The 241,916-nt window shown below is 40.7% G+C and overlaps 4 protein-coding genes across 5 annotated transcripts; 3 read left to right on the plus strand and 1 right to left on the minus strand.

Moving 5' to 3' along the window:
* The first annotated feature begins 501 nt into the window (after positions 1 to 501).
* Positions 502 to 41,572, plus strand: Dhx40 (DEAH-box helicase 40). Its single transcript, XM_021177595.3, has 18 exons — positions 502 to 702; positions 1,506 to 1,673; positions 3,745 to 3,890; positions 7,218 to 7,337; positions 8,192 to 8,419; positions 8,851 to 8,917; positions 10,278 to 10,409; positions 14,703 to 14,802; positions 20,849 to 20,935; positions 21,072 to 21,254; positions 24,510 to 24,590; positions 25,709 to 25,866; positions 34,104 to 34,218; positions 35,043 to 35,151; positions 37,393 to 37,487; positions 39,338 to 39,407; positions 40,041 to 40,269; positions 41,056 to 41,572. Exons 1-18 carry the CDS (start codon positions 591 to 593, stop codon positions 41,193 to 41,195), a joined length of 2,340 nt encoding a protein of 779 aa, XP_021033254.1. The 5' UTR covers positions 502 to 590; the 3' UTR covers positions 41,196 to 41,572.
* A 12,387-nt stretch (positions 41,573 to 53,959) lies between these two features.
* On the plus strand, positions 53,960 to 116,490 carry Cltc (clathrin heavy chain). Of its 2 annotated transcripts, XM_029484013.2 has the most exons (33): positions 53,960 to 54,274; positions 73,806 to 74,013; positions 77,098 to 77,366; positions 78,267 to 78,428; positions 80,331 to 80,444; positions 80,758 to 80,931; positions 84,869 to 85,066; positions 86,056 to 86,256; positions 89,196 to 89,348; positions 89,771 to 89,893; positions 91,102 to 91,239; positions 91,843 to 92,007; positions 92,107 to 92,287; positions 93,410 to 93,573; positions 98,605 to 98,730; positions 99,316 to 99,458; positions 99,729 to 99,963; positions 102,208 to 102,330; positions 103,642 to 103,787; positions 104,018 to 104,201; positions 104,394 to 104,586; positions 105,125 to 105,282; positions 105,937 to 106,101; positions 106,252 to 106,359; positions 106,440 to 106,607; positions 106,908 to 107,057; positions 107,147 to 107,278; positions 107,375 to 107,485; positions 108,383 to 108,553; positions 108,724 to 108,945; positions 110,082 to 110,102; positions 113,840 to 113,915; positions 115,478 to 116,490. In XM_029484013.2, exons 1-33 carry the CDS (start codon positions 54,233 to 54,235, stop codon positions 115,600 to 115,602), a joined length of 5,049 nt encoding a protein of 1,682 aa, XP_029339873.1. In that variant the 5' UTR covers positions 53,960 to 54,232; the 3' UTR covers positions 115,603 to 116,490. The 2 variants fall into 2 exon arrangements, with proteins under 2 accessions (XP_029339873.1, XP_029339875.1); XM_029484015.2 differs by lacking the exon at positions 110,082 to 110,102 and having other exon boundaries at positions 53,961 to 54,274.
* Positions 116,491 to 118,823: 2,333 nt separating this feature from the next.
* Positions 118,824 to 127,675, minus strand: Ptrh2 (peptidyl-tRNA hydrolase 2). The gene is made up of 2 exons (XM_021177114.3): positions 127,448 to 127,675; positions 118,824 to 121,610 (listed from the first exon to the last, which is right to left on the minus strand). The coding sequence occupies exon 2, from the start codon at positions 121,608 to 121,610 to the stop codon at positions 121,065 to 121,067; it is 546 nt and encodes a 181-aa protein (XP_021032773.1). The 5' UTR covers positions 127,448 to 127,675; the 3' UTR covers positions 118,824 to 121,064.
* A 45-nt stretch (positions 127,676 to 127,720) lies between these two features.
* Vmp1 (vacuole membrane protein 1) lies at positions 127,721 to 226,868 on the plus strand. The gene is made up of 12 exons (XM_021177042.2): positions 127,721 to 127,834; positions 145,275 to 145,376; positions 146,537 to 146,672; positions 147,756 to 147,846; positions 149,631 to 149,741; positions 167,985 to 168,152; positions 175,088 to 175,219; positions 198,726 to 198,806; positions 202,840 to 202,956; positions 208,161 to 208,222; positions 224,192 to 224,294; positions 225,241 to 226,868. Exons 2-12 carry the CDS (start codon positions 145,301 to 145,303, stop codon positions 225,382 to 225,384), a joined length of 1,221 nt encoding a protein of 406 aa, XP_021032701.1. The 5' UTR covers positions 127,721 to 127,834; positions 145,275 to 145,300; the 3' UTR covers positions 225,385 to 226,868.
* The last annotated feature ends 15,048 nt before the right edge of the window (positions 226,869 to 241,916 follow it).

A 241,916-nucleotide genomic window follows, 5' to 3' on the forward strand; every position in this document is an offset into this window, starting at 1 on the left:
GCTGGGTGTACAATTCCAGAAATCTGGATCATGTGGGCCTTCCCAACTTCTTGGAGAGTATGGAAAATATGCAAATAAATGTAAATGAAAGGTTCCATGAAGGGAGTGAAACAGCATGGGAATCTAAGTTTTGAAAACTACAAAACTACAAGTTGGACCCCAACTCTGTAACTATGTGTCTTGATAGGACGATAGGGAAGTGAGTTGCCCAAGGTCACACTGTAGGATGGCTTCGGCTTCTGGTAAAGGGTCATTCAACTGGTATCTGGAGATAGGCAAGACTTGTGGGATGCTGTGGCGACTAAGGGACACACTCGACAAACCGTGACCTGGCCCTCAGGTGTTCAGGTGTGACTTCGCACGTGGCGGTGGGCGGGACTCCTTGGGGGTGGGGCCTCGGGGCCCCCAGGAGCGCGGGTCCGTGCGCGTCCAAGCAGAGGCCGCCACGTCATCGAGCCGCTCCCCCACCCCTCGCAGCCAGTCGCACGCGCGGAAGTAAACACCCCTACGTCATCAGGGCGCGTCCTCGCCTTTCCCCTCCCATCTCTTCGGCTCCGTGGACGTGTTCGTTTCTTCTCCGGACCGGGTCTATGTCCCGGTTTCCCGCCGTCGCGGGCAGGGCGCCAAGGCGGCAGGAGGAGGGCGAGCGGCCAATAGAGCTCCAGGAAGAGCGGCCGTCAGCTGTTCGCATCGCTGACAGAGGTACGGTCCGCGGGACGCTGTGGCACCCTGCGGGAGTTATTTGCGGGGCGAAAAGTACATCTGTGGGCGGCAGAGGAGGTGGGGAGGGAGCTTAGACGTTCTTTTGGTCTTTTAAGCCAGACGGCGAACTTTGCGTCCAGTGAGCACTTTGGCTTAGAAGGGGGCGGTCCCAAACCCAAGTTGGGTGAGAACCTCGCTGGGGGGCAAGAAAGTGGACCCGAACGCCCAAATGCCTTCTGCTGTTCTACAGCCTCATAAAGCCTTTGTTCTCTACCCGTTCATCCCCCTCCCCTTCGTCGGGCCGCCAGCCTGCCTTTGGGTACGGTATGAAGGGAGCCCGTTTCCAGGAGCCAGTTTCCATGGTTACCCACCACTTGGCCTTCTGGGATATCAGTCACTCTGAACAGGGACCTAACTTGAACTGTGAATCAGAAGCAAATACAGGTGGCTTCTTCTTCTTCTCAGAGTTGTTCTGCTGTGCTCAGGTTGTTGATCTATTGTTTAATAAAATTGAGTTTAGTTCTTCCAAGGTAGGTATGCATACATACACGTTGTCATGTGCTTGACTGACTTTGTCAAGCACGGCAAGTTACACATCAACAATGTTGAAGTTGTTTGATTTTACCAAAGAAAGTTATTCTGAGTTTATAAACTTTCACGTGTGATTTGTACATGGTTGACATAACTGAAAAGTGATCTTTCCCGTTGTGCGATTCCTGTGCATTCTTCTTTCAGGTCTGAGCCATTGTCAGAGAGCTCTTCTCAGGTGTTTTCATTGCACAATTGTTTTTGTGTTGTTACAGAAGAGAAAGGATGCACATCACAGGAGGGAGGAACAACTCCAACATTTCCTATTCAGAAACAAAGAAAAAAGCTCATTCAAGCTGTGAGGGACAACTCGTTCCTCATCGTTACTGGAAATACAGGAAGTGGTAAAACAACTCAACTCCCTAAATACCTTTATGAAGCAGGTAATTTTATTCTTGGATAAAGCTGGAAGCACTAAAGAGAGAAATTCTTTAAAGTTTAATGAAAGTACTGTAGTGTGCAGATGCCCATTGCTGCGTTGCTTTTTTAGATCCTTAGCCTCCCTATATCTCCTTGTCTTTCTGGATTTATTTCAGGCTCCAGAATTGTTGGGGTGATGTATTAAATTACAATAATAATAATAATAGAAGAAGAAGAAGAAGGCTGATTGTGGTGGTGCACACTTTTAATCCCAGCACTTGGTAGGCAGAGTCAGGAGCATCTCTGAGTCGTAAGGCTAGCATGGTTTACATATTAAGTTCCAGGCCAGCTATGGTTATATGATAAGAAGAAAAAATAAAAGGATGTTAATTTTCTTTTTTAGGATAAGGTTATCTCATTAGCCAGTGAGAACTGAAACAATTGTGAATTAGAAAGGATAGTTGACCTCTGTTGCGGACATATTTTTGTCGGTGGTGTTGGTTTTTTTTTTTTGAGACAGGGTTTCTCAGTGTAGCCCTGGCTGCCCTAGAACTCACTCTGTAGACCAGGCTGGCCTGGAACTCGGAGATGCACCTGCCTCTGCCTCTTGAGTGCTGGAATTAAAGGTGTATGCCACCTCTACTTTGCTGTTGCTGACAATTTATTCTTCCTCTAGACCGTTATCAGACAAATATTCTCAGATTCTACCCGAACTGAGCAAACAAATTACCAATAAAGTGTCTCATCAGTGTGGCAACATTCTCTTTCATCAGTTTGGAAAAGAGGAAATTATTTTATATATTACTCATATTAAAATAAAAGTTAATTTGGCGGGGTACTAGAGAGATGGCTCAGCAGATGTAAATTCTTGCTGCTTCTTCAGAGGACCAGATTTTTGTTCCCAGCACCTATATTGGCAGCTCACAACCACCTAGAACTCTAGTTTGGGGGATTCTGATGCCCTCTTCTGGACTCCTAGGGACCTGAATGTGCACATTCAAATACAGAGATACACTATACATAAATAAAAACATATCCTTTGAATTTTTAAGTTTTTTTCTTTCTTTCCAAGACAAGGTTTCTCTGTGTAGCCCTAGCTGTCTTGGAACTAAGAGAGCCACTTGCCCGTGACTCCTGAGTTCTGTGATTAAAGGTGTATGTTACCATTGCCTGGGAAATATTTTGAAAAAAAAATTTTTTTTTCTTTTTTTCTTTTTTTTTTTTTTGAGAATGGCCTACGTATGCTGTTTGAGCTAGCCTCCATCACGCCTGCCCTCACAGTAACCTAATCTGATGCATCTGTCTTAATTCAACATCGTCTGTTAAGGCATGCCATCATTTTACATGCCAGTAAGAAAGCAAGTGCTACCAACTGTACAATATATCTCCATTTTCGGGGATGTTAAAATGGTTAAAATGTTGGTAAAAGTGGTATTTTTAAATCCAGTTTTACTTCTGTGGCAAAGAAAAGTTTAGGAAGTATGTGGAGTTTTTTGCATTTCAGTTTTACCGTACTTAAGCCATAGTACTAGCTACTTGTGAGGCAGAAGATGTATAGGGTCCAGGAGTCTGAAGCCAGTATGGTAGACTAATGAGATCTTGTTAAAAAGTAAAACAGACCAACCAAACTTATAGAATCCTTGGCTTATTCTTTAAATGCTTTAAAAAAATAAAAAACTCAAACCTAATTAACATGTATATTTAAATTGGCTATGGTTTATGTTTTAAAACTTCCTTTCATATGCTATCTATATATGTGTTTAGACACGGATGGGACACAGCGTGCATGTAGAGGTCAGAGGATAACTTTAGGGAGTCAGTTCTCTCCTGCCAGTCTAGGGTCTGGAGTCGAACTCAGGTATCAGGTAAGCATCTTTACCTCTGAGCTATTTGGTCTATGAATGTGCATTCCTGTTTTAAATTAGTAGTAAGAATGTTTATGCAAATGTACTGCAGTATGTTGCTGATATTGTAGGGTTTTCTTTTGAAAACATACCATTTGCATCGATTGACCAGGAACAGTTTTTAATTTTAGTTCAGTCGGAAGAAAGAATTGCTAACTAAGCTTTGTGTTTATATTTCTGGTTTTAATAGGGTTTTCACAACATGGCATGATTGGTGTGACTCAGCCACGAAAAGTAGCTGCCATATCAGTTGCTCAGAGGGTTGCTGAGGAAATGAAATGCACTTTGGGATCTAAAGTAGGATACCAAGTTCGTTTTGATGATTGCAGCTCCAAGGTATAAAAATTTACTAGTATACATTTAAAATACTAAAAACACACACCCCAGCCCTTCTGTGTGTCTTTCTGTGATGGTGTATATACACGTATGTGTTGAGGCCAGAGGATGACTTCGAGTGTTACCTTCCGAGTGCCATGTGTATGATTTGTCGTTTGCTTTTGTTTTTGAGATAAGGTTTATCACTGGCCTAGAACTCCTCAAGTAGGCTAGCTCCTTCATTAAAAGAAAAAAAGATATTAAGGCGTTGGGGGAACAGGACATGGCCTGGGGAGGTAGCTCAGTTGGTAAAGTACCTGCCTTGCAAGCATGAGATCCTGAGTGCAATCCCCAGAATCCACATAGGACAGTTTAGTTTGTTTGTGTGCTTTGTTTTGTTTTGTTGTTACTTTTTATGAACATAAGTGTTTTGCCTGCCAGTGTCTTTGTATACCATCCCTGGTACCCAAGTAGTTTAGAAAAGGATCCCAGATACCTTAGAAGTACAGATGGTTGTAAGCTACCAACCATATAGGTGCTGGGAACTGAATCCTTGTCCTCTGGAAAAAAAGCAGCAAATGTTCTTTTCCAAGCACTAAGGCATCTCTCTAGCCCCTAGGATTAATTTTTTCTTTCATATTGTTAAGGCTTTGTCTTAGGTATCTGATTTTATTTATTTATTTATTTATTTATTTATTTTCCAGATAGCGTTTCTCTGTATAGCTCTGGCTGTTCTGGAACTCACTCTGTAGACCAGGCTGGTCTCAAACTCAGAAATCCACCTGCCTCTGCCTCCCAAGTGCTGGGATTAAAGGGATGTGCACTACTGCCTGTCTAGGTATCTGATTCTTTATTTTCCATCCTCAACTAGTATTTTTGTTATCAGATGTTTGTCTTAGTTAGGGTTTTACCGCAGTGGACAAACACCATGACTGAGGCAACTCTTTTAAAGGACAGTATTTAATTGGGGCTGGCTTATAGGTTCAAAGGTTCAGTCCATTATCATCAAGGTGAGAGCATGGCAGCATCCAGGCACACATGGTGCAGGAGGAGCTAAGAGTTCCTCCTCTTGTTCAGAAGGCAGCTAGGAGAAGACTGACTTCCAGGGAGCTAGAGTGAGGGTCTTAAAGTCCAGACCCAGCTGGGCAGTGGTTGTGCACACCTTTAATCCCAGCACTTGGGAGGCAGAGGCAGGTGGATTTCTGAGTTCAAGGCCAGCTTGGTCTACAGAGTGAGTTCTAGGACAGCCAGGGCTATACAAGAGAAAAAAAAAAAAGCCCATGCCCACAGTCACTTTTTATAGTCACTCCAAAAAGTTCACACCTCCAAATAGTCCCACTCCTTGGACCAGGCATATTCAAACCATGACAATGTTAATGTTTATTTTTCTTAAAGTATGTTTTGTTTGTTTGTTTGTTTGTTTGTTTTTAAATCATAGGTTCCTTGACATGTTGGTTAGATTTAAAAAAAAAATGATTTATTACTAGGGGCTGGAGAGATGGCTGCATAGTTAAGAGTCCTTGTTACTCTTTGGGGGTGAGGGGCTTCTGAGACAGGGCTTCTCTGTGTAGCCCTGGCTGTCCTGGAACTCACTTTGTAGACCAGGCTGGCCTCGAACTCAGAGATCCGCCTGCCTCTGCCTCCCCAGTGCTGGGATTAAAGGCTTGTGCACCACCACGCCTGGCACTTGTTACTCTTGCAAAAGACCTGGGTTCAATTCCCAACATTCATTTAATGGCTCATAACCTCCATGACCTCAGTTTTAGGGCATCCACCAGACACACATGGTGCACATACACTTATATGAACAAAATATTCATACACAGCAAGTAAATAAATAGATTTTAAAAATCCATTTTATGTATGGCTATTTTTGTCTCCATGTATGTCTGTGTAGCACATGCCACATGCATTCCTGGTGCCTGAGAAAGCCAGAAAAGGGCATTGGATTTCCTAGGAGTGGAGTAATAGTTGGTTATAAATTTCCATGTGGGTGCAGGGAACCAAAATAGGGCCCTCTGCAAGAGCAGCAAGTGCTCTTAAACAGTGGTTCATCTCTGCAACCTCAGTGCTGGTTGCATTCATGCTTAAACTTTGTTTTGTTGTAATAAAATGTACATAATGTAAACTTTACCATTTTAACCATTTTAAGTGTGCAATTCAATACCATCAGATATAGTCACAGTTTACAGTGTTGTGTAACTATCACAGTTTCAGAACTTTTAATTTAAAAATCTCAAACAGAAACTGTGTATTCAGTCCTTGTAGGTGTCTGATCTCTCTCTATGAAGATGCCTAGTCAAAGCATCCAAGTGGAATGACACGGTATTTTTCTCTTGTGTCCTTTGCATCACACTTAGCTTGTTTCGGAGTCTATCCAGTGTATTGGTTTGGTTTTCTTTACTGTGATAAAACACCAACCAAAATTAACTTGGGGAGGAAAGAGTTTATTTTTCTTACTAGGTTACAGAACATCTTTAAGGGAAACCAAGTCAGGAACCTAAATGTAGGAAAAGAAGCAGAGGCCAGAGTGGTGTTGACTAGATTGCTTTCCAAGGCTTCCTCAGTTTGCTTTCTCATAGAACTACCTAGGACTAAATGTCCCAGGAGGGCACTCTTCACATCAATCACTAATCAAGAAAATGCCCACAGACTTGCCAGACAATTGCCCAGTTGAGCATCCTACTTCCCAGGTGGCTGTAGTTCATATCAAGTTGACAAAAACTAGCCAGCACAGTCAGTGTTGTATCATAGTGTTCTTAAAGTCAGTGGATAGCTTGACAAATTAATAACAAAGTCAGTGAAGTTTTTAATTTTTTTTTTTTTTTTTTTTTTTTTTTTTTTGTTTTTCGAGACAGGGTTTCTCTGTGCAGCCCTGGCTGTCCTGGAACTCACTCTGTAGACCAGGCCGGCCTTGAACTCAGAAATCCGCCTGCCTCTGTCTCCCGAGTGCTGGGATTAAAGGCGTGCGCCACCACGCCCGGCAAAGTTTTTAATTTTATTTTGTTTGCCATGCCCCAGATAGAACCTAGGGTGAATGCTAGCACTCTGCCACTGAAGTGTCCCTGTTGTCTTGTGTGTGTGTATTTATCCTGCTACATTCCAGGAACTTCTTTGTATCTTCTTATTGGCAATTTGTTCTATCTCAGGACACTCTCTTAGTTCCTTTCTACATAAGTGACATGTTTTATAGTTAACCATCCATCCTTATTATATATATATACAGTTTTATGTTCTCCCTTATGTAGCTCTTGGTGATTTGACCTTTGCACTGGGGTTAGAGAATTAGTTGAATCATGGTGAAGTTTGTGACGCTACAAGTTGATGTCCTCTGCTTTTACACATTAGGAAACAGCAATCAAATACATGACTGATGGATGTTTACTCAAACATATTTTGGGAGATCCAAATCTTAACAAATTCAGTGTCATTATTTTGGATGAAGCCCATGAAAGAACTTTAACTACAGTGAGTATTTTATTTATTTTTAATCAGTGAGAAGATTCATTTGTTTGAGGTAGCTTTTTCCTGTATGGAGAATTGCCTTCTCTAATATTTTAATCTGTAGAAATCCTTTGGTTATAATAGCAGTCTATTTTAAATAGGTCAGAGCTGGCATGGTGGCACACACCTTTAACCTCAGCATTCAGGAGGCAGAGGTAGGCAGATCTCTAAGAGTTTGAGGCCAGTGACTATAGAGGATTTCCAGGCCAGCCCATGCTATATAGTGAGACCTTTTCTCAACAAACAAAATAGGTTACATGGACTGGGGATGTAGCTAAGTTGGTAGAGTGCCTGTATAGCATGTACAAAACCCTGGGTATGATCCTCAACATCACAGAGGTGGTGATGTGGCAATACACTCCTTTAATTCCAGTATTCTTGAAGTGGAAGCAGGAGGATTAGAAGTTCAAGGTTCTCCTTGACTGCATATTAGTTTCAGGCCAGCCCTAGGCTACTTGAAACTGTCTCAAAAATAAATATTCCTAGTACTCAGGAAACAGAGGTAGGCTGATCTCTGTAAGTTGAGGGCCAGCCTGGTTTACTTAGTGAGTTCTAAGCAAAACCGATCTAAATAGTGAGATCAGACTTCATAGATAGATAGATAGATAGACTGATCGATCGATCGATCTAAATAGTGAGATCAGGCTTCAAAGATAGATAGATAGATAGATAGATAGATAGATAGATAGATAGGCTTCAAAGATAGATAGATAGATAGATAGATAGATAGATAGATAGATAGAATGATAGATAGATCGATCAAATAAAATGAAATAATACAATGCTAGCATTTGTAACTTACTAGCTTTTCTTTTCAGGATATCTTATTTGGCTTACTGAAGAAGCTGTTTCAGGATAAGTCTCCTAACAGGAAAGAGCATTTAAAGGTGGTAGTGATGTCAGCAACTATGGAGCTAGCCAAGCTCTCTGCATTCTTTGGAAATTGCCCCATATTTGATATACCTGGAAGACTCTATCCAGTCAGAGAGAAATTCTGCAATTTGATTGGACCACGAGACAGAGAAAATACTGCATATATTCAAGCGGTATTACTTTGCAATCTTCTTTTATCTTTTGTGTGTGATTTCATTTACTTGGATAATTTGGTAATTTATCTTGTTTTTATAAATTTAATTTATTATAGTGTATGTATAATGTGTTGGAGGACGTTCACAAATGCCATGGCATGATATGAAAGGTCAGATGACAACTCTGTAGCCTTTGTTGTCTCCATCTACCTTATATGGGTTCTAGAGATTAAACTCAGGTCATCCATCAAGCTTGTGTGGCAAGGTCCTTACCAGTGAGCCACCTGGCTGCCCTTACTGCATCTTATCAGTAGCCTTAATGAATGCTAGGACTTCTTGGGAGCCTGACTGAATTTTTTTTGTGTGGAGCAAGGGAATATGGTAGTTGAGGAGCAAGTATGTTATACCTGCATATCATTTTTGTGTGGTTTTTTGTTTGTTTGCTTTAGATTGTGAAAGTGACCATGGATATTCATTTGAATGAAATGGCTGGAGACATCTTAGTTTTTCTGACTGGTGAGCATTCCCTACTATGTTTAATAATGTCTCTATTTGTTAGCCAGATGTAGTCCTGGATGCTGCTAACATTAGAGCTCTGGAATGTGAGGCAGGAGGATTACTGCAAGTTCTAGGATTGATAGCGGAATGTAGTTCAAGATTAGCCTGGGCTATATGATAAGACCCTGTTCAAAAACAAGAAGGAACAACAACAAATAGCCTCAATAGATCAGTAAATAAATAAGTAAATAACACGATTTTGTGTTTTTTGAAACAAGGTCTTTCTTGATATGTTGCCCATACTGTTCTGAGAGAACAAGAACACACCGCTGCTTGGTTAATGTCTTCCTTTTGTATGCAGGAGATATGGCACCAGAGTAGGCTGCTCCTTCTCCTAGGATGTGTGGACTCTGTTCAGCTGTTGCCTTACCTTTTTATGATTCTCTGTTAGATAACAGGTACACAGAACGTCAGATCACCAACAAGCACATGGGAACCACATTGCCCTGTCCCAGAAAGAAATTAACACTGCAAAGTGGGGTGGTGTTTGTTTGTTTGTTTGTTTGTTTGTTTGTTTTGGTCTTGCCTATTGCACACAGAGTTCAAATTTGGCTAAATAAACCTGGTTTTAAATAATTCTGTTATTCAAATGGCATCCCAACTGTCATGTCTTGAAGTGGTAAGATGGTAGTATTGATAAGGTGTGGGATCCATGCATCAGACAAGCTTTTTTTTTTTTTTTTTTTTTTTTTTTTTTTTTGGTTTTTCGAGACAGTGTTTCTCTGTGTAGCCCTGGCTGTCCTGGAACTCACTTTGTAGACCAGGCTGGCCTCGAACTCAGAAATCCGCCTGCCTCTGCCTCCCAAGTGCTGGGATTAAAGGCGTGCGCCACCACGCCCGGCCTACAGACAAGCTTGAAGAAGCTTTGGGGGTCAAACATAGAAGAGTTACATTCAAGAGTAGTGAACCTTTGTAATTAGCTGCTTCCGAGCAGGGTGAATCACTTCATTGTTGAGTCTGGAGTGAGATACATTTAAACTATGTCTTTGCCTTTTGGAAGTTATATTCAAGTTTTTGAATTGTACCTGGATTCAGTATTTCTTGTACTAGTTTACTTTGTGTGTGAGTAATTCTGTCCTCCTGAAACTTGGTATTAACAGCATGAAAGGCTTGAAGATGATAAACACCTTTGTTTGTTTAGAAATCAGGAACATCTGCTTAAATTTTGTTGTTGAGGTTGGGCATATCCTACATGCTTTTCTTCTTTTAGATCAAAAGAATGATTTAGAATAACCTTAAGCTAATTATAAACTGGACTTTAAAATAATCTTTAAGATTTGCAGTTCATTTCCCCAAGTTTTCTAACGTCTCCTTGCAGGCCAGTTTGAGATAGAGAAGAGTTGTGAGCTGCTCTTTCAGATGGCGGAGTCTGTTGACTATGATTATGATGTACAAGATACCACGCTAGATGGCTTGTTGATTCTGCCATGTTACGGCTCTATGACAACAGGTAAATTCCTTACTAGGAAAGAAAACGTGACTGTCCAGTAAAGAGTTTTTTAAATGATTTCTTTCTTTTTAATTCATATATTCCTGTGTGTGTCAGTGTGAATATGTATACAAGCTTCGGGGGCAGCCAGGCCAGCAGGGAGGGGTGTCTTGCATACCTTAGCACAGTAGTTGTAGTGTGAATTGCTTAATACAGGTGCTGGGAACCAAACTCTGGTCCATTCAAGAGCAACAAGAGATTGACCACTGAGTTATCTCTCCAACCCCCTCTAAAAATGTTTTTATTGAATTACTGTGTATATTCAGAAAAAATAGAGAGTTTGGATCAAAAAATTTCACAAACTGATCTCAGTTTTATAACTTCCAGGCATTAACCCAAATCATGAAATAGAACCATCATCCCTTGAGAAAACTGATTGTGTTTAAGATCCTTTCATGGTAACTTTTGAGAACCTTGCATCTCCTTCTTAGTATTTTAAGAGTGGATTGGGCTGGAGAGATGGCTCAGTGGGTAAGAGCACCGACTGTTCTACCAAAGGTACTGAGTTCAAATCCCAGCAACCACATGGTGGTTCACAACCACCCATAATGAGATCTGATGCCCTCTTCTAGTGTTTGAAGACAGCTACAGTGAACTTATAATAATAAATAAATCTGTGGGCCGGAGCAAGTGGGGTTGGCCAGAGTAAGCAGAGGTCCTAAATTCAATTCCCAACAATCACATGAAGGTTCACAACCATCTTTACAAGTACAGTGTGTACTCATATACATAAAATAAATAAATCTTAAAAAAAAAAAAAGAGTGGATTATGTGCTCTCTCAACAGAACAAAATTACTTGTGGGGAGATTCTCTGAAGTGAGGACTGTAATCTCTCTATTTATAGAAACCTGGATATGTCTCGTATTAAAGCAGTGTGAACTTTCTTTCCCTGTGATCATCTAGTTGGGATATGTGTGTATATTCAAAGAGGATGCACAAACTTAGCATTTGGCTATAATAAATACTATTGGATGATAGAATTTGTTCTGTAAAACTTCTTTTTTATTGGATTAGACTTATAAAATGAAAAGGATGTTGTGACTGGAGAGATGGCTTAGTGGTTAAGAGCACTGACTGCTTTTCCAAGCAAGACATGGTGGCTCTCGACTGTTATGTAGCTCCAATTCTAGAGAATCAAAGCCTGCTTCTGGCCTCCTTGGGCACTGAACACATGAGGTACATAAATACACATGCAAGCAAAGCTCCCACACACATAAAAATAGTGATAATAAACTTTTAATTAGATAACTAAGAAGATATTAACCAGAGGCTATTGTAGTTTGATTAAATTAGCAGTTAACCACAGACCAGATGTTATTTTTGAAATCTTTTGTGATAGTAGGTACTTGATAATAGATTAGTGTTCTCCATTTTATATCTTAAAGGCATCTCTCTCTCTCTCTCTCTCTCTCTCTCTCTCTCTCTCTCTCTCTTTCTTTCCTTCTCTTTTGTTTTTGTTGTTTTGTTTTTTGAGATAAGATGAATCTGTGTGGCCCTGGCTGTCCTGGACTTGCTTTATAGACTAGGCTGACCTAGAACTCCAGAGAGCCATCTGCCTCCTGAGTGCTGGGATTAAAGGTGTGTGCCACTACAGCCAGGCTTATAGGCAATCCTTAAGGTGCTTATTGTTATCTGGACTTAAATAACTTTTTTGTGACTGGTAAATTCAGATCCATGGTAAAGAGACAATGTGGTGTGCACCTGATCCCTGTGACTGCTCTTTTTCTGAGGCTGTTGCTAGCCCTTCTTCCCCAGCTGTGTTTTCCTCAGTGAAATGAGACTGTTTCTTATGGCTTGCACTTTAACTTGCTGTTTCCTTAACAGTCTTTGTTTTAGAGAGGTCTTAGGCTTACTTGCCATTTCCATGACTGACTCTTGAGAGTCTTCCAGTTCTTTCTTGTTCTTGAGCTTATATCTCTTGGGTCTTTTTTTTTCCCTCCAAGACAGGGTTTCACTGTGTAGCCCTGGCTGTCCTGGAACTCACTCTGTAGACCAGGCTGGCCTTGAACTCAGAAATCCGCCTGCTTCTGCCTCCTGAGTGATGAGATTAAAGGCGTGTGCCACCACTGCCCAGCAAATGACAGTTCAGATGACTGTGAGCCACCAAGCAGTAGCTGGATTTGAACCAGGGTCTTTTGGACCTGCAGTTGGTGTTCTTGCCCACTGAGCCAGGGCTCCAGCAGCTCTTGGGGGTCTTGTAAGTCAACTTTCTGACATGTGCATTTATTATCCCAGATCTTCCAACCCAAGGCGGCCACCACCACACTTGGCTCTTCACCATGGGTTCTGAATTTATTAGTAACAAAAAATTATTTAGGTCCAGAAAACTTACAGCAGAGGAGTTCTTTTACCATTTCTTTCTTTTTTAACCATTGCTAGAGTTGGGATCTCTCTTTCTCTCTCTCTCTCTCTCTCTCTCTCTCTCTCTCTCTCTCTCTGTGTGTGTGTGTGTGTGTGTGTGTGAGAGAGAGAGAGAGAGAGAGAGTTGAGTTGTTCTGTGCTCTGCTAATTCATTTTCCATGACTTACTTTGCCATCCAGCTGCAGTGGTAGCCATCCTTTCCAAAAGCATACTTGTGGTCCCACCATGACTGTGTGATATGATCGTCTTTATTTCTAAGCCTATGTTATTTTCTGTGTTCATGTATGTATCTGTGTGATGGAGTTGTATGACTGAGTGTGACTATAACTATCTTTAGAGGTTTTGGGTTAATTTTTCTTTTGAGTACTACCATAGGTAAGCTATTGCTGATCTATTATGAGAATAATAATTGTTATAGTAGTTTGAGCAGTGCAAAGAGGCCTTGAGGTGAAATTGATGAAGTATTGAGTAAAGTGCTGGGAGGTTAGGTGAGGGGAGAGACTCCAGATTCCTGGGATCTATCTGCCCCTCCTTTAAAGATTTTTCTTAAAGATTTATTTTTATTTTTAATTATGAATATGTCCCTGTGTGGGTGTGTGTACATTATTGATGGTGCTGCAAAGGCACTGTGTCCACCTAGACTACTAGTTACAAGCAGTTCATTGTGAGCTGTCAGACATGGGTCCTTGGGAGGAGAGTATGTGTTCTCATACCATGCTCCATCTCTGCAGCCCATGGGGTTTTTCAGCTCTTCTTAGTTGGGTTTCTGCACCACTGCACTTCTTTTCTGTATTTTTGTTTCTGTGGGTATTGGGGACACTTTTTTAACCTTACTTTTTTGCATTGTTGTCATGGTTTGGTGACATAAAAGTTTCACTTGAGTGTAAGGAAATGGAGAAGTGTTTCTTGGTTGTGGTTTATAGAAAAGATTTTTTACACTGACCTATAGCTGGGTTGATGAATAGGTAAAACAAATAAGAGGCTATTATGAGACAGGATTTTACTGTGTGGCCTAGGCTGGTCTTGAGCTTGGGATCCTTCTGACGATCTCCTGAGTACTGAAAATCACATGGGGCTCAAGGCAGATAGTTTCTATCTACTCTTTTTTCAGCATTAGCTATGATATTGTCTATTAAATGAACATCTTAAAATGTCTTCCCAGTTGAGACATCTAATATTCTTGTCTGTCAAATGTGGACAGGTGCTATGCAGTCCCTTCTAAGATTACATAAACTGGCTCTTTGTCCTGGACCGTGCCTAGCAACCATTTATTACCTTACTGTAGGGAGATGTTTTTATAATTATGTATAAATATATGTGTGTCTGTGTGGGTGTGTGCAAGTGTGAAGCAGGTGCATGAGAAGTCCAGAGCAGGGTGTCAGGTCCTTTGAGCTGGAGCCACAGGCTGTTGTGAGCCATCCCACATGGACTCTGGGAACTGACATGGCTGCTGGGATCCAAGATGGGGTCCTCCACAAGAGCAGTAAGTTCTCTTATTCTTAGCCTCTAAGACAGATCTCTTAAGCTGGATATGAAAATCTTAAAAGTGAAACAGTTTTAGTTTTTGTCATTACAGTTTATATTCCAGATTATTTAAGAGGTGATAAACTAGGTGTAATGGCACACATCTTTAAATCCAGCACTCAGCAGGCAGCCTGGTCTATAAGGAGAGTTCCAGGACAGCAGAACAGCCAGGGGTACTCAAGAAAGAGAAAAAGTGTGTGTGTGTGTGGGGGGGGGGTTGTTGAAGGGGTGGGGAGAGATGGAGACAGGGGAGGGGTGAGAGGGAGATGAAAATACAACTTGTAATGAAAAGAAATGGGTTCTTTTAAGCTTGATGTCCACAAGAGCATGTTTTAAAACCTTTTTCTCCCCTCCTTATATATTTTTAGATCAACAGAGGAGAATATTTTTGCCACCTCCTCCTGGAATTAGAAAATGTGTTATATCCACCAATATTTCTGCAACATCTTTGACAATAGATGGGATCAGGTACAACTTTTAAAAGTCTTTTATTTGTTTGTATGTGTGCTAACAGAGGTCAGATGACAGCTTGAGGATGTTGGAGTTTGCCTTCCACCATGTAGGCTTTAGAATTGAAGTCAGGTGGCCAGACTTTGATACAAGTGCCTTTACCCCCTGAGCTGTCTTGTTGGCTCAGGTTTAACAACTTTTGTAAGTTCTCTAAAAGTAAGGTCATCATTTGGTCAGTCGGACATCATTACAGGCTTTGCAAACCCATGGTCTTCACTAACTCCCTTGGGCCCTGTTGTTTAGTGTTTCTTAGGTGTATTTTCAGTGTGCATATACACAGAGGCTAGAGGACATTGTGTGTCCTCTTATGTCACTCACCCTATTCCTTTTGTCTTAGTCTGGGTTTCTTTTCCTGCACAAACATCATGACCAAGAAACAAGTTGGGGAGGAAAGGCTTTATTCAGCTTACACTTCCATACTGCTGTTCATCACACCAAAGGAAGTCAGGACTGGAACTCAAGCAGGGCAGGGAACAGGAGCTGATGCAGAGGCCATGAAGGGATGTTCTTTACTGGCTTGCCTCCCCTGGCTTGCTCAGCCTGCTCTCTTATAGAACCAAGACTACAGTCCAGAGATGGCACCACCCACAAGGGGCCTTTCCCCCTTGATCACTAATTGAGAAAATGCCTTACAGTTGGATCTCATGGAGGCATTTCCTCAACTGAAGCTCCTTTCTCTGTGATAACTCCAGCTGTGTCAAGTTGACACAAAACTAGCCAGTACAATTGACCCCTTGTCAACTTGACACACAAACACATCACTAGTAAGCCTCAACCCTTACATTCTTATTCATCCCCAAGATCTAAATAAAGTTAAAAGTCCTACAGTCTTTACATATTCTTAAAATTTCAATCTCTTTAAAATATCATCTCTTTTAAAACCCAAACTCTTTTTACAATTAACAGTCTCTTAACTATGGGCTCCACTAAAATAGTTTCTTCCTTCAAGAGGGAAAAATATCAGGGCACAGTCACAATCAAAAGCAAAAATTAAACTCCAACTGTCCAATGTCTGGGATCCAACTCACGATCTTCTGGGCTCCTCCAAGGACTTGGGTCATTTCTCCAGCCCTGTCCTTTCTAGCACACACATCGTCCTCTAGGCTCCAGATGCCTGTACTCCACTGCTGCTGCTGTTCTTGGTGTTCATCTCATGGTACTGGCATCTCCAAAACACTGCTTGACCCCTTCAGTCCTGGGTCATCAATTGCAACTGAGGCTGCACCTTCACCAATGGCCTTCCATGACCTCTCACAGTGCCGAGCCTCAGCTGCTCTTCGTGACCCCTTCATGCCTTCAAAACCAGTACCACCTGGGTGACCCTTACACATTACCAAGTCCTTCTGCAGCACGAAGTAGAACTTTGGTTATCTCTGGAACACAGCCTCTTTGTGCTCTCAGAAAACACTTCCTAGAAGATGTCACCTCAGTGATGCTGGTCTCTTCTTAATCACCGCAAATTTCTTAGCTCCAGCTAACCGGCATCAATAGTCCCAGTAATAAAAAGGTTTCACTTTACTAGTTCTAGTATCTTGTTAATCACAGCTGATTCTTCAGCCCCAGCTAACCAGAACCACAGAATCTTCTCAATCAAAGTAACAATGGCCCTGAAAAGAGTCTTTAATTTTCCCTCTGAAATTTCACAAGCCAGGCCTCCAATTTCTGCACTGTTCTCAACGTTATCTTCCAAGTTCCTACACAACATCTCACAGAGCTCTTAACACAGAATGGATCTTTTGGCCCAAAGTTCCAAAGTCCTTCCACAGTCCTCCCCAAAACATGGTCAGGTTGTCACAGGAGTACCCCACTATGCTGGTACCAATTTGTCTTAGTCAGGGTTTCTATTCCTGCACAAACATCATGACCAAGAAACAAGTTGGGGAGGAAAGGGTTTATGCAGCTTACACTTCCATGCTGCTGTTCATCACCAAAGGAAGTCAGGACTGGAACTCAAGCAGGTCAGAAAGCAGGAGCTGATGAAGAGGCAATGGAGGGATGTTACTTACTGGCTTGCCTCCCCTGGCTTGCTCAGCCTGCTCTCTTATAGAACCAAGACTACAGTCCAGAGATGGCACCACCCACAAGGAGCCTTTCCCCCTTGATCACTAATTGAGAAAATGCCTTACAGTTGAATTTCATGGAGGCACTTCCGGAGCTAAAGCTCCTTTCTCAGTGATAACTCCAGCTGTGTCAAGTTGACACAAACCCTGCCAGTACAGGCAGGGTTTTTCACTGAACCTAGAGATCCTTTTTTTTTTTTTTTAATATCTAGGCTGGCAGCCAACACCCATTAATCTCTGTCTCTGCCTGCTCTGCTAGAGTTAGAGGCATGCCAGGACCATACCTGGCTTGTTCCATGGGTCCTAGCATCAGAATACCAGTCTCCATGATTATACAGCAAGTGCCCTCAACTGCTGACTCATCCTTCCAGCCTCTGTTTAATGTTCTTAGCTTATGTTCGCTCACCTTTTCTTTAAAATTTTGGTCTCACTGTGTAGACCTGGCTGACCTGGAGCTCACTAGACCAGGCTGGCCTCAAAATCAAATCTGCCTGCCTTTGCGTCCCAGGTCGTTGTGGTTAAAGGTATGCACTACCACACCTAGCTCACCTTTCATTTTTTATAATTACTATTGCTTTAAATGGGAAATGAAGTAGGCGATACACTCTGAATTGTGTATTCCTTGTAATTATTTGGTAACTTGAGATCTTTTTCCTAAATACAAGAAAATACAATGCTTCATAAGTTTCAGCCAGCTGTTGTTCTAACTATGGTATTAATGTGGACCTTGCACAATCTGATACGTCTGTCTGTCTTCCAGCCCAATTTGGTAATTTGTTCCATGTAATGCTTATGTGGAAATAGCATTTGTTACTTCTTCCTTCCTTGTGAAGCTCAATTGTCTGGGGTGTAATCAGTAATGCAGACTGATCTTGAGTAAAAGAAGAATCACTTGCAAAGTTCATTTCTGGAGTCAGAGCTAATGTAAGCCATATCCCTTTCTGATGCTTACTTTTTATTCAGTGTATTTTATATCCTTAACTAAGTCTGTCTGCCTCCCACACAAAGGCCAGACCACAGTCTCTAAGACTCAATTGCTTTTGAGTGAATGAGTAAAGAGAAATTACATTTCTTTTGCTTAAAAAAAAAAAGTTTAAGGGCTGGAGAGATAGCTCAGTACTTGAGAATACATGCTATTCTTCCAGAGGACCTGGGTTCAATTCCTACCCACCACATGACAACTCAAAACTGCTTGTAACTCTAGTTTCATGGGATACAGTAAGTACTCTGTCTTGGACTCTGCAGGCTCAACACACACACACACACACACACACACAGACACACACACACACACACACACACTTGGACTCTGCAGGCTCAACACACACACACAGACACACACACACACACACAGACAGAGAGAGAGAGAGAGGCAGACAGAGACGGACAGACAGAGACGGAGATTTAAAAGAGTATTTGCTGTGACTTCAGGGTACCTGGTTTTGATTCCCAGCCTTCACATGATAATTCAAAACTGTATGATGTCCAGTTCCAGGGGCTCTGATGCCATTTTCTGGCTTCTGTGGACACTGCATTCATATGGTGCATACACACACACACACGTGCATTTGTGTATATGTGTATATAAATATATATATATATGGCAAAACATCTATATGCATAAAAAAATGTTACAAAATAAAAATAGGGCTGGAGAGATGGTTCAGCAGTTAAGAGCACTGACTTTTCTTCCAGAGGTCCTGAGTTCAGTTCCCAGCAACCACATGGTGGCTCACAACCATCTGTAATGGGATCTGATGTCCTCTTCTGGTGTGTCTGAAGACAGCTACAGTGTACTCATACACATTTAAAAATAAATAAATAAATAATGGTTTCTTATCCAGGTGATTTGGAATTGCATCTAATGCTAGCATTCAGTAGGCACAGGCAGGAAGATTTTAAGTTTGAGACCATACTGAGCTACATAGTGAGTCCCCCTGGGCCATATAGTAAAACCTTATACCAAAAATAAAATATAAATATTTCAAATTTAAAAGAAAACAGTAGTGATTTTTTTTTAATAAAGGTGTTCGAGGAGAAGTAGAGTACATTGACTTCTGTAATTTTATGTTTCCCAAACAGGCCCAAGCCTTTAGAATGTTGTTTAGTAAAATGATAGACTTGGTACTTTTCCTCAGTTAACTTTTGCCCGCTTAGTTCTACATTGGCTTAAAATGGAATGCTAAAGAATTAACTTTGAGCCGGGGCCTAGCAAACACAGGAGTGGATGCTCACAGTCAGCTATTGGATGTATCACAGGGCTCCCAATGGAGAAGCTAGAGAAAGTACCCAAGGAGCTAAAGGGATCTGCAACCCTATAGTTGGAACAACATGATGAACTAACCAGTACCCCGGAGCTCTTGTCTCTAGCTGCATATGTATCGAAATATGGCCTAGTCGGCCATCACTGGAAAGAGAGGCCCATTGGACTTGCAAACTTTATATGCCCCAATATAGGGGAATGCCAGGGCCAAAAGAATGGGAATGGGTGGGTAGGGAAGTGGGGGGCGGTATGGGGGACTTTTTCGATAGCATTGGAAATGTAATTGAGGAAAATATGTAATAAAAAATATTAAAAAAAGAAAAAAAAAGAAAAAAAAAAGGGGCTGGTGAGATGGCTCAGTGGGTAAGAGCACCCGACTGCTCTTCCGAAGGTCCAGAGTTCAAATCCCAGCAACCACATGGTGGCTCACAACCATCCGTAAGGAGATCTGGAGTGTCTGAAGACAGCTACAGTGTACTTACATATAATAAATAAATAAATAAATCTTTAAAAAAAAAAAAAAAGAAAAAAAAGAATTAACTTTGAATCTGTTAGAGCAGTTTATTGGTGAGTGGAACCTTGTTTAATAACTTTAAAAATGGGCATTTACTGTTGTGTGTAAGTACTACTTCTATCCGGCTTCAAAATATTTGATCTCCCAAAAGAAAGCTCTTTACCCACTAACTAGCCTTTTTGCTGGCTCTGAATCTGCTAGGTTTTGTTTTTATTTTATGTGTATTGGTGTTTTGCCTGTATCTATGTCTGTGGATCTTGTGCACGCCATGCCCATGGAGGCCAGAAGGCTGTTGGATCCCCTTTGACTGGAGTTACAGGTGGTTGTGAGCTTCTGCTGGGGTTCAAACCCTAATCTTCTATAACAGAGAACAGTTCTACTTTAGCTTTGTGAAGAGTGGCCAAACTGTTTCCCTCATTACCACCATTACCTTTTTTTTTTTTTTTTTTTTTTGGTTTTTCGAGACAGGGTTTCTCTGTGTAGCCCTGGCTGTCCTGGAACTCACTTTGTAGACCAGGCTGGCCTCGAACTCAGAAATCTGCCTGCCTCTGCCTCCCAAGTGCTGGGATTAAAGGCATGCGCCACCACGCCCGGCTACCACCATTACTTTGTAAGGATCTTATTTTACCATCAGCTGTGTATGAGGAATTTATGGAATCCATTTCTTGAATTTGAACTTTCTTTTTACATTTATTTGTGTGTCTGTGTCTGTACATGCGCACAAGCAGAGGTCAGAGAACCACTGTGTGAATTGATTCTTGTACCATCCTGGTTTCAAAGATTGAAATCATGTCATTTGGTTTGTTAGCATGTGCCTTTAAGCCACCTCACCAACCTGACTTTCAAATTTTCTATTTAATGTAAATAATGCAGTAACTGAGGTAGAAAAGGAGAGTCTAAAGTGGTTAAAATTAACAAGTTTAGGGGCTGGAGACATAGCTTAGTGGCTAAGAGCACTGCCTGCCCTTCATTTGGTAGCTTGCAATTGTCTGTAAACTTCATTTCCAGAAGATCCACTGAGAGCCACCTTCTTGCCTTTGTGGGCAATAGACCTGCATGTGGTACACAGTAAAAAGTGCACTGGAAAACACTTCTATACATAAAATAAAAGTAAAACTTAACACACCTGCTTACTTCCTAGCATTTAACTTGCTTTCATTCTTTTAGATATGTGGTGGATGGAGGCTTTGTGAAGCAATTAAATCACAACCCGAGATTAGGGCTGGACATCCTGGAGGTGGTTCCTATTTCAAAGTAAGTCTCTTTATCTAGCTTTTCAATTCAGTAGTAGTAAGCTGCTTAGAGGATTTCTACTTGGTTTGAATGTTGGAAGTAAATTATATGTCAAACCCACAAAACCGTTTTGGGACTGTTTTGCTGTCTTTTGTAGAAGTGAAGCATTACAACGCAGTGGCCGTGCGGGCAGGACTGCCTCAGGAAAGTGCTTTAGGATTTACAGTAAAGAGTTCTGGAGCCAGTGTATGCCTGATCATGTGATCCCAGAGATCAAGAGGACTAGTTTGACATCTGTAGTTCTGACATTAAAGTGCCTTGCCATCCATGATGTCATAAGGTACGTGGGTCCCCCAGAGCTATGGCTAGAATGAGAGAAGCCTGCTTACTTCTTGAAAATTGTTTTGTACCATTTGACTGATGTGTCCCTGAGAATTGAAACAAGCCTATTTCCAGGGTTGGTTTTCATGTTGGCTGCTTTTCAACTAAACCAAAAATGTAAATCCACCTAAAATAAAATTAAGTATTTTAGCCATTTTAAAGTATACAGTTCAAATTATTATTGTTAGTAGATTCACAATATTATGTGACCATTGCCACTTTCAAATTTAAGAACATTTCCAGCCTCAAACTGCTATAGTTGAAGATTGAAGAATCCAGAAGTAAATAGTATTTAACTACTATTTGCCTTTACAATTTTTGAAATTTTTATTTTAAAGCTTCCATCACTTTATTGAGATTTGGTCCTCTGCTCATATTTATTTTTGATTGTGAGCTAGCCCTTAACGGCCGAACCATCTCTCCAGCCCACTTTGCTTATGTTTAGACTTTGGCTTTATAAGGCTTTTTTATGCTGATGCTTATTTGACTAACTTTAGTGACCTCTGTTTGTTTTGTTTGTTTTGAGACAGGATTTCACGATAACTCTGGTTGTCCTAGAATTCACTATGTAGACTAGGTTGGCTTCAAACTTACAGAAATCTGCCTGTCTCTGCCTCTTGAGTGCTGGGATTAAAAAGTGTGTGCCACTATGCCTGGCTTGACCGCTGTTAATTTTTAATTGAAGGCATGGGACTGTAATTCTAATTAGAAAGTGTTTTCTAGAGCCATATGTAATGGTACATACCATTTTGTGTTAGTTTGAGTCAGGACCTTTCTATGTAGCCCTGGCTGTCCTGGAACTCACAATGTAGACTAGACTGGGTTCAGCTCCCCTCCTGCTCATACCTCTTGAGTGCTGTGTTTATAGGAAAGCCTGACTGTTAGGAAGCCTATTTAGATGTTTTCAAGTAAGACTAGAGATTTTTTTGTTGTTGTTGAGACAAAGTTCTATTATGTATTTCTGGCTGGCCTCGAACATGCTCTATAGACCAGGCTAGTCTCAAACACACAGTGATCCACTTGACTATGACTTCAGGGTACTGATATTATAGGTGTGCAGCACCCTATCTTTCTCAAGATTAGTGATTCTCTAATTGAGAATGTAGAGGAAAACATGTAAAATTTAGTTGTATTAATAAATTACACCAATGAGAAAGAAGTAACAATCCATTGAAAGAACCAAGTGCTCAAACAGGTTGGAAACTTTGAGGTTAATCCACATTTAAAGAAGTGTTGTTCTAGCTTCTAACTTAGAAAGAGGAGCCTCTGAAAGTAACTGCCCAAAACTTGGCATTAATTCCTAGGACATTCTCAAAGAACTACAGATTACAAATAACCAAGAGTGAATATACATACAAAATAAGAGTGAAACTCGGCTGGCGAGATGGCTCAGTGGTTAAGAGTGCCAACTGCTCTTCAGAAGGCCAAATCCCAGCAACCACATGGTGGCTCACAACCATCCGTAACGAGATCTGACGCCCTCTACTGGAGTGTCTGAGGACAGCTACAGTGTACTTACATATAATAAATAAATAACTCTTAAAAAAATAATAAGAGTGAATATTCTTATTAGTTACTTGTATGTACTGTTATTATTCTCTTGCTTTAAATTTTTTATTAATTTTTATCTTATATATATGGATTTTTTTGCCAGCATATAAATATGTGTACCACTTGCATGCCTGGAGATCAGGAAAGGGTATTAGATCCTGTGGAACTGGAGTTACAGATAGTTGTGAGCTATCATGTAGGTATTAGGAATCAAACCTGGGTCCCCTGAAAGAGCCCGAAGTTCTCTTAATGCCTGAGCCATCTCTCCAGATGCTGTTGCTATTTTCGAGAGAGTCTTGTGTTTCTAGGCTGGGTTTGAACTTGAAATGTAACTGAGGCTGGCTTTGAACTCATGATCCTTCTGCCTCTGCTTCCCAAGTGGTAGGATTACAGGTTTGTACATTACAGCACATACCTGTAATCTCAGCCCAAGGAGAGCTGAGGTGGAAAGACTGCTGGGAGGAGTGTGGGCTACACAGCCACCTTGTCTCGAATGAGACCAAAAAGGAAAGAAAAGAAAGGAAGACAAGAAACAAATCAGGAGTAAGCCTGATATGGTAGCACTTTATTCTCTGAGCCATTTCCCTTGTAATTAATTTAATTTTACTTCTTGGGAGTCAGAATCAGGTAGGTCTCTTGAGAAATCAAGGATAGCCCTTAGTTACTAGTAGATAATTTGAATTTTTCGAATAGTTGCTTTCAATTGGTTTTTCTCTTTATTTAGATTGTGTGTGCGTGCACACACATATGTGCACATGTGGAGGTCAGAACACAACTTTCATGAATTAATTCTCTTCTCCCACCATGTTGTCTTGGAGATAGAACTCATTGTCAGGCTTGATGACAAACACCCTTACTCACTGATGCATCTTGTTGGTCCTCTCCTCTATTTTGTAAAAATTCAGTAAAAACAGTTGTGCCTTCAGAAGAGAAGAGAGAGTAGTTTGCTGCAAAGTATGGGTCAGGATTGGTTAAGAGCACTGACTGCTCTTCAAGAGGACCTAAGTTCAATTCCCAGCAACCACCTTACTCATACACAAAAATAAATAAATAAATATTTTTAAAAGAGGGGGGAGGGGGCTGGAGAGATGGCTCAGCAGTTAAGAGAGTACTAACTGTTCTTCCAGAGGTCCTGAGTTTTATCCACAATGGAATCTGGTGCTCTCTTCTGGTGTGTCTGAAGACAGCTACAGTGTGTTCATATAAAGAAAAATAATTTATTCAAAAAAAGATAAGAGGAATGATGGGGCTGTTCCATTCAGCTGAGGAGAATAAAAATATGTGCACTTTGAATGAGATGAATGTGATTCAGAGAAAGCAAAATTTTCCTGTTGGTAGAATGTTTTCAAGGAGAGGAGGACTTGAAGAATGGAGCCGGGGCTAGGTGTGGTGGTGTACAACTTTAATCCCAGCACTTTAGAGGCAGAGGCAGGCGATTCTGATTGTTTGAGGCCAGCCTAGTTTACATCATGAGTTCTAGGACAACTAGGGCTATGTAGAAAGATACCTTGTCTCAAAAAGGAAACAGAATAAAACAAAATGAAGATAGAGATAAAGAAAATGAAGTAGAGAATTGAAAAATTTTAAGGAAGTTTCTATGAAGGGTGTTAAAAGTCCTGCTATGACTAATCCTGACTTTCTCCTATCTCATTTAAATATACAGGTTTCCATATTTGGATCCACCTAATGAGAGACTTATTTTGGAAGCACTTAAACAACTTTATCAGTGTGATGCTATTGACAGGTAAAAAATACAATCCAAACATGCTAGTCTTTTTCTTTGTTTGTAGCTATGTAGCTCAAGCTGTCTTTGAATCATAATCCTCCTGCCTCAGCTTTTTAAGTACCGGAATTACAGGTGTGAGGCTGTGCTCCTGGCTTGTCTATTTGTTTTTTTTTTTTAAAGACAGGTTTATGAGTGAATGAATTGTTTTACATAAAATGAAATTAGTCTGTCCTTGGTTTTCGTTCACCACAGTTCTTACTAAAACTTTGTACAGTAAAGACATTTTTTTGTAGTTAGACATGGCAGTACATGCCTGTGATGTGTAATCTCAGTACCTGGGAGCCTGAGGCTAACATTTGAGTTGCTGGGAGGAAAATATCCTTTAAAACAGTCAAAAAGTTCTGTAAACAAGGAGAAGAAATGAAACATTTTTTTAAAAGCCAAACTAAAGCAGCCTCCGCACTACTGTTTAATGGGTTTCAATTGACAAGTCATTATTAATACCATTTCAGTGCCTACATAAAAATGCTAAACACGGAGCCGGGCGTGGTGGCACATGCCTTTAATCCCAGCACTTGAGAGGCAGAGGCAGGCGGATTTCTGAGTTCGAGGCCAGCCTGGTCTACAAAGTGAGTTCCAGGACAGCCAGGGCTACACAGAAAAACCCTGTCTTGAAAAACAAAACAAACAACAACAAAAAATGCTAAACACACTTTATTGTCATGATTGTGTGTTGAGATGAAGTTTGATAATTGTTACTCCTTCATTTCTTCAAGGACATCTCTGTGCTCTGTTGAATGTTTGTAGCTTTATATTACTGTCTTTTTTTTTTTTTTTTTTGAGACAGGGTTTCTCTGTGTAGCCTTGGCTGTCCTGGAACTCACTCTGTAGACCAGGCTGGCCTCGAACTCAGAAATTCGTCTGCCTCTGCCTCCCAAGTGCTGGGATTAAAGGCGTGTACCATCACTGCCGGGCCTTTTTGTTGTTCTTGCCAGTGACCAAAATGGTTTTCTTTAAATGGAATTTCTAAACATGAGTTGAAGTAATTCAATTATATCTTACTTACTCTGAACAATGAACAGTGTATTATATTGTCCCAGATTTGAAAGGCCTAAGAACTTTCTCTTTCTGTTAAGGAGTGGCCATGTGACGAGATTGGGATTATCCATGGTGGAGTTCCCTCTCCCCCCACATCTGACGTGTGCAGTGATCAGGGCTGCTTCTCTTGACTGTGAAGATTTGCTGCTTCCAATAGCAGCAATGCTATCTGTGGAAAATGTGTTCATCAGACCTGGTGAGCACTTTATCTTAAGAGCTCTTCTTTGTATTACATTATTTTATCTATTCATTTATATGTGTGCACATGTGCACAAGTCCATGTGTACTCGAGGACACACACCTTGGTGCATGTGTAGAAGTCAAACCAACTTGGAAGAATTGGTTTTCTTGTTCCACCGTGTGGGTCCTGAAAATAAAACTGAAATTGTCATGCTTGGAAACCAGCTCCTTTTACCTGGAGTCTAGTGGACTCCTGTAAGCATTTTTTATTTTTTATAAAAATTTAATTGCTGGTATGGTGAAACATGCTTGTAATGTACGCTGTCTTGAGATAGAGGCAGAGGATCCTGAATTAAGGCTAGACTGGGCAGCTAATGTAACCCTGTCTCAATAAAACAAGACTCTGTCACTCTGTGCCTTACAGACTGTTTACAGACAAATGAGGAGTAAGTTTAGAAGGTTCCCATTCGCTCAGTCCCACATTTCCCCAGTTACTACTGTCTTTTATTTGTGAAGGATGTTTCTTGCTGTTGATGGTTTCTACATATATCCAGTAGCCTGTGTCTATCATTACAGTCATAGCGAATAGTTTTACTTGTTTAAACATTTCCTGTTCTGTCTTTATTCATCACTACATCATTTCTCTGAAGTTATCCCTTGGTTTTCAGGTGCACATGAGAATGTATGTGCCCACACACTATCTCACACACACACACACACACACACACACACACACCAACCCACTTAGCATTTGCTCTTATGACTGTCTTCAGAGTTTTGCCATTTCCAGAATGCCCTCTATTTGTGAACAATAAGTAACATTTCAGATGGATTTCTTTCACTTAGCAGTGTGTGTGTGTTTGTAGCATGATGGTTCATTTCTTTTTTTAATCACTAAACTGAATTCCATTCTGTTGAATGGAATTTGTTTATCCACTTACTAAAGGGAATGGTTACATTCTCATGTTTTGGCTATTAAAGAAAAAAGTTGTAGCCAGGTGGTGGAAGTGCACATCTTTAGTCCACTTTAGAAAAGTTTTAGTTCCAGAATTCAGGAGGCAGAGGCAGGCAGATCTCTAAGTTCAAGGACAGCCAGAACTATACAAAGAAACCCTCTCTCAAAAAACCAACGTAAGCTGGGCGTGGTGGCGCACGCCTTTAATCCCAGCACTCGGGAGGCAGAGGCAGGCGGATTTCTGAGTTCAAGGCCAGCCTGGTCTACAAAGTGAGTGCCAGGACAGCCAGGGCTACACAGAGAAACCCTGTCTCGAAAAACCAAAAAAAAAAAAAAAACCAACGTAAAAAAAATGTTGCAATCACACCACTATCCAGTTTGTTTTAGAATTTTGAAATAGGTACTGTCTGTGTAGTCCTGGCTGTTCTCACTATGTAGACTAGGCTGGCCTTGAACTCACAGAATTCTGAGTGCCCCTATCTCCCAAGCACTGAGACTAAAGGTGCTTGCTACCACCTCCTGGCTGTGTTTTCTTCAAATCTTTGGCTTATCCTTTCATTGTTTTGGCATTGCCTTTAGTAGAAGATTTTGATTTTAATGAAGCCCAATATAACTGTTTTCTTTTTCTTCTGGATTTTTCTCTTAGTGTTGTCATATAGTAGTTGGATGTACATTTGTTTCAACGTCCTTTGTTCAAAATATTGTTTCTCTTTTGAAATGCCTTCCTTCCCCTTTGTCATAGATCAGTTGACTATTCTTGTATGAAGCTTCCTAAGAAGTTAGATAAGGTAATCCCTGACTTTGTTCTTCCCCTTCAGTATTGTCCTGGCTGTTCTTGGTCTCTTCCTCTTCACATGAACTGCAGAGTCAGTTGAAACCCATAAAATGACTTGGTAGGATTGTGTGATCTAGTAAATCAAGTTAGGAAGAATTACCATCTGAGAGTGTGGCGATTCTAACCAGTACATGAAGTCTGGCTGTTTATTCTAGTTTCCAGTAATTCACAGAGCCTTTTAGGGAGCTCACCATACTCCCATGGGACAGGAAACAGGATAAAACAGGATAAGTAGTTTTATATTTCATTATCCTTTAACTTAGTTGTTTGGCATAGGAAATATATAACATTCCTAGCCGAAAGTTAATTTCCCTTCAGGATAAAGCTAGATAATAAGGTGAACCTTTGTTCTTTTGTGGTAAATTAGTAATACATTAACTTGTTTTCTTAGACTGAGAAGAACAGGTAGTTCAGCCCTTTATCCATAGAGGGTTTTTTGTTTTTGTTTTTAAGGTTTCTGTGTTCTTGTATATTTTCCTTTCATTGTTTGTTGGTGTGTCAGTATGAGATGTTTTAACACGTGTCGGCTCTTTTTTTTTTTCATCTAGAGAGATAACTTTCCCACAGGGAGCTTCAGAGTAGCGGCTATGCCTTGTCAACAGCTGATACTGTCACAATAGAGTATACACCTCACTGCCTTTCTTTTTATACATTATGACTACTGGGTCCAGACTAGTTTTTCACTGCCATAATTATAATGGTGGATCTACTTCTCTGTAAAAGTACTGTGTTACTGCATCAGTTTGCTGCCTACCCCAAATAGACCTCAATTTTAACTGTCAAAATTTTGATTCTTGGGCCTGCAAGATGGCTTAATGAGTTAAGGCATTTGCTGCCAAGTCTGATGTCCTGAGGTTTTCTTTTCCTTTTTTTAAATGTGGATGGTGTTTTGCCTACATGTATATCTGTGCACCATATGCTTGTCTGGTGCCTGGTGAGGCCAAAAGAGGATGTCAGATCCTCTGGAACTGCTGAGAAGAACAGCTAGTTGCCATAACTGCTAAGGTATCACTCCAGTCCTGATGTCCTGAGTTCCTCAGAATTCAGAACATGATGGAAGGAGAGAATTAACTCCTATAAGTTGTTCTCTAAATGAGCATACGCAAACACAAAATAAATAAATAAAATATACTTTTTTACAAAATTATAATTCTCATAACATGCCCAGTTGCAATTATTTTCCAGTAAAATAGTATGAACAATAAATAATGTTGCCCAGTTTTTATTAGGGAGTATCAAAGCTAAAGATATTTCCAAAATTCCTGGAGAGTAAGAAGCAGAAGTAAAAAGTTGAGTGCTCCAGCTGTCCTATTACTCAGGTTTCTGACCATGAGCCTAGCTTTCTCAGAATCCCATCTTTTAAGCCGGGCGTGGTGGCGCACGCCTTTAGTCCCAGCACTCGGGAGGCAGAGGCAGGGGGATTTCTGAGTTCGAGGCCAGCCTGGTCTACAAAGTGAGTGCCAGGACAGCCAGGGCTACACAGAGAAAACCTGTCTCGAAAAACCAAAAAAAAAAAAAGAATCCCATCTTTTTCATTTAAAAAACAAGAAAGCCATGTGTAGTGGCACATACCTACAATCCCAGTATTTTAGAAGTTAACACCTGAGAAACTCAAGAGAGTTTGAGGCCATCTTGGGTTATATAGTAACTGTATGACCAGCTGTATGTATATATGGGTGTGTGTGTGTGTGTGTGTGTGATGAAACCTTGTTACCTTGTGTCAGGTAACCAAAAGGGAAAAACTAAACAACACCAAAACCAACAAGAACAACAACAAAAAAAACAACAGGATATTGCGTCCAACTCTAACCTAACTCCAATTGGTAAGAATCAGGCAGAGTAGGAACATCAAGTGATTTTCAAGGCCTCATTTACATTTTAAAGGCATAATTTAAATATAGTGACAGGTTTACATATTAGTGTAAGCCAGCACATTTTGAGAAATGGATACATCCATATAGCGTGAACCCCTATCCAGACAGAGAATGCTTGTGGCTGGTGACATGACTGAGTCATATCATAAGAACTTGCCATCAAAGTTGACAATGTGAGTTCATTTTTGGGACCCACAGAATGGAAGAAAAAGATCAAGTCCTACACATTGTCCTCTGACCTCCATATTCAGGATGGCTTTTTTTTTTTTTTTTTTTTTTTTTTTTTTTTTTTTTTTTTTTGCCCTACTCTCCAATATCTAAAAACATCTTTGAGACAGGGTTTCTCTTTTGTAGTCCTGGTTGTCCTGGAACTCCCTCTATAGACCAAACCGGCTTGGAACTCAGAGATGTACTTGTTTCTGCCTTCTGAGTGCTGGGATTAAAGGTGTGAGCCACCATCACCCAGCTTTTTGCTTATGCTTGTGTGTATGATAAAACAATTTTAAAAGATACAAAATGGGTCTTGCCTTTCCTTCCCCTTCCCCCTTTCCCTTCTTCCCTCTTTCCCCTTCCCCCTCTTCCCTCTTCCCCTTCTTTCCCGTTCCCCCTCTTCCCTCTTCCCCTTCTTTCCCCTTCTCCCTCCCTCTTCCCCTTACTCCTTCCCCCTTCCACTTTCCCTTCCCCTTCCCCTTTCTTCCTCTCTTTCTGTCTGTCTGTTTGTCTGTCTGTCTTCCTTCCTTCCTTTTTTTTTGAGATGTGTCTCTCTGCATAGTCCTTGCTGTCCTGGAGTTCTCACTGTGTAGACCAGGCTGGCCTTGAACTCATAAAGATCCTCCTGCCTCTGCCTCTCAAGTGCTGGGATTCAAGGCATACACTTCTGTTGGGGTTTCCATTGCCGTGAAGAGACACCATGACCAAAGCAACCCTTATAAAGTACAACATTTAATTGGGGCTGGTTTACATGTTCTGAGGTTCAGTCCATTATCATCATGGCAGGAACATGGCTGGTATGAACTCTCAGCATGGAGGAGCTGAGAGTTCTTGTTCTGAAGGCAAACAGAAGACTGGCTTCCAGGAAGCAAGGAAAAAGGTCTCAAAGCTCACCCCGAAAGTGACACACTACCTCCATCAAGGTCATACTTACTCCAACAAGGCCACACCTCCTAATAGTGTTTCTCCCTGGGCCAGGCAAATGCCAATCACAACCACTATTCCTGGTGATAAGGAATGTTTTTAATCACTAATAGAACAGTGGTTCTCACTTTAGTGTAGTTAAAAAAACAAAAAACCCTGGGAAAGAAATTGTGTTTTTGAACACATTTATAATTAAGAAACAAGATGCATGTAGTACCTTTAATCCCAGAACTAGGGGGGCAGAGGCAGGAGTATTGCTAAGTTTGAGTCTAGCCTGCTCTATATAGTGATCTGAAAAACAGGCAAATGTTATCCTAAACACTGTTTGAGAGAACAGCTTGAACACACCTTCCTCCACATTTGGTATTGCAGAACCGTTTGCATTTTACACATTATGTTCACTTGTCAGCTATGTGATGGCTAATGATGAGGTTTTTGTTTTTCACACAGGGTCTTACTGAGTAGCTCCCACTGGCCTGACCTTGTTTGCCTTTCCAGTGCTAGGATTAAAGGCAAGAACTCTCAGGCCTGGAGAATAATGGATTTTTTTTCATGTTTTTATTTAGTAGATTAATCAAAAGATTAGACAGGGTGGCCTGAAACTTGCTGTGTAGACCAGGCTATCCTTGGACTCACCGAGATCCACCTGCCTTTTCCTCCCAAGCTGGAATCAGAGGTATGTGCTACCACACCTGGCCTTTGTTTTTGCTTTTCCTTTGACTCTGATTTTTTACATTTGTAAGTGTGCAGGTGTGTTTGGGTGTGGAAGCCCGAGGACTTCAGGGGCCATTCTTCAACATTCTTCAAGCATTATCTTTTTTTTTTTTTGAGATAAGATTTCTTCCTGGGTGGTGCATGCTTTTAATCCCAACACCAGGGAAGGCAGAGGCAGGTAGATCTCTGTAAGTTCTATGACAGAGAACTTTCTATGTAGAAAGACCTTGTCTCAAAAAAAAAAAAAATTCCCCCCACTGGCCTGCAACTTGCCGAGGCTGAGTAAACCAGGCTGGACTAGTTAGTTAACCTCAAAGGTTCACCAGTCACTGCCTCCCCAGTGCTGCCACTACAAGTAGAGACTACCAGATTGGGATTTTTAAAAATTTTTCTTTTATTTGTTACTTTCATTATATAAGTCCTAGAGCTCAAACTCAGGTGCTCGTTTGGCAAGCTCTTACCACTGAGCTATTTCCTGATAGTCTTTGTTTGTTTGTTTGTTCGAGACAGGGTCTGTGTATCCCTAGGGGACCCAGGCAGAATAAAAATTAATCTGATAAAGTGTTGGATGGGGAATTTGGCCAGAGAGCATGTCAGTCTTAAAATGGATTCAGGAGAAATTGAATCAAAGTAAATAAAAGGCAAATCTCAAAAACAGCATTGAGCAAAAGCAATTAAACTCATCAAGTACATACTGTGTGATCCGTCCATATAAAGAAAGGTTTAAACATGGCTGGTGAGATGGGCCAGTGGGTGATGGTACCTACCACTGAGATAGGCGACTTGGATTTCACTATTGGGATGGGAGGAGAACATTGATTCTTGCAGTTGTCTTCTAATCTTCATATTGCTTGCTGTGGCGTGCTCTCACACACAAAATAAACAGATGTTTTATCTGAGACAGGGTTTCACTGTGTAGCCCTGGCTGTCCTGGAACTCAACTCTATAGACCAGGTTGGCCTTGAATTCAGAGATCTGCCTGCCTCTGCCCATTGAGCTCTTAGAGTAAAGATGTGTGTCATCATGGCAAAAAACAAAACAAAACAAAACCAAAAACGTGGTTTTTGGGGCTGGAGAGATGGCTCAGTGGTTAAGAGCACCGATTGCTCTTCCAAAGGTCCTGAGTTCAAATCCCATCCATCACATGGTGGCTCACAACCATCCGTAAGGAGATCTGACTTCCTCTTCTGGAGTGTGTGAAGATAGCTACAGTGTACTTACATATAATAAATAAATAAATCTAAAAAACAAAACAAAACACCAAAACAAAACCTGTTTTTAAAGGTTAGAAACAGGAATGACAAATCTGTGGAGTTAGAGGTTAGGCTGTGGTTACCCTTCTGGGCAAAGTGGATAGTGGTAGAAGGTAATTGGGCTTCTCTGATGCTGGTATGTGTTCATCTGTTTGAGTGCATTGTTATGCTATGCTTATGACTACCTCTAGGGTGCACACTTATAGCTTAAGTAGTTTTCTGTATACTTGCTATGCATTATTACATTTGTAGTAGGAATGCTTAATGTATATGGAGGTCCTGTTTAATTACCCATTATTCTGAGTTCCATAGATATTGGCTGGTTAAATTGTGTCTCCTCTTTGTAAGTTTAGGCAGTGCTTGATCACTTTCTGTAAGTGTATGTTGTATTCATTTGCCATGGCATTATATGTGGAAGTGAGAAGACAAAACTGTAGAGTCAGTTCTCTCCTACTACCTTTACATGGATTCTGGGGATTGAACTCAGGTCATGAGGCTTGTGAGGCAAGCACTGTGACCTGTTGAGCCATCCCGCTGAGCCTTGGCCACTGTTTTAATCCTTAAGAACCATATGATGGAAGGGGAAAAGTGGAAAATACTTGGAAGAACACAAACTTAATACAGATGTTCTTGAGGTACCTGCTGATCCAATTCATCTGAAGTCAAACATGCATTAAAAACACTAGCCTAGTCCACAAAGCTGCATGGTGGACTGTGACTTGTTTATCTTATCCTCACAATTGCATGGCTGACTGGAAGCAGAGGCTCCTATGCTACACTAACTAGGATTGGGAGAGACTGTTGTGCTGAATGTTGGGAAAAGACGAAAATAGAAAGCTGGAGGTACCACTTTGACTGAATGTAAAGTATATTCCTTTACACTAGTATAAAGTTAGATTAGTCTAATTTGGGGACCGTCTATAATAGTGATTAGCTTTGAAGACTGTGTTCATGTGACAAACTGTGGACATGGAACTTTTACCTTGTATCTTTTAACTGTCAGCTACTCTTACGACTTTTTTTTTTTTTTTTTGAGAAGAGTAAATTCTAAAGAAAAAAGTAAATTCCAGATACTATTTTAAAGACAATTGAGTTGAGAGGAGGAATGTTGACTGTCATAAATCTCTAGCATGTGTTTAAAAGAATAGTTATAATAATAGTTATGTGTGGTGGTACACTTCTGTAATCCCAGTACTTGGGAAGAAAAGGCAAAAGAATTTTAAAGCCACACTGTGTTCCATACATGCCAAATTCTGGGTCAGCCTGAGCTATGTAGGAAGATAGTCTATCTTGTAAAACGACATCAAGGTGGTAGTCGTGGTGGGGAACAATGGTGATGAGATGTAAGGAGAAACAGAACTTGAGAAGGAAGAGCTAATTAACTCTACCCACAGGAGTGAGGCAGCTGTTGTTGAACTGGGTGGAAGAGGAAGCAAAGTGAGGCGGGGCCTTGATTTAACATGGAACTAAACTAAATTTGACTTTTAGTTGATCCAGAGTACCAGAAGGAAGCAGAACAGAGACATCGGGAGTTGGCAGCGAAAGCTGGAGGATTTAATGACTTTGCAACTTTAGCCGTCATTTTTGAACAGTGCAAATCAAGGTATGTGAGCTTGTCCTTTGTACTGGAAAATGTCACTTTGCTCTGCAGCTTCCTTACATACTTTTGGTCATGCAGGTTCAATGTTAGTTTTCCTTTTTCCCTCAAATTCTTTCTGAAAATGAATTTTACAGAGTTTCGTTTTCATATAGATACTCAGATTAAATGATGATTAGATATTTGTTAATTCATATATGTAAAAAGAAACCTCTTTATAAATTATTTATTTTAATTTAATCAGAGGACCTGACGTTAATTTTTTGTAATATTTTCTTTTCTTTCTTTAAAAAGGTTTACTTTAGGCATATGAATGCTTTGCTTGCTTGTATGCATGGGTACCACCAGTGTATGTGGTGCCCATGGAAGCAGAAAAAGGCATTGGATCCCCTAGAACTAGAGTTACTGATGGGTGTGAGCCACCATGTGGGTGCTGGGAATTGAACCCAGGTTCTGTGACGAACAAGAAATGCTCTTAAGAGATGAGCTACCTCTCCAGCCCTCAATGCTTTTCTGTTTGTTTGTTTGTTTTTGTCAAATTTTCTAAAATGCTGTTTTAGTGCTTGTCCAGATCTCTGCTTTTGTTGTTGCTTGGCCGATTAGTTGGTTAGTTGCTTGCTGTTTTGAGATGGTCTCCTGTAGCCTAGGCTAGTAGCAGCCTTGCTGAATAGTAGAAGATGCCTTGCACTCCTAATTCCTTCTGCCTTTATCTCCCAACTGCTGAGGTTACAAGCACCCTGGCCCTGCACCACCCATGACTGGCTTCCATTCTTTGTAAAGGCAATGAGGATGTTTGGTATTTTGAGGACAGCAGTGTTTTTGTGTTGTAGTGGAGCTCCAGCTTCCTGGTGCCAGAAGCACTGGATTCACTGGCGGTGCTTATTCTCTGCATTTCGTGTGGAAGCTCAACTTCGGGAACTGATCAGGAAACTAAAGCAGGTGACTGCTGTGGCTTCTGTTGTCTGTTTTCTCAACTAGCATTGTAGGTCTGTGTATGTCATACTGAGTTTTCAGTGCAGTAATTTATATTTGTACCACCCATTCTAGTTGGCTACTTTCCCTCTGCATGCTACGCTGTATAGGTCTCTCTGACCCAGTGAATCCTCATAGTGGTAAAGAAATGTATCTGAAATAATGAAAATATTTTTAGATAGTCGTGCTGAAGAATAATTGATACACACTGAACTTTACATAGGCTGGTGAGATGATTCAGCAGGTAAAATCGAATGACCTAAGTCTGACCTCGCTGACCTCGGGAACTCACAGGTTGGAAGGAAAGAACCAACTCCCAAAGTTTTCCTCTGACCTCCACACATTGGCTCTGGCATGAGCATGTCCACCTGCCCACTCACCACACCAGTGTAAAAAACTCCCAAAGTTTTCCTCTGACCTCCACACATTGGCTCTGGCATGAGCATGTCCACCTGCCCACTCACCACACCAGTGTAAAAAACTCCCAAAGTTTTCCTCTGACCTCCACACATTGGCTCTGGCATGAGCATGTCCACCTGCCCACTCACCACACCAGTGTAAAAAACTCCCAAAAGTTTTCCTCTGACCTCCACGCATTGGCTCTGGCATGAGCATGTCCACCTGCCCACTCACCAGACCAGTGTAAAAAACTCCCAAAAGTTTTCCTCTGACCTCCACACATTGGCTTTGGCATGAGCATGTCCACCTGCCCACTCACCACACCAGTGTAAAAAAGACTTTAAAACATGAAGGGGAAAAAAAGTGGGGGCTGGAGAGATGGCTCAGTGGTTAAGAGCACTGACTGCTCTTCCAAATCCTGAGTTCAATTCCCAGCAACCATGTGGTGGCTCACAACCATCTGTAAAGGGATCTGATGCTCTCTTTTGGTGTGTCTGGAAACAGCTACAGTGTACTCACATAAATAAAATAAATCTTTAAAAAAAAAAGTGGCTGGGCGTGGTGGCGCACGCCTTTAATCCCAGCACTCCGGAGGCAGAGGCAGGTGGATTTCTGAGTTTGAGGCCAGCCTGGTCTACAAAGTGAGTTCCAGGACAGCCAGGGCTATACAGAGAAACCCTGTCTCGAAAAAAAAAACAAAAAAACAAAAAAAATTGTACAGTTCTCTGAGTTTTGATATCTATACATACCTATTTAATTATTACTACAGTCAAGACAGTAGGCTGGGCTGTTGCATACCGTTAATCTCAGCATCCTTGAGGCAGAGGCAGGTGGATGGATCTCTCTTAGTTGAGGGGAGCCTAGTCTATATAAAAAGTTTCCAGGCTAGCTAGGGCTAAATAGGAGACCCTGCCTAAAAAGAAGAAGAAGAAGAAAGGAAGAAAGGATAGTAGTGCTGGAGAAACTGCACAGTGGTTGGATCACATCCTGCTCTCATCCTGATGAGAGTTTGGTTCCCAATACCCACACTGGGTGATTACAGCCCCAAGAACTGGATGCTTCTGGCCTCCCTTCCTATACTCACCTGCTTATACTCACATATACACATTTACATAATTTAAAATAAAATAAATATTTTAAAATGATAATACATACACCTCTCAAAATTACATGCTATTTTATGTGCATTTTCTGAGGTGGGTGATGTCATGGTCTGACTCTGTAGCACTGGCTGGCCTGGAACTCAGCGTATATCTCAGGGCCATCCCAAACTCAGCAATCTGCCTGCCTCTGCCTCCCAGGTGCTGGATAATCTAGGTCCTCTATCTCAAACCAGTTCGTAGGAGTATTCACAACACCGTTCTTAGCCCTGGGAGACACCAAGCAGTGTGATCTTTCTGGGAGGTTATTTACTTGGGCAGATACTTTCTGTAGATCTTTCATATTTTTTGTTTTTGAACATCTCTCCTGAACTTACTCTTTCCTGTAAATTCCAGACAGACTCTTGGCTCTGTTTCCTTAGTAGTAAGTTCTCTGGGTTCCATTTGGATTTTTTTTCTTAGAACTCTTAAGACTAGGGTGGAGCTTTTGTTGGTGTAAATTTTCTATTTCCTGAGTCATTGTCCTTTGTTATCTGATACATAGCCTTCCATAAATTATTATTTTATATATTGTTTGTCTTTTGACTATTTTGGGTGCAATGCTAAATGTAATCAGAAAGTCTTTAGAAATGTGAACTGTGAAAAAAAGATTAGATCAAATTGTACTGTGAGCTTTATCATTGAATACATAATAATACTCTTTCTACAGCAAAGTGATTTCCCAAGAGAGACTTTTGAAGGCCCTAAACATGAAGTACTACGAAGATGTCTTTGTGCAGGCTACTTCAAAAATGTTGCTCGAAGGTAAGAGTTACAGTGCTTGAGAGAGTTCATAGACACCACTGTATCTAACTGCAGTGCTAAACAACTTAAAGACTGAAGATGTGATACAGATTCTGTGATGATAACAATTATAAGAAATCTTTTCATAATTGCCATCTGTACACAGGGAACTGCAGTGGTTCAAACTGAGGCACTGGAGCCCAGAGAGGAAAGGAGGAGAGTACATATATCAGCACTTGAAGCAGATGGCAAGAGGGTTGTTGTAATTTGGTAGCCTCAGATTGAGTTTAGGAGCCAAACAAGATAGAAAAGCCGCCGGGCAGTGGTGGCGCACGCCTTTAATCCCAGCACTTGGGAGGCAGAGGCAGGTGTATTTCTGAGTTCGAGGCCAGCCAGGGCTATACAGAGAAACCCTGTCTCAAACAAACAAACAACAACAACAAAAAAGATAGAATAGCATCCCTGGGGAAGGTCAGTTTGGGTATGTAGTGTCAGAGCTCAATTACAAGATGGGGAGAAGCAAGGGATCTTTGTAAGGAAAGTAGTAACATTGGCAATGGGAAGTTCATTATAAAACTGAAGAATGAATCACGTAAGTAAATATGTTAAGGATAATGGTGAGGGAGTTGTTAGTAGGCATGTTGGTTTATGCCTGGTATCCTAACAGTATCATCTGAAAGAGACTGGGAACAGGAAACCACTATTTAGGTCAGAAGAGCCTGAACAAGTGCTCTACCATGAAGAACATGGAAAGTAAAGGTGGTTCTGATTCTAAATTGAGTCCTTCTTCTTTAAAAGATATTATTAGGACATTGCTGATAGTTCAGTGGGGTCTCAGGTTTTGATGTTAGTAATGCATGAATGTTAACTTTCTGTTTTGGTGGTTGTATCACAGTTATGAAGGAGAGTGGCAAGCATTTGGTGGTTATGGGTGAGACAACAGGTTGGAAACTTACTTCCAATTGTCAATGCTTCTGATAAAAATCATTTTTGTGGGCTGGTGAGATGGCTCAGCGGTTAAGAGCACTGACTGCTTTTCCAAAGGTCCTGAGTTCAAATCCCAGCAACCACGTGGTGGCTCACAGCCATCTGTAACAAAAATCCAATGCCCTCTTCTGGAGTGTCTGAAGACAGCTACAGTGTACATATAATTAATTTTTTAAAAAATTGTTTTTGTTTTGTTTTTGTCCTTTACAATTTTCTGTAAATTTAGTTTATTTTTGAATGAGATTCAGGTTCAGAGAGAGACTGTTGTCTTAAATAAAGTGTATAGCTATAGAGGAAGATACCCTGCATTGACCTCTGGCCTCCCTATTCACATGCATGGGCTCGTACACACACACACACACACACACACAAAATAATTGAAGAAATGTGAGATGGGCTAACATGCTTAAGTTACTTTAGCATAAAATATAATTATAGGGCTGGTAAAATGGCTTGGTAAAGGAGCTTGCCCTGAAAACCTTATGACCTCAGGTTGAGCCTTAGAACTGAAATAAAGGTTCATTTGACTCCAAAGTTGTCCTTGGCTTCCACATATGACAAGGCATGAATACACCACATTCCCACCCACCCATTAATATATATTTTTAAATGTATAAAGTATAAACCCACCCTCTTGTAATAGCAGCCTCCTTTATTTAGAATTGTGCTGAAAAGAAATGTTTTTACTGTATGGATAGATACTCTTAGGAGAAATAGAATTTGAGGAATACAAGTGTTTAAACCCAGTTCTTGAGACATTATTGTTACTTAAAGAGATTCCTCTTCCCTAGGTAAACTGCTGCTTCTTTTAGTAGTTAAGAAAACATCAGTTACCTTATTGCTTTACTATTTTGATCTTTATCATTTGATTTTTCTGTTTATAGATCTGTTGGCAGAACATTTTGCACAATGGATGGGCGTGGAAGTCCAGTTCATATTCATCCTTCCTCAGCAGTAAGTTCTTGTTTATTTGGTTGGTTGTTTAGTTGGTTTTGAGAGAAGGTCTCTGTGTTGCTGAGGGTGTACTCTTTCCTCTGCCTCCCAAGTGGTGAGTCAGACTTACAGACTTACACCGCCTTGCCTTGTAAAGCACTCCTTTGTGGGTTTCGTTTTTTGTTTTGTTTTCTCTTGCACTTTACATCCTCGGCCCTTAAAAGGTCCTCTTTTTCAATAAAAGGTTTTATGGGAGCGTGGAGAGGTCAGAGAGTAGCTTGCAGGAGTCAGTTTTTCCTTCCACCAGGTGGGTCCTGGGGACTGAACTCTGGTCAGTTGAGCCATCTTGACAGCCCTAATGTATCTTATTTTTAAGGACAGGGAGGCATTTGTAAGAGCAGAGTACTAACATATCAGTGTCTTCTAGTTTTCACTGAAATGTCTGTCTATATAGAGAGAGCTTAGGGGTGTTGGTTAGCATATGATTTCTGTTTTGTGGAAGAAAATAGGCATTCAGAGGGTTTCAGGTTATTTTTCTGTTATTTTGGAGACAGGTCTGTAGTATGTAGTCCTTGACTGTCTTTATTTTCTTGCTCTTATTTAAAATGGGGCTGATTATTAATATTAATAAATTATCCTTACATTTTTATATAGCTTCATGAACAGGAAACTAAACTTGAATGGATAATTTTTCATGAAGTACTAGTTACCACCAAAGTCTATGCAAGAATTGTGTGCCCAATCCGTTACGAATGGGTGAGAGACTTACTACCCAAGTTGCATGAACTTAATGCGCATGATTTGAGCAGTGTGGCTAGACGTGAAATGAGAGAAGATGCAAGAAGAAAATGGACAAATAAGGAAAATGTGAAACAGCTAAAGGGTGAGTGAATCATAGTTCTATTCTGTTTTTCTAAGAAGGGGTTTATGTTGTAGACCAGAGTGGCCTCAAAGGTCTGGTGACCCTTTGCCACACCGTCCTCAACACTGGGGTTATAGGTGTTCTCTTAACTATAAAGCTGTCTTTTTCCCAGTGGATTCCCCACCCCCCTTTGGACAGTGTTTTTCTGTGTACTCCTGGCTGTCCTAGATCTCACTCTCTAGACCAGGCTGGGCTTGAAGTCAGAGATCTGCCTGCCTTTGTCTTCTAAGTGCTGGGACTAAAGGTGTGCACCATCACTGCCTGGCTCACTCCTTTGTTTCCCTTTTTCCCAGTTTTATTTATGTTGACAGGATCAGCAGAAAGTGCCTTTATCTGCTGGCTCATGTACTTTTTGTTACTGTACTGGTTGTTCTAGGGTCTTGTTCATGTGAAGTGTACATTGTACCACTGAGCTCAGCACCTACATGCTTTTCAACTAGATTTTTGGTTAGACAACATTTAATTTCCTTTTGATCTTTTTTTGTAAGAAAAAAATATTTGTATGTATATGATGTGTATATTCCTGGTTGACCATGCACACGTGGAGGTCAGAGGACATCCTCAGTTATTGGTGCTTGCTCAAGACAGGGTCTCTGGTTGCTACTATGTACTCCAGTCTAGCTGGCCTGGAGCTCATAGTTATTTTCCTGTCTCCACCTCCAATGCTATACAAGTGCATGCTACTGAACCGTCTCCTCAGTCCTTTTTCTTAAGGTTGAAAATAAGGTATATTTATACTATTTCCAGATGGAATATCAAAAGAAGTTCTAAAGAAAATGCAAAGAAGAAATGATGACAAATCCATATCAGATGCACGGGCTCGTTTCCTTGAGAGAAAGCAACAGAGAATCCAGGACCACAGTGACACATTAAAGGAAACTGGCTAAGCAGTGGACTATCCAATTCAGGAAGCAGGAAAGCAGCCAGGAAATGTGCTTCTGTTTTGCCAGTTATTTCAGACAGTACTATCAGAAGGAAGTGGTCAGCAGCTGTTCCTAGCCTGTGAGCCGAAAGCAAATCAGAATTTATAAATCACATCTCATCAATACTAACAAATGACATTTTGAAAGGAAAGATTGGATTGCATAGTCATGGTACATGAATCCAATCAAAGATGATACAATATTTTCCTCACTTCTGTTTTGCTGGCCTTAACTGGTATCAAACAGTGTCACTGAGATATTTTCAAAGAACACTGAATTGTATTTAATCAGCGTGTATTCCATTTGCATTGAAGCATTAAAGATTATTTTCCTTAAATCTCTTCAAGGCCTTCTTATTGCTGTTAGAATAGTGTTGTATCAGGTATGTGACCATTTCAGAAGGCTGAACTTACATAGAGGTTTTTACTCAGCAATACTTAGATGTCTAACAGTTTAATTGCTCCAGAGCTTTATAGGTATTTAAAGACTGATTAGTAAATAAAATTGCCTATGGCAGGACTTTCTTAAATTAATCCTACTCCTTAAATTGATTTTTTTGGGATTATACAAATTCCTTTTTATATAAAAGTATATTGTTTAAAACAGTAGCTATAGCCATTAACCAAAGGACAGATGTGTATATGTGTGTGTGTATATGTGTGTGTGTATGATACATAATATCACACACACACACACAAAGTTCTTTTTAGCTGTTCCTACATACTTGTGTGTCAGCCCATGTATGTAGGTGTGACCGATTTCAAGCAGCCCCTCCACCTGGCCTTTTCTCTCTCTCTCTCTCTCTCTCTCTCTCTCTCTCTCTCTCTCTCTCTCTGTCTCTCTCTCTCTCCTGCAGCTGCTTGGGTAGGACCATTTAAACACCTATTATGCTAATCTTGAGATGGGATTTTCAAAGCAGCCAACACTTCACTAATGTTTCAAATCAAAACCTTGAGGCTAATATTACACTCAGGCCACACTCAGCAGCACTTGCCTCCTCTTGTTTACTGCCTTGTATTGTAGTTATGTGTGTATATGTCTGTCTTTCTCACTAGATTATACGCTCCTTGTGGGCAGGGTCTATGTCTTCTTCACCTTTGTACCTTTCATGGCACCTAGCATAGTGCTTTGCACATAATCGTCACTCAGTGTTTGTTAATAAAGCTACTAGTGTCATTAAAACTCTATAGACAGTATGTGGATGTTTGTTTTCAGGTTTTTTTAAAAATTCTTTTTATGTAACCCTAGTTGGCCTGGTATTACTGTATAGAACAGGCTGACCTCAAACTCAGTTATCCTCCTGCTCTCTGCCTCTCAGGTGGATTTTATATACTTGTGCCACTATACTAGGCAAGGTTTTATATCTTTAGTACAAAAATTACTCCTAATTTACTTTGATAGGTAATTCTATCCTTTGGTATCCAAAAAATTTTTTTTTTTTTTTTTTTTTTTGGTTTTTCGAGACAGGGTTTCTCTGTATAGTCCTGGCTGTCCTGGAACTCACTTTGTAAACCAGGCTGGCCTCGAACTCAGAAATCCACCTGCCTCTGCCTCCCGAGTGCTGGGATTAAAGGCGTGCGCCACCACGCCCGGCTTGGTATCCAAAAATTTTAAGTTCAGTAGTTACACTTGAAGCCTTTCTGAAAAAATGGTGTTAGTCTGAATCCTGCTTTTCTTTGAAGGTAAGTAGTGATAATTAGTTTAATGTTTCCAGTATCATGAATCTGCTTAAAAATCATTTAGGCTGGCCAGGCAGTGGTGGCGAACGCCTTTAATGCCAGCACTTGGGAGGCAGAGGCAGGCGGATTTCTAAGTTCAAGGCCAGCCTGGTCTACAGAATGAGTACCAGGACAGCCAGGGCTACACAGAAAAACCAAAAGAAAAATCATTTAGGCCTTCCAGTTTTCATTTTCAGGTGTATTTTATCCTTAGAAAAGATGTGGGTAGATTCTTTGAATGAAAACTTTTATAGTTTTTTTGTTTAGCTTTATTTTTTATCTTCTGTGTATGGGTGTGAATTTGTCTGCATATATGTCTGTGTACCACTTGTGTGCCTGGTGTCCCTGGAGACCAGAAGCAAGCACTAGATCCCCTGGAACTGGATTTACAGTTCCAGCCATACAGGTGCTATCCATCAAACCAGGGTTCTCTGAAAGAACAGCCAGTGCTTTTACCTGCTGAGCCATCTCTCCAGATTCTGAAAGCTCTTTTGAATCATAAAATATTAACCACCACATTCTACATCTATAGTCCAAATTCAAATTTCACCAGTTGTTCCAATAATCTCTTTTACTTTTTAAGCAGAATGAAAGTAAGCTATAGAGAAGAATTCCCAGGAGAGAGAAAGGGTTTCCAAGGGAGGAATAGGCCTAATATTTTGTTGGTTGTTTGTTTTGAGCCAGAGTTTCTCTCTGTAGCCCTGGCTGTCCTGGGTAGTTATTTTATATGGTATTAGTTTGGCTTTCTCTCCTTTTTCCTAAAACTATGTGTGTGCATGCTCACCAGCCCATGAGTAGGCCGGGGTGGGGGGGGGGGGGGCATCAGGTGTTAGCATCTGGCACTTTCACCCTCACTGTTTTGAAACAAGGTATCTCACTGAACGGAGAGGGCTTACCAACTGAGTAGAGTGGCCGGCCAGCAGTTATCTGGAATCCTCTCCACCTCCCAGCACAGGGATTCCAGGTCCAAGTGTGCTGCGGATCTGAACTCAGCTCCGCGTGCTTGCACATCAGTCTACCCAGCCCCACAATTAGACAATTGTTACTTGAATGTTACATAAGCTATCAGAATCGCTTCTAGGTTATCACAGCTGGAAGTATATGTACTTGCCCTCATTAGTGATACTAATCTTTATTAGATGGTTTTAAGGATAGTTTCTTCAACCTACTTCTTTTATAATTCCAAACTATTTTGGGGCTGGAAAGATGGCTCTTTGGGTAAAGGTATTGGCAATAGAAGCCAAATAGAGCCTGAGTTTGAGTCCCTGAGCCCATGTAACTTAAAGAGACAAACAGTGCCAAGAAGTTGTCCTCTGACTTTAGTCTCTGTGCTATGGCACATAAGGCCACACAAACACACCATGCCTACACCTGTATAGTAATAAGTATTTCCCATTTAAAAAGTCATTTGAAAGGAAGATACGGGCTGGTGAGATGGCTCAGTGGGTAAGAGCACCCGACTGCTCTTCCGAAGGTCCAGAGTTCAAATCCCAGCAACCACATGGTGGCTCACAACCATCCTTAACGAGATCTGGCGCCCTCTTCTGGAGTGTCTGAAGACAGCTACAGTGTACTTACATATAATAAATAAATAAATCTTAAAAAAAAAAAAAGAAAGAAAGAAAGGAAGATACTTAAAGGATTATTAAAATATCACATCACAAAACACAAGGATCTATGTAAATTGTTGATTCTTGCTTGAGTCAGCTTTATGGATGTAATTTTGTTTGTTTATTTTGAAACATTGTCTTGTTTATAGCCAGACTGGTCTAAAGTAAAATGCTGGGATTACAGACATAAAAACAAACCCAGTTTTATATGGTACTGGGGCCTCATAAATGCAATTATTTTACCAACTGAGTTATATTTCTAGTTTCAGGTACTTTTTAAATTTTATGCATTTATTTTTGGTATTATAAGGAAAAACATTCCTTGAAGAAGGAATTTCCAATAAACATGTGAGTTCTAAGAACAACATGTACTAACATAGAAAGCTCCAGGGACATATATTTAAAAAGGAAAAATCTTTGGGCTTGAGAGATGGATGTCTTAGAGGCTAAAAGGACTTGCTGTTCTTCTAGAGAAGCAGAACTCAGCTCTTAGCATCCATTGTCTTCTCCTGGCCTCCATGGTTCTGTATCACATGTACAAATCCAAGCAGACAGACACATCTCTACACAACACTGGACAGGCAGAGGCAGGCAGATCTGTGTTTGAAGGTGGCCTGGTTTATACATAGTTCCAGGCCACACAGATGTACATAGATCCTGTCTCCGCCCCCGACCCCCCAAAAAAAATAAAACAAAACCTTGGGTTATTTGAGAAGGTGGACTAGCAGATTTGCTTAGTGCATAGAGTATATATGTAGGAAAGTAATAATCTCAAAAGCCTAAAATCACAGATCATGGAAACCTGTGGATTGGGAACTATGGAACATACTGATTTGTTAGGAATGTCATTACAGCTTTGATATAATTGTGAGAATATTAGTAAAATCCTCTGAATTTCTATTAGGATTATTATGGGAATGTGTGATCTAATTAAGGCATGACATTGAAGAGTTAAGGTAGTATTGAGAGTTTTAGAGGGGTTTGCTCAGGAAAGAATGGAAACTTGCCTTCAAATTACTAAACAAAAGGAAACCATGTTATACATGATTAATCATTTCGTTAAAAAGAATGAACCTTAATAATTAAATGCGATTTCTTTTTGCAAGAAAAGATCTTAATGAGATTTCCCGTTTTTATCTTCATTTCCTGTGCTTGTGTTTGTGTGTAGGCATGTGTGTGCTACCGAGTGCATATGGAGAGCAGAAGGGCTACTAGTGGGACTTAGTTCTCTCCTTCCAGTATGTGGTTACCAGAAATGGGACTCAGATCATCAGGCTTGGGAGCAGGCACCAGTATCCACTAAGCCATCTCACTGGCCCTAACATTTAAATTGCAATCTTCAGTCTCTCAAAGATTTCCAAAATAATTCTTACTATTTGTTTACTTCTCTTACAAATTTAAAATACAATAGAAAATTTCCCTTGTGAATTCATTTAAAGATCAAATAATGTGTCCAGATAAAAATACACCTGAGTTACCTAACGTAAGACGACTTGATTTTTCACTTAAAATGTATGAAATGGGATTGGTTAATCCAAACTATACCCTAACATCAGGTTGATGTTTATGTTATATATAAACTGGGTTAGGTACTAAGGATTGAACTTTGAGCCTGTGCATACTATGCAAGCATTCTACAACTATAGCAGACATCACCAGCCCCTGGAAATGATTGTTCTGGTAGGTCCAGGTGTGGTATTGGCATGCTAGCATAGTCTTCAAGTTAAGGGTAAAATAGTCAATAAATATGATTCTGGCTTGAGAAGGTACATGAGTTTTAAGCTGGGTTATCAAGAAATAGGACTTAACTGAAACAAAAATTAGAGAAAAGGAACCGGAGTTAAACAATAGGAAAGTTCTGAATGTACTGAGAGGGGCTTTAAAAGAGGTGTTACAATTTCCAGCCTGCATCCTGGGTAAACACTCAGTATGTCAACTAATAGTGTGAGTGCCATTAATTTTCTTGAAGTCAGAGTCTCTCAGACTCAAGTTCATTATGTACTGAGGGTGACCTGGAATTCCTGGTTCTGCCTGTACTCCTCAAATCCTATGATTACAGGCATATACTACCACACTGACTTTATGTGGTGCTGGATAGAGCAGCCAAGGCTCCAAGTTTGCTAGGTAAGTACTCTACCAGCAGAACTATATATCCCCAGCCTGAGTGCCATTCTAACAGAGGAAATCTTTTAACTCTGCAGAGATTTTCCATTGTAGTATGTAGTCCTTACAGTCCATCATTGTGTGCCAGTGTGTTCCTCCAATTAATTCCCCTTAAAGAAATAAATACATTTTTTAACCCTCCCTTAGTAACGAGGTTTATCATACCATATCTGAGCTAGAGGCTGAACTAGATAGTAATTAGAATTATACAGAGACTGTTTATAAGAGCTGGTTTTTGTCAGGTTAGTTTTTATTTAAAGCATCTCTATATTTGTGTAGGTAGTGGACCTTAAAACCTTTTATGGCTCTTGGTGTTAACAGGGCTGGCTCAGAAAAAGAAAAAAAATTGTTATCATTAAGTATGAGGTAGGTTTCTATATTTGTTACTTTTCTGTAAAATCTCTTTGTGATAAAACAGCATGACTCAAGGCAATGTAAGGAAGGCAGAGTTTACTTTGACTTACAGTTTCAGAGGCATAGAAGTGGCAGGCATGGCAGCAGCAGGGAGCCATGAGGTCACATCTTGAATGGCAAGCCTGAAGTAGAATGAACTAGAATCAGGGTTAAGTCATACTCTCAATGTCTGCCCAAGTGATGATCTACTTCTTCTAGAAAGAATGTGCCTCCTAAGCGTTCCCAGACAGCACCACCAACAAGGGACCACACACCCAAATGCATAAGCCTAGAAGTCACATAGCTCTCTTGACTACTGAGCCATTTCTCCAGTCCCAGTTATGTATTTCTCATTCAAAGTATTACAGCTTAGATCTTGAATGCCATGAATTTTTAAAATCATTGTTATCACACAATGAATAGAAGCTTTATAGTTGTATTAATGGACAATGTAAAAGTTAGTTACTTAGAACATGAGCAACCAGGAAAAGCCAATCATTGTGTATATAACATTTTCACAGTTTTTCCCCCCTCCCCCAAGACTGTGTTGCCTTGGCTATACTGGAACTTGCTTGTAGATAAGGCTGGCTTCAAACTCAAAGAATTGCCAGCCTCTACCTCCAAAGTGTTGGGATCAAAGATGTGTGAGTTTTGACAGTATAACTTTTTTGTTTTATAAATTATTTATGTATATGAGTGCACTGTAGCTGTCTTCAGACACAACAGATGAGGGCTTCAGATCCCATTACAGATGGTTGTGAGCCACCATATAGTTGCTGGGAACTGAACTCAGGACCTCTGGAAGAGCAGTTAGTACCCATAACAGCTGAGCCATCTCTCTAGGCCTCAATATTAATTAATTAGGGTTTTTTTTGTTTTTTTTATTTGTTTGTTTTTGTTTTTGTTTTTGTTTTTGAGACAGGGTTTCTCTGTATAGCCCTGGTTGTCCTGAAACTCACTTTGTAGACCAGGCTGGCCTCGAACTCAGAAATCCACCTGCCTCTGCCTCCCAAGTGCTGGGATTAAAGGCGTGCAACACCACCGCCTGGCTTCAATTTTATTTTTAAAAAAACAGTCTTGCTGTGCATTTGTGGAATCTCGAAACTTGCTATTTAGAACAGGCTAGCTTCTTAATTCACATTAATTCTCCTGTCTCCATCTCCCAAGTGTGGGAATGTAGGTCAGTGGTAGAGCACTTGCCCAGTATGTGATGCCTAGCTCTGCCCCTCCCCAAGGTTTCTTTTCTTGTGCTCTAGGTTTGGTACATACTAAAGTCACAATGTTTGTTAGGAGTATTATATAAAACTTCACTGTGGTGAACATACGATCTTTTAAGATTCACAACTGCTTTCCTATACCAATTTTCTGAACTTTAAAAAAATATCTTGCCGGGCAGTGGTGGTACATGCCTTTGGGAGGCAGAGGCAGGTGGATTTCCGAGTTCAAGGCTAGCCTGGTCTACAGAGTGTGTTCCAGGACATCCAGGGCTACACAAAGAAACCCTGTTTGGAAAAAAAAAAAAAATCTCTGTGTACAGAGAGAGGGTGTTGGATCCCTGAAGTTCTAGATGATTGTGAGCTGCCCAATGTGGGTGCTGGGAACTGAACTCTGATCCTCTCAGAGAATTCTTAGCCAGCAGCCCCCACCATATCAGTTTTTTTTTTTTAAAGCCTTTAAAAAAATTTAACATCTGTGTATTTGACATTACAGAAGCTGAAAAATATTTAAAGGCATAAACTAGGCTATAATTCCTTAAAACTTTATTACTGATTTAAGTAAAACTTTACTAAGTTTCAGTCCTTAACTAGTCTGCCCTGAGGTAGTGAACGCTTACTACGACTTGTTACTTAACTAGTCTGCCCTGAGGTAGTGAACGCTTACTACGACTTGTTACTGAGAACTATTTGAGTGTGTCAAAACTGATTGTTAAAGGAACAGGTTTTTGGGTCATAGTTTGCTTTGACCTGAAGACAGTTCTGACGACTCAAGAAAAAGACAGTTCTGCGTACATAGAACTGGGGAGATTACTTAGAAGACAGAATGCTTGGGATGTAAGCATGGAGACTGCGTTTGAGTCCCACTCAATAGTTTTAAAAGTTTTTGTTCTTGCTTTTATATTTTTAAATTGGCACACAGTGGTATGTGCTTATAATCCTGTTCTTGGAGGCAGGAGTGACCAAAATGAGGTGAACAGTCCCTGAGAATCATCTGAGGTTGCCTTCTGGTCTCCGTGTTCACAGATTTAAGAAATGTGGGCGGGAAAGCCATGTAACAAATCATTCCCACAATGGACTCTCATTGCCCTTTCATTCAACAGAACCTCTCCAGCTTCTGTGACCTGTTCCTGGGTGAGGAAAAAGATGACTGACATTTATTGATCATCAGATTCCACAATGCATCTACTATATATTTAAACCAATGTTCTAAGATGACTTTTTGGGGTGAGGTAGGTTTTTGGTTTGTTGTTTTGATTTATGTGATCATACTGTAGCTGTCCTCAGACACACGAGAAGAGGGCATCAGATCCCATTACAGATGGCTGTGAGCCACCATGTAGTTACTAGGAGTTGAACTCAGGACCTCTGGAAGAGCATGCAGTTCTTTTAACTGCTGAGCCATCTCTCCAGCTTGGGGTGAAATATTTTAAGAGCAGGGGTCTTACTCTGTAATCCAGGCTGATCTGGAAACTACTATGTAGTCTAGGCTGGCTTCAAACTCAAGGCTGATCTTCCTCTTGACTTAGCCTTTCTAGTTCTGGGATTAAAGGTATGACCCTCCATACTGCCTGAAATGACCTCCTAGGAGAACACCAAGCTATTCCCTCTGCCAGAATCTGTTAGAAACTGGAGGGACCTGTTTAATGTGCCCAGAGTCAAGGTTAGTTCCCCCAAGATTAGTCTTAGCCTTTCTATTGGAATATACTTGGTGCTATTTTGGTGAATACTCACCGTACATCTTATTGCCATCCCTGATACATTATAGAACTTGTCTATAGGGTATTCAAGAACAGCTTGACAGTGAAAGATATAAACTCAGGTCCATTTCAGACTAAAATAGAAAGGCCATATTGCTTTGCAAATGTTTTTGTCTGCTCTTTATCCTCGTAGAGGAACTTTGCCTATAGTCTGACCATACTCAACTGAAAACACAGTGGGCACTATGTTCACCAATCCCTAAGACTCAAGGAATATTCTCTTAGTGGCAAGCCCTATGGTTCTCTTTTATCTTGCATGAAAAGCTACAACTCCTATCAGTAGCTCTAAGGGGCTGAGGTATTTTTTTTTTTTTAAAGATTTATTATATGTAAGTACACTGTAGCTGTCTTCAGACACTCCAGAAGAGGGCGCCAGATCTTGTTACGGATGGTTGTGAGCCACCATGTGGTTGCTGGGATTTGAACTCTGGACCTTCGGAAGAGCAATCGGGTGCTCTTACCCACTGAGCCATCTCTCCGGAGCTGAGGTATTTTAAAGGTGCTGTTTAAATGGCAAAACCAGAATCTTACCTGTATAGTTCCAAAGTGTCTCTTATGGTTTCTAAAACCTGAATTGTATTTGGTATGAAGCATTAGAGTTCTACTTTCCAATTAATCATCATCTGTCTGATGAATGTCTTTATGACTTTTACACTGCAATTAGCTCAAGCTGTTTTTAGAAGGCTTTGGGATTGCCTTAAGATGAACTACTATGGAGGAATCCTATAAAAAGGTTTGGCTTTGGGGTGGGGACAATGAGGGAGAGACAGTTTCTTTGTAGTTTAGGCTGCCCTTGAATTCCCCACCACCTCACCCACAGAAGATGAGGCAGAAGCCTCACTCAGGGAAGTTCAGAGACTACAGGTGTGAGTCATCATGCGTGGCTATCAAAGTTTTTGTTTTGAGGCAGGGTCTCATGTAGCTCAGTCTGTTCAATATAGGAAACCAGCCCTGAATTCCTGACTCTCTTCACTATTTATTATACTGGCTTCCCAAGTGCCAAGTGCTAGGATTACAGGCATGTACCAGCACACCCAGCGGAAAAGTGGTGGGTTTTGCTTTGTGTTCCAGGATGGTTACACATCTATAACCATTTCAGAGTTCCTGGCATAAAATATAGAACTGATGAACAATACAGTTTTCTTGTGTAGGTTTTGAGAAACTACAATTCCTCAAAATAACATACAAAGCAATGTTTTTGTTACGGTGCTTACTATATAAGGGCCTGCTGTTGATAACTCTGTAAAAATAGCTTCAAATTCATACCTTAACCATTTAGTAACATGGCCTCTTTTACTAAAACACGGTAAACTAAAAGCCAGGGTGATCCTTTGCAGCAGTCTGTTCGGGTAAAAAAGTTACTTACGTGGGATAGCAGGATTTGTTTTAGAGCTTATCAGGTTATCTATTTTAAGGTAGTGCTTAAAACCACACCTTTCAGGTATAGCTTAGAAAACGTAGTGCCTCAGTATTTGGGATTTCTTTTTTCTTTTTGGTTTTACAAGATAGGGTTTCTCTGTGTAGCCCTGACTGTCCCGGAACTCACTCTGTAGACCAGGCTGGCCTTGAACTCAGAGACCCGCCTGCCTCTGCCTCCCGAGTGCTGGGATTACTGTGTTTGGGATTTCTAAACCAGGGAACTGTCCTTTCCCCTGTCTCTGTCCTGCTGGAAATTTAGCTAGCATGACCTCATTATAACAATCCTTTATTACAACAAATTACTCATCTTGAAGAGGCATGCCAGTTTGGAGCTGTTTTAGTTTGGGGGAACAAGGTCCTGCTATGTGGAACTCTAGATCTTCCTGCCTCAGAATCCTCCAGTGTGAGGATCACAGGTGAGCACCACAATGTCCCCAGCATTGGGTAGCATTATCATTTAGACCTTTTTTCTGGAAAAAAAAAGGGAGGGGGGATTAACTGTTTAAGGTGCCTTTGCTGAGTGAAATTTGCTTAGTCATTTTAGTTGCTTTTAGTGTTTTTCTCCAATACTGCCTTTCATATTTAGGCTGAGAGGAGAATCTGGCAGGCAAGGCAGCAGTCCTATTAATAAGCAGAATGATTTGGGATATCACCATCTACTTTTCTTCTTTCTAAATGATTTCTGAAAACAACTCATTCTTGAAATTTCTACGTGTGATGACAAAGCAGTCTCAGCACAGTTTTTGGTTAGGTATTCCACACCAAGGAAGTAAAATCAACTGCTCTGGGGATTTGAAATGTCCTTTCATGCAGGGTCTGTATGAAAATACAAGGCACTTGTCAATAAATTGAACTGTGGCGATCTGTTCATGATGAAGCTCTTACACCCCAAATTCTGAGATTGAAAGTGCAATTCTATTAAGCTACTGACATTTCTGTAATAAAACAATAATTCCCTTAGGATTTTAATTTAAAATTTGCCCACTTCTAAAAAAGGGCAAAGTCTTATGAAAACAATCTTTTCAAACATTGCAGGACAGGGCACATTTCAAGTGAAATTATGCAAACACAAAACATCGTAAATATGGTGGCAAGGCTCTTCTTCACAACAGGGTCTGTCTGCCTTCTCGCTTGCCTGGTTCTCCTCTCAGCCCAGATATGAAAGGCAGTATTTGGGGGGAACACTAAAAGCAACTGAAATGACTAAGCAGATTTCTCTAAGCAAAACCGCTTACGCAAAAATTATTGTACACCCAGTGGTGTCTTATGTTCTTTAGGTTGAAAGGGGCAGTGAAAGTAATTTCCTCAAGAACTTTCAGGGGGATTAAGACGAACTATGTGGAACTGAACTCTCTAAATCTTCCTTATATTGGTGCTATTGTGAGACATTACATCTTACACTTTAGCAAGAGCTCTGGGGCGGCTATTAATCGCTAATGAATGCTGCAGATAGCTTACTGCTGTAGGAAGGCAAGGTGCTCCGGTTTTGAAGGGCTTACATCGCCCACTCTGTAACTACAGGCAATGGTCCTACTACCATGTATGACTAACAGTCAATCCCTCCGCTCCAAGACAGCCCCTGAGGTTTCTTTCCCCAGCCATCCTTTGATCTACATCTTTTAAGCTTTTTCCTGTGGCCGAACCCTCCAGTTCTCGAAGGCCAAACTGATCTCTACACTAGGTTGGTCTAAGTCCACCAAAATGTCCGCGGAAGCGCTCTCCAGGGGCCAGCAGGAGACTCTTCTCCCATGGCCTTCCCTGTCCTTTGAGATGGTTTTATCTGAGGAACTCGAGGTAGCCATCCGGCTCTCCTGGCGTCAGAAGGGCGTGCGTCAGGGCAGGGAGGCTTGCAGCTCAGCACGGTCCCCCTCCCTGAGGTGTCAGCAACCACCCACTGCGCGAAACCAGGCGGGGGAGGCGCGCCGCAGCCAGCCGCCCGAGCTCTGCGGCGGGGCCGTTTCCCTTAGTCACCGCGGCCCCCACGCCACGGCCTTCTCCTCAGGCACTCGGTGTCCTCACGCCCCGGCCGCCACGCCGGCAGGGGGCTCAATCGCCACCTCCTCCCCAGGAGCAGCGGCCAGTATCTTGCCTCTCGCCCTCCACTCTGGCAGCCTTCAACCGACCCTTCTCTACCCGCATCACGTGCACCGGGAAGTGCGTGGGTGGGTCTTACAGCGCCTACGGAAATGACGTAGTTCGCCCCGAGTCGCATGATGTGGCAAAATGTTAAAAAAAAAAAAAAAAAAGTGGGAGGGGGGAGGGGAGAAGGGAGAAACCGGAGCCTGGGGAAAGTGATGAGTCTAGAAAAAGTAGTCCCTCGGTTTCTCTGTTTCCCCGCAGCCGCATCAGCGAAGAGCGCTCCGCGCACTGCGTCCCTGAATCCCTACGCCCGACCGCGGCGCGGCGTCTGTGGAAGGCTACATAAGGCGGACGGCGTGAGGAGGCTGGGCGGAGTTCTGCCTCGGGATCCTTCCGCAGGGCTCAGCCGTTTCCGGAGTCTGCGCTGCTCCCGGTTCCGCCATTGCGGCTCTCCCGGCCCCTGGAGCCTCCGCCCCCGACCCAAGCTCTCTCGTCTGCCTGCCAGTTCCCTGAGTCCCCGGAGAGTATCCCTCTGAGCCCAGACTCCCCTCCCCTTCCCCGTCTCCTCCTCTCCCTTGGAGAGCCCGGGCAGGCACTGCCCTGCAGCCCCAGTGACAGGAGGAGACCATACTCCCCGACAGCGCCATGGCCCAGATTCTGCCCATTCGCTTTCAGGAGCATCTCCAGGTACGTGTTAGTGGGGGCTGCTGAGGGACTTTTCGAGGGTCGTGGGAAGGAAGAAGCTAGCGGCCCGGCCCGAAAGGGATCGAGAGAAGGGGAGTGGGGGGTGTCGGTATTTGGCATAGGTGGAGGAAGGACAGTGTCTTAAAAGCTTAAAGGGTTAAATGATATGAGACTAGGATGGAAATGACGAATCGGAGTGCAAAGGGCGGCGAGGCCAGGCCTTACGTCTGACGACCTCTTATTCTGCTTCCTGGATTGCAAGAACTGCGCATACCAGACCCCCCTTCCCATTTTACTCAGTTCATTCATTTGGGTAGGGGCTAGGTGGGGGAGCTTCTCGCGCGTTTCTCCCAGAGCAAGATTTCTCGTTAACCCCGGGCGACGCGGGGCTGTCACCTTCCCTTGGTCTATTCCCATTTCTACATCGAGTCTGCACCCAGGAATTGTGTGGCGGGTGGGTTGGGGAGGAGCTGCATCCTCCCTCTGCAGCTCACCACTGAGAAAGGCACCTTGGGGTTAGGGTAGCAGTGGCTCGTGGCTTGCCTTCCCTGAATCTATAAGGAACCGAAGGTCACACTCACTGAAGGAACAGAAAGAAGATAGAGGGGCGGCAAGGGGCGGTGTCAGTCACGGTGCCTTGGGGTCAAGGTCCCAAGGGGAACGCGCATATTTTTCCTTTCTTGGTTTCTTCAGAGGGTTAGTGTAGCTCTTAGGCTCACTTTGATTCTTGCAGGTAGGGAGAGTTATTTAGAGGTTATTTATGGCCTTTTGGAATTTAGCAGGTAGTTGTGGGATTACGGTAGGAGTATGTCTCACAGGACTGCGTGGAATTCATCAGGGCCGGGTTGTAAGCGCATACCTGCTCTGTGTCAGTACCTAACAAGTTGATCTGTAACTAGCTCCTTTTTAATAGTATGGGGCGCCCCCCCCGCCCCCCCCCCCCCCACTGCACCTTATCCTGGAGTCAATACACCATTGTCTAACCTGGCAACCTGCCAGCAGTTGGCCTAGGCAGGGGACTGTTGGAGGGCTTCGCTGAATTACGCTTCTTCTGAACTGCTGATTTTCCTGGTTCACTTGTCCTGACTCTTTGACATCATAATTTATTCATATCAATTTACTTTCCCTCAAGTATCCCCATAGAGAAATCTGCTTTCAGCTGCATCTTCTGAAGGGCTAATTTCATAAGGGGGAGGTGCAGTGATCCAGTTCAAATATTGGTAACTTATTGAGTGCTTTATCATTGAAGGCAATCTGATTTACTTTTCTCCATTGATATACATAAAAGATGTTTGATAATAAAGAGGGTTAACCAAAATTTAGCTACAAGTAAAATAATTAAATATTTCTTTATAGACTTTACCGTGTTGCTAACATTAACGAATTATTTTACTTTAGGACTTTAAATGTAAATAATAATAGATCTTTGCCCATAAAATGACTTGAATACATTTTCTTCAGTCATCACTAGTTTTCAAATAATTCATCTGATTTTGGCAATAAGATCTCTATTTTGTAAAGGTCTGTAAAATGTCAAGTGACAATGCTGACAGAGAAGTTAATTTTTGTTCTCAATTCAAGCTTGAGTTTCCTCTGTTAAGAATATAAAGTGTTAGGAAGGCGCTGTTCTGGATGTTAGTGGACAGTGGGCTCTTCAGGCTGAGTTAAGAGGGAGGCAGCCTGTGTACACTAACAACAGAAAAAAAATCTAGTTTTAATTAATTGCTTGCTTTAATTAATTTGACCATGATTTGGGTTGCTGGTTTTTCTTCTCCCATTTTTGGGGTTAACACTTGGCCACACTGAAGTTACCAGAAATAGCTTTCTGCAAATATGTGTATAAACCTTACACAAAAGAAGCAAAGACAACTGCCGATGACATGATCATCGTTGGTGATTTGAATAATAGTTTTTCATTTCTATTAAACTCTAGACCAGAATTGTTGAATGGTCTTACAGACTGGAATCCAAACTTGTCCCTAATTAAAAACAGATTTAATGCAGGTGTGGCATGTGAGTAGCAATTTCTGCAAATCTTTGAAGCTGTTTTCCTAAATTTAAAGATTTTGAATATTTATAAAATAGCTTTACAAATATCTTGAAGATCTCTGATGTTTATTTTTTGGAGGACCTTGTTACACTTTAGGCTTTGGCTGGTAGGATTCCACTCTAGTAGGTAGAGATCAGTTGTGCCAAAAGGGCAAATCACCGATCTTTTCAAGGATAATGTATCTTCTGATCTCAGATTTTTATTCCCTCTCTTTTAACATACAAACATACAGTGTAAGGATTCTTCCAGTTGTCATCTTAAGTCTTTGATTGCCAAGCCTGCTTAGAAAACAACTTTCTAAAACACTTAGGAGAACTGGGAAGTGAGGACCTAGAGAGTGTAGAATTCACTTGTGAAAGTTAACAGCAAACTCTAAATTAATTATTTTAAACTTTTTATGAGAATGTTGCAAATAAAAAATTGCTATTTATTTTCATATCCCTTTGTGCATTTGTTTAGATGAAGATCTGTCATCAAAGCTTGGAACTACATCACATAATTTTGATACTTTATGTGATGAAGGAATTTTTGTTGAGTTGCAGATTCTGAACAAATTCTAGGCTGCAGAACTCAGAAAGTTCAGTGCCAGCGTGCAAAACCCTGTCTCAAAGGACAAAACAACAAAACCCCACTGCCTGGAATTTTCAGTTCCTGGCATATTAAGCATTTTGCAGTTGACACATTTGGTTGAGCATTTGGATACTTTTAATTTTCATTTACATATCTTTCCACCCTATTCTTCTCTCTTTGATCCATAAACACAGGCATGCAGTGTGTTGCTGAATTGAATAGTAGGATTCTTGAGAAGGCTTTAGTTTCAAAGAGACAGCAGTAATAGATGCTTAGGAAGACTAGAAGAGCATGCCACCTGGAAGTAGACTCTAATCTACCTTGGAAATAGTTTAAATGAAGACCGATTTTTTTTTTTTCTCTTCCAGTATTTTCTTTTTTTTTTTTTTTTTTTTTCCGAGACAGGGTTTCTCTGTATAGCCCTGGCTGTCCTGGAACTCACTTTGTAGACCAAGCTGGCCTCGAACTCAGAAATCCGCCTGCCTCTGCCTCCCGAGTGCTGGGATTAAAGGCGTGAGCCACCACGCCCGGCCCCAGTATTTTCTTAAAGGTTAGTTTACTCAGCTTTAAGGAATTTGGCCAATTTTAATGAAAATACTTGTGCCCTGTTTAGGATTATACTTTAAGGTATGCAAAACTATAGTTTTCACTTTAAAGTCTTGGGGTAGTGTGCTGTTGGGACAGTTGTTTCTGTCTTTAGGAACAGTGATGATAAGTGAGGGCTAGAGAGTGAGGAGAAGAGCAGTCCAACTTCTGTTGTGCGCTGTGTCCTCGCTCAGCCCTTGGTCCTGTCTCACATTAACAGTGGAAGACTGAGGCTGGAGGCCGTACTCCAGGGCCAGAGTCAGAATGGGGTTTGGATCCCCTCTTCTGTTTTTGAGACAGGGTCTTAACTATGTAGCACTGTCTGGTCTGAAACTTACTATGTATAACAGGCTGGCTTTGAACTGAGATCTGCTTGCCTCTGGCTCCAGAGTGCTGGAATTACTGCATATTCCATCACACCTGGCTATAAATCATATTTTAAAGACAGTGTCTTGCTAATGTTGCCCAGAGTGGATTCAGATTCAAAATCCTCTTGCTTCTCAGCCTCTTGAGTGCTGGGGTTCTAGGCCTGCTATCATCATGCCCTGTTGCAGTGATTGCCTTTAAGAGATGCTACAAGGGCCCAGAGAGGCGCTCTGTGCTTAAGAGTGACTTGTTACTCTTCCTGAGCACTTGGGTTTGGTTCCCATCACATACAGACAACTCCTAATCTCCTGTAACTCCAGTTCCAGGCGCTCTTCAGTACGCCAAGGATACCAGGCACACATGTGGCACACATAGGTATAAATACCAGGCAAAATTCTCATGTATATAAAATAAATAAATCTAATTTAAAAAAAAAGAGAGAGAGAGAGAGAGCAAGAGGGTTGGAGAGATGGCTCACTGGTTAAGAATACTGACTGCTCTTCCAGAGGTCCTGAGTTCAATTCCCAGCAAACACATAGTGGCTTACAATCATCTGTAATGGGACCCAATGCCCTCTTCTGATGCATCTGAAGACAGCTACAGTGTACTCATAGACATAAAATAAATAATTCCTTTTTTTTTTTAATAGAAAGAACAAGAAACTACACAGATTTCCTACTATTTTGTTTCCTGTTGGACTTCGGCCTAGAGAAGAGATTTTCCTCTTGTTTAAAGTATGCTTAGTGGTGTGATACAGTGAGCAAAGGAAGTCTTGGGGCTGGCTCAGCGAGACAAGTGCTGACTCTCAGAAACATGTGATGGTCATAAGTAACAGGGAAAATATAGGTGCAGTTCATGTTTTATTTAACACATTATACCCAAGATACTATTTTAGATATATTCAGTATAAAATTAGCTAGTTGAAATTCTATTCAAAATGGCCATTTTATATTCAGACATCTTGATATAGACCTTTTCTTCATGGGAAGTACTTGGTATGTATTTAAAGATTATATGCTTTATTGTAAGAAGACCAAATTTGCATGGCCGAATTATTTACTTAAGCTTTTCTGTTTTATTTTATCTTGGTTTAGTTTCTATTTTTTGAGACAGGGTCTTAACTATGTAGCCCTAAATGCCCTGGAATTCATGTAGACCAAGCTGGCCTCAAACTCAGCAGTGGTCCACCTGTCTCTGCTTCTCTTGCATTGGGATCACATGTGTGCACCACCTTACCCAGCCCTTCTGGAGTTTTCTAATAGTTGACTTGGTTACTGACTGTTGGTTATTTGACTTGGAGTAATGGAAAATGAGCCACAGTAACCACGTTTCATGGGCTCAGTGTGCGGTGCTGCATATGGCCAAGTGTAGGAATAAGATAGTTGATTTTTTTTGTTTTTTTGGGAACAGTGTCTCATTGTGTAGACTGTACTAATCTGGAATTTGTTAGTTTCCCTGCATCTAGAATGATTGTAGCCTGTGCCCCACTACATCCTACTGTCTTGTCCTCCTTACCCCCAGGTTTATCTGTATAGCCCTGGCTGTCTTGGAAATTGTACTGTAGATCAGGCTGGCCTTGAACTCACAAAGATCCACCTGCTTCTGCCTCCCACGTACTGGGATCGAGGGTGTGCTCCACCACTGCTTAGCTTGTTATTTATTTTTTTTAAGATGGGATGTCTCTTAGCTGTGCAGTCAAGAAGGCTGGTCTCAAGCTTCTGATGCCCCTGTTTCCACACTCTTTAAGGTGGTAATGAAGTGAACATGCTCACTGAGTATGTGAGAAATAAGTTCATAGTTGATAGTTCTTTTATACTAGAATGAGTTCATTTATGTAAATGCCTTGCCAAACCTACATGAAATCAGCTTATCTTGTAAGCCAGTGGCAGTCATACTTCTAGGAGTCTTCCATCAACCCATGAACTCTAGTTAATGCTATTAACTTGATGGCCAAAAGCTTGGATTTTAATGTATAAATGCAAAGTACACCTGTCAAATGTGGGTTCTGAGTTTCTTTTGTGTTATGGGAAGTATTTTTTTTCCTACTCTGAAATATCTGTCAAACTTAATTTGACAAAATCAAACTTTATTGACTATTACAGCCACTTTGATATTTAAAAACTTGTTAAACGTTTTATTTTCATCCCTCTGGATAGTTAAATTAGCCTCTTTTTATAGATGAGAAAGCTAATCACACAGATAGTGATTAGATTTTAATGTTTCTATTTTTTTTTTGGCAAGGTACTTTCTTCAATGAATAGTCTATATAGTTTTAAGTGCAAAATTTACTACTATTAGGTCAGTGAGATGGTTTAGATGGTAAAGACACTTTGCTGTGCAAACCCAAACACACTTAAACCCCTTGCACTGAATAAATGCACAGTTGTCCTTTGACCTCCACATATGTAGAATGACATGCATGTATATGCACACACGCATTGTGTGCGCATACATTATAATAAATAACATTAAAAATATTTATCACTATTGCTTGTTTTATACTGAGGTGTTCTTTAATACATATATTTAGTTTTTTTTTTTTAATGCATTTGAGTGTTTTTGTTTGTATGTAGGTGTATGCACCAAATGTGTGCAGTGCCCACAGAGATAGAAGAGGGCATCGGATCCCCTGGACAGTTAGAAGTCACCATATGGATGCTGGGAATGGAGCCCAGGTCATCTAGAAGAGTAGCTAGTGTTCTTAACTGCTGAGCCATTTCTCTAGTCCCAGCAGTTTTACTTTGGGTGGTTTTGTTTTGGAGACAGGCTCTTGCTGTGTTTTAGACTAAGTGCCCTTGAGTTCTTCATCCTCCTGTCTTTGCTTCCCAGTCCACCATGTCTGGCATAATAGCTTTTATATGAACCAACATTTGTTTTTTTTCTCTTTGCCTTAATTATTTAGATGATACTCTTTTCTTTTCTTTTCTTTTCTTTTCTTTTCTTTTCTTTTCTTTTCTTTTCTTTTCTTTTCTTTTCTTTTCTTTTCTTTTTTTTTTTTTCGAGACAGGGTTTCTCTGTGTAGCCCTGGCTGTCCTGGAACTCACTTTGTAGACCAGGCTGGCTTTGAACTCAGAAATCCGCCTGCCTCTGCCTCTCAAGTGCTGGGATTTCAAGGCGTGCGCCAGCACTGCCCGGCTAGATGATACTTTTAAAGGGTGTTTTCTCCAAGTTCTCAGCAATGAAATACCCTAGAAAGATTAGGATTAAGTTAATTTTAGACCAGGATTATCTGTATTCCTCTCATAAAGTAGAAGCTTTGGGACTTTCCTGTTGTCTTTTCCTTAATGACAAGTGTGTGTTCCATTCTGAAGCCACTGTTGTGTTTTTTACTTTATATTCATGGTTTTGGATTTATACTAATGCAGTGTTAATACTTCCTGTTCCGACTTAAAAGGTAAATAGTTTTTGTTTTGTTTTGTTTTTTGTTTGCTTTTAAGTTAGATAAAGCAGCTTTTCTTTTTCAGTTATTTCTGAAAAGAATAGGAACCAAACTCATTAAAGCCACATTTCATCATACTATGAAATTTAAACTGCAGTGTACAATTCTGGAAAATGCTAGTCTGGGTTTTATTTGATTATGTCAGGATTTTAGCTTGTCTCAACTTCCTCATTTAGTATATACTTCCTGGCAACTGTGAAGTTAGTCTATAGTGTAGGTTGTGTTTATGGTATAGTACTTAGCCTTTCTATACATATAAATATTAATTCTCCCAACTGCCTTAGAGAGTTGTCTTTTCATCTACTTAAAGAATACATGCACAGCATGTTGAAGGACAAAACTACAATCTGCCCACTATTGAAGCCAAGCTCTTGGAGTTCTGCCAGACTGTTTCCCGTTTTTCATTTTCTATACCTATGCTATTTCTAGAGTAGGGAAGGGAAGCACCCTGTAGTGATGCACACCAAGGGGTCTTAGAGATGGTCTTAAACCATTGAAACTGAATCTTAGTAGCTGAGAAGTAGGATTTGGTTAACAGTTGAGTTCATTTATTTCCAATTAGCTTGCTCATCTGAAATGAAACCACCAATGACTACACATGTTTAGCTTGTAGAATTTATAAATGTATAGACTTGGTAACTCTGAGTGGACCTTAATTATTTGAGAATGATTAATCGGATGAAAAGAAACCTGTAAGAGGTACATGATTCATGAAACCCATATCTTTCCCCATTCTGCAGTAGTCTGTATGTGGGTATATTGAACTGTGGACAGATGGTTTTGTGTTTGTTTGCTTTTTAACAATAAAACATCCTCTAGGAAAGAGTCTTTGTTAACTCTGGGCCTCTGGAGGAGCAGGAAGTGCGCATCCTCTGCAGCATCTCCAACACAGGTTTACTTTCCCTGTGTCTAAAGAAAGGCAAATGACTGGGTTGTTTATTAAGGCTACTGAATCTTTTAAAGTTTATACTTTCAAAGGGGCTAAAAGCTTTTGCATGTGAATGTGAGTGTGTATATTTGCTTACTTGCTGGCAATAAAACCCAGAGGGCCTTGCCCCAGTTCAGTGTAAGCTCTTATTTCCCAGCTAACACCCTAGCCTTTACAAGCCTTTTTCTTTTTTTTAAATAAAATTCACAAAATCTAAATTAGCCATTTTAACACGAACATGAATGTGAACAGCACCCTGTGCCGCAGTTGTGGTAACTCTTGGAAACCCATTACTCACCTGTATTCTCAGCTCTAGGGAGGCTGAGGCAGGAGGATTTGAGTATGAGGTCAGACAAGACTTTACAGGAAGGCCTCATTTCCAAATAAATAATTGAATGACTTAGTGTTCAAATGTGACATCAGTTAGGTGTATTTTCAAACATTTTCAATGCATGAGATGGAAGTTAATACCTGTTGAGCAATCTTCCTCTCATTTCTTACCATCCATTGGCAACTGGTAACCTGATTTCTGTCTCTAAGGACTTAATTTTGTGGCTCTTTTACATAAATGGAATCACACATTATGTTTTGTCTTGTTTCTGCTGTGTTAATGGGCAGGCAGAGGGAGGGCAGGATTTTGCTGTGTAGTCCAGTCTAGAGCTAACTTAGCATCTTCCTGTATTAGCTTCTTGAGTCTTAGGATTACAGGCATGTACCACCATGCCTGGCCAAGAACAAGTTACATATTTAGGAATTAAAGAGACCAAAATAAATGGAATAAAAGTTATTTTTAGATACTGGAAACAAACTTTGCTTATATGAGGGGAACAAGATGAGTATGATAAACTAAAACTTATTATAAGCATTAAAGATATCCCTTCTCCTTGACCAAACAAAAGCAAGATATATATATATATATTTTTTTTTTTTTGAGACAGGGTCCCACTATATAATCCTGACTGGCCTGAAACTTGCTGTGTAGACTGTTTGTTAGCCTTAAACTCAAAAAGATCCACCTGCCTCTGCCTCCTAAGCACTGGGCGTGAGTGACTGTGCCACCACCCACCGTGGGCTTCAGCTTTGACCTATTCAGTGGTTGTATATTACTGAGGTAGATTTTTTTCCCTTTTTGGAAAAGGTGACCTACAATTTGAATACATGTCCCTATTCTTCCCCCTCAATTTCCTCAGTAATAATTTTGATAAAGTTAGAATTTAGTACAGTAAAAGTTTGATACAAAAATTGTACTTAAAATACTGGATTGAAGATGGCTATGGGGAAACATGCTTATAATTCCAGCACTTGGACTATACATTTGAGATCCTTTAAAAAAAAAAACAAAAAAACAAAAAAAAACCAATCGCCAGGCAGTGGTGGCACATGCCTTTAATCCCAGCTCTTGGGAGGCAGAGGCAGGGGGATTTCTGAGTTCGAGGCCAGCCTGGTTTACAGAGTGAGTTCCAGGACAGCCAGGGATACACAGAGAAACCCTGTCTCCAAAAACAAAAAACAAAACAAACAAAGAAAAAAAAAACCAACAACAAAAAACAATCAAGTTGCCAAATAGTAGGTGCTTAGTTGGTGTTAGTTGAAGACAAACTAATTAATAATTGCAATCTTGTTTGAACTTTCTGAAATGCTAATATTAAGTGATTTTGACACAGCCAGAAACTCTTTATGTTGAATGCAATTTCATTCATTCATGTGAACCTGAAATTTGTGGCACTTAAGCTCACAAGAAAATATTTCAGTAATCCATAAAATAAAATGATTCTGGTTTTGTAACTTATAGCACCTGGTAAACTGTAAATTGGTCATGCTATAAATAAGTAATTCAAGCAGAAAATGAGCAGTACAGCATTGTGTCTTAACTTTCTAACAGGTCTGCTAGCATAGAGTAGAAGTTCACAGGAGAGTGTGCAGCAGTAGCACGGCTGGGGTTAAACTGACCTGGGTAGCTGAACAGTCTGTGTCAAGGAGTTAGGACCTAGAAAAGTGGATTTAGAGAGTCATACCAGGAAACCCTGCTGTCTGCCCATACCATAGCTGTGTTCATACCTAACAGCCATGTAGGTGATGTTTTTGTAGTCATTTTTGTGCAGTCCCAGGGACTAAGCCCAGAGCCTTTTGCCTGCCTTTGCTGTTTCTGCTTTTGAGGGTCTGTACATTCTTGAGCTCTTGAAATAAGCTCCCTCTCCTCCTTTGGTATGTTCTTTGCCTGCACAGTGGCATTTGTATAAGGAAGGGCCTAATCTTGGAATGCCATTTCCATTTTCAAGATTTTAGGCATAAAACTTCTATATTCTCTGGAGCTTGGTGAAAATTGATCAAATATTTTATCTGATGATTGGATTCTTAAATGAATGAATAAATTTAGAATTATTTTTTGTTTTGTCTTTTTAATTGAGTAGTAGGTTATAAGTAGGAAAAATTCTTTATGTCTTTAGGAGACGCTAGTATGATCCAACTAATCGTCTCGTTTAAAGTCCATGTCTCTGGCTGTGGTTTTTGCTTGCATTGCATTCAGTTTCCATTTACTGCTGAGAGTCAAAAGTCCTCCCAAAAGTGATTCCTTCAGAGACTGCAGTAGAAACAAACCATTTAATTTAATTTAATTTTACTTTTTGAAACAGGGTTTCTCTGTGTAGTCTTAGCTGTCCTGGAACTCTCTCTGTAGGCTGGTCTCGAACATCAGACTCACAGAGCATCACCTGTTTCTGCCTCTTGAGTGCTAGGTCTAAGGGTGTGCACTACTACTGCCTGGCAAAACATGTATGTTTTAAGTGTGGAATCAGCAAAGGTTAAAAGTGTTTTTATTTGTTGTTTGAAATTTGTGGAGCCAACAGAAACAATGGCTGACATCCTGTTGATGGAATAAACCAAGGATTGCTGCAATCTCAGCATTTTTCTTTATTTCCTGACAACTACTGCAACTGCAGTTTTTGACATCCTTCTTTCTAGTTTTTAGGAAGGGCTCAGTGAAGTGACAGCTCAGCATTTTTCAATGTGTTTACTACCAGTGGAAGACAGAGGATGTTTGGAGTTTACAGAAGAAATTAGGCTGAATGAAATACTTAGGCTAGGTAGGAAGTTAACTAAGTCTTGAAGCACATGCCTATAGAATAACTAGGTATATAAAACTTGGCCTTTTAAGTTGGTGGCTCCCAATAGTAAGTCCTTTCATGCTGCAGGAATTACCAGAAGCGTCCATAGAGCATTGAGAAAATAGCTTTGTCTGAAATGCATACATACTTGCTGATGCTGTCACTGTTCAGATGAAACAAGAAGGATCTGAAAAGTGGTGTCCCAAGCACTAATTGTGAAATGTGTGGTGTGTAAGTCTTAAATACTGCTGTCAGAAACACAAGCTTTAATGTGTTTCAGGTTTTCAGCTGATGTAAGAGCTGTGCTAGGCATTGAGTGGGACACATCCTCCTCGGGTGTACTTTTGGAGAAGATGGTTTGTGATTCATTTCTTCCTGGCCCATCCGCTGTGAGAACTGGATAGATGAGGCAGAGCAAACCTATTATCTAGTAGGCACAAATACAGTTGCAAGTGATGGCAGAGACTGAGGTATTAGTGGGGGAACTGTCTTACTACTTCCAGTAGTGTGGTTTTACTTGGTTGTGTGCCTTCTGCTAGTATTTTGTTCTGCATGTGTATTCCCAGGCTGGGTGTATTTATGGTTCATGCAGTCCTTTAACAATGTTCTCATGCTTTGGTCACTACATATTCTGATGTTGACTTACCTCGGAGTTTCCTGGTTCTGTGACTTACCAAGGTTCACCTGTTCTTTTCAGGAAAGGAAGAGCAAAGCAGTTGTCTGGCAAAGATTACTTAGGAAATGATAGATTAGCATTCACACCAGTCTGTTTCAGAATAGTCTGTATGTAACAAGCTGTAGTCCTAGGGCTTGGTAACTGGAAGGACAGAACTCCCTAAAATACAGTGTCTCTGTGTGGTCTTAAATGCCTGATGTGTGTTAAATCAGTAATATGTATGTATATATATATATATATATATATATATATATATATATAATTAAGAAAGGACTTAACTCTTGCTGGTCTCAAAATCACCGAGATCTGCCTGCCTCTGCCTCCCAAGTACAGGGATCCAGGCTTGCATCACTATGCCAAGCACCAGCCCCCTTTTCAATAAAAACAACAACAACAAAAACCAAAAACTGAGAGCTGGAGAGATGGCTCAGCTGTTAAGAGTATGTACTACTCTTGCAGAAGGCTTGAGTTTGATTTATGAGGCACTGTGTTGGGTGCTTCATAACCTCTTGTACTCCGGCTCCACGGGGCCTGATTGTCTCAACGCTCCCATGGGCAGGTGCTCTACCAGCTGAACTGCATCTCTAGCCCTCTGTCTAGATGGATTTGTATAGCATTTTGCCCTGTTTACTTTTTAAATTTTGCTTAAACATTTTACGAGGATTCAAATTTCTATGGTATTTTTACCTCTAAATACTTGAGTGTATATCTTTAGGAAATAACATTTTATAATTATATTTTTATTAGCTGCTAATACTTAACAACTGAATGAATATCTGCTGCAAAAGAGTCCAAATGTCTGTCACCCCCTGGTATTTGGTTTGTTTAAATCTCCATCTCAGTCACAACTTTGTGTTGCTTTCAGTTTGTCTAAAGTTTTAAAAAACATTTTTTATGAATTTTGATTTAGAATAGAATTTCCAAGTCCAGGTTTTATCCATGCTCATAAAGTGTTAAATTTTGTGGGGAGGGAGGGTGTTGGAAACTTAAGCTGGCTGGAAACTTGTGATCCTCCTGCCTTAGCCTCCTGGGGCTGCAGTCACAAGCATGGACCTCTGCCTCACCAGCCTTTTAACTGTTTTATTTCATTTGACTTGTATTCTTTCTGATTAAGTGTACTTCTTAACTACTCAACAGCGATTGACAGATGTTATACGTATTTCTCAATATACCCTATAATATGTGTTTCTTAAAATTAATATACAGTTACATCTTTCAAAACTAAGCTATAGTTACTAGAAAGTCATGACTTAATGTGGTTATCAGGTCTTGCTCGTGGTTAGCCAGTTACTGCAATGATGTTGACTGTATCAGATAACTCAAACAACAGGTTGAGATTTTTAAATCTAGAATGTGCTGTATACAAGGCATTCTTGGAAAGGTACAGTTATGTATAATTTTGTACATTTGTCCCTCATTTGGGGGCTATCAATAGGTTGTAGTGGTTGTTTGGTTGTCTAATTTGGGCAGGGTATCTTTAAAGTGAAAGAAAGCAGCTGTTGTCAGTTAGACTCCTTTCTTGTCTTGAAAGTCATAGTTGAGTTTTCTGCATCACAAATTTCCTTTTCCTCTCTGTTTTAGGAAGAAAGCAGCTTTTGAAACCAACCAACCTCATGTTAGTTTTAACATTTCATATTAAATCCTTACAATTCTGAGAGTAAGTAGGTGGTGGTGTTCCAAATGGTTAAGATGAAACAATATACAGATATCAACTTGTCTATGGTTAATTTTAGTGGAAGAAACTAGGGCCACATTAGACATTTGGGCTCTTTAAGAAGAATTCGGCAATTTTTTGATGCCACTTGAACTTTATTATCAAATTATGAAATTTACTATTTACTTGAATGACATTAGCCTTACCAGATTCCTTTTTCATTGAACATGTTGGAGAGACCAGTTGTGATAGAAGACTTTTGGCAGTGCTGTTCTATATACTAGTAAAAAGTTAAATAGGGTTACTTTTTAGGAATATGTGGCGTGGCCTTGTAGATTCTTTTCTTTGAAACTTAATTAGCAAAATAAAGAGCAGCATTATAAGCCTTAATTATAGTGTCTTTCTCTAAAGAAAGAAAGCAAGCAAGCAAGCAAGAAAAGACTTGGTAGCACATCCTTGAAGTCTTAAGTATCCCTGTTCCTTATTGTCCATTCAAGGCTTATCTGGAGTACATAGTTTGTTGTAAGGCACTAGGCCTACATAGCAAGGTTGTCTTAAAAAACAAATGAGCCTGGGAGAGAAAGAATTTCAGTGTCTTGGGTAAGTTTCTGAGAGCCTACTGTTATCAGTGTAGTGAAATGTCACACCCACGACCTGAGGACAGCTGAATGAACCAGATAATGAAATGCAATGAAAGACAGTTGACTTGAGCTGAGCCCACTGTTCTGCCGTGTGTAGTTACTGATAGTGTCTATGAAGACCTGATGGTGGCAGACATGGTTTTTAGCATTTCACTTAAATCCTCACAGCTCTGAGAATAGGTGCTGCCATTCCAAATGTTTGAGAGGAAGGAACAATACACAGATCCACTCTAGTGGAACTTTATCTAGGGCTACATCCAGACATTTGGGCTCTTTATGAGGAATCCAGAAAAGCAACTTATTTTAGATGCTACTTGAAATTTATAATCAAAATTTTAGGGTGTGGAAAGTTGAAATATTATATTGTACTGCTACAGAATCTTAGACTAGAGTGCCTTCCATCTCCAGTTTGATCCAAATTGAAATCAAGAGATCATAAATCTAAGGTTTTTTCCTTTTGGTTTTTCAAGACAATTGCTTTCTGTATCCCTAGCTGTGCTGGAACTTGCACTGTAGATCAGGCTAGCCTTGAACTCACAGAGATCTGCCTGCCTCTGCCATCCTTTGGGATAAAAGGTGTGCACCACCACTCCTACATAAAAGGTTGTAGACTTACGCCTTCTGAATGCTTCACTTTTTCTGGCATATATCATATACCATCACACCTTTATGGTTGACTTAATATTTTCTGGCTGTTTTGAAAATAAAAACTGTAAAAGTATCACTACATTTTTAAAGATTTGGTCTGTACAAATATTAAACACTAGTATGGGGACCTTTTATGTGTTCTTACTCTACTGGTGCATCTAAGCCATAAGTAGAGTTAATGGTGGCTGACCCTGTTCAATACTGTTAGGGTATTTTTCTGTTTGCCTATATTACAGGAAAATAGGATCAGAACCTAATAGGTGAGTAACCTTGGCATTTGCCTCAGGTAATACCAGGAAGGGAGAAGAACTTGCCAACTTGTACAGAGGTGGAGGCAAGGCACTTCTCTGTTAACTAATAGGATCCTTGAGGTCTCTGTCCTTTGCTAACACTTTCTAGGAAAGAGCAGTTTCTCATTTAGTTGTACAAATGGTCATTGTTTAAATGTGGGTTTTTGTTTTTTTTGTTGTTGTTGTTGTTGTTGTTGTTTTGTTTTTTTCCAGACAGGGTTTTCTGTGTAGCCCTGGCTGTTCTGGAAGTCACTTTGTAGACCAGGCTGACCTCGAACTCAGAAATCGGCCTGCTGGGATTTAAGGCGTGCGTTACCACAGCCCGGCTGCTCTCTTGTTCTTGCTCTTTGTCTTTTTTCTTCCTGAGTTAAGAGTCTTGTGGTATAGCCTAGGTTGACCTTATACATAGGTTCCTTCTGCCTTAGCTACTAAGTAGGTAGGATTACAGATAGAAGCTACCAAACTTTTAGTATTTCCAAGTCTTTTCATCTTTACCCTTAAAATATTGAGTTATGTGATGTATTCTTCAGTTTATAATGGGTTTCCTATTACCAGTATTCTCCTTTTTCTTACAAAAACGCCATGACCTGTGCTCCATGGGACTAGACCAAATCCCTGGTTATCCTGACTAATCTCTGAATAGTCTGTGCCAAACCCCCTCCCTCTGCGAGGTCATTCTCAACCTGACTGACTCCACAGTTCTTTTTTCTGCCTGCTTCCCTTGCTTTCTACTGTTCCTCTTTCCCTTTTTCCTGTTTCCTCTTTTCTCTTTCATTCGGCTCTGTTCCTTTCCTGAGTTTGGTTTTTTTCTTGTTCAAGTTGGCCTGGGCCTTAGAGATCTGCTTGCCTCTACCTATACCAGGTGATGGGATTTAAGGCGTGTACCACCACATATAGCTCTAATTTTGTTTACACTTTTCTTTTCTTTTCTTTTTTTTTCTTTCTTTTTTTGGTTTTTCGAGACAGGGTTTCTCTGGGTAGCCCTGGCTGTCCTGGAACTCACTCTGTAAACCAGGCTGGCCTCGAACTCAGAAATCCGCCTGCCTCTGCCTCCCCAGTGCTGGGATCAAAGGTGTGTGCGCCACCACGCCCAGCTTTATTTTCACTTTTAAATAAAATATATGTTGTTTCACATGGAATAGCTTGAATAGTGCTAGTACATTCTTGATAGGAAAACAAAAGGTTCGGATGCCTAATTATCTTGGTAGAGTCTGTCTAGTAAGAAAGGATATTGTGTAGGATGATATAGATTACAAGCAACCTAATTCTTTTAAAACCAAATCTTCATTTTTTTTCCTTTAAGTAAAATACTCTGAAGGTATAGGCCATTTAACATTTCTTACTTCCTCCTCCCTCCCCACTTTTCTTCAGCTCTTGTTTTTCATGATAGAGTTTCTCTGTGTAGCCCTGGCTGCCCTGGAACTCACTCTGTAGGCCAGACTGGCCTCAAACTCAGAGATCCACCTGCCTCTGCCTTTTGAGTGCTGGGATTAAAGGTGTGTACCACCACCACCACCACCTGGCGCATGCATATGTGTGTGTGTGTATAAATTGGAAAAAAAGTGTCATGTGTATGGATGTTGGCCTGCATATATGTCTGGGTGCCACGCATATTTTTGATACCCACAGAGGGTATTGGATCCACTGGAACTGAAGTTGACAGGTGGTTGTGAGCTGCCATGTCGGGCTGGGCATCAAACCCCTGTCCTCTGGAAGAACAGCCAATTCTCTTAATGCAGAACATCTCTCCAGACCCTTCATTTGGTTTTTGTTTTGAGACAGAGTCTCTGTAGTTCAGAATTCTTTCTTCTGCCTCATCCTCTTGTATGTAGATGGTATCAGGCACTATCTTGCTCTTTATATTACCTTTTTTTTTTTTTTTTTTTTTAATTTTTCAAGACAGGGTTTTTCTGTGTAGCCCTGACTGTCCTGGAACTTACTTTGAACTCAGAAATCCGCCTGCCTCTGCCTCCCGAGCGCTGGGATTAAAGGCGTGCGCCACCACACCCGGCTCTTACATTACTTTTTTAATTTCACTTTTTGGCTGACACTTTTATATAAGTCTACGTTTTTCAGATACTAAAGAAACTGAAGCCGGGTGTGGTGGCACAAGCCTTTAATCCCAGCACTTGGGAGGCAGAGGCAGGCTGATTTCTGAGTTCGAGGCCAGCCTGGTCTACAAAGTGAGTTCCAGGACAGCCAAGGCTACCCAGAGAAACCCTGTCTCGGAAAAAAAAAAAAAGGAAACTGAACAGTGGTGTCTGAAAAATTCAAAAGTGTAGTAGGTAAAGGTCTGGGGTTGAAACTTAGAGTCATAGTTCTCAGGGAGTAATTCAGCTGCTAGTGTGCTGTGTGCCTGTAGATAGCCGTATGAACTCTGAGCCATTGAAATACTTTTTGCAACTATTGAAGGAAACGATCAGCATGAATCCTTCATGAGTCTAAAAACAGATGTGTTTTAGTTTCTCCCCAGAAACTAGATGGATAACTTGGTTTTATTTAGTTTATCTAAGGAAAAGACCTCTCTGAATACCACTCATGTTCCATTCATATATTTGGTGACAATTTCCATTCATCTTCTCCAGTCTTGAAGTTAAGAAGTAACCAACCACATTTGTTATAAGTTAGCTGTTTTATAGTTTGTCTATTTCCTTGGCATTAGAGTATATCTTGAGCTTGTAAAACTGGTTAATGTTCTACTTTAATGCCATGTGTATTAATGGTTATATAGCTACTTGGCTTTTTGTCCTCGGTGCTGTGTCTAAGTTATAACCACATTTTATTACTGGTTATACCTATAGTACTTGAGGAATTAAAGGGAAGTGAAAGTAAAAGAGTCTTATCCCATTCTGGACCTTACTCAGATCCTGGCCTGTTTGTAGCAGGAGAGTTTGATGTAAGATACAGCTGACATTGCTCAGCCAGCACAGTGAAGGGAATGCACAGCTGGGGACAAGGGCTTTTTCTCAGTTTACAACATGAAAATTCACTACCATGGAGGGAAGAGGGCAGGATGGGACTGCTCTGGCTTGCTAGTAAAGCCAGCCCCTTAGGCAGGCTCTTTTTTTTTTTTTTGAAGGATTTAATTACCCAGAGGATTAGTGATCCATCCTAGTAGAGTCTTTCTAGTAAAACGTGACTTCTGTTACTCACACTTTTTGGTTTTCAAAGATTTACCATCTGTAGAACCACTGTTTATTGAGCAAATACTATAGTATCTGCTTTTGTTTGTTTGTTTTTGTTTTTGTTTTGTTTTGTTTTTTGAGATAGGGTTTCTTTGTATAGCTCTGGCTGTCCTGGAACTCACTTTGTAGACCAGGCTGGGCTCGAACTCAGAAATCTGCCTGCCTCTGGCTCCCGAGTACTGGGATCAAAGGCGTGCGCCACCATGCCCAGTATCTGCTTTTATACACAGCAAAAATCCCTCCCTCCCTTCTTTTTTTCTTTTGTGTGTGTGGTTGTTAGAGACATTTTCTCTATGTAACTCTGGCTGTCCTGGAACTCTTCTCTGTAGATTAGGCTAGCCTCAGACTCAGATCTGCTTCTGCTTTGACTAAAGGCATGTGCTACCATACCCAGGTATTAAAATTCTTAAATAGCTCTTTCTACATATATTGTAAGTTCTGGATTCTTTAAAAGATCTAGCCCGCCGGGCTAGCTGAGCCATTTCTTGAGCCTCAATATCCCTGTTCTTAAGAGGTAAATTTAGGCCGGGCAGTGATGGTGCACGCCTTTAATCCCAGCACTCGGGAGGCAGAGGCAGGCGGATTTTTGAGTTCAAGGCCAGCCTGGTCTACAGAGTGAGTTCCAGGACAGCCAGGGCTACACAGAGAAACCCTGTCTTGAAAAATGAAAAGGAAGAAAAAAAAATAAAGAGGTAAATTTAGCTTGTCAAGCAAGCAGTTCTTTGTTGTGTTTCTGTATAATCTTTATCCTCTGACTGTTGAAGCCTTTCCTAGTCTGTACTCTAGTGGTATTTTTGAAGTACCTCTAGCTCCCTTAAGACATTTGTGCCCCTGTGCATTAGCACATGCTTCTGGAGGGAATTCTCTAGACTGGCTCTGCCCAGCTTCGTAGGCGACTGGTAGAGCCCCGCCCAGAGGGCTGGTTCTGACTCTGCACAGGTGTGGAACTTTGTCTATTCAGGGTAGTAGTCTGTTTCTCCAAGAATTCTGACCTATTACATCTTTTACTCCTTTTTAAAATATTACTTTAGCTTAAACTACAGATCCCTGAAGCCTAATGAAGTGGATAAATAATTGTGTTAAATGTTAGTGAGGTTGTAAGAGAGAGTAAGGTCAACCGTTCAAAGATCTAAAAACTCACCAAGAAACAATGATTATAAATCCCTTGACTCATAAATGCTCAGAAGTTGCTGTGTCCCTACCTTCACCTCTGACCTCTGTAGTTGTAAGTTATACTACAGCAGCTGAATGTCACGGTTTTTAAGAAGATCTATATACTTTTTCATTATTGTCACTATTGATTTGGCATAGATAGTTAAATTAGGATTTATAATGATAATATATGAATGTCAAATTTTACTTACAGGTTTGGTAACATGGTCTATATTTTTTTTCTAGCTCCAGAACCTGGGTATCAACCCAGCAAACATTGGCTTCAGTACCTTGACTATGGAGTCAGACAAATTCATCTGCATTAGAGAAAAAGTGGGAGAGCAGGCCCAGGTGGTAATCATTGATATGAATGATCCAAGTAATCCAATTCGAAGACCAATCTCAGCAGACAGTGCCATCATGAATCCTGCCAGCAAAGTGATTGCACTGAAAGGTATAAAGGACTGTGAATGTTTTTCTTGAAATTCTTATGTGTGTTGTATGCAAATAAAATTACTGACTTGTACTTTTTGTTATATGTTGAATAAATTTAATTAGATCTGCAAAGTTGAGATTAATTCTGAACTTGAGTTAGTGTTCGTAATTTTAACATTGAGTGTTTCTCTGAAATATTGTAGAATAGATATACTTGAAATAATTTTAAGTTTTACGATATATACATTTATGTTTTATATCTGACATGAGAAAAGGCTGAAAGCATTTCTGTATAGGGAATGAAATTAGTATTCTGGAATAAGTCGTAACAATATTAGGACCTAAACATCTCAGTGGTTATTGTAACAATCAGCTTCTCCATTCTATGCCTTTTTTATAGTTTAGGCTTCTTTTCACTTAGATCATCAAGTGCTAAAAATGGCTTGAATTTAAACTTGTTAGAGAGAGTTGGGGGAGAATAAGCACACGGTTTTTAAAATTCATCATCATCATCATCATCATTTTAGTTGAGTCTTACTTTGTTGCCCAGGCTGGCTTTGAACTGGAATTCTCTTACCTAAGAGAATTTGAGTAGCTGAGATCATAGGTGTGGGCAGCCATGCCCAGCCAAACTAATTTCCACAGGGAGCAATGCTGCTAGCGGTTCCTAAGACTAGGACGTCTAGGTGCAAACCGCTGGCCCTCTGAAGTCGCCTTTGAAACGGCCTCCTTTTCCTTCGTGCTTCCATTAGGGACTGGATCCAATGCTGCACTCATGCTAGGCAAGTGGGCAGAGGGTTGGTACTGGGCCATATCTCAGCCTTTGTGTTTCTTGATACTAAGAAAGAGAATTCAGTTTCTTGGTAATTTATAAAGTGTGGAAGAAGTAGAGGCCCTGAGCTTTTCAGCCTGTCTTTCTTTCACGTCATTCAAACTGGGGGCCTGATTTGGTGTATAGTTTTGTTTTGGTGACACAGGGTCACTCGTTTTGTTGCCCCTGCTGTCCTGATCTTGCTATTAGAGCAGGCTAGCTTCAAATTCACAAAGATCACCTGCCTCTGCCTCCCTAGTGCTGGGATCAGAGACACACACCACCATGCTCAGCCCATTTAATCTTTAAAAATACATCTTAAATAATTCTTAATTGAATAGTTCGGGTCTAGAAGTATTGAGAGCTTTTTTTGCTTTGAGGAGATTTTTAGAATTCTTTTTAGAACATTCTGTTTGTTATTTTGTCTATTTATGTGGGGGGGACATACATGTGAAGGAACGGACGGACATACAGGGAAGCCCGTTCACCTCCCACCACGTGGGGCTGGCTTGTCAGCAAATGCCTTTCCTTCCCTGCTGCACAGACTTAGATTTGGGATCTCTGCATAGATTTTATTCGTGAGCATCACTGACTAACTTGAAAGTCAAAGATTAGAAGCCTGAACTTTCTAGTTTTGTGGTACAGGTTTTGGAACATTTTGGAGTATCTTACTGGCAGGTTGGGAGCTAAGACTAACCTAGTCAGCATTTTTTACCTATGACCAGATATTTTGGGATAGTATACATTTTGCTTTTATCTAAAAGTATATTACGTTTTAAAGTATTAAAATGTCTGTTGACCTCCTTAAATAATTTGAATTCGAGTGCTTTGCATACATCACACTTCTCTTTTTAAAGGCCATCAGTTGAATTTTGCCAAGTTCTTTTCTATTTTTAATGTTACTGTTATCTTATCACATTTCTTAATGCTTTCTTATGTGTGCAGATGGTGAGTTACCTTAAATTAGATTGTGTTAGTCATTGTCCTGTTCTATAAAAAGAATGATTAAAAAAATTTATAGCTTTGCAAATAGTGTGTTACACTTTGTGTCTATCTGTCTACTTCATAGCTATTATCCCTTGTTCCTTCCCCAGACGCTTACACATAGTCCAGCCCCCTTCATGTAAAACAGAATAAGAGTCTAGTTATTTAGAGGTTGATGGATACAGTAAAGAAAAGCAAATTCTTTAAATATTCTGCTCCCCTCTGAAGCCAGTTTAAACTTCATGCCTTCTTTTTATAAACAGGACTATAACTTTCACAATTTCTCCAGTCTGGTTGTGGTTTATAAGCCGTGTGGGATGGGAGTCATACACTGTCTTATAGAAGAAGGCTTTGTTGTTTAGTAAGATGGGTTGCTGTACAAAGCTCTTAGGCTTTGTCTGTTTCCCACCTCCCCTGTCACCCTCCCACTCTGACAGCTTTTGTCCTTTAGGAGCCAGATTCTCTGTGGCTCAGGAGCAGAGTTACCCTCAGTTTCTGAGGATTAACTTCAGAGCCTAGTCATAGCTCTTGGCTTTGACTGCTGTTGATTTCAGTGAAATCACCTCTCCGACTGTGATAAATTTCAAACGACACGTATAAGCCCTTGCATCTGACTCTGGACTTTTAACATTAAATGCAAATTTCCCCTACTTTTACTAAACGCTTACTGTCTTAACTGGATGAAGCTTGGACTTTGTTCTCACTCCAGTATATTAACAGCATTGGAAACCACCCTCCCCCTGTCTTCCTCTTCTTTCTCCAGCACTTCTGTTTTCCCTTTGTATCTTAGACCAGTTAAATGTAGCATGCACTATGGGGACCAGCAAAGTTGAAGTACAACTTCTTTTCAAAACGCAGTTTCCACAAAATCGAGTTGGGTGAGAGATGACTGCATTTTAAAAAGTGGACATTTCCTCCTTGTGTTTCTATTAGATTGGCTTTGTCTTTTGTATATACAGCTACCTTAGTTTATGTGTGAGCTAAGTATGCAATGAAAGTTACAGCTTTCTTTTTTATCAGTAAGAAAGCTTTTCCTTAGTCTCATTTTCATTTTGGATGTAGAATCCTGTAGAAGTCACATGTTTATAGTATTGCCGATGTGTTCGTTAGAGGTAATAAAGAGTTTTGCCTAAGGGTGCAGGTGTACATTGGTTTGCTTGGTCTCAGTTGTAGTTCTAGCAATGTGACTCATATAGTTATTAGTTCCAGGATAAAACCACATTACTTGGAACATAGGGATAGTTAGCTAGGTATTAATTAATTTTAAACTTTGCTTTTTTTTTCATTATTCTTTAATTCTTTATTCAGCTGGCAAAACTCTTCAGATATTTAACATTGAAATGAAAAGTAAAATGAAGGCCCATACCATGACTGATGACGTCACCTTCTGGAAATGGATCTCTTTGAATACGGTTGCTCTTGTTACGGATAATGCAGTTTATCACTGGAGTATGGAAGGAGAGTCTCAGCCAGTGAAAATGTTTGATCGTCATTCTAGCCTCGCAGGATGCCAGATCATCAATTACCGTACAGATGCAAAGCAGAAGTGGTTGCTTCTGACTGGCATATCTGCACAGGTAAGTCCCGTTAGTTTTTGATGAAGAAGTGGTCTAAAGCCCTGTTTTGTTCAATATCACTTCAGTTAGGTCTTCAAACCCAATGTTACTGAATTTGATTTATTTTGAAAGGCTTTCGTTTTTAGTGATTGTTGGCTTATACCTTTAACCTGACATGAAACTTGAGTACTCTTATAATTTTTTCTTTTAAGATTTATTTATTATTATATGTAAGTACACTGTAGCTGTCTTCAGACACTCCAGAAGAGGGAGTCAGATCTCGTTACGGATGGTTGTGAGCCACCATGTGGTTGCTGGGATTTGAACTCTGGACCTTGAGAAGAGAAGTCAGGTGTTCTTACACACTGAGCCATCTCACCAGCCCCCCTCTTATCAGTTTTTAATTTTCACAGATTAAGGAAAGATTGAGTGATTAGAATGTTTTTGGAGTCAGTGTGCTGCAGAACGAATCTGTATTGTTGTAGTAAGATGGGTAAAGAGATGATAGGATGAGACATGTTTTATTCACATTAGACTTTAATAAGATAATTTTGGAGGTAAACTTTTGAAGTTAAGTGTCAATCTACAATAAGAGACTAACAAGTGCAGGAGAGATGGCTCAGTGGTTAAGAGCACTGACTGCTCTTCCAGAGGTTCTGAGTTCAATTCCCAGCAACCACATGGTGGCTCACAACCACCTACAATGGGATCCGATGCCCTCTTCTGAAGACAGTGACATTGTACTCACATACATTTAATAAATAAATCAGAGAGAGAGAGAGAGAGAGAGAGAGAGAGAGAGAGAGAGAGAGAGAGTGAGTGACTGCTGAAGCTGGCAAACTATTGTAACTGCTTCACTAACTGAATCTGAGATCTGCTGGATCTCTAAAGATTTTTGTTTCTTGTTTTTATTCTTTGCAGCAAAATCGTGTGGTTGGAGCTATGCAGCTGTATTCTGTAGATAGGAAAGTTTCTCAGCCTATTGAAGGGCATGCAGCTAGTTTTGCACAATTTAAGATGGAAGGAAATGCAGAAGAATCAACATTATTTTGTTTTGCTGTGCGGGGTCAGGCAGGAGGAAAGGTAAGTTGTGTCCGATAATTATTTTAGTGAGTCTGTTTTGCTCTTTGTCATCTAAGTTAAAAATACTCATTTTTCTTCCTAAGTTTCATAGTATTCAGATTTGTGGTGCCTGACAAATAGTATATATAATCCTATTCTGCCATTTGTGGACCTTAACTTTTAGTAGTGTCTTTTTATATAACCTAGGCTGGTTTTGAATTAAGTCTCTTGCCTCAGGATCTGAGTGCTGGGATTATAAACCTTTAGACCATTGAGCTCTTTGATTGTCTTTATCAAAGGCTTTTTCTGCATAGACTCATTAGGGTTGCTAAAATACCCATTTATGTGTGCAGTACATGTCAAGAGTCTGGGTTGCTAAAATACCCATTTATGTGTGCAGTACATGTCAAGAGTCTGATTCATTAAGTATTGCCCAAGGAGAAGTCGATTCATCCTTTTTAAATTCCCTAGGTGAGGGCTGGAGAGATGGCTCAGTGGTTAAGAGCACTGACTGCTCTTCCGAAGGTCCTGAGTTCAAATCCCAGCAACCACATGATGGCTCACAACCATCTGTAGCGAGATCTGATACCCTCTTCTGGAGTGTCTGAAGACAGCTACAGTGTACTTGCAAACATGAAATAAATAAATCTTTAAAAAAACAAAACAAAAACAACAGAAAAACAAAACCAAACAAAAAAAACCTTAAAAAAAATTCCCTAGGTGACTTGAGGTAGATAGAATGGATGATCGCTTAAATTAGAGAGTCTCATCTCTAGCTGTATATTGAAATTACCTAGACAGGTTACAGTATTTTACATTGAAATTCTTAGTTGAGGACAACAGAAACAAGGTCTGGTTGATTGGAGTATAAAAAACTTATTGACAGGTATTGGGTACCTGGCAGTAGCTAGGACAGCTGTATAACTAAACTTGGGAAAGGAGAAATAAGCAAAAATGCTAGGCTTCCAGGCAGAAGTCACGCTGCAGATCTGTGACCTGTGCTTCTGATAGGCCTGCACTGCTGGGTTCTGGTGACTCAGTTTGCTGCTATTTTCACTGCCAGAGTAGACTCTCCCTCAGTCTTAAAATAACCTGATGTCCTGAGTTCCCTCTTTGAAGTCTAGTATAGGCAGAGTCACATGGCTTGCATGCTAGCTTTGAGAGACATGGAAAACAACTGTTAGCTGCCTCTAAAATGGAATACTGGCTCTACTTGCTACTAGAACTTGACTACTCTCCTGTCTCTCCCCAAGTCAGAAAAAGACAAGCCTCATCTTTGTTTTCTATTTCTCCACCCCAGTTACCCTAGTAAGTAGTTTTTAAGAATGAAAAACGAGATCGCAGCTATCTGAATCCTAGCACTTAAGAGGCTCAAGTGATTCTCTGTCTGTGCCTTTCATTTAGTCCTAAGAGTGCTGGAATTCCAGCTGTGTCTGGCTTTTTTACATAACTTCCAGGAATTGAACTTAAATGGTCGGCCTATTCCATAGGTGCTTTTACCAGCTGAGCCACCTTGTCAGCCTCAGCATGACTTTAGAGTCAGACCCACCCCCTACCTCTATAATTTTGCCACTACAAGAATGGTACATAGCTTGGTATGCCTTAAATCCCAGTATTCATGGCACACAGATCTCTGAGCTCTAGACCAGCTTGGTCCTGAATTTTTTTTTTTTCTTCTAGGTCATCCCGGGCTACATTGTAAGAGCTTGTTTCATAAACAAAGTAATCGTACAGGACATGTATGACTTGGGGATCATCCCTCCCCATTCAGTTTTATTTATGGAGAAGCATCCCACAGTATAGATGATCACACAGTTCACTTACCATAGAACATTTGTTTATTTCCATTTAGCGTCAAAAAACTTGCAGTAACCAAACGATACATGATTTAGGTTGATGGTAGATTTTCTTTTCTTTTAACAGTTACATATCATTGAAGTTGGTACCCCACCCACAGGGAATCAACCTTTCCCAAAGAAGGCAGTGGATGTGTTCTTTCCTCCAGAAGCACAAAATGACTTTCCTGTTGCAATGCAGGTATTTTATCAAAATAAAAATCTCACCTTTAATTAATTTATATCCTGTTCACAGTTGGTATGAGTAGTGCTTAAAAGAATTACTCTAAAATACAAATTATTAACAAGACTTGTTAGAATGTGATAATTGGGCTATGTCAGAGTTATGTCTCTTTCGTCTCGCAGATTTCACTCATACTCTTGTTTTATGTTTTGTTTGAGCTATCCCGCATTTAGACAAGCTATCATGAAGGAAACCTTAATACTACTTTAGCATTTTCTCCTTTCAGCCTCATGTCAGAGTTTTATAGGAAGTGTTCATTTTCTCTGTTCAGATCAGTGAGAAGCATGATGTGGTGTTCCTGATTACCAAGTATGGCTACATTCACCTCTATGATCTTGAGACTGGCACGTGCATCTACATGAACAGAATCAGTGGAGAGACCATCTTCGTCACTGCACCTCATGAAGCCACAGCTGGAATAATAGGAGTCAACAGAAAGGGACAGGTAAGGAAGCCTTGAACCTGCGGCATTTACATAGCACATTATCATTAGCACTTTTTTTTTTTCCCTAAAAGTTAATTTTGGATATCAGAAAAGAGTTCTTAATGGTGGATGGCAAAGAGAAGAAATGAGATGAAGGTCAAAGGACATAAAATAGCATATGTAAGATTAACAGGTTTTGGCATCGGTTCAATATGAAGATTAAAGTTAATAAAATTGTGTTAGGATTTTTTTTTCCTTAGTATATTGTGTGTATGTGTGTGTCTTTCTGTCAGTCAGAGGTTGGTAGCAGGTGTCTGTTATTTTTCTACCTCATTTTGAAAGAAAAATTTTTTTTTTTTTGAATCATTAGTCATACATTGACACATAGACACAGACAGATGGGCACACACACACACACAGGTGCATGCACACATACCCCCAGTGACTTTATATGCCAGTTTTTTTTTAGTGTCCTCACAAAGAATGGTCCAGGTACCCGAAACAGCCAGGTACAATTTTATCTGGCTGGTAGCTTCTGTTTCCCGGCTGAAAATTTTTTTTTAAGATTTATTTTTTGTGTCTTTGGTGTTTTACCTCCACATATGTGCACTATGTTTATGCAGTAGCTATGGAGATTAGAGGAGGGCATCAGGTCCCCTGCATTATAGGGGGCTGTGAGCCACCATGTGGGTGTTGGGAACTAAACCCAGGTCCTCTGTAAGAGTTACAAGTTCTCTTATTCCTTTAGTTTTTGAGAAGAGATCTTTTTACTTTATTAATTAAGCCATTTCCTCAGTCTCCAGGATTTAGAAATAAAATACAACTTTAAAAAACTAAACAAAAATTGATGTGAGGGTCAGTTAGGATAGCTTAGCTGGTAAAAGTCACCTGAGTTCAGTATCCATAACTTGCATGTTATAGAGACTCTTGCATGTTGTCCTCTGAATCCACATGTGCACTGTGACAGGGGCATACATACACTCAAACACACATATGTACACATACAATAAATAATAAAATGCATACATATACCAGAGCACACATGCGTGCACACACATAATAAGTAAACAAATAAATGTAATTTTAAAAGGTACAGAGCAGTGTTAGTTTTCTTTACTATCACCATTTGCTATTTATTGTGTGACATTTCAAAAATCTCAAATACACGTAATAAAATCTACTTAAAAAGACTATTGGGGGGCTGGAGAGATGGCTTAGTGGTTAAGAGCGCTGACTGCTCTTCTGAAGGTCCTGAGTTCAAATCCCAGCAACCACATGGTGGCCCACAACCATTTGTAATGAGATCTGATGCCCTCTTCTGGAGTGTCTGAAGACAACTACAGTGTACTTAGATATGATAATAAATAAATCTTTTTTTAAAAAAAAAAAAGACTATTGGGGGTCAGCAGACTGGCTCAGATGGTAGATGTGCTTGTCAGCAAACATGGTGAACTGTTTGTGATCTCTTGGTTTCACATAGTAGAAGGAGAGAATTGACTTCCCCAAGTTGTCCTCTGTCCTCCATAAACATGTTATATTTGTATGTTTATGAATGTGCACAAACCACACGTGCTAAATAAATACAATTTAAATAAATTTTAAAAACATTATTATATAGAATTTGGCATGGGTATTGTACTGGCTAGTTTTGTGTCAACTTGACACAGCTGGAGTTATCACAGGGAAAGGAGCTTCAGTTGAGGAAATGCCTCCATGAGGTCCAACTGTAAGGCATTTTCTCAATTAGTGATCAAGGGGGAAAAAAGGCCCCTTGTGGGTGGGACCATCTGTGGGCTGGTAGTCTTGGTTCTATAAGAGAGCAGGCTGGGCAAGCCAGGGGAGCAAGCCAGTAAAGAACATCCCTGCTTTCTGACTTGCTTGACTTCCAGTCCTGACTTTTTTTGGTGATGAACAGCAATGTGGAAGTGTAAGCTGAATAAACCCTTTCCTCCCAAACTTGCTTCTTCGTCATGATGTTTGTGCAGAAATAGAAACCCTGACTAAGACAGGTATACACCTTTTATTCCCACACTTGAAAGGTTGAGGCAGGAGGATTTCTGTGTGTTGTAGGTCAGTCAAGGCAGTGAGAACCTATTTCAAAAATTATAAAACAAACAAAATAATAATAAAATAAGATAAAAGGTTGTTGTCTAACTTGTGTGCATTGACTTAGTTTTATTTACCTTAATCATTATTATGATTATGATGATTATTATTTATTTATTTATTTATTTATTTATTTTGGTTTTTCGAGACAGAGTTTCTCTGTGTAGCCTTGGCTGCCCTGGAACTCACTTTGTAGACCAGTCTGACCTCGAACTCAGAAATCCACCTGCCTCTGCCTCCCAAGTGCTGGGATTAAAGGTGTGTGCCACCACGCCCGGCTTGATCATTATTTTTAAGTCTAGTAAATGGCATCAATTAGTATTTAGTTTTATGGTATTTTATATGTCTGGGTATTTTGCCTGCCTGTTTGTCTGTGTATCACATGAGTCCCTGGTTCCTGTGGGGATAAGAGGACATTAGAACCCCAAGAACTGGAGTACCATATGGTTATACGCCACCGTGTGTATCCTGGGAATTAAGCTTTGGTATTCTGGAAAAGGATCCAGTGCTCTTAGCCTCAAGGCCATCTCTCCAGCACCTGTTTTTAGTTTTCATTTGCCATTTTATCTTTAAAGAAAAAGGTTTATCACAAAAAATAAATAAATAAAGCACTACAGTGTATAATGACAAAATCTTTTTAATACTGTCTCATAAGAACTTTTTGGTTTAGAGCCAGTTAGGTGCATTTATTCTTATTATCAAAAGAAGTAAATCTATGGGGAAAATCTGTTTCAGTTACAAATTTGACAAACTCCTTTTTATAGGGCTTTCTTTCCTGTTATCCCTAAGACAGGCTCCATCAGGTGTAAAGATAAGACTTCTATTTGCATCCTACTTTCTAGCTTCTTAAGTATTACTGAATATTTACTATCAGAAGGCTATATGTACCTATTGTAGTGTCTGGGAAGTTACCCAGTTGGGTAGGTTGATATCAGTTGTTCTGAATTTGGGATATTTGATAACTCTTTTTTTTTTTTAAGATTTATTTGTTTATTATATGTAAGTACACTATAGCTGTCTTCAGACACACCAGAAGAGAGTGTCAGATCTCATTACTGATGGTTGCTGGGATTTGAACCCAGGACCTTCAGAAAAGCAGTCAGTGCTCTGAGCCATCTCTCCAGCCCCTTGATAACTCTTCATATTTTGTAGCATATTAATTATCATATTATCTAAGTAGTTCTTATTCTGTGAGAGTATAGTAGTAAGATTAAGAAAAAATTCTACCAGAAAGTATTTTCTCAGATGGTTAAAATTCTTAAAAGCTAGTATTGTAGTGGTTTTGTCATGTACTGGCTTTCCTCCAGGTTAGTATGTATATATGTTCTTCCCCAGAGTAAACATCTTTCATTTAATCAGTCTTTGAAAAGTGATATGTTATGACGAGGCAATTCCGTCTCTTACCTCAGCTCCAGGCTCAGGTACTTTGAGTCCCTGTAATGGAAAACTCTGTCATTGTAATGTTTTCGTCATACTGAATTACAGTTGCTTGCTGTCTCAGTTTCTTTTCTTCTTTGTTTAATTGTATTTCTAACACCATCCAAAAGTGGTTTTGAAAAGTAAGTAGCTCTCATCTCTCTATTTAGTTGTGTCTCTGATAGAAAAAAGGCCAAGAATGAGTTAGTTAGGGATGATCTGATAATCAGGAGTTAAGGAGCCTGCAGGGCTTCTTCTCTCTGCTACTGTGCTGATGTTAAAGGTGAGCTTAACCTAGAGCTCCGTCTATAATTTTACCATACACTGTTACCATTGGTGGCAAAACAAGCAAGCGTCAGCATAATCAATTAATTACCTAGTGAATCCGTCTAAACAGATTTAGCACAATAACTATTCTCTTATGGGTAACCTGCAGGTCCTGTCAGTTTGTGTGGAAGAGGAGAACATAATTCCTTACATCACCAATGTCCTACAAAATCCTGACTTGGCTCTGAGAATGGCTGTGCGGAACAACTTAGCTGGTGCTGAAGAACTCTTTGCCCGGAAATTTAATGCTCTCTTCGCCCAGGGAAACTACTCAGAGGCTGCAAAGGTGGCTGCTAATGCTCCAAAGGTAACTAGTTATGAAGTTAAGGTTGTCATGCTTGGGGTGGCTTTACTAGGCTGTATTTTTGATACTGCTAGAAGAGGAACCAGCTCTGTAAGATTAACTAACTCCTTTCCAGTTAATTTTTCTTTTAATAAAATATGATAACTAATTCTCAGTGTCTCTAGTTTGGTGTGTTAAACTGCAGAATCTTAGAAGGATTTGTAGACCTATAGACCTATATAGTTGATGTAGGCAGAGTTATGTCCAGCTACTAAAATACAATATTATCTGGGCTCATAATTGATGGCTTTCTATTTTAATTTGAGCAGTTAGTATATGGTTGGTTTTGTAGTGTGTAGAGTGTAGAGTAGTCAGAAAATGAGCAGAATCTATTCCCATAGGCCTTTACATGAGTGTTAGTTATGCAGTATGTGCTTACTGAACTTGATTTAATGACTAGTGGGTACTATTGCAGGAATATGCATATCTTTTTTTCACCTTTAAATTATTTTTTTTTTCATTTTTGAGATTTTACTATAATTACATCATTTTTCTCTTCCCCTTTTGCCCTCCAAGCCCTCTCATGTACCCCTCCTTGCTTTCTTTCAAATTCATGATCTTTTCATCATGATCATATTCATATGTGTATATGAATATATTCCTAAATATATAAATATAACCTGCCAAGCCTGTAATCCTGCTTGTATGTATATGTTTACATGGCTGACCATTAGATAGTAGATAATCAATTGGTGTGGTCTTCCTTGTGGAAGACTATTTATGCTTATATCACATGTTGACATAATTACCTTGGCAAATTTCTGATTTTGAATAATTTTGTGTCATGGAACCAGAGATGTTAATCTTTGTACTATGTGGTGACTGTTTGTAATGTGGAGGCTACAGGTCAACCATGTGGTTCAGATTGGCTTAGGACATGGAGGGTTGTTAGTGTTACTGGGTCACTGAGGAGTCAGTCACTGAGAAGTCTTTAACCTTTCTTTTTCTTAAAGGGAATCCTCCGTACTCCAGATACCATCCGTCGATTCCAGAGTGTCCCAGCTCAGCCAGGTCAAACTTCACCTCTACTTCAGTATTTTGGAATCCTTTTGGACCAGGGCCAGCTGAACAAATACGAGTCCTTAGAGTTATGTAGACCTGTACTTCAGCAAGGGCGGAAACAGCTTTTGGAGAAATGGCTGAAAGAAGATAAGGTACATTAATTTGAATTAATATAATTTTCCTTTGTTTAAATACCATGTTAGCAATTTAAAATGGTTGGTTTCTACCAAAGTATCAATACCTATTAATTTGTTGCTTATGAAAATAAAACAAAACTGGACCTTGCCGGTTTAACACATGATCCAGGATTATTGCTTGATAGTTAAAACTGCTAGACTGGAAGCGAGTTACTATTGGTTTGGCCTTGGAAAACAGTTAACATGAGAGGCTTCCTTCATTGTACAGGCATATTTGTCAGTGTGTTTGACATTGCTTAGCACGTGATCTTCCATATCCCACACTTGATATGCATGCCCAGTAGTTCCTGCTTGCTCTCTCTCCCTCTGTAAGAATTTATAAACTGTCATTAGCATCGTAACTTTTGATGCTGGTAAACACACTTGGGTATGCAACAGCCAGGTTGGCTGTATTTAATACATTGAGGTTCTGTCTGACAGTGATTTTATAGAATGTTAAATGGTGTTAATGTGAAAAAGTATGGGGGCTGGTGAGATGGCTCAGTGGGTAAGGGCACCCGATTGCTCTTCCAAAGGTCCAGAGTTCAAATCCCAGCAACCACATGGTGGCTCACAACCATCTGTAACGAGATCTGGCGCCCTCTTCTGGAGTGTCTGAAGACAGCTACAGTGTACTTACATATAATAAATAAATAAATCTTTAAAAAAAAAAAAAAGAAAAAGTATTTAAAAGAGTTTAAATGGGAGTCTTTTGTAAAATATATCTTATTTTTTATATTGTATTATATTTTAATATAAAATGTATTGTTTTCTGTGCTGTCGAATATATCTTTTATATTTAGCACTCTATACTGTCTTGCAAAGCACATTTTTCTAATAGAGAAGAATGAAAAATCAAGCAATAAATATTTGTAGGTCAACAAACAAGTTTTAAGCAATTTATAATTATTCTTTTTATACAGTCACACAAGAAAGCTTTCCTGCCTACCTGCCTAAAGTAACAGTTTGAGTTGCCATGTTTTGTGCCGTTGTCAGGTCTGAGGCAGCATTCTTGGAGTGATTACTCACCAAGATATTAAACCTTTCAACAGCAGTGTGTGTTGGTGGCGTTGGTACATTCTGGAGTCTTAATTTCCTGTTTCTTAGTCTGTCTTCTGCTAGTCTTGTCTTACAGGGCACTAGAGGACAGTACTTCAGACTTGAGAGGCTTAGCACATAACATTTTCTCCTAAAGAATAGCCAAGCTAACATTTTTGAACACTGTTCTAATTTTATAAGATAACAGGATGGGAACAGCCAGGATAACTGAAATGACCTATAGGGTATTAATTTTTTGAATATTATTACCTTTTGTTGGTAGTCATGGGGGCTCATTTGCAGTAAGGTTCATTAACTGTCCATTAGTGAGCATGTTCAGGTAAAATGTGTAGAATGACAGAACTTTTTTTTTTTTTTTTTTTTTTTTGAGACAGGGTTTCTCTGTGTAGCCCTGGCTGTCCTGGAACTCACTCTGTAGACCAGGCTGGCCTCGAACTCAGAAATCCGCCTGCCTCTGCCTCCCAAGACAGAACTCTTTGCATGAGTTTATAAGGACTATTCTTTTTAAAAAGTGAACACTAGGACTCAAGAGATGGCTTAGTGGTTAATACTACATACTGTTCTTACAGAGGGTCCAAGTTAAATTCCCAGCACAAATGTCAGGCAGCTCACTGCTGCCTATAACTTCAAGGGGAATCTTGAGAGCCTGACTTTGGTAGTCTGGCATTCAAATGTACATAAACCCACACAAAGTGCATAATTAGCACTTTAGAGGCAGAGGCAGGCTGACTGAGTTTGAGGCCAACTTGGTCTACATAGTGAGATTTCGTCCTCATTCCCTCCCCAAAAGAAAGGAAAGGAAAAAAAAGAATAAAGTAGAAAATTGGACTGGGGGTGTGGGTTAGTGGTATAGGACTAATTTATTTAGGATAAAGCCATAAGTTCAATTCCCAACTGCAACAACAAAAAAAAAAAGAAATAAAAAGTAGAAAACTCATGTACAGCAGAGCTCTAGGAAGCGGATTTGAAGAGGCACCTGCTGAATACTACCTGGAAATTGTAAACTTTGTATCTATTTTACTTTGTAAATTTAGTGTCCTGCCTAACCGTTTCAAATCCTAAAGTTAATAAACAAAGATAAATGATGGATCTTAGGGCTCTTGAATTATAAAAGGTATATCCTAGTTTAAAAATTATCCCTATAGTTTTAAAATAATCCTAGTGTAAGTAGGGAGTCATTAGCTTACTTTGTACAATTGATTTACTGCTTTAGCGACAGTGAGACAGTGTCTTTTTGTGGCACAGGCAGGTCTTGTACTCCTTCCTTAGCTTCCCAAGTGTTAATAGTACAGGCCAACTGGCATCATTGATTTTTATTGACAAGGCTGAATCAAAAGTTGTATTATCAGTGGACTGAAGAGGTATCTTACTGGTTCAGAGCCTCTATCACTCTTCTAGAGGACTTGACTTCGGTTTCTAGCACCCATGTTATATGGCTCATAATCACCTCCAACTCTAGCTCCAGGGGATCTGATGTCCTCTCCTGCTCTCTGTGCAAACACACACAAATAAAAAACCAGTGACATTATTTTTGAAAAGTTGAAAAGAAAGCTGTAATAGTTGAGTATCTTAGTTAGATGTATAAGATTCTACTAGAAAGAAAGTGTACATTCCTGACAAGGTCGTAGGCAATACCTAAAAGCAGAATTATCTTGTTTAAGGAATCGTTCTGGATAATTCTACATAGTCACTACTGTGAATATCATATCCAGATTTTACCAGCCACAAATCTTGTATGTTTAATCTTTTTAAAATGAGTATCTTCTATATGAGTTATATTTATAGAGAAATGGTATCAACTACTCGTTTTTTAAAAAGCAAATGGGTCATTAACAAAATTCTTTTTCCTTTGGCAGCTGGAATGTTCTGAAGAACTGGGTGATCTCGTTAAATCTGTGGACCCAACATTAGCACTGAGTGTTTACCTCAGGGCCAATGTACCTAATAAAGTCATCCAGTGCTTTGCAGAGACAGGCCAAGTCCAGAAGATTGTTTTATATGCTAAAAAAGTAAGTTCAGTGGGGGAAATTCTCAATATAAGTTTATTAAAAATAAACAAAAAACCTCAGAAATTAGCCTTAACTTGATTGATACATTATTTAAATTTTAAATTACTTGGAAAAGCATAAAAAGTTCCTTCTTAACTGTCATATGCAGAGTTCATACCTTAGTGATATACATGAAAGCAACTACAATTTTAAGATTGTGGAGGCAATGTTAAGCATGTGTTAGGTCAGTTTTTGAAATTGTCATTCATTGACAAGTAATATAATTATCTTCTAGCAAGTATGTCATTGAAATGGTCTTATTGAATGTCTAAAAGTATAGTTTTATAGTCACCAGTAGTTAATAATATTTTATTATAGAAAAGGCTTTTAATGCTTTTAAAATGAAACTTTGTGGCCTGATTGAGGTCTTTGTCTATTTGTAGGTTGGCTATACTCCAGACTGGATCTTTCTCCTGCGAAATGTCATGCGGATCAGTCCAGATCAAGGACAGCAGTTTGCTCAAATGTTAGTTCAGGATGAAGAGCCTCTTGCTGATATCACCCAGGTAATGCATCTTAAGACTCTTCTTCATGGAGTTGCAAGTGTTGGGGAGTCTGAGTTTCACACACTTGTCAGGAGAATAATTTAAACTTTCAGCTGACAGAAATTGTATTCCTGTGTCCCTGCATGAATAAACTCTGAATATCTTACCACAACATATTGCAAAAGAATAGGCAGCAAGATACCAATTGTAAATATTACTTCAGGCAGAGGTGCACCCGTGGCATGTATGGAGGTCAGAGGACAATGTGTGAGAGCACTTTTGCAGCCTGGTTGCATTCAGGTAGTCAGCCTGCATACAAGTGTTTCTGCTGAGCTAGTCACTGAATTCTTGTCACAGAAAAACTGTTTTTTGTTTTTTTTAGTTAAATAGTAATAGTAAATAATATTTACTGTTTTAAAATAAAACAAATACCAGTTTGATTAGGGACAGATATGTGAAATGAAATACGTTATCTTGGTCAAAAAGCCAAGAAGTAATATATATGAACGGTGTGCTCCCCTGGTTGGGGAGAAGAACGAAGAGAACAACGTGTAAGCCAATTTTTCATATTGTATATCCTTCGGGTTTTTAATTTTTTTTTTTAAACTGTAACTTAGAGACCCGAGTTTTCAATAAGTTTTAGTTTGTTTTGACAGTCTCATTATATAGCTCTCTAATCTTGGAATTCATATGCAGAGCAGGCTGGTCTAGAACTTCCTCGTGCTGCTCTCTGAATACCAGCCTTAAGAGCTGTGAGCTGGCATACCCATATACCTGGTTTCTCTGGCAATTTAAATATGAAGGAAGGTTGTATAAATACTATTCTTTAAATCTGCTATTCAGGGTCTAGATCGATGGCTCAGCAATTTAGAGCCCTTGTTGCTATTACAGAGGACCCAGGCTTGATTCCCAGCACCCACGTGGTGGCTCACAGACATCCTTAATTCTAGTTCCACTGGATGTGTTGCCTTCTCTGACCTCCGTGAACACCAGGCATGCATGTGAAATACATGCATGCAAAAACTCAAAAGTACATGTGATATACTTATAAAATAAGTAAATATCAAAAAACAACTGGTAAAACTCATACATGTCCTTTGCATTTTAACATGACTTGCATACATGCACATTGTTACTTGTTCATATTTCCCCTACACTGAATCACCCTTTTGGTCTTACAGCTCTTCCCCTTCAGTACTGTCTTATATCTGATTTTTCTCTTTTAATAGATTGTGGATGTCTTTATGGAATACAATCTAATCCAACAATGTACTGCCTTCCTACTTGATGCTTTGAAGAATAATCGTCCCTCTGAAGGCCCTTTGCAGACTCGATTGCTTGAAATGAACCTTATGCACGCACCTCAGGTATGTGCTGTTGTATTCATTGGGATTTCTACTGCTGTGATAGACACCACGACCAAAGTGACTTGGGGAGGAAAGGGTTTATTTTACCTTAAAACTCTTCACTCCGGCACTGAGGGAAGTCAGGGCAGGAACCTGGAGTCAGGAACTGAAACAGAGGCCATGCAGGAGCACTGCTTATTATGTTGCTCAGTCTTTTCTTATAACCCAGGACTACCCGTCCAAGGACGGTGTTTTTCCTGGTGGGCTTTCCCCACTCCCCATCATTAGTCAAGAAAAGACCCTACAGACTTGCCTGTAAGTAGTCTGTTAGAGCCATTTTCAAATTTGAGATTCCCACTTCCAAGATGTTCCCACTTTCAAGTTGACAAACAAATGTGGCCAGCAGAGTTATGCTTTTTAATCTTGCTTGCGATCCTGTTCTGGTTCATTGTGCCGACGTTTACAAATCGTCACTCAGAGTTTTGAGATGCTTATTTCCTTCTTTGTACTTCATACTTTTATGTTATTTATTCACCATTCAGTCTCAGTGTATTTTCTGGGTGTTGGTGTATGCTGAAGTAAAGGAGAAGGAAACACGGCCTTGTACTGTTTGTGGTTTTCTAGGTTGCAGATGCCATTCTTGGGAATCAGATGTTCACCCACTATGACCGGGCTCATATCGCCCAGCTGTGTGAGAAGGCGGGCCTGCTGCAGCGTGCATTAGAACACTTCACAGATTTATATGATATAAAACGTGCAGTTGTTCATACCCATCTTCTTAACCCTGAGGTATTTTTTTCTTACCTGTTAGTTGTGATTAGTCAGTGTGTTTATTGTTTATACTGGGTGATAGGAAATTATTAATTTGTTTTTGTTTTTTCCCTCTAGTGGTTAGTGAATTACTTTGGGTCCTTATCAGTTGAAGATTCCCTAGAATGTCTCAGAGCCATGCTGTCTGCTAATATTCGTCAAAATCTACAGATCTGTGTTCAGGTGGCTTCTAAATATCACGAACAGCTGTCAACTCAGTCTCTGATTGAGCTCTTTGAATCATTCAAGAGTTTTGAAGGTAATTAGGAATGTCAGAATTGATACAAGAGAGACACTTAAAATTAATCAAGCAGTTCGAAATTACCTTTCTGAAAAACACTTTTATGGGACATGTCTTCTCTAGGATCCCTCATGTCATGGGATCCTAGAGATAGACAGTGTAGAAGAACACCTGCTTGGGTATTTTATGAACTAAAGGCAGAAATTTGGGATAAGAAATGTATTGTCTTGTGTTGGCTGCATAATATGAAAATACTGCTGACTAATTATAGTAATATTAAAAGCACCACTCTGACTCTTGCAATAGTGGACATTTCTCCTAAGGGGGTTTTGTGCTTCATTAGCCCAGCTATTTAAAATTCAGTTAAATAATTAAAATATAATTGAAAGTTTCTAGAGTTAGTCTAGCTACGCTTGAGGTGAGTCATGGGAGGTGTCTAAGGCAGATGATATAGGTCATCACTGCAGAAAGTTCTTATGGACAGCTCTACACTGAATTTTTGAAAGTTTTATGCAAAGCTATCTGGTATGTGATACTTGATTTAAAGTGTCTCATGAAATGTGGTATAAACATTTGCTTTGCTATTCAGGTGCTGTCCTTTACTATTTGAAAACTTCCGAGCCAGGCGTAGTGGCCACTCAGAAAAATGAGGCAGGTTTATGATAGATTCAAGGACAGCCTGACCTATACGACAAATCCTCTCAAAAACACTAAAACACAGAAAGATACTTTTAAACAAAATTTTCTGTTCTGTAGGGATTGAAATTTATACCTGTTTTATTCAAATGGTTTCTGGATTAATGTGTATTTCTTACTGAACTTTTAAAACAGCCAACTTACTAGGAACATTTTCTGTAATCATGACTTGTAATTGCTTAATTTTTAGTTCTTTCATTCTCAAAAGTATAGCCAGGCTTGATGGTACATGCATTTAATCTCAGCACTTTGGAGTCAGAGGCAGGAGGATCTCTGAGTTTGTGACCAGTCTGTCTGGCTTACACAGCAAAATCAGGACAGCCAGGACTCCATGAAGAGACCAGGATTTCACAGTGAGACCTTGTCTTAAAGTGAGCAAGCAAGCAAGCAAACAAACAAAGCACGCCTATGTTCCTTAACTTCCCTTACTTTTGTTTCTTTAAGGTCTCTTTTATTTTCTGGGGTCCATTGTTAACTTTAGTCAGGACCCAGATGTGCACTTTAAATATATTCAGGCGGCTTGCAAGACTGGACAAATCAAAGAAGTGGAAAGAATCTGCAGAGAAAGCAACTGCTATGATCCCGAGCGAGTCAAGAATTTTCTCAAGGTAAGTGGCTTTAAGTTACGTGCTTCTGATTGACTTCAGCAGTTCTACAAGGGTTCAGTCCTGCTTGAGAATATTTTTCTTACATTTGAAAATCTTAGCATTCTCAAATTCTGTGCTGGGTTATTTTTTCTAAACTTAATACTCTGTGGTTTCTCAAGAAATAAGGAAGGAAATTAGTAAGTAGTACCTAAGAGCGACCATCTGTGTAAAAAGAAGGAAAACAGTTTCATTTTCAAAGAACTTCCTTTTTTAAAAAAAAAAAATCAAAAGACACATTTCTTTTTTCTTTTTTCTTTTGTTACAGGGTCTCACTCTGTAGCCCTGGCTGTTCTAGAATTCAGTATATAGACCAGGCTGGAGATCTGCCTGCCCCAGCTTCTTGAGTGCTGGGATTAAAGATGTGTGCCACTAGGGCTGGTTTAAGAAAAACACAGTTTAAAGTTGTTCTTGATCACGTTTTAGAATATTCAGCTCTTTCCCCAGGTGTTGATAATGTGTACATTATTAATATGTTCAACAGGAGGTGGATGGCCTCTAGTCCATAGAAGGATTTGATTCCTTTATTTATTTTTGTAAGGTACAGTTATTGATTTTGTTTTTCTGCTGCCTTGAAAATTTTTGTCTGGGGAGAAGAATGTGCATAAGAGGTAATCTCTCCTTCTGTCACGGAAGGCCCAGGGATCAAACTCAGATCTTCACATTTGGCACAAGTGCCCTTACTCTTTGAATCATCTTTCCTATTTTTTTGAGATAGTCTCACTTTGCAGTGTCTAGGCTGGCCTTGGTATGTGGTAAAACCAGCATCTTCCAAAAGGCATCGTTCTTGGCTTAGGTTTCTTGCATTTTACTCTTCAATTTTTTTTAAACATTTATTTATGTTTTCATTTTGTGTTGATATTTGTGATGATGTTTCTGTGCCCAGGCCATTGCATGGAGGTCAGAGGTCAACTCTTGGGAGTCAGTTCTATCTTTGCATCATGTAGTTACTGCGTCTAAAACTCAGAATGTTAGTCTTTACCTACTGAGCCATCTTCCAGCCTCTGCCTTAGATGCTTGTATTTTTCAGTTTATCTTTGGCATCATTTTCAATATCCTTTATTGTAGGTTAAGGAAACATCTAGGTTTACTTCTAGTATCAAATCTGTCTGAATCCAGAAATGAAGTGTTAATGTATAATTTATAAACCAAGTGGGATCAAGATAAATTGACTTTGTGACACATGAATTCAGTTGGAGAGAATAAAGGCTGCCTCTGGCTGGAGTGAAGAATAATGTCCTAAAGAATGCTAAGCTAGAGAATAGTAAGGGTTTTTAATTTGTTTAACTTTGCTTGTTAACACTATTCTCATACCAGTTATTTTATGGAAAAATAAAAATTTGTAGCTATCTATCTATGAAAGATGAGGAAAATTCTTAAACTCAGAGAGCACCACTTGTCCACTGTCACACGTGACATTTTTTAACTTTTGTTGTCTGGGAGAATTGTAGTATTATCACTTGGAGGTAGTTTATAGCTGTATCATCTGATATTTATTCTTTTGAATTTATCTGGGGTCTGATAGCCAAACCCACAAGGACTTTATGTAACAAAATAGTCAAAATGATGAAATTATTTTACATTGTCAAATGAAAGATAAACTTTCCCCCAGTGAATATAACTTTATAAGTCATATCTTAGCCACCTAACTTTTCTGGGCAGCCTAGCCAGCATGATAATGTCAAACTTTCTAGGGTTCCCAAGAAACTTACCAAATGCAAGGAGTGGTTGGTGGTGCTGCTGTGCACCCGCTCCATCTCACAGGACAGAGCTCGCTTCCTCTGGTGAATCATTGAGGCTTATGAGGCTTTTTGTTTTTGTTTTCTTAATATTGCTAGCTTCTTAGTTGAATTTCTCTTTTGTAATTGAACTCTTTTCTTTAAATTTCTTTAGCCTTAGGAGATAATGTTTGAGTTATCTTTTATGTTAAAGCAGAAGTAAACTAAACTATTACAACTTGAGTAACATTTAAGTTAAATATGGGAATACATAAAGAATCCCAGCACCCACACTTGACAGACTGAGTCAGAGGGACCTGGAGTTTGAGGCCAACCTGGTGTATATATGGCCTGTCTCAAAAAATTAATTTTAATGAATAGATAGAACAATATAATACAATGCAATATGACCCAGTACAAAAACAACAGCCTGTGTGGATCAAAGGTAGGGCTCCTTCCTTACCTGTAATCCCAGCCCTCAGAAACCCAAGGCAGGAAGATTATGAGTCCAAAGCTAGCATGAGCAACATACTGAGATAATGTCTGGAGACAAACAAACAAACAAACAAACACCAACTACCTACCCTGTGAGGGATGAGAATGTTATTCAGTAGCCCTGCACTAGCCTAAGATTCTCTTATGACCTACAGAAGAGTTAAAGTACTACAAAGAATTCCAAACAATGTTGTTAGCATTATTTGATTAACACACGAGTGTGTCTCCACCCTGCTCCCTTTTCTTTATGCCATGCTTTGCCTCAGTGTCCCTGGATGACTCACTGTTGCTGGCCCTTTGCTGTTGGAGCTTTGTGTCTGCCCTAGACTGTTTGTTTTATGTTTTGTTTTGTTTTTTTCTCTAAGACCTTCATGGCTTGCTCCTTGACCTTCAGGTTTCTTGTCAAATGTCAGGAGAGGTTTTTCTCAAGTTACTCGGCCTAAAATAGAAACTACTAGGGTAAGTGAAGTGGCTCAGTCGGTAAAGTGCTTGCCTTGCAAGCCTGGGTTAGAGTCCAGGTCCCAGGGGAGAATGGTACATGTGGTAACTCGTGCTTGTAACCCTGGCCGAGGTGGGTCCCTTGGAGTGCTCCAAGCCAGTGAAAAGACTGTCTTCAGTAAGGGGCACAGTGCTCCTGAGGAATGAATGACAGCTGAAGTCAGTCCTCTGCCCTCCACATGGCATTTGCAAACAAACAGGCTGATATCTGTACCAGTTCCACCTTGATGGCCTTGCTTCACTTCTGCTGTAATGCTCGCTGCTGTGAAGGAAACCTCGCCTCTTCCCACTCGGAGGCAATTTCCGTGATACACAGGAGTGCTTACAATAGTTGTTAAATTTGTGTTGTAGAAAACTTGTACATGTATTTACCCAATTCTAATTTTTGTCTTAGAACGGTTGCTAACAATAATGGTTAATAGCTTAGTAAATGGTTTAAAATGTATAGATAGCATGGGCTGGAGAGATGGCTCACCAGTTAGCATCACTTGCTGCTCTTCCAGAGGACTTGAATTCATTTCCCAGCCCCTGTGTGTTGGCTTGTTCACAAAGTACCTGCAATTCCAGGTGCACCCAATGCTTCAGGCCCTTGTGGGCTCTTGTATTCATGTGCACATCACCATACACAGAATTAAAAATAAAATATTTAGAGCATTAGTTTTATGCATGAACTGTTGTGAAGGTTTAGATAAACAGGAAAACGCCATAGTTCTAGTCAGAAATGAACTAGCTAAGTAGTCTTGCATGTTTTCCCCTAGTTGATGAAACTTGTCTTTTATGTGCACAGAAGACTAATGTGTTCCACTGAGTTTTGGGGTTTGTTTTGTTTTATGCTTATTTAGGAGGAAAAATCGGCCTGGAACTTTACATTTGTAGAAGCAGACATCCTTTCTAGGAACAGTTGAAGCAGTCATTAGTACAGTGTGTTCCATTTCTGAAATACGTTCTCACATGCTTTGACTTTCCTTGATGTGAACAGTCTGCAGTTGGACTTTTACTTCAAATATTTTTTTAAAGATTTATTTATTATTATATCTAAGTACACTGTAGCTGTCTTCAGACACACCAGAAGAGGGTTTCAGATCTCATTACGGATGGTTGTGAGCCACCATGTGGTTGCTGGGATTTGAACTCAGGACCTTCAGAAGAGCAGTCGGTGCTCTTAACCACTGAGCCATCTCTCCAACCTTACTTGAAATTTTTAGCAATTTTCATTTTTTTAAATTTATTGTAGCTCACAAAAATTTCTTGATATTTTCTGAACCTTTCATGGACTAATCTTCATGTGATTTATAATTGGGTGGTTAAAGCCTAGTTTAAGAACCATTTTATTGTCTGATGATGTTACTCAGTGGCAGATTACTGTTCTAGCCTAATCCCCAGTACAACACCCCCACACACACACAAACACAGACACACACACACAAGGACATTCTGTTCTAACCCTTAAAAGGAGTGGCTACCATTGGGGAAAGTCCTATCCTGCTTAGTATGTATTTCTTTAGTCAACTCTTAGAGGAGTCATGGATTGAGGAATGTGTCACTGTGTATAAATGAGTTCCTGATGGAAACTGTTGTTTTTTGTGCTGTACCTTTTGTCTGTGGAATATAACAGGACATGTATCAGGTAATTGCCCCACACAGGTCTTACCCTTACCTGCCTGTCTAGAACATCTCTGTCAGTCTATAAGTAGGACTGTAGCTTCGTCTTTGTAATGGTAAAAGCAATGGGCAATTTAAAGATGTCTTTTCTTTAAATTATTTGGTGTGTTTAATTCATGGCCATTATCACAGTGTTCTTTGTAGATTTAATTATAATAGATTGTTAGAGGCTAGGTGTTTTGGTATTATTAGAGCTTGGTATTGGGGAGGGCTAGAAAAATAAATCAGTAGTTTGAAACAAATGTGAGCATTTGTGCCACCAATGTGAGAATGTTACTAAGTCAACTGCGGAATTCAGCTGAAGTGTCTTATTAGCGAAAGTCCCCATGTAGTGACTTTTTAAAACCTGTGTACTGCTACTGGCGGCTCACAAATCTTAATTTGTTAATCTCTTTATTAAAGATGTGCATGGGAAGGGCTTGGTGTTTTGTGTGTGAATCTAAGCTGTACTTGAGTAAGATGTATTGAAATGGGGAGAAGGACACGCAGCCTTGGGGTCATTTGTTTCTTTAACAGAAGAGCTACATTTATGTAAGCCTCTCCCATCAACACAGAAAGGATATTTTAATTCATGCAGTGAGGAAATTGAAGTTTCTTTTTTATTTTTTTTCCCCCGTTTCAGGAGGCAAAACTAACAGATCAGTTGCCACTCATCATTGTCTGTGATCGGTTTGACTTTGTCCATGACCTGGTGCTGTATTTATATAGAAACAATCTTCAGAAGTATATAGAGATATATGTCCAGAAGGTAAGCACTTTGGTTTTTAGATAATTTAAACGTTATCACTACAGCATTTTGGGTTCTTCTCATTGTGCCTGGTAAGAATGGTCTGCTAGAGTCGCTTTCCATGGTTCTCCTCAGCTCCGTCTTTTCGTTTATTACAGTGTTACATCCATGCCAGAGTGTGAAGTGTGAGAGAGAGCTACTGTAGTCTAAAGGGTTGAAAAGTCTAGGAACCAAAGCCCAAAGCACATGGCTTAAATTAGGTACTAGAGACTTTTATCAACTTCAGGATACTCTAGTGATGCTTTTGTGCTTAGTAATCTTCCATAGTCACCTTTGCTGTTGTTACTTTTGTACTTCAGCGTTTGGAGCGATCCTTAGGTAGAGCTGACTAACCATAGCAGCGTGGGAGACCATAGGCTGAGTGCTCCCTGCTTATTAGGATGAGGTCTTTCTAGCTAGACTTTTCCATCATCTGACCATAATTTTAGATTCATAGTTTATTACTAATTTTTTTTAAAACAGGGCTTTAAAAAGAAATGGTCTTTATGTTTTTCATTCAGTTTTGCTTATTAATGTAATTCTTTTTATTTTCTCTTTTTTAAACAGGTAAATCCAAGTCGACTTCCTGTGGTTATTGGAGGATTGCTGGATGTTGACTGCTCTGAAGATGTCATTAAAAATTTGATTCTTGTTGTGAGAGGTCAATTCTCTACTGATGAGCTTGTTGCTGAAGTCGAGAAAAGAAACAGGTGTAGCACTGTTTTCTCTCTTTATAACACACAAGTTTGTCACTCCTGGTAGTGTAGAAGAGTTGAAATACAGCTGACTGACTTGAGTGTGGCTTCTCAGCACATGGGGTAAATCACAGAGGCCGCTGACAGGAGGGTGACACACTTGCTCTTAGAGTTGAAAGGTTTTGTTTCTGTCATTTTCCCCTGAAATGTGACTGTATTTGTATAGTTCGGAGAAGTCTGTGCAGTTTTTAACACAGTAATTCTGGGTTCTGTTGTTCTTACTAGATTGAAGCTGCTGCTTCCTTGGCTTGAGGCCAGAATTCATGAGGGCTGTGAGGAGCCTGCTACTCACAATGCACTAGCCAAAATATACATTGACAGTAACAACAACCCAGAGAGATTTCTTCGTGAAAATCCTTATTATGACAGTCGTGTTGTTGGGAAGTACTGTGAGAAGAGAGACCCCCATCTGGCTTGTGTTGCTTATGAGCGTGGCCAGTGTGATCTGGAGCTCATCAATGTGAGTACTGTGCTGAGTGTGTACAGAGATCCCTGTAGTTCTTTAACTAGTTGTATTTCCAGTTAGCAAATTTTGAGATTCTATATGATTTTTTAGTTAATGTGTAACAGTTTTAGGCAGATGTGTGCTTTTTAAAACTTTATTTGGAAATAATAGTAAACCTAGGTCTGATTTGACATGGATTAGCTTTGCTTGGGTGCTTGTACACGGCCTGCCACACAAAGCATTTTAACTAGGTTACATACCTCATGAATTTGCATCCATTCCGGTTCTACTTTCTAAGAATGAAGAAGTACCTTTATGTTGGTACTAACAACAGTCAGATATTAACAAGATACTTTGAAAAGCTTGTTTTCAGTCTTGTCAGGGTTTTCTGTAGTTTAGGATCACAATTGTGTCCACTCTTTAGCCTCTTTATTCTAAATTAGTTCTTGGAAATTTGTTTTTGTTTGTTTATTTTGTTTTTAAATGATTGATACCTTTGGTAAACTCATTTTTTATTTGTATTTTGTTAGTTTTTTTGTTTTTGTTTTTTGGGTTGGTTTGTTTTGGTGAAATAGGTGCATAACCAAATTTTCCATTGTAAAGTGAACATCTAAGTGGCTTTTGGTGAGTTCAGTGTTGCAGAATCACCACTCTTATCCAGGCTCTCAGCACTGAGAAAGGATACCTTCTTTTTCAGTAAATCTCCATACACTCCCTTCCCATAGAACCTCACAACTGCTAAACCACACCCAACCCCAATGGATTTCCCTGTTCTGTAATTTTTTTAATTAAAGTATTTATTACTTGTGCACAAGTATGTAGCAGTCAGAGGACATTTGTGGGAATCCATTATCTTCTCAGTAGATATGGGTCTCATGAACTGATCTCTGGTCATCAGCCTTGGTGACAAGTGACCTTACCTACTAAGCCATTTTGCTGGCTCCTGAACATTTGATGTAGATGTATGGTCTCCATTTCCTCCTTTTCTGAGGTGTTGAGACTGCATGTGCTGGGAGAGTACTGTATAAGTGAGCTCCGTGCCTGGCCACAGGAAAACAGTCCTCAGTTTCCCTCTGTCACTTTGCTTTGTAGCTAAAACCAAGTGTTTCAATAATGGTTTTCTATAATTAGATTTTCAGATCCAATTTCTACTCAGAGTACTGTTTAAATGATATTTGCCCCATGCTGTTGGATTCAGAAGCTCATTTTCTTTCTTTATGTCTCCAGTCTCCACTGAATTGTCCACTTTCCATTCAGGAGTCCTCATAAACAGATGATGCACATGTCCTTCCTCCTTGTCTCTCCTTAGCCTTTGTAACATAAGACATTCTTACTGGGCTGATGACTACTTCAGCCCTTTCTCCTTTTATCAGTTATGGGTTAGAGCTCAAGGGTAGAAGACTGGGCCGCCATGAGTGAGGTCCCGCTTACAAATCCCAGTGCTGAAAATAAATTCTGTCATATTTATTGGTCAGTATTCTTGAATTCATAGATTCCTGTTGTACTCTTTGAATTACAATCCATTACTGTAATTTCTGTTGGCATGCAAATTGTTGCCTGATTGTTTTGAGGCACTTCAAGGCTCATTGTGCAACTTTCCCAGCTTAGAGTTGCTCTTATTCTTCAGGCATCCCCCAACCTTTTTAATGAAAGATGCCACTAGTAACCAAGTTCTATCTTGAAGGTTCCTTCTAGAATTGTTCAGTGGTCAGACCTTAGAAACTTATGTATGTATGTATGTATGTATGTATGTATGTATGTATTTATGTACTTTCAAAGATGATGCATATTTACATGCAGGTATATGGAGAAGTAAGTGTGCAGTAGCTAATAAAACACTGGAAGAAAGTTTTGAAGGCAACTAGATCTGTATTGGAGTGTAATACAAAGCTATAATTTCAGGTTAATATAAAACTAATGCTTTAACATCAAAAATAAGCTAAATATGCTAGTGTGTGTCTGTAGTTCTAGCATGTGAGAAGTAAAGGCAGGTAGGTATAGGACTTTGGAGCTCAGAAACGTGAGACCACCATCTCAAGAAAAATAAATATGCAGTAGTGGGGGTCTTTTTAAAAGCACTTAAATTTTTCCCCCATCCTTTAGTTTCAGTTAAAATATTTGTCTGTGATATTCCCAAGATTCTATATAGAAATAATAGATTTTTAAAAAAAAAAGAGTTGATATGATTACAAATAACTTTCAGACTCATCTGTAGTTTTTACTATTTGCACTGAAATTAACCTTTGCTATTTTAATTAGGTTTGCAATGAGAATTCCCTCTTCAAAAGTCTTTCTCGCTACTTAGTCCGTCGAAAGGATCCAGAATTGTGGGGTAGTGTGCTACTGGAAAGCAATCCATACAGAAGACCATTAATTGACCAGGTAAGAATCACAAAAATGTTTCCAATCATTTTTACTTGGAATACTTTCCTATCATATATCCAAATATATTTAAATGGGTCATATTTAACTATAACAGAAGGCAGAAAAAGTGAAAAAAAAAACATTAAAATTATACTATATAAATGTAAAATCGTGTATATGTGTAAAATATTATAAGGAAAGTGAAGTCTAAAAACATAAAATTATCTTAAGTTCATCACCACTAAAGAAAGGGAATAAATTAGGATTGACTAAAAGTAGTTAGCTGACACAGGACCAAAATCAAGACATTTACAAAGGTACATCAGCACCCAGTGAGGATTGATAATTCAAAAACAAAAAAATCCAAGTAATTTTGGGGTATGACAGCTTATGCCTGAAGTCCCTAGTACTTAGGAGTTTGAGAGAGGAAGAACATGAGTTTGAGTTCACCTTGTCCTATGACTGTAGCAAGATTCTATCTCAAATTCTTTTCTAAAAGTCCAAGTAAGCATCATGGAGATTGTTAAGTTCTGGTCCCTAGCATCACATAAAAACCCCTGTATGTAACTGTAGTGCTGGGTAGACAGAGACAAGAAGATCTCTCGGGCATGTTGTCAGCTAGTCCAACCAGATGGATGAGCTCCAGCTTCAGGGAGAGACTTGTCTCAGAAGTAAAGTAACACGTGACTGGGCAGGACACTGTATCACCTTTGGATACATGCACCTGTACATTCATGCACACAAACACAGGAATAGCACACTCCATACCCAAATCAGTTAACACAGCACTGAAGTTAAGATTTTTATACCTATATGAAATTGAAATCTTGAATTTAAAGTGCTAATTGTTGCTTGTTGTTAAAATGATTCTTAAATTCTTCTGATAAACAAAAAGACACAGCATTTTGAAGAATAGATTACTAGCTCACTCTCTATAAAGTGGTTCCAAGGCACATTCCCAAGTAGATAACAAAGCTTCCTGCAATCACATGGCATCTGAGCACATGAAAGTAGCAGAACAAGAGCTGTTCAATTTCTCATCTGTGCCTAGGGATTTGAAAATAAGAATCCATAAAGAAACAGTGATACGTTATTATGGATAGTGTCTTAACAGGGAAGTGAGAATTGCGTAATCACTAATGGTAGCATCATAATTATAAACGTGTTCATGCATATTTGTGTAAAAGATCTTTGAGTAGAAGGGTCCTTTTCCTTCTATTTGAGGTTTTCCAATGAAAAGCTAACTAACTTGTTCTTACCAGGCAATGTCTTTTTAAAAATACCTTGTTTTGTTTTTTTTTTAAACTATTCCATGTATATCCTTTGTAGGTTGTACAGACAGCCTTGTCTGAAACTCAGGACCCAGAAGAAGTGTCAGTAACTGTGAAGGCTTTTATGACAGCAGATCTTCCTAATGAGCTCATTGAACTGCTGGAGAAAATTGTTCTGGATAACTCTGTATTCAGTGAGCACAGGTATGCTATGCTGCCAGAGGGTTGCATTGGCTTCCTCGGCCTCACTTTGTGGCCTGTTGGTTTGGGGAAGGAAGAGAAAACAAAGAGAACTGACAGTTTTCTGGATTGTTCTCCTAATACCCTCTCTTCTCACCCTGACCCTTGAGACAAATAACCCTCTAGTGTCACAGTGGTGTTTCCTCCATTGATGACTTTTTAAACATTGTGGTTCAATGTCTTGGTTTCTTAAGGAATCTGCAAAACCTCCTCATCCTCACTGCAATTAAGGCTGACCGAACACGTGTTATGGAGTATATTAACCGCCTGGATAATTATGATGCTCCAGATATTGCCAACATTGCCATCAGCAATGAGCTGTTTGAAGAGGCATTTGCTATTTTCCGGAAGTTTGATGTCAATACTTCAGCAGTGCAGGTAAATCTTGAAATTACATGAATTGAGATATTGACGATAATGTCTTCTCTTGATGCAAAGAATGCATTGTCTTGTGAGAGTATGCACAGATTGCTATCACAGTAGAGTAATCATAAAATGCTATCCATTTAAATATAACTATGTTGGGTGAGATCCATTTTACTGTAACACCAATTCAAAAATATTGCCCAGGTGTTGATTGAACATATTGGAAACCTGGATCGTGCATATGAGTTTGCTGAACGCTGCAATGAGCCTGCTGTTTGGAGTCAACTTGCAAAAGCTCAGTTGCAGAAAGGAATGGTGAAGGAAGCCATTGATTCTTACATCAAAGCAGATGATCCTTCATCTTACATGGAAGTTGTCCAGGCTGCCAATGCCAGCGGTAAGACTTCTTGTCTTTATGTCCTGAGACCTCTTAAAAAATTACTAAGCCAAGCATTAAGGTGTTTGAGTTTTAATTGTATAGAGGTCAGACACTCCCTGGTTACTTGTGAAAACTTTTACTCCAGCATCTTGATCTAGACTGACTGAATTTAGAAAGTCCCTGGAGAAAGTTCATTTTGTTTTGAGGTCTGATAAAATCCTGGATAGAGCTTTGGAATATAACTTTAAAGTGGGCAGAAGTATCAAGCAGTTTCGGGGCAATAATAATATAGATATGTATTTTTATACTCTTAAGTATATCCACTTTATATTTGCCATTCTAAGTGATGTCTCTTTGAAAAAGGAGTTAAGCTGGTGTGGTGATGTACACCTGCCAGTGAGGTAGGATGCCTTAAACTCTGGGACTGCCTAGGCTATTTAGATAGCCTGACACTCAAAAAAAATTGTCAGGGGGGACTAATAGCACATCTGACATACTTGCTTGGAAATACAAAACAAGGGTGCTAGTTTACGGACTTATTCTTCTCTTTATCTAGGAAACTGGGAAGAATTGGTGAAGTATTTGCAGATGGCACGCAAGAAGGCTAGAGAGTCCTATGTGGAGACAGAATTGATATTTGCACTGGCTAAAACAAACCGCCTTGCAGAACTAGAAGAGTTCATCAATGGACCAAATAACGCTCATATTCAGCAAGTGGGTTTCCTATTTAATTTGCCCCCCAGTCCCTGTGCATGTGTGTCTGTCCGTCTGTCTGTCTGTCTGTTTTCAATGGGATGCTTACATCAAAGTGCATGTGAAGGCCAGAGGACAGGCTCTTATTTTTATTCCTCAGGAATTATCTACTTAGGAGAAAAGACAGGGTCTCTTGTTGGCATAAGTCTCACTAAGTAGTTTAAGCTAGCTGGCCAGCGAGCACAAAGGACTGATCTACCACTAGCTTGGTGCTGGGATTCCAAGCATATACAACACCTGAATCTGTGGGTCATGGGTATTAATTAACTCACATTCTAGTGTTTGCAAGGCAAGTTTCTCATTTTAACACATGATTGAGTTCAATGATTGAGTAATTTTATCATTCTGGGTGAATCAACATTTTAGGGCTATGAAATTCAACTGTTCTTAGGATATAGAGTGTGTGTATGTTCATTTTATTTGTAATTTTTGAGATAGAATTCCTCAGTGGCGTGAAGAATGGGTATTTGTTACTCCTGCCTCAACTTCTGGGTGCTGAATTTTACAGCATTTTCAACTAAACCTATCTGTTCCTTTGTAGTAAGATAAGAATTTGGAAAAGGGATTAGGCTGAAACCTGTGTTGTACTGATCATGGATTGCTTTTCCTCCTTAGGTTGGTGACCGTTGTTATGATGAAAAAATGTATGATGCTGCTAAGTTGTTGTACAATAATGTTTCTAACTTTGGACGCTTGGCATCTACCCTTGTTCACCTTGGCGAGTATCAGGCAGCAGTTGATGGTGCCAGAAAAGCTAATAGTACTCGAACATGGAAAGAGGTAATCTAAACCCAAGTTTGAATGATGAATTAACAGTTTGTTTGAATTTTTTTTCTCTTGTACTGTTGTACTGTTTTTTCTTTTCTGTTGATTTGAAATAATTGCACAGTTTTACATTTGGGTTCTCATAGTGGAAAATGTTTATTCTAGGTCTGCTTTGCCTGTGTAGATGGGAAAGAGTTCCGCCTTGCTCAGATGTGTGGACTCCATATTGTGGTGCATGCAGATGAATTAGAGGAGCTTATCAACTACTATCAGGTAACGACACCAGGTCTTTATGTGAATTGAAACCTTCGTACACATATTCTCTCCTCTAATTGCATTTTTTCTTTATGTAGGATCGTGGATATTTTGAAGAACTCATCACCATGTTGGAGGCAGCCTTGGGACTGGAGCGAGCTCACATGGGAATGTTCACAGAGCTAGCTATTTTGTATTCTAAATTCAAGCCACAGAAAATGAGAGAACACCTGGAGTTGTTCTGGTCGAGAGTGAATATTCCTAAGGTAACCAACCAGTCTTCACCACTGCGTAGCTCTAATAATTTAAAATACCATTTTCGCCGGATGTGCGCACGCCTTTAATCCCAGCACTCGGGAGGCAGAGGCAGTCGGATTTCTGAGTTCGAGGCCAGCCTGGTCTACAAAGTGAGTTCCAGGACAGCCAGGGCTACACAGAGAAACCCTGTCTCGAAAAATCCAAAACAATAATAATAATAATAATAATAAATTTTAAAAAATACCATTTTCCCTGTTAGGCTGATTGCAGGAGTCAGATTTTACATCTAAAGCAACTTTATGGTGCAGGTGCTGAGAGCTGCAGAACAAGCTCATCTCTGGGCCGAGCTGGTGTTTCTGTATGACAAATACGAAGAGTATGATAATGCCATCATTACCATGATGAATCACCCCACCGATGCATGGAAGGAAGGGCAGTTCAAAGACATCATCACCAAGGTATGATATACACTCAGAAGTGTGCACTGTGGAAGGAGAAGGCTCCTTGGATAGAAACTGATGTGTAATGCATGCATTTCTATTTTTAGGTGGCTAATGTGGAACTGTACTACAAAGCAATCCAGTTCTACTTAGAATTCAAGCCTTTGCTGTTAAATGACTTGCTCATGGTGCTGTCTCCACGGTTGGATCACACTCGTGCAGTCAATTATTTCAGCAAGGTAACTGTTTTAAACTGAACTTTACAGTGAGGATTTCGATGTACTTGGATACAGTTCTCAACCATGGATATCTTTCTAACAAACTTTATTTTAAAGGTAAAACAGCTACCACTGGTGAAACCATATTTACGCTCAGTTCAGAACCACAACAACAAATCTGTGAATGAGTCACTGAACAACCTCTTTATTACTGAAGAAGATTACCAGGTAAAACCTTTGGATTCTTGTAAATACTTAACATTAGACTCTGATTAGCTTTAACACTGACATGTTCTGTGGTAAAAAAACAAACAAACAAACAAAACCCTGTTAGCCTTCATTTTTAAGTAGCAGGCATGTGGATGCTTAGTCCTTAAATTCAGCAAGGTTTTCGGGATGGGTAAGTGTTCAGGTTTATGACAATTTCCACTCTTTGAGTTAGATATATTTTATATGGAATATGTGGTTCCTCTCCCTCTTACATCCTGATTGCACATCCAAGAGGCACTGATTTTTTAATTAGTCCATAAACTTGACTGCTGTTAAGTGGACTTAACTGTTTATTAATTTCCTCGCCTAATGTCTTAGTATTTGTCATTTAAATTTGCTCTTATGAAAGATAACACATAAATAGAAACTGTCTAGGTTAATCTAATTGCGTTTTTTCCTTCACTTGGCCTGGCTGGGACTTGCCTAGTAGCACAGGCTTCCCTCACAGACATCATACTTGAGTGCTTAGTTAGAGCTCTGTGTCAGCACACCTGGCTCAAAGTCTAGTCTGTAAGAATAGTTTCCTAACAGCTTACGTGCTTGTCTACATTACATTTTCTCCCAATTTCATAGTCATTTAAGTTAGTTAGTATCAGTACTGGATATCTCAAAGAAAATTGCACCTTCAGAAAGTTGTACAGTCCATTTAAGCATTTTATTTATTGTTTTAGAAGTAGATCAAAGACGATGAGTATGACCTGAATACAGGTTACAACTTTCATAGTGTGGTATTTGCATCCTCTACATTGTTATATTTCATGCTGCCATCTAACTGCCTCCATCAGAATGAACTGTGGAACATAAATGTCAAACCGAAAGCTGCTAGTTGACTTCTGAATGGCTTTGTCTCTTAAGGCTCTGCGAACATCAATAGATGCTTATGACAACTTTGACAACATCTCACTTGCTCAGCGTTTGGAAAAGCACGAACTTATTGAATTCAGAAGAATTGCTGCTTATCTCTTCAAAGGCAACAATCGCTGGAAACAGAGTGTAGAGCTGTGCAAGAAAGACAGCCTTTACAAGGTTGGTAAGCGGGTGGGCTGTTCAAGCAATGGGAATTGGCAGTGCGACTCCCTTTTGTGAAGGTGGATTTTAAGTCAGTGCATTTATTGTTGTTGTTGTTTAACTTTCAGTGGTGGTTTAAGTCAGCATGTGTGGGTTAAACTCTGTCCTTCACTGTTTCTTCTGAATAGGATGCAATGCAGTATGCCTCTGAATCTAAAGACACAGAATTGGCTGAAGAGCTCCTACAGTGGTTTTTGCAGGAAGAAAAAAGAGAATGCTTTGGAGCTTGTCTCTTTACTTGTTATGATCTCTTAAGGCCAGATGTCGTCCTGGAAACCGCATGGAGACATAATATCATGGATTTCGCCATGCCCTATTTCATCCAGGTCATGAAGGAATATTTGACCAAGGTAAAGATGCTCAGAAGTGTACTCAGAACTAATAATCCTGAGGATATATAACATTCTACATGCATGTTATTTTTCAAGTTTTTTTCTCTAGTATAAATTATTTAGTTGACCATAAAATGTTCCTATTATATGGATTTTTTTTTTCTTAATAGCTGACAGGTGATATGATTAGGAATGGATCTCAAGCTTTGTCAGTGTTTACTCTCTGTATTCTTACAGTAAATAGTACTCTCTTTTAATATTTGAAATATTTTAATATAGCATTTTAAAATTAATTGCTACAACTTAGATCTCCATGTACTCCCGATTTGTTTGGTTCCAGACTTCATGTCTTTCCTGTTTCTCATGCATTGTATTATTAGTTCCCTAGTCACCACAGATTTTTGATAATCAAGTATATAATTTAAAAAATACTATAGGAAGTTTGCAATTAACCATGTTTCCTAAATGCACATTAAATAACTAAGGATTCAGCCACCTTACAAAATTTGCTGTTCATCCTTGCAACCTCTTTTTGATGTGAGAATAGTTCCTGCTTGCCCAGAGTTAACTAGCTTTATGCATAGAAAATTTAAATGATTTTTAAAAGATTAGTTTTGTCAGAATAAATAAAACTTGAAGTGAAGTCTCTGTTTTGATCTCTTCAGCATGCCTGAGTACAGGGGGGGAACACTACTAACACCCCGCCCCTGTAGAGATGTTTCCCCGGAAGGCCACATAACTAGATACCTTGTGTTGCTCTTACCGTTTTTTATAGGAGTAGTACTTTATATGTAAGTTCAGTGTGATTAGAACAGTTGCCACAGCTTAGCCACAGGTGAGGGGAGCTTCTTTCTTATGCATAATGAATGCCACCTTTTGAGACCTGGCTGCTGTTAACCTAAATGCTGTCCATTTTCCTAGCCATTAAGCTGCTTCCTTTCACACTGACTTAGCATAAATTCTTGTGCAGTGAGCTTTGAAGTTACACAGGATTCTAAGTTTTGCTTCCGTACGCCCTTGACTTCCACTCGCTCCTCCCTTTTTTAGTGGTTACATGTTTCTCCCCTGAACCTTTGTTGCTGATTCTACCTTTTTATGCTCAATATGGAATTTGATTTTTTTTTCTAAGCTGCACCTTCTGAATTCCTTTGCAGGTTGATGCAATAAAGGAAAAGGTGAAAGTTGATTCTTTTGCATCTTTAAGTCTGGAGACTAAGTCTAAGGATTTGCATGATTTTTTCCCTTCCTTTTCTACACTGCTGCTGCTGCTTTTCCCCCCAATAAATTTTCACTAAGCCTCTGCAAGTCCCTTGAAACATAACTATAATAGAGCTGTAGGACATTAGTAGATGTTTGCTACTAATCGGCTAATAGGCTTTAGGAAGGGCAGGAGGCTAATCAGTAGTTGGTTCACAGTCTCTCTTCATATATTATTAAAACTGAGCATGGTGAGTTTCAATATTAATTCCAAACTATCAGGAAATTTCTTTTCCCTGTCAGGGTATCTGGAACGTACTAGGACTTTCTTAATATTTGAAATAAATTAAAACATCTTCTTTTTTTATTTTGTGAGCTTGCCTGACAGTTGTTGAATTTATATCTGTATGTACATGCCCTAAGAGGCCTTTGGAGTTCTGTGGGGCTGTTTTTTGTTTGTTTGTTTTCTGGGTTTTTTTTGTGGTATTGAAGGACTGTGATCCAGTTTCTGATCTCTTGATTCTTACTAATTTTTTTTGCTGAAAGTAGATACAAGAGATACTAGCTGCTTCCGAAGAGACTTTCCTCATGTTTCTCCAGGTGTCCAGTTCTCATGGTGCTAGTCCATTTTTTAAGAAGAGCCAGAATCTTTTCAATCATGACAGAGCCAAGTTTGCTGCAACTGTTATTAAGCAACATGGATTATCTCTGTGTATAACAAGGCAATATATTAACACCTATCTGTAATTAGCACGCCTTCAAAACTACCGAAATTTGCTGTCAAGTTGATTCGTTGGCTCATCATCCAAGAATGCCAAATTTAGGCATCATTTGGTTGCTGCTTTCTTCATTGGCTTATCTCTTTCCCAGTATAAACAAAATGAACTTTAAAACTTACTCCTGGTATAAAATTATGGCTAGAAAGCGGAGGGGAAGTAAAGGAGTGTTAAATTTTTAATGATTTGGGTGGGGCCAATGCCTTGGGATTATGTTGTTCAGACTGGAGTCACCACTGGAACTTAGGGCAAACCTGAGTAAATGCATTGTGTGTGAGACCCTTCAGCAGCTAGTAAGCAAGGCAGCTAGAAAGCGTGTGTGTGAAAAATGGGGAATTGAACTGCAGTGTTATGCGTTGTTTTAAATCAAGCATGTACAAGTCATTGCAATTACATCATACTACTCCGAAACATAGAGCATTGCTGTGGGCTGTGTGTGTTCCTTGAGAGCCTGTATGGCACCAGTCATCCTCAGATCTCACTTCTTGCTTCAGTACTTTTGCCTTTTTTTCATGCACACATACACCAGAATAACTGACTGCATGTTAACTTTTACTCTGCAGCATATTGCAGTCTTTGTGGAAAAGCCTTTTGCATTTTAGTGGATTTTCAATATTACAAATGGAACTGATTTCAGAGACATGCTTATGTTAAATTTTTCTTTTTAAACCCAGGGATCAGAAACTTTTGTTACAGCTCTTAACAAAAGCTTGTGTTCATAAAATCTCCTCCCATTTTTCTTCTTTGTGCAATCTAAATTGGGCTTAAACAAAAGTTGGATGTTCCTGTGCCAGAGGCTATCCCATTCTATAAAAACATCAACATTTTTGCTTATGTTGGTGTTTCTCCTCTGGAATTTGTGCTTTTCTTCCTCCCTGCCTATGTCAGTGACCGGGCAGTTAGGTAATGCTGGCTCTTCTAGTCTCCCATGTGTTTCCGTTTCAGACCTGTGTTCAGCATTTAATCAGACATTAACTTTTGTATGTGTCTGTATACTTAAGATTTTTTTTCCTTCAAAGTCTGGGGTTGTATTATATAGTGCTGGGTTTTTTGTTTTTTGGGGGTCTTTGTTTGTTTGTTTGTTTCATTTTTTTCTATCTCTTAGGAGTTACTTAGACATAGACATCCACGTGTTCCCTGTATAACCCCTCTGTACATCATTCTCACACACTAGCTAGGTCAGCAGCCCATGTGACCTTGACGGCAGAGCTGTGCTTTAAATTCCACAGATGGATAACTTTTGTTGTAAAGTTGGATGCCAAATAGTGGGTATTTCACATGACCCTTACATTCCATGGTAGTCTTTAATTTGATATTAGGATAATTTGTAAGATACTATAGAGGCTATGAAATAAGAAAATAGTATGTAAAATGAAACCAATACTCAGGGATACACAATGAGACTACGTCTCCCACCCCCACCCCACCCCAAAACCCCACAAACCCCAAAACCAAACAAAGCAAACCCATCTTCCTTAGGGTAGGCAGCCTACTGAAGCCTCTCTAAAGCTCTTTGACTGGATTAGACCTGGATCGCCTTTACCATGGAGTAGTTAGAACTAAGTATAAAACGTTGTCTGGAGCGGCTCAGCTGGGTCGGGTGCTCACCACTAAGCTTCACTTGATTCTCTCCCGGGATCCACACAGCAGCATGGGAAAACTGACGTCTGTAAATTGTCCCCTGACTTTCATATGTACATCGCCCCCCAAAACATACATGTAATTTTTGAATACTGTCCTAATCCCCTGCCTGTGTGTACACACAAAGGCACTATTTTAATTTTCCAGTAGAACCCAGGTACTGCTTTAGCATTTTAAAAAGATCTAGTTTTTAAACTGTTTTTCATGCTCCCTTCTACACTCAGATTCTTAGCATACTTGGCCTTCAAAACAGCACATAGAACACTCAGATTTGAGAATTAGTTGTAGAGAAAACCTGGCTCAGATGCCAACTTTTAAATATAGTTTGAAATACAAATAAAGTATAAAGTCAGTGAAAGTGTCTGATACAGAAGAGTCCGTAACACCAGGTCCTATTATTTTTCTCTGGTGTGCCAGGGATGAAATTGTGTTAGCCCATAATAGCCCACCGGGAACTTCCAGCTTCTTTTCAGCCTCATTCTCTAGAAGGAAAGTCAAGGACTGCTGAAGTGGTCTGCTTCCTCTCCTCCTTGACTCTTACCAGGGTCTGGGCAACGCCACTCCTGCTTTCACTCATACACTTGGGCTGATATTAGCTGATGTTGCCCACTTTGATTAGCTAGGATATAATAGCCACTTATTTCTTTGGCTTCATTAAAAATAAACGCTTTTTTCTCAAAGTTGGGACCAACTCAAGCAATCCCAGTTACTTCTTAGAATCATATACCATTAGTATTTGCATTTTGTCTCAGGCAACTAAGGAAAATTACATTATACAGTAAGATTGCATATGGAGCTACTTGAGAGTTAGGTCTCAAGTCTGTAAAATGTGAGCCTCAGCAGGAGCTAGGCACAGTTGGCAAAACAGCTTATTCTGCTCAAATACTTATCTAGCCATTAGACTCATTTCACGTTTTTGTAAGCCTATTCTGGGGAAGGAAGTTTTGATGGTTCATGAATTCCTTATTACCTCTGATAGTGTATGTATACTTCATTTGAAAAGAGTTTCTTTTCACTTTCTCCCTTGCTCAGGCTGCATCCTAGCATGTCCAGTCTTAGCCTGGCGTGAGCTGTTATGGCATTTATAAATCCCTCCTTCCTGAGGGTTTATAATGACAGTGCTGAAAAACACCTTGACTGAAGTATGAATACTGCCATTGAATTTGAGGGGCCTGAGAATGTTCTTGCCAGTCTGTTTTATTTTGACAGAATTTAACATACTAAGGCTTTTCCACTCTCTGCCATACACCTAAGTTTGTGATGCTTTTGAGGTTCTAACATGACTTGTTTTTCTCTAGGTGGATAAATTAGATGCTTCGGAGTCGCTGAGAAAAGAAGAAGAACAAGCCACAGAGACACAGCCCATTGTTTATGGTAATCTGTCTCTTTTTTAAGTTCAGAGGGCTCCATTAGACCCTTCTTAAATGTAGCAAGCTTGGAAAGGGACACAACATTTGTCAAGTTAAGGAATAGTTCTCTCAGCTATTCACATTTTCTCCTGAGGACCATTTAAAACTCATTTTTTATGGTATCCACTGTGATAATCTTCCATGCATAGAATCTCTCAAAAATAGTCATTAAAGATGCCTAGGCTTTCTTGTTGCCTGATTGATGACTGATCTGTTTGTTCCTAAGTCACTAAGAAAAAGTTCGGTTTTGGAAGAACCAGTATAAGAAGCTTGTCTTCAGTGCGCTTTGGGTAAAGAATGAATCCTAACTGTAAATGTTAACTAGGACAGAGAATGGGGGTTAAGTTTCTATTTGAGAACTTTCCAGAGAGCATCCAAACCCTAAAATAGTTATTTAACGCAGTTTGACTTCTTATACTAGCCCGTGTGGCTTACTTTCCCTTTGCAGCTCACACTTGGTGAATGTTGGGTTTCAGAAGTATGATTGAAAGTTTTATAATCAGATTTTCTTTGGAAGGAAGTATAGAATTAGGACCATTTTGTCTCAGGCAACTAAGGAAAATGACAGTGTGTGCGTCTTTAATATTATTATTATTGCAGATAAACTGTTTGGGGGAATCTATGGGACAGGGTAGTTTTGATGAAGGACTAGGTAGACCTAAATTACATGAGATTTGACATTAATTGAAATAGGGAAAAAAAGATAGCTGTGGTTTTTCACCAGGTATCCATGAACTGCTAGACTTTCATGGAGTTTTAAATAGGGAGTTGAAATAGAGTTAGAATTTTCAATAGTTCAGAAGTGATTCTTTGATAAACCAGTTTCAATACCTGCTTACTAAATAAAATTTTGGTACTACAAGGGGGCACAGGGAACCTGTTGTATTGGGAGTGCAGTAGCTTCCATTCTAGCAGGAGAAGAAATGAGATGCAGGACTAGGGAGGCATTGTGTTTCTCTCTCTAAAAGTTCTTTACATGTCATGTTTTCTTTATGTGGTCAGCAACTATTTCAGCTTCGTCAGCAAGTATTTGATAGAAGGTATATATGTTCTCGTGTTTTTCATACCTAATGCATTGCCTATCTAGTGCATATTTGAATGTGGTTTTTCTACTGCTCTCTAAATTAGCGCTGGATTCTTTGCTGGAACTGTATAAGGTTTCATTGCCATTCAGATGTTTAGAATCAGATATTTAACTTTAACAACTTGTAAAGTTTTCCTGTGCTAAAATTTTGGTCACTAAATGTAATGTGTATTATGTGATAGGCTTGTTGGCAGATGTATGGCCTGGTAATGTCAAATGTGCATGTGTTACTGCTTTAAATATAGGATGGTGTGGCCCTCAGCCCTGCTCCGTTGGCTTTTTTAAGGCAGGAACCTTCTCAGGGTGAGACTGTATTCCAAATTGGGACAGTCAAAAGTGCCCACACACAACTTACTCAGTGAATTGTGAGTGTGCTGCTTGAGTGGGTAAGAGATAGTGCTGAGCCTGGTGCTAACAGATTCTCCTCCTCTTTGTCATCTTAGGTCAGCCCCAGCTGATGCTAACAGCAGGACCCAGTGTGGCAGTCCCTCCCCAGGCACCTTTTGGTTATGGTTATACTGCACCACCATATGGGCAGCCACAGCCTGGCTTTGGGTACAGCATGTGAGATGGAAGCTGATCCTGTAGTCTCCTATTTTCATACTGAAGCATCGTCTACCCACTTCTCAGTTTATAAACGGGGAAACAGGCAACGTGTTCTTGTAACCTTTACTTCATGAAGGACTACTTTTTTGTTCTAACTATAGACTTGGGTCGCCTATGTTAAAACTTTATTTTCACATTCCGCATCATTAGACCTTCTTTTCAAAGGGGAATAGTATTCATGTGGGCTTTTTTCTCCCCCTCATTCTTTGAAGAACTGCTTACTATTCAATCTATTGTGAAGAACCTGATTTGCACTCTGTAGTGTTTAAAGAAACAAAGAAACTCTAATGTTGAATCTCTTAAATTTAGTGTATGTAAACAGCTTTCACTGTATTGTCTAAATGCATTTAAATCTCCTTTATTCAAAGAAAAGCTAAGGTGAAAATACTGGCATGTGACCGTGCAAGACTGTGAGTGCCGACAAAGACAACACTAATCAGCATAGCCTACATTGGATCACAGCGCTCTCCAAACTATTTGAAAAATGCACACAGACAACTTAATGAGTATAAAAGGCCCTTTCCACCTATGCAGGTTTCCCCATTATGCATATAGAAAATGCTAGTGTGTGTTGCTCACTTCATGTGTAACAGGTGCCCTCATGTTGTGCTGTATCCTGTGCTTTTTCTGTGGGACCATTCCATTCAGGAACAAGAAGCACCATGATTCCACGCGTGTGTATTTACTAACCCTCCCTTCCCTGAGGTTTGTGTATGTTGGATATTGTGGTGTTTTAGATCACTGAGTGTACAGAAGAGAGAATTCAAACAAGATATTGCTGTTCTTCAGTTTTGTTTGTGGAATTTGAAATTACTCCAATTTAAAATAAATTACTGGACTGTGGAAATAACATGTAGAATTGCAGTTTTAATTAAATACATCTCAAACCAGAATCGTGGTTTTCATAGTTTCATACTAGATACTGCTGGAGCATTACCGGGAGCCATAGAGGGAAATTATGAAAAAGACATAGATTATGTCATTTACATTCCTGTAGTTATGAAAGATTATACAGCAGTTAGTGAATAGTGGACTCCTTCTCACGTTTCCAGCATTCTAACCAAGTAGCACTCCAGGGCTTTATGCATTTCACGTAACTAAGAAAAGTATGAGTGTTACACTGACTTGAAATAAAGGTATATTTTTTAAAATATCATGGTATTTCTTTTCAACGTAAAGGGCTCCATAATTTAAATTTTTGCCATGGCTGAGAATATTGAATTTACTTCGTTAACAACTTAATTCTCTATAGTTACAGAGCATACTGCCTAGTAGCTTCTATTGCTCTACAACTCTCAGGCTAATTAACATCGGCTTCACATACACACCCTTAGCAAATTAGTATTACTGTTAAAGTCACTTTTCGTTCGTCATAGTGAAAACGTGGGCTCTCAGGCCAGAGCTGCACTGTGTTCCCAGAACTCTACCTACTACCATAAGGAATCAAGACATATATCAGTCAGTTCATTCTTGACTTTTCCTGTACTTGTGAATGATGCTCTTTTCCCTTAATAGAAACAACTTGAAATTTCATGTTTTATGAGTACGGGTGTTTTGCCTGTGCATATGTGCGTACAATGCCCTCAGAATTCAGATGAGGGGCTCAGATCCTCTGGGGTGGGAGTTAAGTTACCCTGTGGGGCCTAGGAATTGAACCTGGTCCTCTGGAAGAACAGTCAGTTCTCTGGAGAACTGAGCTGTTTTTCTGGCCTTACTCTATTGTTTCCTTGAAGATTTTTCCCAACAAAAATTCATCATGTATTGTGTGATGCTAGGTTTCCACTTAAACCATCCATATTGGACAAGTCAGCAGGCTACTGATTTTTTTATTCTCTGTATACCAAGTAATTTTCAGAATTACTAGGCAGATTATCATTTCATGTATATGGGTGTTTTGCCTTCGTGTGTCTGCATATCATATTTGTGCCTGAGAATCTAGTAGACCGTTGCTCCATTCTCTCCAGTCTGTTGGTATTTCGATTCAGAGTGTCTGTATAGTCCAGGCTGGCCTTTGAACTTGAGATCCTTTTTCTCCTCAGCCTCCTGCATGATGAAATTAAAAGTATGCACCACCTGTCAGGTTATCTTTAAATCACAAAATGCCTAGCCAAGGTACCATAATCCACCAAAGTGAATGCTAAGTGAGTTATCACTGGGGTAGGTTCTGGACTAGGAAACTGAAAACAAATGTACTAAATATAAATGTTGCTTGTTCAACAGGGAAATGGGGGAGGGAGATAAATGGGAAATTCATGTGACAAGCTATATGATACATAAAAATGGCCACTACATGAACAAATCTGTGGTTAACAACTATTTATTTCATCATGGCCATATTAGTGCAGCAAGTACCACTTCCTGGTCTTTCTCTAGTGCAGCCATAATCTCACTCAGCCTCAATTGCCAAACTACTAAAGAGATTTAGTTGGTCATTTCTGTCAGTGACAGTAGAAAAAACAAGAGAAGCTTTGTATATTGATACAGAAAACAGGTTTTTGTTATATGGAGCAAAGGAGGCCTTCCCTAGCATGTGAGGCATGAAGGTGGATCCCGAGGACTGCAGTTTGTTGGGTTTCTTTGATACCATGATCTGATTCCAGCACCTGGCATGTGGCAAGTGCTACAGCCCTGAAACACTTATGTTTGGGGAAGCCTGGAGAAGAGAGTGTAAAGTTCTCTAAACTTCTTCCAGTTATTCTCCTTAAAGTGGCTGGTAATTAGTAATTGAGGAAATGTCTACCAAACGCCAAGGTCTGGAACAGTTATAGTCTTGTTTGTCTTGTTCTGGAAACAAGAATCTCACTGTTGACCTGGAATCACACCTTGTTTCAGGGTTGGTTAGTTGATTTTTTAAATGTTATGTATTTTTTGTCTGTGTGGACTCATGTGATAGCTTCCACTTTGTGGGTTCCAGAAATCAATCTCCGGTCATCAGCCTTTAACCACTGAGCCAACTCACCAGCCCTAAATTCATTTGCTTAAGCTTTAAACATGTAGGTATGTTAACATGAGTGTTGATGTCTGTGTTGGGTCCTCTGAAACAGGTAGTCATGAATCAGACACCAAACGTGGATTTTCTGTAAGATTTTAGTTGCAGAGCCATCTCTCCAGCCTCTTGTTTCAGTAAAAATGTTCTATGAAATTAGCTGAGCTCACAAACTAGACACCAGCCTTTTAGACAAAGATATGAACACAAATAGTCATGAGTAAAAAATATTTTTAATCATTTTTTATTCGCTGAAATTTTCATACAAGTATACAGTGTACTATAGAGCCTAGCACCCCCAACCCTTACGCATCTCCCTCTCAGGTTAATCTCTTTCATAACAGTGCACTGAGTTCAACCAATGCTGACACTGTTTGAAAGCATGTGGGGCCATCTACAGGAGCATGGGCCACCTACCAAGGAGGACTTCCCTAAAAAAAGACTTCCTATTGCCCAGCTTTCAGTTCCCAAAGCCTTTCTCCTACCTATGCTGGACAAAAATGCTGCTCTTTTTAACTGCTTCATCAGGCCAAGTGAGACTTTATTGTGAATGTGGGGCTGTGGAGGATCTGATGGCTCCCTGTTCATGTGGACCATCAGCAGGAACACTAGAACAGGGAATCCCTTTCATTTAAGCTAGTGAAAACAGTTTGCTAGTAGCAAACTCCATGGGCTCTGCAGAGTATGCTTTGAGAACTACTCTGTACGTCCTCTATGAAGTTTATACCAAGAACAAGTGAACCAGAAAAATACCGTGACTTTTCACCAGAATTAACAAGTTTTACTATGTCCTTGTAAGTAAGGCCCAGCTTGTTACAGGTCATTGAATCAGCCACCCCAGCTGGGAATCTAGTCTTTTAGTGTGGAACCATTTGTCTGCAGCAAGCCTCATAAATTACCTGAGTCATAACCATGTATTTAAGATTGAGTTCTACTCAGTTACATGTGGTTGCATCACTTGACTCATGTATAAACATTCTGTCTAGAAACTGTTGCTACTGTGGCATCATTCAGTGTTGTGATTGGTTCTGTATCATGTATGCTTCTGTAGGTTAAAAATTCACTACGCACTTTAACTTGGAGACTGCCTACAGTTGTCTTTATCGTTCTGCTTAGTTCCTACTTACGGTCTTACTTTCCTTAACATCATTTATAGTTTTAAAGGATATAATGAACTTGGAAATCACTGTCAATCTTTTAGAACTATCAAGAAAAATGAATTCTAGCAAACTGTCAAGAAAGCTTTATGTAGGCAGGCATGCTATTGCATGTTTTTAATCCCAGCACTGGGAGGCAGAGGTAAGAGCACCTCTGAGTTTAGATCAGCCTGTTCCATAGTGTGTCCCAGGATCAGGGATACAGGGAGAAAAAGTGCCCTAAAGTAATAAAATTATTTAGGTCCTGAAATTTCCAGGAGAAACTGGCTGGGTACAAATACAGTCCTTTAGTTCCCATAAATTCTCACATTTCCACTTTGTAAATCCATATCACTTCACAAACTCACTGGTTTCACTGTTAAAGTAGAGGAATTTTCAGTTTATGAATTAGAACAGCTGTGAAATACCTTAGCCCAGGTGGATCTGGAGAAATAAGCAACAAAATGCTACATAGATCATAAAATTTCAACTTTGAAATAGAAATGAATTTAGAGAGTAGCTGGTTGTTCATAACTTCCATCCCTCCCAGGTGGGAGGTCAAGGCAGGAGGATTTCCACAAGTTAAAGATTAGCCTGAGCTACAGTATGAGACCACCTCAAAAAGTCCAGCTAGTTAATATCTAAATCAAAATTGCAGTGAGTCTATGCAGTGGTCTGTTAATAATAAAAAGAGGTTAACAGCCATTCAAAAAGTAGCAGCAGAAAAAAATTACAATAGGATTTCTTGAACCAGATCCTCAAAAAGGCAAAGGACAACAGCTTTGAGAAAAGAGTAATCAACACACAGGGGCCTAACAGTACCTGGGAAACGCAGCCTCCTTCTCACCCAGCGTCATCACAGGCGCTGTCTCACTTCCAATCTGATTCAGACCCTATCAATCTGCAGGAGCATTTAGAGAATGCACTTTTATTCTTGAGACTTCCTTTTTCTTTGTGTACTCTTTGGATGTTTGAGGGTTTGCCTATGTGTATATGTGTATACTGTGTATACCTTGTGGTTGAGAGGGTGTTGGATTCCCTGGAACTGGATCTGGATGCTTGTAAACTGAGATCCAGATACTAGAAACCGAACCAGCATCCTTTGCAAGAGGCACAAGTGCCCTTAATCACTGAGGAATCTCTCTACCCCTTCAACAGTATTTTAAGCTCAAGATATTAATGGTCCAGTACATGATAGAGGAACATGGGAACAGACTTTAAAGAGGGACAAGAATTAAGCATTTATTGTTACTGACAGGCTCCATAGTCTTCGGACAGAATCTCCATCAAGCAAAAGCTTATCTAGTAAAGTTTTAGGTGGCCGGTAACTTCATCAATTAGTTCTACTGGTCCTGGCCCAATTCCCAGGACAGTTCGAGAACCTGGTTCAATCTGAGTACGTCCAGCATCTTGGATTAAACTTACAGTCAGTCCCAAGGTTTTTGCATGGGTGAGTAATTGAATGAGGGTGTCTTCATCTGGAGCTTTCACCACCACTTTGGGCTGGCCACAGTACTCCCACTCTTTGAGCACTTGAGGGCTTCTCCTTTGAGTCTGCTTGTAGGCAGAAACCGCAGCATGAGAACACTGGGCAGCAACCTTCCCTTTCCCCATTTTTAGGTCAGTTCGAACCACAAGAATCATTTTGTATTCCCCACTCTCTCCCAAGATGCTGGCTTCAGTTCCAGTCTCTGTGTCTTTATTTGCCTCACTTGTTGAGTTCTGGGGGAACATCCCAAGGTGGCTCCGGAGGCCCCAGCCCAGGCACATGCCACAAGCAACTCCAGCAGCCAAGCTGAGTGTACCAGGATGAACCAAATACTCCATAGTCAAGAACTTGGAGAGCATCTTAAGAGAAAAGAAAAAAGGCATTATCTAGAACTGAAGTTTCACACTATTCAGATAAGTTACCCACAAGCCCCAAGCAGTATTTTAGAACCAAACTAAGTCATGCGGGATTTTATGCATGGACCCTGTTTCCATCCATCCCCAAGTACTAACTAGTTGATTCAAAGACCCACATGAAATAGTTTTGTTCATTTTCAATAGTCAGCAAAATTTATTTAAAAACCCCACTATAGGGCTGGAGAGATGGCTCAGCAGTTAAGAGCCCTGAGTTCAAATCCCAGCAACCACATGGTGGCTCACAACCATCTGTAATGGGATCTGATGACCTCTGCTGCTGTGTCTGAAGAAGGCTACAGTGTATTCACATACATAAATAAATAAATCTTTAAACAACAACAACAAAAACCAATCCACTATACTATTTAGTCTTAAACTGTGTGAAGTAAAGGAAATGATGGCTTGGACAATATGCCTAAAATGTCCAAAGCAATAAGAGATAACATTCTGCCCCTTTCTGGAAGGCAGTTCAGATCTGTGTCTTCATAATACAGTGGTCCTCAATGGAGTGGTTCTCATTACCACAGTAAACCTGTGGAAGGCACACTAGGCCATGAATCAATGCTGTAAGCAAAGTTGCAGTATTAGAAATTAAAATTAACATGGATAAGAAACACAACTTCATGTTCTATCTGAACAAAAGTATTTGAAGTAGGGCTCTTAAATTCCGTTTGTTTTGTTTTCTAGAAGTGTAACTATCCTGTAGGCATTTCCCTCCTTCCCTCCAGACAGGCCTTGAATTCACACAGTCCTCTGGCCTCAATCTGAGCAACAAGCCTGGCTTGGATTCCTTTTTTTTTTTTTTTTTTAAAGATTTATTTATTTATTATATGTAAGTACACTGTAGCTGTCTTCAGACACTCCAGAAGAGGGAGTCAGATCTCGTTACAGATGGTTGTGAGCCACCATGTGGTTGCTGGGATTTGAACTCTGGACCTTCAGAAGAGCCGTCGGGTGCTCTTACCCACTGAGCCATCTCACCAGCCCCCTGGCTTGGATTCCTGTTTGTCATCAGTTTCTTCCTGTAGTGTAGTGTAGTATGCATGAAGCAACCATTTTTACAGCGCTTAAGCGACATCCTGGGAACTAAGCATGCACAATCTAAGTGGAATGGATGAAAACTCGTAGTTTAGTTAGTTAGTTAGTTAGTTAGTTAGTGTTTCGAGACAGGGTTTCTCTGTGTAACCCTGGCTGCCCTGGAACTCACTTTGTAGACCAGGCTGGCCTCAAACTCAGAAATCCACCTGCCTCTGCCTCCCCAGTGCTGAGATTAAAGGCGTGCGCCACCACCGCCCGGCTGGAAACTCGTATTTTATCAAAAATTTCCCTTTTATTACTCATAAAGACATGTTAATGTATGCCAAATATTATAGATTGATTATAAATTACCAAAGATTTTTCACTTGAGGATAGTATAGCAGTACAAATTATTTCTTAAAAATATTATATAGCTGGGTGGTGGCAGTGATACACACCATTAATCCCAGCAGTTGAGCAGATCTCACGAGTTCGAGGCCAGCCTCGTCTATAGAATAAGTTCCAGGACAGCCAGGGCTACACTGAGAAACACTGTCAGAAAAACACAAACAAACAAACCAAAAACATTCACATACCATGACATTCACACTATCAAATGTAAATTTTTTTAAAATATTTTTTCAAGATAAGGTTTGTCTTTGTAGCCCTAAGTGTCCTGGAACTCACTCTGCAGACCAGGCTGACCTCAAATTCAGAGATCCACCTGCCTCTGCCTCCTGTGTGCTGGGATCAAAGGTGTGTACCACCACTGCTTGGAGATATTCATACTTTTAAATTATACTATTCTGATTTTTTTTTTTGTTTTATTTTGCTTTGTTCTTTGTTTTATGAGATGGTTTCACTCTATAGCCCAAGCTGACCTCGTTTCTGTGTATGTCTCCTGCCTCATACTGCTGGCATGTTGTTGGGTTAATATATTCTTGTCTGTTTCCAGGCAACTAAAGTGCAAACAGTTGAGTCACGATGGGATTCCAGCAAGCTGAGGGGCTTCTGCCCAGCCCAGGGAACTTCCCATGACAGAAGTAAATTCTGCAGAGGCAATGGGGATTGATCCAGGGCCTCACCCAGGCTAAACAAGGGTTCTACCACCAAGCTGTATGCCCAGATTTCTTTTTACCTTTTATTTTGAAACAAGGTCTCACTATGAACCAGTCATCTTTCTACCTCTACAAGTGTATTGGGTAGAGCATTAATCCTCCACTAGACTGTATTCCTATAGTACTTGAGTTAAGCAATGATAGCTTGAGCCCAGGGCTTTTTTCTTTATGATACAGGATTTCATTATGTAAACCAGGCTAGCTTCATATTCTACTTCCTTTGCCTTAGCCCCGGGCCTCCCTGGTATTGGAGCTACAGGCATGTCCCACCACAGCTGACTCTACTTTATTTGATTGTTTATTGTTATGGTGGGTTTTGAAAGTGGGTCTAACATAGGCCAGCTTAGCTTTGAACTACCCAGGAGGCCAAAGCTGACCAAACTGCTTATCCTCCTGCCTCCACTTCCCAGGCACTTGTGCTGGGAATCAAACCCTGCATTCCTGCATGTCAGACAAATACTCTACCAAATCTTCAGTTACAGTTCTTAGTCACTATACAGATAAATACCATAAAACTCATCTATAGATCAGGTAGGCACATGAACTATATAGTTCAAAACCAGGACAAAGTTTATAGTAGAAACTTTAGATGGTTCAGCTATCTATTTAAATCCAAGTGAATTAGTAATTACAAGCGTGTTAGAGTCTGTATGTGTGCTTTGATTATTCATAGGGTTATATGATGTAAGTATTAGCTCCCAAAATGAGAGGTCATTTTATAATGCTCTGATCTGGATGTATGATTATTTAAAGCATAAATATTTTCTCAGGGATACCAGTCACATGGTTGGTGTGCTGGAGTTCTAAAGACAATAACAATGAAAAAAAAAAGCATCAAATGATGCTGTCTGGATTAAACTTGGTTAGAAGCATAGACCTTCCAGAGTGCTGAAATAAATCCCAATGAGTAGATAAAAGCCTGACTTTTCTATTAGATTAGCTAGGAAAATCAGAGAAAGAGACACCGAAATGTGTATATAAAGAAAATGCACTTAGCCAGAATATATCTTTAGTGTTTGAAGCAGAAACTAAAAACTGATGCCTCTTATTTTCTTAAAGAAAAACGAAACATCAGATATGAAAATATAACAAAGGTTTGGAATAACTATTAAGGTGAATGAAGAAGTCTAACAGAACCGTGATGGACTTAGGCCTGGGAAGCCATATTCTAAATGTACAACTGTACAGATTTCCCAAGAAGGAGCCACTCCAAGTCTAGGAATAACAGGTTTCTCTGATGGATAAAAAAGGACACCAAGATAGAAAGGAACTGGCAAGGGAATGTTTGAAAGCTATGGTGTGTGTATGTGTGTGTGTGTAGCATATGTGCACACAATACAGACAAGTATGTGTGGAGGTCAGGACACTTCCTTGGAAATGTGTTCTTTTCTTTCACTATGTGGGCCCCAGGGATTAAATTGAGGTTGTAGGCTTGTCTTCACCTGGTGAGGAGGCAGCTCACTGACCCTCTTCTCTCTCTCTCCACCCCTCCCTCCCTCCCTCTCTGTATGCTTGGGGTAGACTCTGTAGTGGTTCTCAACCTTCCTAATGCTGTAACCTCTTAATAGAGTTCCTCATTTTGTAGTGGCCCCCAACTATAAAATTATCTCATTTTACCTCATAACTATAATTTTGCTACTTTGTATGCTAGGAAACATAATGTAAATATCTGATACACAGAATATTCAATATATGACCTCATATGAAGGAGTCACAACCCACAGGTTGAGACCACTGCTCTTGTGCCTCCTGCATGTTAGGCAAGGACTCTCTGAGCCTCATCCGGCCTGTTTAGACTGCATCTTGCTAGGTTGCCTGGGCTGCTCTTGCCATGGTCCTTTTGCCCCAGCCTTCCCAGTAGCTGTGATTCTAGGTTTGTAACCTGAAACCTAGCTCCCTTTTCATAATCTTTTCAAAGTACACATTGTCTGCCGATTTTAATGAAGAAAGCACTCAACATCCAAAACGAAGGATGGGGGGACAGAGAACCTAAGACCAAGAGAAGTTAAATACAACAAATGTTTGATAGCTGCCTGCCAGGTAGAATTAGGAGTCCTCACAATTTCTAGGTTGTAAAATAAGCAAATACCCCACATATCAGATTTGGGGAAAGTTAACCTCTCTACATAGCGTCTATTACAGGATGGGTAATATACTATTGTATCCAAAGTGCTAAAGAACCAGACAGGCTGTCATTGCTACCACAGTTCTTTCTTTTTGTGTTTCATTCTTGAGTTTTGTGCACCACTCCCTGCTGACTTTTAAAACTTTAAACCTTCCTCTGAGTTATTTAACTCAACTTCCATCCATTGCTCACAGTTTGCAGTCTCCTAAGCAAAACTACCTATTTGCCTGGAAATATGGATATTACACACACGTACATAGTTGGCCCTTCTGTCTGTCCCTATGCTGTCCAATGTGGTTGACATTAGTGTCATAGAGCAACATATGGCTAAATGTTCAGTTCTAAGGTTATGCTACACTATCCAAGTGCTCAACGACTTGCAAGTGGCTAATAATCACTCTATCCACCTGGGAGACAGGACACTGCCATCACTGAAGAGAGCTATAAGGCCAGGCATACTGATGCATCTTTGTAATAGCCCCATGTGTGTTTGGGGCCAGGTATGAACTACAATATAGTAACTCTGCCCCAAAGACGGGTGGAGGATGGAACCACCCTGGGATAACACTGGTCTATCAGCTGTTCTCCAGTTTCTCCAACCAACCAACCATCCAACCAGTAATCTCTGAAGACTGACTGTACTCTCTAAACAAGTAAAAACAAGCCAGGTTCATTTCTGCTTATGATTAAATATGTTTCTCAAGGATTAGGCTATGCTCTACCTGTAACCTTAACTACATATGGTTCTGATCTGCCTTTTCCTGGAAACGACAACAATGCCTTTGTTTCCAAAGCCTATTACTGACCACCCTTGCAACCATGTCATACTTCAGAGGGTTGTTATGACCAACTTATGTTCACCTTCCGCTGCTACTAACACTGTTTATATGCCAAATCCCCCATTTGGAAACCAATACTCCTGAACTATAAAAATCCGTATTTTCCCCATGTCCAATGCTGATCTCTTGAACACTGCCTTTTGGGAGAAATAGTCCGTGTACACGAATAATAATAATAGTAATAAAAGTTTGCTTTAATTAATCTGGCCATGATTTGGGTCAGTGGTCTTCCACTTCGAATCCATGAGATTAACAATAGCTTCATGGTAGAGCGTTTTGCCCACCATGCACAACGTGCATGCACCGCAATACCAATAAATAAAAATACTTTTGAATCCATCTTTAGAATTCTTTTCCTTTTCCAAGCTGGGCTCAACAATTCGAAGACGGATATTTAAAATTTATAGTGTGAGACCTGTTCTCCATTTTTTTCACGCTAGGGTAGCGTATCAATGCCACCTCTAAGAGGTGTTGCCAGCGACTAAAATTCTGGGTTCTATCTTGGCTTCTTCTTCCAAAGGTTTGCAGAGTAGGCAAGGCAGGCAGCGGCCACGGGGCGGAAGACAATTTATAAAGTAGCTAAGAGGAGGTCGACCGTGGGGTAAGATGATAAGATGCTTTACAGTAGGTACAGAAAGAAATACACTCCTCTGCACCATCCGAGAAAGAATCGAAACTTACCTGGAGCACGTCTCGCTCACCTCGCAGGTCTCCACGCCAGAACAAGGAACACGCTTCGCGCGCGCCACCTACTCCTTCCAGGTTTCCTGAAAAACTAGTTCCGGATCAGAAAAATACGAAGCGCAGTCATCCTTCTTCTTGTCACACCCACAGAGCCCGAACCGAGAAAGCCGAACCGAAATCCCGCGAGGATCCTCCCGGTGGCCGAAAGGGGTGGGGGGTGGGGGGAACGTTTCTCTTTTGGAGGCGGGCTCCTTAGAGGAGCCGGACCGGAAGTGACGCGAGCGAGTTCCGGTTGGCTGGAGCCCAGCGGCGGGTGTGAGAGAGAGTCGGTGTTGTGAGCCGCTTCCAGGATCCTGCGATCCGGAGAAGCCGGGGTCTGAGCGGGTAGGTGAGCGAAAGCGGGACGTCGGGAGCCCAAGCCGAGCTTTCCCACAGCTCGGCAGCTCCCGCACTTGGGTGATGCAGACGCAGAACACGCTGGTTTCCACTTGAGATGGCTCAGGTCACTGCTGACTGGCTGTGTCAGCTGGCGGTGGCCAGGTTATGTGGGACACCTCTCCGCGCTTGGTTACCGGGACATTGAACCCAGACACTCGCGACCGTTCGTTCCAGACCTGGAAGCCGGCTTTGGCTTTCTCAGAGAACCTCACTCCCGGGCTGTCCCAGAGCCTTAGGTTAAGTGAAGAGGGTCTTCGCTGCTGCTGAGCGAGCTGATTCTCAGGACCTTTCAATGGGTTTTTCTCTTTCCCAGCCACTAGCGCAGTATGCTAAGTATATCTCCGAGAAACGAAGGCGTTCGGGTGTCCCGACAGTGCAGAGTAGTCAAAGGAAGGGGCCTTTACCTCTCAGCGTTCTTGCTGTGGACCCACTCAGCTCTTGCTCCGACTGTCATAAAAAAAAAAAAAAAAAAAAAAGAGGACTCTCTGCTTTTTCCAAAACCTTGATTCCCAACATTTTTATTTCCCCGCAGTGGAAGTACTTGCGGCAAGATAGGGACTTAAAAGCCTTTACGATACCAAACAGTGAATGGGCTTGGGTTAGGCAGCTATGGGTTGCTTATGACCTCCAATTGATTTTATGTAAACATCTTTTGCTTTTCTTCTACTCCAGCAAAGAATCCAGGAATGCATAGATCGGCTGTGTATGTGTCTATTGGCAATGTCATTCCTTACCCTTCAGTTCTTTCTTGATGCTTGTGAGACGTTTCGTAGACAGATTGATCATTTAGAAAACCTTTACCCGGGTTTCTCTTGGCATACTGAAGAATTTAATATTCCAGCTGTTTTAGTTCATTTTTTGAGATGGGGTTTCTCTGTGTAGCCCCGGCTGTTCTGGAACTTGCTCTGTAGACAGGTCCACTTGCCTCTGCCTCCCGAGTGTTGGGTCCGGCTATATTCCAGCTGTTATGATCTGAGAACTGTGTTGTCCTTGGGTCTGATTTTAGGGAAGAGGCTTATTTACTAAGCTGTATTTTTTGTATTCAGGGCGATGTTTTTGTTGACCTTTGGGAGAAAGAGGCTGGTGTAACAGACACATGCTCAGTTGGAATAGATGCAAAGTGATTCTGAAGTGGTAATCTCTTCTGCTTAACTTATTTACATATGTTATCTAAAACACTGATGCATTTGAAGGGGTTTATCCTTCTTGGATACATTTAACAATACAATTAAATCCCTGAGGCACGCATTCCAGAAGAAGATATGCAGATAGCCACATATCTGAACTTAGCTGGCAAATGGTTTGATGCTGTTTCCCAATTTACCTACAGCTAGTTTAAATCTGTTTGTTTCCTATTGTTTTTAGTTTTGAGTTCTTGAGCTGTTTTACACTTGTCCTTTTTGTTTTGTTTTGTTGAGGCAGGGTTTCTCTGTGGCCCTGGCTGTTCTGGAAGACAGCCTGCTCTGTAGACCAGGCTAGCCTTGAACCCAGCTAAATCCTTTCTTATCTGCTGTTTGGTGTGTTATCCCTGGTTTGTTTGCTTGCTTGCTTTTTGTAGTTGTTTTTTTACTTTTCCAACAATTTCTTTTTCTTTCTTTTTGTTTTTGTTTTTGTGTTGTTGTTGTTGTTGTTGTTGTTGTTTTGAGACAGGGTTTCTCTGTGTAGCCCCGGCTGTCCAGGAACTCACTCTGTAGACCAGGCTGGCCTCAAACTCTGAAATCCGCCTATCTCTGCCTCCCAAGCGCTGGGATTAAAGGCGTGCGCCACCATGCCCGGCTTCCAACAATTTCTTAATGTTCGCTCAAATCACTACTTTTTAGGATTTTTAAGATCATTACAATTCATTTTATTTTTGAGACAGGGTCTTATTATATAGCTCTGAGTAGCCTCAAAGTCACAAGAGATCCACTTGCCTCTGCCTCTTGAGAACTGAGATTAAAGGCCACTGTACTCGGAAAGATAATTTATTTTTAAATCAGATGACCTGGATTAAAGTCTGAGCTCCAGCACTTACTGAGTGATGATTGGCAAGTTACCCGGCATTCAGAGCTGCTCTAGATTGTGTTGATAAAAGGACTCACTGTATTTCATATGACTGTCGTTGTGTCTAGTGAGATGGTATTTGTGAAATCACTTTTTGTTCACAGAGCTAGAAATATGTAACTGTAGAATATGTTACTTTGAAGTATTGCAAAGCTTGCTGATTTATATCATGTTTTTTTATTAATCTGAATATATTATTACCCATATTTATGGTGATAGTTTTTGCCCTACTTTTGAACACAAGAAAGCCAGCCAAGAGTGGCCTGAAATTAGTCATCTTAGTTAATAAGTAAGTGTCTAGAAGATGAGCATAGCTATGCATTTAAGAGTTTAAGTCTGACCTTTCTCAGTAATATATTATCAGCTGAAAATTCCCAAGTACAGAAGACATTTTTGTTCTGGCAGAACACCAATGAACATAAATTGAAAATTAGTCAAGTATAATTAACTAATCATTAGAAGTCGCCTACTTTTGCTTACATTTAGTAAGAATCATTATTTACTGAAACCAACATTTTGAATTGTGAATCCATGGTAGCACCTTCTAGTTTAATAGAGGGGAACCTTAGGACCCAGAAACTATCAGTAATTGGCTGGCCTGAGGACTTCTAAAGTAGGCAGAGCCTGAGCCCGACCTAGGCAGAGTTCCTAAGTGTTCTTTCCATTCTCATGAAGACAACTGATAAGCTTTAGCAATAGCCTGGTTTATGTAACGCTGTTTGTTTGCTTTGTATGAAAGAGGGATGTGTGTTGTATGTTTGTGCTTCCTTCCCTTCTTGTAAATTGTAGAGACACAAACTGCTTAGTGAGAGTCAAAGGAAAAGAAAGCCATGGTGTTTGGAAGACTGGGGTATTGAGTTCAAATCCAGTCTGGATATACTGGATAGTAAGACCCTGTCAGAAGAAAAGATTAAAAGTCTTCAGTAGGATGTAGTAAGGAAAGAAAATTACTTATATTTTCCAGAATATTCTCAGTTCACAATCACATTCTATCAGGTATTGTGAAATGTCATTTAGTAGTAGTGACAGAGTCCCTGTAACGTATCTCTTATTGAGTGTTGCTGATATATAGGAGAAACCTGTATTCATTTTTTTTTCCCTCTTGAGATAAAGAACTTTTTGAACGACTGTATATCTGATATTCTATTTTATTAATTTTTCATCTTCAGGGTCATTTCTGTAACTGCCATTCTAGGTAAATATCCATTATAGAAGAAGGAGTGATGTGTTTTCAACCTTTACTTCCACTAACTTCACAGAACCCATTTAGTTTCTCCTCTGCTGGGGATTACAGTGCAAGCACTGCTCGAGGCTCCTAAGTGCTGTTGATGGAAGTGAACTCTAGATTAGCAAACCTGAGAAACCAGAAGCGGTGAAGCAATCATAACTTCACTGTGTAGTTCTGATAGCTAATAATCTGCTTTCACAGAGACGTGCGGGATTTTTTAGAGTGAAGTTGTTAGGAGGTACTGCTCAGAATTGAACTATATTGTCAACTGTTGTGAGCGTAACTGCTGGCTGTACCCCAACACCTAGACTGCTCTCTCCTTGTCCTAGCTGGCCTGGAACTCACGATATAGAGCAGGCTGGCCTGAAACGTACAGAAATCTACCTGCCTCCAGAGTACTGTGTTGAAAGGGGTGCATTGCCACTCATTGCTTAAATAAACTTATAAAGAGTGTGTTTTCTCTAGAAACTCTTAATTTGTTTAGGAAGGTGACTTTGAATAGAGTTTGCTGAACTGAAGTTATGTAATATATAAATCCTTAAATAAAGCTCATTTTAAAATATGCTCTTTGAAGAGCTGGAGAGATTGCTAAGCGCTGGCTGTTCTTCCAGAGGACCAGAGTTTAATTTCCAGCACCCACAGCTCACAATTGTCTGTAACTCCAGTCCCAGGGGATCTGCCACTCTCATACAGACATACAAGCAGGCAAACGTCGATGCACATACATTAAGAGTAAGTCATTTGAAAATGTGCTCCTTGTATATCTGAACAGGAGATACTTTTCTGGGCCATCTAAAGGTGACATTTGAAGTTTAGGCATATTTAAGAAGTGACAATCCCCTGAGTAATTTTAGTCCAGTTTACCTCCCTGTAATTACTGCAGATGTTAGTGTCTCCTGACTCTAGTGTAGATTGTTGTGGCGTTCTCTCTCCTTTGTGGATTCTTTCAGGGTAGCTGTAATCTTCATAGCTTATCTGGAAGAACCAAACTAATAAGGAAAGGAATGGGGGTTGAAGGTCAGGCATGGTGGTGCTCACCTTTAATCCCAGCTCTTAGGAGGCAGGGGCAGGTTTATCTCTGCGTTCCAGGACAGCCAGGGCTACACAGAGAAACCCTGTCTAGGGGGGAGGGGAGGAAGGAGACTGGGACTTGAAACTTTGGTTCAAATTCCATGTCAATTACTATGCCACCTGAGTTGGCTACTTAACTTCTTGTTATCTTGGTTTCCTCCTAGGCTGTGAAGTCAGTACCCTTTCTTTGTGTTAAGGGTCAGTGAGTAGATTCAAGGCAAGCATTTAGAGCAGTGCCTAGCATCTGGCCAGCCTGGAGTGTGGTTGCCATTATTTTATGGACCACTGAGCTGTTGCTGAGAACTCTTTCCCAGCCTTTTGGAAGGCATGGCATTATGTTATTGCTTACTTCTTGTCATCTAATCATTATAAATGCAGTTTCAATAAGTGAATTCCTCCATGTTCATTTTTTTGTGACTATTTTACAGCATGTGTGGTTCTTTTTTATTTATTTATTTATTTATTTATTTATTTATCTTTTTTTTGAGACAGGGTTTTTCTGTATAGCCCTGGATGTCCTGGAACTCACTCTGTAGACCAGGCTGGCCTTGAACTCAGAAATTTGCCTGCCTCTGCCTCCCATGTACTGAGATTAAAGACATGTGCCACCACCCGGCTTTTTTGGGGGGGCGGGGGTGGTTGTGGGGTTTTGTTTTGGTTTTTGGTTTTTTCAAGACAGGGTTTCTCTGTGTAGCCCTGGCTGTCCTGGAACTCACTTTGTAGACCAGACTGGCCTTGAACTCAGAGATCCACCTGCCTCTGCCTCCCAAGTGCTGGGATTAAAGGCGTGGGCTACCACCGCCCAGTTTATATGTGGGATTCTTATTAAAAAAAAAAAAAAAACTTATTTTGTAGTTATTCCCTTGTCATTTTGTATTATTGTTGATAGTCTTTTTGTTTGTTTGACTGGTTGGTTTTGTTTTTTGAGACAGGGTTTTTCCATGTTGCCCTGGCTATCTTAGAACTTGCTCTGTATACCAGGCTGGTCCTGCACTCATGGAGAGAGAAATGACGTCCACTGCAACCATGCAAGGATAGAGGTGAAGATGGCCTAAGCTAGAAGGGTGACCAAGTTGGAGAGAAGATGGCTCAGCAGCAACAATGAAGTTGCTTGTTACCGTGTCTCACAGCCTGAGTTCAGTCCCTAGAGTTCACATGGTGGTCAGAGAGAATTGACTGGCACATTGTCCTCTGACCTTCATATGAGCTCTCTGCAAGGCCAACCCACTGCCCCCACCCCACCAACCATAAATAAATGTTTAAAAAATATCTAGAACACTGTGTAGATATACTTGAAAAGGAACTTGATTTTGAATAAGAGAAATGATTTTTTTTTTAAGTCAAAAATGACTAACTTCTGGGTTTAATAACTGGTGGGTGGTTATTCCAGGGAATAGGAGACAGAAAGTTTGGGTAAGGCCATGTTTGTTTATTATAGGTTAGGTAGAAGCTGGTTGTATTTGTACATAGCCTTAATCCCAGAGGCAGAGAGGCAGGTGGGTCTATAAGTTCAGATCCAGCCTGATCTATAGAGTGAGTTCCAGGATAGCCAGAGCTAAACAGAGAATCCCTGTCTCCAAAAGTGAGTGTGTATGTGTATGTGTGTGTGAATAGATAGGTAGATAGGCAGGAGAGATAGCCTGCTACCAAGCTTAAGGCTCTCAGGGACCCACATAATGGAGAGAGTATCAACTCCTGCCAAGTTGTCCTGACTTTCACATGCCCACTGTGACCTGGGTAGTACCCTCTCCTACAACACAAGTAAATAAAGGTAATAAACATTAGAACAAGGACGGAGGTAGGCATGAGTAGGAAAGGGTTTGAAATTTGAGATGAAGGGTCATCCTGGTCAGAACAGAACCATAAATCAAGAAACTTTTAAATCACAGAACCAGGTAGGTTAACGGGGGGAGATAGGGAAAGGAGAGGCCCAGCATCAGATAAGAAAAGGCTATGGCAGTGCCATTTGCTGCCAAGCCTGGCAACTCAACACACATTTGGTAGGGAGAGAAGTGACTCCTGCAGGTTTCCCTCTGATCTCCCACACACACTGTGGCACCCCTTCCAACTCAGCACTGGGGGAGTGGTGAGGGGGTCCTTGAGATAATTCAACAGGTGTTTGCTTCCAAACCTGCCACCTGAGTCCGATTCTCAAAACCCACATGTTGGAAGTAGAGAACAGACTCCTACACATTGTCTTCTGATCTGTACACGTGGGCTGTGGCATACACTAAACAAATGAAAAGGAAAAGAAAAAGGAGAAAGAATGGTCAGCTGTGCAAAACTAATATGGTGGTAGGACAGGAGAGATGGCTCAGCAGGAAGAGCATTGGCTGCTCTCCAGAGGACGGGGATTTGGTTCCTAGCATCCACATGCTGGTTCACAACTGCTTCTAACTCCAGTTCTAAAGGAACTGACCTTTGCTGGCACCAGGAACATAAATGGTGTACGTACATACATACATGCATGCAGGCATTCATACATATACAAGTAAGTAAATCTAAAAAGAAAGTTACTGTTTAAAAAGCTGATACAATGGCTATGTCTAGCAAGAATAGTACTAGGAAAGTAAGGGACAGATGGAAGCAAGGCATTGTGGTACTGTCATTCTTTGCATCCAAAAGCATTAATTTTAGGACCCCTCTCAGATACAAAATAGAACCCCAGCACACAGGAGGGAGGATAAGCAGGCTAACTGTCAACAATTTGAGGCCAGTCTGACCTGTACAGCAAGCCTGTCTTTAATTCCCCAAGACTTAAGAAATTGGTGGCGCAGGCCTTTAATCCCAGCACTCGAGGCAGAGGCAGGCGGATTTCTGAGTTCGAGGCCAGCCTGGTCTACAAAGTGAGTTCCAGGACAGCCAGGGCTATACAGAGAAACCCTGTCTCAAAAAACAAAACAACAACAACAAAAAAAAAAAAAAAAAAAAAAAAAAGAAAAGAAAAGAAAAGAAAAGGAAATTGAGTTAAAAACATTTAAGGGATTTCCCACGCATTCCCCATCAAATGATGTATTTTCAGAAAACACATTCTTTATCTGGCATAACCAAGTGACAGTTTCTGTTGTCTACTCCATCTGGAGGTCTGGTAATTTTTTTGATAGTGTGCTTCGAGTCAGGGTTCACCTCTCTCACTTCATTGCTTATCCAGGTTCTAAAGCTCAGTTTTGCAGGTCTTTAGAGCTTTGGGAATCTGTCGCTCGTCTAGAAGTGGACTAGAACTAGATACACATAAGCATTATGCTCAGGGTCAGATACTCTGAAAGCAGGAAGGTAACTGAAGGTTGAATTCCCACGTTGACATCCTTGTATGGCTTCAGTGAAAAGCTGAGCTTCATTTGGAACCTGGCTTCAAAGGATGTGAATTATGAAACAGTGTTCCCAAGAAAATGAGAATCATGGGTCTAGTATTCTTACTTTTCTTCTCTCTGCTTAACTTTTGTTATCTTATTGTATTATCATACAATTGTCTGAAAAAATCTTATTCCAGACACACATTTGTATGTGGATCTGTGCATGCATGCCAAAGCATGTCTGTGGCAGTCAGGGGACAACTTGCAGGAGTCAGATCTCTCCCTTTACTATGTGGGACCTAGGATTGAATTCAGCTCATCAGCCCTGGTGGCAAGCGCAGGTACCCACTGAGCCATCTTGCTTTAGTTTTAGGGAAGAGAAGCATCTTGCCTACAGGACGAATATTCCATACTATGTTTAAGACCATGTTGCATCTGGGTACGGCTTGTAGGTTGATGCTAACTTGGTGGGCCCCCCTCCTCCTTCTTAGGGGACCCAAAAACTAAATAATTTTGTTTTGTATTGTTTTTGTATTATAAATGGGGCTAATGTTTTAAATGAATAGAGTATTATAGTCTTAGCACTGAACGTACAGCCTACAAAGACCCTTTGTGAGCTGACCGCACTGCTTTCTGAGTATTACTGCCAGAAACTGACAAAAACAGCACGTGTTTCAACACCAAACCTTTATTTTCAACAGCCTTAAAGGTGTTTCTTGTATCTGCAATGTTTGATATTCTGGGTTATGTTTCTGTTCTACTTCTGTCTTCTGACCTAATCCACAAATTGAATTATTGTAAGGAATATAACATTTAATTTAGGAGCCTCGCTCTGTGAGCAAAACTAACATGCTGTATGATCTCACTGCAAAGTAGGCTACCCTGAAGGTCAAGAATTTATGCTGGGTTCCTGCTTGAGGACATTTCAGACTTTTACAGAGCAGGAATCCTTTGGATTTACTTCCATATTCAGCAACTTGACAGGATTTCATGATACATAATCCAACATTGATCCTAACACATTGAATTGTGAAAAGTGACTGGTTATTTCATCTTATCCTACCTATGTAAGGTTCTTACATAGAAAAAAAAAAAAAAAGAGTTTGTTTTTCTAGACAAAGAGTTCCTCTGTGTGGCCCTGGCTATCCTCAAACTCACTTTGTAGATCAGATCTATCTGCCTTTGCCTCCCAAGTGCTGGGATTAAAGATATGCACCACCACAGCTCAGTTTAATGTTATTTTGGGCAGTGGTGGCACACGACTTTAATCCCAGCATTTGGGAGGCAGATGCAGGCAGATCTCTGAGTTTGAGGCCAGCCTGGTCTACAGAGTGAGTTCCAGGACAGCCAGGGCTGCACAGAGAAACCCTGTCTCAAAAAACAAAAATCAAAAAAGACTGTGAACGCTCAATTTATGTTATTTTTATGTGTATGGCTGTTTGTCTACGTGCATGTTTATGTACCATGTGTGCTTTGTGCCCATGGAAGCTAGAAGAAGGCATTGGATTCCCTAGAACTGAAGTTATAAGTAGTATGGGTGCTGGGAACTGAACTTTGGATCTTTTGGAAGAGCACCAGTGCTCTTAACTACTGGGCCATCTCTTCTGCCTCCTCCTCCACCCCGAAGGCTTTTATCCTCAAATAAATTTGTGATGGGGTGGGGGTGGGGTAACTTTAAGTCTGTGGGCCAGACTGGCCTGGAACTCAGATCTGCTTGCCTCTGCTTCCCAAGTGCTGGGATTAAAGGGGTGCACCACCACTGCCCGGCTTCTTCAAATGGCTTTGAATACATTGTCCTTTTAGTACATTTCAAAATGTTTAGATTGTGGGGGGATTGTAGAACAAGCAGAGTTCTGATTCTATGGGTGCTTCTGTTACTTCTGTTCTTCCGTTACTTGTTATGAAAACAAGTCATGTAGGCTTGTGTATAGTGTAGAAAAGTGTAGAGGACAAATGCCTGTAAGGGAATACGGAGGGTGGTACTCATGTGATTTACCTTCAAGAGATGGATGAGGGAGGGGCTGGAGCATTGGCTCCACAGTTAAGAGCACCTGTCCTTCCGGGGGGGTTCGGTTTGGGTCCCAGAACTACGTGGTAGCACACAACTACCTGCAGTTCTGGCTCCAGGAGATCCAACACCCTCTGCAGTCTCCTTAGATACATGCTGGCAAAACACCTATACAGTGAAATGGTGGTGGTGGTGGTGATGGTGGTGGTGGTGATGGTGGTGGTGGTGGTGGTGGTGATGGTGGTGGTGGTGGTGGTGTTGGTGATGGTGGTGGTGGTGATGGTGGTGGTGATGGTGGTGGTGGTGGTGGTGGTGGTGATGGTGGTGGTGGTGATGGTGGTGGTGATGGTGGTGGTGGTGGTGATGGTGGTGGTGATGGTGGTGGTGGTGATGGTGGTGGTGATGGTGGTGGTGGTGGTGGTGATGGTGGTGGTGGTGATGGTGGTGGTGGTGGTGGTGGTGGTGGTTGTTATTATTATTGGAAAGGAAAAGGGCATGGAGAAGTACTGCTCCTATCTGTCAAGTCATTATTCAGGGCACTTAAATATAGTTTGATTGTTGTTGGGTTTTTTGTTTTGTTTTTTGCTTTTTTGTGACATATTCTGGCTCTGGCTAGCCTGAAACTTGTGAGGTTTCCCCAGGCTTTGCCACCTGAGTGCTGGGATTACACATTTGTGTCATCATGTGTTTTGCCTTGTTTTGTTTTGTCAAGATAGGCTCTCACACTAGCACATTCTAGCATAGAACTAACTGATTATGCATCTCATGGCCTTAGCTTTTCAAAAGCTGGGAGTACAGGGATAAATCAGTATGCCTAGATCTATATACTTCCTCTTGAAATAGCAAAACTAACTCACAGACAATCCCCCAAGACAAAACAAAAACATTTAAAGACAAAATGGAATTAAGATGGGCATGTTATATAAATAGTTTCAAATGCAAAAGCTTAATTACCCAAAGAAACACTTGAAAAGAAAAGAGAAAAAACTATGGGCTAGAATGAATCAGCAGTTAAGAACACTGACTGCTCTTGCAGAGGACCCCAGTTCAATTCCCAGCCCCAACATAGTGGCTCATAACTATCTGTAACTCCAGTTCCAGGGCATGTAACTCTTCTGGCCTCCATAGGCACTCCATACATCTGCTGCACAGACATACATGCAGGCAAAACATCCATGTGCATAAGTTTTTTTATTAAAGAAAAATTTAGGAGAGACTTAAGTGAAAATGATGGTTTTTTTTTCTTTTCTGGCTATAAAAATTTTACACTATTTTAAGCTGAGAAGGGAAGCAAAAATGGGGTAGGATATAACTAAGTTCTGTCTTGGGAAGTAGGCATGGAATACATAATCGAAATAATTCTTCTCCTAATATGGTGTCAACTTAATCAGAACATATTGGAAACTTTTAGGAACAAATTTTCCTGTGCCTCTAACAAGTGAGACAATGAGTGATATTAATAGGGTGTGTAGATTCTAGACTGGTATCCACCTAAGCTTGAAAACACAAGCAGCAAAGACAAAAGGTAGGTAGACAGGTAGATGCTTGTGTCCTCTCAGGGCATCTAGAACAGGGACTGAGTCATGGCTTTGCAGTTCACTAACTTCGTTGCAGCAGAGGTAGATCTATGTGAGTTCAAAGCCAGCCTCATCTACAGAGGAATTTCCAGGACAGTTAGGGCTACACAGAGAAAGCATATATCAGAAAACAAAACAAACAAACAAACATACAAAACAGGGCTGGAGAGAGGACTCCGAAGTTAAGAGCACTGGTTGCTTTTCCCGAGGTCCTAAGTTCAGGTCCCAGCAACCACATGGTGGCTCACAACCCCTGTAATGGGAGCTGATCCTCTCTTCTGGGTGTCTGAAGACAGAGCACTCATATACATAATAAATCTTAAAAAGGAAGGAGAAGAAGATGGGGAGGAAGGAAGGAGAGAAAAAAGAAAGAAGAGAACAGAAAAAATGAGTTAATAGACATGCAGCTGAATGGCCTGTAGGGGTTAGAATTATTCCAACCAGCCTTATAAACCAAAACACTAATTTTCTAATACAAAGAGAAATACATAGATTGAGATTGTTTCTTTCAAAATCCTCCAAGAAATAATCTATATTTAGTTTGAAGGAAAGTGTCTTGCCAACAGGTCAGCACACTCTGTACTGCTACTTCAGGCCATGTTGTATCTGACCATGTTGTATCTGGGTATTTTCAGGCCATGTTGTATCTGGTTGCTGCTCTAAGGTTTGTTGTAACTTGTTCTGTGACATTACCTGAGTTTCTTGACTTCTGCCTGCCTGTGTGTGCATTATAGGAGTCGGTTAGACTTGAATACTTGAAAACTTCTGTGATCTGATTATTCTTACAGAATATTCATAAGGCACTGTCATGCAGAACATCCCACTTTTGAGAGGAAGAGAATTGTCACTATGTAGAGGGTATTTAAGGCCGAGTGACTAGATGACATCATTAGGGAGAGAGTGTGAAGAGATTGCAAAAAGGAACTTGGAAGGAGACATTGAATAACTCCAAGAGTAGAAGCAGAAAGAGCTGTCAGCAGAGTATGCAGAGAGTGGGGGGGAAACCAGACCCTTCAGGAGAGAGTGATTGCCTGCCCCCAGCTAGGTAAGAGGCTCAGTAAGATACTACTGTTCTTGATGAAAGACATTTTATGATTTCCTGGAGTCAGAAGTGAAGTCAGAAGGCTCACTGCAGTGGAGTAGAGATTTGCTGCGGAGGAAATGGAGACTGCGGGACAGAAATGGGAAGTACTAGATGATATTTATTTGCCAGAGATAAAGAAGCCAAGATTGATCACACAGAGAGAACCGAGGGAGCTAAGTCCCTAAAAAGGTGAAAGGGAATGGACGTATGGAATGTGTGTCCCCACAGGCCTTTGGTGGCATAAGTCTGTGCTCAGGCGGGTGGCAGTAGGTTTAGTAGCACAAGGACTGAGGCTTCTCCCTCTGTTTTTGTGTACAAAATGAAGGCCTGAGGCTGTAGGTCGGTGGAAGTGTTTGTCTCAACATGCATGGTGTCCCATGATCATTCCCAGGAGTGCCACACATCCACAAAGGTTCAAGGCCAGCCTGATCTGCAGAGTGAGTTCCAGGACAGGCAGGACTACACAGAGAAACCCTGTCTCGAAAAACCAAAAAAAAAAGAAAAGAAAAGAAAAAGAAACTGCGTTGATAGCTAAGAAACTGATAACTGTCAGTAAAAAGGCTGAGGTTTGGCATCTCAGATAGTAACTAGCACCAATGAATACTTGATAGATATTTACAGAGTGAACTTAAAAGTGGCTGTTCCTGTTGTATTTTTATTTATTTTCCCACCTATGTCTAATTATTCTGGCTCACCTTAAGATTACAGAGTGGTCTTGGAGACATGGCAGCTTTGCAGAGTTCTGCAATTTGTGTGGCAAAAAAATATGTTCTAAATTAGGAATTAATTTTATTGACAAGATCTGCGTATGTAGCAGGGACTGTCTTTAGTCTCCTGCTTTAGTCACACAAGTGTTGGGGTTATGGGTATGTATCACCACACCACCATCTTAGAAATGGTCAGAATGCAAAAAGAAGGTTTGTTTTGTTTGTTTGTGACACTGGCTGTCAAACACGAGGCCTTGAGTGTATTAAGGCCAGTGCTTTACCACTGAGCCATGTCCTTAACTCCCAGGAGGCTCTGATGCTTTTATAATTTAACTGGACAGAACCCTTTTTTCATAGTTTATTCGCCTTTATTCTTATTTGGAAAATAATACAGGTTTTTAAAAGCTTGTTAAAACTGAATTTGTTTCTTATGTGAAGAACTAGACTGACTAAACAAAACTAAGTTCTCTGGATTATTTCTAACAAAATCCAGATTATTTTATGTTTTATTATAGAGAACATTTTTGAGAAGGAAATGTCAGAAAGATTTTTTTAGTATATTGTATAAGAGATTATTTACTGAAATAATTCCTGTTACAATATTTCAAAAACAAAACCTTTAATTCCATAATACCATTATTATTAGATTCTACCTTAAATGGACCTAAGTTGTTTTGAATAAAACGCTTTTGTCTATTCAATATAATACTATGTGAAAGAATAAATAGGGGAAATTAGTTTGATTAGCAGAATGGTTTTGTAGGAGTGGGTAGTGATGGGAACTTTGCTTCCTAATGCAAGCATGCATGTGTGTGAGCACAAGTGCATGCATGCTGGAGGGTATGCATGATTTCATGATCTCAACACTGACTAGAACTCGGAATATAGTCCAGGCTGGCCCCACATGTGTGGCAGTCTTCCTGCTCTACCTCCCGAGTGTTGGTATTTAAGTGTGCATCACCATTCCCAGTTTATGCTCTGTTCCTTTCACCCCAAATCGATCAAACTTTACATGTTGTGAGATCTATCTATCTATGGATGGTTGGCTGTGGGGTTGGCTAAATCCACACCTCCACACTTTCAAGCATCTTCAAAACTTATGTATAGCTTCAAGTTAAGTAACTAGGAGGGCTGTGCAGTGGTAGTGCACATCTTTAGACTCAGCACTTGGGCAGAGGCAAGAGCATCTCTATGAGTTCAAGGCTAGCCTCGTCTACAGAGTAAGTTCCAGGATAGCCAAGGCTACATAGGGAAACCCTGTCTTTGAAAATAGACAGACAGACAGACAGACAGATAGAAAATCCTTCATTCCTGTAGACAGTGCTGTTTCAGACACCCTCAGTATACTTTGCTAATATTAAACCTCCACTTTATAAGCTATTTTGATGCTCTGATTTCATTTTTTCACTTTTTAACTTTTTAAAAAAGATTTATTTATCTATTTATTTTAATGAGTACACTGTAGCTGACTTCAAATACACCAGAAGAGGGCACGGGAGAAGAAGCCACCATGTGGTTGCTGGAAATTGAACTTATGACCTCTGGAAGAGTAGTCAGTGCTCTTAACTGCTGAGCCATCTCTCCAACCCCTGATTTTATGTTTTCACAAAATAACTTGGTCATTCTTTTATAGTAATGATATGTGCAATGTTGTTTTTAGACAATATAGTCACAGATATTTGACATAAATTTATAAAACCATACTTGGAGTGTATTATGCTTTGAGCTCCCATAATACTCCAACTCATCTTCATTGTGTTAGGTAATATATATTAGATTCATATGAAAGATATGGCAGGAGCTAGTGAGATTATCATGGCAGATAAAGTGCCTGCCATGCAGCCATGAGGCTAGGAGTTCAGATCCCCAGCCCCCGTATAAGAGCTAGGCATGTCTAACCCCAGTGCTGGGGAGCCCTGAGACGCCTGATCTCTGGAGCTTGGCCAGCCAGGCTAGCTGCAGCAATGAACTCTGGGTCCTGGCTCAAGAAAATAAAAATAAGGAATAGAGCAATGTGTGTGTGTGTGGGGGGGGGGGGGGTTGGACGAGCTGATGCCTACCTCTGGCCTGTGCACACACCCATTCCATCCCAACAAAGATGAGGTTATATGTACTTGTATGTTGTATAGATTGATAACCCATGTTCTCCCTATTTTACAAATGAGAGCAACCGGTACTCTCAGCACTTAGGAAGCTGAGGTCAAAAGAGGCTGCTGTGGAGGTCAAGTCCAGCCTATGCTGCTTAATGAGTTGGAGGCCACCTTGCACTAAGGAGACCCTGCCTCAAAACAGCAAGCAAGTTAAACTTGCTTGTAGAGACTTTTAACTGTTCCAAGGTCCTAGAATAGTTGCTTGTGAAGGTTAGATTTAAAACTGAGTTCTCTTGAACTCTAAACTCTATTTTCATTCTTTAAATTATATACTCTTTTTTATCTAAGTTCCTAAAACCCCAGTTTCACTCTGCTGTATTGTAATTGATCTCTTGTATTTGTTTGATTATCTTATTTTATTTGTAACCTTGCCTTGGGGCCTGTTACAGACTAGTAGAGTGAACCACAGTGGTATCACTGATAAGGAAGCAAGAAGTTTGTTTTCTGGTTTAGTTCATTGTTTCATGACCCTCCTACCATTTGGATGTCTTAGCTTTTAGAGTTAGTTTCACGCAAGTACATATGCACACACAAACTTTTGTGTAAATGGCTAGCCAGTGATCACCTTCTTTTTGATTTTGTGTCTGTGTGTGTGTATGTATGTGTTGGTATGTGTTTATGTGTTTATACTGGCATACTTATAGCGGTGTGTGTGTATAGGTGTGAGCAGGTGGAGGGCAGAGGTCACCTTGGGCATTGTTCCTTAGTTACTGTGTATCATGCTTTTTTGAAATAAAGTCTTTCATTGAGACCTGGGACTCAATAAGTAGGCTAGGCTGGCTAGCTAGCAAGTCCTAGAAGTTTGCATGTTCCACCTTGGCAATGCTGTGGTTACAAACACATGCCCCCACACCTAGACTTTTACTTGGGGGTTAAGTATCAAGCTCAGGTCCTTATGCTTGTATGGCTAGCACATCACCAACTGAACTGTCCCCCTAGCCTCTGTTTTTGAAGCAGTCTTACACAGTAGTCCATGCTAGGTTAGTATTCTGTTGACCAAGTTGGCCTCAAACTTGTGGCAGTTTCTTCAGTTCTGAGATTGCAGGATAAGGCATCACACTTGTCTCTGACCTTTGGAGAACATGGTTGTAGGTTCTAGCAGGGGCACAGGACAGCTCCAGTACCCTTGCCTGACAAATGACCATCCTCTTTAATCTACTGAGCATGCATCTGTGGAAGGAATAGTGAGGGAGGAAAAAGACATCAACTGAATCAGCAGAGTCAACCTGACAATCAGTGGGTGACAAGATGTTGCAAGCAGGTTACACTCTCATCTATTTTTCTCTTTTATGGGTGAATATTTTCATTATTTGAATATACACTTCTCCCCCCTTTTGAAATAGACTTTCATTTAGTCCAGACTGGCTTTAAACTTCCAGTCCTTCCATCTCTGTGTCTCCCATGCTGGGGATTAAACCTGTGGCTTTGTGCATGCTAAGCAAGCATTCTGCTACCATCTGGCTATATCTCTGGCCCAGTATATTTTAAACATGAAAATCTTATCTTCTATACCCATGGCCTTTCAAGTCCTACATAAAGTCTTGGGTCTGTGACGTTTGAGTTGATGTAATGAATTTATTTTCTAATAATGTTAACATGACTATAAAAGATGAAAGGATAAAAATATATGGTAACTTTAAACAATGTATGACATTAATTTATGAATTAGATATTAAATCTATATCAATTTTGAAGGTTCAAGTTTTTGATACCTTTATTCTGTGAATAGTGCTCCCAAATTTTAATCTGGAAAAAAAAACCCAAAACACTGTAATAACCTTTTTAAAAATTTCATTCGCATTGGTGTTTGTCTGCATGTAAGTCTATATGAAGGTACCAGTTCCCCTGGAACTGGTTAAAGACAGTTGTGAGCTGCCATGTGGGTGCTAGGAATTGAACCCAGGTCCTCTCTCTGGAAGAGCAGCCAAGGCTCTTAACCACTGAGCCATCTCTCTAGCCCTTGAATAACTATTAAGAAAAGGTTTATAACCATAAGCTTGCTTGCTTACTTGTTTGTTTGTTTGTTTGTTTATCCTTACTACAAGTTTTGTGTGGGATTATATAAATTGTTTATAAAACTCTTTGCTATAAAAGAGAATTTTAACATAATAGTGTTAACATATCATACAATTGGGATATATGCCATGTTGCTCCTGTATTCAGTTTTAGTCTCGGTGCAAAGCAGAAGAATCTAATGTGTTGCTGGGCTTTATTTTCTGTATTAGCTCCTCCAGAGTTCCTGATCTATGAAATGGCAGAGAATGGAAAAAATTGTGACCAGAGACGCGTAGCAATGAGTAAGGATCAGCACAATGGAAGTCTCACAGGTAAGGACCGTGTAGCTGCACCAGCAGCAAACTGTCCTGGGGCGATGATGAGTGTCACTCTTCTGGGACTTCACATGAATTTCCTCACTTAATCCTTACACTAACCAAGTAGATTGCCTCTGCATTTTGGGATGGTGTGTCCCTTTAATGCTGGCACAGGCAGGCAGATGTCTGTGAGTTCGATACCAGTCTGTTCTACATAGTGAATTCTATTGCAGAAGAAATATCTAACCTACACCTATCATTCCCCACATTTGTAGTTTGAGTCCAAGTACAACTACTGGATTCTGGTTGTTGTTTTGTTTTATGAGGGGAGGGAGGTACATTTCAAGATAGGGTTTCTTTGCAACAGTCTAGAACTCACTTTGTAGGCCAAGCTTGCCTCTGAACTCACAGAGATCTACATGCCTCCGAGTGCTAAGATTAAAGGCGTGTGCCACTATGACAGGCCATTTGTGTAGGATAGATGCTATGAAAGGAATTAGTAAAGAACATGATTTGTGGTGTGTGTGTGTGTGTTTGCAGGGTTTGTTGTTGCTGCCTCAGTAAAATTGATGGGAAAATAACAGATCTAGGGCCAGTGCACAGAGGACACGCACAGCGTGTGTGAAATCCTGGATTCAGTCCTCATCACCAAAAAGAAGTGGCAACCATGACAGTTCAGTTCATTTTCTGACTGTTTGGACTGGTTCCCATTTCTCAGGATTACTGGGCTCACTGTGAATGGTTACCTGGGACATGTATGAAACTTTGTTTCTAAGGAGTCATACATTATATGTACCATCCTTCTATGATGACTAAGAGTACTCTGCAGAGCTGCCACTCATGGAGTGGAAAGAGATAGGCAAAGATGTACAGACAGGTGAGAAGCCACTGAGGCTTCAGTACAGGAACCTACTACAATCCTTGTTCTTTTGTTAAGATTTCAGAGACTAGAATTCTGTTCTATAAATTGCCTCCTCTACAGAAGGCTGATCTGAGTTTGGTACTTTGAACTCCTTAAATTTGCATGGTCTTAATGTTAAATCTCATTTATACTTTTGAGTTATTTTTATGCTATTAGAGATACAAGACAGCAAGGTGGGTCGATTTTTATTCTTTGAAAACAGTAGCACAGATGTTAGGAATTCTCCTTTAACTTCCATGCTGTTGTTTTTCAGACCCCTCTTCAGTTCATGAGAAGAAGAGAAGGGATCGAGAAGAAAGACAGAATATTGTCCTGTGGAGACAGCCACTCATTACCTTGCAGTATTTCTCTCTGGAAACTCTTGTAGTTTTGAAGGAATGGACCTCAAAGTAAAGAGCTTTCTTACTACTTTTTATATAAATCGTAATTACTAATTTTAGAAGTCCTTAGCCGTCTCCTACTCCCTGCCATCTGTTTTGCCAAAAGGGATTAATTAAATTTAGAACATTATCATAGGAACATTTGTTTTCCTTCCTATAGTTTAAAAAGAATTAGACTAGGGGAATGGGGATATAGCTCAGTTAGAGTGCTTGCCTCTTAAGCACAAAACCATCACCACACAAGAACCAGTTTTCCAAGATCTCCCTCTGCTGTGTACTTAAAGATCAGCCTGGCCTACATAAAGACCATGCCACCCACCTCACCCCACCCCAAATGGAGAGCAATAGATTGGGATATTCATTTTGAAGAAAGATGAGTGAGGAAATGTTATTTACTTGATAGCTTATTGCAGGTGACTGCCTGCTCTTGCTCATTTCTTCTAGGGGAAACATGGAAAAGGTAGTGGTTGTTTCCACCGGATTTTATCTTAAAAAGAAACCAGGCCTGTTTGCAGTAGATACCCCAAGTCTGCTTTACTGACAGCCAGGGGAAAAGAGCTCTGCCATAAAATATGTCCTGTCTTTTAAACCCCTTGCATCTGGCTGTTTCAAATATGGCAGAGAGCAATTTCACATCCTATTATTTTTTTGTCCTTTTAAAGAATCTATACGGTTATCTTACAATTTTGTTGTATTTAACATTTATAAAACATTTTATAACAAATTTCAGCTTATTTGATCCCTCTAGGAGCCCCACAAAGGAAGACAAGCAAATATATGAGTGTTATGATTCTTAAAGGTAAAAGTGCAAATGAGATTTGGTTAAATGTCTTACTAAGAGAGCACTCCCCACTGGCCAACCCAGTCTGTGGCTAGAAAGCCAGCACTTTTCCTGTTGCACCGCTCCAAATTCAGAGATCATGTGCAAACCAGATGAGGCTTTGGGTGGAGAAAGGCTGTCTGAGTAAGAGTGTGGCTGTATGATAATCCAGGTTCTGGCACTGTATACCTTGACTGACTCTGTCTATCCCAAAGGCTGTTTCTACAAATTGTAAGATCAATGTGACTTTTTTTTTTCCATTTCTTTTTAAGATTGTGGCATCGTCAAAGCGTTGTGGTGTCCTTTTTACTGCTGCTTGCTGCGCTTGTCGCTACGTATTATGTGGAAGGAGCGCACCAACAGGTACTGTGCTGTGCTTCCCAGTCTGCAGTCGCACATTTCAGAATGTGACTAATGCAGCGTTCATAGAATTTATACCCTCAACACTTTAAGCATACTGATAACTGGTATCTTAATGTCTTATTCCAGCACTAAAAATACCCAAGCACTGTCTCATAGCTGGTCAATGTTATTCTGGTATTTAGGATACTATTTTACTTTCAAAGATTTAAGCTAGCTTTTTTTGTAGCTTTCTGATCTGTCCAAACAGATTTCCTCCTAGATGGAGGGGTTTTGTGTCTGTGAAAGGTAGATTCGTTCCCTGCAATCAGTAGTCATAGTACTGATGAGAAAATAAGGAAGTAACATTTGTCAGCATATTTTCATTAAAATCGTGAAGCATTAATCTAGTCTAATAGGAAATGTTTTTTAGAAGCTATCATTTTAAAGTAATTATTCTAATGTCAGAGAAGGTTTTCATTGTTTTTAAGTAGTTTTCAATGCATTTTCTATAGGAATCTTTATATCTTGGCGTGATGGTTTGAATATGCTTGGCCCAGGGAGTGGCACTATTGGGAGGTATGGCCTTGTTGGAGTAGGTGTGTCACTGTGGTCATGGGCTTTTAAGACCCTCACCCTAGATGCCTGGAAGCAAGTATTCTGCTAGCAGCCTTCAGATGCAGATGTAGAACTCTCAGTTCCTCCTGCACCATGCCTGCCTGGATGCTGCCATGTTCCCGCCTTGATGATACCGGATTGAACCAGCAGCTCTATAACCTCTGTACTCCCTTATTTTATTGACTTTTTTGTTTTGTTTTGTTTTTTTGGTTTTTTGGTTTTTTGAGGCAGGGTTTCTCTGTGTAACCCTGGCAGTCCTGGGCTCTGTAGACCAGGCTGGCCTTGAACTCAGAAATCTGCCTGCCTCTGCCTCCCAAGTGCTGGGATTAAAGGCATTCGCCACCACTGTGTGGCAGGTCAGCTCTTTCTTGAAAGTCAGGTCTTTCTTGCACTGAACTTCATTTTTGCTCTTGTTTGAAAAACAACGTGGTATTACGTGTACAGAAATTGTTTTATTCTTCTTTTTTACTTGAAAAATCAAGAATGTATTCTATTAACAAAAGAAAAAAATGTGTGATTGCACCTCAATCTTGGTATTTTGAGACAGGTTCTCCACATGGCCCTTACTGTCCTGAAACTCAAGAGATCCCCCTGCCTCCCTCCTGAGTTTAAAGGGTTGCACCGCCATACCTGGTTCATTGCCCCCTTTCTTGACCACTGTGTCTCCTGTATTCCTAACGTTTTCTCTTTACAAATATTGCATAACTGTCCCTTTCTTAACTCTGTTTTATGTCTAATTTTTCAATCACTTTCAAGTGTTATTAGCATTACCATACTAGGTTGGGCCTGGTAGCACACAAGCATAATCACACCACTCAGGGAGCAGAAGTAGAAGGAGCAACTAAAGCTCCAGGCTGTGCTGTTCTACATGGAAAGTACCAGGCCAGGCTGGACTACAGGCTGAGATCCTGTCTCAAGAAACCAGAGAGAACACAACAATAGTGATTACCACGCATGTGATTTGTGTCTTGTTTTCCCCATGCCAGCTTATTCTGCTTAGAGGGGTTGGTTTTGTGTTTTGCTTTGCTTTTGTTTTTTGTCCTCTCTGCTGTGGTACACTGGCAGCTCGAGACCTCTTCAAGGAGTGTGTTGTCTTACTGTTTCTCAGCTGAAGGGTCACGGAGGTGTTTAGCACTAGCATGGTCCTGGGCAGGTGTTTGAGTTTATACCTTGTCCCTTTTGTTTTTCAGTATGTGCAGCGGATAGAGAAGCAGTTTCTTTTGTATGCCTACTGGATAGGCCTGGGGATTTTGTCCTCTGTTGGTCTTGGAACAGGATTGCACACCTTTCTGCTGTATCTGGTAAGCATGGCTTTCTTTCAGGGAACAAACACGAAGCTGCTTCTTCTGTCTATATTGGTGTATTTACTGTGGAATCTACAATTCTAAAATCTGTGTTTAACTGCTTCTGGGTTTTCAAGTGTTCTAATCCTCAAACCAGTGCCTGAAGTAGGCTTTTTTTCAATTTTGAAGTAATGATTATTTTGCTTTATGCAATTGTTATAATAGATGAAGTTCATTTGAGTTTATAAAATTCTGTATAAAGCTTAGAACAAGTTATACCCATAATCTGAGCCTTGTGAAGCTGGGGAGTGGAATTGTTGTTAGTTTGAGGTTAGTGTAGGCTTTGTAAGGAGACACTGTCTCGAAAACACAAAACAGTGAGGTGGCTCATCCAGTAAGGGAGCTCACTGCCAAGCCTGAGGGCCATAGTTCAATCCTCAGGAGCTACCTGATAGACGAAAGAGAGAACTGACTCCTGCAAATGTCCTGTGCCCTTTATTATGTGCTCAGTTATGCACACATGCACACAAAACAAAGAAATGAAATAAAAACGGCTTTTTAAAAAGGGGGGGCTGGAGAGATGGCTCAGCAGTTAAGAGCACTGACTGCTCTTCCAGAAATCCTGAGTTCAATTCCCAGCAACCACATGGTGGCTCACAACCATCTGTAATGGGATCTGATGCCCTCTTCTGAAGAGAGCAATAGTGTACTCACATACATAAAATAAATAAATAAATCTTAAAAAATAAAATAAAATAAACAACAAAACCAAGAAAAGGCTTTAAGTGGATATAGACAGTTTATCTGTTAATCAGTGACACAGAAACATTCTAAGCAGCCATGGGCACTTGTCAATAGTTTGGATGTTGTTATTTAATATAACTGATGAAATAACATGTAAAACTTAGTGTTTTTATAACTCTTTCAACAATTTTTTTAAAGTACTTCCTTGGTGAAATACTAGTTTAAGTACAAGAAAAAAGTTGAACTTTCCATTTTTACAAGTGACCTTAAAATTCTGAGGTTGAAGGAGAATAGGCAGCTGAAGACAGGACAGCAGGATCTAGGGAGGTCTTGTCAGGGTGAGGTAAGGCTGGGATGCTTGAGTGCTCACTAAGCTCTGTGGCTGCATGGTTTGTTTCTTTTGTTCTCTTCTTGTTCCTGAATAAGGAAGTAAACGCACTTCCATATGTGTAGTTTTATCTTCCTTGGGTAGAAAGACTACCACAGTGATACTCCATGCTGAGTTAATTCCATCATTTCAAGCAAGGCTGCTCTATACTACATTCACTTCTGAACCCAATATGTTAATGTTAAGGCATGAATGCTTGCTATAGGACAGTGTTGAACTAATGTCTGAAGGATAATTTGGGAGTTAATCTTTAGTACATCATTTCTCTTAAGTTTATTTTAAAGCTTGGAATTTTAAGCTAGACCCAGTGGCACATGGTACTAGCTGCTTAGGGGACTATAGCAGCAGCTTTGGGAGTTTGAATCTAGCTTGGGCAATGTAAGGAGGCCCCATCTCAAAAATGTTTGAATTTTAAAATTATATTCATATCTGCTTATCTCTTACCTGAAATAAAAATAAGTAATTGATTCTATTTCTTAGTAACTGCTAAACTGGTATAAGTTTGTATTTATGGTATGTGTGCGTGCAGATATATCTGTCTGTGTATACATGTAGATGGAGACAAGTTGTCAACATTTGGTGTCTTCCTCAATCACATGCCACATATTTTTTGACACAGGGTCTACATAAACTTGTGTTTAGCTAGATTGCCTTGCCAGCGAGCCAAGGGATCCTCTTGTCTTTTCCTCCCGAGTGCTGGGATCACAAGCATCCTTTTCAGCTTTTTGCATAAATGCTGGACATCTAAATAAAAGTCTGCATGCTTAAACTAAATCTCTCTCCAGTCCTGTAACTGCTAAATTCTTAGTAGTGTAATACTGCATTCAGATGCAGAAATTGAAGGAGAGAGAAAAAGAAAAGACAGATTATAGGATATCTTTTTGTTCTTGTTTTTGTTTTTTATTTTGTGGTGTGTGTGTGTGTGTGTGTTTGGCTTTGGTGTTTTTAAGACAGGGTTTCTCTGTTTTCCCCTGACTTTTCTTGAACTCACTCTGTGAAGTTAGGTTGTTCTCGAACTCAGATCCACCTGCTTCTGCCTCCCAAGGACTGGGATTAAAGATGTGGGCCACCCTGCCCTATCTTCCTGTTCTTATATAGATCCACCATCTGATATTTCTTGAAAAACAAGATGAAGGGATTTGTTTGTAATAGAAGACAAACCTAAAATTGTCTGGGAAGCAGCATACATGGAAGATTCTACTGAACATTAAACGGAATTCAAATGAGTCCTCTTTAAATTGCATACAAATTTAGTGTAAAGAAATTTGAGGGCTGGAGAGATAATTGAGTAAAGTACTTTCTGAACAACCTTGAGGCCCTCACCTGTGCCATAGCACACAGATACTCACCTGCACGGACACATTCGATAATAATAGCAATAATAATAATAATAGGAGTAGTATTGTAACAGTAAAGTTTATTACAGAATTAATGTAAAGGAAAAGTAAAATCTTTGTTTCTATTAATGAGCATTTTTACACTTGATCAGTGTGCTAGTTTAATGGAATGTAATTAGAATTTTCTCAGCTTTAACTTTTAGTGTGTATGAGTATTTTGTATGTCTGCATCATGTGCGTGTGGAGGAGCTGGAGTTACAGACGCCGTGAGCTTCTTGTGGGCACTAAGAACTGAACCTGGGTCCTGTGCAAGAGCAGCACAGCCTCTCTACTGCTGAGCCATCTCTCTTGCCCCTCCTTTTTCAAGAGCATTTGGGAGGAAGTGCTTTCTCACTGCACTCAGTGTTATATCTACTATATACTAAGTCACAAGTGAGGAGACAGAATCATTGAACTTACAGAAACTACTGCATTAATTATACATAAATGTTTCCATGGGAAGTTTTTTGTATATTTGTGTATTATATTTGTATATAAATTGTTAAAATTACATGTGAACTTTAACACATTTTAAAAAAAGATAGGAAATCAAAAGCAGAGTTTTGATTTGTTCTTAATACAAGCTATTCTAATAACTCTGGATAATTTTTTAAAATTTACCATTTCCTTTGTGATTTGTAACAATGTTTTAATCCTTAAGTACAGGGGGTCTCTCTCTAGAATCCCAGTGACCAGCATGTCAATCCATGTAAGATGAGCCAGTTCAGCTCAGTACAACTCAGTAGTCTGTGTTGGCTTAAACTTTGAGACTCTGACCCCAAGTAGTTTCCTTTAGGTATATTTAATTAAGTACAGTATAATTTGGTGAAAAAAAATTCCCGGTGATAATTAACTCAATCCCATGTTGAAACTTTGTAAGAACATGTGGCACCTTCCATAAAGATGGGTTCTATGTATAGATTGACTGCGAAAAGAAAGAGTTCCATGATAAGGTCTCGGGGAGGATCTGGTGTGGTTTTGGCCGCACAGATAATGTAAAAGTCACCAGGCTCATAACCTCCTCTGCTCTGAAAACAAGTTCTCTTCTCTTCTCATCTCTCTCTCTCTCTCTCTCTCAAGAAAACCCTGCATGTTTAACATTCCTGGTTTCTCTAGTGCTTCTGTGATGGCACAAGGGCCTCTGTGCTTTGCCTCCTACACCTGACAATCTTCATTTCTTTTGTGTATTGCTGTTTGTTTGTTTGTTTGCTTGCTTGTTTGGAAGGGGATGTCACTATATAGCCCGGGCTGTCCTGGAATTCACAGTGTAGACCAGGCTGTCCTGGACCTTACAGAGATCTTCTCCCCTCTGCCTCCTGAGTGCTAAGATTAAAGACGGGCACCACCATGCCGAGCTCCCTTGTCTTTTGATAATAGGACTGTGTTTGGGAAGCCCCAATTACATGTGCTTTCTTTTATGAGCTTTTGTGTAACCCTCGCTTAGCTGTGATGATGACGACATTCTGATGGCCTACTTTTCTGTGATGGTGAAATAGACACCTCTGCCTTGTAATCATGTAACCCTTAGTCGAGAGGCCAAGCAGCCACGCTAGGAAAGTAGTCTGGGCAGACATACGGTCCGCTTCTTGTCGGACTTCGTATTTGTATTGCTTGTAAAGACTTACATTACAGTTCATGTAGTTTGAAAAACTAAAGATTAATTTCTTCTTTATCATGATCATGCTTTCTAAAAATTAAGTAATATGAAAACGCTTTGTATTTCGTATCCATTGGTTTTCACAGTGGAAGTTGCCTCTTTTCGGTTAAACCTTGTTAATTGTGATTGAATGTACACCAGATGGTCACTTAAGATTAAGACTAAAAAGATTAGATCTTAAAATGAAGTCATATTTTTCAGTTAATGAACCATTTCCTTATTTTTAAATTTAAGTTTTTCCATTGAAAGGTTGTAATTTGAAAATGTGTGTTGGAAATCCCATCACTCAATAAGCAGAGCTGCTGTTTACATGGGAGTGGTGAGTGTGAGCCAGAGAGCAAAGCAAGCTTCTGTCATCTCTGCGGTGCCATAGTTAGTAGGATGATTAGTAGAACCACTGACTTGTGTTGCTTATTCTAATTTCCTGAACATTCTACTTTTGTACCTAGGAGAATAAGCTTTTCATTCTTGTTGAAAAAAAAAAAACCTACATTATTCACATTCTCCAAAGATTGTCATCTACAAGTGGTTTGAAATCAGTTTCCTAGGGGGCTGGAGAGAAAGATGACCCAGCAGTTAAGACCAGTGTGGAGGACCTTGCTTTCAATACCCAGAGATGGTGGCTCACAATCATTCATAGTTCCAGTTCCAGAGAAAATAATGCTGTCTGCTGGCTTCCATAGGCATCAGGTTCCTACACATATATGCATGTGTGAAAAACATCCACACATGTAGAACAAAATAAATGCTAAGATCCTTTAAAAAAGAGAAAAAAACAATTCTAGAACTTGTCTTAGTACATCACCACTAGATGGCAACACTAACACAATCAATATACTGTTGTGTATTTGCCTATAAAGCATTCTTACCCAATGCCCAAATGACTCTCTTAGCCTAGACACATGATTTATTATTTATCTATATTCATACATACATGTTTTGATTACATAAGAATAAATGGGGCTGTGTGTAATTCTAGTTGCAGGGAATCCAGTGCCCTTCCTCTTCTGACCTGAGTCAGGCAAGCATATATTTCACAGACATTCATGCAGGAAGATGTGCATACAGACAAAGTAAATCTAAAATAATTTTTAAAGGATCAGTAAAATTACCAGTTAGCCTTTCTTTCCATTGACTTGCATATGTGGAAAATAATTCCCACGGCTGTTGCGGCCTGCCCGCAGTCCACAACACGAACGGTTCAACTGAGAATGGCAGTTCGAACTGAAAAGAGAGGAATCTAGACGGGGTGGAAGAAACAGTGGAGCCAAGACAACAAACATTCTGATCAAGGCTCAATTTTACTATTTTCAGACACTCAGTTATAAAGGAAGGGGGAGGGAACCCAATATCCCGCCAAGTAACTCAGGGTCCAGTAGCAGGACGAACACGTGTGTGCCTCCAGGCAGCAAAGGCAGGTTCCAGCAGTAGGCGTGGCAGGACGAATGAGCAAGTAGCTCCACCCTTGAGCAAGCAGGTTCCAGGCTGGGGGAAGGGAGGCCACAACGGCTATATATCCTGGGCTGGTCTTGGACTCATAGCATCCTTCCTGTCAGGGCTTCCCAAATAAGGGGATTGCAGGTGTGCACCACCACATCTGGTTTTCCATCCTTTAATGGTCAAGAGTATGCAGAAGTTTTGATTATGAGAGAAGCAGAGTCAAGTAGCTAGGTTGGAATGTCTGCTCCAATATTAGCTATGTGATGTTTGACGAATTTCATAAGATTTTTGTTGTTGTTGTTATTGTTTTTTTCGAAAAAGGGTTTCTCTGTGTATAGTTTGGCTATCCTAGAACTCGGTCTGTAGACCAGGCTGGCCTCTAACTTTCAGAGTCTTCTGCCTCTGCCTCCCGAGTGCTGAGATTAAAGGCGTGTATCACTATCACCTGGCATATTTCTTAACTTTTTTTTAAGATTTATTTATTTTATATATGTGAGTACACTGTCTCTGTCTTCAGACACTCCAGAAGAGGACATTGGATCCCATTACTAGTTGCTGGGAATTGAACTCAGGACCTCTGGAAGAGCAGTCAGTGCTCTTAACTGCTGAGCCATCTCTCCAGCCCAGATTTCTGAACTTTCTTTTTTTTTTTTAAGATTTATTTATTTATTTATTTATTTATTTATTTATTTATTTATTATGTGTAGCTGTCTTCAGACACTCCAGAAGAGGGCATCAGATTTTTGTTAAGGATGGTTGTGAGCCACCATGTGGTTGCTGGGAATTGAACTCAGGACCTCTGGAAAAGCAGTCAGTGCTCTTAACCGCTGAGCCCAGCCTGATTTCTTAACTTTTAAACCTTAGTTTATTCAACTATAAATGAAAGTGATAATAATGGTAATTATCTCGTGACTGTTTTGAGGACTAAATGAAATAACAAATGTATCTTTTTAAACATGATGTTTAATACACATAAAGTATCTAGAAAATTATTCCAGCTATTATAAATACTATACTATGTTACAGAGTTTTATATTTTTGTTTTGGAGAAGAGAGAGTATAAAAGAGAAAAAGACCAGAGACACTTACGGGTTTGCGTTTCGGTGCATGTGTGCATATGTGAAAGCCACAGGACACGTTTGTTTTTTGTTCTCTCCTTTTTTATGTTTTACTGTTTTTGAGACAGGATTTTGTTGTTTGTGTGACTGTGCTGCATACTTGAGCTTCCAGCAATTTCTCCTGATTCCACCTCCCATTCCCCATAGGAGTGCTGGGATTCTAAATGTAAAGAGCTGTGTCCAGTCAAACTCAAGCCCTCAGACTGTGCCAACACAGCGATCCCTGGCTTCTCAGCTCCTTGTTTAAAACAAGTGATCATTTTCTTTCTTTTTTTTGAGACTATAAATTGGTTCCATTTGGGGATTGCTTAAAAGGTTTATTACAATAACCATGACTCTGTAGAATGAAAACAAAACAAAAGACAAAAGAGATCCCAGTTGGAGAAGCCAGAGACACTAGAAACGGCAGAGTAAAGGACACCCTGTCCTATGTAAATGACTGCAGAGGGGTCCTTGCTCGGGTACTTAGAAGTGATCATTTTCAATATGTATGTTGTGCCTTTGTTTTCTTCTCAGTGCTAATTATTAAACTAACAGCCTTAAACATGCTTGCTAAATTTTCTACTACTGACTACATCCACAGTCCACCCTTAGCTATTCTCACCAGCCTTGGCTTCTTAGTGAATCTCAAAAATAAAATAAAAAAGAGAAAATGCCTGCTGGGTGATGGTAGCATATGCCTTTAATCCCAGCACTCTAGAGGCAAAAACAAGTGAATCTCTGAGTTTGAAGCAGGCCTACTCTACAAAGTGAGTTCCAGAACAGCCAGGGCTACCCAGAGAAACCCTGTCTCAGAGTATGGGGGAGGAGTGAGCAAAGTTAAGGTTTAAATCTTACATCCAAATAAGAAAGCTGAGTGTGGTGACGCACACCTATAATCTCAGCACGTTAAAGGTAAGATATGGAGTTGAAGGCTACCCTCACCTACATAAGTTCTAAAGTTGATTAACCTGGGTTTCATGAGCCCCAATCACAACAGCAGCAAAAGCTATAATTGCATTGGCTGGTTTCCATTGTGTGGTGTATAGACAGTTTTTGACACTAGGGGGAGCGTTTTCCTGCAGAGAGATTTTTCAAAGCTCAATTTCTACACTGTGCCTCTGGGAAGGAAGCACCAGATACCTACCCTTACAGACAAATGTTCTTTTTAACCTAATTCACTAGGATTTCGTTTTTCACACTTGGGATCAAAGTAGAAAAATGCCTGGAACATTAATTAGCATTCTCCCTTCTAAAAGCAATGTGAAAATAGGTTTTGGAACTATTGGATTATAGTATAAAATTGACCAAGTTTTATTAGAAATTGTAACCAATGTGTTGTCCTTTGAAAATTCCTCCTTAAGAGACATTTTCTTAATATGGTCGTTTCAACAAAATACCTTACCTTTGTTATAAATTAAACACAACAAATATGTACAATATTTGCTGCCCAGATGTCTGTTTTACTCTTAAGTTTGGGTTATTTTATTTTAAAGTGGAGCAGAAATTGTACCTTTTTAAAATCTGGCATGTTGATTGTCTTCTCGTGTTTAAACATTGCTGTGGGTAGTGCCTGATAGTTGTCTGTGCTGCTCTAAGCCGTGTTTCCTTAGGTACAGATATTTCTGGGACCTTTTGGCTCTTGATTCCTTATTGCTGGAAGTAAATATTTGGGAAACATCACTAAGATGTGGTAAAATGAAGCGGAGAAATAGTTTCAGTAACTGTGCTGTTAATGCCGTGCTGGTGATGATTCTCTTAGAGCTAACCTGCCAGCTTCCTCTTCACTACTTTTTCTAACTCTGATAATTGCTTCAGTGCTCATCTGTGAATCTTTCAGTACAAAGAAGGAAGAAATTACCCCAAATTGGGTTCTGGTGTCACTGATACTGACTTCTGTAGGCATGGTGACTGTGGCATGATCACTCTGAGTCAGAGCTCATCCTGGAAGATTAGCAGCCTCTTTTTAGGGGGGAAAAAAAATGCCTGTTGGCCTTTGGTTGGTGAGGGAGGGAATGGTAGCTCCTCTCCCTCCCCAAGGAATGACTCATCTATTAACTCATGAGCGTCACCACATCAAAAGTAGAAACGAAGGTCTCCAGGACATAGGGGTTTATACAGACTGGATAGCTTCCTGCCCTTAAGTCACTATTTATAATTGTGTGCTTAAAAGAAAGCTTCAAAGAGTATGTTAAACAACTTGCATAGCTCTCTACCTAAATATGTAGTCCATTTGTTCGGGATACTTAGGTCAACTCATGATCCAAATTTGCTTAGAAGATGGAGGTCAGTGGCAGAGCACTTCCCTAGCATGCTCAAGGGCCCGGCTTCAAGCCCAACCTCAGAAAAGAAAGAGGAAGGTCAGTTAGGGTTTGTTAGAGTCTTCTTTGTTTTGTGGGGGTCTCACTCTTCAGCATTGGCTGGCCTGGAGCTCACTATCGCAGCTTACCAGGTTGATCTCAAACTCACAGTGAATAATTGCCCACCTTGGCCAGCTGAATGTTGAGAGTAAAGGGTGTGCTACCAGGCCTGCCCTCTCAGGCTTACTGAGAAACATTTGAGGTGATGGGTCACCTAAAAATCTTTAGCTTATTAATGTATATACTGTATATTGTATAATGTATACTAAAACATCATACTGTACTTAAAGTGATACACAATTATTTGTAAATCTTTAAAACCAATTTTACTTGATTTTAAAGGAGAAACAAAGTATTTCTTCTTCTTCTTTTAGATTTATTAATTTATTATATGTAAGTACACTGTAGCTGCCTTCAGACACTCCAGAAGAGGGCATCTGATTTCATTATAGATGGCTGTGAGCCACCATGTGGATGCTGGGATTTGAACTCGGGACCTCTGGAAGAGCAGTCAGTGCTCTTAACTGCTGAGCCATCTCTCCAGCCCCAAGCATTTCTTTATATGTATACTAATCTGATACAATCCACTTGCTTCCAGAAGGCTCATGAGCTAATTAATATTAGAGTTTACTTTTGTTTTGGCCAGCAAATGTGTACTTTTAACATATAATCATATATTCTTGCCCTAGATGCCACGGCCATTGTTTTATTTTTAAACATTTTGTTACATTAGGAAGATAAGGCAGAATTCTAATTATACTTTGTTTAAGTCCAACAGATTTAAAGACCTGCCACTCATATTAACTAATGCCCAGGCCTTTGGGTTTAGACAAACCATGCTGCTTTCTATAGAGAAGAGCAGGGAAGTGCTAGCTTGTGACTTGACAAAGAGAATCTAAAGAACAGGTCTGGGGGGCTGGAGAAGATGGCTCAGTGGTTAAAAGGAGTGGCTGCTCTTCCAAAGGTCCAGTGCCCACATTGCACCTGGGCCACAGCTACCTGTAAATCAGTTAATTCCCAGGAACTTCCTGGCTTCTTTGGGCACAGACATCCAATGTGAACAAAATATCCTTATAAATAAAATTTTAAAAAAGAAATTGAAAAAAAGAAGAAGAAATAAAGGAATAGGTCAGCTTTTTGGTGTCTGTTTGCAGTGAGTAGTTCTATATTCCATCTGTCTAGCCGTCCTTTCTGTAGGTCAGAGCCTTAAGTAAGCTGTCTTCTGACTGGTGAGAAAAGCAACTGCTTTTAACTTGGGGAGAGTAGAATTCCTGTGTGGAAATGGAAAAGTCAGACTTGAAACAAGGAAGAAGGAAAGGTTGCAGTCATGCAGACAACCCTTTGCTTCCCAGACGTCCCTAGTGATCACATCCCCACCAGCACGGTCCTTCTGTTCTTCAGTGAAGAGTGAGGCAGACATGGTTTCCCAGTGAATCACAGCACGCCTCGGCTTTAGTACCTTTGGCCTGAGGTTTCCAGACAAAACTAACTGGAAATTTTGCCCTTGAGCTCTCCCTTACTTCTGTATGTAGATGATAGACTTAGCTATGAATTGACATTACAGATGTTGGGGAAGCACACCTGTCTTTAGGAATGTTTTATCAGTTTTAAGACAGCTGCCTTGACTGTAAGAATGTCAGTGTGTCTCCCTAGGAGTATTTATACTCACACACACACACTCAGTCTTCATCACCCAAAGGAGCTTGACTAAACTAGTTCCTAGTTAAAAAAAAAAAATGAGGTGTAATTATAATAAGTTGTGGTCTGTTCTAGTGTACATACAAAGAACTTGAAAACTTCAAAACCGGGGGGGGGGGGGGGGGCTGGTGAGATGGCTCAGCGGTTAAGAGCGCCAACTGCTCTTCCAAAGGTCCTGAGTTCAAATTCCAGCAACCACATGGTGGCTCACAACCATTCGTAACGAAATCTGATGCCATCTTCTGGAGTGTCTGAAGACAGCTACAGTGTACTTACATATAATAAATAAATAAATATTTTTTAAAAAAAGATTAAAAAAAAAAAAGAAAACTTCAAATCCCAGAAAATGGTTTGGGGTGTCTGTGTGTGTGTGTGTGTGTGTGTGTGTGTGTGTGTAAAACAAAGTAGAATTACATATACTATTTCATCATTTTACAATTAGAAATTTTTTAATTGATTGAACTATGAGTATATTCATGCCTCCTTATGAAGACCTTATTTTGTGTTTGTGACACCAGGAGATCTTTCTTTGCACTTGTATAAATACTACATAATCATCAGAGCACAGTTTAAAATTTCTCTTTATGAACAGGTCAGGGCAGTTTTGTTTGACATCATCTCAGATGTTATGAACAGCCATTGAGATTGCTCAGTGGGTAAAGCTGACCTGAGTGAGCTCAGTCCTCTAACCTCCACGCTTGCATGCTGGTGCACAAATTAAAGTCTTATTTTTCTTGTTTGGTATTCTTTGGTATGTAGTGGCACCCACCCTAATCTCAGAACTCAGGAGGTTGAGGCTGGGCAACACAATGAAAACTTGTTTTTGAACAACAAAAATGATGGCCTAAAAAATTCTAAATTTATTTTATTACCACCACTAAAGATAGAATAAAATTAATCTCACAGAATAATCTGAGATGGAAGTTTTTTCTTTGTACTTTACTCTGGAAAGATTATAAATTGTAGTAATATATAAAATTTGTATAAAAAGACCTGAGTCTGGAATATTGCTGCCTGATATCTCAGAAGTTGAAAGACTGAAACAAGAGAATCTGGTATATGAGGTCAGCTACAGCTGCAAAACAAAATCCCCAGGAAACTTAAAATACCTTTTTCACAGCCAGGTAGTTCTGTCCACTCCTGTGAGAAATCTGCCTTCTCGGCTGACTTTGGTGTATCCTCACCCAGCAGCCTTGCCTAGGCAAGTACCTGTTATCTTGAGCAAAGCAGAATTATTCTGTCAGTCAAACTTTGGAAACTATTGTATAATAAATACAACTTATGAGACTAGATATCTGGAATCTCAAAATGAAACAAAAGCAGATGTCCAATGTTATATATATATATATATATATATATATATATATATATATATATATATATATATATAAAACGTTATTATTGGGCTAGAAAGACTATATTTGAATTTGAAGAAAAAACCAAAATCTTCATTTGCCACTTTTCCCTAAAGCTGTTCCCTGTACTGACCTTGTTATATACCATTTTTGTTGCATAGATCTCCTATATCCGTTTGAATTTTCTTTCTACTTACCCTATCAGTAATGAGAGATGGGTATCCTTCTTCGGCTTTCTCTTGCTGCTATAAAACACTATGACCACAGCTTGGGGAGGAAGGAAGGCTTTATTTCACCTTACAGTCCTTAGCTCATGCTCCTCTGCAGGCAGGAACTCAAGGAAAGAGCCTGGAGGCAGGAGCCAAGGCAGCAGCAGGAGAGGAGCACTAGCTGGCTTGCTCCATGGCTTGCTCAGCCTGCTTTCTTCTCACACCAAGGACCACCAGCCCAGGGGTGCATCATAGTCAGCAGGGTCCTCCCATGTTCATCATCAATCGAGAAAATGCACCACAGGCTTACCTGAAGGCCAGTCTGACAGAAACATTTTTTTTTTTTTCAGCTGAAGTTCCCTCTTCTAAAATGACACCAATTTGTGTCAAGGTATCTAGCCAGCACATTGTTTTAATATTTTCAGTGAGGAGCTAAGTGCAGTGATAGACAGCTGTAATAATGGCACTTGTGAGGGAAAGGAGAGAGAGAGAGAGAGAGAGAGAGAGAGAGAGAGAGAGAGAGAGAGAGAGAGAGAGAATGAATGAGCAAGCTTAAAGGCAGCCAAGCCCCAAAAAGAAAATTCTACTGTGGTTAGGAATCTGCTTATTTCTGTGTTCGATTATTAAGTGTTCCTTTTTGTGTTAGCTCCTGTTATATACATGGTAAAATCTGTAAAGCTTCCTAAAGATTTACCTTTTTGCCATGTCCCTCCTGTGCTCTGTTATTGCGTCTGATACTGATATGCCATCCCATCCTTTAAGGTGGTTTTCAAGTGTTCTGTCTTTGCCCACCCTTTTTACTTTACTTGGCTCTTACTTTAACTGGATAGTTTTTTAGAGATGTAATTAGTTTACTTTATGTATGAGTATTTCCCTGCATGTATGTATGTGCACCATGTGTATGTGTGTGTATGCTGGTTTCCTGAGGAGGTAAGAAGAAGGGGTGGGATCTGTAGGATTGGAATCGCAGACAGCTGTAAGCTGCCGCGGGAGTGCTGGGAGCCAAGTTTGGATCTGGAAGAGCCTTCATGTTCTTAACTGCTGTGCCATCCCTCCAGCCCTCAAAGGCCTGCAACTAATTAATTAATTTAATTAGTAATTAAAGTATTACTAATCAGCGTCAACAGTGTTTGCCTTCTCCATTTCGTAGCTGGTCTGTCTCTGACTAATGCCATTCTCAATCCGGTTGAACTCAGGTGCAGTCCTCTGAGTATTTGTTGCTTTTTCTTCCCCTCTTGCTACCTTGATCCTTGGCTTATTTACCGTAGTTTAAAAGAAAACTGTAAGGGCTGCTCAGAGGCTTGTAGTATAGCATGCCTTGTGCTGATGCAGGTGAGCTGACAAGCATATGTGCTCTCTGTCTATTTTCTTTCTCTCGTGCTTCTGTTGTCTTCACTTTACCTCTGCGCAGGTCTTGAGCCCCAACCCAAGTCGTTTGCTGTTGTTGGTTGGTTGGTTGTTTTTTGTTTTGTTTTGTTTTTGTTTTTTGTTTTCTTTTCTCCCTGTTGTTAGAAATTCAGCCTAGGGCTTCAGACATGCTGACCAAGAGCTGTAAGCTGAGCTTCGCATCCAGACCAGCCTTTGCTTTATAGAATTACTTACCTCATGAAGGATTCCATTGAAGAAGAAAATCTGCATTTCCAATGTTCTTCTGATTTCATCTTATATTTGAAGTGTATTTTCCATGGGTTCTAGTTCACATATGTTTTACTTCATTCTTTTAACATTTTATAAAAGTAACTTTATCTTTTGTTCCAACTATTTCTGATTGAAGTCTAACCCTATCTTCTCCGTGGACGGTGTTATTTTTGATTCCTTTTGATGATTAAGCTTTTTCTTGCAGTTGAGGCCTGCCACTTTGACTGTAATGCTTTTCTTACCAGCAGTTTATGTTTTATTTTCTTTTAATTGATTCTCATTAAGGTTTATTTTATTCCTAGATCTTTTTTTTTTACCACAAGAAAAAAAAGATAAAAAAATCTTTTTTTTTTACCTAGACATAAAACCTGTACAATAATTTGTCCACTGTTTCTTTTATTATTTTCCTGAAGCCCATATCTGCCCTCTGTGTATCACACTGGTGGATTTTTCCCCCTTGGTCATTAAGATGTGTATCTTACCCTGGGCTTCCCTCTGCCTCCTTCACTCTGGCTGCTTTCTGTTACTGGTTATATCCAGTTAATCCTTTTTTTTTTTTTTCTCTCTGTAATTTCTGGCTTGGCTCAATTATTTCTTTGTTCTAGCTAAAATAGGACTTGCGTATAATACATTGTAGTGAGGCTTGCACTTTTTGAAAAGTATGCTTAAAAGATGGTTTTATGCCTGGGGGTTGTTAGATAAGTCAGTGATAGAGCACCTGCATCGCATGTGTGAGGCTACGGGTTCAGTCCCAGCACTATAAAGAGGACTTGAATATATATAATTTTATCAATTATTTTATTCAAAACACTTGTTTGTTCTTTGAAACAATTAAGCTGTAAAGTTGAAAAGAACTGCAAGGTTTCCTATCAGTAAGTATAGTCTAACCTAAAATATCCAGATGTAGGCTACAAATAGGCTTGTGAAAATGAATGAGGGCTAGTACTGAACTGCTAGCCAGGCCCCTTAGCTTTCATTTTGTCTGGAAACCAGCACATGAGCCTCCAAGCTGAGTAATCATGACTTCACAGTGCGGCTATGGGAAGAATGTACACTCTTGATTGAATTAACAAAAAGGGTCCTGCTGTGTGACCCTTGCTGGTCAGAAACTCCTTATGTAGTCTGCCCAGCTAGGTTGTTCCGGAGCTTGCTAAGTAGCTGGGAATAAACAAACTTGTTGTACTCTTGCCTGTCCCGTCTAAGTGCCAGATTACAGGTGTGAGTCACCATGCCTACTTTATGTGAGTCTTATGCTTTCATGCAAGGCAGGCCCCCTTAACAATCATCTGTAGGGGAAAAATTCTAAAATTGGTGAGACTTTACTCTTTTAAAATTAAAACTATATCCAAAAAGTATATTTTATGGTGTGATATATTTGGTTTGTATTTTAACCTGTTTTGGAATGGAAGTGTCTGCCTCCCACAGCCCGGAGCCTAGAGCTGGAAGGAACCTAGGCTTGCCAGGCAAGGGTTGCACCAGCTAGCTCCACCACTTCCAAACCAACACACACACACACACACACACACACACACATACATGCACGTCCCTTTTTTAAAAATCCAGCTCTATCTGTAGCCAAAAGAAAAGAACGGTCAAACTCTTGCATTTTCTTCATTTTTAATTACTGCCATCATATGTCTTTCTTGTCTTTCCTCGGGTTAAAAGTATTGTTTTTGTTTCTGAAACTACATCTCACTGTGTAGTCCTGACTGGCCTAGAACTCTTGGCAAAACCTCAGTGATCTGCTTCCTGCCCACTATGCCTGACTGCAGTTACCATTTAAATATTGGGTTTGCTAGATATCATTATATCCTTACTCTGAAGTTATTCAGAATATCTAAACTTATAATTCAATGTTTTTATGTTTGTTTTTTTTTTTTTTTTGGTAAGATCAGAAAAGAATTCTTTTTCTTCCATTTATGGAATATATTTTCCTATAATATCTAAAACAAACAAACAAGTTTTAGTTTCATGGTTAAACATGACATTAAGAAACCTAATTGAGGCCGGGCGTGGTGGCGCACGCCTTTAATCCCAGCACTCGGGAGGCAGAGGCAGGCAGATTTCTGAGTTCGAGGCCAGCCTGGTCTACAAAGTGAGTTCCAGGACAGCCAGGGCTACACAGAGAAACCCTGTCTCGAAAAACCAAAAAAAAAAAAGAAAAGAAAAAGAAAAAGAGTGCTTCCTATTCTTCCAGAGTTTGGCTTATAGCACACACAACAGGCATCACACAGCTCTTGGAGCTGCAGTTCCAGAACAGTCGCATGCCTCCAGCCTCCCTGGATACCTGCATTCATTTACTGATACATACACACACACACATATAATTAAAAGTGGAAAATACAAATTAGGGGGCTGGAGAGATGGCTTAGCGGAGCATTTGTTACTTTTGCAGAGGACCCCCATGGTAGTTGACAACCATTCTCAACCTCAGTTCCAGGGAATCCATATCCCTCTTTTGGTCTCCTCTGTACATAAAATAAAAATAGCTAATTCTTAAGTAAATGAATAATTTATTATCTTTGTAATAAATAAGACTTTCATATTATTTTCTTTTAAAATAATTTGTTTACAGTTACTAGTGTGCACTCAGTCACGGGACAAGTAGTAGGTGTCATTCTTTCTTCTTAGCTTTTAGTAGAACATACTCTTTAATATTTCCTTATCACTATCGCTGGCTTTTTAAGTGTCAAATTCATTCACACTCTGACCTTAAAGAGCTTTGATGTACAGAGACCACTTTTCTTTAGGTCTGAGTCATTTTAGAAAAGCCAGTAGGAAAATCTTCACTAGGAACCTTCGTATTCAGAAATATTCACACAATATGGTCATTAGCAAAATTTTGGTGTGTGTATAAACCTGTTCTCTAAAAGCGTATACAGATAATGGGTGCTACAGACAACCACCAATCTATGCTTATGGAACTCAGGAATTTACAGTTTTACCAATTCTTATATTTATTTTATTCATAATTAATTTTTGTATGTCTGATATGTGTGTGTGAGCCTGCGTGCGCGCACCCATCACTCCAGCTCAGAGGACAGCGTTATGGAGCCAGTTCTCTCCTTAATGCTTTTATGTCAATTCTGGAAATTCAATCATATAGTCATGTCTGCATGGCAAGCACATTTACTGAGCTATCTCAGCAACCCCTGTTTTTACAAAATCTGTAGTTGATTTTCCGAATTATTTTGCTTGTAATTGTGTATGTGTGCACATGCACATATGAGTACAAGTACCTACAGAAGCCAAGAGAGGACATCAGATCCCCCACAACTGCAGTTACAAGCATTTGTGAGCCATCTGAAGTGGGTGCTAGGAACTGAAGTCAAGTCCCCTACAAGAGTAATAGACACGCTTAAGTGCTAAGCCAGCCCCTGTTGTTGATTTTCATGAGGAGGCCTCCTCACGTGCTATTGTGAATCATTGGATATAAAACTTTATTGCATATCTAAATTTTAATGTAGTCTAATTTTTAATAATTTGTAATATTGCAAAATAAAAGAGTAAAATATCACAAAAATTGCTATAGAAAAAAAATGTTTAAAAGTAAAATGCTCAGCTATTGGATGGATCACAGGGCCCCCAATGGAGGAGCTAGAGAAAACACCCAAGGAGCTGAAGGGATCTGCAACCCTATAGGTGGATCAACAATATGAAGTAACCAGTACCCCTGGAGCTCGTGTCTCTAGCTGCATATGTAGCAGAAGATGGCCTAGTGGGCCATCACTGTAAAGAGAGGCCCACTGGACTTGCTAACTTTATATTCCCCAGTACAGGGGAACGCCAGGGCCAAAAAGTGGGAGTGGGTTGGTAGGGGAGTGATGGGGAGGGTATGGGAGACTTTTGGGATAGCATTGGAAATGTAAATGAGGAAAATACCTAATTAAAAAGAAAAAGAAAAAAAACAACAACAACAAAAAAAAGTAAAATGCATTGATAAGTGGTTATACGGTGTCTTTTTTTTTTTAATAATTCACTGGAAAAGGTAGGTGATAATCTCAAGTTATACCTAAAAGGAAAGTTTTATTACAGGGATAACATTCTGACATGCACTTATGAATAAACAATATGAAGAGCAAGCAAAAAATTGGGTAGTTTGCCTAAAGCAGGCCTGGGAAAGACTGTTTTATCAAGTTGCTAACTGTATCTTACAATGTGCATTCATGTTGCATCTTGTTCTCTGAAAGCAGCACTTTGTATCACATTGGTTGTGTTGCATTAGTGTTGAGATGAGGTACATCAAAGTCCTTTTGTGTTACTATTTCTCATTAGAGGTTTCTTCCATTTGTTTTCTAGGGCCCACATATAGCTTCAGTTACATTAGCTGCTTATGAATGCAATTCGGTTAATTTCCCTGAGCCACCCTATCCTGACCAGATTATCTGCCCAGATGAAGAAGGCACTGAAGGAGCCATTTCTTTGTGGAGTATCATCTCAAAAGTTAGAATTGAAGCCTGCATGTGGGTAAGATCTGCATTTTCATATTTGCCTAAAACTAACCTTGCTGTCTTGATATTATGTCAAACCTTCTACAGTGTGATCCACAAAGGCCTACCCAGTAAAGATTTGGGAAGCCACTTGCTGCAAACTTCCAAGGCAAAAGACTCTTCACTAAGAAGTTACAGAGCTGTATGTGGTAGCATAGCATATGCCTGTAATCTCAGAACTTTAGAAGCTGAGACAAAAGGATTGCAATTTTCCAAGGGCTAGACTAGTCTGCTGGAACAACAACATTTAAAAAAAAAAAAAGTAGTCACATATTTCACTATAGATTAGACACTGTGTGTGTTCTTAGAAAATGTAAATGTATTTCATTTTCAGCATTGTTGGTGAATAGGTCTACCCTTTCTCCGTATAACCTAGGCTTCCATGGTGCTGATTTCAGACTGTGATTGTGTAGTGATCCTGTCTTTAGTTGTCCTAGTCATTATCCTGGTATTTTACTTAAGTTTTCTTTAGGAACTATTTTTGGGGGCAGCATTTCAATGTCAGATATGTTTTATCTTGATTAGATTTGATTGTTTTTATTTAAATTCACTTAAGTGTTCCTCATCAGTTTGTTTAGGTCATAAAGTTTATATTTCCTTAAGATTTCTTTTCCTGGCAGTTTCTTAGGAAATAAAAGCACATAAAAGGTCATATAAAAATCTTCCCTCCAGGGCCCATGAGATGGGTCGCTGGGTAAAGGTTCCTGCTGCCTGGGCTAGCATCTCAAGTTTAGTTCCTGGAACCCACATGGTAGGAGAGCAGCACTTCCCATATGTTGTACTCTGCCCTCCACAGCAGGTAATAATACATAGACACAGCATACATGCAAGCATGTACATATGGACTGTAGATAGAAGCACATGCAAATAAGGATTAAAAATGCAAATAACTTTTAAAAAATTCTTAATTCTGCCTTTAATCTGAGCACTCAGCAGCCAGAGGCGGGAGATCTGAGTTCAAGGACAACCAGGGCTATACAGAGAAACCCTGTCTCTAAAAGCAAGCAAAATAGCCAGGCGGGGGTGGCGCAGGCCTTTAATCCCAGCCCTTGGGAAGCAGAGGCAGGCGGATTTCTGAGTTCAAGGCCAGCCTGGTCTACAAAGTGAGTTCCAGGACAGCTAGGGCTATACAGAGAAACCCTGTCTCAAAACAAACAAACAACAGAGCAAAATAAATAAAATAAAAATAAAAATATTCTTAATTCACTAAAGCAGCAGTTGGTACCATAACTTAGAAGAAATGTTTTTTTTTTTATTTTTTTAAAGTATGGGCTGTGTTTATGTTTATGAATATTTTTTCTGCCTATATGATTCATATCACTTATGTACCTGGTATCTATGGAGTGCAAAAGACAGTCTCAGACCCCCAAACTGAAGTTAGGAGCCACCATGTAGGTTCTGGGAACCGAGCCCAGATCCTCTGGAAGAGAAGTATGTGTTCCTAACCAGCACACCTTCTCTCCAGCCGCGGAGGAGACAGAGTTGTTAAAGTTATATATTAGTGCTTTTCTCCCTCACTGATGGTCTGGAGATCACACGCTGGGCCTGGTGCCTGCTAAAAGCAAGCACTCTTCCACTAAACTACGCCTCAGCCCAGCAATTACATTTTGCTTTGAAGGAATTATAAAAGACACGCCATATGTTGAGTTGTTGGTTATGAAAGGCAGGAAGACTTGTCATGTTTCCTGTTGCTCTTTTATAAACACTGGAGACAGATTCATTATGTTAGTTGTATGTTTTATAGATCCAAGGAGATTATCATGAAAAATTATTATTAGAATGACAGAGAATAAAAGAGGCTATCTATACAGTTTCTTATTTTTGTTCTTTTAAAAGTTATTTGTGGGCTGGTGAGATGGCTCAGCAGGTAAGAGCACCCGACTGCTCTTCCAAAGGTCCTTAGTTCAAATCCCAGCAACCACATGGTGGCTCACAACCATCCGTAACAAGATGATGATAATGATGTAAAGGAAAGTAAGTGGCTTCCAAGATGTAAAGAAATCGGTGCAGAATGAATTGATAGCAGAAATATAATCTGGTGCTTAGGATGATCACATGACTCTTCTAATTCCACATCCACATAAATACCAAAAGGAAATGACAATTATCAGACCCTTGAGCTTCACTGTTAATAGTACTCTCACAAAAGTGAAAAGTGGGACAGCAACCTGTTATTCTTAAATAGATGAGTGAATGAATGAGTGAGTGAATGAATGAATGAACAAGATATGATGTACATATACACAGTAGAATATGACCGAGCCATGACATTCGATACAGTTCCTTCAGTTAAGTGCTAAATATAGATGACCATTGAAAATACTGTATTAGGAGAGGTGGCCCAACAGTTAAAAGTCCTTGCTGCCCACAGCTATCCTTAACTTGAGTACGAGAGGATCCCCCACCCTCTTTTGGTCTCTGTGAGTAGCAGTAAACATGTGGTACGCAGTCATACATGTAGGCAAACCACTTTACACATAATTAAAATAAATAAATTAAAATGGTCAGCAGAGGAAAGTGTGTCTGAAAATTCCACAGTAGAACCCATTATTTTGTGTGCTAACTTAAGTTGTTTTAATTAATGCTTAATGAGAACAAAGCTTCCTCTTTTTTTAGGGGTTTGTGTGTGTGGTCACATGAACCTGTCTAGGTTGTGGAGGGAGCCAGAAGATGGTGTAGAGCTGGAGTTACGTATGGTGTAAGTCACATACAGTGGGTTTGGGAACTGAACTCTAGCTGTGGGCTTAACTACTGAGCCATCTCTCTAGCCCCTGAGTATAGAGTTTCTATTTGATAAAAAATACTAAAAGCAGTCAGTGAGTTGCTTAACGTTCTTAAATACAGTGAATGTCAGTGAGTTGTACATTATTAGTGGCACACAACTCTTAAGATATCAACAGCTCCAGGGTTTGGAAGCATGATTTAGAATGTACTGTGTCCTTGATTCCTAGAGATTACCTAATTTTATTGCTTTTGATTTTGTATGCACTTTCAGGTTTGTTGGTTTGTTTTGGCTTGGGGGGAGAATGTCTTAGTTGATCTAATGATGTCTTGCTTTAAAGTTTTTATATAATTTGTAAATTAAAGCATTCTTATAGATTTCACTATTGTGAATATGTTGTATCAGAAAAGCTGTTATCAACTGAGATGCCCTTCTAGACTTCACTATCTTTCAGAGTATGTTAAACAGCAGGTGTCATTTATGTCCTTCTAGTTACTGCCTCACTCCCACCTTGTTCATCTGTTCTTTGGAGCACATAGAGAGAATTGTTTCATAGATTAGATCAGTCAGGTATCTTTCTGGTTACATCTGTATAAGTGAGTATTGCATTAGTGCAACAAATACTTGAGATGAAGAGAAAGGGTTATTTTGGCTTACGGTGTGGGAGTTCTAATCCATAACTACTGGGCTCCATTTGGAGCCTGTGCTGGATGGATCTCACTTCACAGCATGTGAGAAACAAAAGGAAGGGACTGAAGGGATCTAGGACCTTCCTATAGGCCTCCTTCATCAAGGTTCCACTCACCACCAGCACCACCACCCACCCCCTGCCCCTGAGTCCCAATAGTCCCAACACAGGGCAAATCTTTTCCCTTACGGCTCTTTAGAAGCCACTCCAGGTCCATTTGGAGTAAGGAGGGAGCAGTCTGTTACTGGGCATATACCAGTTTATGCCATGGTAGGGATCAAACCCAGGGCTTCAGACATGCAAGGCAAGCACTTTACTAAGTAAGCTAAGCCTTAGCCTTATATAATTACTTTTAAAAGCTATAGAAACCCGAGTCCTCAGTGCCTTCTTTGGGGTAATAACTTTTCCATGTAGAATGTAATGTATTTTGAGAGCCTGTCTGGCTGAGTATATTTCTTTAAAATTTTTTTCGTGCAATAGTTGAATGCTGACATGATTTCCATTCTTTTATGAAAAATACGAAGAATTAAACTACAGAAATCAATATGATCATTTAAGACCCTGACGTAGCTCTTGATTTCTTTTCACTCCAGTATGTCACTTCCTTACTAGCTTTAAGGGAATTTGTCACAGGTTTGAATTGGATGATTGCTTCCAGAATTGTCAACAACCCATTTTACATTTGACCTTTGAGAAGTTCACCTTTTTAACTAAAGTGTTGTAATGAACTGTCCTTCTTCTTTCTGTCATGGAAAAGCTGAGCTTTGTACATTGGTAGTCGTGTAGCTAATGAGGTTTATCTGAGGTGTGATCATTGCTAATCTAAAAGTTTCCCTGAAGTGTAGAGAGAAATCTAATGTACTTAATGTACTTTTACCAAAGGTCAACTAATATCTATGTTCACCTGTCTTGGCTGATTCTGTTGTCTTAGAGCAAACCCCACACATTTTATAACTTAAAAAAAACAAAAACAAAAAACCTTGTTCATTGATTAAAAGAGTTTGTCAGATAGTCCCCTGGTCTGATTTTACTGGCTTTATTCAGGTTTGTGTAGTTTGAGCCTGTTCCTCTGTTCCCAGTGTTTCCTGGGGGTTGATTCATTGAGATCCTTCAAGTTTATGGGCTTTCTGGTTTTTGTTTTCATTTTTTTTATTGAGACACGGTTTCGTTATGTAGCTCTGACTGTCTGTAACACACTCTGTAGGCCAGGCTGTCCTGGAACTCACAGAGATCCAACTGCCTGTGCATGTAATCAAAGATGTGCTCCACCATGCCTGGTGGAGTATGTTTTAAACAGGAATAACTTTGTGTATTTCTGTCACAGGGTAAAATAATGTCTTTTTTGTGACATTAACACTTGTTATGGTAATCCATTATTTAGTAGTACCTATAAAAATAGTAATTACTGTTCCAAGTATATTATTTTTCTTTATTAGTTAAAATACCCTTTCTCATCTGAGACTGTGTCTTCCTCTGCTGTCCAGGTTGTGTCTTCAAACTCCTGTGCCCTTTTTCAAGCCCCTCATGAGCAGGCTTAGTCATGAACCTCCATGCCCTGTTTGCAAGACTTTCATAGGAAAGATTTCCTCATCGCTAAGTTGGTTGCTGGGATTTAGTTCATATATGAAAATAAAAGCAAATATTTGATCCTTTGCACTTTAAATTTTAATGGTGTTTCTTGTCCTTCAGAGTTGATCAGCATTAACTTTTCTTGTTTCTTTTTCTGTGCATACTCCTGACCTTCCTACTCCTTCTTCTCTGTTTCTCTCTTCTCCAAAACAGATTTACTTTGGAGTACTTAAACATGTCCTTTTTCCGAGTTCTCATTTCACACCTGGAAAATGGATTTATATTTGGAGACTATTGGTTCTACATACTAAATACACAACATTTTTAGATTTGATAATGTCCTTCAAGGATTCTTTTTAGACCAGGCTGGTCTCAAAGTCAGAGATCTGCCTTCCTCTACCAGATAAGTGCTGGGATCAAAGTCATGTATCACCACCACACCTGGCTCTCTGCCATTTAAATTCTTTTATCATAATGTATATGTGTGGAGATGGCACATGTGAGTACAACTGGTCGCAGAGGCCAGAAGTATCTGTCAGATTCCCGGGAGCTCAAGTTTTCGGTGGTTGTGAGCTGACCCATGTGGCTGCTGGGAACCAAACTTGGGTTTCTACAAGAATTGTATGTCCTTTTAACCTCTGAGCCATTTCTCCTGTGTCTTCAAGGATTCTTTATTTATTTATTTATTTATTTATTTATTTTTGGTTTTTTCGAGACAGGGTTTCTCTGTGTAGCCCTGGCTGTCCTGGCACTCACTTTGTAGACCAGGCTGGCCTCGAACTCAGAAATCCGCCTGCCTCTGCCTCCTGAGTGCTGGGATTAAAGGCGTGCGCCACCACGCCCGGCTCCTTTTTCTTTTTTTAAAGATTTATTTATTTTTATTATATGTAAGTACACTATAGCTGTCTTTAGACACTTCAGAAGAGGAAGTCAGATGGTTGTGAGCCACCATGTGGTTGCTGGGATTTGAACTTCGGATCTTTGGAAGAACAGTCGGGTGCTCTTACCCACTGAGCTATCGCACCAGCCCAAGGATTCTTTTGAAGACATTTAGAGCAGAGTGGGCTGAAAGAGTTAAGTTTGCCTTGTATTCCATTCACTGTTACTCAGGAGGACCAGGGCTGGCTGGCTAGCTCAAAGTGAAGGTTTTTCCCGAGACTGTCTCTGTCATATTATGGCCTATCTGGTATTTACGCCACTTAAGCCTAAACCAAGTTTCTGATTCTAAACTTTGTTTTTATCTTTATGTCCTGAACTGACTAAGGAAAAGCAACAATAACAAACCCTTCTCTTCAAAACCAAATCTACAAAGTGACTGAAATATGAATCACTCTGAGAAAATAAGACACCTTTAAATTTTATCATAACAATTACCCCATCCTATTACTGAGGATTTGGGGGGCCACTTGACTGTAATTTTTTTAAGGCTCTGTTTTTTAAATGAAAAGAAGGCAGGAAAGAAGAGAAAAGGCTGTTCTGAGATTAAAACATCTGAACTGACCTAGAGAATTGTAATCAGCTTTACTGGGACTTTTGGTGCTTGCCTGGAGAGTTTTGTTTTGTTTAGTTTTTGGAAGAGAATTTACTTTGTAGCTCAAGCTAGCCAAAGAAAATCAAACTTCTGATCTTCTTGGCTGTGGCTTCCAAATGATAGGGATAAAAGTGATGGAAGCATTAAGAGAACCCCAGAACCTAAGGAGAGATGTTAGATTGAGCCGTTTGTGTGCCAAGGAAAGTCTCACCGTCTATTTATTATCTTGTCTGCCTCACAAGTCAGATCAGGGCTGGGATTCAAACCCTGAAACTTGGACTTGTGTAGCTTATGTAGCCGGTTTATCTCAAAGCTTTTGGAAATATAGGAAAATATAATCTGATCTATTGTGTTACTGCTGAAAACTGAACTTCATAGTGAGTATTTTGCTTTTTCACACAGGGCATTGGAACAGCCATTGGAGAGCTGCCTCCATATTTCATGGCCAGGGCAGCTCGCCTCTCAGGTGCTGAACCAGATGATGAAGAGTATCAGGAATTTGAAGAAATGCTGGAGCATGCAGAGGCTGCACAAGTAAGAACACAGTGGGGAGGTGGAGCTCTAATCCCGACTCACGGTTATTAAGGTGAAGGGTTAGGAGTTCTGTGTGAAAGAAAACTGCCAATGTAAAACAACGCCACATGTGACCTAGGACAGGATATGCAGAAATACTGAAGGTAAAAAATGACAAATCAGGACTAGGGATAGAGGTTCCAGGTGCAACATTAAACAGCACAGGTGGGACCCTGGGTCCTGTCCCTAGTACTTCGAGGAGGAAGAAAAGCCTAGACATACTCTTTGTCAGTGGGTTTTCCTCAAACAAACTAGTAGCAAGAAGATACAAAGCTACTTTTCTCCTCCCAGGAACTGATAAATGTCATCTGTGTGTTTCAAAAAAGTGTGTGTGTGTGTGTGTGTGTGTGTGTGTGTGTGTGTGCGTGTGTGTGCGTGTGTGTGTGTTCGTGTTCATGTGATCGCTCGTGGACATGCCTGCCTGCCTCCCTGTGTATGGGTACTCATACTCACCCAAGGATTCTTGTATGTTACTCATTGGGTTTTGTTTATTTCGTGAGATAAAGTATAGTTTTGTAGCCTAAGATGACCTTGAACTCACAAGGATTGTGCAGGACAACTCTGGCTCTCTCTGGTTGCCATTTCCTCCTTGCGAACAGCCTTGGGACTTCATCCTCATGTGCAAACAGTGCTTAAAGGACTGGGGTTTGCTGAGAGAATGTAACATTGTGTAATGTTCTTCAATAGCTATGAACATCTGAAACTAGAAAGGCTTGTGTCAGTATAAGTGACCGTATTACTTTCTTTATAGAGATTAAACAATTCAAATTAGTCTTTCTTTACCTTTGAATGTTCTAGAAAGTATCCTCAAAATGGGCAGGGTAAACCAGAATGGTAAAAACCTAAATTCAATCTGTGTGACAACCCCAGTGTTACAGGTTGGTTGTTTTACTCTTAGGAAACAGGAAGATGCCTCCGAGATTGACTAACTTAAGGGTGGCCTTAGAAAACACACAGATGAAAAGGAAGCAAGGCAGTGGCCGCTGTATAGTGTGAACCTGTCTTGCCCCCTCCCTCGCCTGTTGTACCTAACTTACCTCTGATGGCCGGGGTTGAGAATTTTGCTAACTTCAAATACAAGGAAACAGAAACTTAATAAAGTAATCTTGTCTCCAAAAGAAAACATCAAGCAGGAGGAATATGGGAGAAAAAAGAAAATAATTTCCTACACTTGGTTTTTGAAGGCATTTTCAGGTGTTTTCAGGCATCTGGTATTGGTATTGAGAGTGCCAGTGCCCTTCTAAGTCTTTAGTTTTTTGTGTTTGCTTATGTAACTCAGGGGTAGGAGTAATGCATGCCATTGTGCCTGTGTGGAGATTAAAGGGCAACTTGATTACCTTCCACTGTGTGAGTCCAGGAGTTCAAACTCAGTTCTCGGGCTTGGTAACAAGGACACTTAACCAGCTGAGCCATCTCACTGGCCCAAAAAAGGGTCTCTTCACCAGTTAGGCAAAATTGGCTGGCCAGGAGCTCACCAGTTAGGCAAAATTGGCTGGTCAGTGAAGTCCAGGAGCCTCTTGTCCCCACCTCCTAGCACTGGGATTGCAGTCATGTACCACCACACTCTGCTTTCCCGTGAGGCTGGGGAGCCTCATGCTGGCAGCAAGGACTTTGCTGGCTTTACCAGTTGAGCTATTTCCCCATCTCCGGGTTATTTTTAAACAGGAATTGTTTTATTGTCAGTTTTCTGATGAACTGAATAACAAGACACCTTACTAATAGTTTCCATCCACCCTGCTCATGGACATGTTGAGTGTCCTGTCTCTATGGAACACCTTTCCAAGCTAGTGTCCATACCACTCCTGACATTGGTTAGCAGCTTATTGCCCTTGAAAAACTCAATTTCAAAAACTCATACCTGGAAACTAATAAAGTAAGATGTCAGACTTGTTTTCTCTTGTGTCTGTAGTTGGAGTTCTTGGATACTCCAGCCACTTAGTCTTTCTCTCCCCACTGGGAGAATGATAATCTCATGTATTTCTTATGGCCCTGATCATTTTTGTTACTTTTGACTGGCTCTTTTCTAATTGGACTTCATCTATCTTAGATGAGATCTATCTTATTAGATGAGATGGCACATAATACTTCTGATAATTATGAGGTTTGCGCTGGTTTTATTCTTTTTGGCTTTATGCCAGTAATTACAAACATGGTTTTAGGATAAACTATACACTTTTTACTCCTTAACTTCATATTTATTAATCTTGGAAGTGAAGAAGGCAAATTATATGCATTCCTTTTTTTGTTTGTTTGTTTGATACAGGGTTTTTTTTTCTGCAGCCCTGACTGTCCCAGAACTCTCTGTGGAGACCAGGCTGGCCTCAATCTCACCTGCTTCTGCCTCCTGAGTGCTGGGACTAAAGGCCAGCACCACCACTGCTTGACTTATACATTCTATTTCATGCTCTTTAAATCAGAAATTACTTACCTATGTCTGCTGCTGCTTGCTGTGCTGAAGATAAATCCAGGGCCTTGTTCATTGCTGTATCACTGAGCTACATTCCAGCCTTGTACTCTTAAGGACATTATCCTTAAAATGCTTATTCAAATCACAGTTATAGATACTGCCAATTACCATACAAACTAGAAAATACGTGAGTAAAATAATAAGAAAAATATTAGCTCATACGTGAATAATTTACCTTGCCACATTGTGAAGTAAAAATCCCTGGTTTGGTTTGTTTTTCTTTTGTTGGTTTGTTGTTGTTTGTCTGCAATTTTGAGTTTCAGCAGATTAATTCTCATCTGCATTGACTGGCTATAGATTCTGAATGTGTTGACACGCAAACAAATTGCCCATGTGTAGCGCTTGTTTGATGAGTTACACTTTCTGGACAAATGGCCATGGGTGCAGATAGTATGGAGCATGCCTTGTTCCTTTGACCCAGGTGGCATTAGTGAGTGTGGTGTCTGTCAGTGTGCACAGCTGGAGTTGCCATCATGACAGATTTCTAGATTTCTTTGAATATATGAGGGCCAGGCTTCCTGAAGGCCCCTTCATGTTTTGTGAATGTTGATTGCATGTTCTCCGATCACTACCATGTTGATGGCAGAACAGCCCTTCTTATTGCCTCCTTCTTTGTAGGAGCCATTCTGCTGGGCACAAAGGGAAACACAGAATCTGACTGTATTACCCGAATCGGACCCAAACTCTGGACTTCAGTGAGCCTCCTGCTTTCTCTTAGTAGCTGGGATTATTCCCCTGTACCTGGCTTATCCCTGATTTGAGTAAAGAAAACACACTCAAGAATACAGGGTCAGTGGAAAACTTGAAGTGCTAGGGGCTGGAGAGGCAGATCAGACAACACTTCCCGTTCCTCCAGAGGACCCCAGAGCAGTTCTCAATACCCACACTGCGTATTTTACGGCCACTCATAACTCTAGCTCCAGGGGATCTCATCAAGGCCAGCCTGGGAGAGATACCAGGACCCTCTCTCAGAAAACAAATGTGAAATGAAATCTTTAAACATGAAAATAACTCTATATATGATGGAATGTAGGTTCCTAACTTCTCTTCATAACTAGTTATTTTTCTGACACTACTTACAAACAAATTTCTTTTTCTATGGTACTAGGGATTAATGCAAGCGTGCGCATGCTGAGTGAGTTCCCTTTCACTGAACCCTATCCTCAACCTTCTGCTTTTATTCTGAGATGATGTCACACTAAGTTGCCCTGGCTGGCCTTCAGTTCACTGGGCAGTCCTGGCAGGCCTTGAGCTTGCTGTCTTCCTGACTCTGCGTAGCTGGGATTATAACCTTGTACCACCAGCCTGGCTTCCATGGGGCTTCCATGTCTCACATTGTGGCTAATTAGTTACTAATGATGTATTCAAGACATGCTAGTCTGATATGCCTTCCCGAGTGCCTTCTTGATGGTGCTTTAAAAGTTCTTCAGTAATCACAGCAGAATGATTACAGTGAACTAGAATTTGCTCATATAGATAAATGTAAAACTTCTAGTTTGATAGGAGCTGTAACTGGGAAGAGTGGATTAAGTAGAATTAAAACAGTAAGTTAAGTAAAATGAATACCAGCAAAACATTAATTAAAGATTTCTGAAATAAGGTTTTACATTTTTTTATTCAATTCTTGAAAGTAAAGTACTTTAGTGGCATAAATTTATCAGCAGGATGTCTAAATAAATCACACTCACAAACACGGAACCTTGGCACCGCCTGCTTGCTTTGCTATGTGCTGTCCAAGTGGGTTAAAGGGAACATAGATTTTACTGAGAAATTGATGTTCAGTAAAGTGTTCATGACACATATTTCTGACTCATGTTTAAATTTCATGTAATAGTTGTTTTCAGAGAAAGAATGATAAGTGTTGATTTATATTCCAATTCCTTATAATTACCTCATTTATTTTGTGAGTTCTGTATTGATATTAGCCAGTATTTTTCCACTAAACTGGCTTCCTTTTGCTCTTGACATCCTATCCTGTTCTTTTTCTATATCTGTGAGAGATAGGCGTGAATACATGTAGCTTCCTATGGCCTTGAACATCTAATGTTTGAAAACTTAAGTTCTAAGCCAGACTGGTAATGTTGTTTAGTGACTCTGCTGATATTGGGGAGGTGAAACAAAAGGATCACAAGTTTAAGGCCTACCTAGGTATCTTAGTTAGACCCGTGTTCTGATCATGTTTGTATCTTTTGTTCCTGGCATCTATAACCTGCTTTGTAATTATTTATTTTTATTATATAGGCATTTTGCCCCTGTGTATGTCTATATACCACATGGATGCCAGGTACCCAGAGAGGCCAGAATACAGCATTAAATCCCCTGGAACTAAAGTTACAAAACATGTTGAGGCGTCAGATAGGTCCAGGGAATTAATTGTAATCTGGTCCTCTGGAGGCGTGGCCAGTGCTTTTAACCACTGAGCCATCTCTCCAGCCCTCATCTGTAAACTTCATTGTCATCCTCATAGTTACCTCAAGTTAAAATCTGACCAATCTTTGGTTCATTCCCCAGGATCAAGGAAATAAAAATATAACTAGGTGGTACTCAGCAGTTGAGAGCACTAGCCTCTTCCAGACAATTTGATATCCATTGCCAACACTCACGTGACTGCTAACAACCATCTATAACTCCAGTTCCAGGAGAACTGGCCTCCTCTGGCACTGTATGGGAGCGGTGCACAGATATACATGCAGGCAGAACTCCCCCTCCCGCCCACCCACCAGATGTAATCATACATTGTAATCCCAGCGTTGTGGAAACTGATGCAGGTTGCCAATATGAAGCCTACCTGTGATACACAGTAACACACTGTCTAAGATAAGTTAATGTAGTTTTTAAAATGAAGGCTAGAGGGATTACTCCATGGTTAAGAGCACTGGCTACTCTTTCAGAGAACCCAGGTTTAATTTCTAGCACCCACACAGTAGTTCATAACAGTCTATTAATTGCAGTTCCTGAGGATCCAATACCCGCTTCTGGCCTGCAAGGGATCTGACACAAAAGTGGCACACAGAAATACAGGTGAACTAGAGAAATGACTCAGTGGGTAAGAGCACAGACTGCTCTTTCAAGAGGACTCCAGTTCAATCCCCAGCACCCATACTGTGTCTCACAACTATATGTAACTCCCTCTAGTTTCTGGCGATCCAACACCTTCTTTTAGCCTCTTCACTTACCAGACACACAGATAGTGCACGTACATACATGTAGGCAAAACACTCATACATAATAAAATAAGTAGATTTTTTAAAAGAGAAATATATGCAGGCAAAAAATTGAAAAATAATAACTCTAATATTCAGTCACTTACATTTCTCCCTGGCCTCCCAATGCCAGTCATCCCAGAAGCTGATTGACTTCCACAGCATTGTCACCATCTCCCTCCCCTTTGTTTCTGAATGACTGGTTCAAACATGTCTCAACAATGCCTACTCAACATTTCTAGTGGATTCTTTTAAACTATTTATTTATCTATTTATCTATTTTATGTATATGAGTGCTCTGTTTCCATGCACACCAGAAGAGGGAGTCAGATTCCATTACATATGGATGTGAGCCACCCTGTGGTTACTGGGATTTGAACTCAGGACCTCTGGAAGAACAGTCGGTGTTCCTAACCACTGAGCCATCTCTTCAACCCTCTGGTGGCTTCCTAGTTGGCTTGCTCTTTACTGATTTTCACCCTATTTTTCCCCCACACTATCCAAAGGAAAAACCTTTACTAAACAGTACCCTGCTTGTGGAATTCTAATCATCAAGGATGGAACTCAGTTGGTAGAGTGCGTGCCTAGTGCTTACACAAAACACCTGTAACCCATCACATAAATGGTAGACGGAGCAGCACAGAAATTCATCTCAGGCTATGTAAAGTTTGAGACAGCCTGGACATTGCCAGTCCCTTTTTCAAAAGAAAAAAAACTTGACTATTCAGAAATATTTGGCTTTTTCTCAAATTGTATATAGTGTGAAATCCAGTCTGTATAACAATTTACTTGGCCCAAACCCACAAAAACAGTCTTTTGGCTCTTTAACAGTTTTTTATATGTTACATTGATTTTGTTGTTTTGGTTGTTTTGCTGTTTATTTGCTTGTGTTGATGCTTTGTATGGAACCTAGATCCTCGCACCTGCTACGAAACCCTTCTACCGCTGAGCTGCACTCCCAGCCCAACATTGATGGTTTTCAGTTGGATAGAATACCTGGTTAACACATGTTAAATCCTTTTAAAACAACGAGCTCTGGAATTTTTCAGTCCAGAACTTGCTGTTCTTAGTAAATAAACCGTGATGATTTATTAAACTTGTAAAAACATTACCGCTGCTCTGATGAAATCGAATAATGTGATGAAGCTCTTTCTTCTCTCTCTGCTTGCCAGGCTCTTGTGTCTGTTCATCTGTATGTGTCCCCTTGCTCATTCCTACCTATCAAGTTCCTGTACTGCAGCTTCTTCAGTGTTTCATGTCATTGATAGGAGAGTTGATTGGAATTTTTGTTGGTGGTGGTCGGTTGTTTGTTTGTTTGTTTGAGAAAGGATCTTACTGTGTAGGCTTGGCACTCAGTATGTAGACTGAGCTGGCCTTGAACTCACAGAGATCCATCTGCCTCTGCCCTACAAATTTTGGGATTAAAGGCCTGAGCCAGGCTTGATGTTTTTAGGTCTTACTGAATAGCCAGGGTTGGCTTTGGACTCAGAGTTCTTCTGCCTTAACTTTCCAAGCCTTGACAGTACTGGTGTTTGCTACCATGCCTGGCTAGGGCTGGGGCCTTCCCTCCCAAAATATTTTCTAAATTTTGTTTTTAGTTTTTTATTTAATATGTATTTGTGTTTTCCCTGCTTGTATATATGTGCTCCATTTACATGCCTGATATCCTCAGGGGGTAGAAGAGGACTTTGGATCCCCTAGGACTAGAGTTATGGTTGATAGAGAGCCACTGTGAAGGTTCTGGGAGTCAAACCAGGTCCTCTGAAAGAGCAGCAAGAGCTCGCTCTTTACCACTAAGCCAGCCATCTTTCCAGCCCCTGGAAGTTTTAATCCATATTGAATAAAACAACTTTTGTGGCTTAATGATAGTATGCTTAAGCATGCTCCAGGGTCCTACTTTTCATCACTATCCCCACCCAATCGCTAAAATTGAGGGCACATGGAAATTCTTACAGTAATTTGTTGGTTCTCTATGGTGTATAAGCAAAGACGGGGAAATTGTGAAGATGTATTAGAGGGTAAGGGCTATGCTCACTGGTAGAACAGTTGCCTAGCCTGTGCAAGGTAGAGTCTGAAACATCAGGTAGCTCATTGTCTTGATATAGTCAGTGATTATTTTGTGTAGTTTTTATGTGTATAACTGATACAAAAGGAATGCTGCCCATATTTACTTAGAAGAATATGTTTTGGATAAAATTGCTATCTACTAGATTGCCTAATACCATCTGTGGGAATGATCTACCATTTGCATATTTTTTAGTGCTGGGTTGATGACTTTGTAAAATTTGCTGTTTTATTATTTGTTTTGATAATAAACACTACTGTGTTGTTTTGTATTCTTGCTATTAGAATGTGAAATGTGAAAGTCTAACTTCACCTTTTAGTAGAATGCTATTTTGTCTCTCCATATTTGCTCTAGTTAGCTTGTCTTTTCTGCTGGGCATCACTTGTGAGTGTTTACTTCTCCCTGCCCTGGAGTGAACCTAGGCTTGGTACATTTTTACCGCTAAACTGTATTGCCCATCCTCGTGCTTCATTTTGCGTTTGGTTTGGTTTTGTTGAGTTGTCCCAGCTATCTACCTGACTCAGACTGCCAAGCAGCTGGGATCAGATGCCTGTGCCACTAACTCAGACTAGGTAAACTACTTACCTCTTTAAAGACTAGTTTAGGGGGCTGGAGAGATGGCTCAGCAGATAAGAGCACTGGCTGCTCTTCCAGAGGTCCTGAGTTCAATTCCCAACATCCACTTGGTGGCTCACAATCATCTGTAATAGGATCCGATGCACTCTTCTGGTGTTTGAAGAGAGCAACAATGTACTCATATACATAAAATAAGTAATTCTTAAATAAATAAAGACTAGTTTATAGGTTTTTGATTTGTCTTATTTCAAGAGAATTCTCTTTAAGCTAGCAGTATTTAAATTAATCAACATTTGTACGTTATATATTAAAACTAAATGCTCATACTAAGCATATATAAATTTAAGGCTAAACGGATTTTTTTTTTTTAACCTAGTAAGATTTTTATTCTTTCAGAAATTTCAATTTATTTGCATTAGTGGGGGGTGGGGGACAAAAACCAATCTTAAAACCAAAGGTTATCATTTGTTTTGACAAACTCTCATGACCTGTGCCTTTTCAGTTTAGACAACGAAAGACATTTTTCCTTTCAAAGAACAAGGTGTAAATGAAGGATTCTTTTGACCTTTGTTGATAATGATAGAACATTTGTTTCATCATTTGAGTTTGGCGATTATGGGAAAGCATTTGATAATGGTCACTTAGACACTCAACCAAAGTGCTTCAGCATTCCATTTATGTTCTGTTTGTTGAGCACATTTTCCTGTGCGTGTTAGCAGTTGGATATGCCAGGTCAGTCAGTGCCTGCTGGGTTTTCCCCCTATGAAGTATCTGTTCTTTTTCATACAAAGATTTTATGAAAGAACTCATGGTATAGTATAGATGATTTGAAACTAAACAGGGGTCATTTTCATGTGTTTTTTATGTCATTTGTTGCTGGGACCTGTTTTTGACTCCGTTGAACCCTTTGCTGGTTGTGGTTTGTCTGGCCATCACATGACTTCTCTGAAAATTCCCCCTCCTCTTCATTTCCAGTAAACTGTTTGAGCAGGCGTGAGTCAGAGTGGAACCAGCTTCCCTGTAACCACAGGGCTTGTTGAAGAATTTGTCAACGTGGACTCTAGAGGGTTTGCATTAAGCTTTGCAGCACCGACTATGGTTTGTGTTGTGTCAGTTCCTGGGAAAGGCTTCCTCCTCTCAGGATCTTTTGCTTATTTGCATTAAGTTAAACTGATGAAGTATTAGAAATGCTCATTCTAGGCTCATTCGAGGCCTTGTCATGTGGATCTCCTTTCAGATCCAACCACCCACACACACCCAGTGGCATTCAGGATTTTGTTGCTTAACATCTTTATTTTTATTTTAAGTGTGTGAATGTTTGCCTGCATGTATGTATGTGTACCATATTTGTGAAGAGCTCAGAAGAAGTTATTGATTGGAACCCCTGAACTAGAATCGTAGATGGTTGTGAGCTACTAAGTGGGTGCTGAAAATTAAGCCTAGACCTTCTGCCAGAGGGAGAGCAGCCAGTGTTCTTAACAGGTGAGCCATCTTTTCCTTAAGTGGTCTTTTAATGAGAATTCATTATAGAATATCTCAACTATTGGGACAGTTAAGTTTGAGTACCGAAGGAAGAAAGGAAAAGGAAGAAAGGAAAGGTGATACTTAGACTGTCTAGTGGGGCGTAGAGAGGTGGCTTAGTGATGAAGCATGTGCTGCTGTTACAGAGGGACCCACATGTCAGGTCACAGCTGTCTAACTCCAGTTCCAGGGAGAGCCAGCAGAGGCACCTGGTGCCTATATGGCACTCAGACATGCATGCAGGCAAAGCATCCATACACATGAAATAAAATCAAAAAAAAATAATGTTCAGTAGTTGTCATTTGAACACTCAACATGACTTAGAATTTTTCATGACTTCTTTTGTTGTCTCAAGAAACTTTTTCTTAATACTAAATTGTCCTTTGGCCATTCCCATCCCCAGATTTGACCGTTTCTTGGTTTTCTGACTCTTCTTCTATTTAGTTGTATAGCATTAGTGGAACAGGAAAGATAGTTGTGGCTTGATGCAAGCCTCAGAATGGATGGTCACTGGGAAGGAAGGCTGGCTGTCTGCTCCTGGTCTATTCCTGAGTCCTGCTCTTTTCTGTAAGGCAGTTTATGCCTCAGCGGGTGGCACTGAGAGGACAGCTCTCAGTCCACAGTGGGATTCTGATGCTGAGCTTGGGTGATGAGGTTTGTGCAGCAAACTCTTGTACACTCTGACAGACTGAGTGGATCTCACTAGCCCTTGTTTTGGCTTCTGAAACTTGGATCATTTAGTCCTATGCCAAGATTACAGGCATTTACCACCACCATGTAAGACTTGCATGCTCATTTCTGATTTATCAGTCAGGCTTATTTTATTTTATTTTTTTTATTTTTTTTTTAAAGATTTATTTATTATATGTAAGTACACTGTACCTGTCTTCAGACACACCAGAAGAGGGCATCAGATCTCATTACGGGTGGTTGTGAGCCACCATGTGGTTGCTGGGATTTGAACTCTGGACCTTCGGAAGAGCAGTCGGGTGCTCTTACCCACTGAGCCATCTCACCAGCCCCAGGCTTATTTTATTATTTATTTATGCATATGTGTACACACGTGGGTTGAAGTGCTGGAGAATGCCAGAAAAGGATGTTGGAGTTGGAGTCACAAGCCCAGCATGGGTGCTGATTTTCTCCGGCTTATCTTTTTACAACAAAGTACACGCTGAAGAAAATGTTCTGAAGAGACTAGAAAATGTCTAGTTTTCTAGACATATAAAATTATGTTCTCCTGTACTCCTTAACTCACAAGATAAATTTAATTTTTTTCAGTTAACATTTAATTTTAATAATACCTGTTATGTTTAAAGAATCAACAACACACGAGGAAAAGTCTTCTGTGAAATTTAATTTTTTAAATTCTGTTTGTTTTAATGATGAAGCAATTCTAATTGAAACCATCTGATTTTCAAATAAAAATAAGAGGTTAATACAACCCAGTCAGTAAGAAAGAAAGCACAGTAAGTAATATTTAAGGTTTTCTTCTTAGTTTGCTTTGGAAATTGGAGTCGAATGGTTTTGTTTTGTGTTTGCTTTGTTCTTTTCTTCTCCACACCTGTTTACGGTATGAACAGAAGTGAACAGTGGGTAAGCATTATGTTACCCTTGTTAGCTGGTTTACAGATGGTTGCTTTGCAGGTTTAGTATTTCAAACACCTTTTGTAAAATGTTCTAGAAAGTTCCTTTTCATTGAAACTTGGACTGTCAGGCTATATCTGGCTCTGTGTGTTTGCTGGATGATTTTTATATCAGTACCATATTGCTAATAAATGCAAGCCCTCTCCTGCTCTAATTGCTAAGCCCTCATGGGAGTTGTGGCTCAGGTTCAGAAATAAATGGTAGGAAGGACAGTGGAATACCTATTAACACTCATTTCTATAGCAAAGCTTTGTTGATTTTCAATTAGCCAGGGGATGTGATTTGTCATGAGAGATTTGGAAGGTTTGTTTTTTGTCTTTATTTGTTTTGGGTTGTTTGTTAGGCATTATAGGAATGCTTTTTATTAGTTTTCTTTCCGTTTTTCCTGTTTTTAATCTTGGCATTTAAAGTCTTGCTGACTTGGTATTTAAAGTGTGTTGTTTACTTACTCCTTAGCTTGCATGCACACACATACACACACAGAGAGCAGTATGCAGCCACATACCACATAATGGCATTTCCATCTGTGACAGACCTTGTAAACAACAGTTGCTCCGTAAGAATATATCACCTGGTGTCATCAAATAAACCCATTCTGGGGTGTTTGTATTATATAATGATGCAATTGACCAATTAGACATTTCTCAAAATATATCTTCATCATTAGGAAATGTATGTCTATACTTAACGTTTCTTTGTCCTGTCCCCATGTCTTTGGTAATTTTAAGTGTTTGAGTTAGCATATTATTAATTGTATAAAATAATGGGTTGCGTTACTTTTATCTGCCCTTGTGGTTTGGGTTTTGGTTTTGAGACAAGGTCCTGCTGTATAGCCTCGCTTGCTCTGTAGGCTCCTGCTGGCCTCACTTAATATTTTTTCTGCCACAGTTTTCCCTAGTCCCACTTGCTTCTGCCCCGTGTGCTGGGATCAGAGGTGTATGCTACTAGGCTCAATACCCTCATTCTGTATCAGGCTACATTTTCTGTCTATGGCTGTTTCATAGCTTAGTTTTCAAAGCTTTAAGTGCTTAAGCTCATCTGAATAATTTTGACCTTTCCCCGCACTGACTGTCTGTTACTGTTGTGTACTGTTGTAGAAGATTCACTAGTATATGTTGCCTTGGTTGTTTTAGAGACGGGTTCTTTCCCTGTGTGGTCCACAGTAGTCCTGTACTTGCAGTCCTCCTGCCCTACCCTACGGTAAACCAAGGTTACAAGTGCACATCCTCCCAGCCACTGTGCATGGGTGGGGTCTGCATCTCTCTTTGATTCCAATTCGAAAGTGAGTATTTATACTAACTTATTTATAACAAAAAGAACAATGAAATTACTTTAGGGCTGGTGAGCTAGATCAGCAGGTACAGGTGCTTACTATAAAGCCTGGTGATCTGAGTTAAATCTCTGAGACCCATATGGCGAAGAGAACTGACTCTTTAAATGTAATTTAAAAATGTATTTTAGCAGGGCGGTAATAGTAAATACCTTTAATCCCAGCACTTGTGTGGCAGAAGCAGGTGGATCTCTGAGGACAGCCTGGTGTACAGAGAGAGTTCCAAAACAGCCAGAACTACACAGCAAAACCCTGTCTTGAAAAATAAAACAAACAAAAAGGTATTTTAATCTTTTTCCAACCCATAATAAAATTATTACATACAAATCTTTAAAAACCTTATGCAACAAGTGCTTTACAGATTCAACCATCATCCCCAGCCCCACTTTTTAAAAGGAATTTGTTTATTTTTATTAATGTATGTTTGAGTATGTGTATTCATGTATGTGTGCAAGTGTCATGGAAGTCAATGGAAGGTCTTAGATCCCCTGGAGCTGAAGTTACAGGAGGTTGTAAGCTGTTTAACATGGGTTCACAGATCTGAACTCTAGTCTTCTGAAAGAGAACAAGCTCTCTTAACCTGTGCCAGGTGTGGTGGGACACATCTTCAATCTCAGCATTTAGGAGACAGAGGTAAACATGTCTCTGTAAGTTTGAGGTCAGACTGGGTCTACATGGAGAATTTGAGGCAGCCAGGGTTAAATAGTGAGACCCTGTTTCAAAGAAACAGAACAAACAGAGTATTAAGTTAGAGTAAGCCAGACATGGTCAGGATACTACTGTGATCCAAACACTTAGTGGGTGATGCACCAAGACCCAACAGGTTTACACAAGGTTGGGTTATGCAGTAAGACCCCATCCAAAATAACAGGAATAGTACTTGTAGGAGATACTTGGTTTGGTTTGGTTTGGTTTGGTTTGGTTTGGTTTGGTTTTTTGAGACAGGGTAGCCCTGGCTGTACTGGATCTTACTCTATAGACCAGGCTGTCCTTGAATTCACAGAGGTCCACCTGCCTCTACTTCCCAAATACTGGGATTAAAGACATGTATCACCACTGTGTATTATTTATAATTATCTCAGACTGACAACTTTAGTATTATACTCACATTAGAACAAATTGTGGTATGTTCGTACAATAAAATAACACATATCACTTTAGCAGTTTGGTTACTCCACATTCATTAACAGCGTAGAAGAAACACTAGATGTAATGTAGAGCTAACAATGCCAGACCTGCAAGAGGACATACTGCAATAATCCTGTTCTCATTAAGCTCAAAAATAGGAAAAGCTAAAACTGTAGATCTAAACATTCAGGAGGGTAATTGCTCTGGTAAGAGGACTGACTTCCTAGAGTAATGTTCTGTGTCTTATCTCAGTGGTAATTAACACTTTTATTTTTTTATTTTTGCGGGGGGGCGGGAGGGCGGGTTCAAGACAGGGTTTCTCTGTGTAGCCCTGGCTGTCCTGGAACTCACTTTGTAGACCAGGTCTCGAACTCAGAAATTCACCTGCCTCTGCCTCCCAAGTGCTGGGCACGCTGAATGTGGTGGCACATGCCTTTTATTTTGATAAAATCTATCAAAATGTATATTTTTAATTTGTATAGTGTACATTTGTTCTGTCTCCATTTAAAAAAGAAATCTGTATGAGGCAGACATGATATCACACATTTTTAATCTCAGCACCCAGAAGGCAGAAGCAGGCAGATCTTTGTGACTTTTTTTTTTTTTTTTTTTTTTTGAGATCAGACTGGTCTGTGTAAAAAGATTCAGGATAGGGGCTGGTGAGATGGCTCAGTGGGTAAGAGCACCCTTCTGCTCTTCCGAAGATCCAGAGTTCAATTCCCAGCAACCACATGGTGGCTCACAACCATCCGTAACGAGATCTGGCGCCCTCTTCTGGAGTGTCTGAAGACAGCTACAGTGTACTTACATATAATAAATAAATAAATCTTTAAAAAAAAAAAAAAAGATTCAGGATAGCCAGAGCTACATAGAGAGACTCTGCCTTTAAAAAAAAAAATTGTATATGTGTGGTATATACATGTGTGCAGGCAAGTGCATGCACACCCCTGTATGTGTGCTGGGGGCCAGAGGAAGGCACCAGATATCCTGGCTCTATCACTTCAGCCCTGTTTCTTTTGACAGGAGGTGTGTCTGTGTGTGTGTGTCTCTCTCTCTCTCTCTCTCTCTCTCTCTCTCTCTCTCTCTCTCTCTATGTGTGTCTCTCTCTGAATCTGGAGACTGGTGAACAACAGGTCCCAGTGTACTCTGTCTCCCACAACACTTGGGTTATGAATCTTCATGGCTTTGCTGGGCTTTCCCAGCCTGGGCTTTCCACTCTGTCTTGCTGCTTGCTCAGCAAGTACTCTGACACACTGCCCTCCTCAGCTCAGCTCCTGTACTTGAGTTTGGAAAATATTTGAACTGCCTATTCCTATGCAAAAGTAAATTTGGTAACACTTTACATCTGTATGCCATGGAAGCCTGATTGTGATTAACAGCTTCCTATTTTAGCACTTGAAATGTTTTGTTCTTCATTGTAAATTACATATAACATTTTTTTTCATTTTTTTTAAAGCAAAGCCTCACAATAGCAGGATTACAGTGTATGCTACCACATATGCCCTCACATGATTTCTGCATATTTATGTATTTATTTGTGCGTGTACTTACTGTCAGGGAGGATGCATACAGCTTGCATGGCGAGATCGGGGAACAGCTTGTAAAGTTGGCTTCTCCTCGCATCACTTGGGTTCTTGGGAATCAAATGCAGGTTGTCTCTTGGCCACAGTTCCCTTTATCCACTGAGCTGTCTCACAGGCCTCATGGATTTTATTTTCAGGGGAAAAAACACTTAACAGTTTGTATTTACTATTTAATGTTTGAAGGTATAGTTTGGGTGAAGTGCCATGAAGCTCTCTTTGTGCTGAGTTGGGGTTTGATCATTGATGCTGGTGGTTTAGGTGCAGTTTTGCGATAGCCCACAATACCAAAATGCATTGCCCTTTGCATTCCAGAGCCTAACATGTGTGTAACTGAAATAAATGTCTGTAGAAATAGTGTTGTAGCCTGTTCTCTCCTGCTATAGCAGAATAGCAGAAACTGAGTAAGACTCTATTTAGCTCACATAGTTCATGGGATGTTCGTGGCATATGGGCCATAGCCTGTGAAGGCCTCTTGTATGACAATATGTTAGAGTGTATCATGGTAAAAGAGAAGGAGGGACCACGTGGTTGGCCCTGCAGTTGTCTACATAAAAGTAATACTACATGGGCAGAACAGGTTACATTTATATATTTAGGAATATAACTAAGAGTATGTGTGTAAAACAAAGAAAAAGAAGGCCATAAGTTTGAGAGACAGCAAGGGAAGATACATAGGAAGGACTAGAGGTAGGAAAGATGTAATTATATTTTAATTTCAAAAAATTTCTTAAAGAAAAGAGGTGATGGCACATGCCTTTAATCCCAGCACTGAGGAGGCAGAGGCAGGCAGCTCTCTGAGTTCAACACCAGCCTTGTCTACAGAGCCAGTTCCAGGACAGCCAAGGCTATACAGAGAAAGATACCCTGTCTTGGGAAAAAAATTGAAAGAAAGGAGTGGGAGCCAGTACAGCTGCCCCTTTTATGATGGTTTCATTCACAAGGCAGTTTCTCCATGAGCTGATTACCTTTCTTTTTTTTTTAAATGTTCTTTTTTTTATTGGCTATTTATTTCATTTACATTTCCAATGCTATCCCAAAAGTCCCCCACACGTTCCCCCACCCACCCACTCCCACTTCTTGGCCCTGTCATTCCCCTGTACTGAGGCATATAAAGTTTGCACGACCAATGGGCCTCTCTTTCCACTGATGGCCAACTAGGCCATCTTCTGATTCATATGCAGCTAGAGACACGAGCTCCAGAGGGGTACTGACTAGTTCATATTGTTGTTCCACCTATAGGATTGCAGATCCCTTTAGCTCCTGGGGTACTTTCTCTAGCTCCTCCATTGGGGGCCCTGTGATCCATCCAATAGCTGACTGTGAGCATCCACTTCTGTGTTTGCTAGGCCCCAGCATAGTCTCACAAGAGACAGCTCTATCTGGGTCCTTTCAGCAAAATCTTGCTAGTGTATGCAATGGTGTCAGCATTTGGAGGCTGATTATGGGATGGATCCCCGGATATGGCAGTCTCTAGATGGTCCATCCTTTCGTCACAGCTCCAAACTTTGTCTCTGTAACTCCTTCCATGGGTGTTTTGTTCCCAATTCTAAAAAGGGGCAAAGTGTCCACACTTTGGTCTTCATTCTTCTTGAGTTTCATGCGTTTAGCAAATTGTATCTTATATCTTGGGTACCCTAAGTTTCTGGGCTAATATCCACTTATCAGTGAGTACATATTGTGTGAGTTCCTTTGTGATTGTGTTACCTTACTCAGGATGATGCCCTCCAGGTCCTTCCATTTGCCTAGGAATTTCATAAATTCATTCTTTTTAATAGCTGAATAGTAGCTGATTATCTTTCAAAGATTGCTTTTCTCCACACTCTGCCATACAGACTGTGTCAACCTATAGCACACAGTATGTATTGGTATGATATGTGTAATCTTACAATTTTATTCTGTTCATTAAGGCGAGAATGCCAGGGCCTGGAGAGGTGGCTCAAATGGTTATTTAAAACATTGGCTGCTGTTCCAGAAGACCTGGGTTCAGATTCCTGATAGCTACACAACAGCTCACAGCCATGAGTTAACTACAGCACCAGGGAATCTGATACCCTGTTCTGGCCTCGGTGGGCATCAGACACACATGTGGCATCCAATTAAAACACCCATGTTAAAAAAAATTTTTAAGTTGGTTTTTTTTTTTTATAAAAAGATGTCCTTGTCACTAAATTTCACAAGGAAATTTAGTTTATTAGTTTAATGAAATCACACTAAATGATATAATAAATAAGAACAAAATCTGTATTTTTCTGATTTCTAGTTAAAATCAGTTTTTCATCCCTTAAATGTGTGTACATACATGTGCATGTGTGTGCCTCTGCCTCCCCAGTGCTGGGACTAAGGCGTGCATCACTACACCAGGCCTACTCTGAAGGGTTTAATACTAACCTTGAAGCTATTTCAGTAACAAAATCAAGAACACTATTAGATCAGAATGAGTTTTAGCATATAGTCAGCTAAGCTGGTAGGTAGAGGATTTAGAAACGGCTCAGTAGTTAGGATCATTTGCTTTCCTTCCAGAGGACCCAAAGTCAGTCCTCAGCACCCTGATCAGGTGGGTTCTAACTTTAGCTCCAGGGGATCTAACACCTTCTTCTGGCCTGCCACTTGCACATATTCACATGCATGCACACACACACACACACAACTAAATATCGTAAAAATGGAGAAGATACTCAATCACTAAACCAAGCTGCACTGGCCTTGGAAGCCAAAAAAAAAAAGATACCCAGTCACCTGTTGTGAGCATTACCCTGATAGACAAGTGTGTGGTGGAGAGCTGGGAAAGATGGAGTATGTGGTGAAGAAATGGAAGAATACATGAAGCCAAAGGGGCTTATTAGTACACTGTGGAGAAATGTGGAACTCAGCGTCTTTGAGGAACAGGTGGATATAAGGAGGCCATGGTGAGGTTGTGACCGTGGCTGCTGGTAAAGGCCTTGTCTGGATCAGTGGTCCTGCTATAGCTAGTTCTGTGTCCATGTCTGTGGTCTGGGCTGCCATCAGACACCTCGTGGATATCTGAGGGCAGTGCTATCTCTTGGCATGCTGATCTGAGTGGCCTATGCTGCTGGGAGCCATGTTTGGGTTGATGGTCCTGTGGCAGCCATGATTGTTTTGATGTCCCAGACCCACATTACCAGCAAAGGCCATGCAGATGTCTGAACTGCGGCCACCTGAGGCACCATGCTGAGCTGGCCCAGCTCCTGCCTGCAGCACAGTAGAGCTGACCCTAGTGGTTGGGTAGGTGGGGGAACAAACCCCCAGCACATGTGTCTGGGTGAACGAGCCCCGCCCCTAGATTGTGTGGGTGGCTTGGGCAAGGGGGAGATGCCCCCTCCCCAGTTGCTCCTTGCCACTTGTGGCAGGCACGTGAGCTGGCCTCTGAGGTCATGAGAGCAAGGAAGCAGAGATGGCCCTGGTGGTGTCGGAGAGCTGGAGAACTGACCAGCTCAGCTACCTACCAGGCCCAGATCCAGAGCTTTGAGTTGGCCACCCAATATCCACCCCACCTATGACCTGCTAGAGGGCATGAAAGGGCTGGTCCTGCAGATCCAGAGCTGCAGGGTCTTTGTGTAACATACTGTGGCACACTACACACTCCAGGACAAGGTTTTATTTTTATGTGTGTGTGTGTGTGTGTGTGTGTGTGTGTGTGTGTGTGTGTAGTCTGTATTAATTTCTTTTGGTAGAGAGGTTGTAAGGGCAGATAGGAAGGGACCGGAAGATGAATGGGATTGGTGTACATGATGTAAAATTCATAAAGACTCATAAAATGTTAAAATAATAATAGAAATAAATCTTTAAGGCCTGGTGGTTGTGGTACACATCTTTAATTCCAGCACTCAGGAGGTAGAGGCAGATAAATCTCTGAGTTTGAAGACAACCAGGGCTACACAGAGAAAGCCTGTCTCAAAAAACAAACAAATAAACAACAACAACAAAAACACACAAGTAATTATATAATAATATAATATATCTTAATTTAAAAAAAAGGCAGGTTAGGGGCTGGAAAGATAGCTCATCAATTAAAAGCATTCAATTCCCAGAGCCCATCGTTAGTAACTTCTGTTTCACCGGATCCAATGCCACCTTCTAGCATCCATGGGTACCAGAAACAGGTCTGGCAGAATCACATTAATAAAGAGAATTCAATTAAAAGAAAAAACAGGCTACTTAAACTTCCATAAGATACCAATTTCTCCATGATTGTTATATTCATTTAAATGCTGCTTTTAAAAAGTTTTTTTTTTTTTTTCCCCAGCTGGGCATGCTAACAAACACTCTAATCCATCCTTCTAGGTCAGAGGCAGGTCTAGGTGGGTCTCTGTGCTTGTAAGGCCAGTCTGGTCTTCAAAGCAAGTTCCAAAAAACCAAACCAATTCAATAAATAAAGAGGTCTTTCCATGAGATAAGAAAAACAGTATACGGTTACTGCTTGGAGATAAATATTATTCATACTTAAAATGTTACAGCCAAAGATTAGCATTTTTCTGCTTACAATCAGTCCTGTAGTTTCTCTTCTCTGATAATCCTAAATAGAAAGCAGCAGTGCTCTGGGGCTAGTACACTAGTGTAATGTAAGGCCTGCTTCCCTTCTCCATCTGGGGCTAGTACACTAGTGTAATGTAAGGCCTGCTTCCCTTCTCCATCTGGGGCTAGTACACTAGTGTAATGTAAGGCCTGCTTCCTTTCCTCCGTTAGGGCTTGAAGCTTCTGCTGGTATAAATGGCTGCTTCCTCCTCTGCTTTCTTACAGTGTTGGAGAGAATATGTTGCTCCTATCTTCAGCTGTTTCAAAAGTGCAGCCTCGATAGATGCCTAGTCACTGTGGGTGGGACTGGGAAATGGAACTTTCCAGATAATGGGTTTATAACTGAGAAAAACAGAAAATGGTACATGGTACTAATTGTGAATTATGTAATTTATTTAAAGAGAGGTAGAGAACGAACATGTCCTCTCAGGCACTTAAATTGTGAAATAGATAAAGGTTGTGAAATGTGAATACAGAGAAATGAAACTATAAAAGGGAATTTATTTTTTGTGGTACAGATTTTTTTTTTATAAAATGGCAAATGACAATTGAAGAAGCAGTCAAATTGGACTCTCAGCATTGTTCCCACAAATACTAGCAAGAATATTCAAATGAAATGTTAATTTTCTTTTATATGTAACTGGAGAATTGAATGCCTAACATAACAAATTTCTTGGTAATCTTTTTTTTCTGTTTTTATTTAAAAAATATTATGGCTATATATTTTCCTTTGGCTTATTCATTGTGCTTGAGGTAGAAGACAGCAACTTTGGCTTAAGATATTTCTTTTAAGCTTTAGGAACTGAGAGCTTTTTCTAGTGATGTTAGATGACATTTCTGGGTTTTTACTGTGAATTGCCAAATAATATAAAAAGAGAGTAAAAATCTCCCACTGGATATTTTAAAGGCAAGTTAAAATACAAATATTATAATTATAGTATTACTTTAAAATCAACATGAAAATAACTGTCAAATTATACAAATACTTGTACCACTGGGTGGTCGTGGCACATACCTTTAACCTCTGCACTCATAAGTCAGAGGCAAGCAGCTCTCTGTGAGTTTGAGACCAGCCTGGTATCCAGAGTGAGTTCCAGGACAGCTAGGGGAGACACCATGGCGAAGACATTACACTCCAAGTGTGCTGCCCCTGTAATTCCCTAAAATGGAGGAAACTCAACTGCATGATTTATGGTAATGGGGGAATACATTGGCATTCTCATCTGATTGAAAAATTATTTTTTAAAAAATTATACAAATGATAAAAAGTACTGAGGGCTAGAGAGATGACTCTGCTGTTAAGAGCTGTGGCTACTCTATTCTTGCAGAGGACCCAGATTGGGTTCCTAGTACACACACATGATGGCTCATCTCTAACTCTGCTTCCAGGGAAACTGGTGTCACCTTCTGGCCTCTGCAGGCATACTGTATGCACATGATTCAAATTCATATAAAATAAATACATTTTTAAAAATAAGTGTGTAACTTACAACAACAGTAAAAACAAAACAACACACAAGGTATGGTGGCTCATGCCTTTAATCTTAGCACTGAGAGTCAGAAGCAGGGTGAGCTCTAGGAGTTCTAGGCTGGGACCTAGGCTTGTACAGTGAGACCTTGTCTCAAATAAATACATGATTTTTAACTTGAATGGCAACTAAAAAAGCAAGATTACATTTATAATGGAAAACATGTAGGATGATAAAAGAATGATATTCCTTTTAAATTTTTAGTTTTGGGATATTTCAGTTAGAGTTCACAGAAGCCATGAATTCAATCCTTAAGACTAATTGGAATTAAAACTTTATTGGTGTGGCGGGGGTGGGGGGTGGCTCAATGAGGAAAGGTTTGCTGAGCAAGCGTGAGGACCCCAGTCTAGATAACCATCACCTAAATAAGGCAAGGCATGGTGCCATGTGACTGTATGGTCAACACTGGGCGAGAGCGATGGGCAAATCTCTCTAGTCGCTCGTGATAGAGGGAGATGTCTATATAAATGACAACAAACTGACTCTCACCATTTGTAAAAAGCAAGACTTCCATCTGGGCACAGTGGCCAGGCCTTTAACTCCAGTGCCTGAGAGGCAGAGACAGGCTGCTCTGAGTTCCAGGACAGCCAGGACTACACAAAGAAACCCTTTTTCAAAAAAACAACAAAAATTCAAGGACAGAAAGACAAATACCACTAATTGTCACTCATGTGTGGAAGCTAACATGTTGGTCTAAAATAAGCAAGAGAATAGTTTCTCGTCTTGGGCGTGGGAAGGGGAGGATGGAGAGATGGTGGTTGACAGGTATAGGGCACATGGGGAAGAGGTGCAGCTTCCAGAACTCTGTGCTGTGAGAGCATGAATTTCAAAATGGCTAGTTTAGGCAGAGATGTCTTCATTGTCCTGAAAACTCAGGCTTTGTACCATGCTGTTATTTGGAGATTAAGTCTGTTAAGTTATTAGAGGAAAAAGAAAAAGATGGGATAAACCAGGGTTTCAAACAGTGATATAGTGCATGTGGTTTACCATATTCTGTCTTCTCTGGAGCATCCACAGAGAACCCCAAAGATGCAGCAATCCATTCTTAAATGTGGGAAGACTTTAAGGATGTGGTACTTTTGAAGACTTGGATGTTTTCCCACAGACAGCCTGCTACTCAGTATGGATCAGTATGAGTCAGGGGTAGTGATATGTACCTTTACTCCCCGCACCCAGGACGGGAGACAGAAGGATCAAGAGTTCAAGGCCAGCCTGCAGTACAAAGCAAGAATCTGTATACAAACAAATAAGAATCAATTGGTATCAGATTGTAAGATATATAGTATAATAGACTATCATATAGAGTTGTCTTTCATCGCCGGGCGTGGTGGTGCACGCCTTTAATCCCAGCACTCGGGAGGCAAAGGCAGGCGGATTTCTGAGTTCGAGGACAGCCTGGTCTACAAAGTGAGCTCCAGGACAGCCAGAGCTATAAAGAGAAACCCTGTCTCGAAAAACCAAAAAAAAAAAAAAAAAAAAAAAAAGAGAGAGTTGTCTTTCGGGGCAGCAAGATGCCTCTTTGAGTAAAGATACTTGTCTCCAAGCCTAATGACCTGAATTCAGTCCCCAAAACCTCCATGGTGGAAGGAGAGGACCATCCGCACATGTGTATGTTTACATATACAGCTGCAAATAAACAAATACATGGAAAAATTTAAAAATAAAAATTGTTTTTCTGCCGGGCGTGGTGGGGCACGCCTTTAATCCCAGCACTCGGGAGGCAGAGGCAGGTGGATTTCTGAGTTCGAGGCCAGCCTGGTCTACAAAGTGAGTGCCAGGACAGCCAGAGCTATACAGAGAAACCCTGTCTCGAAAAACCAAAAAAAAAAGAAAATTGTTTTTCTTCTTTGTACTTTTTAATTAATATTTCAAAACATTTGTTTTACAGGACTTTGCATCACGGGCTAAACTGGCAGTTCAAAAACTAGTACAGAAAGTTGGATTTTTTGGAATTTTGGCCTGTGCTTCTGTAAGTAGATTAAATATAAATTACAGTTTAAATTTAAGTTACAAATTTCACTAAGTGCTATGAATATATTTTGATCAATTTGTTTATTGTGCATATTAGTGCCTTGTGTTCTTTTATGTATGTGTGTGTATCACATTCATGTCTGATGCCTGCTAAGATGTGGGCGCTGGAAACTGAACTGTCCTCTGAACCCTCCCTCTAGCCCCTTTGGTTGGTTGGTTGGTTGGTTGGTTGGTTGGTCGGTTTTGGTTTTTCGATACAGGGTTTCTCTGTGTAAAAAGTCCTGGCTGTCGTGGACTTGCTTTGTAGACCAGGGTGGCTTCAATCTTCAAGACTTAATTCTGTGACAACAAAGAAATAAAATCCATTGTTCCTATGAAGAAGTAATAATGAGATGAATTAGCAATTCTTTTTCCAGAGTTTCCAAGTATTAATAGGAAGATACGTTTAAAACCTGACTTGAGACGTCTTAGCTTCTGTTTAGATTTGTGGGTACCTTGGAAGCATGGGGAATTCATTCAGTTTGGATTCTCAGAATCCCCATAAAACATCCGGGTGGTGGCATGCACCTGTAATATCAGTAATGGCAGGATGGGAGATGAAGACAGATGGATCACTGGTACACACAAACGTCCACACACGTAAAGCAAAATGTCCACGTGTCTGAATTACTGTTGTTGATCTTGGAAGTACTAGACATTTCCCCAGTGCAGCCTCTATGACAATAGTGACAACAGATATAAAGTGGCCCAAGGAGGCTACCTCACAAGGCTAATAGGATTTATGAGAATATTTGTGAAAAATCACATGCAACACAGCCCTGAGAGTGGGGCAAGGGGATCAGAAGTTCAGAGTTGTCCCTGGTGACACAGCAGATATGAGGGTTTGAGGTCAGCCTAGGATATCTCCATTGTGCATTGGTAAGATGACTTAGCAAGTAAAGGCACTTGTGGCTGAGGATGCAGAACCTGATTTCAGTTCCAAGAATCCAAAGAAAGGGAGATGCCTCAAGTCCTCCTCTGACATTCACATGCATGTGTGAATACAAGATAAAACATTTTTGTAAGAACAATATAGTGCTTCTCACATAAATGCTCATTTATTTTCACAGCTTCCTATCAGCTACTGAGTCCTAGGAGTATATGAGGAACAGGTAGTGATAGCACAGACCTTCAGTCTCAGCACTTGGGGATCTGAGGCAGGAGGATAGCTGTAAATATACGACCATTCTGACTTGAGTTTGAAGCCAGTCTGGTCTACATGATGCATTGCAAAACAGCCAAAGCTACATGGAAAGACTCTCAATCAAAATCAAAGCAAAACAAATAGCAACAAAAACCAAAGAAGGGGAAGAGAAGGAGAAAAGTGAGAGGTGTTTTCTATCTCAGAGATCTAGAAGCCAGTAATTACAGACCGTTGAAATACAGTGTTAAAAACCCAGTGTAGTAACCATGCCTTTAATCCCTGAGTTTGGTAAATAGAGGCAGGCAAATCTCTGAGTTCAAGACCAGCCTTGTCTATAGGGTGAGTTCCAGGAAATCCAGAATTACACAGAGAAATCCTGTGTGTGTGTGTGTGTGTGTGTGTGTGTGTGTGTGTGTGTGTGTGTGTGTGTGACAGAGAGGAAGGGAGGGAGGGAGGGAGGAAGGAAGGGAGGGAAGTGGGTGAAAAGTACTGTGGATGAGCTGAGGAGCCTATTAGATAATAATGCTCTTAATCTGAGGCCAGTTTCCTGGGTTCAGATCTTTTTTATGGGGGAAATGTCTTGCTCTGTCTTACCATTCTTTTCTACAAAATAAGTATAATAAATATCATACAGCATGTGCCTGGGGAAAGTGAAATGCCTTTAGTTTCCTGAAGCAGGAAATCTTTATTCCCGGTTACTCACTGCCTGTGTGTTAGAAACTCACCATCTGGGCTGGAGAGATGGCTCAGCAGTTAAGACTGCTCTTCCGAAGGTCCTGAGTTCAAATCCCAGCAACCACATGGAAAAGAAACTCACCATCTGTTCTACGCAGTCCTTGTATTGGTTATGTACAGTTAGAGTGAAGTTAAATTTAAAAATGAGTTTGGCTGTCTATGAATTTTTTCCAAGATATTTTTAATGAAAGTTAAAGGGTATTAATTAACCATCTTGATGTCAACATTTAAACTAAGATAAAATCGTAGTTGAGAGGAAATTTTAAAGCAATCCTGTAGAGTTTTTTGTTTGTTTGCATTGTTATTATTATTTTATTATACATGGGTGTTTTGTCTGTATGCATGTCTGTAACTGGGTCTGCAGGGGCAAAAAGAGGCACTGGATCCACTAGGGCTACAGTGACAAATGGCTGTTAGCCACCATGTGTGTAAGAATCGAACCCCTCCATCTCTCCAGCCCCACAGTTTTAGTTCTAATTGTCCTCTGGTTTATTTAGTTATAACTTCAGGAAAAACAAGCAACAGTAGCAGCCGTGTCTCCTGATGGCTGACTCCTTTTCTGAGAGGATCCAACCAGAGTGAAATTCCTAGCAAGTTGACAAGTTAGAATTTGTGTCTGTTCTGATTTCATTTTAAACCCATTTCCATTTACTGTGGATTAAAGCATAAAAGTAAACAATAACTGGGCTGGAGAGACTGCTCTTCCAGAGGTCCTGAGTTCAGTTCCCACCAACCACATGGTGGCTCACAGCTACCTGTAATGGGATCCAATGCCCTCTTCTGAAGATAGCTTCAGTATACTGGCATATAAAATAAGCAAACAAACAAAAAACTAGTTAGTAGTAGTGGTACTCACCGTTAATCTCAGTGCTCTTGAGGCAGGTGGATCTCCCGAGCTCAAAGCCAGCCTGGTCTACAAAGTGAGTTCTAGCACAAGGGCTACCAGAAAAACCCTGTGTCAAAAAAAAAAAAAAAAAAGAAAAGAAACAAAATTATATTTCATAGACTTGTGAGCATAACAAAGAAAAAAGGTAAGATGTGGCCTCTGCACTCTGTACAGTACAGGAAGATGAGTCTGAGTGAGGAGGCCACCAAGGGTCACAGCAGAGAATGCTTGACTTCTCATTTAGTCATAACAGTGTTCTTAGAAGACTGCATGTGGCAAATATTTTTTTTAAGCAACTGGGCTTTTCTTTCAGAGTTCAAAAATAAAATTATATAAATTAATTGGCTTACAAATGGCTCAGCCAACAGTCACAAGGGCAGAATATTTCTGTGGGAGAAAAATAAGTGAAGTGCTCAAAAACAGTTGTGGTTTCTTCACATTTTTACATGAAATTGTTTTAATGTGGGAATGTTTGGAGAGGTATTTATTGTGAATCACTTCTTTGTCTAGGACAGAGTATTCAAAACATCTGAGTCGGTGTGCTCTCATCTCTCCACCCAAGGGTCTTTTTAAAATATGCCGTGTGGCCCCAGAACCGTAGGCTTTCTTAATATAAAATATAAATAATGAATTATTTTTGAACAGGACCTCAACCCCCTCTGTCCTGCATCCACTTTGTGGCCAAGAGTAACCTTGAACTCCTGCCTGCCTTTACCTCCCAAAGCTACAGCTGCAGGAGTGTAGTAAGGTTAAATGCTGAAAGCTCCCGCCGATAAGTGTAGTTAGGGATTTCACGATTACTGAAGATATGAACACATCCAGATAATTGTGTTTCGAGTAAGAATTTACTTAGAACCTCTCTAATGATCTTAGCAATTCATTCATACCTTACCGAAGAAATAGCCACCAAATGAGCAAAAATCTACTAAAAGGGATTGAGATCCAAAGTTGTATCCATTCCTCCTGTGTTAAAAAACTATTTGTGTGAGGTGCATCTTAGTTTGCTGTGGTCTTATAGAATGGCAGACTACCGAGCATGAGATCCAGCTTAGGAACTGCTATTAGAACTCCTCTCTAATCTTCTGAACAGTGTCTTATACTGACCAAGGACCTTTATCTCCTGTCATACAGAAAACAATGATTAAAGCAGGGCACCACACATCCAACAGATTTTAAAAACATTTTCTTTGAATTATTCACAGAAGTCTGTTTTTCTTCTCTTGATAGATTCCAAACCCCCTGTTTGACCTGGCTGGAATAACGTGTGGACACTTCCTTGTACCTTTTTGGACCTTCTTTGGTGCAACCCTGATTGGGAAAGCAATCATTAAAATGCATATCCAGGTAATTATAGCTGAGTCACTGTTTAATGGCCTTGATAGGACCTTGATAGGACCATGGCTCTTGGCTTCCTTCCTCCTTCCATCAGTTAGACAATAAAGTATGCAAACTTAGAAGTACATAAATTCTGCTGCTTTTCTTCTTTCCTCTTCCTTCTTCTTTATTAAAAAAAATAAGTAGTGTACTTGTGTAAGAAAATGCATATTGTTTTCATGTACACAGTCGAAGGCTGTGCTCTCCTTACTGACCTGAAAGAGGATTGATTACCTGTCATTGATTCTTGCTTTCTTTCACATACTGCACAGCACTTCCTCGCTTGTCACCAATATCCTTTACCGAAACCCAGCAGATGTTTGTGGGCAGGAGGAGGGTAGCTGAAGCTGTGAAGAAACATGGGTGGTGTGGTTAGAGAAGTGAGATTCTGCCAGCCCCCAGAGCCACTCTTACCATCTTTAAGGTCTACACACACACACACACAAATCAAGAGCCAGGAAGTGAGGGAGAAGTGGCTGTGCCTTGAACTGTGAATTGTCCCATCTCAGGGAAACTTTCAGTAATAAACATCCAAAAAAGAACTTCTGTAAATCAGTGTGTTTCACAGCAAATAAGAATTTACTAAAAAAGAAAGTTAATGCCCCAGTGCTGGTGAGGGCCTGGAGAAATGGCTCAGCAGTAAAGAGCACTGGCTGCTGTTCCAGAGGACCTTGGCTCAGTTCACAGCACCCACATGGCTGCTAACAACCATGTGTAGCTCTAATCCCAGGGGAGCTGACATGGTCTTCTGGCCTCTGCAGGTGCTGAGTGCACACAGTTCATGTACAGACATGCAGACAGAACACTCATACACAAATAAATAAAGGAGGGAGGGATGTCTGGCATGTTGGTGCACGACTTTAATCTCAGCACTTGGGAGGCAGAGGCAAGTGGATCTCTGAGTTCGAAGCCAGCCTGTCCTGCAGAGTGAGTTCAAGGACAGCCAGGGCTACCCAGAGAAACCCTGTCTCAGAAAACCAAAACCAATGCTGACATAGCTTTTTGAGTTAATACCTAAGTACTCAGTCATTTCTATTTCTATTGTAACAGTTTATGTAATCGTACATATACTTTGTTTTATGTGTTTGAATATTTCACCTGCATGAAATGTGCACTGCATGCTTGCCTGGTGCCACAGAGGCTGGAGAAGCCGTTAACTACTAAGCCATCTCTCCAGCCCCATAATCTGTAAATCTGTATGTCTTATTTTATACTTCTTGAATAACTTTCTTTACATTATTATAATTTTTATTGCCTGTTTCTTTTTTATTTATTTTGTACAGTACATTTTCATTTTATTTATTCCACTCCTTACCACCTTCCTTCCATACCTGTTTTAATTTTGAATTCATCTAATCCAGTTTGTGCTGCACATGTACTCACAGATATGTGGCCTCGCTTGAAGCATGGTAGACCTACGGGGGCCATACCCATGAGGAGAATTATTGTAAAGTTTGACTGCTAAGCACCTTATCTGTGGCTATTTATGCATCGCTTGTCAGACCTTTTCATTTCAATAAATTGGTCAAATTTGATAATACTTTTAGACATCCTAAGTAGATCTTCTTCTAAAATACACCAATTCTGGTTTGTTTTGTTTCTCTATGTAGCCTTGGCTGCCCTAGAACTCAGTCTGCAGACCAGGCTGGCCTCAAACTCAGGGATCTATCTGCCTGTCTCTGCCTATTACATGCTAGGATTAAAAGCATTTGCCACCAATCCCTGGCTCAATTCATATCTTAGCTCATACTTAAACTCTGTAGAATTCTGGTATAAAAAAAGTGTGTAAGTACAGCAGCCATACTTAAGTGGCTAATAAGCAATACGTGTCTATAAGAATGCTGACAGGTAGAATTCGAACCCAGGTAAACTAAGGAAGGTAAAGGTATTATACTGCCTGCAGATTATCAGGACCAGTGATGGGTATGCGGTAGGTGTGCAGATTTCATAGAGAAACTTAACATTTAGAAGGAAAAAGGTTTGCTTGCCTTCGAACCTGGAATTGAAAACAAGCCCTGAGGTTGAAGTTCTTTACCTCCTATGTAGAGAAAATGATAGAAAACCCTTGTCTTCCTGAGGCATGGGTCTGGACTCTTTTCCTGACTGGAATATGTTTACTGTGTTCCATTGTACATAGTAACTTGCCTTATTAAGGCATGTCACTTGATGTGCATTCAGATGTAGCTTAGAACAAGCCTTTCCCATTCCCTGAGTAGGCAGTACTAATGAGTAATGTAAACATTTTGGTCAGTTCCAGAGTCCAGAGAAACACCCACACACAAATTCCTCTGTACTCTACTAAAGCCCATCTCCCTGTTTGCTCTTCTTTCGTCCTTTTTTTTCCCCTCAGCTTAACTTTAGACAGCTTTCCAATAAGTTATAAGTATAACTTGATGTCTGTTAGTCTTCCTTGAAAAATTCCCACCAGTACATCTACTGTGTTGGATCAAAACTTTCCTGTTCCCTATTGAACTTCTCTGCCTAGAAGAGGATTCTTATCTTGTTCCCAAATGATGAAAAAAAAATTAACAAGATTGTCTATCTGTGTGATTCTTATGCATGCCTGTCTGCATCCCCAGGAAAGCACACACACATACACACACACACACACAACTGGATTGTGAGCCTTAAGGGTCAGAAAGCTTAGTTCCTTGGTTTGGTCCATTAAGGCCCTTGAGCACGTGGTCTCTTCTGTGTTGACTCAGGAACCATTCATTCGCTCCTCTCCTCAGATCCTTTACCTTACCTAGCCTTGTCCCGTTTGTTTGTTTGTTTGTTTGTTTGTTTGTTTGTTGTATTTGGTGGTGGGTTTTATTGTTTTGGGGCTTTTTGTTTGTTTGAAGTCTTTTGGATTTGTTTTAGGGGGGTTGTTTGTTTGTTTGTTTGTTTTTTGAGACATGCTCTCTCTGTATCCTTGGCTGTGCTGGAGCTCTCTCTATAGTCTAGTCTGGCCTCGAACTCAGAGTTCCAGCTGCCTCTCCCTCCTGAGTGCTGGGATTAATGATATGTGCCACCACCTGGCTCCCTTGTTTCTTGTATGCATGAGTGAGAAAAACATTCACTGGTTTGTGCCTTATGCTTATCTGGTAGAATCCCCACTCAGACTTACAGCTTTCAAGACTGAGACCTGGGTTCTTAAGTGGCTGATACATTTTATGTCCTACCCAACCCAGTAAATTTTTAAGCTGTTACATATAAAAAGGAAATATTGTTTTGTTTCTCAGCAATGAAGTTGTGCAATTATTGGACACAGGCTGATTTTGCATTGTTAGGCAATGATGGTAGGGAAAGCTTATGGTGTTGAAATCACTGAAAGTCACAACCATTATTTCTGTTGATTGTTGAAAGATTTATGGCTCCAAGAATAACTGGTCTTTGGTGTAGACCTCTATACTATTGCTTTCCCCTCTACATTTACTTTAACAGCTGTCTCGTTAGGCAGGCTATCATGGCCTTCCACAATTCCTAGAACTCTAGTACTCTAGTATGATTCTTAGAGCTCTCTCCTTTTTTTTTTTTTTTGGTTTTTTGGTTTTTTCAAGACAGGGTTTCTCTGTGTAGCCCTAGCTGTCCTGTGTCCTGGAACTCACTTTGTAGACTAGGCTGGCCTCGAACTCAGAAATCCTCCTGCCTCTGCCTCCTCTGCTGGGATTAAAGGCGTGTGCCACCACACCCAGCTGAGCTCTCTCCTTTGAACCACCTTGCCTGCTCAGTGCCTCATGGTTGTAGAGAGTGGGGAAGAAGGCCGCTGTCCTTTGTTTTATTCCCACCTCCCCTTTGGTTACATTGGCTAACATAATTATTGAACAAACAACATTAAAGAGCTCGTTGTCAGGAACTTGGAGAAACTCCAGGAATCCAGCTTTATTCACAGAATTATTATGCATCCTTATAATCTAAAGTTAAATAGAAACTGTTGAATCCCTAGTCAGTCCTACAGCTAAGTGTGCCCTTCCCTTTCCCTGCACTTCCATGACAATGGTGGCTCCTTCCATCTTCTCTTTTAACTACTAGTAGCATTGGGGGAGGTGGTTATGTGCGAGTGTGTGCCTGTATGTCTGTGTGTGAGAGTGATTTTCCACCATTTGTAGAAAAATCAAGATATAAGAAGTGTTCCCAGCTTTGTGTTTCCTAAAAGCCCTTACTATTGCCTGGTGTTAGCCATAGTAAGTACTTTTTGCTCATCTGTGTTGAACGAAGCTGAGAATATTTGCTATTAGTCCTAGAGGTATCTGGGTTTTTTGCTTGTTTGTTTGTTTGTATGTATGTATGTTTGTTTTTGTCAAGAAAGAGTCTCTCTGCATAGTCTTGGCTGTCCTGGAACTCCCTCGGTAGACCAGGCTAGCCTCAAACTCACAGAGATCCTCTTGCCTCTACCTCCCAAGCACTGGGACTAAAGGTGTGTGTCACCACACCCAGCCCTCTTTTTTCTGTTTTAGTGCCATGCATCAAATTTTTTTGGTTTTTTGGGGGTTTGTTTTTTTGTTTTTGTTTTTCCAAGACAAGGTTTCTCTGTGTAGTCCTGGCTGTCCTGGAACTCACTCTGTAGACCAGGCCGGCCTCGAACTCAGAAATCTGCCTGCCTCTGCCTCCCAAGTGCTGGGATTAAAGGTGTGCACCACCACACCCAATATTAATATCTTTAATTAATAGAGGAAGAACTTCATTCTCGCCAAACTAAAAATTTGAAAAGTCCGTTTAGCAGTAAGCCCGTGAGATCAGGCTTGTTTGGGTTCTGGGAACTTGGATGGTGTTGCTGTAAAAACCTTCCTAAAGTTAGGCTGTCTTCCTAAAATCTCTGAAGTACATTTAGGCAAGAGTGATCAGTGTTGAGTCCATAGTGGACTCATATGGGAACCCATGACTCTGCTCTGTATAGAACTCGTAAGATAGAAAGAGTGACTTCTCCACTGTTCCCTCCCAGGCTCGGGTTTCATGACTCACAGGCTCTCTGAGACAGTCCTGTATCCTAGTAAAAGACTACAGCTGTGCTTAAGGAAAAACATCTTTAAAATACCAACTACCATCTGAATTAAATGGTCTAATCTTTTTAAAAAATATATTCAAATTACAGTTTTAGGGCAGCACACCACCTTCCTTTAGACAATTATACTTTGGGATTTACAGGTAATTCTTTTAAATAATTGATTATTTTAACTGGTGTTTTCTTTCAGAAAATATTTGTTATAGTAACTTTCAGCAAGCACATTGTGGAGCAGATGGTGACTTTCATTGGGTGAGTAATTCCTTAAAGACTAATATTAATACTGTGTTTTGAATGGTGTAAATGTATATGGAAGAATACATTGGAATTAAAAAATCTAGTTTTGAGGGGGAAAAGTGTTTGCCCTGCTGTTATTAAAAAGACATTTTTATCCAACTGAAGGGAAAAAATAAAGCTCACTTTTTCCATTTCTTTGGAAACTAAATTTATCAGTTCACATAATTCTTGATTTTAAAGAGCTTTGAGGGTAGACTATGTGACCCTTTTTTGTTTTAAAAAAAAAATGTATGTGTCATTACAGTTTAACATAGCTTTAGGCCAGCTACTCAGTTGCATGTAAGCAAGTTAAATAGAAACTTTACATAATGTTTTAGTATTTTACTAAAGGTTGTGCAGTGGTATAATCTCAAAATTTGTCAAAAAATAGGAAGCTGTTACTTCACTAGAGAAAAATTAGGCCAATTAAAAGGCTAAACTATTTGATGCATTTATTTATTTTTGCAGTTTGCAGAAGTAAGACCATTTGAACATATAGTTCAAATCATGTCACAATTGCCAGCTTCAGGTCAACAAAACAGTTTTTAAAAACCCACCCATTTTGATTAACTTTCAAAATGAATATGAACAGAGTCAGATGGTAGAAATAAAATCAAGAATTGTTGGGTTTTAGCTTGCTTACTTCATCTTTCATGTGGTTTGGGTTTTTTGTTTGTTTGTTCGTTTGTTTTTGGGTTTGTTTTGTTTTTTTTTACAAGAGAGAATTTCCTTTCATTAAGTAGTAGAGTGGTGCATGATGGGAACAGATTAAGTTGAAGTGCATTTTTCATACTTTCAATGTAAATTTCCATCTTAAAAGTCACTGACACAACCAAATTATTTGAAAATTTGTAACTGTTTAAAATGAATTGCTACTTGGTTTGTTTGTGTTGGTTTATTACTCTTGAAACTGTTCACTATAAAGCATAGATATCTTGTATATGTTTTATAATGGAAGTTTTATAATATTTTATATCTCTAATGAAATAATTAAGGAAAATACATTTTTAAGAATATACTAAGAACCCTATAGGTGGAACAACATTATGAACTAACCAATACCCCAGAGCTCTTGACTCTAGCTGCATATGTATCAAAAGATGGCCTAGTCGGCCATCACTGGAAAGAGAGGTCCATTGGACTTGCAAACTTTATATGCCCCAGTACAGGGGAACGCCAGGGCCAAAAAGTGGGAGTGGGTGGGTATGGGAGTGGGGGGGAGGGTATGGGGGACTTTAGGGATAGCATTGGAAATGTAAATGAGGAAAATACCTAATTAAAAAAAAAAAAAGAATATACAAAGTAGAACCAAGCACTGGTTTATTAATTCCTAAACTTTTGATTATTTATGTGGAATATAATTTATACATTAAAGGCTTGTGCCTTTAATCCCATCCCAGTATTCAAGAGACAGTGGCTGGGGAAATCTATAAATTCAAAGCTAGCCTGGTCTACAAATTAAGTTCTAGGTCAGCCAGGGCTACACCAAGAAGGAAGGAAGGAAAACTAGTCTGATTTTTATGCCGCCTGACTCTGTATAAACACAGTGCTTTGTGTGTCATCATCTATCAGTGCCACAGCAAAAGAGGGGGGGTGGGCCTGCTGCCGAGACCTGCCATCCCAGCACGGGGAGGCCGGACAGGAGGTGGGCCTGCTGCCGAGACCTGCCATCCCAGCACGGGGAGGCCGGACAGGAGCCAGAGTTGGAGGCCATCCCGAGCTACCTGTTTCCTGCGGGTGTGGGGACTGGATATTTTTGTCTCTTGTTTTTGAAGGAAATTTCCTCCTATTTTATATTCATCAAACCTTAGAGACTACTCCACTTCCCTTGAAAAGACAGACGTGCTGTTACCTGTTAAACGCACCCACTGGAGAGTGACAGTGTAGCCTGCGGCACCCACTTTCTTTTCTTTATTTTTCTTTCCTCAGACTAATCGTTTGTAGCAGGGATAGTCTCAGCTACTTCACACCCTCCCAACCATTACCTGTTTCTCCCGCCTCTGGAGTTTCCAGAAGCCTGTATGCTAGAGCTGCCTGTCTCACATGCCCAGTCTGTTCCTGTCCTATCAGGGCTATCACACCACACCGCCATCAGAAACCTTTTTAATCTGTCATGTTACCAACAACACCCTCAGTCCTCTGCTCTTTTTCCCACCTTCAAATAAACCAAAAAGTCCTTACGGTATAGGAGCTCCAAGTAGCCTTCTCCTGCTCAGTGTCACAGATGCTTGGGTCCCAGCATACATGTCTGAGCCTGCTGTTTCCTTTGCCTGCCTGAGGATGCCTTGACCTTTACACTCATGATGTTTTGGGCCAAATAACCCTTTGTTGTGAGGGACTGTCTCACGCGTTAAGACACCTGGCCCTCTGTACATTATATGTCCTTAGCAACTCCCAGTCTGTCAATCAAGTTATCTCAGGTGCCAAAGCAATTGCTTAGCAGAATGCTGTTTGGCAGTGTGCTTGAGGCCCTGAGTTCAACCTCTAGTAGTGCACATAACAATTATCATCTCCTAACCATGGGTAGCTTAGTTGTAGATCATAGGCCTCTCATGTAGATTGTCCCGGATATATTCCCTAGCACCACAAAAGGTGTGTGTATTCTACACTTGTGCCAAATGTAAAGAGGGTAAATCCATAGTCCACAGTCAGAATGTCCATTAGATTTCAGCTCTTATCCTCAGAAAACTTCCTGTGATTTGGTCAAATATTCCTAAGCCAGGGACTTCTCTGCATAGCAACAAACATGACATACACTTAGAGGTTGTTTTGGTTTGGTTTTGGTTCCTTTTTGTTGTTGTTGTTGTTTTGTTTTTTCGAGACATGGTTTCTCTGTGCAGTCCTGACTGTCCTGGAACTCACTCTGTAGACCAGGCTGGCCTCAAATTCAGAAATCAGCCACCTCTGCCTCCCAAGTATTGGGACTAAAGGCCTGTGCTACCACGCCTGGCTAGAGTTTATTTTTATGTTTTTAAATGTATGATTACTTCTGTTGCTCCTATTTTTTTCTGGGAGTCTTATGTAGCCCAGGCTGACTTCAAACATTCTTATGTAATTGAGGCTGACCTTAAACTTCTTAAACTTACCTCCACCTCCTGAGCCGGAATTAAAGATGTGCCCCACCAAGCTCAGTTTATGTGGCTTTGGGGATTAAATCCAAGACTTTTTGCATGCTGGACCAACTCAACTACCATCCTAGCCCTGGTGACCATCTTGTTTCTGCCAGCCCACAGAGGTCCACCTGCTTCTGCTGACCCATGCCCAGCATCTGTGAGCTTTTCAATTTCAGAGATCATGTGTATTGTTTACTGTTCTGAGCACCTGACTCACACAGCAGATTCTCAGGAAATGACCACATGTGTTCAAATAAAGGTCCACCCTATAAAGTCAGCAGATCTTTTGTATAGCCAATATTCTTCTGTTTCCTTAGATTTTGAAGTTTCTAGGAATTTCTGCCATTTATTTACATTATATAGAAGTTGAAGTGCCTTTAATACTTGAACAACAAATCTTTAAATTGTAGTATATTCTGTCCCCTATTCCTTTCTTTTAATCTGCATTAGCATGGTCCCCGAAAGAATTCCAGTGAGGGACTGGAGAAATGGCTCTGGCTTAAACACACACATTGATGACTTGTAACCACCTGCAACTCCAGCTCCAAGGGACTCACTCCAGGTCTCTGACCTCCGAGGGCACCTGTCTGAGTGCACATACGTACATGCTGACACATGTGCGTGCACATTATTCATTAGTATATAGAAGCCCACTGGTAGTGGCACATGCCTTTTTAATCCTAGCACCCGGGAGGTAGTCACCAAATCTCTGTGAGTTCAAGGATAGCCTGGTCTACAGAGTGAGTTCTAGGACAACCAGGGCTACACAGAGAAACTTTGTCTAAATTACGTGTATGTGTGTTATAGCTGAGTGGTTAAATAAACAAATCTTTAAATAATATAAGTTAATTAGATTTGACTTCAACATCAGATACCAAAAAAATTTTTAGTATTTTGTCAGTAATTAAATTATAATCACAGTCTCTAACCAATCATGGCAAAATTTGTTTTCCTACACTTTGAAACAAGACGTTGTTGCTTTGTTTTGTCTTTTGAGACAGCATCTCTATTCATAACTCTGGCTGTCTTCAAGCTCACAGAGATCAGCATGCCTCTACACCTGCTAATATTAAAAGCAAGTACCTCCATGCCTGGCTCAAATAGGAAATGTTCTCTGGCTTTGGGTTTTTTGTTTGTTTTTTTTTATTATTATTTACTTTTTATTTTTTGAGACAGAGTTTCTTTGTGTAGCCTTGACTTTCCTGAACTAGCTCTGTAGACCAGGCTGACCTCAAACTCAAGGAGATCCACCTGCCTTTGTCTCCCAAATGCTAGGATTAACGAGGCCTGCCTAGATGTTTTTTTTTTGTGTGTGTGTGTGTTTTTTTTTTTTTTTTTTTTGGTTTTTCGAGACAGGGTTTCTCTTTATAGCTCTGGCTGTCCTGGAGCTCACTTTGTAGACCAGGCTGGCCTCGAACTCAGAAATCCGCCTGCCTCTGCCTCCCGAGTGCTGGGATTAAAGGCGTGCACCACCACGCCCGGCCTAGATGTTTTAAAATATAAGCGTTGAAAATGAAAATTACCAATATGGCTGGAGATGTAGCTCTGTGGTAGAGTGTTTACAGGGATACTTAGCCCTGTAACAAAAATAATAAATATAACCCTAAATCCCCAATGCATGGGTTCGTGTAGCTCGAGTTTGTCTGGTTCTCCATATACAACTCAGAATGATCTTAAACTCTTTCCTTCCTTTCTTTCTTTCTTTCTTTCTTTTTTTTTTTCTTTTCTTTTGTAACTTTCTCTCAACTATGCATTGTGGCTGCCTAGAATTCACAATATACACCAGGCTGACCTTGATATTTTTTACTTACGTGTATGTATGTATATCTTTGTGAGTAAATACCACATGTGTTTGAGTGACAGTGGAGACTGGAAGGTGTCAGAGTCCTTGGAGCTGGAGTTACAGATGGTCTTTTGCCTGTGTGCCGGAAGCTCAGCTCAGATCCTCTGGAAGAACAGCCAGTACTCTTAACCACTGAGCCGCCTCTCCAGCCCCAGTGGACTGCTATTCTTAATATAAGTATGGAATAGCCTAGCTAAACATGACGCCCTGATTTAAATAATGCCTATTCCCCAGTCATAATTAACAGCTTTATTTCTGGGGCAGTTCTAGAAAGTAGTTGCTCATAGCAACAGGTTTAAGGGAAAACGTCCTTATTCTCTAAATCAGTAGACAGATCTAAGTTAGACTCTGTAGATAATCAGACAGAGTGGACCACTCACAAATTCTGAAAGATTAGAATATAGAAAATAGCTTTCTAATTTATGTTGTGTTTCTTAGCAGGTGGGCAAGGACAGAATTCTGTTGTTTTTAAAGATGTTGCTTGTACATTAGTTTGTACTCTCTGAGTACGTCAGAGGGAAAGTCAGAGCCAAAGCGTCAGCAAACCTGAGAGCTTGAAAGGCAGTGCTAACGTCTTCTTCCCTATTACTGTGATGAAATAAAACTGATTTTTATTTGAGGCCAGCCTGGTCTACAGAGTGAGTTCCAGGACAGCCAGGGCTATACAGAGAAAAAAAAACTGAAAAAACAAAAAAAAACCAAAAAACTGATTTTTAATTCATTGTAGACTTACATTGTAAGAAATATGTGAGACCTGCGCATATTTCTTAAAGTACAGAACCAAATGATAAAAATTGTAATTATAAAATGACATGTTCCGGAATTCTCACCAAATAGAGGCTAAGAATTCCCAGAAAATAACATTAGCCTGTGACTTGCAATAAGCCATATGCAGAACATTGGCTTGTTGTCAGCTTGCCAGGGTCTGATTGGAAGACAAAGTCCCCAGTTTTACCACACAAGAGAAGTTTCCATAACTCAGTCATTGAACTCGAGGGCTGGGGGATGGGCTTGGCTGGAACAGGGACTTTTCACCAGTTACAGAATGTTCCATGCTCTTCTTTGCTGTCTTCTAACAACGGAGTTAACTTGATGTTTGACCTCAGAGTCAGGCTTGCCTGTGGCAAGAGAGATCGTTTGAACCAGTTAGTAATTAAGCTCTGAAGTCGGGATGTTGTTTCTTGTTCTTCACTCTATGGAAAGTAGTTAGAATGAGCTACGTCAGCCTAGACCACGAGAGGAAAACTCAACTTTTTCTTATTTTTCTGTTTGAGTTGTTTGTTTGTTTGTTTGTTTGCTTGTTTTTGTTTTGGAGGGTTTTTTGGTGGCATCTTTTGTTGTTGGTGCTGCTGCTGCTTCTGTTGAATGAGGGTCTTACTCAGTAGCCCTGGCTGGCCTGCAACTCACTTCATGTAAACCCGGCTGTCCTTGAAGTCACAGAATTCTGTCTGGGCTTAAAGGGATGGGCTACATTGCATGGCTATTTTTTTTTACTATTATTATAAAATGTAATCTAGTTCATGTCTCTGATTCTGTTTTACGCTGGTCATTATGAAAATAATTTTCTTTTTTTTTTTTTTTTTTTTTTTTTTTTTTTGGTTTTTCGAGACAGGGTTTCTCTGTATAGCCCTGGCTGTCCTGGAACTCACTTTGTAGACCAGGCTGGCCTTGAACTCAGAAATCCTCCTGCCTCTGCCTCCCGAGTCCTGGGATTAAAGGCGTTCGCCACCACGCCCAGCCGAAAATAATTTTCTTAAAAGGTTATAGAAGTCTGGATCAAGCCTGGCGTGGTGGCACATGCCTTTAATCCCAGCACTCGGGAGGCGGAGGCAGGCAAATTTCTGAGTTCGAGGCTAGCCTGGTCTACAGAGTGAGTTCCAGGACAGCCAGGACTACACAGAGAAACCCTGTCTCGAAAAAAGGAAGAAAAAAAAAAGTCTGGACCACAAGTATTCATTTCCGTGATCTGAGAAAGGATCACTAGCTTAGGACCCAGCTGTGGTGACGCAGTTCTGCACTCTGATTTTAAAGTTACCTCCCTCTGCAGTTGATGATAGCGTCCCTTCTTGTGCCTGTGGTAATCTGCAGAAACTCTTCCATGTTTCTGTCATAGATGCTGGGATGCAGCATAGCTAGACTGCTGATGAGAAATGGGTATTTTATTAGGAAGTTACCATTATCAGAGCATTTCAGTGGAATATTAAAGTTAAAATCCAGTTTGTTAGATAATACAGGGTAAAGCAAAAGGCAGTCAGGGATTCCTGACACATTTTAATTACCCTACTTCTTAGATACATAAACCTATTCTTTCATTAATAGAGGAATTACTGTGTGGTTTTTGGATGAGGGAAATACTAACCAAAAAAAAAAAGAACTAGAGAGAAAATATAAATTACAGGGCTGGAGAGATGGCTCAGCAATTAAGAGCACTTGCCACTTTTCCCATAGACCCTGTTTTGTTTCCAGCACCTGTATTGGATAGGACATAACTTCCTGTAACTATCTCCATGGGATCCAGTGCCCTTTTCTGGCCTTCTTAGGCACCTGTACATACATATATACATTTGGGCACACATATATACACAAAAAAAATTAAGGAAAAAGAAAATACAAATTACTACTGAACATGATGGTGTGCACCATGTACAAGCATGGGGAGAGAAGAGGAAGTTAAAAGCAGGCTTGGGGTGGGGCAGAAAAGAAATAGTAGAAATATCAAGGCTAGCTAAGCATGGTACTGCATACATGCCTTTAATCCAATAATCTAGAGGCAGAGGCAGGCGAATCTCTGTGAGTTAGAAGCCAGCCTGATCTCCATAGCAAGTTCTAGGATAGCCAGAGCAACATAAAGAGAAAATATCAATAGAGATAGATGAGAAGAATTCTTGCCTGGTAGCTCACTCCGGTAATCTTCACAGTTGGGAAGCTGAGGCAGGAGGATTATCATGATTTCCAGTCCAGCTTGAGCTACAGAGTATTTCTCTGTCTTAAATACAACCTGATGTGTTCATTAGCCTCTGTTCTTTGAAAACCGGAATGAAGATGTGTTTCCAAGGCTTGCTGAGAGAGCACCACAGAAGGCTGTGTTTGTCCCTCAGTCTTGGAAGTTGGAGATGAGCATGCAGAGCCAGTCTCAGTCTCAGGCAGCTGTTTGAATGCAGCCAGCAAGATCGTTTTTACTCCATTACAGCAGACCATTCCTTAAACTCCTGCTCTACCATTGACAGAAGTGCCTGCCTGTCCTTCCTGTTCAGGTCTGCATTCTGAAGAAACATTAAAAAGCAAGGGCATTGCAAAACCCTGCGTGCTAGAAACCCCTTGTGAAGCACAAGCGACCGTATGCCTGAAGTGTCTGGAAAAAGCAATGTGGTCTGTCTTCCACCAAGTCTAGAAGAAAGGGATGCTATCATGTGTATAAATAATGCCACTGGGTACACAGTGAGCTAAGTTGAATACAAAAGAATTTTTAATTATTTCAGAGGGACACAGGTAGAATCACAGCAAATTTTAGAAGGTGCCAGAGACTGTCAGTACAAACAAGTCCATATATAAGAGGCCTAGAATTTCCAGTGCAGTATGTAATTCTCACTCTGCGTTCATTGTATATTGGGATCCCCTTCCAAAACCCTGGTGTATAAAGAAAGCACTTTTCAAATCCAAAAGAGGTAAAATAGTCAAGTCAATTTGCCAATTTTCCCTGGCAACATCAGCTTTTTAGATTGTGTTCTATGTTCAGTGAAATGGTAACAATAGTAACACTTTCATGCCCGGCACCCAGAATTCCTAGATCTTACTTTCACCAAGTTAAAGATGCTGGTTTTCAGTCAGTGCCAGTCCACTCGCTCGCTCCCGCAATAGTTAGGTAACAACTGATGTCTTATTTTTTTCCCTCTAATCTCCGATGGGCAGGACAGGTATTAATATTAATGAAGGTTTATGAGGTGGCCTTTGGCTTCTTCAGAAGATTTCTTGATAAATTCCCCTGCTCTTTCTAAGGAGTCCACCTTAAGTGGAAGGTTTTGGTTAATCTGTCATTGTTGAATCAGGCGAGGAGTCTGAGGTCGGCTCTGAGTCACTATAAATAGAGCTCTAGTATTGGTTGGTCCCTAGGGAAACTGGTGGTTAAACACTGTGAGAATCTTTATCAGACAGGAAATGACAACTCATTAAAATACTAACCGTTAAGCCCGTTTAGATCACTCACTGTCTGGGGGTGGGGAGGAAATTTTAACCCTACAATGTTTAACTAGAGTGTACCCTCTCCTCTCTCCCCCTCCCCTTCCTTCCTTCCTTCCTTTCTTTTGTACATATTTCTAAAAACAATTATTTATAAGTGTCTTACCAAAAAAGAGAATTATCGACTCTTTTTTTTTTTAATAGAAGACAGGTCTGCATATGATGGAAGTAGAATGGGAGAGGGCTTTTATTTTATCCCCAAAGTATATCTACCCCACTGTTTGTCCCACTGTTGCTGTAAGTGTCCACTTCATTGTCTTCAGAGGACTCTGCTAGCTTCAGTCGGAAGATGATCATTCTCACCAAAAATGTTAGTGTGTGTGTGTCTGAGATGCCAGCACTCGGAAGACTGAGTCAGGACGCTTGAGAGCTCCAGGCCAGCCTGGGCTCCATAAGGAGACCCTGCCCACCACCCACTAGCCCTGCAAAAGAACATGAAAAAGCAGATAGTTTTCTACTTAGGACTCTATTCCTAAGCTTCTGAACTGCAGCCCATCCATATCTTAAGTTCTACAGAAAAGCCTGATACATGCCTGTAAGCCCAGCACATGAGAAGCTCAGGCAGGAGGATGTGAGTTCAGAGCCTACCTGAATTTTATTTACTATTGAAATTTGCTAATTTAATCCATAAAATTCTTAAAAGTTTTTTCTCAGAGCACAGGTTTGGCTGTCCAGATGCCTAAAAGATCCTTCATAGGTGTCCATTATAAAGACAAGAGACTGCTGGGTACGAGGGCGCACAACACCTGTGATCCCAGCACTATCGAGCAGAGGCAGGTGGATCTCTGAGTTCCAACAGGACAGCCTGGCTGTGTAGAAAGGAGAGGGGGGGAGGAGAGGAGATTATTTTTGTAGATATAGTTTGCCTTCCTCCTTGACATTTAATTAGACTGCTAACCAAGCCTTAAGATGGGTTTAGAAGGCAGATGTGGCACATTCTTCAAATTCTAGCACTAGATGTAAGGGCAGGAGGATCGGGAGTTCAAGATAATCCTTAGTTATGTAAAAAGTTCCAGGCCAGCCTGGGCTACATGAACACATATCTCAAACTGACAAACAAAATAGTGCCAATAAGATGGCTCAGTGTGTAAGGGCATACTGCCAGTGTGCTGGCCTGAGACTCAGTTCCTGAGACCCACATGGTGAGGTGAAAGAACCATCCTTCATGTTTTCCTCTGACCTCTACTACAAGCTGTAGTGCTCTGTGTGTGTATACACACAGGTAAAGTGGGGCTTTTGTGTGTATATAACCAAAGCAATACATTATTATTATTAATATTATTAATATTGTGGTGATGACCTGACTCCTCTTCTCAGAGCATTCTTCCCTTATGAGTTTTCAGTGATCCCTGTGTTAGCACCTGAGGCTAGTACTGTGATAATCACCAGGAGGTGCCAAAAAACTTAGCCTCGAAGTGCCGCACAACGAGGTAAAGGGGAAAACTACCTCTGTACCATAGCTTCCTTGTTTAGGACTCACACCAGTATGTCTTTGCGAGTTCTCATTCGTACTGAGATCCTAGGGAAGTAGTCAAGAAAGAAGCAAAGCTCGGGTTAAGTTTGAAATGCACTTCAGTCTGCCCCTACACTAGTCAGATGAAATCACCTCACAAAACAGTACATTTTGTTTGTTTGTTTGTTTGTTTTTGTTTTTTCGAGACAGGGTTTCTCTGTGTAGCCCTGGCTATCCTGGAACTCACTTTGTAGACCAGGCTGGCCTCGAACTCAGAAATCTGCCTGCCTCTGCCTGACAGTACATGTTTGTTGGTTTGCTTTGAGGTTATTTTTAAAGGTCAGGAGGATGACACACACAAGGTCTCTAGCTCTGGCTATCCTGGAGCGCACTATATAGACTAGGCTGGCCTCCGACTCCCAGGTGCTGAGATTAAAGGCATATGCTATGTCTGGCATTGTTGTTTTTATGTGGTGTGTGTGTGTGTCTGTCTGTCTGTCTGTCTATCTGTCTGTCTGTCTCTGTCCGCCCGTCAATTCATCTGTCCTTAGTACTCATCAGGCCTCACCCATTGAGTTGCCTGAATGATCTTGTTTTGATTTTAAGACAGTGTTTCACCACAGGCTTGCTATCCTGCCTCAGTTTACCCACTGCAGTGATTATAGGCATGATCTCCCATTTTCAGCTCACATTCCTGGTAAGTATAGTGCTATGACAATACATTAACCAAAAACACATCTTACTAGAAAAATCCAAACAGAATCATGACAAGCACAAGGAAAAGTTCAGGTATTTCATCTAGTTAGGTTACTATCTCCATGACGGAGAAGTGACTCAAAGTTAATTAGATGTGTTCTTATATGTGACGAACCAACTTGCTAGAGCCACGGTTTGAAAGAATTCCCATGCAAAGGAGGGAGAGGTGGTGCGATTCTAGGGCACTTGGATTGAGTGAGTGTGGCTTCTGTATTAAGCAACAAATAGAGCTGTGTGCATTGTGGAATACTTACCCCACCCACTCTGCAACAAGCTCCCCCAGCTCTGCAGCTTCCTCAGGGAGATCTGAGAACAAGAACTGATGCAAGCCTTTATGAGTAAAGATGAGGAGAGTTCAGAATGCACATTCTTGATAGATATATGATTGAGACAAATAGAGTTAAACGTCTCTAAACTGTTTTAAAAATAAAGATTTTACTTACAAAGTGGTCGGGACTCTTATTTCTCTAGTGTCATTTTGAGTGTATTTATCTGTTTGTTGGTTTGATTGGTTGCTTAGTGGTGTCTGTGTGCACTGCTGTCCAGGCTGTGGCGTGTTGGCTTGGCCTGGCTTGGGCACTCTCCTGCCTCACTCCTCTCAGGTGTGAGGCACCATGCCCTGCTAGAGTTCTCGTTCTCTTTGTGTCTTTTTTTCTTTTCTTTTCTTTTCTTTTTTTCTTTTCTTTTTTTTTTTTTAAGTAATTACTGTTTGTCAGGAAGTCTGTCTTCTGTTTGTGCTAACATATACTTAAGTATAAAACCATGGGAAACACATGAAATCAGTTTTTGAGTTCTGAACTTTTGAAGTTTTTCTTTTAAGAGTTTAGGATTGATTTTTGTTGTTTTGTGGCCCTCCCTCCCACCCCCCACCCCAAAAAACAGTCAGTTACAGAAAACAAACCTACCACCTACAAAATTTGTTTGTTTGCTTTGGGCTTAATTTTTTTATTGTTTTTTGGGGGGGTTGTTTTTTGTTTGTTTGTTTTGTTTTTTGTTTTTGTTTTTTCGAGACAGGGTTTCTCTGTGTAGCCCTGGCTGTCCTGGAACTCACTCTGTAGTCCAGGCTGGCCTCAAACTCAGTCAGATCCCCCTGCCTCTGCCTACTACTTTATCCATAGAATTTTTTCTCCCTATTGTTTTAAAGGACAACAAGGAGAAGGTAAAATCAGAAACCTCCCCTATTTTAATGCTTTCTTATTGAGACCAAGTAGCTATTTATAAAGCTGGCTTAAGTACATTTTAGTCTAATAAAGGGTGCTACAGAAGAGTTCAATACTAAACATAATAATATAATAATAATAATAAAACAACAAAAAAGAGTTCAATACTAAATCATAGCTCTGTCTATATTTGTTCTTCCACAGCATTGTGTTCTTCTATATCACAAAACTAGTTCACTGCGCTTCACTCACCATTGAGGGTTAGATAAGAGTTCTTGCTGGGCAGTGGTGGCGCACGCCTTTAGTCCCAGCACTCAGAAGGCAGAGGCAGGCAGATTTCTGAGTGCAAGGTCAGCCTGGTCTACAGAGTGAATTCCAAGACAGCCAGGGCTACACAGAGAAACCCTGTCTCAAAAAAAAGGGGGGTGGGGGAGTTATTAGCTGTGGACACACAGTGGCTCTGAACTTAATGCTTTCAGAATAACACCTGTAACCAACACTGAACTGTAATAATGTGTATGTGTCTGCACACATGCACCCACACACAGACACACACACAGCAGCAAGTATACTATTCTTGGTGTGCCAGAAGAGATTTGTATTTCTGGTCTACTTCTCAAACATAACTTGAGGGATGAGTTTTTGGGCTGTTTGAGTGTGTCTTACATGTGTGTTGAGAGTATCAGCTGTGGCTGAGGATGGCAGGGTGCTTTCTAGCAGTGTGAGGCTATGGACAAACTGGATATGGTGGTATAGACCTGCAGTCTTAGCACTGTGAAGGTAGAGGCAGGAGATCAGGAGTCTTGGCAAGTGTGGATCGTACAAGTTCTAGCCCAGCCTGAGCTGTTTGAGCCCATGTCAGGGGCTGGAGAGATGGCTCAGTGGGTAAAAGCACTGACTGCTCTTCTGAAGGTCCTGAGTTCAAATCCCAGCAACCACATGGTGGCTCACAACCATCCGTAATGAGATCTGACGCCCTCCTCTGGTGTGTCTGAAGACAGCTACAGTGTACTTATGTATAATAATAAATAAATCTTTAAAAAAAAAAAAAGAAAGAAAGCTGACACAGTGGTTAAAAGCACTTGTAGTAGCTTTAATTTTTTTTTTCATTCAAAATCTCTGGTGTAAGAATACTTTGTGGGGGGCTGGTGAGATGGCTCAGTGGGTAAGAGCACCCGACTGCTCTTCCGAAGGTCCAGAGTTCAAATCCCAGCAACCACATGGTGGTTCACAACCATCCGTAACAAGATCTGACTCCCTCTTCTGGAGTGTCTGAAGACAGCTACAGTGTACTTAAATATAATAAATAAATAAATCTTTAAAAAAAAAAAAAAGAATACTTTGTGGGAGCCGGGTGTGGTGGCGCACACCTTTAATCCCAGCACTCGGGAGGCAGAGGCAGGTGGATTTCTGAGTTCGAGGCCAGCCTGGTCTACAAAGTGAGTTCCAGGACAGCCGGGGCTACACAGAGAAACCCTGTCTTGAAAAACCAAAAAAAAAAAGAATACTTTGTGGGGACCTGTGAGGTGGCTCTGCAGGTAAGGATGCCTAACAAGCTGAGTTAGGTTCCCAGGACCCACATGTAGGAGGGAAGAACCAGACGTTGTCCTCTGGGTACAGTGGTGCAGTCAAAGCCAGTGTATGTGTCCCCACACTTTGCTGGAATTGTTTTGATATCTAGAGAATTTATTCCTAGTGTAAATGGAGAGACCATTTGCATTCCTGCCTGTACTATAAGGAAGAGTTGCTTAAGCTCCTCAGGAGATGTCCACCCACTGAGAGCGAGTCCCACCTGGGACTGCACTGCCTCACTGTTTGCCATTGTAGGTCTGCGGGCGGGCTGCCGTCTGCATTGCCTCACCCTCAAAGCTTGTCTGTTTAGGCTATAATCACCATCCCTCAGTCATCTCTCCTTTCCCCTCCCAGTGCTTTTAGCGTTTCTTTTCTACACTGAGTGTTTAGGATTGTACTTTCTCCTGTTTGGTTGTGAGGCAAGGTCTCTGTGTAGCTCTGGCTGTCCTAACTGTCCCTACAAAAGACCTCTTAACTCACAGAGACTCACCTGCCTCTGTCTCATGAGTGCTGGGACTACTTGAGTGTGCTAATATGCCCAGCTGCATTTTGTTTTTCTATTTTATAGTGTGGGCACAAAGCAGGGACTCCATTAAACGTTAAGGATATTACTAGGTAAAAGATTGATAGGCGATACTAGTACAAAAAGAAAAAGAATGGCTAGCAGTTGGGAAGTTGTTCCTGGCTGGCAAATATAGTAGCAAAAAAGAGTCTTCTCTTATTATTCTGCTTTTGTAAGCAGCAACTTAATTGACCCAGGGGGCAGGAAAAAAAAAAAGAGTTCACTGGTGTCTGTACACTTGCGGGGTAGCACTGGGCACTGCGCACATGTGCTGCTGTACTTTTGCTGGCCCTAGGAAAAGTACAGGCTTATTTGCCTTGTAGCACATAAGACAGATGAGAAAATACAGGAAGTAAGGATGTTTACTTTTCAAAGTTGCCCCACAGTACCATTTAACACAACCTGTTAGCTATCAAAAGAAAAGGAGGGGTGGCGGGGACCGGAGCCTGGTAGCTTCAGTTGCCAGACCGGTTTTACAGTCCTGGCTCTAGGAACTCTGGGGACCTTGGTTGGTCCCCAGCCTTATCTGAGATAGCTATCCAGACCTCTTGGAACAAGCTGTTTAGTAATGTACAGGAGTTTCTGTGCAAACATCCATCATAAGCCATGAAATGATTCAGGGTCCGCAGTTCCTTTTTGTTCCTTTGTTAATCACTGACTTGTGGCTGGGGGAGGTGCCTCCCCAATGTGCTAATGCATTCTTTTTGGATAAGGATGACGCAGGGGTTGTCCTAATAAGGACTTAGATTGAGAAAGCACCTCCCACCCACCCCATCCCCCTGAGAAGACGGGACAGTCAGAGAGAGGGAGGGCAGTTTCTTTTTTAACTAGAGATGACACAAGCATAAGTCATTTCCTTATTAATCGGTTTAAACCAGTTCTTACAGGAACTAGTGGTGATAAATGTGGGACTTCTCAGAAGTCATTCATTTTATTCTTTGTGCCACAGCAGTGTGCAGTCTCAGCTGCGCTGGCCTCGCCCTCCTGACATAGCAGTGGCTCTGAGCTCTCTCCTACTTTCTCCCAAATGCATTACTGCTGGCGAGATCTCTAAGGAGTTCAGGAGGAATTTTATCACTAACCAAGCTTCACAGGATTGCTGTGACCCTGATTGTTGAATTTTGTCCTTTTTGTGAAGTCCTTGCCCCCCTTCTTTTCTTTTTTTTTAATCTGAAGGGTAAGTAGATTTCCTTTAACATTTCTCTTGCTTTTCTTCCCAAATGTGTCTTTCCTTTGATACCTGCCTCCAGTGCTGTCCCCGGCATAGGTCCCTCTCTGCAGAAGCCTTTTCAGGAGTACCTGGAGGCGCAGCGGCAGAAGCTTCATCACAGAAGTGAAGCGGGCACACCACAGGTGAGGATCCCTCCTGCTTCTACCCCCTCAGCAGGCATCGGCAGGCTCAAACTAGATCCGGAGCTCTCCGGGTTTCTAGATGGGGTGGCTGAGGTAGTTTATTGGTCTATATCTAGTGGCTTTTCAGAAACAAGGATGGGGTAATGGAAGACAGGATTCTGTTGTGTGCGATGTTGTCTTGATCTTACATGAGTTATTACATACACTTTCAGGCTAGGTTAAAAAGTTAACATGTGCACCATCACCAAGCACTAGGTAAAATGGTTGTCCCCTTTCATTGCTGCTGTAGGAAAGCAGCTGCTTGCTTTTCTTTCTTTCTTTCTCTCTTTCTTTCTTTCTTTCTCTATTCTCTATTTCTCTCTTTCTTTCTTTCTTTTTTTCTTTTAAATAAAGCAAGGCTCCTACCACAGCTGAACTTTTAACTTGAATAAACTGCCTGGCCGTTTTGCCTTCGGTTCCTGAGACCGAGAGGAGAGAACCAGCAGATGTGTGGGCAGCACCCTGACCTGGGGGCCTGGGGGAGAGCAGTCGGTTTCCCTTGGCTTTAGACTTTAAATAGTTCTTTGCCGCTGTGGCCAAAGAGGGCTCACATTTATGTTCTAAACGCAGCTCTCATACCGAAACAGAGTTTAGGTCCTCTTTCCCTTCCAAGCAAGGTCTGCAAGGCTGTAGAGAGAGTATAGACTCTAGCCAGACCACTCTGTCACCGTGTAAAAGGACAGCCCACCCTCCCATCCCTCCCTAAGCCATACAGGTTAGCATCAGCTATCCATCTCACAGCTTGAACTGACTGAATGTGGATTTCAGCATACCCATTTTTAGTTGTTTGGGTATAATAGGCAAGCCTCAAGTTCTCATTGTTTCCCTTGAAATGTTGCAAATAATCTCCTTAGTGTTGAACTGAGGAAACCCTTTTTCTTGAATTGTTCTGCTTTCTTTTCTACAGGGAGAAAACTGGTTATCCTGGATGTTTGAGAAGCTGGTTGTTGCAATGGTGTGTTACTTTGTCCTGTCTATCATTAACTCCATGGCACAAAACTATGCCAAACGAATCCAGCAGCGCTTGAACTCAGAGGAGAAAACTAAATAAGCAGAGAGTTTTTTCTGCAGAAGTTAACATGGTGGAGTCCTGCCTTACACTGGGAGGGCTCTAACCAGGAAGGAAGATCCCCATTTCCAACCTGTATTGATTTTTAAAACATTCTTCCTGAAAGCAGTTTAGTCCATATTTTACACTGACATACTTTTGCTTTATTTGTTAAGGTAAGGTCTCCACCCTCAGTTCAATCCACGTTGTATTCTTTCGGGTGGATATGATGTTCTGCTGCAAACTTAACAAAAACTGGCCTTCTGATGCTTTCACAGGGCCACATGGTCCAACTGGAGAACCTCGGCCACACAGAACCTTCTGAAGTCTGTTAATATGTCAGGCTTTTTAGGCTTGTCACAAATGATTGGTTTTTTCTAAGTCACCAAATGTATATAAGTTATATATATTGGATAGCAATCTTGCATGTCTATCATGGAACAATTTAATATGCCTTCCTTTCCCACCCTCAAAAAGGCCATTTTATGACGCATTGCACACCCTCTGGGGAAATTGATCTTTAAATTTTGAAACAGTATAAGGAAAATCTGGTTGGTGTCTCACAAATGAGTACGCCATTTTTTATTCTGTATATTTAGAATGAAGTCGTGAAAAACTTTATAAAGACATCTTTGATCATTCCGAAATTGTGTCCGTTTTCTTTAGTGCTATGGTTTTTTGTTTCTTTTTCACTTCTACAAAGTGAGTGGCAGCCTTGCCAATTAGACTTAAGCCAGAATTGCCCAGGCTTTTATTTATTGCCTGAGAGAGCTACCTCCAAGGTGTTTTGTTATGTTGGACTGGAGATCTAAGTGGGACTATGAGGTTCACCTAGAATGGGAATCTCTTACTTTATAAAAACAAGAAGTGGTGATGTATAAATCAGAGGACACTAGCAAGAAAGGCTTTTTCATGTTCATGTTAGTTTTAGCTGTTTGTACTCCGGCTTTAACAGGTGGAAGCTTACATCTCGGTGTGTTTCTGTGTTTTATTTCAATGTGATTTTCCTCTGACATTTTTTTGATTGACCCTGTTCATTTTGTTTTGCCTGGTAGGAAAATAAACAGCTTTCTTTCCTAGAATTGGCATTAAGTCCCAGCAAACCAGAGACGTTTGCTTTGCTTTAAACCCTGCCTGAGCACCTCGTGCTTGCCCCTGTCGTGGTCGTGACATCTGCATGGCTGTACCACCTTGTCGGATAGCTTATCAGACTGATGTTGACTGTTGAATCTCATGGCAACAGCAGTCGATGGGCTGTCTGACATTTTGGTATCTTTCATCTGACCATCCATATCAAATGTTTTCATTCAAACATTACCCAGCATCATGGTTTGCAGTCAAAAATTGTGGTCCTTATGTCTTGTGAGACTTGCAGCCCTTATACCTTGGTACAGCAGCAGTATCAAGAGAAAACTTCCTAGGAAATTGGGGTAGTCGTCACAGTCATAACTAAATAAATAAAATGAAAATTCACCTTGCCTCATGGATTTTGGAAAGGTTTTCCTTCATTGGCTTTTGGTTGGCTGGTTGGTTTATGTTTTTTTCTTTACAGGGACTAACAACAGTTTGTTACCTGGCCATACTTGAAAAGCAATGCCCAAATTAACAATGAAATTTTTATTTATTTGTTTGTTTGCTTGTTTATTTACTTATTTATTTTGAGATAAGGCTTCACTATGGAGACCAGGCTAGTCTTGGGCTGATAGAGATCAACACACCCTCGCCTCCCAAGTGCTAGAATTAACTTCATATGCACCGTGCTGCCAGGCTTAGACCAGTATAATTCATATGTTAGCTAGCTAGCATCAGAATTCCCACCTTACTTTGCAATTGTTTCATCTCTTTGCCTCACTATTTTAGTTTGTGTTTATTTGAAGAAAGAAGATGTTAAGTGTGAATTATATTAAGTCTTTGGGATTTATTTATAAAACTTGCTTCAGGGTAGAATAAGGAAAAAAAAAAAAGAAGACTGCAAATGGTGTATTTTCCGACTGCTAAGTATAGAAGCACCTCCTGTGGTGAGCATTCCTAACCTCCTGACTCCAGTGTGCTCTGCTGTCTGTAGCATAAAGACAGTATGAGATTCCTGTTCACCAGCAACTCAGCCGTCACCCACCAAACACAAAGTCAAGCTTAGTAAGTTGCTGTGGTAAATGTTCCTATAACTCCAGTTTTGTTTCGTTATTTTGCTTGTCTGTCTGTTTTGAGACAGGGTCTGTCTGTGTAGCCCTAGTTGTCTTGGGGACTCCCTGTGTAGACCAGCTTAGCCTTGAACTCAGAGTTCTGCCTGCCTCTGCCTTCAAAGTGCTGGAACTGATCACACCTAGCCTTAACTTCGGGTTTTGAGACTGATATGTTCTTTAGTTGCGTGTATCTGTGTGGGGGTATGTGCACATGTATTACAGTGTCAGAACACGGCGTTGCATGGGAGCTGGAATTACAGGTAGTGTGTGTCAGGAGCTAAATCCAGGGAGGGCTTCCCCATGAGCAGGGTTTGCTCCCACCTGCTTGCCATCTCTCCACTCCTCTCTTCAGTTTTTAAATCATCAAAGATTATCTTAGACACATGCAGAAATGTCATACTGTAGCCACTGCACCAGAAACTTATTGCAGGTTCTCCACTTCAAACCTAGGCTTTTAGCACTGCCTCTTAGCACGAGCTGCCGCCGGGCTGCACCCGGTCTTCACATGCTCCTTTGAAGCCTTCGGCATCTTAGATAGGTTTTTGTAGTAAGGAAAAGGACTATTTGGCCAAACCTTTTCCATTTTATTGTGAGGGGTATTGTGTTTTGGAGGTTGTGTGTGTAACTATGTGTGTCTTCTTCCCAGTGCTGAGGCTGCGTTCCAGCTTGACAAGTTTTGTTTCGGTTTGTTTGTTTAATAACTACATTTTACTTTTGTGGATGAGCACACACATGCCATAGTGAGTTTCTGAAGGTCCGAGAACAGCCTCTGCCTGTCAGTTTCCTTTTCCTACTGCATGAGGCTCAAGAGTCAAACTCGAGCTTCAGTCCTGCCACACAACCCTTTCACCAGGCCAGAAAGCAGTTATAAAGTCCAAATCAGGCTCTCATGGTGAAACGCCTTTGATCCCAGCACTTTTGAGAGGCAGAGGCCAGCCTGGTCTACAGAGTGAACTCCAGGGCATCTGTCTTGAAACAAAAAAGCTCAAATTCAGAAAAAGACTCTGTGACTGGCCCCTTGATCTCAACACGGGGGAATCTGAGGCAGCACAAACAGTATTAAAACTGAAACTTATAAGGACCTTATCTCAAGAAAGGGGGAGGGCTGAGAGAAAAAATGTACTATATAAGACAGAGAAAAACTAGATACGGCCAGCATGAGGGCTTAGTGGATGAAGGAGCTTGCTGCCAAGCCTGACCATCTGAGTTCAATCCCTGGGACTGTGCATGGTGGGAGGACAGAATCCACAACTACAGATCGCCCTTGGTCCTTCTCATACACTGTGCATATACACTTGTTAAATAAATGTTTTAAAAAAAGAAAAAAAAAAAGTTTGAACAAGGAAACAACAGCTTTCAGAACTGAATCCAGGTCATCTAGTGTAGGCAACTATGATTTAACCACTTTTTAAAAAGAGATTGGGAGGGCGGGGGGGTTGGGAATTTAGCTCAGTGGTAGAGCGCTTGCCTAGCAAGTGCAAAGCCCTGGGTTCAGTCCTCAGCTCAGGAGTGGGGGGGGGGGGGTTGGTGGAGGAGACAAAAAAGAGATTTGATGGCATGCTCAATCTTTTTCTTTTTGAGATTTTGAGATAGGGTTTCTCTCTGTCACCCTGGGTGTTCTGAAACTGTAGACCAGGCCTCTAACTCAGAAATCCACCTTTCTCTGCCTCCCGAATGCTGGGATAAAAGTCATGTGCCACTATACCTGGCCCGACCTTTTTTAATAGGCACCAAAAAAGCTGATGCATTTTCTTCATAAATAACTTGGTTGTGTGTGCATGTGATAGTGAATAGTGTAGCACAGGAGGAGATTGTCCTGCCTAGGCCATAGCGTGTTCAGATCATAGACAGGTAACAGCCTCCGGCTTGACTTGCTTCCGAAGAATTAATAAGTGTTATTAAGGTAATTTGGGAGTACGCTTTAAACACAGCATCCTATCTCTAAGAGACCACATAGCATACCTTACATTGATTTTAGGATTACCCGTGGTTGACAGGGGTGTGGGTTCCAGTCCCTTCCCTACAGGGTCAAGAGTTCACCTGCGGTAATATGTTTGCCTTAGAGGTGAGGCCATTCATTGCAGCAGAGAACCTACCTAGTGCATTTGCATTTTTAGCCTGTTCTGGGAAGAGATCTTACAACGCCAGTGATTCCCAGCTGCTTACTCAAGTCTTGCGAATTGCACAGGGCAGGGATAGGCAGGTGCCAACTGTTCTTGTTCTTTGACCCCACTGGACCTGCACAGATCTGCGTGGGTGTAAACGGGAACTCGAAAAGGAGGTTGTTTTGGATGGCCTCTGCTCCCCATCAGAATTCACTTCAGATCTGAATTTATACAAATCCTCCCATCCTGTGAGAGTGAGTCTGTTGCACGTGGCTGGCTGGGTCTGGGGACAGACAGAAATGCAACTTTTGAGGTTTGTCATCCAGATCCACCAGCCAGTGACGCTGGAAAGAGTTTCTTCCACTCTGTGGCCGGCAGCCGGCTGTTGCTCTGACTTAGTCCGTTAGGACTTTGGATCATTGGGGCGCACTTCAGTCCTGGTCTGAATTGCTTGGGGAAGGAAGAGCTTTACAGTTCAAGCTTTACATGGAAATTCCCATCTCTCCTTTGGAGCCAGGTGTCCAACCTATTTGTTAACCATTTCCAAATGATTCAAAGGACAGACAGGAAGTGCTTGGCCACACTCCAGCCCATTTCTACTAATTGGCCTTTATTTGCATTGGAAGCCACATTCCAGAATTCAGAAAGGACTCCAGCCTCCTGAGACCCCTGAGCCACCTATGCCAACTGACAGGGTCTTTAGGGAGTTCCTGGCCTCCACTGACGGTCTTCACCCCAAACATGCTAATTCTGGGAAGCCTCTTGCCACTCTCTGCTCCCCTCGTTGGGGGCGGGGGGGGGGTGGTGCAGAAAATAAGCAGTCTTTTTCTTGGAGTCTCTTTGGACTGATCCAGCTGGACAGCATTGCCTAATTGTATTCTAGGCTGTCTAAAATCCAAAAGAAAAAATGTTTTGGGGTAGCGAGCATTTGTTTAAAGTGGTGACCGTGCCTTTGGCTGGAGCTTGGCACTCCCGGTTGCCTCCCTCCCTCCCTCCCTCTTCTCACCGTGTGCTCCAGACAACTGTGCAGTTACTCCTCACGCCCAAGCCTGGCTCACTGGCCAGGGCCGGAGGGAATGGTTTCCTCAACCCAGCCACCTTCCAAGAAGGCCTAGAGTAGAATAAAGCGAGGAAGCCGCTTTCTGCAGCCCCTCCCCCACCCGGCTGGAGATCGGGTCCTGGCCCTCCCGCGGGTGCTCCTAGGTCTCTTGTTGGAAGACTGCTAAGCCCCACATGGCGCAAAGCCTGCACCGTTTGGCCATGCTCTCAATGCTCCAAGCACCTCTACTCTGTCCATTGCACCGTCCCCTTCCCACAGGGACCTCTCTGATAGCCCTGAACCAGGAAGCACAGTGGGGTTCTGTAACTTTGATCAGGATTGCTTGCTTTGTACCAGACACTGTCTTCAGCGTCACGTCAAGCGTATTGTACTTTATCGTTTAGTCCTCACTGCAACCTCAGGAGGGCATTGAGACTGGGTGGTTCCGCTGTTTGTGCATAGCCGGGGCACAAACAAGGAAGTGGACATTGAGGCCTTGGTGTCTCAGCTCTTACGAACTCTGGTGTGGAAATCAGTGCAAAAGTTCAAGTTGCATCTTGTGATCAACTGAGTTGGTGGGGAACGGAAGAAAGCAGAAAACCAAGCCCCGCCTAAGAAGCCAGGCAGCTTTTCCCGCCATCCTGTGTCACAGGGTTCAAAGAGCTGGTCCGTTCCCCACCGCCTTCCCCAGCTATCCTGCCTGGCCAGCTTCCCAGGGTGCTCTTGTGTGTAACAACGACGGATTACTAAACAATTCATTTTGTATAGGCCTTTTTTTTTTTTTCTTTTCAATTTTGGGACAAGGTCTCGCTTTGTAGCCCCAGCTGGCCTGAGATCTGCCTGCCTCTGACTCTCTGGGGTAAAAGGCATGCACCTTCCTTCATTTTCGGAGTGGTTTGCCATCTTGAGTTACCTGTTTTAATCTTCCCAACAACCAAGTGAAATCATCAGTGCCTGGTGTTTAAGTGGCATTGGCACACTTAAAAAAAAAAAAAGGCAGATTATGGTGTAGTCCTCCATGATCTCAGCACTTTGAAAGCAGAGGCAGAGGGATTTCAAATTTGAGGTCAGTCTGAGCTGTGTAGTGAGACCTTGTCAAAAAAAAAAAAAACCACAAAACTTTCTTTTAAGGTAAAGGAATTTAAAAGCAGACAATTTCTGATTAAGAAGTAAAGGCTGTTCCCCTAGACTGGCATTAGAGCTGAAGGCAGCTATGAGTCAAGAGAAGGCGTGCTAGTCAGTGGGGACTTGGCAGGAGGTTAGGAGAAGCTAGGTGTGGTGGCTTAGCCCACAATCCCAGCCCTTGGGAGGAGAAGGACCAGCTGTTGAAGGCCAACCTAGGCCGTGTGAGACCCTGCCCTGAGAGGGAGAGAGAAGAAAGAAAGAATATCACTGGCTGGGTTAGTCTACTCAAGTCCTCTAACCCTTGCTGCCGTCTGTTTTGTTTTCTTGAGGAGGTTGCAGATTGGATCTCCAGTCGCACCAACACAAAGCAGAGCACTTAATTAATTACAACTCATTCGCCATTTGCTGTGTTCAGTCTGGTTTTGCCACTAGAATATTATCTCTGTAAGAGCCCACTGTGTGCACAGCCCACAGCACGTGCTGAGTGAGTACCGTGGCAGTCTAATTAGGGGCTACTTGACAAATAGAGGCTGGGGTATGGGCCAAGGCCAGAGTAAAAGAGGCAAGAGGGGCTGGTGAGATGGCTTAGTGGGTAAGAGCACCCGACTGCTCTTCCGAAGGTCCGGAGTTCAAATCCCAGCAACCACATGGTGGCTCACAACCATCCGTAGCGAGAGATCTGACTCCCTCTTCTGGAGTGTCTGAAGACAGACAGCTACAGTGTACTTACATATAAATAAGAGGCAAGAGAAGCGAGGACGGGCTGGGGTGATGGCTCGGTGTGTAAAGTGCTTGCCACACAAGCTTGAGACCCTGAGTGGATTCCCCAGCATCCACATCTGTAGCCTAGCCCTAGGGAGCAGAAGCCACAGGGTGCCCAGAGCTCACTGGTCAGCCTAATCAGTGAGTTCTATGAGAGACCTTAAAAAATTAAAGTTGTCAATGACAGAACATGTATGTGCCACTCAAAGATAGTAAGGGAAGACAGAATATGGCTACCCTCTAAGAAAGACTTATAAAAGGAGTAGGTGTGGGGAGGTGCCCACTCAGGTTTCTCGCTCCTAGAAATGTTATCCCCACACTGCTCAGCTGACACACACACTGGACCTTGCAGTACCCCACACAAATGCCCTCCAGGCTTTCCCGGAAGTGACAGCAGCCTTCACTTGTGTGACCATTTGCTGAAATGTGACTAGTGCTTTGAGTCACAGGAAACTCTAAAACTTCCTCTCTCCTGTTGTGTCCTGCTGGCTGAGCCAGTGACTCCTCCCAGTGAGGCTGCAGGGTGGTGATCCCTGCATAGATGGTCTTTCTATATAAGGAGAAAAGCTGGGTACTGGGTGTTGCTCTGTTCCACTAGATGTAGCCAGGAGCCCAGATGTGTATTCAAGACAGAGTGAGGGCTTTTCCCAGCCACCTCTGCCAAACCCAAAGGCTCCTCCGCACCTTCTGGAGTTTGTGGTGAAGACAGCTCTCCGCTTGGCTGCTCTGATGCTGAGGTTGTCTCCATGTGATTTAGTAGGAGAGTTGTTGCTTATTGAAGCTGACTGGATAGATATTCAGAATAAATGACCTGTAACCACAGTGACAGCACCTTGCAGGAGCATCAGAGCTCAGCAAGAGACGCTTAACTTGTGTGGACTCCTGGGGTGGAGAGTGGGGAAAGCAAATTCCACTTGTAAGTTCCTGCCTTGTTTTCAAAGACCACGAGGGTTCTCATGGGATCTGGCATGATGAGATGCCCAATCTGTAAAGATATAAACAGGCATTTCAGCGAGAGGGATGCTGTGTGGTCTCTTAAGCATGTAGCGATCAATTCAATTCTCAGAAGCTCCGTCCGCCTTTGCTTCCTTCAAAGATAAAGGAAGCAAAGATGGAGAAACAGCTCTGCTGCTAAGAGCACCTGTTGTTCTTCCAAAGGATCCATTGCCTTCAGACTTCTGTGGGCACTGGGCATTTACATGGTACACACACACACACACATGCAAGCAAAAACACTTGTACAAAGAATCCATAGAGGGGATGTAGCTTAAGTGGCAGAGAGCTTGCCTAGCATGCATGAAGCCCTGGGTCTATGGCCATGCACTGCATAAGCAGGGCATAGTGGTGCAAACCAATAATCCCAGCAGAGAGGAGATGATGACAGACTTAAGGCCACACCTCGGGAGGAGATGGCTCAATAGTTAACACTTGCTGTTATTCCCAAGGACCCACGTTTGGGGTGACAGCATCCCAGTTGCAGGGGATCCCATATACTCTTCTGGTCTCCACAGGGGCCTATGCACCTATCAGGTGCCTCTACACCCATCACCTAGGTAAAAAATAAGTTCAAGGTCATCCTTAGCCACATAGCAAGTCAGAGATGACCCTGGAATGTGTGAGACCTTGTGTGTGTGTGTGGGGGGGGGGGTTTCCTTGTCCCTGCAGAAGGAAGTAAAAGAGTTCCTAACTAACTCTTTCTACCCTTTGTCACAGTGGCTGACTCACTAGACCTCAGTCTCCATTCTTCAGACTGTTTCCATGTGGGGGTTAACATCCTTTAATAAATTCTTTTCCTTAGCCACACCCGTGTGTGTTGGTTACTTGAGAGGCTGAGACAGAAAGAGGCCTGTCTTGAGCTAGGAGTTCAAGGCCAGACTGAACAATAGAGCAGGAAAAAAGATGTCAGGCCTGGTGGTGGTACACACCTTTCATTCCTGCACAAAACGCAGGAGTTTGAAGCCATCCTGATTTACATAGCAAGTTCCAGAGCTACACAGTAAGACTTTGTCTCAAGAACAAACAAGGGAGTGGGGAGATGTTAGGGATATAGCTCAATTGTTAAATGTTTGCCTAGCAAGCCGGAAGCCCTGGTTTCCCTAACAGCACATAAACTAGACGGCAACAAACACCTGTGATCCAAGAGAACTCAGTTGGTAAAGTGCTTTATGCTTGCCCTCACCTGTGTCATTGCACCATGCGTGTGCCTGACGCCAAGGAGGCCAGAAGACGGCATTAGTCTTCTGCGACTACAGAAGACTGAGCGGCTGTGTGGGTGCTGGGACTTCAACTCCAGACCTCTGGAAGAGCAGCCAGTGCTCTTAACTGCTGTGCCATCTCTCCAGCTCAAAACTCTGCCTTCAAAAAAACAAAAACAAAAAACAAAAGCTGGGCATAAAGGTGCACTTTTGTCTCCAAACAAAAGTCCAAGGGAAGGGAGGAGGGCTCAGTGGGAAAAATGCTGTACAAGCCTGAAGATCTGGGTTCAATCCCCAGGACCTACGTGGTGGAAGGAAAGAACCAACTAACTTCCACACACAAATAGCCACATAAGTAAATAAATATAATTTTAAAAAATTAGATTATGTCTAATAGCTAGTATTGACCTCTAGCCGTCACATGTACACACTTGCATGGGAGTGAGGGGAGGCTGAGAAGCAAACCCAGGACCTGGCACATGCTAAGTTAGTCTTCACCTGGAACTTATCCTTAGTTCCTGAGGGCCCTGTAGTATATTTTTCTGGAGTTTGGGGCCTTGGGGGTTTTCGGTTTGTATGTGTGTGTAAGAGAGTAAAAGGTATTATAATAGTAATGGGCTCATGAACCCAGTGCTCAGTGTTCTGATAGAGCTGGGAGTGTTGCTAGATAGTGAATGCTTGTTTACTATGCATGAAGTTCTAGGCTCAGAAACATCATTACATTTTGTTTGAATTTTTTTTTTTTTTTTAAAATACATATGGGTGTTTTGCCAACATGCTGTCTGAGCCCACAGAGGCCAGAGTCTTAGATGCCCTGGGACTAGAGTTACAGATGGCAGTGCACTGCTATGTAAATGCTTAAGAATGGAAAGTGGACCCTTTGGAAGGGCCAGTGCTCTCAACTCCAGACCTCCAGTTTTTAGATAGTATTACTAACTCATGCGTGGAGGTCAAAGGACAATTTACAGAGCTCATTTCTTTCCTTCTACCCTGAAGGTTAAGAGGAATGAACTCGGGGCTGGAGAGATGGCTCAGTGGGTAAGAGCACCCGACTGCTCTTCCGAAGGTCCGGAGTTCAAATCCCAGCAACCACATGGTGGCTCACAACCATCTGTAATAAGATCTGACTCCCTTTTCCGGAGTGTCTGAAGACAGCTACAGTGTACTTACATATAATAAATAAATAAATCTAAAAAAAAAATCTATAAAAAAAAAAAAAAGATGACCCTGAACTTCTGACCCTCCTGCCTCTACCTCCAGAGTGCTGGGAGTGCAGATATATTATACACTACTGTGCCCTCTTTATGCAGGACTGGGTGTTCATCCTAGGGTTTCAAGCATGCTAGGCACGTGCTCCACTATTTTAGCCACATTTCCAGCCACGGAGTTTTGTTTTGTTCTGTTTTGTTGTGTTGTGTATTTAACATAGGGCTTCATGTAGCCCAGGCTGAACCTGAACTTGCTATTTAGCTGAGGCTGGTCTTAAACTTCTGATCCTCCTGCCTTCGATTCCCAAGTGCTGGATCACTGACATGCACCACCAACCAAGAGTGATTTCTAATTCCCCTTGTGAGGCTGGAGAGAACTCAGCAGTTGGGGGCACTTGCTGCACAATCCCGAAGACCAGGTTTCACTGTGTCCCAGTCATCGGAGAGTTGTACATTCCTTTGGATGCTATAGATCCAAGTCCATCTGTTTAGTAAGCGTGGAGTGTCTTGTGGGCCAGGCACAGGCTTGGCAGCACAGAGTGTACCAAGCAATGAACCTCTTCCTGGCAGGGGCCGGCTTACACTCATTTCTGTAATACCCTCTCAGCACACTTTCCTCACAGGTGTGCGGTGGGCGTTAGTTGAGTACAGCTCACATCCTGCTCTTTCACACAGATCTCAGAAGTCCAGCTGAAGTAATGGCCTCTTTCTTCCAAAGAGGAAATTCCATATATTGTTCCATATATTGTCTTATGTCATGGTTTTTTGTTTTTGGTTTGTTTTTGTTTTGAGACAGGGTTTTTCTGTGGGTTGACTGTCCTGGAGCTTTTCTGTAGATGTGGCTGGCTTGCCTCTGCCTCCCAGGTGCTGTGGTGAAAGCTGGGGCCCAGCTTGTGTTTCTATCTTGTCCCCATACCTTCTCACCTAGTAACAAAGATTTGTTCACACATAACAATTCCCAGGACTTTGCTTTAGATCAACTGTTTCCCACATCTCTCATTTAAAATCCAATTCAAAAGCATATGTCTAATTTAAAATTTTTAAGAAGCAAAGTTAATATTACTAGCCTACTATCTATACAATTACAACTATTTACTATATTAATATATCAGCCTGGCAGTGGTGGTGCACACCTTTAATTTCAGCACTTGGGAGGCAGAAGCAGGTGAATCTCTGAGTTTAAGGCCAGGCTGGTCTACAGAGTGAATTCCAGGACAGCTAGAACTACATTGTATTCATGTAGTCTTTTTGCCTTGTAGCACTAGGGATCAAGTCCTGGGCCTTACAGACACTAGCCAAGCACTTGACCACCTGGCTATAATATCATTACCATATTGTCTTGGAGGTCTGATGTATACTCTACATTCATAGCACTAAGCGCATGTGGGTGATGGTCATGTTTTTGGATGACATGGGTACAGAATCTTTCAATTTTTTTGTACCCCTTCAATACTTAAATTCAAGTAGAACAAGAAGCCATAGAAACATCGGTAGCAATGACTTCATTGGCAGGGGAGAAACTATGACAAAGCAGCATATATGCCAAGCAGATACAAAGCAGCATATATGCCAAGCAGATACATCATTTGAATCTTTAAAATATTTTAAAGTAATTTCTTAGTTTCTGTTTTATTTTAAGATTTATTTTATGTATGAGTGCTCTATCTGCATGTATACCTGCATACCAGAAGAGGACATCAGATCTTATTACAGATGGTTGTGAGCCACCATGTGGTTGCTGGGAATTAAATTCAGGACCTCTGAAGGAGCAGCCTGTGCTCTAACCACTGAGCCATTGCTCCAGCTCTCCCGCCCCCTCTTTGTTTTGTTTTAGACAGGATCTTGACTAAAAAGCCCAGGTGTCTTCTTACTTCTCCATGTTCCTGTTCCCACTCTCCTGAGGCTCTTTCTTTTAAAACTATTCTTATAACCTAGTTATAGAATTTGCCATTAGGTTAAAGCCAGTAATTAAAAAACCAGGCGAGCCGGGCGTGGTGGCGCACGCCTTTAATCCCAGCACTTGGGAGGCAGAGGCAGGCGGATTTCTGAGTTCGAGGCCAGCCTGGTCTACAAAGTGAGTTCCAGGACAGCCAGGGCTATACAGAGAAACCCTGTCTCGAAAAACCAAAAAAAAAAACAAAAAAAAAAAAAATAAAAAACCAGGCGGCCAGGCAGTGGTGGCACATGCCTGCAATCCCAGCACTTGGGAGGCAGAGGCAGGCAGATTTCTGAGTTCAAGGCCAGCCTGGTCTACAGTGTGAGTTCCAGGACTGCACAGAGAAACCCTGTCTCGAAAAACCAAAAACAAAAAAACAAAAAAAAAAACACCAGGCATGGTGACGTACACTTTTGATCCCAGCACTTGGGAAGCAGAGACAGGAGAAGGTTGGTGATTTTGAGGCCAGCCAGAGCTACTTAGTAAGACCCTGTCTGAAAAACAAACAAATTACTTTTGAAATGCTGTAAGTTGCATGTTTGGTGGTGGTGGTGGTGGCAGCAGCAGTTGGGAGGAGGGTAGGGGCCATCACCTTTCTCTTTTTTTGTTTCCGTAGCTTGAATTCCCAATTCCCTGTTTTCTTCCACGTTGAACTAACAGTTTCTCAGAAACTAGAAACATCTGTATAGTTTATCTTAGCTCCTTGTGCAAGCACCACTGCTTGTGGACTAGGAGTCCTCTGTTTCTAAAGCTAAGCCCACATCTTCCCAGACATGTCAGGGTTTAGGAGCAGGAAATTATTAAATAACAATTTAAACTTTTTTTTTCATTCACATTCCTAAACACCACCGCCCCCCCCCCAAGAAAAATTTATTTTTGATTGATGAGGGACAAGGCAGTGTCTTTTAAGTGTCTTAAAAATTGACAAGTCGGCTGATAAAACCATATTTGGTAAGAAGATGGCAGAAGAAGAGAGGGTGGATTGCCAAATGTGGACTCATGGGGAGGCACAGTGGGAGAGACATATGGTGCATGTTTTAAAACAAAACGTTGGACAAGAATTCAAGCGAGTGATAAACATGGTGGCCAGAAGAGGAATCGCTGGTATGTATGCTTCGAAGCCATCCTGAGCCAGAGCAGACATTGCAACATTCAAAGGCCAGGCCAGCAAGCCCTACTGTTGTTCTTTCTGGAACTACATTCTTTCCCATTAAAAGGGGGGGGGGAGTAAAGTTGTGTATATAAACAATCAAAAGCGGTAATTAGGAAGGCAGAATCGTAGCTTCATACAACCAAGGAAACCCTGCATTGCAACCATTCCATCCCCCTGCAGTACTGATCCAGCATCCATAACTCCTCGCTGGATGCCTCGAAGAGGTCGCTGAATGAGTGAATGGAGTGGCTGAGAGCAGGGAGTCTAAGTGAGGGGGGAGCGAGGAATGAAAGAAAGGCTTTACAAATGATGGACCTGTCACTGCTGCGGGGATGGGGAGTCCAAAGTTGGAAGGGAGGCAGAGTGCAGGAAAGAGATGGCTTCTGTCCTTTAAAGAAAAAGGTCGGCTCACACCACACTCCCTGCCCTGGGGTGCATCCTCGCCCGCCCGGAGTCCAGGCTGGTGCACCTGCCTAAGCCTCCTGAAGGCAGGTGTGTGCTGCCATGCTTGGCTTCAAAATTACATTTCAAATGTTTTTCTGTATCTACCCAGGAGTTTGGGCCTTTGTTTTCTGCCTGGTCGGCGCATTTCTCATCTTAAATTCTGAAGCTTTAACCCGAGCTTCCTGTGGATCGTGTTGGTTTGCTTTGGTTTGACAAGGGCAGGGGCATCACAATATATTGCCAGGGTTGACTTCAGTCCAGGGCTCAACTGATTCCCCTGCTCTAGCCTCTTCCACAGCTGGAGGTATAAGCACATGTCTCCACATCTGGTCCCCAGTGTTAATTTGTGTAAAAACTGCAACTCTAATAAAAAAAAAGTCATAAAAATTCTTAAAACACTATTTTCCATGTAAATGTTTAAAACAAGCTTTAGATATTTTGGTATTCACATATGTCAACTAATTGAGTCCTTGGGAAAAAAAAAAAGGTCACACACAAGGATGTGGCCTGGGTGCCCATTGGAGTTTCAAATAGTCACCTGTTGTTGATTACAGGGCTTTCAAATAAAAATACCTTCACCCCATTTGTACCTCATGAATTCCTGTCTCAAATGTCAAGTGATTTCAACTTCTGACTTCTCTCGTGTGCATTCCTTCTGGCAAGATTTTTCTGAGTCAGCTTGCCCCCAGTGAGGTCATGCAGCCACGGGTCTGCCTTAGCTTTGGTATCAGCTGGGAAGTTAAGGCCTTGGATGTGTCCAGGGCTGAACGGGTTTGTCTTGGGAGAATTATGATCTAATTATTTCTCAAGTATATTTAACAGAATGCAGCCAGTGGGGTGTGCCTTCTAGCAGCTGAACAGACCACTGTCTACATTCTTTCGAAATAAGATATGGTCCAGTATTTTAAACCATGGCAACAGTTGATAAGAAAAACAGCGAAATGGTAATCATTTCCATATGGAGAGAAAGCGGGGAGCTGTCGTTTTGTTTTGTTTTATTTTTTCCATGCAACAATAAGTCAGGACTGGTAGACTGGGTAGAAATAGCCAGTGCTTCTATTTTGCTCTTATATTGTTTGATACACTGTTCCCCTCACACTTACTGTCACATTCTATGCAGCTGTGGTTTCTGTGTCTTTCTTTGTTAATTCCACCTTTTTGTTTTGTTTTTCAAGACAGGGTTTCTTTGCTTCCCTGGCTGTCCTAGAACTTACTCTGTAGACCAGGCTGTCCTGGAACTCACAGCAATCTGCCTCTGCTTCTCTGCCTCTGCTTCTCTGCCTCCTCTCTGCCTGTGGGATTAAAGGTGTGTGACACCCCCACCTGGCTGTGAGATTCTTACTGAAGGGCTGACAAGATGGCTAACCTGGTAAAGGTGCCCTCCATGAAGCCTTATGAGCTGACCGTGGGCCTCTGGACACAGAGTCAACTCCTCCAAGATAGCACAAGCATGCCCATGCATGTACACACACACACTCACACAATCAAACACATAGATATAATTCAAATTTGCCACAAAGCATATAAACTTCCTTCTATAGCAGCTCAAAACCTAGTAGTCTTGCTGGGCAGTGGTGAAAAACTTCTTTAATCCCAGCACTCAAAAGGCAGAGACAGGCAGATCTCTTGAGTTCTGAGTTAGAAGTCAGCCTAGTCTATAGACAAAGTTCCAGGACAGCTAAGGCTATACAGAGAAACACTGTCTCAAAAAAATAAAATAAAATAAAATAAAATAAAATAAAATAAAATAAAATAGAAAAGTCATGGTGACACACACCTTTGATCCCAGCATACAGGAGGCAGAGGCAGGTGGATCTCTGTGTTCAAGGGCAGCCTAGTCTACAAAGTGAGTACCGGGACATTCAGGGCTTCACAGAGAAACCCAGTCTCAATCAATCAATCAATCACACCACCCCCACCCCCCAAAAAGGTACACAATTATCACATTTACCTGTTTACTTAAAAAAAAAAAAGCTGGGTATGGTAGCCCAACCTTCAATCCCAACACTCAGGAGGCAGAGGCAGTTGTATCTCTTGAGTTTGAGATCAATCTGATCTACAGATGGAGTTCGAGGCTAGCCAGGACTGCACAGTGAGATCCTGTCTCAAAATAAGTATTTCACTAATATGTGTGGGGGCATGCACACACCACGGCACAAGTGTGATCAGAGGAGCTTCTCTTCTCCCATCACGTAGGTCCAGGGATGCATCTCCGTTGTCAGGCTTGGCAGCAAGTGCTTTTACCTGATGAGCCACGTCTCCAACACCTGGCTCTGGTGTCTGAGACAAGGTCTTGCCATGTGTATACCCTATCTGACCTGGAGCTTAGTATGTGCTCAAGGCTGCCCATTGCTCCTGATCCTCTTACCTCCTTCTCCCAAGAAC

Source organism: Mus caroli, unplaced genomic scaffold, assembly GCF_978045245.1.
Source record: "Mus caroli unplaced genomic scaffold, Mus_caroli_1 scaffold_13, whole genome shotgun sequence".
NCBI classification, from domain to species: domain Eukaryota; kingdom Metazoa; phylum Chordata; class Mammalia; order Rodentia; family Muridae; genus Mus; species Mus caroli.

Coding starts and splice junctions, on each gene's coding strand:
- Vmp1 (XM_021177042.2), top strand. CDS start 145,301: ATGGCAGAGAATGGAAAAAATTGTGACCAGAGACGCGTAGCAATGAGT. Junction 168,153..175,087: donor GAATTGAAGCCTGCATGTGG/GTAAGATCTGCA, acceptor TTTTTCACACAG/GGCATTGGAACAGCCATTGG. Junction 175,220..198,725: donor AGCATGCAGAGGCTGCACAA/GTAAGAACACAG, acceptor TTTGTTTTACAG/GACTTTGCATCACGGGCTAA.
- Ptrh2 (XM_021177114.3), bottom strand. CDS start 121,610: ATGCTCTCCAAGTTCTTGACTATGGAGTATTTGGTTCATCCTGGTACA.
- Dhx40 (XM_021177595.3), top strand. CDS start 591: ATGTCCCGGTTTCCCGCCGTCGCGGGCAGGGCGCCAAGGCGGCAGGAG. Junction 1,674..3,744: donor TAAATACCTTTATGAAGCAG/GTAATTTTATTC, acceptor TGGTTTTAATAG/GGTTTTCACAACATGGCATG. Junction 8,918..10,277: donor CATCTTAGTTTTTCTGACTG/GTGAGCATTCCC, acceptor GTCTCCTTGCAG/GCCAGTTTGAGATAGAGAAG.
- Cltc (XM_029484013.2), top strand. CDS start 54,233: ATGGCCCAGATTCTGCCCATTCGCTTTCAGGAGCATCTCCAG. Junction 80,445..80,757: donor ACTTTCCTGTTGCAATGCAG/GTATTTTATCAA, acceptor TTCTCTGTTCAG/ATCAGTGAGAAGCATGATGT. Junction 85,067..86,055: donor TGGCTGCTAATGCTCCAAAG/GTAACTAGTTAT, acceptor TTTTTCTTAAAG/GGAATCCTCCGTACTCCAGA.